General features: G+C 31.0%; 5 protein-coding genes across 7 annotated transcripts; 3 read left to right on the plus strand and 2 right to left on the minus strand.

The window, feature by feature from the left end:
- Nucleotides 1-31,912: 31,912 nt before the first annotated feature.
- LOC132733094 (cephalotocin receptor 1-like) lies at nucleotides 31,913-53,003 on the minus strand. Of its 2 annotated transcripts, none has more exons than XM_060719689.1 (3): nucleotides 52,195-53,003; nucleotides 50,443-51,115; nucleotides 31,913-32,171 (listed from the first exon to the last, which is right to left on the minus strand). In XM_060719689.1, exons 1-3 carry the CDS (start codon nucleotides 52,555-52,557, stop codon nucleotides 32,044-32,046), a joined length of 1,164 nt encoding a protein of 387 aa, XP_060575672.1. In that variant the 5' UTR covers nucleotides 52,558-53,003; the 3' UTR covers nucleotides 31,913-32,043. The 2 variants fall into 2 exon arrangements, with proteins under 2 accessions (XP_060575672.1, XP_060575673.1); XM_060719690.1 differs by lacking the exon at nucleotides 31,913-32,171 and adding an exon at nucleotides 45,201-45,410.
- Nucleotides 53,004-68,461: 15,458 nt separating this feature from the next.
- LOC132733093 (prolyl 4-hydroxylase subunit alpha-3-like) lies at nucleotides 68,462-82,066 on the minus strand. The gene is made up of 12 exons (XM_060719688.1): nucleotides 81,443-82,066; nucleotides 79,693-79,856; nucleotides 77,605-77,927; nucleotides 76,524-76,575; nucleotides 75,345-75,490; nucleotides 74,442-74,618; nucleotides 73,285-73,337; nucleotides 72,748-72,895; nucleotides 72,112-72,153; nucleotides 71,254-71,325; nucleotides 70,481-70,556; nucleotides 68,462-69,539 (listed from the first exon to the last, which is right to left on the minus strand). Exons 1-12 carry the CDS (start codon nucleotides 81,643-81,645, stop codon nucleotides 69,460-69,462), a joined length of 1,536 nt encoding a protein of 511 aa, XP_060575671.1. The 5' UTR covers nucleotides 81,646-82,066; the 3' UTR covers nucleotides 68,462-69,459.
- Nucleotides 82,067-101,840: 19,774 nt separating this feature from the next.
- LOC132733091 (protocadherin beta-8-like) lies at nucleotides 101,841-238,426 on the plus strand. Of its 2 annotated transcripts, none has more exons than XM_060719686.1 (5): nucleotides 101,841-102,086; nucleotides 104,941-105,196; nucleotides 108,255-108,382; nucleotides 110,477-110,545; nucleotides 112,382-114,623. In XM_060719686.1, the coding sequence occupies exons 1-5, from the start codon at nucleotides 102,026-102,028 to the stop codon at nucleotides 112,630-112,632; spliced, it is 765 nt and encodes a 254-aa protein (XP_060575669.1). In that variant the 5' UTR covers nucleotides 101,841-102,025; the 3' UTR covers nucleotides 112,633-114,623. The 2 variants fall into 2 exon arrangements, with proteins under 2 accessions (XP_060575669.1, XP_060575670.1); XM_060719687.1 differs by lacking the exons at nucleotides 110,477-110,545; nucleotides 112,382-114,623 and adding exons at nucleotides 235,838-235,906; nucleotides 236,705-238,426 and having other exon boundaries at nucleotides 101,864-102,086.
- On the plus strand, nucleotides 228,814-232,459 carry LOC132733095 (uncharacterized). The gene is made up of 2 exons (XM_060719692.1): nucleotides 228,814-229,035; nucleotides 232,178-232,459. The coding sequence occupies exons 1-2, from the start codon at nucleotides 228,978-228,980 to the stop codon at nucleotides 232,435-232,437; spliced, it is 318 nt and encodes a 105-aa protein (XP_060575675.1). The 5' UTR covers nucleotides 228,814-228,977; the 3' UTR covers nucleotides 232,438-232,459.
- A 13,114-nt stretch (nucleotides 238,427-251,540) lies between the features above and the next one.
- LOC132733090 (uncharacterized) lies at nucleotides 251,541-259,014 on the plus strand. Its single transcript, XM_060719685.1, has 3 exons — nucleotides 251,541-251,866; nucleotides 253,879-254,314; nucleotides 256,514-259,014. The coding sequence occupies exons 2-3, from the start codon at nucleotides 253,885-253,887 to the stop codon at nucleotides 257,512-257,514; spliced, it is 1,431 nt and encodes a 476-aa protein (XP_060575668.1). The 5' UTR covers nucleotides 251,541-251,866; nucleotides 253,879-253,884; the 3' UTR covers nucleotides 257,515-259,014.
- The last annotated feature ends 3,095 nt before the right edge of the window (nucleotides 259,015-262,109 follow it).

A 262,109-nucleotide genomic window follows, 5' to 3' on the forward strand; every position in this document is an offset into this window, starting at 1 on the left:
AAAAATGAAAAAATAGAGTAGGTTACGTGACAATGATTGTGTAAAAACAACGATATTTTAACGAACTTGGTATTAAACATGATTTAGGAAGTTTATAAAAACTGCCAAGGCGAATTTTACTCCCGTTTCTGTATGTTACAAAATAAATTAAACCTCGATTGCAAAACCAGTTCTTGAATTTTTATTACCATCGATTACTATTCATAGACCTTTATATGAACAAACGTGGTCGTGAAGTTGAGCGGTGAATCATTCATAATATGAGCTTTCGGCACGTTCATAGAATGCCACCCTTCCTTGGTGATCTAAGTTTCCATATTTGTTTGCTCTCTGTTAGATATGTATAATTTTATTATTATATTTCATTTGCTGTTTGAACCTTACTATAGAGGGTATCTTTGTCTACAATTGTATTATTCTATTACACAGGCTTTTTCAACTCGTAACATACTAGAATGTTGTTACATACATACTGGAAAAGAGTATTATAGTGAACATATCGGACAAATGTTTTCATTTTTGTATATGATGCACGGCATTATTATCCTGCTATCATTTTAACTCGTTTTGATAACTTATTGTGCCCTTGACTTATACGTTATTATGCATCAAGTCTAAAACGTATTTCCACTGTTTGTCATAAAACTAATTGATTAATATGAATTAAGATATTGCGACATTTAACGGTAGTGTTGTAACATTTGACGGCAAATTATTTTGAGACATTTAGTGGTGGTTTGATTATTTAGCGGCGGTTGCGACATTTAGCAGCGGTTGCGACATTTAGCGGCGGTTGCGACATTTAGCGGCAAGTGCGACTTATAATGGCACAACAATATATTTTGTACCATACGTTTTCTTTTGATGACAGTAAAAAGTAAAGCAATAACCAACAAAAGGTAAAAAAGTGAGAACATTTACATATTCGTTTGTTTGAAAATCAAACAAAATCGCAGCCAATTTCAAATCAAAGCCCAAATTAATATTGATTGATTACTGCCTGATCGAGTATGTTTTATCGTGAACATAAAAATAATGAAGGCTTTTGGAATATCGTTCTCATTACATATAATGGTTCAACGAAGGGCTTTACTGTGATAAAAAATTAACTTTTTGAATACGTTGAATATACAGTCATAAAACTTGTCAATGAGTAAAACTGCTGATTCATGTAACAATAGATATTCTGCTCTCTTCACACATGAAATACAAGGAATGTTTTAAACAATTTTTTCTTTCTGTATTTAACAAAAGACTAATACAGTCCAGTGTTCAGACTAATCATTGTTATAATCTGTAAGCCGAGCGCCCATTCTATTGCTTTTGAAAACAAAAAAACTGATAAAAAAACATTGTTAAGCTTAGGTAAACAATTTTGTATATTGGTGTCAGAAATTTAAACTAAGTTTGAAAACAAAACAGGAAGAAAACGATTCATCAAGATAAATAAATTAAGTTGTAGATGTTTTGACCCACGTTGAACAACTTCGTATTTTTATGTGTTGCAAACATTTTGAATATTTTTGGAATTACAGAATTTATGATTAGCTTAGTGAATCAGCACTGAAGATATGAAGTCTGAAGATATGTATAAAATATTAATAACCAGTTTTACCTGTATAACTCGGTAATTACATTCAACTTTAATTAATTCAACTTTCAATCTTAATTAATAAACCATTTAAATTAACATTTGATCCCATGTTGAAATCCAATTAAAATGCTATTTAATTGAAGATTTAAAGAAAGAGTTTCCAGAATTGCGTGACCATATCTGACTTTGTTTCTCTACTTTATAAAAATCAAAGATTGAGAGAATGTACTATTACTATGCCATGAATATTTGTAATATATTTGAACTAGTTATCAGACAGCATTTAGCGTGTGGTGTGCAGGTTCAAATGACCCGACAGTATTATTTAAATCATACGCTTAGCCTATGTGACTCGCACACATGTTGGGTATGGCCGTTATTTCTTGTAATAGGTGATAAATGCTTTCAATCAAATAGAAACGTTATTTATATTTCTATCCATAGGCATATTTATTAATTGAACTTTGCTACTTTGTACAGCATAATTATGGTTGCCAAAATGTTTCAAACGAGTAAGGTTCTTGTTTCTTAGGGTTTTATTCCTGTTGTTGCAGTTTTTGTTTTTTTTCCCTTGTTTTTTTGTTGTTGCAGTTTTTTTATATTAAAATTTAATATTATTAATTATAATGTTCAATCTAACGTCATTATTATTCTTTTCTCTAGGTACGTTACATGTAATATTTTCATACATTAATTTCCTCTCCCAACTTGAAATTGAAATAAAATTTGAATGTTGGCATCCGGAATATTTCATACCGGTACATTTTTTACATAATTATTTATGATTTATGATATTTTGTATTCTCAAAACAAACACTGTGAACAGATGACCAATAGAACAGTGATAATACATTATTCTTCTTCTTCTTCTTCTTCTTCTTCTTCTTCTTCTTATTATTATTATTATTATTATTATTATTATTATTATTATTATCATTATTATCATCATTATTATTATTATTATAATTATTATTATTATTATTATTAATAATATTATTATATTACAAACTTCTAAAGCACTTTTATCATGCACATTGACAAGTTCAAAAAAGTACTCCAAATAAATGATACAATATTTAAAAAAAACAAATTAAAACAATAATATTGCTCAAGTAACACATTCCAATCAAACGCAATTTGATAAATAATTTGATTAAACAGGACAACTAGATAGCAGCATATATGAAATACATTACAGATAAATAATGTAAGCTTGAAAACTGATCATTATTCTCAAATATTGAAACTCGAAACAATTTTGAAACTCGAAACACTTTCATTCAAATGATAATATTGCAAGTCTTTTTGCATAAAGGTATAAAACATTGAGTGGTATTATTCAAAATCTAAGTAATTATCTCCACAATCTTAGGTGTATTTATTGTCGCAATCAATATCCACAAACATCTGGTTTTTTAGATGTGTGATGTTGCGACCTAGTGGTCCAGCGGTCTGGCGGTGTGAAGTTGGCGGCCGTGCGACCCAGCGGTTGGCGATGTGAAGTTGGCGACCGGGCGGCCCAAAGGCCTGAAGTTGGCGGTCCAACGGCCTGGCGGCTTGACTTTGGCGGCCGGGCGACCCAGCGGTTGGCGGTGTGAAGAGGCGACAGGCGGTTCGAAGGCCTGGTAGCGTGAAGTTGGTGGCCCAACGGACTGACGGCGTAAAGTTGGCAGTCCAACGGCCTGGCGGTGTGAAATTGGCTGCCTAACGGCCAAACAACCTGAACTTAAGATAAAAATAATACAAGATTGGCAAAGGAATTAAAACGATTATTAATTATTTTTTAAGACATATCTTACCATTTTAAAAAGTTATTAAAGCAACAAAAAAAAACATGTTTAGACAGGGTTGTTGTCCGTACCGACCCGGCATCCATAAAATGTACTAAATATGATAAAACGGGACTTTATGAAGTACATTAGACTTTTCTTGATATCTAAAAGTAATATAAAAAGAAAAAAATCAATTTCAAAGAACTTTTTATTTTATCATTGTGAACTTGGCGTCCCAGCGGTCCGGCGGACAAAAATTTTAAATTTGCATATACTTGAAACAATAAAACGGTATTCAATGAAGTTCTAAAGAGAATTCTTATTATTTAAAGTTTTTGTAAAAAGAAAAAATCACTTTATTTTATTTTTTAAATGTTTTTTATCATTTTTGTGTGAAGTTGGCGGCATGGCTGCCCAGCGGCGCAAAATTTCAATGTTGTAAAAGTTTGCACAAAGAATACTCAGAACAGTACCTAATTAATAGTCTGCTGTAGGACAAATATGAAGACAATTGGAAAATGCATATAACTTTATTTTGTAATTTTCAAATATGCTACCTGTTAAAATAATATAAAGATAAAATGGTGATACAGTTTTTTTTAATACCAATTCCTTTCACCGAATACATTGTACACGTGTTTCTAGTCCTCCAGTTAATCACATTATTAAATCAAATCAATTTTGGTCCATATAAGGTCCACAAAAGATTGCATTTCCATTTATATCTAATGATTTCTTTCAATTTTTAAGTGTTTTCGTAACAAATGTGTTTCGGATTTACCTTATGTGTGCTTTAAATGATATAATGTTCCTAAGGGTATATCGTTATCGATATACACTTAAGACTTCTTATTTTATTAATTGCATACACGTAACCCTCTTTTGAAAAATTGAAAGTTCTCTGATTATCGGAACATTATCGTTAACATTTTGTATTGCTAGTAGATAAGTGTTTGAAAATAAATTAGATGGTAGATATCCATGTGTTAATAATTTTTATTTTATAGTTTGCTTTATTTGGATCATACAATACCATTTCTACAAGGCAACAGCTATCATCTAACATCATTATACTCCCTCAAATACAAATAAAACTAATAACACTAAATGTTAACCTTATGAATCAACGATTCAATAACTTTCGATATCTCATAACAGTTCAGTCTTAATAAGATATCAACACTTGCTATTAAAATCACTATATTTGGAACAGAACAAAAATGTGTATCCCCAAGGACTTGTGTCTAGTGTTTTTCCCAAAAGCACTGGATAATAATAAAAACCATTATAATTGAAAGGTTATACATTTTCTTGTTACCTGATGGCAAAGTGAACAATTCTATTACACCCGGCGTGATTGTTTAATCATCTCAAGAAACAAGATGGATTAATAGCATCTTGCATTAATACTTGCTGTATTTTTTTTAATTACAACATTTATTTTATAGAAAGCAAATAACTATACGTTCATATCAATATTTGACTTTAATAATGGAAAACTCTTTTAACAAATGAACATATCTTTTATGTTTCATCTTAATAAATATGTTCTGTAAAAGTTGGATTGGCTCATTTAATACTAGTATTAAAGAAGCTTGAGTACAAAATCGCAGTACACAAAGTATATATCATATTAATATATTATTCAACATAAAAGTGTATACAATTTAAAGTCAATAGTTCAAATACAATGTGATGTAAATTGATACAAGAAAAGCATTGATGCAAAGCATGCAAGAAATAAAACAAATGAAGATGAACTAGTAGACAACTGATGACCACATATGCTTATAAACTTTTCAATGTTTAATTGATGTTAACCAAAATTGTTGAAAAGACATTGTTCATCATGAACTTTGGTAGGCATGCTAGATATTTGAATATTATTTTATTTCCACAGGAACTTGACATTCTATCAATATTAACGATAATATCCAATAAATACTTGTCTATAATATCCAAATTGAAATTAGTTGCTTGAATATGTTTCATTTTTCACATTTCATTTCCTGCAAAACTCTCCAGTTCGTTATTTATAACCATAGCGCTTCACGAATGGCCGTTTCGTGAAACTAAATCTACTTCTTTAAATAGATTTTCGGACTTTCACAATGTTAAAGTCATCATTCTCTTTATAGGTACAGCAATACACAATAACACATTGTGTGTACTACAAAATGATTATTAAAAAAAAATAGACAAAACAGTTATAAATTATTTATATGTATTGGAGAGCGCAAAATTTGTGATTCAAGGATGAGTGAATATGTTATAAATATAACCAAATGCAGTTAAATAGATTTGATATTTCACCAAAAGAATGAAAGAATGATACATTGTTTGTTTGTCCGTTCGTTTGGATTTTTACGGCACGTCAACACATAACTGGCCATATCGTGCCGAATGCTATAATATGCTTAAAATATTATATAAAAAAATTTAAATGACAATAGAAATGAACAAATTAGATCCTAAAATACAAGTTTATCTCTTTCAAATAATCAATTATGTTTTTTGATGGAATTGTATTAAAGAGTTCTTTAAGTGAATTTACAGAATAAAATCTATTACGGGCCGCCTGTGAAAAATCATGACATTCAAGACGAAAATGCTTGACAGTAAAATTTTCATTACAACCTACACAGAAAGGGGCATTGCCATTTTGAAGGGATAAGAGTGGGTAATTTTAGTGTGTCCAATTCGGCATCGAAGAAGAACTGTTTTATCACGGTGGTTTGACAGAGATAGAGATGGTGACACATCAAGAGACGGGTTTATATCGTGAAGTTTATTAAAAACGGCATTGTCCCAATTTGATTTCCATTCAGATGATACGAGTTTATTTATAGCCGGTCTAAATCACAAGCAGGTAACAATAAGTCAGTTATTTGAAAATTTAATGATTGTTTATCTAAAGCATCTACTTTTTCATTTCCTCGTTTACCTACATGACTTGGAATCCAATATAATTTAACATATTTTGTTTTTAGTATATAATGAAATCGTAAAAGAAGTTTCGTTATCATGATATTGTCAGATTTTTTATTTTTAATGGATATTAAAACAGAAAGCGAGTCAGAAAATATCACAAATTCATCGTGGGTATGCTGTGCTATGTATGACAATGCTAAATCGATAGTAGATGTAAAATTATTTTCAAACACAGCCGAACCTACTTTGCAACATTCTTTTGAACTGTCCGTATAAATATGTATAAAATCTTCATGTTCTTCCTTAATTGCTAGAAACTTTCTTTGAAATATTCAGGTGAATTTGATGACTTTTTTATTTTTAAAAGATAAATATTTATTTTCGGGGAATTGTTAGACCAAAGTGGAACATCCTCATCGTCATTTTGAAGGATACTGTCTGGGTTAATTTTTAGTTATCTAAATCATCTTTTTAACGAAGGCCTTATGGTTTAATTTCCTTTGGTTTGTTAACAAATTTTTCAGTATAACCTGGTTTGAAAATAGTATTTTTAGCTGGATTTTTGCTATTTGATGAAATTCTAGTTGCATATTGAAGTGATAGCTTTTTTTGACGACGATGAAGCGATGGTTCCCCAGCTTCCGCATATAGATTTTCTACAGGTGAGATGCGAAATGCACCTAAAGCTAACCGTAAACCCTGGTGATGTATGGTATCTAGCATTTGAAGCAGACCCATATACAACAGAATCATAATCTAATTTTGATCGGATAAGACTTCTGTATAATGTCAGTAATGTATTTGATCCCCAATTTGTACTTGATAAAACCTTTAGTAAATTTAAAGCTTTCAGGCATTTAGTTTTCAAATGTTGAATATGTGGTATAAAAGAAAGTTTTTTGTCAAATATAATTCTTAAAAACTTAGCTTCATCAACAACTGGAATTTTAGAACCAGATATGTAAAGTTCATAATTATATGTTTACTGCAATATTAAAACTATTAAATTCATTTAAACATTTTGAATTAAAACTTGAGCATGAGCAAGTGAAGGCTATTGTTACAACTAATTTTCTCAATTAATTTGTTTGAATTCTCAAAAATGACGGTAACTGCTCTGTATTATTATAACGAAATGTTTGAATTATTGTACAAAGCTGCACATCCTGATTATTATTGTAAATGACAAATATTATAGGAACTTTTACTCTTGATATTGTTGTTGAATAATATCAGAAAATGAAATTGGGTGAATTTATTTTTGTATCTCATTCTTTATTTTTAACTTTTTGCAAAACTCGCAGAACTAATTCAACGATTTAAATTTTCATCATTGAATACGTTTTGATATGATCAGGCAATAAATGTATAAACAGATAAATAGATGATTGATACATTTATGATTGGTTAAAATACAATAAAACACTTTCTACGATATGCAATTTCCTAGCAAATAACAGACATTTCTAATAATAACAAAGCAAAAAGAAAGTTTATTAAATTGGCACTTGTTTACAAAATGTCCTTGGATTGTAAAGCAATTCAACGGCATATAACCTTTAGATCAACCTTGGTCAATTGAACAATTCAATATCATCAGGGCTGACGTTTGTCGTCTAATAATCTTACTGTACAAGTTTGATTAAATGAAAACCAAAATACATTCTGGTGTGAAGGGTTTCATTTGCATTCATTCAAACTGTTACAAAATATCACAAAATGTCGGGTTGGAAGAGGAGGAAATAGAATTTTATATCGAAATGTTGATAAATAACAAGAAATGAACAACGATTATAAATACTGCCCATTAAGTAAGACAATATCTTACTTTTTACGACAATTGATAAATTTTGATTCTGAGCTGCAAAATTGCAAATAGATTTGCCCGAGAAAGAGTTATTTTTCGAAGCCGTATATTGATGGTAATGAAAATGGAGAAATTAGGTGTTTTTAACAAATATAAACACTACCACCGGCAGTTGTAACGCACTTTTTGTTAAACACTATTTCCATATTATCAGCTGTTCTGGTTGAACAATTCACGTACCTAAGCCATTACTTAAGATTTTATTTTCAATCATTTTTAATTAGAAATATTTAACATTTAAGATTTATGGCCACTGAACAACTCACTTCAAAGAAATAAATTTTAATTAAATACCCCTGCCTACCTAGATTTTTCCTTTTTTAATATGACATATGCAATTAAATTAGTTCATGCCAATAATTATTTGATTTCATTCAAGTTTAGATGTGTGATGTTAAAGATGTCAAACGTCACTGTCACTTAAAACACTTTGACAAAGCAATTTTGTCATGCATGTGTTTTAGAATTTTGGGTTCATAATACCAGGCATGTCAGTCTGTCATATTGCTTGGTTACAAAGTTATGTTGTCTTCTTATTCTAGTAAATACCTAGAGATGATGGGACGTATTCATTCTATTCTTTTAATCCTGACAATACTTTATATATTAAATGGTGTCGCAAACTAGTAACCCTAACGTAATTTGCAAAGCGTCATTGCTTGGACGTATTGACACTGTTTTTTTTAATTATGATCCAAATGACATGTAACTTAAATAATAGTCAGTCTGAAAAAGGCGTTTTCAACCTTCATTAGAAACAAGTAATCATATCGAGAACACATACGATATCATAATGAACATTTTATTATTTTTTCTGCAATATTAGTTATATTTAATTAAATATCATTTTAATAAACGTACTCTAGTAAGTTTTAAGAAAATTATGAAATAGTACAAGATGGTTTATCGTATAATATCATGACTAAAGTGCCGTATTCTTGGCTGATAAGTAACTATTTATGGTTTTCACTACAAAAGTATGATTTGTTGCTATAATTATATATTATGATCACACTTGCATTAATTACTACATGTATCCGATCTTTGTAAAACGAAAATTTCTATATGTTGAATACCTCGTATCTTAAATTTAGATTTCATCAGTTACCTTACCGTTTCTTCAAAGTTAAAAGAACCCGATTTGACAAAATAACATGCTATTACAAGAACACATTGAATTTATTCTGTGGCTAAATGTAATAGTCTAGACAAAAAGAAATATAGCATTCATCTTGAGATTACTCCCTTGTAGGCTGTTCTTTTAAATGTTTTACTTCCTGATCAATAAATGAGATTTGTAAAACTGACCGTTTGTAATTGCGCTTTTATTGGATAATCGTGACGTTAATAAATTTAAATAAACGGCCACTTTCAATTTATAGAGAAATCTTACTTTTTTCTCTAGTATAAACTATGCTTGCTGTTTTATCAATTCGTTATAAATAATTTTGATAGGTTATATGACTGTATATAAATCGTATATAAACGGTTGTTTGCAATATTACCCTCGCCCAGAGACTTAGGTATTATATGTGAAAACATCCGTTTATATACGGTCATATAACCTATCAAAATTCTTATAACTGTTAACAAAAAGACTTAAAAAAATTATTTGTCAAGGCAATGTTAATGTATAAGTTTTAACAAATAATCGTTAATGATTGTTTGTTTATGGTTTTACGTCAAATCGACACCGCATAGGTCTTATCGCGACGTTCCAGCTTTACTTGTGGAGGAAGAACTCAGGTGCCCTTCCGTGCATTATTTCAGGCACGAACGGGTACCTGAGTAGAACCATCGACGTTCCGTAAGCTAGCTGGATAGCTTTCTCACATGAAAGAATCCAAAGTACCTGTCGGGATTCGAACCCACAGCGGTGAGGAGCAAGTGGTTTGAAGTCAGCGAACTTAACCACTCGGCTACAGACTTCCCTAATCGTTAATGAAAAATTGTCATATCCCATAGGCATATGTGCTATTTAAGAAAGCATTTTTGGAAGTCACTAGATACGGAGAATATGACCTGCTTTCATTTTCATGATTTAAATAAACAAAACGCCTTTTATATAAAGATGTTTGTTTCGAGAATTGTAAATTTTGACAATAAAATTTAGTGAAAAGAGGCAAATTTACATCATTATATTTGTTTATTGACATTTATTGACATTCAAGTACACTAATAATGATTACAAAACTTTATTTGAATATAATCATTACAAAAGTTGAAGTTCTGTAATATTATATGTGCAGATGAATATACATGAATACAAAGGATAGAATAGCAATGGGATAGGCCAATTTGTCGTTCGAAAAATAGTTAGCATAATAACAAATTAAATTAGTTTCCCTGAAAGGCATTCTTATGACTGTTTAAATGAATATATTTAATAGTATAGTTAACAAGTGGAATAAAACACAAACCTTCTATATGTGTGCTAAATGTAACACAAACAAAGCAACTGTAACACTGCCTATAATTCAAATATCTGTTACAAATATAAGGCTATAATTAGACAGTCAGTATTCAAAATGTAATGCATGCAATTAAACATGATAGTTTTATTTTTAAAATATTGTTTAGTTTAAAAACACCAACAACACCATTTTTACGTTTGGATTAATTTGTTAATTATCCCTTTATCTATCGTTTAAACAAAACTAAAATGTAAGTATAGCCAAAGCGTTGTTTCATCGGAGACACCATTGTTTTCTGTCTGATTTCAAAAAAATACAACTTTTATAATTAAATGTTATATCATTTACTTTGAATGGTCTGATTATTCTAAAATTGCTCTCCGAATGACTTATCACAAAATTTAGAAATGGTAACGTATTGCTGTAAAATATATCAGCCAAAACATTGGCGCCTTAATCCAGTAGCGTTTTCTACTTCCCTTACTCTGTTTGGAATGACTTTCAGGAACAGAAAATACAAATGTTATATCAATTGTCTACCATTTAATTCATGCGGATGTGTTAAGAATATAAGGTAAGTCTTCGATATAGACATTTTTCCTCTCTAGAAAGTATTAAATGCCAGACGTCTGACATTTCTCTTTGATTACACAACCTTATTTGATTATCATTCATGTAATTGATAACACACTGACCAAATTTCAACAAATTTGATTATCATCCTCGTAATAATTGATCGATTAATGACGTTAGCTTTAGTGAAGGAAAAGTAAAAAAAAAATCATCCCATGTTAACAAGAATTATACACATAGTCTCTGTGGATTAGGTTTATTTTCGCCAGTATAACTTTATTGATGATACTCAATTACGCATAAATTTGGACGTTATTCTTAAAGTTGTCAAAGACAAATATTACTTAAGCGTAATGTGGCTTTAAATGTATAGAATTTAACAAATTAAGAAATTATGAAAGAAAGTTTAATTCACACTTTCCTTCGTTCGTTGTAAAGAATATCATTACAAATGAGGAATAAATATTTTCGATTTAACTTTAAAAGTTTATCTCGTTCCTGTTTTATTTTTTTTTAGTTCTTTTTGATGCCATTTTAGCATCACCTGATCCACATTAGTTTTCCGTCACCATTATTGTATCTTCTAACCAGGTATGTTTGGGTTTTATATTAATAGCGGAAGTAATAAACAATATCTTAGAGCAGTATCCCGTTATATTCAAGCTGCTTTTTGGGGAACTGTGTAGCTTAATATTGTATAGAAACTTCTTTCAATGACATTCTCTCCCTTTTTGACGTTCATTATTTCTTATTTTAAATTTTTCTAATTTTTCTTAAAAAGTTATAACTATATTTTTGTCATTATAAATGCAAAACATAAACATCAATTTTGATATCTATGTCTGACATTTTGTTGGGGATTTGTTTTTGTTGATATTTTGTTTTTAAAAAGAAATACTGTGTTAAAATGTATATACTAGTCTAATAGCTTTAATGTGTTTAAAATTTTTTTCAGGAATTCTAACTAAAGTTCCTCCGTAAATATTGCTAAGAAATTAATCAGCCAGAGTATAAAACAAGGCTATAGACGTTTACACCTTCGAGGAAAATAATAAATGCATTTCAAGATATTTAATCGATATTTTTTAGAAATTCCGTGAAATAGGTAAGCTACTGTATACGGGGAGCGGTGGCCTGACGGTTAAGGTGTCTGCCTCTCAACCCAGAGATCATGGGTTCGAGCCCTACTCGGGTCACGGCCATGTTTCTTCATATGACACCAGTACTGTTTGGTTCCAGAGAGCTGACTCGAAAATGATTAATATTAGTTGCAAGAACTTGTTTCGCAATCGAGCTTAAATAAATATGTTTAAAACAAGTTACTGCATGTCCCTTGCTCAGGCACTAGAAATTTGAATAATTATATATTTATTACAGATAACTCAACACTTACTGAAACAAACATGTGCTCATTATGTATGAGAATCTAAATTGTAGAATTTCGTTAATCTCTTATCAATCTTAGTGATTTCGCACAAAACTTCCGAGGCCTAAATAGGAAAAATCCACAAAAGAAGGACGACAACACAACACATGTGTTTGCATAAAACCAGTCGAGCTTTGCTTTTGCGCGGCTTCAATGTACATGCAATTGTCAATAAAGTTTTCATTAAAAGCAAATACTGATAACTTGACACTAATACCGAAAGGGAACTTCGTTGCCTAATTGTGAAAATTTCGTAATTTCACTTCTTTTAATTGTTCCATGTGCACAAGCGCACGCAAACATCAATACCAGTATTAAAAGCTTACAAAAATGTGAAAATATATTAAAATATCTAAATTATTTGAGCATTGAAAAAAAATATTAGTGTGAATAGAATTTAGGCACTAGTACGATACATAACTGTATTTTCTATAGATCTGGTGTGAAATCGTTAAAGAAATTTAATAAATAGTAGTCCAAATGGTTCAGATTTAAACTTCTAAAACCTTTGTGTATTGCATGCATGCTATTGTCGATTTTGATGAAGTCCTAATTTGTTAACATTCTAACATTACACTGATATGTCACTTTCATTTCAAACAGTTAAAAAGCTTTTAGATCTAATGAAACATCAGCATTTTCAAGCAGATTTTAGCAAGTGAAAGTACAATGCCTTATTGTTTTAAATTTAAAAGATAAGTTGTAGTATCTTTTAGCACTTTTTCTAATTTATTTCTTTTCTTAAGGGTCGGAATGGGGGAAAAGTTTTGCAAACTGATTTTCTCACCATTCAAGTCTTTTATAGTTTAAATAATCATTACAACCTATGTTTTTGTAAAATGCTTTAAAAATGTGATCTACAATCAGATAAATATTTAACATCCTACATGCAAAAACCTTATCTTCATCTTTTCATGTTTTAAGTGGTTTTCAGTCATTTTTACAAATGTCAGCCGCGAAACGTCATACCCTCTAATGCATAACGTCATAACGTCAAAATATCACGATGTCACATTGCTCTTGTTGAAAATAGTTGTGTTAAATTTCACAAATACATCTTATTTACGAAAGTTGTATTTCTGACGATTTGTCACTTTAATAATAATTCTTGTAGTCTGGCTACTGTGAATATAATAATTTTAAGATATAATTTCACTGTCCACTAGAATTTGTATGTCATAAATGTCTTCACATGCATTTTTTTCGGAACACATAAAGCAAAAATAGAGTCACCGAATTTTGTTCTTTTTGTAAATGTATTATTAGACATAATATATATATTATTTGGTACGAATGCAAACGTTTTGTTGACGAATATTTTCATAGATTTAATGTTGAAACAAAATTAAGATGTAGAAACAAAATTAAAAAAGAAATTACTCTGAATATGCTGTTTATACATCAAACATATGTTTTCCTTTAGAGTATAAGCAACGAATAACCATATAAAAGAGTGTCATTGTAAAGACCAAACAAAAAAAGGACAATAGCACAAATATTTATTTTTTCCTCGAATTCCTCCTATTAAACATTTCACCGTTATTGAAGAAATGTCAACAGAATCGGAAAGAAAAGCAATGCTATTCCTCCAGACCTGATACTTACCTCGGTCAATTGAACAATTCAATCACCATCCGACGGTTTTTCGTTTAATAATCTAACTGAACACATGATTAGATGAACGGTTATTTTATGCAATCTGATGACGTTCAATTCTGACCAGACACACATAAGAATGAGCGCGCATTGGAACATGCTGTTATCTGTAGAAAATATTTGTATATACTTTGTCTGTACATATTTGATTATTTCTTTTCTTTTCCTATTTTTTATTTTCTTTTATAATTATGTTTTTTTGTTATAGATACTCATTGAAGTGAGCCAGTCAGGTATAAATTATGTTTCTCGTTTAGCTTTTTATTTTATTACATTTCACCAGTAGTTTACGTTATCATTGAAAAAATGAAAAATACGTTTCATTACAGTCATTTCATTTTTTATGCAACTTAGTTTTGTAAAATGTATCTTTCATCAAAAAACATATCAGCTAATACACCTTATACAAACAAAATCGTCCGAAGTGGAAAACCGTTTAATAGAGAAGGTTATAATTGATATTTGATTATCAGAGACATCAAAATGTGTTGTATCTACAAGCTATTTATTCAGCTTCATTATATTTTATTTTAAGCAAGCCTGTTGTTTTGTTATTTCCTGAAGGCCAATAATTTGACATTCTAGTAGAAATAAATTATTAGTCGTACTCATATAATTGACTGATACATTCTACCAGTATTGTATAATTTCGTTTTGACATTTATGCCCCCTTCAAAAATTGAAAAGATGTCCTGTGAAAGAGAATCTATACAAATTCATGTGACCTATAGCTCACCCCCGACCAATTTAACAATTCAATAAAAGCAGACGTCCTTAACAATTTTGCCGCGTGATTTGATTAAACGGTAGCAGTTACAATGAATTCTGATAGATTTTTGATCATACATGAAACACTTTTACAGGCAATAACAAATGAATCGGTAATAGAGAGGAATAGATATATTGATAAAGAGTTTGTAAGGCAGCATTTAAGGAGAACTATTGTAAATTTTAAGATATATTTACGTTTACATTTTGTTTGTGCTTCTAAAGCTTTTATTTTTCAATGAATGAAACATCTTAATGTTTAAGCAACTTTAAATTCGACCATTGACTTTGTTGCTTGTGTTGTTGTTTTGTCTCTTTTGTTGCTGTTACATTTGTTTTTAGTTGTTGTTATTCAAAATTAAATATTTTTGAAAATTCCATTTTAATTGCCGTCTCTATATATTAATTGTTTTCATTCAAATATTTTCATGATCTATATCTGGTATTTTTCATCTTATTAAATGAAGGTCCTGAAAAAAATACAAGGAAATGTGTATGGCAAAGAGCCATTATTTACACGGTGTCTCTTATTTGTTTACTATAGTATTTAACAGTACATTTGAATTGACTTTTTTAAACACTAGTCCCGATGAGTATCCATCACATATGAAATATTTTTGTAAATCTTAAATAATTCTGCATGAAAGCTTTAAAAATATGAGTATTAAATAAATGTTTTTAAAATGAAATAAAACAAGTATTTCTTCCAAACATATTTTAGACGAAGTTTGATTTAATTTGATATATTTGTCCAAGAAATTTGGATTGGTAGTTCGGTTAAGAAAAGATTTCGATGTATGCGAGAAGAGTTTTTTTTACTACCTGTTTAATGCTTATGCATGTGACTTTTCATAGCTTTATTGAATGTTAAGTTCTTAACACATGCGCTAAAGTTTGTTAAGTTTGTTATCTGAAGCAATACTATATTTTACTAGCAATATGTAAGAGAAAGTAAAATCTAAAATATCATAAGTTACTAGTATATACAAAACTATATGTATTCTACAAAAGACATACTTGATTAAGTAGCATAAAAACAAGATCAACCAGATAATCATAGATCGTCTAGATATTTGCCAAATTTCTTTTGTGACAAGCAGACATGTTTAGGTGTTTCCAATATTCTGCCATATCTATAACAAAAATGTTGCTAGCAATTCACTGACGAAAATAAATGGTGATGACCTATTACCCTTTATGTTCTTTTTCTTCTATTTTGATATGAAGGATATGAAGGCAACTTCAATTAGTGTTATAATCAATAAATAATCTGTAAGTGTTCAGGATATTGGCTTAACATATGTTTTACATATTACCACTCATTTTGCAGTTATTCTTTGCTAACAAAACAGTTTTTATATTTGAACACACTATACAGTTGAGTTCAAACTAAACTTCCCACTCTGTGCACTATATATATATTGATTAACTATTGTAAAAATATTTTTTTTACTTTTAGGATTGCTTTATTCATAAGTGAAAAATAGTTTTGCATGATCAGTTGTATTTTGCAAAAAATTTTAAATATTGATTATATTTCTATTTATGAAGGTAAATATATTGTAACATATATTTCTCATACTTTAATAGTATGTCTTCCTCTTTTGTACTTTATGTGTTACATAACTTTCTTTTTTCTTGGATGATTTATAAACTATTATTGCTTGAAAGCTTGCAAAATAAATACTGAATAGTGAATAACATGAATAAAGTGGCTTTTTTATTGTGTTATGAAAGCAGACGATTTTCTTTAACATGATATAGACAAACCCTGTTATCAACCTCTTTACGTAGAAATACAGTTCAGTCAGTTCTCAATTGTTAAATAAATTATTATAAACATGGTCGGTATGAATATCTTCATAACAGTTTTTTGATAAGCATCATTTTAATATTCATAAGTCTTAAAGCGTTTATATATGTCATTCATAAATGAAAATAATCCACCATTACATGTGTTTATATGCTTTATATTAATAGTAATGAAATAAAATTTGTTCTTATTAAAATCTTTTTATTTGTAATGTTGATTGATTGTGTCCATATTTTTTATTTGCAATTTTGATTGCTTGTGTCCATATTTTTAACTTATATAATTCAGCCCTTTTAAATGATATTTAGTTTGTAGATTATATTAAAGTGTCGAAATTCATGCTGTAGTGTTTTGTTAAAGATACTGCTGAAAAAGAACCCCAGTGTAAATAGCAGGTCGCAAATTGAAGTAAAAATAGTAAATCAAAATTCAGAAATGCACTAAATAAACTACAATGAAGGGGCGCAAAACGACGCCGAACAATACAATAGAATGAACAATATTCGTTTATATGGCCTCAAAGACGACGATCCCAAACAGCCATCGGGCACGACAGCTGAACTGGTAGTAGCTGAATTGAATAATCAGCTAAAAATCAACTTCACAATGAATGATATCAGTAGCGCTCACAGACTGGGCCGATATCTACCGGGTAGAACCAGACCAACAATAGTGCAGTTTGTTCGCAGGGAAGTAAAGGGAATAGTTATGAAAAATGTGAAGGAGTTGAAAAATTCAGGAATGTCGATAAGTCATGACTTAACTAGGCTTAAGCAACAAGTTTTACAGTCTATTAGACTAAAGGATAGAGATAAAGAAGTAGACGCTGTTTGGTATTTAAACGGAAAAATCTTCGTCAGTAAAAGTGTTCCAGGAAAAAACGGCAAACTTGAGAACCGAACTTATCAAACACCGTGACTTTGCGTATTGGTTACCGAAAGACTGGCCGAAGAAACGTAAGATAGAACAGGAGAGTAGGTACGCAGACAAAGTGACAATGTTCATGACTTTAAACAATGAAAATGTACAATTATAAGATAATGAATTTCAGCTGTAAATGACTATCAAATTTTTTAAATGACGAAATATGTTTATGTATTTGCTGTGTTTTAATGTTAAAATGACCTTAAAATTATGAGTTACTAGTATATAAGTAAAAAATTAAAACATGAAGAATATGTAGTAAAGATCTCGCATATTTTAAAACAATCACGTGTACTATATAAAATATGTTTAATGAGAATCTTATGTAAATAAAAACTTAATTATTAAACTCTTACAATATATCATAATATTGAAATCATTGACTGTTTTATGTATCCGGTAGCTATCAGTCTTAACTTTCAAAATTTGCAGAACACCGGAATATCGGAAGTAATTAAAGTTACACTGCATAAATGTATTTAAAATGCATCAATGATGATAAAGCTTAATATTTACCCTGCGATTGTATCTTACAAATATAAAATGTAATGTACATATTATTAAATATAATGTATTGTTATAAGTGACAGTACGAATCGACATTAAGCTATGTAATTATAAGTTCTCTGTATATGTCCATACATATGTATATTTGATAATAACGTAAATCTATAATGCTGTTAGAGGGTGATCTGATGAAAAATTCTTATAATGTATGTTAAACATGCACTTAACACATTATGATTATATAACTTCAGCAACATTACAATGAATGTACTTTGCAGTAATGACCCATTTCACGAGCAAGACATCAGATCTCAAAACGCCCCTCCAACGTCAGCCATGACAATGTTGATGCAACATGCACATAAAGGTAGTTGACTTGTGCAGAAAATTTCTGAAAAATAAAATTAGAGGCAGCGAGAAGTTTGTTCATTAAATTGCATATGATTTGGGTTGGGTGGGTGGAAAATAAAATATTTTTCTCCAACCTTTCTCTTCTATGTCCAAACAAAAAAAAAGAAATCTATGTCCCTGTCTATGAAAAAAATTAGACATTTCCATTTCTTGGTTGGATTTTGTTGTTGTTTTGGTTTTTTTTACATTCACCAATAATAAAATATACGTTTGATTTTCAAATATTGATGCTGGTGGTAATTATATTGCATATGTAAATAGAAAGATTTCGTCAAATCTTTCTTTGCGTTTCCTTTACCTATTAAATTCAATTTTTAAATTGAAAAAAAACGCCTATGCTTTGAAGCAAGACGGAAAACAAATAAAAAAACTTAGAAAACAAAACATATTTAATAAGAGTTAACATTTAGTTAACATTTCCGCTGTATGATATAAGTAATTAACAACATATTTAACCAAATTCAGATTTAATGGGACAGAAGTAGACCGTTAATCAACATTTTTTGAAAACACTTCTGTATTTTATTATTTAAATTGTGGTAAATGGTGAAACACTCAAGTTGTTTCATGTTCCAGTTAAAATTACTAAATGTTACATTGATTAATTTTAAATATGAAACCTATCTTTACTTTGCAACTGACAATTATTTTGTTACAAAATTTAGGGATGTGATTAGGACTACACAATTATCTTTTCCATCATATAATTTCACTTATTAAGATAAATCGAATATAGTTCACAATATCGACAACACAGGAGACGTTTAGTATTCAGATGAGTTCAGCTTTTCCTTTCCTTTTTACCCCTGTGGAAATTATTTAACGGATTTGACGAATACGTTTTTTAAGGCAGACATGGATTATAATCTTAAAAATATGATTGATTATCATTTTCCTTTATATATTCCCTTTATTTTCAAAATATATTCCTTTAATATCAGTTTGATTAAAGAAAAACTTTTTCTTCTTCATATTTTGGATATGTGTAAATGTTTGCAGTTAAAAGTGTTTTAATGATTGTCGTATAGGTTTCTACTTAAATATTCAACTGATGAGAGGTTTGCATGATCATGTAGAAAAGAAAGAAACATAATATATGCTTGATAAAATTACATTTACATCTTTTGTTGTTGCATCACGATAGCTCTTTCTCTTAGTAGTGAAACAATATTATCCTATTTCAGTAGAACAATGCATTTTCCACATTTCAAAGCCTGATATACAATAAACAATGAGGCGAAGAAACGCGGCGTTCATTTTGCACCCGATCCAGCAACACAGGACCACTGACAAGAGGCCTTACAGAATTCCCAAACAAGAACCGGATAGGACACAAGGCAAAACGCAGACGGGGTTATCACTTTCATAAGACATATATAATATTAGGAAATAATAGAAACCGACAAGGAATTCAGAGGACTCGATTAGCTTATAAGTCTGAAAAGTAAATGGGTGAAGGGGAAGTATTAATACAGTAAGTATTGAGCTATTACTTAATGTTTTAAATAAGGAGTATATATGCTGAATTTTATCATTGTCAAAGTTTTATTATATTCTCTGTCAAGTATAATTTTACATGAGGCAATTACCTAATGTTTTAACTTTTATATATACTAGTATGCTCAATTATTATCCATCGTTAAAGTTTTACTATGTGTTTGAAATTGCTTGCTTATCTGTTTGTTACCAGACTCATGTGGTGGTACAAGCTTTTTGTTGTTGTGTGCGTACATGTATTTGCTTGCACACGTTTGTGTGGGGGTTGTTTCATATTTTATTTATTTGCTTTTTATTTCGGCATTTTATACAAGTGCAAAAACTAATATTACTTATCCCTGCTAATGTAAAAATGTGGCTGCAGGATAACAAGGAATATTTAACTTTAGTTTTACAGATTTTGTAAAAGGTCATGTATTTTTATCCTTTGTAATCAATCAAATACTAAAGATTTTGTACAAGAATGCTTTTATTGTAAAATGTATTTAATAATATATATACATGTAGTTGATTATTCAAACGCGTATTATACATGATCAGAGGTTCGATTTATACTAATTGTTTAAAATTTGTTAAAGTTACATTAAATAAATGTGTAAAAATATTTTGCCGTCGGCCTAAAAAACAAGCATTATACAGTTTCATAAACCTTTTTAACAGTTATGTTGTAAATCTCATCAAATATTGTTTATAAATTAGGATTTTAAACGGAAAACCCCACGGTAACACTAAAGTTCGTATACGAATTTTAACATGCAAATGAAGACAATAATCAGCTCGTGTATGCGCTACGTCACATTGTTATAGTTGCTATCCGGAACACAGTAAATATGAGATTTTCTTGTGAAAAACACACTTTAACCGTTTTAGCTTCACGGTGCACTAGGCCTGTTGTTCAGAAAAAAGTAATCATCTCATAAAAAGGATTAAATTTGTATGAAAACATCCGTTACAATGCGGAAATATACCGTTAGATAAGAACTGCTGCACACAGGACTTCATGTTTGTTGATTTAATATTGATGTACGGATGAACCGAGGGCGGAATTTCTCGTGCAAACAGAAATAATTATCATTGTACTTCCGATTTCTCCACAATGAGGTTGCCCATTTTTTATGCTTATAAAACTTATTTTGGTTGTCTTGACACCAAAATAAAATCTGGAGTCGATATGAAACCCAATTTGTTAATAAAATGTCGCCATTTCCGTTTTTATGAAATTTATTTAATGTAGCTTTAAATATTTTATATACAATGATCATGTATATGCAGTCCCTACGATGATTTTCTATTACTTACATTTGACATTGCAAAACATTGTTCTCCTAATTTGGGATGTTTGTAGTGTTAGATGCCAAAAACATAATATCACTTTTGCTAAATTTATTAACTGTTCTCTTACAACTTACAGCCGCCTTGAGCATTTACTTTGTGTTGAGAAAAGATGTTGCATTGTTTCAAACTAAGTATTCAAGTAATTTTATCTTGACAAAGCGCATCATTTCACTGTTAAGCCTTCTCCCGAGAGCAATTTTATATCATAACGTAAGTGACGTCCGTTGTGTTTAAATAGAATATCGGGAAACGAATTGTTCGCTTTACAATGCTTTAGATTAGATGTATTTAGGGCTTTCTTTGTTGTTTATGTATTTTATCATTCGTAAACTTCATTTGCCACCTTAATTCTTATATGAAAGGATTTATCTGCAAATTACATTGTTGACCTTTAGAGAAGCTGAAGACATCATATGGAAACTAAATCAATGTACATTACGGAATGCCGTTAGGGCCATTGCCTATGATTGTGTTGATCTGAAACGCGATAGTCGATAATACGATGGTGAAAACGCGAAATCACGAAACTACGATGGTGAAAACGCGAAAGCATGATGATGAAAACGCGAAAATGCGATGATGAAAACGCGACAGTACGATACTACGATGATGAAAACGCGATAAACTATCGTGTTTTCACCATCGTACTGTCGCGTTTTCACCATCGTAGTTTCGTAATTTCGCGTTTTCATCATCGTACTGTCGTGTTTTCATTATCGTACTATCGCGTTTTCACCATCGTACTATCGCGTTTTCATCATCGTACTGTCGTGTTTTCATCATCGTACTATCGCGTTTTCACCATCGTACTGTCGTGTTTTCATCATCGTACTATCGCGTTTTCATCATCGTACTATCGACTATCGCGTTTCAGATTAACCCATTTATAGGCGATGGCCCTAACGGCATTCCGGAATGCCGTTAGGGCCATCGCCTATAAATGGTTTGACCTGGAACGCGATACTCGACAGTACGACGATGAAAACGCGAAATCACGAAACTACGATGGTGAAAACGCGACAGTACGATGGTGAAAACACGATATTTTATCGCGTTTTCATCATCGTAGTATCGTACTGTCGCATTTTCATCATCGTACTTTCGCGTTTTCATCATCGTGTTTTCGAGTTTTCACCATCGTAGTTTCGTGATTTCGCGTTTTCATCGTCGTACTGTCGAGTATCGCGTTTTATATCAACACATTCATAGGCGATGGCCCTAACGGCATTCCGTACTTATACACTAAAGCATCTAACAATGTGGGCCCGTATGATTTATTTGTTCAATTTGTCGTCTGTTTCAAGAAATGTGCTCTAATAATGCACGCGTTATATTGACTTTCAAGTATTTAATACACGGATTAAAAAGTATAAATATAACTACGTTTGTATTTGGAAAAATAAAATGTTGCATAGAGAAATAAGACTGAACATGACGAAATGTAACATACGTATAATGTCGTTGTCATGTAAAATTAATAAATAATAATAATAAAATATACTTTACAATACAAGCATCAATATAACCGTAATTTATTCATGTTTTTTGTTTTGTTTTTAGAATTGTGTGAGTATTTTGTGAGTGTTTATTGTATTGTAGATAACATTACTTTGAGCACAAACGTCACTTTAAGGCGCATTATGCCCCAAAAATATTTCTATTGCTATTCTTCTAAAACTTTTAAATATTGGCGTTCTCTTATTGTTTTCACAAAGTCTCTCATTGGCCAATTATATGAAACCATCTTTTTATATATTGATTTCTGGCAATAAGTACAGTTATACGTAATAATTAAATGTTTTGTATGGAATTCAATATACTACTTCTTTAATATGATTGCTACATTAATGACAAGTATTTCACATTTATCTCTAATTTCTTCATGTTACAAGCATCTAAAATGTTCTTAAACCATGATTCAAATGTAATAAAATTCATGTTTGACCTTTCGAAAAAAAATAAAGATTTCTTCGTTTCTGAGACTTAATGTGCTTTTAACATGAATAAGGAATGTACAAAATTAATACCATACTATGAGCAGTATAAATATGACACATGTTGTCGTGCAAATGTAAGGCTTTCAGATCGAACGCCAAATCAAAAAGCATAAAACTGTAAGATTCAATTCATAGTCGAAACTCCCTGACGCGATACTTATATTCTTACACTGAATTTCATTTAATCAGTCGCTTTGAATGCATCAATGTATACAGATATAAAAGAACATTCGGAATACTGAGATTTTTACGTTTAAGTATTAACTGAAGTGGAGAAACGATAAAAGAAATGGGACAAACGGGTTTTTTTTCTATGCAAAATTGGTACGGTCTAATTATATTTAACGTATATGAAACATGTTAAATTATAAATATTCAAAGCATAAAATGTTAAAAAATGCTTAGTTTGTATGTACTTAAAATCAACGAGCTAAAAGGAGCCGGAGAAGATGAACGTTAATGCGTCCCTATAAATGTTTAATGCATTTAGTAAAAATGTATTTATCATTGGCGATATCTGTTGAAAACGCACACGTCCTTTGTTTACTTCTAGCATAAACGTTTAATCAAAAATAGATAATACGTAATTTGTTTTGTTTATACCGTAAATATCATAGATTTATTTAGCAGTATCTGTACAATCCCGGCAGTGAACTCACACTATTTATTAAATGGAGTCATTAATGTTGGCAACAGTTGACTATTTTTTGTTTAAATGTTGCATTCTGCTTACGCCGTTGTTAGGGGGACGCTAGTTTACATTTTCCAATGTCGTCCATTAACAGACCCGTTCAAACATTGTCAGCTCGTATTTAGGAATTCTTTAAGAATTTCGTTTTTCTCTATTCGAGTTTGGGATCCCTGTCTAAAATAATGACACAGACTCATTGATCACTAGGATTTAACTTATGAGTTAAAGGAAAGGGCGTAACTAAAGAACCACGTTCGATATTCATCCAAAGGTCAATTTTTGTGAACTATAAACAATGGTTTTCATGACATCTATGAAAGTAATTAAACAAAAATGATCACTAGAAACAGATCATTTTCTTATCATCTTGTATTGTTCCTTTAATAAGTTATTTTTTCATTACAAACAATATAATGCTTTTTTTTTTTCTTATTACAAACAACATAATACATTTATTTCATGGTATACATCAGGAAAAATATTTCAGTGCAGAGAACACTGCAGAAAATAATAGCATGAAATAATTATGCTATTTATCTGGTAAAAAAGACGTTTAACTTCTTGTAGATAACTCTCGCTGAAAAGCAGATATATCAAAAGAGTCGGTACATCTGTTCAATCTTACTAACATCAGGATTTTTATGTCCGCTGCGCCTGAAACGACAGATAGAATAAGTCGTTCAGTTGAATGGGTCTATAGGGATAGAAAAGAGGAGATCATTGAATAAATTAATCCGGCTGAAGTGACAATAAATGAAATGTAACACTAATAAGATTGTTATAAAGCAACATTTGAATCTTCATAAGAGAAATGTAGTCGGTATGCTTCCAATGAAAAAAATAATTAGTTAAAACATAATACTTATACATCTTTATTTGAATATAAGTGCTCATAATAAATATACTAAAAAGCAAGTTTCAGTTATAAACAATTGTTGTTAAGGTCCTTTTCTTGGCAATATGTCGTTTTAACAATGTTAAATTCGTGAAAGAAAAATGAGTCACGAGTTGAGGTAAAGGCAGGATTTTCTATAAAAAAAATTAAAGTAGAAGATAAAAGGACAAGTTCATTGAAACCAAATAATTATGCATATTCGAAAGCTGTTTCGTGACTTATGGAAATTTCTACGGACGAAAGACTTGTCAGTTTCCATTAACTAACAAAGTTGTAGTGTTTTAGAGAGAGATAAATTGCTTTAGTTAATGGATTTTTTAGAAATCTTAACAAAGGTAACTTGATAAGTATACTGAAAGTCTGTTAACTATATAAAAGGCTAATGGCTGGCGTTTATTAACCGAAACCGTATATTTCAGCTTTACTGACAGAGGTAAATGCTTTTCAATATCCAGAATCTGAATTTGTTTGAACCAGTCCTTATGCATTAATTGTTGTAATCTTTGAAAAATCTTTACCTGCATTTCTACGTTTTATGTATCAAGTGGAGAGAGAAATGTTGAATTAAAACGAACATCAATTATTTGCACGATTTATGATTATATTAAACATACATTGAATACACATTATAGTGCGCTAAAATGGACCTTATTTAAATATAATAAAAACCACTAAGCTACAAGAAGCCTGACCCTGTTATTGAACGAAAGTTGTAAGCGCCCTTGCGGTTTAAGAAGTTTTCAACATTTAAACATAAAAATGTTAAAACTTACTGTATCGGTTAGCGCGATTGATTTCTATCAATAATAATCTACGATATAAAGTCCCGAAAATTCATGTTTTTATTATTTTTTCCAATAATAACGTTTCTGAAAGATGCATATCTCTGACATTTCATAAATTGTGCGAAGATATTGCATTTAGTTTTTATGTTGTTTAAAAAGACTTCTTCAATTATTACTCCCGACATTTGTTGACGACGCACATGAACTCTGACTTTTTGCTTGAGCCATTTAATCAAATTTACTTTCTTGTATTCGAACCTAGAAATATGTTGTTAGCTGTAACGAATGTTTACATTATCATCTAATTTTATCATAAAAATTCAACTATATCAACCTCTCATTACTTCTTTATCTCTGTATACTTTGCAGATGACTTAGTTGCATGTTGTTTTCATATTTGATTGACCATATCTGATAAAGAGATGTGTCTGTCTGGGAACCCCACTAACGACAATCACTTTCAGAAAATGATTCCAGTGAATTATGTGGAAATTTGACGGCTACTTTCAAATATTTATGAGACCTAACCGCTTATTCAGAGATGTTTAATGCATTTCATACACAATATATTGTATTTGCAAACATTGGCGCAATGTGTTCTCCACAATCAGTAAATAACGTCATAAAATTCAAAGCTAAAAGTAATCAAGCTCGCTTTAATGAAAGATAAGCAATTTTTGACATTGGAAATTAGTAAAACAATCCAAGATCACCTAATCACATTAATTTGATATTGTTTCATTCGTACACTTTATTATCTAATATCATCCATTCTTTTTTTTATTTGTTTAATGTTATACCGGTTAATCACATACCCGTGCCCCTGTTGCGACTCTGTAAAAATGGTATTGCACTTTCGTGCATTTACTTCGACGAGACGTTATTTGCGTTATATAAACAAAGTAAAGATGCGTTACACTCAAAGCGCGTTAATGAAAATGTGATAATGTTATTGTTATCAAGTTTTATTTTGGATATGTAATTAAAAGACTATTATATTTTTTGGTAGGTTTATTTGTAAATTTTCTTAACTAAACTCGTTGAATAAAGTAATTTTATGCTTGCCAGAGGATCGCATAAAATAATTTGATTCAACTTGTTCAATAAATTCAGTATTGAATAATACACTCATTCAATATCTTCTATACATTAAGTCATCTAATTCCATACAGAGACACCTAAAGAAAATAATCACATAAGAAATAGTAATTTTATAAATCTGCATATAGACGTTTTATTCCTTGCCTCGCTGAATATCAAATATAGCCAAAGGATTGGTACAACTGTTTAATCTTGCTAAAAGCAGGATTATTATGTAAGCTGCATATAAAATAACAAATAGAATAGGTCTTTTAGTTAAATGGGTCTGAAGTGATAGAAAAAGAGAGGATTACTGAAAGATATTATTTGACTTGAGTGAAAGAAACGGATTACAACAATAATCAGTTTAATATAAAGAAACATTTGACATTTTAAGAAGATCACGATAGCATTATTCCGAAAAATAGTTCACCTTTTACTTTAAGTGCATTTATAAGAGCCAAATAAAATACTACATAATGAATGTCTGTTTAGATTTGCTCAGATGTTGAAATTCAAGGGAAGGGGAAAGCGTTATGGCACGAAATTTCATTACGTCAGTACTTGTAGTACTAGTAGTGACAGGATTGGTACGGTTTAGTCAATGTCGTTATGTGCCAGGAATCCGACACCATATTCCTGTTTAATTAGTTTTGTCCAAACGCGAAACAACTACCCTTTAGGTGCAGACAACGTGCTTACACATGATTTAATTTTAGCTTGGTTCCACGATATTAAATCTCGGTGACTTACAGACAGTTACACAGTTCATTATTTGTATACGGAGATAAGCCATCATTGTCTTTTCTTTTGAGAAATCTAAAATTGGTCATGAAGTGAAAAACTGATTTGTGAATATGTTTTTCTTGACCACTCGCAAAATAAATCGTGTCAGTAAATCACGCGTCTATTTCGCAATCACATATGACTCGATTGCGAAGCATCCGAGAATGTTAACATTTGCCCTAATCAATTAAAATTTTATAATATTCTTCGCATGAAAAATAACTCACATGGGCAAAGGAAATTTATGTAAATATCCATCGGAATTTACCAGTAACTGTCAATGTATAAAAACGGCTTCAGCTTTTAAAGTATTTAAGCAAATTTATATTTTATACTAATCTTTTTCCAATATCAACTGTTGGTCAATCACCATTTAAAAGAGTAGGTCTTTTGAAATATATAAAAGTCAATTCTGCTCAACTTGACAATGGAAAAATGAGCATAATGTCACTTTAAAAGACTCTCCATTCCAGCAGTATCAGCATTATTAAACGGTCTTTGATTGAAAAGCCTCTCAACGCTTTAATCTAACTTCTCCACATCCCTCCCCAGGCGTGCACATCGTGGAGAAGACAATGTATGTCAAGTCATCTCAAGTAATCAGTGATGTTAGGTGTTGACTTAATAAGAGCCTTTTTTTGACATGATGTCCGAGTCTGCCTTGTCGGTTCCCGAACCACTGTACACAGAACAAGCTTAGAAAGATTTTCATGAAAAGTTGTTACTGATGTGGACTCTAAGACCGGAGTACATTGCTTATCTTTATTTCATATTCTTCATTTTTATGTTCCGCAGTTTATCCTAGTAGGATATTTTGATTTTATGTTTTTAGATCTACTTGGAACAAAATTAAACCATAATGAAGTGTGATTGATGTAAAGATAATTTATAACACTTCATCATCGGTTCATATAAACATATTATATACAATTGAATACAATATCTACTTGAATAAACTGACATGAAAATAGTTCATAGAACGTCACAGAAGGACGCTTATAATCAGTGATATTGAAAATTTAACACAATGTTAAAATTGAAAAATTTCCCATACTATTGTAGATAGGAACCGTGCAGACAAAATGTCAAAACAACTTGACATTTAACTGTTAATCTTTTAGACCATATATTCTACTTAACATGAATAAATGATATCCTATGTGACCTACATGTTATTATGTTGAACTGAATAAAACTAGTGTGACAACATTAGTAAACTGAAATGGTTATGTTTAATTTACTTTTTATTTTTTTGAACAATTAGTAGTCAATAACTGTTATAATGGTCAATCTTATGAGATATAAAGCATCTTCTTTTTTTTTTTCAAAAAAATTCACATTATCTCGTGTCCTGCTAGTGACAACAGAATTTAATATACAGGATACCAAAGAAGAACAAGATCAGCTGAACATTCATGATGTCTGACCATGGTTTGCACTTTTCGGTTTTTAGTCATTTCGAAATTCAAATACTAATTTTTCCCTTAAAAAACAATTGGTTTTTTCCAAATTAAGAGATGGACCACCCCATTTAATAATTCAGCAAGTAAAGGATTCAATTTGAAGCCAAGAATATGTCATTCAGCTTATGACATGAGTTCCTTAATTCAGATGCATGTGATACCGTGATATTTTTTATATTTAGTCTAAAAATGGACTTTGTTTACAGACACTAGGGTCGTTAGACTTCATCGACTGTCAAGTCCAATGATAAATAGGGAACATATTGTAGAGATAATTACTGTAGCAAATTTGTCAAGAAACACATGTCTAATGAACCTCTCATGCAATTTGCAAATTCTTGTTTAGTTATTCGTCATTTCGTAGAATATTTACTAAACAACTATGTTTTTGCTGTTTCATGTGCGAAAATAATTTTCAACATGAATGTTTCCTAATCATTCTCCAAACTAATAATTTTTGTGCAGTTACAAATATAGTGATGAAAATAAGTTAATAATATTTTCCATCCTTAGCTCAGCACCGAATGTGCCACAAACAGATAATTTACTTGGCGTTTAAAGATTTACAAGATTATTTGTCTATCATTCAATTAACCCAATTAACAGAGAAATTCTTAGAAATAATGAACATCCAAAAATATTTTACAGTTCAAAATAACACGTATGTAAATAGTTTGAAATGATTTTCTACAATATCTATAAATATTTATCAATTGAATGTAAGCTGAAAGCTTTGAATGAAAATATAAATTTAATTTTTATTTACATGGATGGAACTTTTCTTTTTGCTCCTCCAAGTTCTTTATGTATGGTATGTATGGCATCAATCACATACGTCAGATTCAAAATAAGAAAAAAAATGCTAACAAAGAGCCCTAATGGATTATTCCAGGCATGTAGACACAGATATATTGATAAGTAAACTTAAAGTCCGTCTAGGCTAATAGTTAGTTTGTTATATTTTCAAAAACAGTTTTGCTATTCAAACTGTACTGATAGCGTTTATATATCATAATAATTGTTAAATCAATAATATCATTCCCTTACAACATATATGACACCTGTTTTCTTTTATTGCATAAATCATAAAAATTGTCTTCTTGTATTTACTTATTAATAAGATAACCAAATTAATGTTTCTATTTTTATTATTTTTTCTTATCTTTTTTATTTCTTATTTTGTACCATTGTTGTACTTGAAAATGTTGATACATACATGTATATCAATCGCAAAATAATATTGATATCTATTCAAGTTTGAGAAATAAATATTCAATTTTAATTGAATACATTTATGATTAGAATTATCGAAGGCACACATCTTATACACGAAAAATGCAAACCTATCTTGGAATAATAAGAAATAAGAAAAATCTTTTAATGTTTGTTATATATAAGGAATTTAGTATGTCCCTGGTGACTTTTTAATTCTTAGATTACCGTTATTTATCATCCAGGAGCTGAATAAGGAATCGTATAACTAAAACGAGATATATGCAATATTGCTTTAGATTGATTTATTATCAGACAAATCATTAGAAGTTACACTTTCATAAATTTCTAATGGCATCATTTATCAAATTAATGTAAAGGTTATGGCACAATCATTCAAAATTAACTTTCTGAACAAACATTTCGTTTCCTGCATTAATATCTTAGGAAACTCAATGATGCAAATGAAGCCTTAAACATTATTTTTATTATTAAACTGTTTTCATTATTATATTAAGTATTTACGAAATCAATACTGGTAGATGAAAATTAAGAAATGTCCAATAGAAACAATATAAACAATGTAGTAAAAACCAACTGAAGCCATTAATTCATATATAAGTTACAATTGTAGAAGTACTAGAAGTAAAATGCGCAATTTTCTGTAAGTTATTAAAGGTTAAACTTTTCTTGTAAATAACTGAATGTGTTTGAACTTTTTATATGTTTAAATGCATATAGTCAATGGGGCTTTTTATCTTTCGAAAATGACATAGAGTATAAAAGGAATGAAGTGGGTTTTTGTTCGGTGCACCAACACAAATGACGTCATATGGCACCGAAAAAAGGAGAGATTATTTTGGCTAATCAGCAACACCTAGGGTCAAAACCACCAACTCACCGTGATGCTGGAGCTACGAGATGCACAAACTTCAGTAATTAAAGTCATTCATTCCCATTTAGCCGCCTTTAACGATCACGCAGTAAAAAAAACAGTTGCTGCAATTCGCATGCCTTAATCCTAAAAGGCGACCCCATAGTCACAAGGGAGAAACTGTACGTAACTTTGCGATACCTTTATGTGTAAACTGAATGTATACACCATGATTGTATGATTCGTCTTTCTTTGCAATTATTACTTTGCTTATTTTTTCAATTATCTATGAAATCAATGCATCAGTTTACATGTATAATTGAGCAATTAAATTTATCTTGTATTAGTTTAAAATATGCATCAAAGCTCGATAAAATAGGTTCTTGCAATTGATAGTAAACATTTTGGAGTGACCCGGGAATGGTTTGACTTTGGAAAACACGATTTTGTTAAGAGACAGAGACATTTGTCACCTTGACCCTCCTTTATTTTTTACATTTTATGTTAATGGAAATAATGCTACTAATCAACCACGCTTGATATTTCATTCCAAGGTTCTAGTTTTTGGAGAAAAAAAGGAATTGTTGATATGATTGTTTTTATTAGAAACATATTCCACAAACACAAATCATCAGTGGATCTCAACAACTAGTATTGCTGCTTTCATAAATAAAATTTTCTCGTTCCAAATGACATTTGTTTCATGTTACTCCGGTGTATTAAGCCATGCTTTTCTCACTTAAAACACTAAGAACATAATTACATAAAATAGTTATTTTATAAATCTGGTAAAAAGACGTTTAATTTCTTGTAGATTAGCCTCGCTGAACAGCAAATATATCCAAGGATTGGTACAACTGTTCAAACTTGCTAATAGCAGGATTATTGTGTAGGCTGCACCTGAAACGACAAAAAGAAAAAAATATAATTGAGCCGCGTCACGACAAAACCAACGTAATGCGTTTGCGACCAGCATGGATCCAGACTAGCTGCGCATCCGCGCAGTCTGATCAGGATCCATGCTGTTTGCTTACAAACTCTATAACCAGTATAGAAACCGACAGCGAACAGCATGGACCCTGATCAGACTGCGCGGATGCGCAGGCTGGTCTGGATCCATGCTGGTCGCAAACCCATTATGTTGGTTTTGTCATGACCCGGCTCATATTTAGTTAAATGGGTCTTAAGTAGTAGAACAGAGAGGATTACTGGATGGTGTGATTCGACTCAAGTAACAAGAAATGGATTACAACAATAACCATATTCCTATATAAAATAACACTTGACATTTTATAATATTCTTCAGATAAAATAGAAAACATGCCAGATTTCTGAAAATAGCAGTTTGCGATCATGTGCTGATTAATGTTGATAGTCTACAATTGGTAAATAAGTATTTCAAATGATGATAAAACACAATAGATATGTATCAATTTGATATTCTTATAACATATTGCTTGAATAATAATATTTTCTAGAACAATTTAATATCTGCTTTATAAAGCTGCACATTTGTAACGTCGCTTTTCATTGAATAAAAAAAATTGTGACGTTTTTATAGTTTTATTATATACACGGTTGCTGTCAATTTACGAAGAAATCACACTTTTTCTGTAAAAAAGTAAAGTAAGTTTGCAGTATTATAAATTCTTTTTAAATATTCCTGACAGGTAATATAGTCGTGTTTGTAATATAATCCTTGCCAAAACATCTTCATAACTAATACATTGTAAGATAAATATCATTATTTAATATGTAAATTATATCATGTATCTCACACTTGCAAGCAACATTCATGTTTTATTTTCTCACGGTTTGTTCTTATGTCTAAAATAAAATACTTTATGTGTAAAATAAAATACTATCAGCGTAATTATTTATTGTATTACACACCACCCATTATAGACCGTTACACATTAAGAATATTTTGCCTTACTATTTTCAATCTGTGAAAGAGAAATGAACATTTAGTTAAGGTTAGAGTAAGTGTTTCTTAACTATTGCAAAGTATAAGATTAAATGACTATGTAAAGATTTTATTTATATATCAAAGGATGTGAAATAAACGAAATATAAACTATGTACATTTAATATATCAAACATTTATGCATATTAAATAGTTGTGACTATTTTATCAAACTTACCTGCTTTATGTTTTAAAGCACATTATACCTAGAAAATCCTTATTTTTCTAATTCTTAAGCAATGTTGAACATGTGTTAAATTATGTTTAAATTATGGGTTAATTGCATGTTAGATGTTTTTAAAAGTAGTGATGACCGTGCAGTTATGTGTCATTAAGGAAGCAATTGAAAACGTAAAAAAAGTAGTATACTGGCTTCTATACAAAATAATTATTCACTATCATTATATCAATTGTCATCAGAACTACAGTTGCAGAAGATAGTAAATTAGATCTAGTATGTTTTAGGAAACTGAACCAAAATAACAAAAATAAATAGTTTTTGAAAAATAAAAATTATAGAATTGCTGAGGCAAAATGGGTCTATAAGATACAATCAATTGTAATATTTAAATGGAATGAAAGAATGCGAATACAAAATCTTAGAGAGTCACTTGAATGGTATTTCAATATTTGACATTTGGTTTTTATTAACATTATAAAACAAAGCGCCAGTTCAAGTGTATATAAGGTTGTATGGTTATAAAAACCAAATAACATTAGTACTTTCAATTAGTATTCCATTTTACATGAATAAACAATACTTAATGCGGATTTCGAAATTACTGCAAAAATAGGAACGTTAAATTGATCAATTTTTATGTAAAAAAGAGTTGGGCAGTTTGTTGTTGTTTTTCGATTGTCGGCAGTTCTTTTTATATGTTGGCCTTAACATTCCACGTTATCAACTATTTGTCGGCCACGATTATAATAGTCAATAGTTAGCAAAATTACCTAGTGACAATAGTTTAGTTTAAACTTATTTTTTTTCCTTTAATTTTTTACAAGATGTACAATGCAATTATATAGAAAAACAAGAACGTGTTTGAAACACAAAAATAGTGACAATAGAAATAACCCATGAGACCAGTGCAGAACAAGATTAGTTGGCACATCCAATCCGTCTGATCATGGACGGTACGTTCCGGTTTCCAGTCCGTACTTTAATGATAGTTGGTTTTAAACAAATTGATTTATGGACAAGTCTTTTTAAAGGCACATTCAAACTTGAGTTTTATAACGTGTAAATAATGGGTTTAGGGCATATTATATGCATACACCTAAAACAATGTATAACTAAATGTAAATATAATTACATGTATTATTAAATTATTTAGGAAAAATATAAACAAAGTAGCATTGTGTCTTCCACAAAAATATTTAGCTACTATAACTATACTAATTGCCAAAGGCTAAAGAAGCAAAAGATTGTTCATGTAATTGGTCAATGAGTAACTTCTTTTAATACTAAAACAGGGCACCACAAATTAAAATATTTTGAGAAATAAAATTAAAATCATTTCTGGGTCAAAATGGGCCTTAAAGAAATTCCTCTGGTAAAGAATTCATTATCAAGAGATAGACTTTGTTAAGCAATGCAATCATTTCGTAACCTTAGAGCAACAATTGCTTAACTCCTATTAAAACTTATTAATTACTTTATCCGTTACTGCACTAAGGTGACGATTTGTTTTGTTAAGCTTCTTTTGTGTTTCTACGAATTCTTGATTTGTATTTTACTATTATTTGTTTCGCAGCCGTCTTTTTCTTTGTTGCTGCTCCCTGTGCAATAAAACTTTCAAAATACTACGTTTCTTAATCAGCGTCTAAACTCATTATTTTGTACAGCTAGACTAAGTCTTGTACCAAGTTAATTGTTTGCTTGCTAAGCGAAGATTATTCTAAGATGGTACAAATAGATAATTTACTTTGCGTTTTAAGCAATAAGTCTTTGATTGTCTGACATTCAATTACATTAATTAAAAGAGAAAATCGCGGCAATATGTCAAACACAAATGGCGTGTTTTAGTAAAACATATAGACGTGTAAGTTTCCAAGATAATTCTGGACCGAAATGTCGAAATATCTTTAAAGAAAGTTTTTCAATAAACAGCATTTGGGTTTTGACTTAATCTAATTGAATATTTAACTAAATTAACGCAAATAACAAATCACAAATAAGATTCTACAAATGCCATTTTTTTCCATTTCCATTTATTTTTTACACAAAGAGTTTTTTTCGTGTTCATTACAAAATATATGAAACGAAACATATACATATTTATAGACTCTAGTATAAAATGGACACTGTTTTTTCCCACTACTTGTTATTTGTTTAGAAATGTTTGTAAGATTAGTGTTTCGGATAGTGGTCAAAATTCAGATTGTGCAGCAGAATCTAAGCTGTATATATGTGATCTCTATCTGCAATGTATAATCTATTCAAAATCTCTAATACTTTCCCCATATCATTGAATCTTTATACCACTTTTCATGATAACATTATTGCGAAACTAAAAGCATTGAATGGAAACTTATATTTATTTTCTATTTTTTTCCTCCCATCAGTCCTTCATAGATTTATCAATCACTTATACGAGATACACAACTAGAAACAGAAATGTCGTTAGCAAATAACTTAATGGAATATTTCAGAAATCTAGACAAAGATAATTTGATGAGTAAATCGAAAGTCCGTCAAGGCTCACGATGTTCTTTGCTTTTTCAACTTGTACTGATAGATAAAGATGTAAAATTATCAAATATTCAGAATAGAATTTTGGCTATTCACCTCTTACAGTATGACATTCTGCCATTGAATTTCACAAAGAAAATCATGTTAATTTGTACAAAAAATTACTTCTATGTATACTATAAATATATCAATTTAAAGTTCGAAAGAGTGACACAATCTTTGTGGGTCTTGTTGTTTTTGCAGTTGTTGCTGCTGCTTTTCTTTTCTATTTTAGTCAGTTGTTTAACATGTTGACCTGTTGTCAACTGCCATTAAAATAGTCTATCTTTTATAATACAACATAGTGTCATTAGAATTAACCCATGCGACCAGTGCAAAACAAGATCTGTGGGCACATCATATCCAATCCGTCTGATCATGGACGGTACGTTTCGGTTACCAGGTCGTACTTAAAATATGGTTGGTATTATACAGATTGAATGATTGCCAATTTTTTTTTTGCACATAATACTTCAGAAATGAGTAAAGCTTTCTTTTTTAAAACGGGTCAAACCTGAGTTTTATAACATTTGAATAATGGGTTTCGGGTATGTTAGATGCTTATCACCTGGATAAATTACTAACTGTGAATTTATTCATCATTTATATAGAAAAAATGTGAACAAAGATATTTTTGTCTTCCATACAAAATATTTAACTACTATAACTGTACTAATTTTTGAAAGCTTAAAAAGAAAAGAAAAAGATTATTCATGTTATTGGTCAATGAATGACTTTTTTGTTAACTATAACAGGACACCAAATACATATATAAAAACTGTAACAATGCCATCAAGGAACATTTCGTAACCTTAGAGCAATAACTGCTTAACTCCTATTAGAATTAATTAAGGACTTAATCTGTTACTGCACTAAGGTGACAATTTGTTTTGTTAAGCTTCTTTTGAGTTTCTACGAATTCTTGATTTGTATAATTTTTTTTGTTGCTGCTCCCTGTGCAATTAAACTTTCAGAAACTACGTTCTACGTTTCTTAATCAGCGTCAAAACTAATTATTTTGTACAACTAGACTAAGTCTTGTAGCAAGTTAATTGTTTGCTTGCTAAGCGAAAAAGATACTAAGATGGTACAAATAGATAATTTACTTGACGTTTTTAGCAATAACTCCTTGATTGTCTGTCATTCAATTACATTAATTAAAAGAGAAAATCTTGGCAATATGTCACACACAAATGGCATGTTCAAGTAAAGCATATAGACGTGTAAGTTTACAAGATATGTCTAAACCGAAAGGTCGAAACGACTTTTAAGAAAATCTATCAATAAACAGCCTTTGAGTGTTGACTAAATCTTATTTAATTTTTAACAAAATATAACTCAAATAACAAATACGAATCTATAAATGCAATGTGTTCCATTTCCATTTATTCTAAATAAAACGGTTTATTTTCACTACAAAACATTTGTAACGAAACACAATTATAAAGTTTTTTATGGCTCAAATGATAGAAAATGGACATAATCTTTATTTTCAAATACATGTTATTTGTCTAGAAATTTCTGTCAGATAAGCATTTCGGATGACCGTCAACATACAGATTGTGCTAATCTTTTACCGATAATTTAAGGCAATCTATATCTGCAATGTTAATCTATTTCAAATCTCTAATTCTTTCCTCTTATCATTGAAGCTTTATACCACGTTTCCTGATAAAATTATTGCGAAACTAAATGCATTGAACGGAAACTTATATTTATTATATATACTTTTCCTCCTGTCAGTCCTTCATAGGGGCATCAATCACTTATGCGAGATACACAACTAGAAAAAGAAATGTCGTTAGCAAATAACTTAATGGAATATTTCCAGAAATCTGGACAAAAGATAATTTGATAAGTAAACTGAAAGACCGTCCAGGCTAACGGTTGGGTTTTGTAACCAATACATATTCTTTGTTATTTCATTTCGGCTTGTACTGATAGAGATAAAACATAAAATTATCAAATATTAAGAATTGAATTTCGGCTATCGCCTCTTTCAATATGACATTATGTCGTTGAATATCTCATAAAATTCTGCCGTTGAATATCTCACAGTATGCCGTTGAATATCATATTATAATTTGCCGTTGATTCAATGGCTCATTAGCCACACAAAAAAGTATTCTGTGAGAACGCAATATTGTGCATATTAAACAGTTCTTAGCAAGTCCACTAAATGATCTCTTTTTTTTAATCAAAACATAATTATAAATTATTCCGAAGCCATTGTGAAACTAGTAGTTTCCAAAATTTAAAGAAAAACAGAAAATTGCAATTGTGTGAAATGACTTCATAATATGATCATTAAAGTTCCTTGAATGTTAAAGAGTCGTTGAGTCCACTATATTTCGAACAGAAATAGAAAAAATGACTCTTATCAGAACGCCCAAAAACATCAAATGGAACACAGAAATCCTTTTAGTCGCAAGCTTGCCTAACATACTTTGACACTTAAAAATGTATACAGCTATACGTATATTGGTTTCTTGCAAATATGTAGAATTGTTTGTTAATTTCCTTGTAAGGAAATAGCGAATTCTAAAATAATTACTGAATGGTTCATATTCAACATACAATAGCAGTATTATATTTCATTCCTGAACATTTACTTTCCTATTTACCTCCTTTATTCAAACATTTGATCTGACTACTCTTACAATGATCGAGCAAAAGCTTATGGAAACAATACAATGTTGCCGCTTTTATGTTTTCTATAAACAAAAATGTATGGGTTAAAGCTATTGTTCACAACCGATTTTTCAATCGTTTTTATGCGTATTTTCGAAGTTGTAACAGTGGCAATTTGTTTGTAACCCCGGTGCTAGGGGCGTAAGTATTGGTGCAATTTTTTCATTATCCCTCATGCGCAGTACAGACTCAATAACACCAAGTCTGCAATTTTCGTGTACTTTTGAACAAATTTTGTACTTCGTGTTGACTGATAAGAGGGAGGGATCACCACTCCTCCAGATGTGTGTCCGAAATGTCAAAAAGGCAGTAGTTTTGTAAATGTGTCTAATATAATTAAAATAGACACAATTATTGCAAGGATTCGAACTTGGAAATCTGTTGTTAGCTATAACGATTATTTACATTATCATATATTTTTATTATAAAAACTAGAAGTATATCAACCTTTCATTACTTTTCTGCCTCTGTATACTCTTATGATGACTTAGTTGCAAGTTCTTTTCATATTTGATTGACTCTATCTGATAAAGGGAGGTGTCTGTCTGGGAACTCCACTAACGACAATCATTTTCAGACAATGATTCCAGCGATTTATAAGGAAACTTGACGGCTACTTTCAAATATTTATGAGACCTAACCGCTCATTCAGAGATGATTTATGCATATCATACACAATATGTTGTATTTGCAAACATTGGTGCAATTTGTTCTCCACAATCAGTATATTACGTCATAATAACATTCAGAGCTAAAAGTAGCAAAGCTCACTTTAATGAAGGATAAGCAATTTTTGACATTGAAAATTAGTAAAACAATCCAAGAACACCTAATCACATGAATTTAATATTGTTTCATTCATAAACTTTATTATCTAATATCATCCAATCATTTTTTATTTGGTTCATGTTATACCGGTAATCACATACCCGTGCCGCTTTTACGACTCTGTAAAAATGGTATTGCACTGTCGTGCATTTACTTCGACGAGACGTTATTTGCGTAATATAAACAAAGTAAAGATGCGTTGCACTCAAAGCGCGTTAATGAAAATGTGATAATGTTATTGTTATCAGTTTTTATTTTGGATTTGTAATAAAAAGACTTTTATATTTTTTGGTAGGTTTATTTGTAAATTTTCTGAACTAAACTCGTTGAAAAAAGTAACTTTATGCTTGCCAGAGGATCGCATAAAATAATTTGATTCAACTTGTTCAATATATTCAGTATTGAATAATACACTCATTCAATATCTTCTATACATTAAGTCATCTAATTCCATACAGAGACACCTAAAGAAAATAATCGCATGAGAAATAGCAATTTTATAAATCTGCTAAAAAGACGCTTTATTCCTTGTCTCGCTGAATACCAAATATAGCCAAAAGAGTGGTACAACTGTTCAATCTTGCTAAAAGCAGGATTATGATGTAAGCTGCATATGAAATAACAAATAGAATAGGTCTTTTAGTTAAATGGGTCTGAAGTGATAGAAAAAGAGAGGATTACTGAAAGATATTATTTGACTTGAGTGACAGGAAACGGATTACAAGAATAATCAGTTTAATATAAAGAAACATTTGACACTTTAAGAAGATCACGATAGCATTATTCCGAAAAAAATAGTCCACCTTTTACTTTAAGTGCCATTATGCCCACGTTATGGTATAAAGTAAGTGAACAGGTGAAAATAACAGGCGATGTTTTACGAACGCGTAAAATGGCTGCAAAGGTAATGGTCAAATGTGCACTGCAGAACTTTAGAAGAGCCAAATAAAATACTACATAATGAATGTCTGTTTAGATTTGCGCAGTTGTTGAAATTCAAGGGAAAGGGAAAGCGTTATGGCATGAAAATTTCATTATGTCAGTACTAGTAGTACTAGTAGTGACAGGATTGGTACGGTTTAGTCAATGTCGTTATGTGCCAGGAATCCGACACCATATTCCTGTCAAATTAGTTTTGTCCAAACGCGAAACAACTCCCCTTTAGGTGCAGACAACGTGCTTACACATGATTTAATTTAAGCCTGGTTCCACGATATTAAAGCTCGGTGAACTACAGACAGTTGCACAGTCCATTATTTGTATACGGAGATAAGCCAACATTATCTTTTCTTTTGAGAAATCTAAAATTGGTCATGAAGTGAAAAACTGATTTGTGAATATGTTTTTCTTGGCCACTCCAAAAATAAATCGTTTCATTCCGCAGTAAATCACGCGTCTATTTCGCAATCACATATGACTCGGTTGCTAAGCATCCGAAAAAGTTAACATTTGCCATAATTAATAAAAATTTCATAATATTCTTCGCATGAAAAAAACTCACATGGGCAAAGGAATTTCTGTAAATATCCATCGGAATTTACCAGTAACTGTCAATGTATAAAACGGCTTCAGCTTTTAAATTATGTAAGCAAATTTATATTTTATACTAATCATTTTCCAAAATCAACTGTTGGTCAATCACCATTTCAAAGAGTAAGTCTTTTGAAATATATAATAGTCAATGCAGCTCAACTTGACAATGGAAAAATGAGCATAATGTCACTTTAAAAAGGCTGTATTCTAGCATTATCAGCATTATTAAATGGCCTATAATTGAAAATCCTCTCAACGCTTTAATCTAACTTCTCCACATCCCTCCCGAGGCGTGCACATCGTGGAGAAGACACTGTATGTCAAGTCATCCAAGTATTCAGAGATGTTTGATTGACTTGATAAGAGTCTTTTTGTGAGACATGATGCCCGAGTCTGCCATGTCGGTTCCCGAGCCACTGTACACAGAACAGGCTTAGAAAGAGTTGTCAATGATGTGAACTCTAAGACCGGAGTACATTTCTTATGGTTTTTTTTTAATATTCTTCTCTTTTAAGTTCCGCAGTTCATCCTTGTAGCATTTTTTAATTTTATGTTTTTAGATCTAACTGGAACACATTTAATATAATATTTATTATAAAGTGTGATTGTTGTAGAAAAAGTTATAACACTTCATCACCGCCGGTTCATTTTAACATATAAGATACAATTAAATACAATATCTACTTGAATGAATTGACATGAAAATATTTCAAAGAACGTCACGGAAGGACGCTTATAATCAATGATATTGAAAAATTTCACACAGGGTTAAAATTGAAAATTTTCCTATACTTGTGTAGATAGGGAGTATGCAGGCAAACTGTCAAAACAACTTTACATTTAATTATTTATGTTTTCGACTATATATTCAACTTAACATGAATTAATAATATCCTACGTGATGTATGGGATATTATGTTGAACTGTATAAAATGAGTGTGACAACATTAGTATACTGAAAGGGTAATGTTTTATTTACTTATAATTTTCTGAACAATAAGTAGTCGATCACTATTATATGGTCAAACTTTTGTGATATAAAGCATTTTCAGTTTTGCGAAACATTAATTTTATTTCACATTTCCTCGTATCGTATCCTGCTTGTGGCAACAGAATTTATACAGGAGACCTGAGAAGAACAAGATAAGATAGAACATTCGTGATGTCTGACCATGGTTTGCACTTTTCGGTTTTTAGTCATTTCGAAATTCAATTACTACATTTTCCCTTAAAAGACAATGGTTTTGTCCCAATTAGGATATTGACAAACCTAGTAAGTTAGGGATTCAACTTAAAGACAAGAATATGTCATTAAGCTTACGACATGTGTTGCTTTGTTCAAGATGTATGTGATACCGTGTTATTTTTTTCGTATTTAGTCTAATTATGGCGTTTGTTCACAGACGTTAGGGTCGACACGTTAGACTTCATCGACTGACAAGTCCAATGATAAATAGGGAACATATTGTCGAGTTAATTACTGCAGCAAATTTGTCAAGAAACACATGTTTCATAAACTTCGTCCAGTGCGTTTTTTTTGTAATTTCGCAAATTATAAGCTTCACAACTTCATTTACAGCAAGACTTTCAACATACATGTTTCCTAATCATTCTCCAAACTCATTATTTTTGTGCAGTTACAAATGAAGTGATAAAACTAAGTTTATTATATTTTGCTTGCTAAGCTCAGAATGTACCACGATTGTACAAACAGAGAATTTACTAGGCGTTTAAAGATTTACAAGAGATGTTTTTCTATTATTCAATTAACTTAATTAACAGAGAAGTTCTTAGAACTAATAAACGTTAAAACGACACGTTAAAGTTCAAAACTACACGTATGTGAAGAATTTGAAATGATTTTCTTACAACATCTATAAATATTTATCAATTCCAGGTTAACTGAAAACTTTGAATGAAAATATATATCTTATTTTCATTTACATGGAACTTTCCTTTTTGCTCCTCCAAGTTCTTTATTTATGGTATATATGGCATCAATCACTTCCGTAAGATACAAAATAAGAAAAAATGCTAACAAAGAGCCTAATGGATTAATCCAGGCATGTAGACACAGATACATTGATAAGTAAATTAAAAGTCCGTCTAGGCTAATAGTTAGTTTTTTTTTTAATTTTCAAAAACAGTTTTGCTATTTAATTCGTGATAGCATTAATATATCATAATAATTGTTAAATAAATAATATCATTCCCTTACAACACATATTACACCATTTTTTTGCATAAATCATAACATTTGTCTTCTTGTATTTACTTATTAATAAAATAACCAAATTAATGTTTCTATTTTTTTTCTTATTTTTATTCTGTACCATTGTTGTACTTGAAAATATTGATACTTATATCTATGGCAAAGTAATATTGAAAACTATTCAAGTTTGAGAAAAAAATATTCAATTTTTAACTGAATACATTTATGATTAGAATTATCGAAGGCACACAATTGTACAAGAAAAATGCAAACCTATCTTGGAATGATAAGAAATAAGAAAAAAATGTGTTAAATATATGGAATTTAGTATGTCTCTGGTGACATTTTTGATTCTTAAATTACCGCGATTATATTATCCAACAAGAAATCGTTTAGCTGAACTGTGATTAATGCAATATTTCTTAGATTGATTTATTATGAGATAAACTGTTAAAAAAACATTACAAGTTTGACTTTCAGAAATTTCTAATGGAATCATCTATCAAATTAATGTAAAGGTTATGGTACAATCATTCAAAATTATTTTCTGAACAAACATTTCGTTTCCTGCATTAATATCTTAGCAAACTCAATCATGCAAATGAAGCCTTAAAAAGAAAGAAAAGTTTTTTTTACACTGTTTTCCATTATCATATTAAGAAGTATCGTAAGAATTCGAAATTGATAGTTGTAGATAAAAAAAGGAAACGAGCAATAGAAAAATATTAAAGATATTTTATGAAATATTAACTAAAGCCATTAATCTATATATAAGATACAATTGTAGAAATTAGAAATTTTCTGTAACATGTTAACGATCAATTTGTCTCGTAAATAATTGACTTTGTGAACTGTTGCTTAGTTGTTATAAAAAGTACATAGTGAAGCTGGTATATGGTATTTCCAAACGAAAATAAAGAAAAGAGCAATTATAGAAACAATATTTACATCTCTAAATTGATAACGAAATAATTACTAAAGCAGAATTACGGGAAGTTGTTTATGTTTATATGCATATAGTCATTGGGTCTTTTTTAGATCTTTTAAAAGGTACTAAGTGAAATTGACATATAGTGTAAAAAGGAATGAAGTAGTGGGGTTTTCATTTGTGCGGAGGTCTTTGTCCTGTGTATGTGTCTGTTGGTTGTTTCGTTGTTGTTGTTGTTTTTTTTACGTCGCATCTATACCATTTAGGTAATTTGGCACCGAAAACAGGAAATGGGATTTTTGCTAGATTCGGCAAATTTAGAGCAATACAAGGGGTTAAACCTGCTGGAGCTACGAGATACAAAGTCTCCAGTCATTCGAAACGATCACGCTGGGAAAAACGGTTGCATATCTGATGCCTCAATCCTAAATGTCGATATCTCAGCCACGACTGAGAAGTGGTTCTTAACTTTGCAAAATATTTGTGTGTACACTGAATGTATACACACTGATTGTACGATTCATCTTTCTCTGCCGGGGTTTGAGTTAATTATTACTTGGCGTATTTGTTCAATAATCTATGAAATAGATACATATGTATACATGTATAATTGTTCAGTTAAATTAACCTTAAATTAATTTAAAAATATGCATCTAAATTCGATTAAATAGTTTCTTGCAATACATAGTAAACATTTTGGAGTTCGCTTCTTTGAACTAACCAGTACTGACGTCATGCGTGCAAGCATGGCCGTGACCCGAGAAGGGTTTGAATTTTGAACCTATGATTTGGTTAAGGGGCAAAGACATTTATCCCCTCGAAGCTCCTTTATTTTGAAATTTTATGATAACAGGAAAAGAGTTTCTAATAAACCACGCTTTATATTTCATATCAAGCTCAGGTTTTGGGGACAAAAAGAATTGTTGATATGATTTTATTTATGATTTTATTTATTAGAAACACATTTAACAAACACACATCATCAGTGGACAATAATCCGCACCTCAACAACTAGCATTGCTGCATTTTCTTATTACAAATTCAAATGGCATTTGTATGATGTTACACCAGTGTATTAAGCCATGCTTATCTCACTAAAAAGTACATAATTACATGAAATAGTTATTTTATAAATCTGGTAAAAAGACGTTTAATTTCTTGTAGATTAGCCTCGCTGAACAGCAAATATATCCAAGGATTGGTACAACTGTTTAAACTTGCTAATAGCAGGATTATAGTGTAGGCTGCACCTGAAACGACAAAAAGAAAAAAATATTCAGTTGAACTGGTCTAAAGTGATAGAGCAGAGAGGATTACAGGATGGTGTTATTCGACTCAAGTAACAAGAACTGGATTACAACAATAACATATTATCATTAAATAGCATATGACATTTTATGAAGTCGGAATTATTCAGATAAAAAAATAATTCCAGTCGTATACTTTTGCATGCCGTGCTAAAACGGCCGTAAAATATTAGGTTGCCTAGAAAAAATAAAGAGCAAATTTCTTTGACAAATAATTGGTATCGAGTGAAAAAATAGCAGTTTGCGATCATGCGCTTATTAAAGTAGATAGTCTACAATTGGTAAATAAGTATTTCAAATGATGATAAGAACAATAGATATGTATCAATTTGATATTCTTATAACATATTGCTTGAATAGTAATATTTTCTACAACAATTTAATATCTGCTTTATAAAACGTCGCTTTTCATTGACGTTTTTATAGTTTTATTATATACACGGTTGCTGTCAATTTACGAAGAAATCACACTTTTCTGTAAAAAATAAAAATAAAAGTGTGCAGTGTTATAAGTTCGTTATAAATATTCCTGACAGGTTATATAGTCGTATATAAACGGTTGTTTGCAATATAACCCTCGCCTAAAACTCTGTATTAGTACTAATATAAATATTATTATTTATGCAAATTATATCATGTATCTCACACTTGAAAGCAACATTCAAGTTTTATATTCTCACGATTTGTTATTATGTCTGATATAAAATACTATCAGCGTAATTATTCACTGTTTTGATCACCCATTAAAGACCATTACTCATTAAGAATATGTTGCCTTACTTTTTTTCTAATCCGTGAAAGAAAAATAAACATTTAGTTAAGGTTAGAGTAAGATTTTCTTAACTATTGCAAAGTATTAGAATAAATGACTATGTACAGATTTTACTAACTTATAACAGGATGTGAAACACACGAAATATAAACTATGTACATGTAATATATTAAATATTTATGCATTTTAAATTGTTGTGACAATTTACTTTATGTTTAAAAGCACATTATGCCTAGAAAATCCTATTTTTTTAATTATTTAGAAATGTTGAACATTTGTTAAATTATGTTTAAATAATGGGTTAAATGCATGTTAGACGTTTTTTAGAATAACGTTATGTGTCGTAAAGGAAGCAACTGAAATCAAAGTAGTATACTTGCTTTTATACAAAATAATTATTCACTATCATTATATCAATTGCCAACTGAACTACAGATGCATAAGATAGTCCATATATATTGTTAATTAGTATTTTTTAGAAACTGAAACAAAATATCAAAAATAAATAGTTTTTGAGACATGAAAAGTATAAAATTTCTGAGGCATAGTGGACCTATAAGATACAATCAATGGCAATATGTAAATGGAATAAAACACTACGGTTACAAAATCTAAGAGAGTCACTTGAATAATTCAATATTTGACATTTGGTTTTAATTAACAATATTTAACAAAACGTCAGTCCAAGTGTATATATGGTTGTATGGGGGATAAAAACCAAATAACATTAGTACTTTCAATTAGTATTCCATTTTACATGAATAAACAATACTTAATGCGGATTTCGAAATTACTGCAAAAATAGGAACGTTAAATTGATTCAATGTTTATGTAAAAAAGAGTTCGGCAGTTTGTTGTTGTTTTTTTATTGTCGGCAGTTCTTTTTATATGTTGGCCTTAACATTCCACGTTATCAACTATTTGTCGGCCACGATTATAATAGTCAATAGTTAGCAAAATTACCTAGTGACAATAGTTTAGTTTAAACTTATTTTTTTTCCTTTAATTTTTTACAAGATGTACAATGCAATTATATAGAAAAACAAGAACGTGTTTGAAACACAAAAATAGTGACAATAGAGAAATAACCCATGAGACCAGTGCAGAACAAGATTAGTGGGCAAATCCAATCCGTCTGATCATGGACGGTACGTTTCGGTTTTCAGTCCGTACTTTAATGGTAGTTGGTTTTACACAAATTGAATTATGGACAAGTCCTTTTACAGGCACATTATGCTTCAAACTTGAGTTTAATAACATTTGAATAATGGGTTTAGGGCATGTTATATGCTTACACCTAAAACAATGTATAACTGAATGTAAATTTAATTATTATTAAATTATTTGGGAAAAATATAAACAAAGTAGCATTGTGTCTTCCATAAAAAATATTTAGCTACTATAACTATATTAATTGCCAATGGCTAAAGAAGCAAATGATTGTTCATATACATTGTAATTGGTCAATGAGTAACTTCTTTTACAACTAAAACAGGGCACCACAACTCGAAATCTTTTAAGAAATGAAATTAAAATCATTTTCTGGGTTCCCAAAATAGGGCCTTAAAGAAAATTCCTTTGCGTAAAGAATTTCATTATTCTAGAGAGAGAACTTTGTCAAGATAATGTCATCATTTTCGTAACCTTAGTGCATTAACTGCTTAACTCCTATTAAAACAAATTAATGACTTAATCTGTTACTGCACTAAGGTGACGATTTGTTTTGTTAAGCTTCTTATGAGTTTGTACGAATTCTTGATTTGTGTTTTACGAGCGTACTGTTTTTGTTTCGCAGCCGTCCTTTCTTTTGTTGCTGCTATCTATGCAATAAAACTTTCAGAAAACTACGTTTCTTAATCAGCTTCGAAACTCATTAGTTTATACAACTAGGCTTAGTGTTGTACCAAGTTTATTGTTTGCTTGCTAAGTGTACAAACATATAATTTACTTGGCGTTTTCAGCAATAAGTTTTGTTTGTCTGGCATTCAATTACATTAATTAAAAGAGAAAATCTTGGCAATATGTCACACACAAATGGAATGTTCAAGTAAAACATATAGATGTGTAAGTTTACAAGATATGTCTGAACCGAAAGGTCGAAATGACTTTTAAGGAAGTTTTTCAATAAACAGAATTTGAGAATTGAATAAATATAATTTAATTTTTAACTAAATACACTCAAATAACAAATGACAAATAGGATTCTACAAATGCAATTTGTTCCATTTCCATTTATTTTCAAGAACAGAGTGAATTTTTACTTCAAAACATATGTAACGAAACATTGGTATACAGTTTTTATGGCTCAAATGCTGGAAAATGGACATAATTTTTATTTTCAAATACTTGTTATTTGTCTAGAAATTTCTGTCAGATTAGTTAGTATTTCGGATGACCATCAATATACACATTGTGCTCATCTTTTACCGAAAATAATTTAAGTAAATCTCTATTTGCAATGTATAATCTATAATCTATTTCAAATCTCTTATACTTTCCTCTTTTCATTGAATTTTTTACCACTTGTCATGATAACATTATTGCGAAACTAAAAGCATTGAATGGAAATTTATATTTATTTTATATTCTTTTCCTCCCGTCAGTCCTTTATTGATGCATCAATCACTTATATGAGATACAAAACTAGAAAAAAAGGAATGCCGTTGGCAAATAACTTAATGGAATATTCCAGACATCTAGACAAAGATAATTTGATAAGTAAACTGAAAGTCCGTCAAGGCTTACGGTTGGGTTTTTTGTAACCAATACATATTCTTTGTTATTTCATTTCGGCGTGTACTAATAGAGATAAAATATAAAATTATCAAATAATTCGAATTGAATTTTGGCTATCGCCTCTTTCAATATGACATTATGTTGTTGAATATCTCATAATATTCTGTCGTTGAATATCTCATAATATTCTGTCGTTGAATATCTCATAATATTCTGCCGTTGAATATCATATTATAATTTGCCGTTGATTCAATGGCACATTAGCCACACAAAATAGTTTTTCTGTGAGAATGCAATATTGTGCATATTAAACGGTTCTTGGCAAGTCAATGAAATGATTTTTTTTTAATCAAAACATTATTATTTACTATTCCGTAGCCATTGGGAAACTAGTAGTTTCCAAAATTTAAAGAAAGACAGAAAATTGCAATTGTGTAAAATGACATCATATTTATTGTGAGGAATAAAGTTCCTGAAATGTTAAAGAGTCGTTAAGTCCACTGTATTTAGAACAGAAATAGAAAAAAAGCTCTCTTCAGAACGCCCAAATACATCAAATTGAACACAGAAATCCTTTTAGTCGCAAGCTGGCCTAACATACTTTGGCACTTAAAAATGTATACAGCTATACGTATATTGGTTTCTTGCAAATATGTAAAATTGTTTGTTAATTTCCTTATGAGCAAATAGCGAATTCTAAAATAATTACTGAATGGTTCATATTCTACATAAAATAGTAGCATTTTATTTCATTTTTAAACATTAGTTGTCCTATTTACCTGCTTTATTCAAACATTTGATCTGACTACCCCTACAATGATCGAGCAAAAGTATTGGAAACAATACAATGTTCCGTTTTTATGTTTTCTATATATCAAAAATGTATGGGTATAAACTTCAGTTATAGCTATTGTTCACAACCGATTTGTCAATCCTTTTATGCGTATTTTCGAAGTAATGTGGCAATTTGTTTGTAACCCAGATTTGCGTGGATATACAAAACAGTTTGAAGCTTTATACTGTATTTATTAGTGTTAGTACAAAATCCGTTTTTAATTCCTTATGAATTATTATTTGTATACATTGACTTGAAAGGGAATAAACGTAAATTATACACATAATTAACTTGTGTCTTGAATTAATCTAAATAGGCAATAGAAGGCCATATTTTATTACGCATGGATATATTTATGTACATTATATAATTTATCTTAAACAAAATGAGATACATTACAGTTGTTGACAATAACTTTATTTGTGGTCTTCTGATTTTATTACGGCGTTATATATGGCATCAGAAATAAAATTATGAAAAAGTTATCATCATCATCATCATCATCATCATCATCATCATCATCATCATCATCATTATTATTATTATTATTATTATTATTATTATTATTATTATTATTATTATTATCAATGTTATTTACTTTTAAAAAAAATAACTGTCTGAATTTTACTTACCATGGAATGGCGCCGTTTCATCATACACTGCCCACATTTGTGCCACGAAGAACGGCGACCAGCATAAATTATAGCACAATATTACAGTGAGTGTTAACTTGATGGTCTTTAGCTTTGCTCTTGTTATTCCTCCTCCTGCACGTTTCCTACTTTTTGCAAGTTTTCCTATGTCCGTTCTTTGTGGAATCTGCTCGCGGATATTTGGTGCTCCGGTGAAAAACACGCCACTCGTTAAATCTAATTGCTCCGACTTCCGGTATTTTCTCCCATCATCCAGGCGCTTGGATGAACGAAAACGCTTGGATATTGTTGTAATCCTTTCGCCAACTTTGTTACTTTTCCACACAGCTATACATATGCTTCCATAGCAAAATATTAAAATTAAGGTTGGAATTATGTAAACTAGAACTGTGAATGTTGTGATATAAAACGTTAAAGTCCATTCTGGCTCAAAAGTAGCCCAACAGTCATATATGTCATAAGGAGTGAGTTTATAAGAAAAAATAAAGATTTGTGGAATGCTAAATAGTAAAGAAAGCGTCCAGGCGATTATGACCATTTTGTTCACGATCTTTGAAGAGTATTTCCGGCTAACTAGTGGATGACATATCGCTAAATATCTGTCAATAGCTGTCATAACCAAAATATAGGACGAAGCGTAGATTGTAAGAATCTGAAATATAAGGCAATTGAATTGTTATAAATGTTCAATAAAATTTAAGATGGAATACACTTGATTTATTTCTTTTATCTTATAAATGAATGTTAATGGTGAAACAAAACAATAATTAGTACTGGCATAGCGATCTCATTTCATCTACTCTGTTGTGGTCGGAATTTCAATATACAGTAAAACTAAACTAAAATCTACAAATTTACATTAATATTAAAAATTGATAGCTTGATTAATATGAAAAATTGATAGCTTGATATAATTTATTGCAACTAATATTTTTCTTTCTCTGTTTACATATCGGATATACATGTATATCGGAAACACAATTGCGAATAGCCCGTACAATTACTTGTCCGGTATAAGAAGCGGGCAATGTATGACAAATAGCTTGTAAAGTCACTTTTAGTCAAGGTGAAAGCCAACTGCCCATGGTAACATATTTTAATAGTAATTAAGCAAAGTATCGTTAATAGAAGTATTAAATATGAATACAAAAAATTAAGAGAATTAAAAGAAAATAATCCGGCAAGGCACCAGTGAAAATAGGGAAAATAAATTTCATTGCACTCAAAAATATTTTTTACAATGAAACAATACGGAAAATGAAAATATGCATTGTATTTCATCAAGATTTTTTGATATTTATTTTATGCATTCGTGTATGTATTTTTTTTTAAATATTCCACGCATACTATATTTATACAAAATGCAAAATGGATAAATAAAACTATAAAGATGTGATCAATTTAATTCTAAATTCATGTGAAATTGCTAGTTTAGTTTAATCATATTTTATTGCTAATATATACATGTAAATATACAGAGAAACAAATTGATTTCGAAATAACAAATAGCAAAAGGGTTGGGGCTAAGTATTATATAACTATAATACGCAGGTCTGAGGTATATTTCCTTATGGTGTTATATTTAAATTTATTTTGTGGAAAACTTTTTGGTAATAGTTTAATAGTTTTCGTGTCAGTTAAAATAAATAATTTTAAAAAATGAGTTTTTATTCATTATTAATTACGCAACGAGTTAATAAAGAACGAATTAAATATATATACTAGATTTACCTGCATGTATTTCACGAGCCTACACAATATGTCTCCGCCTTTAAAAACAAAGGTCACATCCCACGCCAGCTGCGGAAGGACGCTCCCGAAGGCCACAAACAGGTCGGCAATGCTTAGATGTAACATTAATAAATGCATACGAGTTAGAGACCCTCTTTTCAACACCAGAGCGCCAAGTACTGTCCCGTTGCCTATCACAGCTAATACAAAAATTACACTTTGAACAATAATCTCGATTTTTGCCAAATTTTCATCTCGTGTAAATTCGACATTACTCGAATTTAGATAATAATCATTAGTTGTATTTACATATGCCATAGAACTGTTTTCGTTTAACACGCTTTCATTTGTTGAATTTTCCATGATTGAATTAACTTACATTTTTATTGCTCTAAATTTGCGTATTGTTTTACAGAATCATTTTTATCCTTTAATATATATTGTAAATGTCTCAATAAGAATAGTTAACTTTAAAATAAAGCACTTAATTAACTAGTGCTGTCTTCCATACTATTTCTTCTTCTACTTCCAGGTAGGTCGCGAGTTGATCGGCACGTGTTTATCTACAACTATTTTTCACATTCCAGTATTTGTCTACAATTAATCCTCACTAGAAACCACGTGCTAACAATTGCTAACAATTTATAAATATGTTACCGTTTCCGCTTTAAAACACAAATAAACCACTTACAATATTGTAATTGTTTTCTATCACTTAACTGTTTGTCTTCAGGGTGATCTGTTTCACCTTAAATATAATGTAACTGGCTTTTTTCAGTCAGTAATTTTTTCAGTATATTCTAGATGTAGAATAAAGAAAAAAATTCAACATATTCGCAAACAAAAGAAAAACTATTGTAACATATCATTTGTAAATGGTTCTTTAATATTCCTTTTTTTTTATTAGAATTTTTATAAAAATTATTACCAAACGTTGAGCAAGTTAACGATGTCCAAAATATCTGTATCTGCATGCCTGTCTGAATTTTGTTAAAGCTTTCAATCGCTGCGACGCTTTAAAAAGGCGTATATGTAAAACACAATATTAACATTAATTAATTCTGTGTCTGTGATAAAATATGTTGTAATAAAAAATGTCTAAAATCAGTCAAACATTACAAATTCATACACAAATATGATCCCTTTTTTACATAAATATCAAAATTTAGATATTTGTCAGAAATGTATTACTGCCCCGGAGACAAGCGCGTCGCTTTTATCTCTGTGAAAAAGTATTGGAAATTATGGATGAAAAGCTCTTCTGTTCGCAGGCTAGCACACACAAACTGCCAAAGTAATATATGATTGATTAAGATTTCTATACTGATACGATATGCTAAATTCCATGTACCAAGATTTGAATAATTCATCCTCATACGCATGATAGGACAATCTGTTTTTATTTACTAATATACTGTAGCGGTCCTTAAAATTATTTTCTTTCTGGTGTTTATGTGGTGTGTCATGTACCTATGGGGGTGCCTGATGATTCGAGTGCTATTGGGTGAACTTCGACGACCTATATACTATGCTATCACTCTTCTTCAATAGGGTTGTGAACCTGGTACCCTCGGAATACCGTACCCCTGCTCTGCAGGAGCTATCCAGTCGCTTACACACGATCTCCCGCATTTATATGCGTAAACTTAGCTGCTCTAAATAAATATAACAAAAGTATGAGCTTTCAGATAATAAAGTTTCCTTGCGTTAATTAAACCAGGTACATGTAGAAACGTGTTCTTTGGCTTTCCAACCACTATAAATCAAGCAATTGCAATAAAAAATAAAATTGATGAAAAATGTTGATACCAGCAAAAATAAGGATGATTATTGTCTACCTTTTTGTCATCGTTAGAAATTTTGTGTGGGTTTTTATTTTTCCAATATATTAGAACCCCCTAGGTGTCTGGTTGTATTTATTGGATTATGATATTTTGTAATTTCACCAGTGACATGAACATTAAACTTACAATTTTGAAAGTAGTGAAATACACAAAGAATGTTTAGAAGGTTCAATTTAGAAAAGAAGTTTAATTTATCACATGTAAATATTGCCGTTACCCGGTTATGACTTAAACCCGTAAACCATTTGTTAAGACGCCGACACTTTAACCATCTGGCCACCGTTCTTATTCAGTTATATTATATAGTGAGAGAAGTAATTATTTATTCATTTTCATCTTTTTTATTATTATTATTATTATTATTATTATTATTATTATTATTATTATTGTTATTATTATTGAAACATTGGATTTGAAGCATGTAGTACAATATGTCTTCGTGCTATCAGAAGAGAAGAGATCTGAGAAATTACGTAAAAATAGACGTCGTATTTTTTAAAGTCAATATCACTTATTGACTGTTACCAGACTGATATTGAAAAAAATAATAGATAGCAAAGCATTTATTTTCCGTTGACTCACAGGTTTGCTGACTTCTGATAATTTATTCACTCAAACACATGTGTACAATATGTTGATTTTCTAATATAATTAATTTAAAACATTAGTTTTCCTGTTGTAAACATATACAGTATAGTTTTACCCAAAAGCTTTTTTTTCCACGTGGCATGAAACACATGGCATACAATACGAGAATTAACTAATTTAAAAGAAAGATCAATGCTGATCACTCAATGTAAATAAATATATAAATCTATTATAAAATTATATTATCATATTAAGTGTATTTGACGAAATTTGTTTTTTTTCTCGATTAATTTCATTAAAATAAAAGTATAAAATATAGTTGTAGTTAAACGTTATTATGATGGATTTATATATAAGTCTATATACGAAGTGACTTGTCTTTTTCTAATAAAAGAACATATGTTATATGCATACTATTCAAAAAAATAGTTTTATTGTACAAAGAATGCATGCCCTTCACTTTCATCGAATCTTATATTGTATTTTATCCGCAATTCCCTGATTATAGAGGGATGAAGCTAGAGAATACAATATGTTTACAAAGTCAATTCAAACGTTTTATGTGACAGCCAAACAAAACAAAAGATCACAGTCCTGCACCGCTACAAAGCCGAAAGTACGAAAACTGCTTAATGTAAAAACTCCGAGTTTACAGAAACGCATAACACTAATCCAAAGGTATTTTGTATAAAACAGAATAAAAGAAAGATGATCTTGGAAATAATCTAAAACGTATGTGAAAGTATAAATCCGCATCAAATCTTATGCAAGATAATCAATGTTTATTATCATTTGGCGGGAAAAAAGCACGCGCTTCATGTAAGTCGTCTGCGAATTGATAAAGGCTTGTTCTGATTAAAATCACGTCGATGTATTCCTCCGTGCGTGTTTTATACTTATGAATTTATATACTTATGAGCTATATTTATAAACTTGTGCAGTCAAGTAAAAAAATAGTTCACATCAGATATATATACTAGTATTTAAAATTCATTTTTATTTCTGCTAAAATAGAAATAATTTGTAATCAAAGTCATCGTTCATTTTCGTTCTCTTGTTACTACTTTAATATTATATTATATTTGTTGAAAAAAACATTGCTTTATAACAGAACAGAATAGAACAGAATGATTATAATCTAATGCATACTGTTAATTAAAGTAGTTTCATTGTTCATACTGTAAAGTTAGCACATAAACAAATAAAAAATATGCTTCAAAAAGACTTATCGTACCATTTTTTTATTTTATTTCTATTTTTTTTTTCATTTTAATCATTTATTTTTTCTAATTTTCTGATTTTTATTTTTATTGTTTTTGTTATTTATTATTATTATTATTATTATTATTATTATTATCATTATCATTATCATTATCATTATTATTATTATATTTTAATTTTTTTTTTTACTGTCGCTGTATTAAAAATAAATTTTATTTGCTCAAAACAAATTACACACGAGCTTCTCATATTTCAGATGCTTTGAAAAACATTTGAAGTAACCGATTGTGTTATTTTTTCATTATTATTTTCTTACGTCAATGAACCGCAAAACAAAACAGGTTTCTAATTTGTCTATGAACAGACTATTTCCCCTCAAATCAGCTTTTGGCAGCTGTCTATAAATACAAATAAACATGTTCAAGTAGTTTTTTAAACATTCACCTTTCAGAATATATTGATATTATTATGTTGTTTACAGATCGTAGATGGAATTGAAGAATTAGCCGCTGGTTCTCTCTAGACATTCTTACTGGCCCGATTGATCTACCATTTATCTCTCTTTCAAGTAAGACAATAAGCCGAAAGGAACATTGTTTCTACAAAAAATTAAATTTAAGAGAAATAAGGTAATCGTTTCATTGATTTTGTCTATTATTATTATTATTTATTTTACTTATTTATTTATTTATGTAGGCAGGCAGACATTCATTCATTTATTCATTCATTCATTCATTCATTATTTATTTATTTATTTATTTATTTATTTATTTATTTATTTATTTATTCATTCATTCATTCATTCATTCATCCATCCATTCATTCATTTGTATACAAATAAAGGATATTAAAGTTTTTTCTATAAAAACAACATCTATTTTCATTAAGTGGTAGGAAAATAGATATTTCATGAGCGACGATAGCCACAAATGAAATATTATAATTTTTGTACCACAATATGAAAATAAATCTTGTATTTATAGAATGAAACTTAAATTTTCTGTTTATCGTATACATTTTTAGGTATGTAAGTTACACTGAATGAAGTTAGTGTTACTATATGGAAGGTCAGCCTGATTAAAAACATTGGAGGTCAGCCTGAGTAAAAACATGGGTGGTTAGACTGAGTCGAAACAGATAAAAGATATGATAAGAATATTTAATTTCAGTTTCATTCACATTATATATACACATACATCATACATTTTACATATCTAATCTACAGTTAACATATAAGTGACCAAACAATTAATGATTTGTAATAGACTACACATGTACATGTATATATTTATATGGACATAAAACACATGTACATTGTAACATCTAAAACCTTAAACTGTCTATGTATAAGTTAACACATGTCTAAAAAATATTAAGATTAGATTTACTAGAATTTGTTCAATAACCTTATGCATGACAATGCATATTTCACAATTTAAATGTAGACACTACACATCTATCATACATATATGAACATGTATATATCTAATATATGATTTGTTAAAAGAAATAAAATTAGTAAAACTGCTTATATAAAATAAGTAAAACTGCTTATCGCCTATGACCTGGAATATAAAAAAGGTTTTCCTATCTTTTAAAATGTTATAACAGGTTTTGGCAGCAACATACATTCATTTATCGTTACTAAGAGTCAAAATTAGTTTATCATTGTCTAACATATTATCATACATTACATCTGATACATCATTTAAAGCTGAGACTAAAACAGCCCTGGCTTCATCATATAAAGGGCAATAAAAAAGAACATGTTTTCCATCCTCAAGAGCACCTTTGCAGTTAAAACAGCATCTTTTATCTAAAGATAAAATTTCATATCTTCCAGTCTCTTATCTGAGAGGGGCTACACCACATCTTTTAGTATATCCTGATCTATATTGAAGACGTATATTCTTAAAAAGTATTTTGCAGTTTAAAAATCTGACTTAAATAATCTATATGTTCTGAGTTTGTTACCACAATTTCCTCTAACGGACTGATCCCTACCAAACATATATTTCCATTTTTTTTCTAACTCAAACAATTTGGACTCAATCAAGGATATTGCAGGCTTTGCATTCCCGATTTGTTCATTCATTGAGTATTCACTATCAATATCTTTCGCCAATTTCAACATTCTACTGAACTGTTTCTAACATTAACATTCCTTGACCACATGAAAATGATTTTGGTTTTTCCTATAATTTGCATATATCAAACTATAAAATACTGTCTTAAGACTGAACCCCAAAGTCGACTCTCCATTAATTGTTGCAATGGGAGCGTACCTTCCAACCCCCCAAAAATAACGCATGACTCTATTTTGAACAGCATTTTTACATGAAAAATTCCTATCTTCTGAGATCAAACCAAGTGCCTTTGAGGCTGACATACCAACATTCTTTACAATTTTTCTAAAAATTCATTTTAAAACAATACCAAGATATTTATAACTATGGACGTATTCTAATACATTTGAGTTTACTCTAAATACGTGATCAGATCGTTGCATACTATTTATTCGAAAGTGTATTCTATTTGACTTTTCACAATTCTCAGTCATCTTATTGTTGAAGCACCAATTTGACACATGATCTAAGATTAATTGCAAATCATCAGCATTTTCGGCTAAGACAACAACATCGTTTGCATGCAAAAGAATACTTATTTTGCCATTATCGACTTTGATAGCTTTATCTATGCTATTCATCAAAAGGTCTGAATCATTTATATACAAGTTGAAAAACATTGGAGGCAGGGGTCCCTGTTTTAATCCAAAATTTATATCAAACCAATGGGAATCAAAACCATTTAGACGTACACAACATTTAACATCCTTATATAATGATAAAATGGCATGAGCAAGTCTTCCCTCAAGTCCCAAATGTCGAAACTTTTCCCATAAACAATTTCTATCTAACATATCGTATGCCTTTTTAAAATCAATAAATGATGCAAAAGTAGGAAGCCTTTTTAATTTACGAATTTCAATAATAGTGGTAAGTGATTGTATCCGATCTACTGTACTTTTACCTTTACAAAAAGCATTTTGTTCATTACAAATAGAGTTATTATCTTCACACAATTAGTCAAAATACTGCAGTAGATTATGTACATAAAGTTAGTTCCTTATTCCTTTATCCTTTTTTATTTTATATAAATACTAATTCTGCTGTTCCTTATTAAGATTTGAATAAGGAATCAGGAACTAGTTCCCTATTCCTTATTCAAAAAAGGAATGAGGAACTGATTCCTTATTCCTTATTTGAAAAAGGAATAAGGAATAGGGAACTACTAGTAACTTTATGCTCATCAGTAGATTTTATACATGCAGGGAGCCAGTGTGATTCCCCTATAGGACACAGGATCACGGGCATCTACTGTAGAAGACTTGGGAATCGGTGTAATGATACATTTTGACCAAGCGGAGGGAACACTTCCTCTCATGTTACATCTGTTAAACAGACTATGAAGCATAACCAAGGCATGTGTGGTCAGTCTCATAACCAAGGCATGTGTGGTCAGTCTCATAACCAAGGCATGTGTGGTCAGTCTGAGAGTAGAACACATTAGCGGTCAGATTGAGTAAAAACATCCGAGGTCAGTCTTAGTAGAAACACGGGAGGACAGTTATGGGTTAAAAAAAAAACCTGTTGTAACATATCATTTGTAAAAGGTTCTTTAATATTCCTTCTTTTTTCATTTGAAGTTTTATAAAAAATATTACCAAACGTTGAACAATTTTACGATGTCCAAAATATCTGTATGTGCATGCCTGTCTGAATTTTGGTAAAGCTTTCAACCGCTGCGACGCATTAAAATAGCGCATATGTAAAACACAATATTTGCATTAATTGATTGTTTGTCCGTGGTAAAAGATGTTGTAATAAAAAATGTCTAAAATCAGTCAAAACTGACAGAATTTTGCACAAATATGATCCCTATTTATATAAATATCAAAATTTAGATATTTATCTGAAATGTATTACTGCCCCGGAGACAAGCGCGTCACTAATATCTCTGTGAAAAAGTATTGGAAATTATGGAAGAAAAGCTCTTCTGTTCGCAGTCTAGCACACACAAACTGCCAAAGTAATATATGATTGATTAAGATATCTATGCTAAATTCCATGTACCAAGATTTGAAGAATTCATCCTCATAAGCATGACAGGACATCTGTATGTGTTTACTAATAAAGCGGTCCCGGGAAAGTGTTTGCATGCCGGTGTTTAAGTTGGTGTTTCATGTACTTATGTGGGTGCCGGATGAGTCGAGTACAAAACATGACGTCATTGGGTAAACTTGACGATCTATATACAATGCATTCCCTCTTTTTCAACAAAGTTGTGAACCAGTAAATAATGTCAGTGGACAAAAAAGAAGTTTATAAATTAATTATTTCATTCAGTTTTCCTTTTTGATCGGGTAAGAGTGTGCGTTTTTGAGTTAGATCAAGGATCTTGAATCCAAACCCCGAGGCTGATCGGTTCCTTTGGGTGCAAGCTTTGGCTAACCCAAGTATACATCAAATCCTGTTCGCTTGTTTTAGAATCTCAAACCGGTTAACGTTTTACTTTTAGTTTTAAATCATTCAGGAATTACTTATATACATGTTCTTAAAGACCGGTTTATATCCGACTTAAGGGGGCAGGGGACATATCCGAATTAATATTTTTAATAACTCAGACATGGTGTTTTGAAGGTACTGGAAACTTCTGATATTTCTCTGTCATTGTAATTCTTTCTTGTTTGTGTGAAGGAAATGAGAAGTTTTTTTATGTTTTTTTACCCGAAACTAAGCAACTCATTTTGGTAGCTTTGTATGTATTTGTGACTCTCCGAATGGAGGTGAAAAAGTTAAAAATCAAGCTTTGACAGTTGGCGCAAAACAAATAAGAAATTTCGGATAAATTTTGTGAAAAATCTAAACGTATGACAGACACTTTATTTGTCATTTTTGAAAATGCAATTGCTTGCACTGTGCGTTAGAGATATTTTTAAAGGAATCGGGCGGATTATGCTGCACCTTCATGAAGATTGCCCATATTGGTATATTTTAGGTATTTTAGGTGTGATTTTGGCTGGGTGGGGGTAAATATAAATTGATTGCTGTCAGTCATTTTTATAAGGAGCAATGCATGCAAGCTATTACTTTCTTCAATCTATGTCATATATCATTGAATAATTTTGTGCAACTTGTTATCTGCCTGTGAAACAGATTTGAAATATTTGGAATTGTGTTTCTGGCCACAATGAAATACAAAATTGTTCATTTTTAGGTCCCCTGCCCCCTTAGGCCTACGCTAGTTTAAAATTAACTAGGATCTACTTTCAAACATAAAAACAGGTTTATATCCGACTAACGAATTATTCAAGAACTACTTTCACACATAAAGGCTGGTTTATAATCCGCCTAACACTAGTTTTAAATTGTTCAGGAACTACTTTCATACCTTATGACAAATTCATACATTGTATTAAAATTAGAGATTTATCATATCGAATGCTGCTAAATAGGAATTGTATAATAACAGGGACATTAAACCTGGATGAACGAATTATTGTTGTTGTTGGGATTTAGTTTGAGCTATTTAGATCGACACATTATTCTTTATTATTCTTTTATGTATTGTTTATTATACGCATTTTTCTTATGTAATAGAAAACTAATTATGTTATATAATGTTCTTCATATGTTATCTCAATATTTAATTTATGCCTGCCGTTCATCATTGTGACTGTATGTTTTATTCTTATAATGTTTTGCTCCTGTATTAGCATTATGTCACAGGGTGAGAAACATGTGCAGCCTGGCAGGTAGTCGAACCCGGGACCCTTGAAATACCGTACCGCGGCTCTACCACCGCTTACGCACGATCTCCCCTTAGTGAACTGCTCTGAACCGTGACATGTATATATAAAAACTGAGCTGATTAAAGAACGAGCTTTTAAAAATAGAGTTGTATTTCCTTGCTTTAATTAAATAATGTACATGTAAAAACATGGTGGTGTTCTTCGCCTTTCCCCCGCTATACATCGAGCAATTTCAATAAAAAAATAAACTAAGATGAAACAAATGTGATTATTTTCACTGATTTTTCATCGTCAGACATTATGCGTGGAATTTTTCCATGTATTAGAACCCCCCTAGATGTCTGGTTGTATTTATTGGATTATGATATTTTGTAATTTCACCAGTAACTTACAACTTTGAAAGAAGTGAAATACACAAAGAATGTTAAAAAAGGTTCAATTTAGAAAAGAAGTTAAATTTAGCCCATGGAAACAAGGTTGTAACCTGGTTATGACTTAAACCCACAAACCAATTGTTAAGAGGCCGGCACTTTAACCATCTGGGCACCGTTCTTATTAAGTTATATTATAGGTATAGTATAGTGAGAGAAGTAATTATTTAATCATTTTCATCTTATTACATAGCACGTTATATAAACGGCGCTATACATGAATTATCGTTATTAATATGAATACAAAACAAATTGCACCCTGTGTGCAAATTAATTTTAAAATCCGGTCGTTTATTATTATTATTTTTATTATTATTACCATTATTGAAACATAAGATTTGAAGCATGTAGTTCAATTTGTGCAAGTGCTGTCAGACGTGATACCTGAGAAATGACGTCATAAATAAATGTCATATGTTTAAAGTCAATATCACTTGTTGGTTGTTATCTGCTGATTTTGAAAATAAACAGATAGGTAACAAAAGCCTTTATTTTCAGATTTAAAACCATTGGCTGACTGACTGACTGTAGATAAGACTGTAGATAATTTATTCACTCAAACACATGTGTATAATATGTTGATTTTGTAATAAAATTGATATAAAACATTAGTTGTCCTGCTGTAAACATATATATTTTTTACCAAAATCGTTCTTTCCACGTGGCATGAAACGCGTGGCATATAATACGAGTATTAACTAATTTAAAAGATAGATCAACGCTGTTCACTCAATGTAAATATAAATCTATTTTACAATTATATTATCATTTTAAGTGTAATAGACGAAGATTGATTCTTTTCGAGTAAGTACATAAGAATAAAGGTATACACTATAATTGCAGTTAAACATTATTATGATGGATTGATATTAGTCTTATATACGAAGCGGCCTGTCTACATTAATTTCTTATCTAAGAACATATGTTATAGGCATACTATTTTTACTTTTAAAAAATAGTCTTATTGAACAAAGAATGCATGTCCTTCACTTTCATCGAATCTAATATTTGTATTTAATTTGCAATCTCCTGATTATAGAGGGATAAAGCTAGAGAATACAACATGTTTACAAAATCAAATAAAGCGTTTTATGTGACAGCCAAACAAAACAAAAGATCAAAGTCCTGCACCACTACAAAGCCGAAAGTATGAAAACTGCGTGATGTAAAAACTCAGACTTTATAGAAACGCATTACACTAATCCAAAGGTATTTTGTATAAAACAGAATAAAAGAAAGATGATCTTGGAAATAATCTAAAACATATGTGAAAGTATGAACCCGCATCAAATCTTATGCAAGATAATCAATGTTTATTATCATTTGGCGGGAAAAAAAGCACGCGCTTCATGTAAGTCGTCTGCGAATTGATAAAGGCTTGTTCTGATTAAAATCACGTCGATGTATTCCTCCGTGCGTGTTTTATACTTATGAATTTATATGTTTACAGATGAGCCTTATTTATAAACTTGTGCAGTCGAGTTAAAAAAAATGGTTTGCATCAGACATATCTACTAGTATTTAAAATCTATTTTTATTACTAATAAAATATAAATAATTTGTAATCAAAGTCATCGTTCATTACGGCATGTTTGCAAAATTTCGTTCTCTTGTTACTACTTTAATATTATGTTATGTTTGTTGAATAAGCATTGATTAATAACAGAACAGAACAGAACGATTATAATCAAATGCATAATGTTCATTAAAGTAGTTCCATTGAACAAACTGTAAATTTTGCACATTAACAAATAAAAAAAATATGCTTAAAAAACCTTACCGTACCATTTTTTCATTTTATTTCTATTTTTTACTTCATTTTAATTATTTATTTTTTCTATTTTTCTTATATTTATTATTATTATTATTATTACCATCATTATTATTTTTATTATTATTATTATTATTACTATAATTGTCACCATCAGTATTATTATTATATTTTATTCTATTTTCTTTTTTGATAATTGCTGTTTCAAAAATCAATTTTATTTGCTAAAAACAAATTACACACGAGCTTCTCATATTTCAGATGCTTAGGAAAAAAATTACTAACTGATTGTGTTATTTTTTCATTATTATTTTCCTACGTCAATGAACCGCAAAACAAAACAGGTTTCTAATTTGTCTATGAACAGACTATTTCCCCTCAAATCAGCTTTTGGCAGCTGTCTATAAATACAAATAAACATGTTCAAGTAGTTTTTTAAACATTCACCTTTCAGAATATTTTGATATTATTATGTTGTTTACAGATCGTAGATGGAATTGAAGAATTAGCCGCAGGATCTAGACATTCTTACTGGCCCGATTGATCTACCATTTATCTCTCCTTCAAGATAAACCTTTCGTAAGACAATAAGCCGAAATGAACATTGTTTCTTCAAAAATTGAGATATAAGAAAGAAGGGTAATCGTTTCATTGATTTTGTCTATTATTATTATTTATTGTATTTAATATGTATTTATGTATTTTCTATTTATTTATTTATTTATGTATTAATTTATTTATGTATTAATGTATTTATCTATTTATTTTATTTATTTATATATTTATCTATTTATTTATTCATTTCACCCATTCATTCACCAATATATGTATGTGTGTGCGTGCGTGCGTGCCTGCCTGCCTGCCTGCGTGCATGCGCGCGCGTGCGTGCGCGCGCGCGTGCGTGCGTGCGTGCGCGCGTGTGTGTGTGTGTGTGTGTGTGTGTATGTATGTATGTATGTATTCTTTTATTCATTTGTTTACAAATAGAGGATATACAAGTTTTTTCTATAAATACAACACTTATTTTCATTAATTGGTATGAAAATAGATATTTCATGAGCAACGATAGCCACAATTGAAATATTATAATTTTTATACCACAATTTGAAAATAAATCCTGTATTATTATAGAATGAAAATTTAATTTTCTGTGACACTCAACATCTATCATATATATATGAAAATGTATATACCTAAAATATGATTTGTTAAAAGAAATAAAATTAGTAAAATGCTTATATAGAATTAGTAAAACTGCTTAAATAGAATTAGTAAAACTAATTATTTAAAATTAGTTTAACAGCTTAGCGGCTATGACCTAGAATATAGAAATATTTTCCTATCTTTTGAAATAATATAACAGGTTTTGGCAGCAACATACATTGATTTTTTATTACTTTGAGTCAAACTTGATTTATCATTGTCTGACATATTATCATACATTACATCTGATATAATTATCATTTAAAGCTGAAACTATAACAGCCTTGACTTCATCATATAAAGGCTTTTCATCCTTAACAGCACTTTCGCAGTTAAAACAGCATCTTCTGTCTAAAGGTAACTGTTCACATCTTCCAGTCTCTAATCCTAGAAGGTTTACACCACATCTAAATTTAGTATGTGCAGATCTATATTAAAAGGGTATATTCTTAAAAAGGTATTTTTCTGTTTCAAAATCTGACTTAACAATCTATAATTATGTTGTGAGTTTGTTACCACAATTTCCTCTATTGGACTGATCCCTACCTTACATATATTTCGATTTTCTTTTTATAACTCACACAATTTGGACTCAATCAAGGATATTGCAGGCTTTGCATTCCCAATATGTTCATTCATTAAGTATTCACTATCAATATCTTTCACCAATTTCACAGGCTGTCCAGCACCCTCTGACAAAAAATTAGGACAAATTTAAGGGGCCATTTTTAAGAAATTTTAGGGCTAAAATTAGGAATTTTAGGGTAAGTAAAAGAAATTTTAGGGCTAAAATTTGGAATTTCATAACTAAATTATAGCCCAAAAGACCATGATATTGATTCAACTTTGCATATTTGACACAAAAGTAAGTAACTCACAAATAATGCTCTAGTTCAGTTATAACAAAGGTGTCAACCAGTGTTCCATAGTTACCCGTGAATAAATAGATTCACTGGTCAACTGCCTTTAACTACCTACTATGAATAAGAGCTAAAAAAACTTAACTACATTAAAACATAACTAGAATGAAAACATTTTTAAAGTTATGAGTATCCCGAAACAACCAATATTCAATTAGTTTAAGCTGTTAATTGCCAATAGTAAATGGAATGAGAAATTATGCTTTAAATTTATTCGAGCTATAAATGCATAAAAATTTTATCAACATTTATTCATTTTAAGGTTGGTACATTTTGAACAAGTCTTGATCTTTCTTAAAAACAATAAAACGACCCACTCAGGTCATTCCCATGGATATTTTGACCTAAATTCAAACAGCAGGGTATTCACCACTTAAGAATTTGTTAAAAATAAATCAGGGCTACTAAAAATTGTAGAAAATTTCACAACAGAGTCAATCTATTCAATGATTTTCAAAAGTTTTTTTCCAGATTTAAAAAAAATACACTAAATGTAATAACATATTTACAGTACATTGCATTGGTATGACTAATGTAAATGTGTACAAAAAGGGAAGCCGAATGTGTCACTTCTTAGTACGCTAATTGGTGTGCAAAATGGTGAAAATTTCCGATCATGACAGCCAGTTTACCTAACCCACTTTATAATATTACCAAGTATGAAAACTTGTCTAGATCTGCCAGCTGGTATCACTTACATAAGATATATTCTACAGTCATCACTTGAAAATTACTTGATTACAAATTAAGATTTTATTAAAAAGGTCCCCTACATAAAGTCTGATGAAATTTAGTGGTACATCATAAATAGTTGCTTTAAATATACCAGTCCTAAGACTGAGGTAAATGGTAAATAAAAAGTATAATTTGCTTGGGAATTTTTTATCTCTATTTTAAACAAGTGACTATTTTGATATAGTCAAAGTCAGACAATTTTAAAACAACAGTTTCTTATTGTTTTTCTGATAACATTTGGCAATTAATAAAGTATTGCATCTCTGCATGAGTTGAAGTTAATACAACTTGTGACTATATGCAATTAAGTGAAGTCAGACATGACATCAGCGCCACTGACTGTGTTAAAAATTAGGTTGTGATTGAAAAATGGTTGTTTCGGGATATGTTATAACAAAAGATAAATTTCAGTGAAAAAATGAATTCCCTTTAATTTTTCATTTTTTTTTAGGAATTTTAGCCAAACTGAAAAAACAGGATTTTTTAGGACTTTTAGGGACGCTAAATTTAAAATGCAATTTATTGAAAATCTAAAAATTCATTTAAAACGATATCAAGATATTTACAACTATGGAAATATTCTAATACATTTGAGTTTATTCTAAAAAACATGATCAGATCGTTGCATACTATTGATTCGAAAGTGTATTATATTTGACTTTTCACAATTCACAATCATCATATTATTGAAGCACTAATTTGAAAAAAAAATGATCTAACATAAATTGCAAATCATCAGCATTTTCGGCTAAGAGAACAACATCGTCTGCATACAAAAGAATACTTATTTTGTCATTACCTTTATCTAAGCTATTCATCAAAGATTCTTAATCATTTATATACAAAATGAAAAGCATTGGAGACAGGGGTCAGCCCTGTTTTAATCCACACTTTATATCAAACCAGTGGGTATCAAAACCATTTACACGTACACAACATTTAACATCCTTATACAATTGTATAATGGCATGAACAAGTCTACCCCCAAGTCCCAAATGTCGCAACTTTTCACATAAACAATTTCTATCTAACATATCGTATGCCTTTTTAAAATCATTAAATGATGCAAAAGTAGGAAGCCTTTTTAATTTACGAGTTTCAAAAATAGTGGTATGTGATTGTATCCGATCTACTGTACTTTTTTCTTTACCAAAAAAAAAAACAACATTTTGTTCATCATAAATAGAGTTAAATTATCTTCACACAATTAGTCAAACGGTTATTTAAAATACTACAGTAGATTTTATACATGAAAGGAACCAGTGTTATTCCCCTATAGGACAGAGGATCAAGGGCATCTAATGTAGAAGACTTGGGAATCGGTGTAATGATACATTTTGACCAAGCGGAGGGAACACTTCCTCTCATGTAACATCTGTTAAACAGACTATGAAGCATAACCAAGGCATGTGTGGTCAGTCTCATAACCAAGGCATGTGTGGTCAGTCTGAGAGTAGAACACATTAGCGGTCAGATTGAGTAAAAACATTAGCGGTCAGTCTTAGTAGAAACACGGGAGGTCTGTTTAGGGTTATAAAGCAGGAAAAATATCTAGACTAGACAAGTTTCCATATTTGTATATGAAATGCAAGATTGAAAAGCAATTAATTTGGACATGACATTTATATATCAGTCAATAAAACGTGAATGCAGTCAGCTTATGACGACATTCAATATAAAAGACACGTATATGTATTAGAAAAAATCTTAGAATAATGCAAACACCAACTGTTTCAATATATTTATTTTTTAAAATACTATTATTTTGCATTGATATCATAAAATATCAAAACACGTTAAACATTCTTTTCCGGACAAAATACAGCCTACTTTGTACGAAAATACAAGATTAAGACGAACATCAAAATAATTAACAGTTGTTACCTTTAAATGAAGACAATTCACTTTACAAAATGTAGATGGAACCAAAAATAAAACATTCATTCAGCAGAAACTCCTAGTAACTCAAATTCCGTTTATTTCGAAGTAACATACCCGGTCCCCTGAAAGTCGAGATACCAAATGTCAGCTGTTTTTAAATCTCTTGCTGACGCGTAGAAATTACAATGCTCAGGTTTAAGCTCACATAAAAGGATAAGCTTTTCATCCGATAACAAACCATGACAAAACGATTAGCTAGCCAAAAAACAAAATGTTTCAATTAATAATAAACAGGTTAATACATATATCGCACACATGAACAAATGTATTCATTTATACGCAAACAGTATTATTTATCAGTGTTTATGTAACATAACTTTAGAAGAAAATCAAACATCCGCTGAGATACATTTTATAATTCAACATCCATTTCTGAAGCTTCTGTTGTATTCTTTTTAATTTTGTTTTATACGAATACAAACATACAAACAATTCGGATTAGACAATTTTTTTTGACTACAATATGATTTGTATACCTTTGCATTTCGGAAAAGTTTGAAGCAAGAAGACATCGGCATATAAAAAACATTGTTTTGTTGTAAATTATGCAAAATTATTTTGCTATTGTTATGAGATATATGACCTATAACCATATGATTATAAAAGTTGCATTATACAAATTATATCGTACTTTAATATTATGCATTTAAAACCTGTATAAACACATTTTGTCTAACATAGGAATTGGCAAAATGTTAAATGTTCGACATTTTAACTAGTAAACAGCAATACTTGAAGAAATTATACGAATGCATGATAGAGCAAATGTGAAAATATATTTAGAATTGATGCTGGTAGCTCACTTCCTCGAAGGTCTACGAAGATTGTCTTTGTAACAAAAATTACTGTAAAACTGGTCTTCTAACGGGTATATACCAACTGAAAAAGAACAATGTTTTGAAAAATAATAAATCAAATAAAATAATTCACTTATTTTATGTCTAAACAACGCACACAAGTCACGTGTTCACAAAGAAAAGATCAGGATCAAATGATCTTTTCATATTCATTGTTTTATAAAAACTAAAATTGATAATATTTCGCAAGAAATTTGAACGAAATGTTAAAGAATGCTGATTTGCAAAGAATCAACCATATTTTGGGAATAAAATAGGCTAATAACAAAAAAAAATAAAAAAAATAATTGGATTAAAATCAGAATCAATTTTAGGATGAGGTTCGATATTATATTTGGATCAACTCTAAAATGTCCATATTTTGTAACATAACTATATGTTCCCTAATATTTCTTTAACATTCTATTTCAAGTCCAATTTTATCAAGTTATTAATAAATATTTAATCTATAGTGAAAACAATGGAGAATAATTATATGAGTTTTTAAATTTGATCCTGATCCTTAAATCTTAGTGATCATGAGGCCTGAGCTTTTTGTCTTATCAGCAAATGAGAAGTAGCTGAGACTTTATGAAATAGAAAAAGAGGGGTAACGGTACTTTTTTAATAAATGGAATTGAAATGAAATGGTGCAATGCTATATCATAAGATAGTTTCAAAAAGTTACTTGTTTTGAATGAATGATTTTTCTATATTTACACATTTTACTCCAAACTTGCAATTCTATTTCACATTTTATGTAAAACCCACATTATGATTCTGATATATTCTTTTGCTCGTATGTATCAAAACTATAAAAATATCATATCAAATATATCTAACCTACGAAAGTAATCGTTACCAAGTATTGGATGTTTTCCATATTAAATTCGCATTACATATGATATAAACATTTTATGTGACACACGATTATTTCTTCAGCGTGTGGGGAAAAAAACAACAACAAAAGTTAAACAAACTTACCCCACTGTGTGTCGGCAATAACCGGGCATACATTTGCTTGCTTGTGAACCTTTCTTTCATAAAATAAAACAGTACCCTGAAATAAGATAATTCATGATACAGTTTTTTTAATGAAACTTAAAGCTCTAAACTTATTTATCACATAGTTATCATTATTTCAACGGTACAAATTTCATTGGAAATGACGTCAAAATCGACCTGTTACATATTGAAGAGGACGGTTCTGTATCGTAGAATAACTTGATAAATTCACTGTTACTAAAATGCAAGCATTTTTAAGTAATAGCATACATCATGGACTATATACAATGCTGCCCAATTTAGATAATTAGTCATGTGGCGGCATGGACGAGTGGTTAACACGTCGGACACTTTATCTAAGAATTGCTGGCTACATGGTTTCAAACCGTGTCAGGTATAAGCCGTTGTGTTCTAGATCAAGAAACTTTAGACTCATTGCTTAGTACTGGTTGCTTCCAGTAACGCATTCAAAAGTGTTTCATAAAGTTTATTGCTTCCAACACAATCGAACTATAACGAATAAGTATAAACAAAATTTGTAAATACATGAATTTTAATATAAACTGGTTGGTTCCAGGAAAGTATTCGAGAGTGTGTCAATTAGCTTATAGCTTCCTACACAACCAAACTAAAGTAAATGAATATAAGTATAAATTAGTTATACTAGAATCAATTCAACAACTGTTGTTAACAAGCCTGGCAATGGACTATATTTATTGTTACGACATTTGATAACAAGATGTAAACAATACCTTTTCTGGTGCAACGTTGATGTTAAGAGATGGAAAAACTACATCGCCCCCGCCATGTTGCGGCTCTGTTAACTGGAATAAAACGTTGGGATAATGCAGCACGCATACTTTTGAAATCGTAATAAATATATATTTTACACGCTTCAAACTATTCCCCTATCAAACAGATAGGGTAATCAAGTGCATTCTTACATATATATTTGCACAGCATAAAAAATGCTTTCACGTCATATGACGTTAGATATGACGTTAATAAACCAAATGAAGCCAGGAAACTTGCTTCATATTATATATTCATTTAACATAACTTTCTTTCAAATAGAGAGAGAAAAAGAACCCTAAAGAACGCACAAAACGACAAAATTGAAAATGTTGCAGGCTCGGTTCGATTGAGCCTGTTCATTGACGGTAATTGAAGCAGCATATTACCGTTTACGCCCCCCCCCCAGCACCGACTTATACAGAATTCAACATTTTATCATGGTAATGGTGAAATTTTGAATTTAGAAACATCTTCAGATGTGTTCATACGGCGTCCAAAACACTGACTAAGCTGAGTATGCAACATGTCTTTAAAAAATGGGATATCGGGATATTCAAATTGACTTTGAAATCTAAAAAATACCACTTAATGTTCATACGGATTTGCTAGATAAAGTAAGCTTCAAAACATGCAAGAATTTTCTTTTAAGTTAGTTTTCGTCTTAAAAAAATAAATGTTTAAAATTGTTACAGTTTGTTTGTTTGGTTGGGTTTTTTTTTCTTAATTTTAAGAAATGATTTCAATATTTATGTACTGTCTGCATCAAATATTTATCGATTTTATACTTATAAAGTATGAACTATTTTTATACTTACGAATACTACAAATGTACCAAGTCTTGTCAGGTCCGATTTGACCTACAAACAAAACATACACTTATTGTTGCGAGAATAATGCCATTTATGCCGTAATACACTGTTTGGACATAGCAACGCCATGTGATAATACTTATTCAGTGAAATACATATATTATAGTACCATTGTAAACATATAAATAAAAAAATACTTTACATTTTATTTTGATTTTGATTTATATAATTCTGCACATTTGTAACCACGTTTTTCATTGGAAGGTCGTGACGTGTATATAATGTATATTCGAGGCTGCAGTCGATTTGTGCATTATTGTTTCTATAATTAAAGTTTTCAGTATTATAAATTCGTTATAAAGATTATGTAACTAAAAGTAGCCAGTAATTTCCGATTTCCGGAAATCCTAAAAACCAGCACGGTCTGAAATCCTCACATTTTGAAGGGTCCTGAAATTTCTTCTAATCATTTCTATGTAATTAATAACTTTGAATAACGGACCTTCTATTTTTCTGAATTCCGAAAGATTCTCTGGTACAAGTAAAATTTGGGTTATATCAATTCAGTTAATTTCTTCAATTCTGAAAGTATAAGGATAATAAGCAATAGTAAAATTAAGTCAATAAAGGTGGTGTTCATACCAAACCCGAGTTGGACATTCCGTATAATCCAATGTTCTTCACAATAAATCTAGATTTCAATGGCTCCCTTTCTGTTAAATCAATGTTCTCCAGTGTCTTTTGCAGATTTGGTATCCACTGCCAGTTTGTATTATCTTGAACATCTAATCTGTATATGAATATGATTTAAACATATTTTATTGCCAAAAATAAACGGGTCTTTCCTTATGCAATAAGTTAAAAGAACATGTTTTACAATATAGACTGTCAGTTAGATAGACGCAGCAAAACACACGTATCACGTACTTGGCTTTCATAACGTTTGTATATGACTAAAAAGACTGACGGACAAATATAATCATTTTCTGAATTAAATATTGAATATTTTTAATATGAACACCTTATTTCATTTTATTTGATAAATGTAGTAGTACTTGATTACGTTCAAAGTAGAAAAAAGTTCATAATATATCACTGGTGCGTTGGGTTTAAGAATACTTAAAGCTTGTTCTCTTCAACTATAAATACAAATATTCATATAATATATTAGCGTTCTACCCATCCATTCCTTGCGGGTGTGTATAACGGTTTTTGTACATCACAGCTCTCATCTGTAAGGAAAGAAAAGATAAATGACTTACTAACAAATTGTGCATTAAATGCAGAAAACTATAAAGAAATTTCAATGTAACATTATAACTCTAAGGTAAAGACTTGTATTTTAATTTTTGACTTGATAAAAAAACCTAGCAAAATAAAAAATGTCAGAATTCTCAAACAAGAGTACAACTAGGTACAAGGTACAACTCAAACTTCTGGATGAATAGGGCAATTGTTATGTTGTCAACATGTTGTCAACACGTTTAACTTCAACTGTAACTTTAGAGTTATTACTGTAATGAACGAGCCGTGTGCGATTCTAGATATTTTTACCAAGCCCTTGATTTTCAGCGGGTACATTTCACTTCTTCGTTCAATATGCTTTGCCTACTTTCATATTAAACCAGTAACAAAGTATAGATTGTATGAACACAAATGAAAAAAAAAACAATATGAAGTAAAACATAAATGTTAAAAAACCCTAATCCGGGTAGTACTTCTCGTAATAATCCAAAGCAGTTTTCGTAATACCTCTTTATAGTTCACTTTTGTCACGTAACCAAAAACAATATGGCGGATCTCATTATATAAATTACGTGAAAATTAAATAAATTTGTTGTATGTTCGAGACATCTTGCATCAATAAAGATTTGTTTAATCCAACAGTATTGATACAGGTGATTCTGTCCTCAAATCTATGTAATGTGAGCATGGTTTTATGCTGTCTTTTTTTTTCAAATTGATCAGTATGAAATTGAAATCTTTAGAATTAAAAAAAGGAAATATTCAAATTTAAAGCAGGTACATAAATTCGGCTGGGTAAGATTTATTTCTATTGCAGACAAATTTGATATAAGCTTAGAAAAGCAGCAAAAAAAATTAAAATTTAAATTTAAAATAATAATAATAATAATAATAATAATAATAATAATAATAATAAATTACAAGGAACTTACAATACATCTACTCTAACTTAAAAAGTAGTGTTTGTTTACTTGAATTAAAACATATCGCTATTGAAACCAACTGACAAATGATCTTTATTAGAAGATTGACTTTCCGTTAGATTGACTTTCCGTTAAATTGTGCCAAATATCCGTCTTTCACTAATTTACCTGTTCGTATCCTAAATGTGCCACTGCTTTTTGCTCACTAGAGGTTGTCATATTTCTGTATAACACAATCAAAGGTTTTCTACTCAACACCTCCGTTTTGATGCTTGGTCTTTCAAAATATCCCATGTTTCTTCTGCCGGTGTACGTACAAAACTGATGACGTTTAAGTTTTCTGATCTTTTCAAAGGTAAAATGTAAAACAGCAATCTTTGTAAATAATGAGATGCTAAATAAAGTGAAATGGTAGATGTGTTGCGGTCGTATATATTGCTCATACTTTTTAAGTCAGTACAGTATAACGTAAACTCCACATATAACGATATCGCTTATAACGATATACCGCTTATAACGATATATCGCTTATAATGTTACATCACTTATAACGATATATCGCTTATAACGATATATCGCTTATAATGTTACATCACTTATAACGATATATCGCTTATAACGATGCTGTTGCTGCAGTTCCGACTCTTGTTTTCATTATTTTCTCGGGTATAACAATATCCGGATATAAACGATATAGATTCGGCGGTCCAATTTATATCATTATAAGAGTATACTGTTTTATAAGTGTTATTTGATAAAAGTGATATTCTAAAGAAATGAAGAATGAGCTATTAGCACTAGGTATTTTCGAGTATGAATTGATGATTCTTTTGAAATGTTACCCATATAGTCTTGTCAAATTTAATTTGATGTAAAGGACTCGGAAAAGAACCCGAAGCCACGTATATCCTCAAAACTGTTTGTTAAATAACAAATTCATTTCCAAAGTTGTTGTTGTTTTTGTTGTTGATGATTTTTTTTTTTTTGGACCGCTTTCCCTTATTACTTACATTGAGAAGAAATTCTGTACGAATCAATTAAAGTCGATATTTCTTATCAAAGGGAACTTACTCTGTCATTTTTGTTACAGTGTTTTTGGAGTAGTTTATCTTTCTTGCTATTCGGCTCTTGATGATTAACATCGATGTCCCTCATGCCTTCGTCCATCTTTTGTATGATGTATTTACTGTTTCTCCTTGCAACCTGGTTATCTGGAGCTGGTATGACACGGTGTTATTTGTTAATTTACTGTTTATTAATGTAGTGTTTCTTTGCTATTATACACAGACTAGCCATAAGTTAAGATCCTATATTTTGTTTTGTCGTTAATATCGACAAACAACTTGGTAGACTATTCGACCACATTTTGTGTGTTTTAATATAAACATTTTCATAAACCATTGTGCATTATGAATTTTCTATAAGCTAAGTATTGATGTTCCCATTTCCTGCCTTGATTACGTAAGAGTATACTGATCCTTAATATGATATATATGTCTGTTTAAATTTGAAAGAATACATGATTACAACAGTACGTAATGCTGTTTGTTTTAAGTTATAAATATAGTTCATATTTCAATATCTTTTCTCTTCTTTGGCAACTATACTGTTGAAGATACGCATTTTAAACTTTGAAATTTCTTAAGAATTTACTTTTATTTATCAGAAATATGTTTTTCTTCTTTTTATTGAAATTCTACTTTGGAATGCAGACATCATTTCCTTTAGGTAAATCGTTTTTATTTATGTTAAAAATGTTTTCGGGGCATTATTTGTTCCACTGAAATCATAAAATCCTATTTATAATTATTTATTCTTTACCTGATTCCTTAGCTTAGATGCATGTTTTATATGTTTCACAAGATAGTTTAAGAATAAGTATCGAAGTCGGTTTAAATGAACCCAAGATAAAATCTACATTTCTAATTACTTAAATGATAACAAAAAGTAGATTTAACATATCAGTCATTTTTATTTACATCAAAACGATAAAGAACAATTAAATACTATTATGATAGTAGCGACTTATTATACAAAGAAAATCTAATTCAATTTATAATTTCATACATCTTTTTTTTTCATGAGGTTCATATTATAAAGGCTTAAGTGCACATCTACCTTATGTTAAGAAGAACATTCTGTTCTCTTAAATTTCCAACTATTATTGAATGCAAAATTAAGCAAAAAGAAATCGTTCATTATTAAACCAGAAATTGTAAAAGCTATCAACAATTTAAACTGTGGTCTTACCTGTTTTTATTAACTCATCTAAAATAGCCAGAGCATCTTTAGGTCTGTGTAACTGAAATTGTGAAAATGAAGTTTGATTTCTGACATAAATTACTTGCCCTTCATTATTATGTGAAGTTCAAATCGCTGTTTATATTATAAGTTATAAAGATTTTTGACATGTTATATGGCCCTATACAAACTGTAAATTGGAAATATAACTAACTATAAGTAGCCGCTAAGCGGCGACGGTTATATTGCAAACTACCGTTTATATACGGTCATATTACCTATCAGAAATATTTATAACGAATTTATAATACAGCAAACTATTATATAAATATATGTATCTTTTGATCCAGTTATTTTATGTAATTCCTTTCGAAAATTATATATGCTATGTTTTAAAAAAAATACATTTATACATACATATGCACATGTTTTATTGTAATACTTATTGTAATATTATCACGTTCCTTTTACGCGCCAAATGTAACGTCTATTAACGTAGACGTTTGTTTTGTACGTTTACGTCATTTTTATATATGTATCAACTGAGGAAGCATAATAAAGCGAAACATGTTTTGATACTTAATTTGTGTTGGTTTTTGATCCAATTATTATCCTAATACAGCAAACATCATTTTAGAGTGAAAAGTGTTATTTCTTCAAAAATGTACAGTGGGATTATCCAATGAAAGGCGACCTTACAAACGTGCAGTATTACAATATTAGGTGATAGGCTAAATGGCTCAGTGTAAACTGTTGAAAGGTTATATAACTGCCAATCATAAAAAGCCATATAACCTTATAAAATGTTTTCATGTAGAATACTTAATAAGGCATAATTTTCTTTTGTAATATAATATAAGCACCTTAACTAAAAAATTTAATTCGGCTGTGTATAATAATATATATAATATTACACAAAATGTATTACTAGTGTATGCACGTCACATTGTCCAATAAAAATTGACGTGACAAACAAACAGTATTATAAAATTGTATTAAGTATTGTAAAGAATGTGTTCATTTTTTATTGTATTTTACTGGTTTCGGAAAGATTTAGTTTAAATGTGACGACAGAATCGTCTATCGTTACCTTCAAGTAAGCAGATGACAGTAGGCTCATCGCATTCCTCAGTGCAAACGTTGCCTCGTCTTCTTTGTACATATTGACGACTTCTTTCAGCCATACAACGGCCAGATAGTATTGGTCGGACTCGTAGGCGACACGCGCAAACTCGAATGCATCATCCAATGACAGGGAAGATAGAGCCGGGATATCCGCAAACTTTCCGGACATGACGTCACTCACAGACATGTTATAAATAACTTGTAATCGGAGAACCCCCCTGATAACATGTTTTAAATGGCCGCCAGACGGCATGTTATCGGCGATATTTCCAACTTTTGCTCGCATTGCTAAAGTGATAAACAAAGATCATTAATACATTAAAATGCTTAATACTAAAGACATATTTAAATAGTTTGAACAATTTCAAAAAAAGCACGTGACACTTATTTGATATTGCATGCCAATTTTGCTAGTTTGCAACAATCAATAAGTTATATCATACATGTATATCATATGTTTTATGATGACTGCATAAAGCATTTATTTAGGTCCAATAGTCTAACAGAATCCTGGTTATTCAACCAATAAAACGTACGTTAGGAAAGCACGTGGTATTTCAAGGTAAATTAAGTGTCAACAATGACCTAAATATAGGGGTATCCTGAATTGTATAACGTTGTAAACAAGCGATGAAAAAAATAACGCTGAAGGGGTAACAAATTTTCATAACGGCAGCAAAATGTAAACACTATCACTGTATTAATTGCCAAAACGCGAAAAAAGGCTACATCAAATACGCCAAGGAATATCTTGTAAATTTTATTTGACGGGATATGGTTTCATAAATGTAATTAATTGACTTATATAAGTTTTAATGGTCATATTTATTACATGTTGGACAAATATGTGTTGCTTCTGTATAAAGCATCCACTGATTAAACCAATGTATTGTATGGATAAAACAGATCTTTACGTAAGTTATGTTGATGAATACAAATCGTTGATACTGAAGTAAATAATATTTGAGAATGAAAAGTATCAATACTTTCCAAAGTGAAATCATATATGATGGTCAATTTTTCTTCTTACCATTTGCATTTAAACATTTTAGTATCGTTTCATTCATTGTAACACAATGTAAACTTCTGTAGGAAAAACATGCAATAGTTTGAATATATTAAGGTCATGTTTTTAAAATACAAGATAACCTTTTAATGAATAATAATGATTGTATGAAATTTTTGTAGCTAGGGGGACAATTCCTCAGTGCATAAAACAGTAAACTGATGTGATATGGTCTGTGGAGTTAGAGGCAAAAATAAATAGTCTCTTGTAATTCTTTTAGAATGGCTTTTCATGCATTTTATATTTGTGTTTTACGTTTTATATGTATTTTTATGTATACATGTAAACATGAGACTGAAATAAAGAAAAAAGCTTCTTAAAGCAAGAGTTAACAGGACACAAAAACTAAGCAGCGTTTGGCAAGTAAAAGATAATAGCGTCATTTAGGTTTAATGGACCTTATATCTAATTAACGCCTATAATAGGATTGTTTGTTACAAGTATGTGATTAAAGTGTGTTACTAGTATCTGATTAAAGCAAATGCAAAACTTATTATCCTTACTCTGCAAAGGCTTTAAAATCTAATGTAACATACGGTTGAAAGTACTTACTCACTGATATTTGCCAATATCAATGCATGCAATACAAGCATATATAATACGTTTATGAATTAAAATCTGGAGTAGGAATGATCCCTCGGAAGCATTTATCACAACAAAACTACATGAAAATTGCAGACTCGGCTTGATTAAGTCTCTGGTCCATTTTTTATTTTTCTGGTCCTTAAGGATCATTGATGCCAGCACTATTTGAGAGTGTTGAGAATTGAATACCGCTCAAGCCGGTGCTAGGGGACGTGAGGGATGTTGCACGTATTCATAATCCCTCATGTACAGACTCAATTAAACCGAGACTGCAATTCTCTTGAAATTTTGTTGTGATTAATGCTTCCGAGGGATCACATTGTTTCCAGATTTTTCTACATGAGTGGTGTTTGTCATGAAGTTTGTTTTCAAAGTGTAATATTAATAAACACACACACACACCTCTTACGCATGACTTGCTTTCCTCAATGGTTGCGATGACCTTTGTCCAGTCTTTGGCAAGACGTTTGGTCATATGATATATATTGACGGGATTCACAATGTATGATGACAGATTTCGACCACTGACCACTTGACGATGAATGGACTTCACGTGCTCAACGGTGCTGAAAACAAGGTGAAATAAGATATTCTGAACTTAATTGCAAATATACATGTATGTTTGAGTGTTCATGATACAAGAAAGTTGTTGTTGCTCATTTATTTAAAGTATTTTGATAACTGGTAGTGTAAAAACCCTCTATAAAGAGCACTGTCCAACGTGTTTGTTTGCTCTCAAATAACTCTCATAAATGGATATCAATATCAAGGTTCATACATTTTTATAAAACCTGTTCATTTTTGTAATTTTATTGAATGATTACGATAGTTGTATATACTTTCGTTTCCAAACAATGGTAAAAGTACGAGATAAGAAATCATACTGTAAAAACATTTCAAGTAAATTATATTGAAAACTTTTGGCAGTCATCTCGTAGAGCTACAATATACGTCCTTGTGGTAATACACCAATAAAGTTTAACTGTCCAAAAACAAAAATAGTACCCGTCACGGTCTGCTACAGTCATCGTGAATATTATACTTTTTAAAGTCCCGCTAAAGCTTATATATTGATAAAAAAGAAGCAGTATAACATTGTTAAACAGTGTAAAATACAGTTAAATATATAACATTGTTAAATAGTGTAAAATACAGTTAAATATATATATAACATTGTTAAATAGTGTAAAATACAGATAAATATATATATAACATTGTTAAATAGTGTAAAAGACAGTTAAATATATATATAACATTGTTAAATAGTGTAAAATACAGTTAAATATATAACATTGTTAAATAGTGTAAAATAAAGTTAAATATATATATAACATTGTTAAATAGTGTAAAATACAGTTAAATATATATATAACATTGTTAAATAGTGTAAAATACAGTTAAATATATATTTAACATTGTTAAATAGTGTAAAATACAGGTAAATATATATATAACATTGTTAAATAGTGTAAGATACAGTTATATATATATATATTTAACTGTATTTTACCCTATTTAACAATGTTATATATTTAACTGTATTTTACACTATTTAACAATGTTATATATATTTAACTGTATTTTACACTATTCAACAATGTTATATATATTTAACAGTATTTTACACTGTTTAACAATGTTATATATATTTAACTGTATTTTACCCTATTTAACAATGTTATATATATTTAACTGTTGTTTACACTGTTTAACAATATTATCTATATTTAACTGTATTTTACACTATTTAACAATGTTATATATATATATATAAAACTGTATTTTACACTATTTAACAATGTTATATATATTTAACAGTATTTTACACTGTTTAACAATGTTATATATATTTAACTGTATTTTACCCTATTTAACAATGTTACATATATTTAACTGCTTTTTACACTGTTTAACACTATTATATATATTTAACTGTATTTTACACTATTTAACAATGTTATTATATTATATATATATATATAATATATATATATATACTATATATATATATATATATATATATATATATATATATATATATAAAACTGTATTTTACACTATTTAACAATGTTATATATATTTAACTGTATTTTACACTATTTAACAATGTTACACTGCTCATTTTTACAGTACTGTTTACCATTTAACTTACCTGGTTATATTATATATTCCATGGGTATCTTCGTCACCATGTAGAACTTTTTCTTGTCGTAGTATTACATCAGTGATAGTGATTAAATCGTCCTCCAGCGTGTACAGCTTCTCCATATTAACATAATTAGTGAAAGCGCCAGTTTCGCAATAAACACATCCGAAAAATATACAGCCGAACAACGTAAGAAATGCACTTCCCATATTTGATTTTTGTTGGTGGTTTTCCCAAAATAGATATTCCCCTTTTAGTTCTGAAATTCCGATTTTTCAAAGCCTATTTGTGAAACTTACACTGTAAAATTTAACAAATTTATTTAAAATCTCATTAAGATTATTGAATAAAACGTTAGTAACGTCTCTTATAATTTTTGCTTCTTCTAAGATGAATCCCTGTCTTTACATTATATTGTATGAATAAAAAATCCTATACAATATATCCTTAAAAAAAGAAATTAGTCGAAGATCACATCACATGATTAATATGGAATTTGTATCGAAATTAAATCATTGATAAAATAAAAAGACGAATCTTTGCAAATAACGTAATAGAAATATGCATCAATAACGAGAATGCTTACTTATAATTTTGGTAATATCAATTCAATAAATATCCCTTGATATAAGCGTGCACAGATGTGCCATGTAATTGATTTTGTGTTTTTTCTCCGTCAATTAATCCCTTCATATATATACGTGTACAAAGCTGTGGCAGATGTTATTGATGTTTAACACGACACCGTCAATTATGTCCGTTTTATTATCTGAATCTATAACGCACTGTTATTTATCCTAAAAGCCAATGAAGAGTTATAAATGTAATATCATGGTCAACTTTATGATCTAATTTGATTAAAACAAATTAAGTCAAAAATGATATTATAATGAAAACAAATGAGCCGCGTCACGATTAAACCAACATAATGCGTTTGAGACCAGCATGGATCCAGACTAGCCTGCACATCCGTGCAGTCTGATCAGGATCCATGCTGTTCGCTATCAGTTTCTCTACTTGTAATAGGGTTGGTAAGCGAACAGCATTGATCCTGATCAGTCTGCGCGGATGCGCAGGCTGGTCTGGACCCATGCTGGTCGCAAAGCATTATGTTGGTTTTGTCATGGCACGGCTCAAATGGTAATCATCAGTTCCTTGCGAAAGTGGAAGCAACTATAACTTGTAAACTGCGCGAGAAAGATGCAGTGTCTGAAATGTACTCTAGTAAATTAGCTGGCTTGCTGCCGTGATCAAAAATATTAAAACTACAAACACCACAACCACTTAATTTGGTAATTATTTCTTTTAAAATATAGTACTAAACAATGTTTCCTTAGACTATTTTTTTAAATAATCATATGCATTTGTATCAAATTATTCTGAGAATCCCTTATTATTAAAGTGACAGATTGATTGATTGATTGATTGATTGATTGATTGATTGATTGATTGATTGATGAGTTTATTTCAAAAATTATTATTGTTGTATTATGTATCATTTCTACTTATTTTTGTTATTGAACTATTTTCTTTAATCAATTCATTAATAAGAAAAACTGTTTTTAAATTATTGAACTATTTTTGAAATTTATTGATTTTTATTTATTGATTTATTGATTTATTTATTCATTCATTTATCGATTTTTATTTATTTATTTATTTATTTATTTATTTATTTATTTATTTATTTATTTATTCATTCATTCATTCATTCATTCATTCATTCATTCATTCATTCATTCATTTGGATTTTACTTCAAATTTTATTTCGGGATGATATTTATTTTGTTCATTTAAGTGAAGTATTACCGACTTGTGTGTCGATATTCTAATTGCAGTCATTGTACTATTGAATGGCGATTTTCACTCGAGTTACCATGTGCGTTGATGCGGAATAGGTCAAAACGTTCATTTGACCGACCTCTAATAAAAAAAAACTTGTGTCCCGCTTTGCGCCTTTTGATTTACAAGAGGCAAAGTATGCGTGCTTTTTTTTCGCAGGAATTATTATAAAATGATGCTTATGCTGTTCTTATGATGGACATAAGAAGTTTGGAGTTGGAAGTTTACGTGTCTACGTGAGTAGAAGATTTATGATTTTTTTTTTCGTGTAATAAAGGCCCATTATGCCTCAGAAATGCTTTCATAAGGGTTTTACTTTTGGTGTATATCTACTGTTTTCAAACAGTTACTCATTGGCCAATAACGTTAACGGTGTTTTTCATCTTGACACCAAGTATAGTTATAGTGTATTAGTATTTTGTAAGTTACTTTATTTTATTTTTGCTACCTTTTTAACAATTTTTTTTCTCCTTTATCGTTTCTTTCTTCAGGTAAAAAGTATCTAATATGCCGTTAAACAATGACTTACACATTATAAAACTCATATTTGACACTTTCTTAAGAGGTTAAAATTTATTTGCTTCTGAGGGTAAATGTGCCTTTAATAACACTATTCTTACAAGTTAAACCCTCTTCTTTTGTTCGTAACAGGTCTGTTCTGATCTGATCTGTTTCGGATCGCCTGTTTAAACAAAAGAAAAAACCTTTATGAGGTCTATCTTTTGCAAAATTCTGATATTGTCAAAGACTTTAATGTATGTGAAACAAATAGTAGTTTTATTTATTAAACTTCGCTCCGCGCCGGCGCTTAGAAGCGTGTTTTCGTCCCGGGACCCCGTCATTTAATTATAATAAATCTCGCTCCGCGCCCCCGCGGATCGAAGTTTTATTTCTTAAACTTCGCCCCGCAACCTCGCTTATTAGCGTGTTTTCGCTCCGCGCCACCGCTTCTTTACTTGCTAATTTTTTTAATTTTTGCTTGGCGGGGTCGTAGGGCGAAAACACAAATGGCACAAATCAGCCACCATAGAAATGTAAACATATTAAATGAGTTTCATGGTTTTTTCATCCCAAAAAGATTGACCTGCCACGAACAAAAGAGGAGGTATGTAATTATCAACTTGAATGAGGGCCGAATAAAAATACCGATTTGGAAGAAGATTAAATCTTGACCGCCTTATGGCGTGACTAAAGTCATTATTCTATGTCAAATAAAGTTGCTGACTAACATTCGTCCAACCAAATAAAAGATGTGCTTAAAAAAGTAATTGTGTTCTAAATAATTAGAGGTGAAAAAATATTTATATTTATATTAAGGAAATTATATTTAGGTACTAAAGAAATATTTTTCTAAAATATGCTCTAGATATATTTATGAGGTTTTTAAAGATTATTTTCAGGGACAAATTGTATTTCTCCGCTAAAAAAAATAGGGTGTAATTTAAATATAAATGTGTTCTGAAATAACTTGCATGTTGGGAAATCAAGTTTTTAAACAACAGTTCTGATAGGCAGTCTTAATTATGCCGAAGGGAAACCAGTCTTTAACAGGAAAATTCAACTACCCGATCTTTTTTCACATATGTGTGGACAATAACGACTATTTATTACATTGTATTATAAAAATCGTTTTAATGTTGCATGTATCAAAAAAAGGTAATAGTGAACATTTTAGCTACAATATCAATATGCACTATTATATGACAGAGCTAACCGTTTACCGAAATTTTGCTGCTCCTTAAACTTTTGAACCGATATGACTAAATTACGCAACAGAGATATTTTGATGCAAATGGCACATTTTTTTTCAAAAATTTGATTTACATGAAATATTGTGATTGGAGGCATACACCTTTATGTACAGTTTATTCTGTCAAATGATATATACATATAGACTATGAAGTTTGATTTACATACTTTATGCACGTTTTGGAAATGTTAACATATACTTATTAAATATTAATCGAAAATTTGATATTGAATTTTATAAGAAACTTTTATTTTGATACAACTTTGAATATACATGTATATCATTTATTTTAAAATAAGTTTGATAACATAGCATAAATTGTTCCCTTGGTAGAAAAACTATCCCTGATCTTTCGAAACATTAAAAATATGAAACAAGCATTCATTATAATATAAGCCCTCTAAATATCAAATATATATATTAAATTCTATTTTGTTAAATAATTGTAATTTGTATATATTCAATGTGCCTTGTATGCAAAAATATCTCATAATATTTTCGAATTAAACAAATCTTCCAAAGCTGCAAAAGACCTCTTGCATGCTTCTTTTTAAAGAGTAGAGCCTGCTTCCTCTAGCCAGTTACCTATAAATAGAGTGTTTTTGTTCTTGTTATTGTTTTTTTTTCTGGCAAAAACAACAGTTAATTTTTTTATAAAGTGAAGCCGCGTGTTTGATTAAATATCAACACTAACTAATTGACATGTCGTCGCTTGAAAACTGTAATGTTCTATCTCCAAATTTTCCAAAAACAAGTTAAATACACAATTTTGTCCGTAATGGACTGTTCTATCTCCTTGGCATGTTATATTAGTGCTTCAGAGCTTCATAAATAAATTACAACGAAACCATCCTGTTCTATCTCCACAAATTTACTATGTCTTGATAAATAGACTGTTTTAACTTACTGGACCAATCATATCATCGATAAATGTCACGTGACCTGTGGGATATATGCAACATACTGTTCTAAATCCAAAGTTATCGTATCAAAACATAGCATCAAATCACGTGATAGCAGGACACCCGCCATGTTGTACGAAACATTTTGAGTTAGATGGTTTGTTGTTTATTTAATATATTAATACTAAATATAAGTATTGAATGATATTATATATTCATTTATTCCCTCCAATCATTGACGTTTTAGTATTAAGTCCTGTAAATTTACTGCATGTGATTGAACAACAAGCAAAACTGATCATGATTTGAAAGTAATTTCGGATGTGTATTTTCGGATAGAAACAACTGTGATCATACAATTTCATCAAACAAATTCGTAAAAAAGAAAATGTGTTATATGTTCTAAAGTTTCTTGAACGTAAGGTACATTCTGTCTCAGAAACCAATTATTTATCTTTATAACAGACACATATATGAGTTAAAAAATTGACTGTACTCATTGCCAATATCAAACAAAAGCACAAGATGGTTTAGGTTACTGACCAATGTGGAATATTTTGGAAACTCTAACAGAACTCCAAATGTCAGGCTTTTGAGAGATTAAGATAAAAGCATTTCTGGGGCAAAAAAGGCCTATAAGAATTTTTTTACATAGTATACGTTTATATATAATATATGTTTTCGAATGCATTAATGTTATATAACTAATAGATTGCTTTAAAGTAAACACATTTTATACCAAAGACAGAAGGAAGAAAAATATTCTTATACGTATATTTTGTTTGTCTTGTAATTTGACTTTGAATTTCTAAATGAATATTTATATAGCATTATGTTTGTAATGTTTTTGTACACGAACAATCTTTAAATATGACATTTTTCAAATATAAGTCATGCCTGCTCCACCTTTAAGGTATTTTCTAGCAGATATGTTTTCATTGCCTATATAAGTTATAGAAACATTTTTTTGTACATACCTTCAATTATAAGAACTTCTTACCAACACAGAAAACGAGTAAAGCGCATAACAAAATGATTACTGCTATTTCATACTTTTGGAAGAAATTTGAATTTGACTATCTTTTGAATTTTCATAAAAAAAATCTTGAAAGATTTTCCCAGGATTCTAGAAAATTTGAAATGTTTCTTTTCCCGTTTGCGGCTATAACTTTCTTTTTCCAGATGAATTTGAATGTGGCCAAAGTTATAAAAATAGATAAAATGTCTACTCTACAAAATTTATGTGGGTATTTTATCTCTATTTATTTAAATTATTTGTTCAAATGTCATTTAATAATGTAATGGATTTAAGGATTTTAATAAGATTTCGAATGTCATAGTTCATGTAGTTAGATACATATGATCTAAGAAATAGTGTAGTGTCAAAGTCAACTAATCAAGGGATTATTAGCCGAGAGCATTTTTGGCAGTCTTTTAAAGATAAAACATACTGTTTTATATGATATAAATCAGTTCAACTTAAAAGACATAATGTTCTAAGTCACATTGAACACTCTGATTTTAACAATTTTTGAAAAAAAGTTACAAGGACTGTTCTATCTCCAAATGTTTTTTTAGGTTTTTAAGCAAGGAAATATTAAAATCCACATATCTTTAACGATATTGAGTTGTTCTCCTGACACCACGTTTAGTAGTTTTTAAATTTTCAAAATCCGACAATAAATAAAAAAGTTATGCAATATTAAATCTTTACATGCTTTTTTCTCAAAAACAACAAATTGGCACTTAGAACAAAACGTTTTTCAAGCGACGATGTGGTAAAGGCACTGAGAATAAGGCCTGTTTTGTGTTATGTTATTAAATTGACTCTCGCGCATGTAACTTGAAACGGGCACTGGTTCTAGCTTAATGCATAAAATACTAAAATTGGCGAACTTCGCAAATTGATTGAATTTTTAGCAAAATAATAATTATCTTCCTAGAGCTAACTTTAGTGGAGCGGGAAATAAGGTCTCTCCTGTCAAAATAGTGCAACTTGTGATACAAGTGTGAAACTTTCAGAAATCATCTTTAGACTATAAAGATTCCAAACGTGAAGTGGGCCGAAAATATCTCTGCTCATCCAAGATGGGCGCCATTTGCAAAATGGCCGCCTAATAAATTTGATGTACATAATAGCTCCTTCGATGATTTTTTTGTTCAGACCTGAAACTTACGCTCAAGCATGTATAAAGTTTTTCCTTTACAAAAATCTTGAACAAAATCCGCCTTCATAACTCTTTAGAATTCAAGATGGCGTCAAACATGGCCGCCGAATTTATGCAAAACTGATATATCTCTTTTGTCATAAAATTTTATTACAAAATATGCATATTTCGATAAAAAGTGTTTAAATATATCAAAAATAATTAAATTATATGTAAACCACAATGTAAGTCAACCTTTTAAGTTATTTATCAAAAAAGAATCTTTAAAAATATTTAAGAAAAATGGCCAATATTTGCATATTTCTCTAACATGTTTTTTTTAATAGGTTTTTGTACAAAATTCAAAAAGTTATTTTAAGTTTCTTAAAGTGTATTTGATATTTAATTAACACTATGTGTTTATTGTAAGCATAAAATATGTAGGTTTTATATTTTGTCATAGTAGGTGGGGTAAATCTATCTGATAACTGAAAACAAAAACAACGAAGTTTATAAGTTAATTTTATTTCTTTGTTTTTTTGTTAAACTTCCTATTAATTCTTAGGAAAATATTCACTGTTAAAAGGTTTTGGTTTTTTAAAGAACTTTTGCCTTCTTTCAGGTCTAGACGGTGTGCTTAAATATCAGTAAATGTACATATATTTCATAAGTGTACAGTCAGTTTAAAACTTTGTTTGCATGACATAACTTGTTCATATAATTAGTTAATTGTAATAATAGTAGACTGAATATACATCAACAAAACATGTGTTAGATATTGTCTTATTTACGAATACAATTAATTCCTTTCTTTACGAAAAGATTAAGATCGTGTTAAAGCCAACACAATGAGAAAAATGAACTTTGCAGTAGATAAAATAGTCTTACTGAAAGCTTGTTACAGTACAATTCAAAGTTATACATGTATCTACTTTCATGTCATTGTAATTAAGTATAATTGAATAAGCACTGTTTATAGAATAACATATTTAGAAATGGTATTTTCAAAAGTTACAAAATAAAATTAAGGCGACTGATACATCATAATAATCATCTATGTGTAGTGAAATAAGTATATAAATAGTATTGCTTGACCCACATATAGTTGCTGATGATTTGAAATATAAACTAACTGTCTGTCAAAGATTACTCAAATTTAATGTTCCCCATTAAACAATCCAAGACCACTCACATAAGATCCATTGCAAAAAAATTGCCAAAATCTTTAATACAGACGTAAGATGAGACCGTGTTAGGAGTATCATTTTTTTCACATCATACAGTTATGATTTAGGAACTCTTTGTAAAGGGGCGCTTCAAAGGAAACTTGTCAAATAACTGTTTGACACATATTATATTCCTGTATGAGTTCATATAAACTTAGTGATTTGGTCCTATGCCATTAATTCATAATTTTAATAGAGTATCACAAAGTGATGTTTCATAAATATTTTTCTGCTCTGAGAACATTAATTTCAGAGAAAATTTTTTAGACAGTTTAAAGTCTATGCAAACATAAGTAACATACCTTGGAAAGCGATTTTAGACTGCAGAAGCACAATTTAAAGGCCTGCCACGTCACGATGGGCACTTAGTTTTGAAATACTTATATAGGAAATCAAACGTAAGTCCTCCTTTGGTGATCTACAATGCCTATAACTTAGATATTCAACATACATGTACCGGTATAACATTGTCAAGTAGAGTGGACCTCTTTAAAAGTTACATAAAATGCTCTTTTCGTCACTAAGTGTACATAGATTTTACATTGTAAAATGGTTAAAAAGATCTTCTAAAAAGCAGAATACACAGAGCATAGAGCATAGATACTAAGCATGTACCAACATCTTGTGTCTTTAACATATTGAATGAATCTTTCTCAAAGAGCCATCCTGGTTTATAGACCTGTAAAGGAAAACACAATAAAAACTTCTAGTGTTAAACTAAATGCATAAAATTGTATGATGCTCCTGCAGTTTAAATGGCTTATTTTACACAGACTTTTGTAATATATCTGTATTCTCTAAACTACAGTACCTGGATTATAGAAATTAATTATGTATCATCATAACCTTGTAATACTCTACAAATATTTGATAAATCATGGACAAGATGGTCAAAATTTATCATGCACCAGGGGTCACTAAGTTTATATGGACTCACACAGGAATGTTAATAGTTATTTAAGAACTCTCATGAGAAACAATTCTGAGAAACTTTATATTAGGCTGTTTCTTTTAAAGCAGTCGAATACAAATATTTTACAAATCATATATGTTATGACAATATTGGTACACTCAATTACATACATTTACAAAGAATTGTGACCTTTACTCAACAATGGTGTGTGATCTATGGTCATCATTGCCCGGTTATTGAAATAAAAAATAGATATAAATAATTAATGAATTACAGTTATTTTATTTTGAAACATCAAAAACTGTATGTAGGTCAGGTGATATCATTGATATACCTGTTTCACAACAATTAGATGAGATGATGTGACAGTAGCCTTATATTTACTATATGCAAAAATCATTATCTCATTGTGTTAGTTTTAAAGCCATTTTTATATTTTCAATAAGAAATTGTTAAGGAGTTAATAATATGCGTTATTGGACAACCTTGTTAATGTGTATGTTTGCTATTTAAAGCATGTTTGTTGATTTATTGTCTTCTTATCTTTACAATTAACATTTAATAAATAACATCAAGTTATTGAAACAAGTAATATCACGCAACCAAATTTAATAGCTGAGTATATACTAATGAATGTATGTGCATTTATTGATATTTTAGCTCATCTACTTGACCCAAAGAAAGACATATATTTTAAAGCTTCCTACACAATCAAACTAAAATAAACTCTTTATAAACCAAATAAAGACAAAAAATACCTTTGTCCAATAAAGAAAACTTTTAATAGGTAACATTTGTATAAGAATTAACAGAAAAAGTGAAGAAAAAGAAATAACTTACCAGTGTGAATTTTGTTGTTTTTCTTTTATAACTATCGGATAAATTTATCCCACCCACATTGCCAAAATATAAAATCTTCTGTTTTTATGGTTCTCTTACATGTCAGCAACAAACCCTTATTTTTAATTGAATGACAAATAAGAAAAAAATTATTTTGTTATTTTTGCATACAGATTTAGAAAACCAAATAAGAAAAATATGCAAAACAAATGAGTTTTTTTTTCCTGATATCATTAAAGATATTTTTAGACATAAACTTAAAAATCTTTACTTTCATTATGATTTACATATGACATGATTATTTCTTATATGTTGAAATCTTTTTTTATTGAAACAAACATAATTTTTTGCTACGAATTATACTACAGAAATTGTATAACAGTTTTGCATAAAATCGGCGGCTATATTGGATTGAGAAGAGGTATAAAGCGGAATTTTGAAAGATTTAGATTTTTGTAAAAAGAGACTTTAAACATGCTATTGTGTAAGTTTCAGGTCTTTACAAAAATTATGACTGAATGAGCTATTTATGTACGTCAAATTTGTATAGCGGCCATTTTGAAAATGGCGGCTATCTTGAATGAGCAGAGATATTTTTGGGCCCACTTCAATTTTGAAATCTACGAGGTCTAAAGATGACTTCCTGAAAATTTTATGCTTGTATCACCATTTGCACTATTTTTCTCCATTTCCCGTCCCACTTATATTTTTAATTGATGTATTTGCTAAGGTCTGAAAATCATATATTTTGGTTTATACAGAATTGATTTTAGTTCCATTGTGTAGGAAGCTATGAGCTTATAGACACACTTTCAAAACCGTTTCTGGAACCAACCAGTACTCAGCAATGAGTGTAAAGTTTCATGCTCAAGAAAACAACGACTTGCACCTGACGGGGTTTGAACCCATACGGCTAGCGATCATTAGATTACTAGTCCGACGCGTTAACCAATCGGCCATGATCCAGATGACAAAAGAGCGCAATATGTATAACTAAACTTTATTTACTTCTTGTACTTGTCAGTTGTTAGAAACACGGTCCTGACCCCGGCGATAAGCGGGAACATTCCTTTGGATTTTAAACCCTTGTTGAAGGTACTAGAAAGATCGTCAGATGAGATTGCCCCCACAAGAAACCTCTGCATTTCGATTAATATATATCCCTCACTATTATAACATCGAAAAGAAAGCCACCAAATGCTGCATTGATTGGACAAAAAGAAAAAGTAAAACCTCGCGCCAATCCGCACTGAAGATTGTGGCAAAAACTCCCACCAATCCGCACCGGGGATTGTGGTAACAACTCTTGCCAATCAATACTGGGGATTGTGGTAAAAACTCCCGCTAATCAGCACTGTAGATTGCGATAAAAACTCCCATCAATCCGCACTGGGGATTGTGGTTAGGGAGGAGTGTGTCGAATGTACTTCATACATGTGTATAAGTGTATTACATGCACAAGGACCATGCTAACTTTGAAATACAGTGTTAGGTGTAAGTGCGATGGCCTGGCATTCCTTGCGGCCATTTGATAAGTATTAAAGTCAATCTTACAAACGAACAGTGTATTATCTAGCAATCATCCATTTGAAAAAATATTGAAGTGATATATATATACATAGTGACGCCTTAAACGAACTATTGGCATGCTTAAACCTGTACCATATATAAAAGAGAACAAATAACAAATAGCCTTTATAAAACAATATAAATATAGCCCATGCGTTGATAATATACACGTTCAAAAAGATGACGTGAGATTTGAGTTAATTTGTTTTTCAATCTTTATTTATCCAAATATTTTTGTATCTCGATATTTTTTATCAGACGCGGTCAAACCATTTGGCGCTATTGATATAGCATCAATCTTATCACTAACAATAGCAATAAATCTTTTAAGACGAATACTCCTCTTGGAATGATAAACATCTACCAGAGAAGGTCCTTACAAGGTCGTAAACCTTTAACAACTTTAGGTATTTGGTGACCGATTTTAACCATTTTTCGAAATACTAAAAATAGATGTTCGTGGAATGGGTGATAATATCTACTTTAATGTCATCTCAAGGTTGCATTTATGCTAGCTATCCAATCTGAAACAAAGCAATGTCGTCGACTTGGGTCAAGTTAAATTATATTCATTATACTACAATAAGACCATTTATAAACAGATAAACAGCGCAGTTTAACATAACGAGACTATTCATCTTTGAATATTAGATTTCAAGTGTTTTAAGCTATGTCTGATTAAATATTTTGTACGATTTTGAAATCAGTAAAATTTAGATGTTTTCATAAACGTATGGTTGGTTCTTTTTAGATTTTAACATAGAATTATATGTTATTTTTTAAGATGAATGTTGTAACTAAGTAAACGAAATAAAATGGCCTTCATCAAAATATAATGCTTCTTTTTTGTGCAGGTTAAGTGTCAAACTCGCTTTCAACAAAACATACTGACAAATTCCTCTCATTCCGAAAAAAAATGTAATCGTTTTTTAACAGTTTATAAAAATAATTTTTACAATCTTTTACAACAAAATAATTTTACCTTTTATAAACTTTAAAGGCGAAAGCAATCGATTATATCAATATTAGTATCTTGGCAATAAAAAAATTCAGGTGTATGAGGAAATGAACAAAAAAAATATTTTAAACTTTGACATAGCATTGCAATATCCAAACTTTATGTTTTAAGTAAAAACAAAAATTTTACATGGGTTGTTTAGTAATCGTGTTCATTAGGCAATCACAACATGTCCGTCGTCTCTGTAGGCTAAAAATCAAAAGAGAAAAATCTTGCCCGGCCTTGATATGGACATTTTCGTTTATTCTCCACTACAGAAAATAACATATAATTAGATACTGAACGTCAGTTTGAAAAGAGTTTGTTTTAGTTTGATTGTGAAATAAGCTATTAAACCATTGACATATTCTCGAATATGTTTTTATAACCAACCAGTACTAAGCAGTGAACACTACGTACTGACTGGCCGCATATGTTCACAACGTCGTGTGTACGTAATGACAACACCTCTTTGTATTTAAGTCACATGGTAGAACTTCCTCCAGTCTTTGTCGATAGAAGATATATTTGGTCCTGAAAGCTTCATTAAAGTCTATGTACGAAAATATATCCTCTTATATGAAAGACCTGGGCTGCGTCTCATGGAGAGTCCTAAGTCTTTAGTTGATCCTGAGATCAAAATGGAGACAACTTGCGTGTCAAAGAAAGTCTTAAAAAATGTTCTAACTATTGACTCCTTTCTTTCATTTCAGACAGACTTATGCCGGCTCGCCACGGCGAGCCGGTATTACGGTAGGATTTTACTGAGAAACAACCTAAAACTCCGAAGCTATCCAAAAATTTAATCGAAGCTTGGCTTCCAGCTTTCTACAAAATTTATCTATCAGGGCTAGGATCCAAAATTATTTAGCCAATCAAATTTAATCTTACATAGCGTCAAAAAACCTTCAATTTTCACGCCATTTTTAAAAATCAGCAAGTATTGTTTTGAGCGCAAAGATATAATGATGATTAAAATGTTTGTCTTTATGAATTCTTTTCAATAAATCATATTTACACTGACTTCTGATTTAGCGATTTCACCTGTTTTTTATCCTTTCCGGTATTTAGTGTATGTATTTACTGGCCGGGATCCGGAACGCCCGGGATCCGGGATAGTATAAGATATGGAGGAAAAACCTAATGAACTATATTTGTGTTGATTGTTGTCGTAATGAAAGGCCATAAAACGTTATTTTTTTTTATTGTATATAATGAACGTTAAATTAATTTAATTTAGAATATAGATATATTTAGAGCTATTTATTAACAAACTTAAAATGCGGAAATCACAATACTTATAATTATATGCCTAATTAATTGGAAAAATCAAAGACTATTTTCTTGAATTGGTCAAATCCCGGGATCCCTGTATGTTTTAAAACGATCCCAGCTTTTCTGAAAACTATATACTTGAGCTGGCCAATCCGTGAGATCTATTTACATTTTAATACGATCCCGGCTTTTCTGAAAACTATATCTTGAACTGGTCAATTCCCGGGATCCCTATATGTTTTTTAAAATAGGATCCCGGCTTATCTGAAAAACATCTTCTTAGCCTGGTCAATTTCTGGGATCCCTATATTTTTTAATAGGATCCCGGCTTTTCTGGCTGAATTGATTGACAACTTGTGTTTACTTTAGGACTTGTGCCTCTCATTCCAATACTAAATAACATACATGTATTACAACTTAATTTTGTATAAAGAGACATCTTTATGAATAGATAAATACAGAATCCCTAAAGAAAGCCCAACACGGCAAAATTGAAAATGTTGCAGGCTCGGTTTGATTGAGCCTGTTCATGGACGGTACTGGAAAGTGCAAGTTACCGTCCACGCCCCCTAGCACCGGCTTAAGCAGAATTCAACATTTAAACGTGAAATAGTAAAATTTTGAATTTAGAAACATCCGCAGATGTGTTCATACGGCGGTTATCATGGAACCTTCAATGTGACACTTCCGTGCCATTCCATGAAAAGCGGCGTATGGTCCCCAAGTAATAAAAAGCGTGTGCCCTAAACGAGAAAACAATGGCGGAACTAAATAAAATGGAATTTTGAAAGGGGATCAGAGGTTATGAAGCCTGCGTATCACAGATAAGACGTCAAAAGACAAATTTAAAAAGCAGGCAACATATCCTAAGGGTGATTCAACATTATTCAAGTAGGAATATTGGAACCACCCAACTAGAAATGCCGAAAGTTGAAACTAAAAATACCACAAGCACAACAATAATGTCGTGCTGAACGATCTTCAAGGATCGAAAATATAACATCATTGATTAAATGTACGGGGAGACTTTTACAGCCGCCACACGGCACAAATAACACGGATGTGATCATAAAATAGATAAATACAGAATCCCTAAAGAAAGCCCAACACGGCAAAATTGAAAATGTTGCAGGCTCGGTTTGATTGAGCCTGTTCATGGACGGTACTGGAAAGTGCAAGTTACCGTCCACGCCCCCTAGCACCGGCTTAAGCAGAATTCAACATTTAAACGTGAAATAGTAAATTTTGAATTTAGAAACATCCGGAGATGTGTTCATACGGCGGTTATTATGGAACCTTCAATGTGACACTTCCGTGCCATTCCATGAAAAGCGGCGTATGGTCCCCAAGTAATAAAAAGCGTGTGCCCTAAACGAGAAAACAATGGGCGGAACTAAATAAAATGGAATTTTGAAAGGGGATCAGAGGTTATGAAGCCTGCGTATCACAGATAAGACGTCAAAAGACAAATTTAAAAAGCAGGCAACATATCCTAAGGGTGATTCAACATTATTCAAGTAGGAATATTGGAACCACCCAACTAGAAATCTACCTATCTAACATTTTGTGGTCAAGGTCAACAGGCCATATAGTAAATGTGCATAGACATAGGTTCTTCATTTAATCTGTTTACATGCACCTTCATATATACTCATACTCATCTTGGTTAAACTGAGAGAACTTTATATGTCACTTTCAGTCAATGAGTTTAAGATTTTGAATTTACTGGCCCGAATTCCAGTTTTGAATTTATTCTACTAAATAATTAACAAAATTTTCTTAAATTTACACTGGCCTGAACTTATATACACTGGCCATCGGGCACCGGGCCAGTGTTGACTTCACTTTTATTTTGATGTTCGCTGAAGTCTCTTCAGCTAACAGAACTGTCATTTTTACATTTAAACACACCCCTTGAAAAAAATTACGAAGCGAGTCGCTACTAGCTTTTTTAAAAGCTAACCTTGTCTACCATTTACACCGGTGCTAAGACAAGTCGCGTGCTTTACATAACGTCATTGCTGCACGCCTTTTATGGATGAATCGCGTTCTTAGGATGACGTCATTTTACCATTATGAATGAAGTTGTATGTTCATACGCTACTATAAGAAAAAAAGAGCGTAATGAGAATATTAGTTTTTTATATTTTTTGTTCGAAAAATAATTGGCATGTATGATGCAAGAAAAAGAATCAAACACTTGTTGTTGGTACAGACGGAATATCTAGCTCTAGGGTAACTTTTTAGCGGAAACTCGGCAGAGCCTCGTTACCGCCGTTAACAGTTACCCTCGAGCTAGATATTCCGGTCTGTATCGGCAGCCGGTGTAAGATTCTTATTTATATATATACAGTGTAAGAAGGCACAAGGTGAAGACTGAATTTGGCATTCCCTAATGCATTCTCATAAAGGAAAGTACAGTACAAAAAATTCGCCCTACCTAAAATTACTCCGATAAATTCAACATTTTATTACGCAGTCAAATACGCGATCTTGGTCTCTGCACCGCGAGACCTGTTTGTTTTCCATAGCCTTGGTGATGGAAGCAAGATGAAAACAGTATAATAGAAATAATTAGCTTAGAATAATATCATAGAAACATTTAAAGCTCACGTGCATTTACCTAGAAAAATAAAAACCATGTTGTTTGCTCTATAAAAAAATGAAATTTGTTGGTAGTAAATATTATTTTGATCTGTAACTGCGTGTTAGTAGAAAGTTTATGCGATGCACTTACCGCATCAATAAGTTTCTTATTTTGAGAACAATATAACAAATGATTGTTTTACTTACAAGTGACGTTTAAACGTTTCAAATCGGCGAAAAGTAAGTCAAAATTAAAGAATTTAATGTGGAAATGTTCAAGTACGAATGTGATGCTTGATTTCACAATTAAGAAATATATTGATTAAAATGTATGTGAAAAGAGAGCTTTACATAAAGCATTACAATTTATAAAGGGTAGTCTATAATCTGCTCGAATACATAGCAAGCTTTGCAATATAGTTTTCAATTCTGAAATAGAGGATAAAAATGCTCAGCTGGAAAACCGGGCTGGTAGAGGAATCTAGCAGGGCATTCCTAAGATTATTTAGTGTAAAAAACGGTATTCTGCCATAGAGTATAAATTACTTAGAGTCTTTATCTTTTTGTCTGCGTCAGTTGCCGAATAAAGAAAAAATGGACTATGGAAAGTCTATGGAAGTCAAATACAAGTATGTCATTATCAAAATTAGCACCAAAAATTCCTGAAAGTTTGTGAGTGCCTCAGAATCAGTTGCAGACCAAAGAAATGGATTATAGAATGGCCCGTGCAGCCATAAATTTTATTTTCACCTTTGGCACCAAAGCTTCTGAAAGTCTGTGATTGAGCAATAGATTTTGGAGGCTCTCCAGAAGTGAAATATCATAATCTCAGTTGACACCTAAAATTCCTGAATGTCTGCAAGTTCCAAAGAACCAGTCGCAGACCAAAGAAATGGACTCTTGGGGGTTCCCAGATGTCAACAATATATTTATCTCCTTTGGCAACAAAGATTCTGAAAGTCTGCGATCGACCAAGAATACGTCACAGACCAACGAAACTGATTCTGGAGGGTCTATTGAATTCAAATTTGTCATTATCTCCATTAAATCCGAATTCCTGAAAGTTTGCCAGTGATACTTAATTGGTTGCCGACCATAGAAATGGACTATAGAAAGTCAAATATGACATTATCTCTATTTGCATCAAAAGTCTGCTCGTGCTTCGGAATCAGTTGCAGTCCAAAAAACGGATTCTGGATTATCCATCGAAGTTAAAAATGTGTCACCTGAAGCTCTAAAAAATTGAACTGAAGTGAATAGAATTTACATCAGAATTTTATCAACATGTGGTGTTTTGCTTGTTGGTTTATAGGTTTATTTATTGCCATTATCTTAATGATGCGATTTTCAGCTTGTGTCGCACGTAGGTCATAAAGCATTTTAAGCTAAAGTAATAAACTACAGAACTGTTGACCTGCATGTGAAGTTGTTCACTAGGGGTTTGCTTGTTGTTGGCCTTCGAACATTTCAACATTTTTCGTGCGTAGCCAAAAATGTATTTGACCTGGATTCATGAAACTTTCCCGATATGTTGATCACTATGTCCAGTTGTTCACCTGGGGGTTCGCTTGTGTTTTTTTATGAATTATTAGTAGAGTTATTCCCCTTCTAAAGTGACTCAGTAAAAATAAGCAATTTTCAATTTGTGTCATTTAACTGTACAGAAATGTCAATCAACATAAGAAGTTGTGCACCTTGTGTTTTGCGTGTGGAATACTTCAGTTTTTAAGAGTTATTGCCCTTGAATCAGTAAAAAAATTGGCAATGTTCAATTTATGTCGTTCGTAGATCAAAACGTTTTTGACATAGAGTCATTAAACCTCACAGAAATGTTGGTGAACTGGGGGGTTTACTTGTGAATTTTTTCATTAATTGTAGAGTAAATGTTCCTGACTTTCTAAACATTTTCAATTTTCAATATGTGTCGCCAAAGGCAATTTGACCTGAAGTCATGAAACTTTGTGCATTTTGGGGTTTGCTTGTGGAATTATTCGGAATTATTGAGTAATTGGCCTTGACGTAGTAAAACAATGCAGTTTTCAGCTTGTGTCTTTTTACAGGAATGTTGCTCAGAAGATATAGTTTTGCACTTTGGAGTTTGCTTGTTGAAATGCCCTTGACTTAGTTAATATAGGCAATTTATCTTGCGATGGGCAAAGCCCATAAAGTATTTGACCTGGAGTATTTGACCTGAATTTACCGAAATGTTAATCAGCATGTGAAGTAGTGTACATGGAGTTTTTTTGTGGATTTATTCATTATTTGACTTGAACATTTCAACCTGTCCATGTGTAGCTAAAAGGTATTAGACATTGAGTCCTGTAAATTTAAAGGAATTTTGGTCAGCATGACTGTGTAAAACTTATAGCAACATTTGACCTAGTGTCAGAAGATTGGCTAAACAGGTGAATGTAATGTAATTCATGTCCTATGGACACATTTCAAGTTCTACACAATTTCGGAATGCCCGCTGGATTGCTCTGCTAGCTGGGCATTCAAGCAGAAAATCTATTATACTATATTTAAAAATGTTCTGCGCTGGATTGCTGTCAGCTCGGCATTTTAGCAGAGCAATTTTACACTTTATTTAAGAATGCCCTCCCCCCGGCTTAGCCGGCTCACTGTTCACTACTAACAACTTCTCAGATACAGTTATTACTTTATTTCACAATTTGTTTCAATAGTGCGCTACTAATATATAGAAAATTAGTAAAACGTTAACCCTCACAATTACAAGAAAAATTGAGCTTTGTCTTTCCGAAATGAAAATGTCCAGAACCATTTCAAAAAACGTTCTTTTCTTTTACGGCTATATATATACATCAGTCTTAAACTTTACTTACTTTAGGTAAAACAAAACTGTAATAAGTACGCATGTCCCTAACTTGTCACGAACGAATAAGGATAATTTTGCACATTTTGTATAATGCACTTAAAGTTTGTCAATGGGGCTTGATCAGCTTTAACCGTACACCTGACAATATTTTGTTGTTAATGTATGCTAAAAATCATTCGGAGGCCATAACTTGACATTTGAGACGAATAGCTTATTTGTTAAGATGACCGGGAAAGATTATTATAGACAACTCGACGTTTTCTTCATTGAAAACAGATATTTCTTTTTAACTACTGTTTAATGTATAAAACGAACGGATATTAGAGAAATGGCTTGACATGATTTAAACCCTCCTATAAATTAATCATTTCTATGTGAAGAAATCTTAACTTGTGTTTTGTAACAGCGAAAAAAGACAACTTAAACATAATTTAAGTGAATTAAAAAATTATTATTACAATGGCATAGATCTATACCGCCAGCCAGACTCTCTTTTACTATAATACATTACAAAAAGTAAGTTTATTTGATTATACGCACTGAAATGAATCTTTTTAGGGGGGGGGGTTTAAGGCGCACCAACAATTTAGGTTATGTGGCGCTGAAACAGGAAATGTGATACCCAGGGTATTATAAACTTAAAGAAACACAAGGGATCAACACCACCTCACCTGAAAGATGCATAAATTTACTTTCACATAGGGATAAACAATGGTCGTAAATATGATGTCTCAAATAATATGGTACTTATGATCAATAAAATATCAACAACTACTATTATAAACATATATATTTCAATACGTTTTTGAGAGACAATGGGCCATATAAACAACATGTAAACAATAAATTAAATACAATAGTCATCATATCTTTATCTACTATGATAAAAGGGTTATTAGAATATAAAAATATACATTTATGTATACATATTTTAATAAGTTTCACTTTCTTCTTACCATACCTTGTAAAAGGTGATACATTATTATATTGTTCCAAAATGTTGTAGTCCGCATATTCGATTGAAAATAAAATTCCAAAATTGAAAATTTCAAGTTCCGAGTCGTTAAGCTTGTAAACATTATTATATACAATGCAATCAACATCAACAACTTTTTAACCGAGATTGAAAACACAGTCTTCAAACTAACAAACTTACAGTTAGTTTAACCAATTTAAATTTGTTAAGCAACAAAGCGTGTATTTTCATCGATTCGAATATGTGTGTTGGGGATGTTTTTTTTTTTTCCGGGTGGGGGGAGGGGTGTGGGAATAAAAAAAAACAACTAAATGTCAACTTATTAAACACTTTTATACAGCTGGTCAACGTCATACGATCAAATCAAATCTTACCCTGACCTCTAAAGAAGACATTGTAAAATTCAAGTCATTCGGAAAAATCTTTGGTTGATTTGTATCAGATATAACAACTGGCTCTTAACCAATGGTATTGTTTCAAACAATCTAAATCAGACATAAAAATGTTTATCCTTATTTTATTCAATCATGTACTGTCACGTTTTAGTTTAGTCAAGAGGAGAGGATTTCGATCACGAGTGCAAGCACACTTCAAGTGTCGTTTCTATGTATTTTGGAAACCAAGCTATGGAAACGGCAGAAGGATCGTATAAAAAGACGGAAGAATCAGACATGAGCCAGAGTTTAGGAATTCTGCAATTATTAACTACGTTGGACAGGAAAGAAATGGAATGATGTTGCGGTCTTATATCACTGCTGTAGTGCTGGTGGCTTGTCTTTCTCACTTTGGAGGTAAGTTTATATCTTTCTTATGAACAGACAAAAAATAAAACATAAATTGAATAAAGCATGGAGGATATTTTGTTGAAAATTAAAAAAAAAAGCACATTCATACACAAAAAAAAGTTTTATTATTTTAAATACCAAAGATTGACGTTTAGTTATTTAAACATATTCATTAAAAAAAAGAATAAAATTAATGTAATATATATATATATTAATTTATAGCTTATAGACTATGATATATATATGCATAGTCGTTAAGCTATAAATTAAGTATTTAAGAAAAACTGGACAGTTTGCAAATACTAAACTTGCTGATGGAAAAACTGTTAAAAAGAAAAAAAAAGAAGATTTATACACGTAAGAAAATGTTGAAAGGTCCATGGAAGCTAAAAATGCTTTTATTTTTAAATCATAATTTTTATTGTCTTGTACCAGTTGCCTAATAGATACTCATTTGCAATAACGCTGATACATCTTTTGCATCTTTTACGTTTTGATATTTAGTACAATTAAAGACCTTTAATACTTTGTGCACCATTGTCAACATTTTGTTTCTTTTATAACAAATAATTTCACAGTCAGCGCAATTTAAATCGAATCAGGTTCAGTATCCTGTGATCCTTATTTTATTTTCTTTTTTTCGATTACTAAATTTAATCGTGTTCTGTTAGCATTAAAAAGTAAAATTCAAAATTTTTAAAATAAATGCTGTTTTGAAAGAAACCAAACTTTTTGGGATGAAATCAGCAAATAACAAAAAATACAAAAATATTCGGATCAAAATGAGGATCAATTTAGGATCACGTAATTTGCAAAAATAACAATAAAATTATTCTTCATAGATTAAATATTCTAATATAAATTTGATAAAACTGGGCTTGCAATAGCAAGTTTATAAAATCTTAGAATAAATTTATTGTTATTTTGCAAAAAATATAGATAGATATTTAATTTATGAGGATAAACAATGAAAAATGTAAAAGGCTTAATGTTCTTATTAAGGAAGAAATAGTATTTACGTGATATACCATAAATTAGAGGAAATAAAACACTATGATAAGTATATATATTATAATCAAGACACTTTTTCATAATCTTCATAAGATAATAAAAGTATATTATCATAATTTCACTGTTGAATTATAATTATCAATAATACGAAAAAAACATCAATGTTTAGGTAACTTTGTTTCTGCTTAATTGATCGGTTCCTTCATTTTTTCCCCCATCACTTCAACTGTTTCTATTTTTTTTATTTTCTTTTTTAAATAAAAACTCTTTTGCGATATAAAAAATCAGTTTGATATTTAAAACAGAATAAAAAACATATAAATCAAAACTTCGTTGACACTTCAGATTCTGCTTTGCAAAATTGAAAATTGTTTAAATAATATTGCACAAATCGTTTTTGAATCAGCAAGAGTTAACAAGTCACGACTAAAATATTTTGTTGTTGTTGTTGTTGTTATTGTTGTTGTTGTTTCTTCTACTTTGTTTTGAAAAAAATCTTGGTCCAGAAAGCTTAACAAAATATATATATAAAAAAATCCAAAAAAAAAATTCCAAGCTGTCTATTTCTTCAAGCCTGGGGTATGAGGTTTTCCAGTTGAGTTATTTTTTAATGTTTTTTTTTAAATATTTGGTTAACACAAAGGAAAAGAAAATGAAAAATTGAGGCCGATATATTACCTTTCATAAGGTTTTAAAATCTGCCTTTTATAATCTGATTTCAGTTGTAATTAAATAATTATGCACCCTGAATTATATTATTATTATTATTATTATTATATTATTATTATTATTATTATTATTATAATTATTTTATTGTTATTTATTATCATTATTATTAATATTATAATAATATTGATAATTATAAAATATTATTATTATTATAAATTATTATTATTATTATTATTATTATTATTATTATTATCATTATTATTATTATTATTATTATTGATTATTATTATTATATTATAAAATTATTATTATTATATTATTTTATTGTTAATTATATAATTAATTATTTATTATTATAATTATTATTATTATTATTAATTATGGTAACGTTATTGTTGTTGTTATTGTCCTTATTGTTGTTGCTGTTGTTGTTGTTATTTAAATATATCTGTTTGAAATGCCATTGAATTATTTACATGAATATAAAAATAATCAAAATGAAATACATTTCAAGTGACACAAAACATTCATTCTTAGATGGCATGATATTAGACAAAACACATCAATGTTAACAGAAATGACCAATCCATATTAGTTGCGAAATAGTTATGTATAATTGACGAGGTCTTAGGATTGTAAACGCTTGTTTACATTTGAACCGACATAAAAACATACCTGAACTATTGTGTAGCCCGAGATATACGATACAGCGTATAGTGATGAACGGCAGTACAGCGTTAAGCGATAACGTTGAAGTTTGTTTGCACCCCGGGGTCAGATGAGAAAAACAAATCAATACAAAATTTAGAGTATGGCAAATATTTGAAAGACCCTGGTATAATATAAGCAGACTTGAATAACAATTGCTTAACTAGTCTTAGTGATTAGGTTAAACAAATTATTTATCCACTAATATTGCATGATGAAATTATTTGTTAAAAAAATCTAACACTTGAAACAGCGCATTGTACACATCACTAGGCAATTGGGCTCGATTAACGTTATCTAAAATTGAATTTATAACAATAATTAATTGTAACACAAAAAATGTAAAGACAGAAATTAAAGCATTTCCTCCTGACTCTATATGCGTTTTCATATTTGAATAAAAATCTAAGTGTGATATTTTTATTCATACAATTATATTGCTAAAATGATTAAATGTCTGTATATATAACAGATGCAGCAATCACTGGCTGGACTGAGCCAAGTACCATATCTGGTGCTACTGGTGAAGCGGACAACATCCAGATAGCTGAGGATACAGCCCTCGAAGCTACAATAGCAACATTTAATGCTACAAGTGATGGTACAGTTGAGAGTTACGAATTGGTAACAACGGACACGCCTTTCGTTCTTAACTCAACCACTGGAGAGTTGACGTTAAGCACTGCGCTAGATTTTGAAACTCAAATCAATCATACTATTGAAGTGAAGTAAGTAACTATAAATTTTACATATTTATTAAAGAAGCAAAAAGATAAGCTTCAAACAACAGCTGCAGATAATACGTTTAATTACAATTTTATTTGTAAATTACCTAAATACATGTATATTTGATAACAGATCGAAACGTAATGATTAGTTTTACCTTCCCATTATATTGATTGATTGTTCAGTCTGTTTTGTTGCGTAATTGTATGTTTATCTCAATTAAATGTTGTCATTTGTGTTTTAGAGGAGAAAATACATTTGAAAAAAAAAATAAATAAAACTAGTGATCGTAATTGCTACAACTCATTTTGCTTAAAGGAAACAAATAAAAATATGTATATGAATATTATTCCAACGCTTTTTTTCCATCATGTAACCAAATAATAGACTATCATTCGAAACCATTTTTATGCTCCCCGAACCGTGAGCATATTGTCGCCACTTTGTCCAACCGTCCGAATGTCCGTCTATCTTGATTCTTTTAGCCCGCCTGTCCTTCCGCTTTCTGTTCCGGGAGAAAACAAGTGGTATCAACATATAACTTTGTAGATAGCTAAATCTCAATAGGTAAATGTTCAGTGCATAACCCTGCCTTCCCTAATGTTGAGGTTTTTGCCGTTGTTCATTTTTACACTTTGAAGTTTACCTGGACATTACTCTGAAACTAAAAAAGCATGAAACTTTGTAGGTACATGTAAAAAGATTTCATTAAATTTTTTCCATCATGTAACCAAATAATAGACTATCATTCGAAACCATTTTTTATGCTCCCCGAACCGTGAGCATACAGTCGCCATTTTGTCCGTCCGTCCGAATGTTCGTCTATCTTGACTCCTTTAGTCCACCCGTCCTTCCGCTTTCTGTTCCGGGAGAAAATCTGAATCAACAAGTTGTATCAACATATAACTTTGTAGGTAGCTAGATCTCAATAGGTAAATGTTCAGTGCATAACTCTGCCTTCCCTAATGTTGAGGTTTTTGCCTGTTGTTCATTTTTACACTTTGAAGTTTACCTGGACATAACTTTGAAACTAAAAAAGTATGAAACTTTATAGGTACATGTAAATAGATTTCATTAAATAGAAGTGCAATGCAAAAGAACCAGTACTCTGCCTTGCCTAATTTTAGCTTTATTGTCCTATTTTTTAACCTTGTCCGGGACATTGCTCTTAAACCATAAGAGATATCAACAATAAATTTCGTAGGCAAATTAAAGTGCAGTGCAAAAGAACCATAACTGTGCCTCCCTTGATTTTGGAGTTATTGCCCTTTGTTAATTTTTACACTTTGAAAATTGTCCATGACATAGCTCTGAAAGTATAAGAAATGTGAAAAAGACACTTTGTAAGTATATCAATCTCATTGGGTATATGTGCAGTGTGAAAAACCATACGTTTGCCTTCCCTATTTTGGAGTTATTGCCCTGTGTTCATTTTTCTACTTCGAACTTTGTCCGGGACATAACTATCACACTGTATGAGATATGAACAATAATTTGTGTAGGTATATAGATCCCATTAGGTAATGAAAAAAAACTTTGCATTGCCTATTTTGAGCTATTTCCTTTTTCATTTTACATTGCGAACTTTGTCTAGGACATAACTCTGAAGTTTTAAGATATATCGTAATGAAACTTTGTAGGTAGATAAATCTTATTGCATAGACATGCATTGCAAAGAAGAGTTGCTCTGTCGTATCTTTTTTTTAATTAATTCACTTTGAACATTGTCGGGGCCATAACTTTTAAACTACAGGAGGTATACTTTTCTGTGTCAAAAACCTAATCGAGCAGCATCATCCGGCTCTTGTTAAGTTCTAAAGGGATGCCATATTTTACCCCATAATATGTTGTGGTCATCAAAACAAGAAGAATATTTCATGCGGTAGAATGTTGTTCTTTCACGAGTTATGCTTCTTAAAATATATATGAAATTTTATGTTGACATAAAAGCGTTTAAACAGTCTTGTGAATTTATGTCGCCTACCAAGCACCTTTTTTATTATTTTAAATTAAAAACAACGACAAGTTGCACATAAAAAGGACTCCAATGATGTTTTTACCGACTTGCCTCAAAATAGTTTTGGCAGATTAAAGTTTTATTTGATGAAGATCTAAAAACTCGTGAGCAAAATTTCAGATCGGTTGCAAATTTTCTTTTTCAAGAATAAATTTTCAGTGAACGCTTTATTTTTTTCAAGGTGTATTTCATAATGCTTTTTTGCATGTATTTCTGTTTTGAATGCCCCTGCTACTTTTGGAGAAAAGAAATCAAATTTTATTATTGAGATATTAACCCCTTCAATTGTGTTCTTCTGGTCAATGGTAGTATAATACTTGTAATTCATATCATATGAGTTTTGGGAAATATACGCTCATTGCATTCAATTTTCGTCTTATTCGAAACATAGTTGTTCGTTAAAAAAAGGTACGTGATATATCTTACAAATATATCTTTTACTTCAGATATTAAAACACTTATCAAGTGTCCTCTAACTCGAGTTTAATGTATAATTAGAACTATTAAATACGGCCAGTTTTCCTTCCATTTTTTATCTGCCTCCTTTGAACATTCAATTAACACTCTTGTTCCATCACATCCTTCATACTACAAAGATTGTTCTAATCTAATTATCTATTGATATAAATCATGATGCTTGATTTACACACTCCGCGTCCGACGCTGTAAGCCAGCTTCCGTAATTTTTGCCATATTTCAGTACGATACCTTACGGGTAAATGTCTGGTACCAGGTCATATGAAGCTGGAGGTTGTCCCGGATTATGTTTCCTTTCTAAACATTAGACCCTTTTGTACACTTTGCTTACACGTTAAGTACTTAAACTTTATCACAGTTGTCATTTAGTAAGCACACCATGTGAGTTTGTTTTAAATGTTGGTTTTAAGAAGATTGATGTTTTGTTTATTTTTTGTACCAGTACTCAGGCAAATCTTAGAACATCTTGATACACGTTTGTTTGCTAAACAATATGTTATTTTTTTTAGTTTATATATACTCTTTGAATGAAAGCCTTTATTTATTTCCACCATCAATTATTTCAGAGCGACGGACAGTGCTGATGCCGTCGGTACTGCAACGGTGGTAATCACAGTAACCGATGTAAATGAAGCAGCGCCAACATTTGGCGCAACGTCCTTTAGTGTTTGCGTGACAGATGGTTCAGCTGCAGGTAATTCCGTCCTATACAAGCATATAAAATTGTATTTAGCTAAATACCGTCAGTTTTGTGACGATGGTGTAGCTGATGTACTGAGAATTTGTTCTTATGTCAAGAAAAAAATATCGAGGTCACACTCTGTTGGTTAAAGAAAATTACAGAAAAAATACTGTTTTACTAATATCTTAAAATTCGTCCTCAGAAACATTATATGGTACAAAGAAATCAAAATACACTTCAAAATGTACAAATTTTATTATTCTTGCGCTGACAAAAAAACAGTTCGCTTTCCTGCAAACGGGATATTCCTTCTTCTATAATACAACGGAGTTCTTTTATCTGGTCTCGGTCCAGTGATAGTTGGTATTATTTGTTTAATAATAAACTAGTCGCATTTGAGGCTTATTATGGTTGAAGTTTTGAATACTGGTGCCTATGGTACCAAACATAGAGAGACACGAAAACACTGTTTTGGTTTGGTAAGATTTTGCGACACTAAAGAAAATGGCTGATTAATGTTATCTTATACATGTATATGATGACCACTAAATCGATATAAATTTTTACTTTATATCATAAGGGTCTACCAATTAATGACAAATGATTTTTCGAACCGCCGTCTCGACGCGTTACTATGTTGACTAAATTACCTTCTCCTATTTACATAGGCTACTGCGTAAGTATCATAGTAGATTTTACTAAGAATAAACACGATATACGAGATTTGTCCAAATATTTTGTGACAATATTGTCTAAATACTAAATAAAATAGTACCGAATTTGATATTGTGATGTCATATAAACACATGTTATGAAAATGTTTTCACAAAAATACATAAAAAATTATCAACAACAAAAATATGCCATAAATAAACTATTTGAATCGCGGCGCACGTCAAACTTCAATGACAAAATGAAACCTATATTAAGCGCCTATCTCAAATACTCTCCATAGCATTTAACGCATAAACGATGCAGTTTTACTTTTTAATCGTCAATATACGTACTGATATTATGTGGCTGTGGCAATATATACAATTAACAAAATTTGAACAGTTCTACCTTTACTTCGCCTGCCTTTAGCCAATCAAAGCGAATAATTCAATATAACATGATAACAAATGGGTCGTCCATAAACTTCAATGGGATATGTTTAAATGGACTCGCCCAACCGCCATGTTTGTCGGGTTACTTATCCGTACAAATGAAAAATATTATTATCAATGTATGAGTTCAGTACCCATCTTTAGTCTTTTGCAGGATAATCAAAGCAAATTGCAATCTTTTTTGCAATGCAATGTCATTTCTGATAAGATAATGTAGTCTTAATAAAAGCTGTTTTTTTACTTTCCAAAACTAGCTCTAAAAAAAAATAATAAATGCTTTCTTCTGGGCGAGTTTAATACAATGAGTGTTTTATTGCATTGGCATGCAATGGCATGCTTAGGATGACGATATTTAGCTGATCCACAATTTTATGAATGACGTTATCATTCATTTGCTGTTTTAAGAAAATAGTTACCGATGTAATGACATAAATTTCAATGAAAATTGCTTTTAATTGTAAAGAATTCCAAGTCTGGCGGATTATAACAAATATCTGACGGTAAAATGACCCGCCTATTGGGCAGTAATGAGGCTTGCCGACATATGACAGATATTTTAAATCTAGAATAACAACTGAACAGACTGTGTAACCGATTTCGAAGTTTTATTAATGTGTGTTACATTAAGTCTTTTATGTATTCCATTCTTATAAATTCTCTTTAAGTAAAAGAAGTATAATTTACGTTTTTGTATTTCAATTTCATGTGGAAAGAATCTATTTTATTGTTTAAATTTGAAAATTTCATCGTAAAATTAAGCAAATTTTGGTATCTTTCAAGGTAAGAAAAGACAAAACGATCTAAACATATTCTAACATTTCAGGTAGTCAAAAGAAATCCATTAAGAATTCACCTATTATGTTAAACGTATTCATTTGTTTGTGTGTCTTTTCTTTTCGAGATTTTGCATATAATTACACTATCCGAATCAATTCAACATGTCTTTGTGTTTTATTGTTTAATTTTTAATTGCAACTTTGTTTTATGTCTTACATTTTAGGTACAAGTATCATAACTTTCTCTGCCACTGATACAGACACAGGTGATTCCATTGTCTACTCGATTGATTGTAAGTAATTTAACTGTTTCTCTTTTTTGTTTGGTTTAATGTCATATGGACACTGGCGACTTTTTAGCCTAACTGGTGTAAAATGACATCAGATTTCGCTAATATTCTGTTTAAGGCATGAGCAGGTACATGAGTAGATCATCCGACCTCTCATATGCTAGCTGAATAACATCCGAACTTGAAGAATCCAATTTTCATGGTAGGATTCGAACCAGCAGTTGTTATGGGCACAAGTTTCTTAGTCAGCATTCTTAACTTCTCGGCAAGGGATGGCCCACAGGTCTTTTTTGAGAACATAACAATAATGAATTTAAATAAAAAAAGTCTTCTATGACAACCATTAGAAGTGATTAACCTTGCAAAACAATATCAAAACATCCAAAATTAAACAAAAGAGGACATACTGGTCACAAAGTTTGACAGCTTTTGTCATATAAGTAATTTAAAAAATTGTGGTGATCGTAAATACTTTTTATTCACGATGTTTTCATGTACAGCTAAGGTAACGAATTCTGTTATGGTGGCAGTTAGCTTACCAGAATTAACCTAAAGTGTAATTCAATCTGAATATCAAAACTACTGCAATATTTTGTAATCTCCCAAAGCTGCTGAAACCTCTTTTAATAAGAATAGTATGGTAACGAATTGACTTACCATTATTATATAAATAACAGTAAAAATATCATCCCGAGGAAAATACTGTTACCCGAGGCGTAGGCGAGGGTAACAGTATTTTTACGTGGGGTGATATTTTTACTGTTACACACAAACCCATGTGTTATTTATTTTATTACCCCGAACAAAAATACTGTGATGATCTGAAATTGTCAACTAAATCTAACTGTCACAAAAATAAACCAAGAGTAACAATAACTAAACTGTCCTTACCTTTTACGTTTTAAGTGTACTTTAGGTCTACTTGAGAAGTTTTCTTTTTCTTTTATTCTTTAAGTACAAATCATAAACATACAATAAGCTAGGTTTTTTGTTTAGAAAACAAAACACGAACCCATTTACACGGTTATGATCTGTGAAATCTGATCCTTCTGTTTCCAGAATATTCTTAGCATGGTTTTTGACAAAATAACGATGATATCCTATGTCTGTCCACCATTTCTGTAACGTTTCACTGATTAAAATTGTTAAATAATCCTTTGTTGCATGCTTAAATCGTCTGCATGTTCCAGTTTGACACATTATTATTTTTATCGCAATTACTTCCGTTGAAAACGGATGTTCGCTTTTTGACTATTCAACAAAAAGATATTTTATACGCCAAAAGCACACCAGGTTGCAAACAACTAAATTTTACGAGTTTCATAGTTATTTCAGAGAAGAAATTGATGTCCTACCGGGGTTTAACGTTGAAAATAAGAATGAATCGAGAAAAAAATGGCGGCCATTTTATTTCATTTTATTTAGAAAATAGACCACGTGACCAGATTTTATACTGTTAAAAATACTGTTACCTATGTAACAGTACAAAATTCTTAGTCACGTGGTACACTTGCATTAACAGTAAAAATAACTCCCAGAGGCCTATGGGAAATTTGCATTACGAAAAAAGTGAGGGGAAATAAAAAGTTCTACAGATTACCATAGAGATAATTTCGCAGTGTTTATGTATAATTGCTTTGCTGTCATTTATATTTAAACGTTTCATTTCCTTAACCTGAATACATCTTAAATTTTTAATTCTTAATATTTAGAAGCAAATTTGAATAGTAAATTGAATTGTTATCAGCAGTAAGTTTTACTTAAGCTGACTATTATTTTATTGTTAATAGAAATTTGATAGACTTATTTTATTTACTTTTTCGAAAAATTATATTTTAGCTGGAAACAATGGCACCGACCTCGCAATTGCGGGATCACAGCTCAAGGTCGATACAGGAAAAACCCTTGATAAAAACAGAACAGACACCTATTATCTTGTCATACTTGCTACTGATACTGTCGCTACAGTACGATCTGGCTCAGCTACATACACAATCAACGTCGAGACGTCTTGCAGCCGCAGTAAAGCAGCAGCTTTGACAATGACATTTATGACACTTTTCCTGGCACTTATAGCATCTTTAAACTAATTTTCTAAACTTTTATTGGATGAATCAACCGCCGACGGCTACATAATATGCAAATTATGCCTCAGAAAAGATTTTTTTTTAATTTTATTTATCTTGTTACAGTTTCCAAAACAGACCATATACTTTTTTATCTTTGCTGGTTTTGGTTTCTTGGCAATGGGTGTAATTTAAGTATATAAGTTATTTGTGCGAAAGTCAAAGTATTACTGTATTAACATTTGCTACCTTTAAAATATATTTCTGCATGTTCAGTGCTATGTTCAATGCTATTTCTTGACCTGATAAACATCTAACATACTCTTCCATTATCCAAACAGTATTTATAACATACTTTACATTTCTAATAATTAAAAATATATTTATTTCTGAGACATAGTGTACCGTTAACTCGCAATGTCGGATTGATGAAATTAATTAAAAGTGTTTTTAACTGCGTAACTGCATATCAGCTGCAAAAAAAGATAATTTGATTTCTATAAAAAGGAACTCTTTCTAATTACCTCTATGAAAGCTTAATGTTTATTTTTTTCCTTCAAGATGATTAGCGTATGTACGAAATAATTGCCTAATATTTAAAAAAGAAAAGCAGCATACTTTTATTCTGTTTCCGTGCACTAACTTTGAGAATCAACGGAACATCACAATGCTACAGTTATTTTGTTAGACACATCTTTATAATTTATAATTAAAAACATCTAAAGCGACTCTATTCAGAGTTTTTGACATGATGTGACTGAAACCATTTTGTGAGATAAACGCTTCATTTGATCAATAACTTCTGTGCAAACTTTAAGCTCTTCGTTTTCCAAGATAATTATTCGAATTGCGAGAATGGGTTTAAGGTGAAAAGGGTTGTTTGTAAACTAAAATTGGGCAGACAGCACACATATATGATTTTTAATTTATTTTTTAATATTTTCTAAAACTATCTTTGCATAATTTTTTTTGTTTTTAGTACCAAGCTGATATTTGTAAGGATTTCAAGTTTTATAATTTTAGGCTTGTGAACCTCAGTGGAATTCCTTTAAGACATTTTATTACACAATTTGACAAATATTTTCATGAAGGCTAATAATGATTTAATCCCCTCTTATTTCTTCTTAAATTGGTTATCCAATTGACCAACAAACAAACAAAAAATGAAGACAATAATTTACTTTATATACAGTTTGCTGAGAGTGAGACTAAAAAGTTAGTACTTAAGGTGAGATGACACATCCTGGATGTTGACGACATACTAAGTATCAGTAATTGTGCTTTCGCATTAGTATTATAAACGTACTGGCATTTTTCCTGACTAGGACTATGGTATATGACAAACAGTTTTCTGTCTTTTCATTACAGTCATATATCACGTGGTATGTCCACAAATGCTACGATAAAGTCAATGTTTCAGTGAAAATTACTGTCTTGAAAGTGAAATTTGAACGATAAGAACGAGTGTGATGTGGCTTACGCGAGGTTTGATGTTGTGGAGAGTCTACTCCCTTTCGTACTGAATGTGTGCTGTGTGTTTTTATTTTAATCTTTGTTTGAACAGTGAAATGATATCTGTGATGAGATACTATACCGTATCGATGTTGGATTCATTTCACTCTTAATATAAAAAAACATGTATTGTTGTGCCAGCAAATTGTTAAAAAAAAGTAGAAGCATGTACAACTACTACTATTAGAGGTTCAAATTACATTTTGCCCAATAAGATCTTTTAACTTTATTGTGTAAACAACCAAATATAATTTCAACAACCCTAAGTAGGTTAGTATTATTTGAGTCGACATCTGGCGACTTCCGGCGTGCGCCCGGGCAGACAGACTTATGCTGAATTACAAACACTAACCTATTTAGTTGATATTATGTAAAGGTATAAACTAATAATCATTAACATATATCAGTGCATTATAATGTTCTTAATCAAATTGTTTTATATTTAAAATGACTAAATGTTTTATCAATGTAATGGGTGAAAAATAAAACAAAACAATACATCATCAGTGTTACGTTATTTTTATTTATTTAGTTTGAACGATAAAGAAGTAAAATATTCATTATATCCATCAGATTCATTATATCCATCAGAATGCCTGTTAATATGTTTCTTTTAGAATTTACTCAAGCAGAATCTGCAGTGAATAAAAGCACAAATCCACGAGGGGAGATAATAAGTACCATGTAATAAAAGAAACGTATTGAATGAGTTGCTTCCCTTTTAAACTTCAACACGTTACCTTTAGTTTCGGCAAAGATAGAAAATAAACATTTTCAAAACTTGCATGATTAAAGGGAAACATACAAAAGGGGTTACGATCCTACTTTTCGACTAATCTGCCCTTTAAAGTGATGATTTTTGTCGAGTTTGTTTAGCAGATAAATTCTTCCACACCTTATTTGATTTCGAATTCGTGATATTTTCTTAATTCGCTGACATGGTGCAATTTTTGCTAAAATCCTATTCTTTGGTGTATTTGCAAAATGACTTACGCCCCTTTCTGGACAAAAGTAGCTGTTGGGTTTATCCTATGAAAGATTGCAAAAATGTTTGTCACATTGAATTGTTTTAGATTTTGTAAAATGATTGAAAATAAAGTAAAAAAGGATAGTTTCAAATTAAGTAAAATAATAGTGTCGCTGATTTTAATTGTCTTATCAATGGAATGGGTGAAAAATAAAACAAAACAATACAGCATCTGTGTTACGTTATTTTTATTTATTTAGTTTGAACGATAAAGAAGTAAAATATCATTATATCCATCAGAATGCCTGTTAATATGTTTATTTTAGAGTTTACACAAGCAGAATCTGCAGCGAATAAAAGCACAAATCCACGAAGGAAGATAATAAGTACCATGTAATAAAAGAAACGTGTTGAATGGGTTGCTTCCCTTTTAAACTTCAACACGTTTCCTATAGTTTCGGCAAAGATAGAAAATAAACATTTTCAAAGCTTGCATGAATAAAGAGAAACATACCAAAGGGGTTACGATCTTACTTTTCGACTAATCTGCCCTTTAAAGTGATGATTTTTGTCGAGTTTGTTTAGCAGATAAATTCTTCCACACCTTATTTGATTTCGAATTCGTGATATTTTCTTAATTCGCTGACATGGTGCAATTTTTGCTAAAATCCTATTCTTTGGTGTATTTGCAAAATGACAGACATTTTCTTCGAGTTACGCCCCTTTCTGGACAAAAGTAGCTGTTGGGTTTATTCAGTGAAAGATTGCAAAAATGTTTGTCGCATAGAATTGTTTTAGATTTTTTCAAAATGATTGAAAATAAAGTAACCAAGAATAATTTCAAATTAAGTAAAATAATAATATCGCTGATTTTAATTGTCTTATCAATGGAATGGGTGAAAAATAAAAAAAAACAATACAGCATCTGTGTTACGTTATTTTTATTTATTTAGTTTGAACGATAAAGAAGTAAAATACTCATTATATCCATCAGAATGCCTGTTATTATGTTTATTTTTGAATTTACTCAAGCAGAATCTGCAGTGAATAATAGCAGAAATCCACCAAGGGAGATAATAATACAGAAAGCATTCTATATGGGACCCATATGAGACCCATATGGGCACCTAAATGGGTCCCATTTGGGCTGCCCATATGGGCCCCACATGGGAAGTGCAACCGGGTTCCAAGTGGGTCCCATATTGGCAGCCCTTATACTCAATATGGGATTCACATGGGCCCCATCTGGGCAGCCCATGTACTCAATATGGGTCCCACATGGACCCCATATGGGCAGCCCTTGTACTAAATATGGGTTTCAAATGGGCAGCCCAGATACTTCTATTATGGGTAGATTTTGAATTCTGGGGTAGATATTTTCAATTACTTCAATTATAATTTTGCTGGACGTTAAGATAGCAACCGCTTGCTACAGGGCATGATTCTTGTACTTGCATTAAATATTCAAGTGATGTTTTAACTCATTCTGTTTCCTGGAACAGACAGATTATGGCACAAAGCCTATATGATCATGCAAGAAAACAATACACAATGTATATGCTTTAACAATGTAACTTTATTTAGTAATCTCACTTATGGTAAGAGTGTATCATATATATACAGATTATCAAAGACACAACTGCAAACCTACTCCTGTAGCTTAATAACATTCTGTGGACGCCTTTTATGTGAATTTAGATGTCAACAAAGAAACCTTTACTTATGTAAATAAACTTTGAAAAGTGTACAATATAAAAATCCGAGTAAACTGTACATATTTGTAAATCCACAGAATTTCATTTTGACTACATAGTTTTTAATTCAAAAATACAGAAATATTAATTATTATTCAAAAAGTCCTATGTAGTAAATATTACTTTGGTACACTAAATAACCAAAATGTAATGGAAAACTGTTTATAATGTGTGAACAAAATAATTAAACATGCAGTTTTATAACATTAGTTAGCTTACAGATCACTATAAGGAAAAATGAAACTTATGCTAGACACTGGTAAAACTTTACAGAAGGTCTTTGGAACTCCAAAAAATATATGTGTATAATGTTTAAATTTCAGTGAATCAACAGTATGACCCCCAAATGTCTTTTTAAATTTCTATATAATTCATAGAAAAGTATTATACATTTATTGTAATTCATTACAAATTTCTATCTACCAATAACTTTCATTTTCAAATGAAATAGTATCTATGCTTTATAATATGATATTTAAATTTTCAGTTTTCTTTGTATTGGACAAATTAAATAGATCTACATGAATAAATATAAAAAGTTGTTCATTACAACCATATATTATACTCTGGCATGGTAGTGCTGAAGAAAAAAATATTATGCAGCTCGTGAAATGTAAGAAATATAATAAAACAAAACCTTGGCACAGTTGTAATACTGTTCATAGATGTGTAAACAAAATATAAATCTGATGAAAAGTAACAAATATAATAACAAAACCTTGACACATAGAAATACTGTTTATAGACGTGTAAACAAAATATTCAGCTGATGAAAAGTAACAAATTGAAATATAATACACAAAACCTTGGCACATAGAAATACTGTTTATAGAAGTGTAAACAAAATATGCAGCTGATGAAAAGTAACAAATAGTTTGTACCAGTTTGTAAAAATAACCAGCTTCATTTCACATATCTTCATCAACAATAACAATTAAGGCAAGAAATAACAATAGTATTTACAATATAATGCATTTCAATTGTTAATATCAATAGTTATACTGTTATAGTAACCTTTTGTGAAACGTTACTGTTGGGATCAGTTTTCTGTGGTGCTAATATCATTCTCAGTAAGAATTTCATTAATCTTTTATCTAATTTTCAATGGTTTATCGAAGTTAACGTTGAATTATATCCTGACTCACTAGCCACTCTGTGAAAAAAATCATCGAATTTGATAACTGGATAAATATCAAAAAAGTTGACCAAGTATACTGAAAGCCGGAAAAAATATGATGACAACGTCATTAAAATGACTTCATCTTTGCGATGCTTCCTGATAAAAAGTTTCCTAAAAAAACAATTATCCTATATATCACAGAACAGTAATTAATTATGGATATATTCCTTTTAAAAATGTGAAATAATACTGATTTAACGAAATTATTTTCAAAGATCAAATTTGTTGTGAAGAAGTTCATTTAACAAATTGTCAGTAAAAATAGTTGTTTCAGTAATTTATCTGATATTATCAAAGTTTCAACAATAACAAAAATAAAGATTACAAGAAGCATCATTGTAAAGTATTTCAACTTGATTTTAAAGGTTAATACCATATCTATATATGTGTTCCCTGTTAGTGTTAAGTTTGGATAAGATGTTATAATTGTAGGACGTATCCAAATAATATTCCTCTGAATAAAACAAAATTAATTTTCCTCCCGTGTAATACACAACTTTTAAAAATGGCCGCCACTTACATTTCACAAAGCCAGGTCCTACATAAATTTGCCTGAGTAACAGAAATAAGGTGGGATGGTGTGACTTTTTCTTCTAGAATTGGTTGTTTTTATTATTAAAACAAGCGATCGTTCATTTTTTTTTTTGAATAAAATAAATAAAATCATTGCAACGTTGATTGTCAAACTTTTTTTCAGCCCAAGACTTCCTGTATTTAAGAGAAATTGGACTTAAATTCATCTAAAATTGATGTTAACAGTGGGGAAAACAGATTTAATATTAAAGTTAATATTGAGGAAATTTCATTAGCATAAAATAAAGACACTTTATTGTTTGTTGTGTAAGATGTAATTTTATATCATAGAGGTACTTTTAAAAAACAGTTTTCTTACAAGTGGCATAGACTTCAAGTGGCATAGCCACTCTATGATATAAAATTTCATCTTACACACAAATATCATAATTTCTCCTCGGGCTACCAACTTTTCACAGTAACAAGCCCGACCAGGCTACTGTATTTTCAGAGGCAATATAAACAACTATTTTGAACAAATGAATCGTGCTAGTGGAATGTCTTTTGGACTAGTGAATATTCCAATCTGGTAGTCCTACCAGCCTAGTCGATTCAAATCCTAATTTCTTACACTGGAACTAGGGGCGTCACAAGGTGAAACTTTCCATTTTTGGCTGTGTCACTCAATCCAGCTTGTTATAACATTTATTGACTTGTTTTGAGGATACATTTAATAAGTATGTACTGTAATAATAAATATATTTATAGCTCCGAAGTTTATACTTGCTGGGCCCAATAATCTGCCCACGGAAGGGTGTATCAGAAGCACCTTGTATTGGAGAAGCACTTTGCACATCACTGCTGGCCTCTCGCAATGCCTGTGCAGATAAGCGAGGCGGAGATGAAAGTAGGCTTTGTGCCTGTTTGGGTGTTGTTGCTTGGTCAATAACTTGTGGTGGCCTACTCTCTGTGTCTGTCTCATTCTCATCATTGCCCTTTATCCGATTCATACAGCCTTTTTGATGGCCTATTTACAATAAAATGAAAATACATTAATAAGTAATTATAAAATACATATACATTAAGTGAGTTATTGCGCCAAGTGACAATATGATTATGGCCCGTAATCGGCTGGCAAACATGTATTAGTCTATGTTTACGTACCGAATTGTTGTGCCGCAATTTTGTCTACCAAGGATTTTTAGCACGAATGCGCTTGTTTCCCGATAGATATTTCTTGAACGAGAATAGCTAAAGACTTGGGGTCGGTCTCATTTGGAAGCTTAATACAAACGTGAAAGTGATAAAAGTATTTTTAATTGTCTGGACAATTGTTTTCACAAAGGCCCGGGAAGTGAATCCCTTGCTTGCAGGCTCGAATCTGGAGTTTCCGGCCTTCTCTTAACTTATAGTATGTTTTTAAAGGGGGGGTATAATTTACAATTTTTTTGGTTTTTGACTTTTTAAAGATGAACACAGGTTTAATTATCTATCAGGTGATATTTTTTCTTCCAAGGTCCGATACTCGTGCCTGTGCAACATAGGGCTTGGTTGGTACTTGGAAAAAATACTTGAATTTGTAATAATAAGTATTTGCATTTAATACTTTAAAATGCTTATGAATGAAATATTGGTACAAAATGGAAGGGACTTCTAAGGCTAGGAGGGGTCACTGGATTTTCAAATGATGGTGTCCCTTTAAAAAAGGATCTCTTAAAATTTAGTCTAGATAGAAACAATATTATTGAAATGTTAGTGTCGACTCCGTCACAGTTAAGTAATTCAACAATAACAACTATACACATCCAGAAGTCAGCTAAAGTGCCCAATAGTGGGCGTAAATTCTAGAAAATGTAATTAAACTGACAAAAACTATCGCGAAATTACATGGCAAAGGCAAAAACAAAAAATAAATGACGTTTACACTTACCTACACACACAATAAATGTGTAAGGATATAATATAAATCGTCGTTAAATGTTCCGAATTGAAATGAAATATTGTTTTCGTGTACAATTTTACAATTTAACGTTTCATTAAAACAATTTGATTTTAAGCGGCAGCGGAAATCACATCTGCGCATGCTCGAAATAAATTTTTCATCAAATGCTGATTTTTATAAACTATTTCTGAATTAATAGTCTAAAAATACATTTTTATATTTCGATTATAAAAATTAAAACTAATATAAAAACTAAACAAATTAATTTCTTGCACCTGCTCAGGCATGCTAATATTTATTGGGTTGCCCGAATGGGACCCATATGGGTCCCTCATGGCTTGTATATATGTTAATGCTACGATTTTTATAAAAGATAATAGCAATTTATGCCAAGGTGGTCACACTATAGCTCAAAGTAAACAAGTTCTAAAGAAATAAATAAACGAAAAATCGTTTTTCCTTTTAGTGCTGTAATATTGGACCCATATGGGTCCAATATGGGCGTGCCCAAATGGACTTGCCCATATTGGTCCCATATAGGTCCAATATGGGCATACCCATATGGGCTTGCCTAGATATAGCCCATATGGGTCCCATATATGCATGTTTGCTGGGAAGTACCATGTAATAAAAGAAACGTATTGAATGATTTGCTTCCCTTTTAAACTTCAACACGTTACCTTTAGTTTCGGCAAAGATAGAAAATAAACATTTTTGAAACTTGCATGATTAAAGAGAAACATACCAAAGGAGTAACGACCCTACTTTTCGACTTATCTGCCCTTTAAAGTGATGATTTTTGCCCATTTTGATTAGCAGATAAATTCTTCCACACCTTATTTGATTTCGAATTCGTGATTATTTCTTAATTCGCTGACATGGTGCAATTTTTGCTAAAATCCTATTCTTTGGTGTTTTTGCAAAATGACAGACATTTTCTTCGAGTTATGCCCCTTTCTGGACAAAAGCAGCTGTTGGGTAATAATAATATCAAATTAAGTAAAATAATAGTATCGCTGATTTTAATTTTCTGCTGTTAAAACTGAACTATAAGAATAAAACATACTCATTGTCTGGGCAAGTAACCATAAAAGTAAGACCGTAACCCTTTTTTATATAAATTGGTTACAATTAAGGTCCTCTTCAAATATGCAAAGTATTAAAAAGAAATATGAATACTAATTAATTTTCTCCTCCTTTGTCTTTGTAAATTAGAAATGTATCTACAGGACACGTGTGCCACAACACTATATTGTCTAATGGCGTACAGGATAGTATGCCGGAGGAAAACAAAGGGGATACTACATGACTCCTCATATCCCTAAGTGGCTGGGGAATAAAAACAACAACCATTTATTCCAATGTTGACATCTGGATTTTTCCCAACCGTAGATGCATGCTGACCAACATTTCTGTAAAGTTTCATGACTCTTGGTCAAATACTTGATGGACTGCGGGCAACACAAATTGAAACTTACCAATTGTAGTTAAGTCGAGAGCAATAACTCTACAAGCCCTGAATAAATGCACAAATTAACAGGAAGGTGCACAACTACAAATCGTGACTAACATTGTTATTAGGTTTCATGTCTCTAGGTCAAAACATTTCTGGGCTAATTATCTGGAAAAAAGATAATCCATCGGAGCATTAAAAACAGCAAAAAAACATGAATTGCAGACTCGGTTTGTATATGAGGGATAAGTACGACACAAGTTGAAAAATGCATCTTTTACTATATCAAAGGCAATTAACACTACAAATACTGAATCAATCCACACCTAAACCCTAGGTACATGACAATACATGCTAACCAACATTTCTGTAAAGTTTCATAACTGTAAGTCAAATGCTTTTGAGCTACATATGACAAAAGTTTTTATTAAGACAAGGGCAAAATCTCTGACGAAACTGAATAATTTAACCGGTGAAACCCAAAGTGCACACCTCCAAACGCTGATCAACGTTTGTTTGCTCTAGATAAAGCACTTTTAGAGGCACACGGGCAAAAGAATGATCGCACTGACGAACGCACAAACGGACAAGGACACGTCTAAATGCCTCCTCTAAATTGGGGACACAAAAAAGAAAAAACTATATTATAAGAAACATCCAGTAACATTATTAAATATTCATACAGTGAATCTTGTCAGCAGTGGAATAATTTCATTTCATTTCATTATCAAAATGCCATCTAGTAGTAAACATTCTAGAGATTACTTTAAGACGTTTTCGGTAGTTTTTTGTGCGCATCATTATGCGCTTCCAAGAAAGATAATCACGGATAATTACTTTTCAAAAAGAAGGTCAAGTTTAATAGCACTCGGATAACTGTTTAAATTTCGGCCACAAGCAAATAATGAGTAAATAATAAAAAAAAAATAGATATTTCTAAATGTTCAGGAGAAGATCGATTCAAAAGAATAAGAGAACGTTTAGACAACATCAGATAAAGGAATCTCCTGCGCGCGTTACCCCACCCATTTGTGGTATAATGACGAAAGTGCGTTGCCACTTGATTACTGGCAGACAAGTGGGCAAAGAAGTTTAAAATGATATATTAGAAAAATGTTGAATAAAAAACAAAAATAATATCGAAGAAATGTTCCGATTTTCATTATTTTCTTTGTAAATTTCTGATTATTTGCTTACTGTTCGGGTATGTTAGTCGATCGAAGAAATAATATGGCCTTAATTTATAACCTGTTTTAAAAACATATTTAGTATCATTACTTAATATAACATCAAAAGAAATAGAAATTTATAATACAACTTATTTTTGTTGTATATATGACAATGTATTTAGTATAAAACTGATATTTCTTACGAAAGCGTGGTAATTTTGACAGTTGGCATATGCGGTAACCATGGAAACTGCCCGTTTACACAAAAAAACTAAAACGTCAACATAAAATTATATTTTTATTTCTATTTTTGAATCCACCATAAAATTTTACTTGATTTATCAAACATTTAGAACATTCTATGAAAGAAATTTCTTGATAGCTTGAATTATTTACATAATTCATGTTTATTTTTCTAATTTTTGTTCAGTTAAAAAGCATGAAAAACTCATGTTTTTAAGAAATATGTTCAGATTATCGTTTGTTTTATACAGAACCCTTAGATAAAGCAAGTTTTGTTTGAAAATATGTTTATTGTGTGTGTAATAAGCTGTCTTGTACATTTGTATAACACAGTTTGGCTATTTTGACAGTGTTGAGATATACGGTTACCATGGAAACTACCATTTTTCAAAACATCTAACACGCCAACATATATTTTTCTTTTAATTTTTGATTTTGTCATTAAATTTTACACAAAATACAAAAAAATTAGAAAATCCTATGAAAGAAATTTTTCAATATCTTTAATTATTCACAGAATTCATGTTTATTTTTCTCATTTTTGTTCAGTTAAGGAGCACGGAAAACTCATTTTTTTAAGAAATATGTTTAGATTATCATTTGTTTCATACAGAATCATTTGATAAGGTTATCTTTGCATAAAACATTGCTTGTTGTGTGTATTAAGCTATCTTATACATTTTCTATTTGTTATAACACAGTTTGGCTATATTAACAGTTTTTAGATATATGGTTACCATGGAAACTGCCATTTTACAAGAAAACACGTCAACATATATTATTTTTTTTATTTTTGAATTCGCCATTAAGTTTAACTTATCATACAAAAATTTAGAAATTCTCTGAAAGGATTAAATTTTCATAAAACTGTAGAAAATGTCTTTAAAAGCAATGAAAGCAAACGAAAAAAATATATGAAAATCCACCTTGTCCGTCTGATTGAATCTGTTCGTATTGTATGAAATTTTAATTGTCCCGTTACGTTCTGTGTTTTTCTGATCTATTCTGTACATTGAAATTACTTTTCAAATGTAATATTAGTGTAATTTGTGATCATTACTTTATATTCTGTATAATAAAATGACCAATGAGTGGTAACTTGTGAAACGAAGTCGATACTTGACGCTCTGTACAGTGACATAAGTTAATGGTTTAAATTCTAAAGCCAGTAAAAGTGACAGAAATTTTTGAATCGAGCAAACACAAAAAGTGGACTTTAGATAACCCTCACGATAGCATAAACACACGAAACATCAATGTAGAGCTGAAAAATGGTCTTTGTTTCAATCCAATCGCAACGAGCATGAAATGAATATTTATGAGATTGGGTGAAAAGTTATTAAATCATACATCAAAAACATGTTCTGAAAATAAAATTAGCAAACGCTGATTGTAAGTGTCGTATGTTACGTGTTCATATAGTTTACTTTATGTTCACTTTACAATACTCACTTGTGAATGTATTTTCAAAATTTGCATGGAAATAAGAATAAATCTTGAGAAATGATGCATTAAAACTTGTAAAACTCGAATTTTGTATAGAATAGAGTGAAATAAGAATCCCTAAAGAAAGCCCAACACGGCAAAATTGAAAATGTTGCAGGCTCGGTTTGATTGAGCCTGTTCATGGACGGTACTGTTAAGTGAAAACTACCGTTCACGCCCCCTAGCACCAGCTTAAGCAGAATTCAACATTTAACATGAACTGGTAAAATTTAGAATTTTGATACATTCGCAGATGTGTTCATATTGGGGTTAGAAGTCATTTCTCTACCTTTTAATTCAGTATCACACATTTTAAACACAGTTTGTTCCTTCTGAAAAAAATACAACATATTCATGTTATATTTAAAGCCTATTATACCATTTTTACAGTTTTAACTTTTTCATTGTCAGTTTCGATTCCATTTTTTCCGTTAAAATATGGTTCAGAAAATTTGATGAATTTCGAAAGAATAAAAATTTAGAAGGTTTCAATTTTAACTGTAACTGCTCTAAGTCTTTCAAAGACTTGTATCTAAATGAATCAGACAGTGGTCTACAGACTCAGTCCATGAGAAGTCGAGGGTGCATATACTTGGCTTTTTGTCGAAAACGCCGTTCCAAGCTTATCTTCCCCCTCCATTTCTATTTGCCAAAATACGCTACTCAGATCTATTGAACTCAACCAATTTGATCCTGCCATTGCATCAAGACAATCATCATCATTATGTTGGGGAAAAACGTCTTGAACTATGACCTCATTCAACTTCCAGTATTCTAAAGAATATAGAAGAGCCATCCTTCTTTGAGACAAAAGCAGCTGGGGCGAACAGGGTCTGTTTGACAGTTCTTTCAATACTCTACTCTATCAAACATCTTCTCTTCCTTTACCTTTATTTTCATTTCATATTTTCTATATTGCTGTCAACTTAACGTATACACGATTTCAAAATCACGAAATCTTGATTTCATCTTCATGTACTGCACATAACAATTTTAACTTCATGAATATAATTTCATGTATTCTTGTTTTGAACTTTACGATATTCAAGATTTGATATCCATGAACTCAAGATTAAATCGTGAATGGTCGAAGTTGTAATCGTGAATTCACGAAGTTGAAAATGTAAAGTTCGAAACATCAATTCACGAAATCGTTAATTCGTGTAGTTGAAATCTTGAATTCATGAAGTTGAATTCGTGAATTTATGAAATTATATATGTTGAAATCATCAATTCAAGAAATAAAAATAGTGAATTTTGTGAAGATGAACCAGGGAAGGCAGGAAGTTGAAATGTGTCCACAGGTCTTTCGTATTTAAGTATTACTTGAACTTACCAAAAACAAAATTTGTTGATGTCTTATATGTTTTATATGACTTAAAAACTGATATTCTTCTGTTGGTAAATAAAATATAAATTACAATTCCCTGTTGCTGTATATCATCTTTATATAAACAATTTTAAGTTAGTTAATGATTTTACAAATGTGTTTTTCCAAAATGTATACTGGTTGTAGAGATAACTCCGGCACATAGATAACCATGACATTTGATATTGTTTTTTGTTTTAACTTGGTTTTCAAGAAACAAGCACATGATCATCTAGTTATATAGGAGCAACAGGACAGATTTTGATAATATTTTCAAATTTGGTAATTTTTGTAAAGTGTGCCATACACCATTAACTTTTAGCAAAAGAAATGCTACAAAACGTTCTATTTACTAAACAACCATAAGGCAGTTAGAATTTTTTTTCACAGACCACTGACACAAAAAGCAGTTTTGAAAAGCATTTAAAATATCAACTAAAGAAAGATCTAACATATAAAATGTAAAAAATAATGTTTGCTCCTATTTTCCCGACATAAAACTTATAGTGTTGACTTTATCTACAGTTATGGAATAAAAAGACAATGTTTTGGATAGCTCAGTCAGGACCTTAAAAAGGTTCCAGTTTCTAATTCCATAAATAATTTTTGTAGTGAATTGTAAAGTCTTTGAACTGAACTTTGTACCGATGGGTTTATAAGTAGAGAAAAATATAATAAGATAATTGCAAAAAATAATGTGATAAAGTGTTCAACCAGTAAGGAAGTATAGGGATTTTGTATTCTTTGAATTTAGAAACCAACCTATCACCAAATGGCTCCGACTATAGTCCGACCGGTTTTCACCTTCAAAGCGCGACGCGTTAGAATACAGCAAAGCAGGGAGCCCATTAAAAAAATTTCGAAATATTTGTAAATGGAGTAAAACGGTAAACATTTTGATGTTTATTCCGCCTGTTGTGTCGTTTAAATTGATGCTGTAGTTTAAAATTGATCATCATCGTGGAGAAAAGTATCTATTGTGCCGGCGGACAAAAGGATTAGGTTAAAGTAATGCAAATGGAATAAAATACAAGGTGATTTTGAGTGTAGGTGTAACAATTTACACCGGCGAACAGTTTTATCTTGTGTATTATTATAGACGTTGACATACGTTTTTTTTTCTTCATAACAGCTTATATTAAGTTTTTATACTATATATGATAAGTACATGTGCTGGGATTGACAAATATATATTTTCTTAAGATTTTAAGGGGTTTTGAGTTCCACATCTCAAGTGTTTGTGGGTGGACACTCTTAATCAAGTCGCTGACAAAATATGTGTACAAAGGTTAGTTCTAAATACAAAATCTTTGGTGACTTATTTCTGCCATTTCGTGTCTTCGTGTCCTTCGAAGCCTTAGCATAAATCACAACCTAGCAATGGTGAAGATTTCATGTTAAATAACATCCATTGAACGGAATGCAATTCACTTGACCTGATACTGCATTGTAAATTGAGATGTATGTTTTGCAAGAGGCGCCTTGATTCCAAATTTTTCAAAAGTATATAATGGCAAAACGTTACGTTTGAGCCAAAGACAAACCTTTTCTTACTAGTATAATAGAGATATTGGACATATCCTGATTAAAAGAATTACCCACTAATATGATATGATTTTTATGATATAATCTATCTAACTAGGAAAGGAAATCGACGAGTGCCAGGTCTTTCTTTGTAGAACTTTCACCGAGAAGACGTAGCGCTCAAGGTGTTTCATGAAAATGGTAACCAGATTTTTCTAAACAGAAAGATCGATGCACGAGACCGATATCAAATTTTGACATGAGCAATGGCTGATACGAAGCATTTGCTATGCGCTGTCGATGTCGCATCAATAGGTGCCAGGTATTTTCTAAACAGCAATGGCTGATCCAAAGCCTTTGATATAATGCACAAATTTTATTTCTTACACAGGGCTAGTCTCACAATGTCCCACTTAAGAATAACAAATAATTTGCATTTAACTATGCTTTAGAAATAATAATATTTAATGCTAAATGTACAATTTGTTAATATTAAAATGTATGGGTCTGTAATGGAAGGTATATAAATGAATGAATAAGTATGTTGTTATTATTTAGTATCAGACAAAACATCAAAGCACGAAAGACTTATATATATATGTTGTTGGAAAGTGTGAGATACATGATCAGATATTGTATATTTATATAACAGATAATAAAGAGTTCTAGAAAAAAATATAACTGTTTCATCGTGTATTTTTTTACTTAAATTACTAAAACTTTTATTCAAATTTCTTTTACAGGAAATATTTTTAAGATTATCCAAATAATTCATTTTAAATCTAATGTTACATGTATATCGATTTTTGAAATTTGGAATTCGGAAATTTGAAAATCGGAAGTTTGCGGGGAAAAATCAGCTTTGACTACTTTTTTCCGGTTGAATAGAAAGGTAAAATAAAGCCTTACTTAAACTGTGACAAGTGGCTGCAGTTTCCAATGAAAAGTGTATATCGTTTCAAGAATCACAAATGCGTATTTAACGGACATAATTATTTTGTCATATTTTTTCAATAAAGTCTGTTATTTAGTCTATCGTCTACACGTGCACAGGTCTAATCTTTCCAAACAAACTCAGTCATGTAAAACTTGTGAAAAATAAATCTGCCTATGCGCAGACAAAGAAAACATTTAATGTAATCAGAAATGAAAAGTAAAACTGCAAATTATTGTTATTGTTATCCTGTCATCAAAAAAACTGTAAATAAATATTTCAACAAGATAATGTTTTTTGAATGCACTTAGCAATTATTCCATAATCCCTATATTAAATCTTTGAATAAAAATAATGGAAAGCATAGCAAAATTAATTTTAGACACATTAATGATTTATCTTATTGCCTCAATAATCTAACCGGTTCGTCTGGCATTAATCAAGTTCACGATATGACAAAAGTGGTCGCTTCAAGTTCATTTCTATGAAATGATAACAGATATCATGGAATACCTTTTACGATTTTATACTGAATATATCTAAACGATTTTAAGAGCTTATAAAACGCACCTTACAAAAAAATTGTACAAACAAATCATATTGAGAAAATATGACAAAATATGTCTGTTTAATAAGCATTTATAAAATTATTTTTACTGTTTATCGAAGTTGTAATTATTTGTGTTAAACTACAAATCCTCACCCGGTGACATTTATTTTTGTCACTGCAATTCATCAACCATAGAATGACAAGACTTTGCATCTTCGTCTGAATTTCATCAGTTATCAATCACCATAGAACAACACAGAGAAAAACATAATATATCAGCCCTTGCTCAATTTATTCCGCAACTATATCTACAACTTAGAAAGATACTCTCTGCACAATTTTGATAGGCCGTCGAGTGACTGTCAACGCGAGTACAACACATTTAAATAAACATTGAACCCCCAAATCCTTAAATATTATAAAGTAAATAACCATTAGAGAAATAACTAACAAGCAACAACACGACCCCGTACTCGCGTCGCACTGGTAGCAGCGGTGGGATCTGAACCTACATTTCTGAAGTCCATCACTTATATTCAGTCAACCATAGTAGAATCGTTAGTTTATATCTCGATAAACATCAAAATATCAATGAAGGTCAACGCCCATTTTTGTAAACTAAGGAAGACCACTCGTACTACAACCGTTGTATTTAATTGACACAGTTACTTTTCCTTGAGTGTTTTTGCTTGGCTGGTGAAACCTTGGCTTTTTTTAAAGAAAACTCCAATAAATTAATTATTGACATGATTATTTTCAAATTTACAGAATTGGTAGAAAAATATTATTAGATTGCAGCATTCATCACAATATAGAGATTAGTCATATATTCATCATTACAATTTGATGGATACCAAACATTGATAATTTTAGATAATTGATTTTTAGTTCACATGAGCTAGCTCAGAGTGGTGAGCTTTTAGGATCTTTGAATGTCGTCGTTCGTCGACCGTCCACATTGGTTCGTTAATACTCTAATGGTTACATGTTTGCCTCAATCATCATAAAACTTTGTCAGGATGCTTGTCTTGGTAATTGTTCGGATAAGTTTGAAAATGGGTTATCTCGATGAAACACTAGGTCACATGAGCTAAAAATAGAAAAATATTGTAAACACTCAAGTGGCTACTGTTTTAATCCAAATACCCATGTTTGCTTTAATGATTTCTATCTAGGTCAAGTTTGAAAATGGGTCACCTGGGTTGAAAAACTTGGTCACACTGTCAAAATATGGAATACATTGTTATTACTGTAGAGGTCACATTCTTGGCTCAATTGCCATAAAACTTGGTCAGAATTCTTGTTTAAGTAATTCCTCGGATGATTTTGATGGGTCAGGTGAGCGATCTACGGCCATCTTGACCCATCTTTTTTTTTTTTTTTGGGGGGGGGACATTAACACCAATAACACATATATACAGATTATAACCTATAGAATTACACATATTTAATGACTTTACACGAATAAATAAAGATTTATATTTCTTTTAGATCAGCAGAAAGATCAGTCTCATAGACCACATTAGAATACAGTGCAACCTCAACATTAAAACCTGGTGTTTTTGTTATTTTTTAGTTATTTTTTAGTATTTCTTTATTTCTTGTTCATCCTTAGCATTGACATCTACTAAATACATGATGAGTGAAGACCTATTTCCCATTTGAATATATAGGTCAGATACAGATGACCAGGATGGCCATATGCAATTCCAATCAACCCTCTTTAGAAAATCTAGAACGCTTTTCACTCCTAGGAAAGAAAATTGTTTAAATTATGAAATTGTAGCAACTCGCAGTGGAGAGAATACATTTAGACTGCCAAGACAACAGACTAACCCTGATAAAAGAATCTACATATAGAACCGCCTGTGTCTTTGGAGGTATCAGACCATAATCGCAGTAAGGGAAAGGTCAAGGTAAAGAAGATAGAGCTCAGATTACAACAAATGCCTACCTGGTAAATCCATTGGTCCTTGAAAGGTCCTGACTACTTTAAAGTTACAATCAATCGAGTTTTGAGAGTCAGGGGTCCGCGTCCAATGGTACCAGCTTCATATGATTGTACCATTTCCTTAGAAAATTATTTAAGACAGTTTGAACAGATGGTCAAACATTGATAAAGCCATGTATTTATTGATTAATTTGAGAGTAAAGGCTCTCAGTTTCTTAAGTGATATTTCGTTCCATGAACTAAATGACGTTAATTAAGAAAAAGAAATCTAACCAGAAAATTTTGCACCAACAACCAAGGTATTCTCTAAAAAGCACACTGTGAAGCAGTAGACAGACGAGGAATGAAACAATTCTAGCATAAAAAACTAACCAGAAATCATTCCCATTAGCTACACACTTAACTGTTGAACAGGAAACTATCACAAACTTCTTGCAAGCTTTGGAAGATAGTGATTGAGATTTTAGGTACACCAATCTAGACCAGACACTCTAAAAGTTTGAGTTGTAGTCGTAGTATTTGAAATGATGTTTATAATCAAGCATTTCAGCACATTAGTATTGTCAATATATAGAAGATAGACTAGCACAAAATAGAACATAGCACTCAACAACTAAACAAGTCATCTAAAAATAAGAGTCACATTACTTGCTTTCATTGTGGTAAAAATGGACATATTTTTTATTCGCAAAGACGGTGATGGTCACAACAGAGCAAATTAACATAAAAGATATTATAGCACACATAATTTCAACCAGTACAAACATAATCAGAACAGATCAGCATTTAGCCAGATCAATAACAATTCAATGCCAAAACAAAGTATCAGAAAACTTCAACAGGCTGTAACTGAGGGACAATATACAGTATTAAATTTCAAACGAACCACAAATTATAATAGAATGTATATGACTTTGAAAAATTATGATATAATATATGAAGCACAAGTTGATACCGGTTCAACTTGTATAATTATACAGCCAAGTGTATAAGCAAAATTGGCCAAAAAATATAATTTGTCATCAAAAAGAGATGGTAATTCCAACTTAAAGTCAGCAGATGGTAAACCTATTCAAACTGACGGTATAACTGACATTGATTATTTGATAGGACAACACAAATATAGACAAAAGACTGTTATTTCTGATGTTGAAGTATCCATGGTAAGTGAATTAGATTTTTTACTTGAAAATAAAGCTCAGACAGACATCATATGTCCATCTATTTTGTTACAGGGAGAAAAAGTAATCTGCAAATTACAGAACAAAGCACCTTCAGTATAAAAATACAGTTTGCACAAGATACAATGGTACCTCTTGATAGTAAGCTTATTGTAAAATGTATGTTAGACAATCAACCTATTGATTTCAACACAGGCATGAGACAAGCATTTAATTAAAATGATGTGTAGCAAAGGCAAGGTGTTTTACTTTGGAAAAACCTTGGTTAACCTTCATGATGATTTTATACCAGTTAGAGTACTGAACATTACTGATAGACCACTCGAATTGTATAATAGTACAAAAGCTTATCGAATGAACCTTTTAAGGTAATACAACCTGATGAAGTCAAAGAATTTTACCACAGTATTTTCAAAATAGGAGAATAATCTACCATGCAAGAGGTACTTGATCATTTGAAAACAGTATATGAAGTATCGCAAGCCAAATCTTACAAAAATCAATAAGTATAAGTCAATAGGTTATTAAAATATCAAGATGTCTTTTCCAGGTCAAAAACTGATCTTGGTCAAACAGTAGAATACAGCATTGAGTGAACACTTGGCTAGTATCGTAAATAAAGCAACAACCTAGAAGAGTTCTTTTTATTATGCGTGAATTTGTAGAACAAGAAATTAAACTTTTTAGATAGAGTTATGGTTCTTGTGCACTGCACTTCATCTTTTTGTGCTTGACAATTATATGAAGTTGTTTTGAATTCCAACCAGTAGTTTTCAAGTTATACCCCGGACAAGGAAAAGTAACAAAGGGCAATAACTCTGTAATTAGTCAAGATGGAGTTGTGGTTCTTGTACACTGCACTTCCTCTCAATGTGCTTGACCATTGTATGAAGTTATATTGAATTTCAACCATTAGTCTTCAATATATGCTCCGGACAAGGAAAATGCAACGGACCGCTGGACCGACCACCGGGTGACTCCTATATACCCCCAAACTTTGTTTTGGGGATATAAATATGAAAGTGGGCGGAGTCAAAACTCTTATCTATTTCAAGGGACTTCTTTCGCCATTTTGTTTGGACAAAAAGATAAATGAAAAACCACTTTTGTTAAATTTCGTTTTGAAAACTGTCTAGAATGATGAAAATAATCTGAACACCAATATCTTTAATTCAGTCAGTGCCGCTGTACAGACGTTTAAAGAGTTGTTTATATGACGTCACAATGTAGCGCGAAACAGCGCGTGCAAAACTAGTCAAAACAATATATTACTGCACGCTGTTCAATTGCAGTTGCGTAGCAAGCAAAGGGATTGGTCACCATTTTTCTTTGATAATGACAGTAAATAAAAAAGGTTATTTTTTCGTTTTTCGTGAAATATGGTATATATTTTCACGAAACATGATAAAGTGCCACATATTTTATATAAGATATGTGGCATTTTATCATGTTTCGTGAAAATATATTCCATATTTCACTCAAACGAAAAAATATCCTCTAAATATGTAAACAAAATTGGAGAAACTTAACAGAACTATATTTCAAAACTGTTGATGTGACGTCGTGATGTTATGACGTCATATAGGAGATGACGTGATGCGGAAAAATCAGTACAAAAGTACTTAAATGGAATAAAAAGAAAATATATTTGTTTTACATATACAATTGAAAAATAATTCATTAGTGAACACCAGCTATTCTATTATGCCACTCGTGAAAATATTGCATCTGGTGTTCACCCAGTGAAGTGTATTTCAATATTACATGCAAAACAAACAAATATTCACAATATATATCAACTTCTGAAAGGTGCCTATGGAACTATTATAGAGGTAAGATAAATTTGGTAAAACGGTCAAGTCTATCCTATACTTAATCTTTCCGCCTGTACAATAAAATATTGTTTCTTATTTATTTTTTATTGTCAAGGTTTTGTTTCATTTGCATTGAAACAATAATATTTTTTTGTTAACGAAATTAAGTATATTAATGAATTTGATTGGTATTAAGCCGACTTGTTACCAAATAATGATTCCTGAAAATCCTACTGGTTGGGGAACACTTAAACCGGCAACCACCGAATTCAGACTATCCTGAAAATGCCTGATTGAGTTTTTTTCTTTGTTCTGTGTTTGTTATTCAATCAGTTGTTGTTTTTTATTAACAATAATTGCATGTTTTCCTTTGATAAAGTATTAAATTTACTTCAACTTTTGCAAACGGTAATATTTTATGACTATTACGTCAAGAGGGCAATACATTACTTTTTATACTTGCTATAATCAATTACATAGTAAATCCAATCCGGGATTTTGCGTGTGCCATTATATTTTGTAACTTTTTTCAGGTGAGCAAATTGGTCATAAGTTTTTACGAAAAAAGATAGGACAGTTACATAAAACGGTCCACAGTCCGAAAACTTTTTCTCCTAAAGTTGGTCATTAGTCCTAGGATTTAGGATTAACTAAGGTCTCTCCATGAAACGCAGCCCAGACGCGCAATCTAAAGTATAAAATTATTTTGTGCTTTTCAAATAATTAGAAAATACGAGTTTTTTTGTTGTTTTTTTTTGTAATGAATTAGATTTTTTTTAAAGTCTCAGCTTTATTTTTTTTCTGAAATTAACACATAGTCTTATCTCTCCTGATTTATTTTTACTTGTACTATTGGACTACTCCAAGGACTAGAACTAGGCTTTATTATATTATGATCAATTATACGCTGATTTTTTACACCTTTACGCATTCTTATAGGAACTCTTTAAGGCTGTTGCCTTATTGGCGGTGCTAGCCTAGTGTTTACTTTATGCTGTATTCTATCTGTTTCACAAGGTCAGTTTTTGACCTGGAATAGACATTTTGATATGTTATTTATTACCTTTTCACTTTTACTACTTGAATTTTTTGTAAGATATGGCTCGCAAATTTTGATGTCAAATTATATTTTTGCCAGTTTTAGGCCAGTTTTACATATAAACTGGGCTGTATAGTACAAGTGGAACCGGTATTAACAAGTGCTTTGAATACTGTGTTTTACAGTTATATGCATTTCATTATAATTGTGGGTTGTTTGAAACTAAGTGCTGTATTTTGACCCTTAGTTACAGCCTGTTGAAGTTTTTCTGATACTTTTTTTCGTTGTTGGTATTGAGTTGTTGATTGTTTTTGGATTATATTGTACCGGTTGAAATTGTGTGTGTTATGATATCTGTTATGAGGTTAATTTGTTTTCTTATTTCGACTATTACAGTCTTGGTGCATATGTCCATTTTCACCACAACAAAAGCAAGTAATGCGACACTTATTATCTGCCTACTTGTTTGGTTGTTGGGTGCTATGTTTAAGTTTTGCTATTCTCCATTTTATATTGTAAATACGAGTACTAAGATGCTGAAATGCCTGATTATAATTATTATTACTAATACTACGACTGCAAAGTATGCTTTTTCTTCTTTCTAGTAGAAATAATTGACTTTTAAATGTTATTAATGCGGCTTTCTGTAGAGTGTTTGATCTAGATTGTTGTACCATAAATTTTGATGTACTATTTTGTAAAGCTTGGAAGAAGTATGTGATAGCTTCTTGTTCTACTGTTAAATATCTAGCTTCTGGAAATTAATTTTTAATTTTTTAATGCTAGTTGCAAGATTTTGAATAGTCTTACTTTTTTTGTTTTCTGCTTTGCAACTCTGCTTTGTAGAGACTACTTTGGTTGTTGGGTTTAAACTGTTTTGTAATATTTCTTTTACTTGATTATAGTCATTTTGTTTATTAAACGAAATATAACTTAAGTAACTGATAGCCTTTTCTCACAAATTAATTAATGAATTTATGGTTTTATCAATGTTTGACCATTTATTTAATTTGGCCACAAGTTTAAACTGTTTAAAATCATTTTTAAATGAAGTGGTACCATTATATATACCTGGTACCTAGGGACGTATATAAGGTTAATCATTACAATTATAATATTCTTCATTTAAATTTTAGGTGCCATTGAAACTTGAGAATTATACCTGCTTTTTGTTTAAGATTATGTTTGTTTGTTTGTTACCTAAATATAACCTAGGGTTGTTAGAATTATTATTATTATGTTTTTTATGCCCTGGACACATTTTTCAGTATCTTTGATTTATAACCTTAGCTATCAGTAAAATAATATTGTCTTCTTTCCCAGGGTTTGTGCTTGAAGCCTGTCGTACCCTAAGTGTTATTATCAATTGTCCGTGATTCGCAAAATTTTGACCGTCATGATATGTGTAAAACCCATGCGAAAAAACGTGACCCTTAAGACTTGCTTGATTGTAACTGAAATATGGTCCAGTCCTTTTAAGGATCAAAGGATCTACTGCATAGAAATTTGTTTGAATTTGGGTTTTATTATCATTACCTTGGCCAAGGCTTTCTACTAAAACAAGGTCTTTTATTTATGCAGCCTCAGTCCCACATCTAATAATTTCTTCATTCTCTAAACATCTGTACCTATCGCAACAGGTTTGATATTTTCCTTACTGTAATTATTGTGTGATACTGCCAAAGACACAAGCGGTTTAATAAAGGTTCATTTATCAGGTTTAGTATGTTGTTTGTCAGTTTTAAAGTAACTTCTTTACTGGGAGTTGATAAAATATTATCATTTAAACTTTTTTCTTCCGTAGGAGTGAGATACGTTCTAGATTTTCTGAAAAGCGTTGATTAAACATGTTCGTTTGGGAAAGATTTATCTGTATCAGCTTAAATATTATTGTGGAAGATTTGTCTTCACTCATCTTGTTTTCTGTAGAAGATGCCAATGCTTTGGAAAAAATAAAAAGTAAGAAAAAACTAAAATATAACAAATCTACAACATGTACAAGGTTTCTATTGTTGATGCTTGTTGCACTAAATTCTAGTACGGTCTATGAGACTGTTTTTTCTATATCTTTTAATTTTAAAGAAATATAAATTTTATTTATGTAAGCATGAAATATTTGGAATCTCTCTATGTGTTTGTTCTCAAGGTTGAATTGTATTCAGGTTATTTGTAAATGTAAGTGTAATGGTATGTGTATGTATGTGCTCTTGGTTTTACCTTACTCAAATAAAGAAATCATTATTTTAAATGTTATTAATAACCAACGTGACGTCTCCATCAAATTGTAATGATGATTATATGACAAATCTCTATGTTATGATGAATTCTGTACTCTAGAAATGTATCATTTTACATCAATTCTGTAAATTTTTATTTATTATCCTGTCAATAATTATTTTATTTGAGTTTTCTTTTCTTTTTAAATGGCAAGGTTTCATCAGTCAAAAAAAACACTAAAAGAAAAGTAACTGTCTTGATGAAATACAACGGTTGTAGTACGAGTAGTCTCCCTTGGTAGCGGAGTTAACCTTCACAAATAATGCTGTCTATCGAGTTATAAAGTGTAACGTTTAAAATATGGTTGACTGCGATAGACTTCAGAAATGTAGATTCAGATCCCTACCGAGCTGTCACCAGTGCGAGACGAGCACGAGGGTTGTTGTTGTTGTTACTTGTTAGTTATTTTATTTTAATGGTTTGTTAACTTTATAATACTTTAAAGGGTTATAGTTTCTTTGAATTTGCTGTACTTGCGTCGGCCGTAACTTATAAAGTGGGCGAGTAAAATCTTTTTAAATAGTAGCAAAATTATTCAAGCCAAGGCAAATAGTTTATGCTGTTCTATGTGTTGTTTTTAATATCTTCAGCAATAATTGTTAACTAATAAAATTCAGACATACGCAAAGTCTTATCTTTTTATGGTTGATGAATTGCTGTGAAAAAATGTCATCGGCTCAAGAGTCGTAGATTAACACAAATAAATACACCATTTTTAAACAATTGAAAATAACTTATATAAGTAACAACTATATTAAGAACTTTTAGGAGCAAAAATATATATTAAATGATAATATTTAAAGATTGACTACAACGCGAACTGTTATTCCTTGAAATAAAACCAGAGTTTAACAAATTATTTTAAGTTAAATATTTTGAAAAAATGTCCAAAAAATGTTGACATGAAAGTTTACGTAAAAACCCTAAACTATTAAAATGAAATATAACTTCATTAATTTTACATTAAATTAAGAAATTAAGTTATATATAAATAATTTAAAAAAAAATAAGACAGAGCTTTTACTTGGAAAAAAATCTAAAACACGACTGCTTGGTACTGTGTTGGCGTGTCGTACCGATAGCGCGCATGTGCAATCACTCTGTCGAAGTCATTGCACATGTATATATCAAAGAGCCAAAAATAAGAGCAAACAATACAAAAATAAAACAATAAAGTAATTTTTTGTAATCAGATATAAAAAAAGCAAAATAAAATCACACCACGCAATAACAGATATAAGCAGCGGTGTTTAATACATACTTACTATAGGTAATATTTATTCCCATCATGGATGTTTTATGTATAGAAAAATAAAGTAAAAATAATTCGATAAAAATAACAATAATTAATGTCCTTGAAATTGTATAATTATGAAAAACATTTCCCTTGTCTGTGAACAATTTGGAGTTGATCAAATTCTTCATAAAAACATCACTTCACTGTGGTCGTTAATATCACCAATACGGTAAGTCAGTACAGTAAACTTCACTTATAACGGCATCGCTTATAAAGATAAACCGCTTGTAACGATACTGTTGCCGCAATTCCGACTCTTCAAATCGGTAACCTCTCGGATATAACGATATTCGGATATAATGATATAGATTCAGTGGTCCCCTTAATATCGTTTTTAGGTGGAGTTTTATGAAGTATAATTGTAATTTGGAAATAAATGAATAAAATCTAAGGAATGAAGAAATTTACGCCTATTTCAAAGTTAATATCCTCGAGTATGAAAATTGAATGATTATTGAAAGTTTAACCATGTTAAGTCCTTATTCATATTTAATTTGGATAATTGGGAACTTGGAAAGAACCCAAATTCAAGCCAAGTTTATCCTACAACAGTTTTTTAAATAAAAAATTCGTATCCAAAGTTGTTATTTTTTTAACATCACTTTCCCTAATAAGAAACATTGAGTAAAGATTCTGTACGTCAAGATTTATGGATCAATTAAAGTCGTTTTTTATATCAAAGGGAACTTGCTCTGTTTTTTTTTATTACAGTGCTTTTGGAGTTATTAATTTGTCTTGTAATTCGGCTCTTGTTGATCAACATCAATGTTGCTCATACCTTCGTCCTTCTTTTGTATGATGTATTTGCTGTTTCTCCTTGCAACCTGGTAATCTGGATCTGGTATGATACCGTGTTATTTATTAATATAGTGTTTATTTGCTATCATGCACAGAAACGCGAAAAACTATAAGTGAAGATCTTATTATTTGTCTTTTTTCGTTAAGATCGACACGGAACTCGGTAAACTATCCAAACACATTTTGTGTGGGCTAATAAAAACATTAGTATGAACCATTGTACATGTTATATTTGAGTTAAAATGATGAATATATTTTGATGTGAATTTTGTACCGAAATAATATTGGAAAAATATTGTCTGCCAGTACCCCTGTTTAAATGTTTCTATTGTAAATTGAAAATGTATTATTTGCTTGCTAGCGAATTATAATTTTATTCAAAACTTTATTATCAAGGCTATTTTTTATTGTGCTATATTACTTCTGGGATTTCGCCTACGGTTACATGCTTCTTACCTAGATAAAATAATGTAATTTTAGGTTACCAGGTCATTCGTTCTGAATATTTTTAATGTAACTTTTTAAAAGACTAGAGATGTTTTAAAACTAACAAGTCGTCTGGGTTTTAATGTTACGTGTGACAAACTGTTTACACGGGCACTAGACTGGCACAATTCACATTGCCCCAGGCCCCTCTAAGCACGCTAAGTGGCCTGGCCTGATCTGTCTATTTAATTTCCCTTACAACACTATTAAATTTTAAACTAAAATCAGAATAATGAACAAATCTTTAACAAATTTTATTTCATTGTTGCGTCATGACTTGAGACATGCAATTGTTGACTTTTGACAGCTAATGTACTCGCGAGGGCATTTGTTCAACAAGGCATTTGTAGAAAATTTTTTAAATTGCCCTCCCAAAAAAAATTTTTTTTGGGTATTCTGTCTTGAATCTGACAATTTATTTTTGGACATAACTTACAAGTTTCATGAATGCAGTAGCTTTGAAAAATTTTAGTAGACATTTGTATAAAGGTTAGCTATACTTGTAATTATGATATTATATTTTAACCATATCATAATAATGCATGTAGACATTTTATTACCATTGATATATGAAGTAACAAAAACACAGACGGAACAAGGTATTGAGCCAAATAAACAAAGAATTATACATGTATGAAAATAAACAAATTTTAAGTGTTTGTAATATTAATTAAAATGTAACTGATATCATACAGTTCTGATAATATATGTACTTTACAATATGTTTATAGTGAGTAATTTTATTATTCAATGTCATCATTGTAATGTATAGTGTAATTTGTATTTGGTTCATATTTGCTGTGTTTGTAAAAAGTTTATTATATTGTTGTTAGGGGTGAAAGCCCTTTTATTGGCGCTAAGAAGTTCCGATTATGTTGTATAGGGAACCAGACATGTCGGTATTTAGGAAATGTATTTCTTCTTTTTAGTACGGGATGGGATTATGTAAGACCCCTGTTTTTAAAACCTTTTCAGTCGGAGGGTTATAACATTTTGTGATAACACATAAAATGAAAGACCGTCACTCGACAAAAACAAACAGTTTTTTCCCCCCTTATTCGAAAAATTCTTTAAGCGGGGTTGGCAATTTTTTTATTATAATATAATTTATAGTTTATGAAGCAAAATATTTATTTTCTGATTGGATAATTTTCGAAAAGAATTTTTCTCCCTTGAATGTGCAAAAACGTTTGTGTGAAGTATAATATAACATCGAGCAATAGCGACCATGAAGATATATTTGTCTGTGGCCTAGAACTGTGGTTAAACTGCTGTGATTTCCGGGTAAAAAAAGCTACTACAGGCCACCACGACACCAAACTGTTATGTGAAGCTTTATAGTCAAAATGATTTGACGTACCAAAGCTTGAATCTGCGCTGCGATATTTTTGTACTGAATCAGAATCTCCCTTAAACTAAATGGAATATAGGAATTAATTAATTTATTTATTTATTAATTAATTAATTAATGTATTTATTTATTTATTCCTTTTTTTCATATAGTCATTTATTTATTTATTTATTTATTTATTTATTATTTATTTATTTGTTTATTTATTTAATCGTTCATTTTTTTCATATTTTTTTTGTTATTGCAATAATTTCTATTATAAATTGATTCATTCATTAATCAATTATTTATTTATTTATTATTTAAACGTTAATTTAAGAATTTTTTTATTTTAAATTATTTACTTTAAGCTCACCAGAGCCGAAGGTTCAGTGTGAGCTATTAGTATTAAAGGGGGATACTCCAGCGTCCGTCGTCCGCCGTAATGCGTCAACAGTCATCCTCTTCTATGAAAATGATTGACAGATTTACCTCAAATTTAATCTGTCGCATCCTTGTGACAGTCACACTTCATTTTTTTCTGCCATTTCAATTGGTCCCTTTTAGGGGTCAACAGAGCTAAAACACAGAAAACAACTTTAAATGCTTCTTCTACTAAATTGAATGATGGATGATCACTTAAATATTTCTGTAGCATACTTATGTAGTTGTGTATTAAATTTGCTCATTTTAATTTGATTGGCCCCTTTTAGGGGTCTCTAGAGCTAAAAATAGAAAAAACCATCAGACATCTTCTACAGAATTAATTGATGGATGATCACCAAACTGTGTCTATAGCATTCTTAAAGGTAGTCTTTATAAATTTTGTTCATATTAATTTGAGTGGCCCCTTTTAGGTGCAGCTAAAGCTAAAAATAGAAATACCTTTTAACGTCTCCTTCAACAGATCTAATTGATGGATGATCACCAAATAATTGATAGATTATCACAAAATTGTGTCTCTAGCATTCGTAGGTAGTCTTTTAGCAACTTTGCTCATATTGATTTGATTGGTCCCTGTTAGGGGCTGCTAAAGCTAAATATAGAAAAACTTTGAACATCATCTCCTTCTGAAATAACTTATGGATTATCACCAAATTTTGTCCGTACTATTCTTAGGTAGTGTTTTATTAAGGTTGCTCATATTAATTTGATTGTCCATTTTTGGGGTCACTAGAGCTTATAATTGAAAAACCTTTGAACATCATCTCCTACTTAAATAATTGACGGAAAGTCACCAAACTTTGTCTGTAGCATTCTGACGTAGTCTTTTATCAGGTGTGATATTGATATCCCTTTAAGGTGCCGCTAAAGATTAATAGAAATACCTTTAAATGCCTACTTCTACAGAACTGATTAATGAATGATCACCAACCTTTGTCTGTAGCATTCTTAGGTAGTCTTTTTTATTTCACTGAAAAGCAATTGTTTCTGGTGAGCGACTCAGGGATATCATGACCATCATGTTTTTATTCATTTTTGATATTGAACTAATTTCTTTATTTCGTTCATTCATTCATATTTTTTTATGATTGAGCTATTTCCTTTTATTTAGTTAGTTAATTAATTATTTTTTTATCTATTTATATATTTATTTATTTATTTATGTATTTATTTATTTATTTATTTATTTATTTATTTATTTATTTATATATATATATATTTATTTATTTATTTATTTATTTATTTATTTGATTGTTTATTTATTTATATATATATATTATTGAAAATATGTTTTTTAACTTGTTATTTATTATTTATTTATTCATTTATTCATTTAATTGTTTATTATTTGTTTATTTATTTATTTATTTATTTAATTTTCGTTTATTTATTTATTTATTTATTTATTTATATATATATATATATATTTATTTATTTATTGAAATATCTTTTAAACTAAATAAGGAATACTTATTTAAACTATGATGAGTGAGTGGGTTGAATCGGTTCATAGTGAAACTATTGATAGCTACCGCCAATGGCTTCAAACTAGAATCACCTATAGAATTCTAGAAACAAACTATTTAATGTTTACAATTAATTTGACACAATCTGATAAATACACTTTTTACAAAGAAGAAAAAGTGACATTGCCTCATCCTTTCTGGTATTGTTCTCTTATAAAGATATTTATTTCAGACGTGCAACAACCGTTAACAAGGGTCACTTAAACTGGGTGATGCTCCACGAATAGGTTTTTGGACAATGAAAAGTATACCTCTAGTAATTTCAGTTATTGTGTCCCTGACAAATTCAAAGAGCAATTATTCCAAAATTATGCCACGCAGAGTTATGATTATTTAGCAATGCACATCTACCAAGAACAAAGTGTATTGTTCATTTCTCTTACACTTTAAGAGTTATGTCCTGTACAATATTATATTAAGTGTAAAAATGAACAAAGGGCAAACTCAAAAATTAAGCAAAAAAGAGTAACGGTTCTTTTGCATTGGACTTTTATTTAATGTGATATATCTACCTTAAAACTTACTTCTTGATATATTTTATGGTTTCATAGCTGCATCCTTGACAAACTTCAAAAGTGAAAAGATGAACAAAGGGCATTTACTCCAAAATTAAGCAAAAAAGAGTTTTAGTTGATATTTGCACTTCAAACTAATGTGATTTATCTACCTTCAAAGTTTAATGTTGATATCTCTAATGGTATTAGAGTTATGCCCCGGACAAAAGTTCGAAGCGTAAAATGTAAAAATGAACAAAATGCATTTATTCCAAAATAAGGCAAGGCGGAAGTAAGTTCTTTTTGTTTTTTGTTTTTTGTTGGTTTTTTTTTTGTTGTTTTTTTTATTTATTTATTTTGCACTGCACTTTGATTTTATAAGATATATCTGCCTACAAAGTTTCAGGCTGGTAACTCTTATGGTTAGAGAGTGATGTCCTGGACAAATTTCAAAGTTTGAAATTAAGAAAAGGCATATTCAAAAATTAAGCAAGTGAGAGTTATGACTTTTGCACTGCATTTCTACCCAATGAGATCGATCTACAAAGTTTCATGTTGATATCTTTTACGGTTTCAGATTGATGTTTTGGACTCAAAGTGTGAAAAAAACACAGGAACATTACTCCAATATTAGACAAGGCAGAGTTATGGTTCTTTTACACTGCACTTTTACCCAATGAGATATATCTACAAACAAAGTATCATGCTGATATGATATAAATGTTCATAAATGCCCTCATGCTTTTCATATCATTACAATTAATTGTAAGGTGAAATAGTGGATAGATACCCGACTATTTTATCCTTAACGGGGACAAAAAAAAACTAAATAACTTCTTGGGCTTTTAAAAAATCACATCCCAAGACAATAATTTTGAAATGATAATAGAAATATTTTAAATATTTATATTTTTCAAATTTATAAATGAATGACATTTTTAATTGAACTAGAGGGTGCTGGGACTGAAATATGTGTATTAAATATATAAATGTACAAAACTGAAACTGTTTGATATTTAACTGTTTAATTGTCTTATTGTTTTTGTTATATAAGAAATGTATTTTTTACAATATTTTCTATTTAAAAAGGAATGAACACTAAGACTTGCATTCCTTACATAGTGAAAATTTAACTGTAAACTTTATCTACTACTCCTATTATATAGAACCCTTTTTATTTATATAAAGTAGCTAGCATCATTGAAATATTCATTCATATGGTAAAAGTTCCTACATATCCGCCCGGTTTAAAAGACCACGTCAGCGTCTATGTAGCAAGATGGTATTCCATTCGAATTAGCCTGAAGTTTGCGTACCTTTCTTTATAGTGCCGCGTCCTATTCAGAATGCTTTACAACGTTTCTTTTTATATAAAAATATACAAAAGCCCTGCAGGGACTGTTTTGGGTGCCCGACTGTTTAACCTAAATCATATCAATATATATTTTAGTTTTGATTTTCCTCTATTCAGTTTTATCCAGAAAATGAAATACTTCTTTCAAGCTCACGTGTAAACAATGCAGTAATCGAGAACGTAAATTTCATTCACAGCGTGTGCAATCGTAGTAACAGTTATGCAATTCCATTCATAACCCATCCGTTTGTTTGAAATTACACAGGTGACTAATAATCGGACAAAACAGATATATACAGCCTGTGCATCTTAAAATGTCATAATATATATAGCCTGTGTATCCTCAAGTGCCATTAATTGGTCATTTCATATTTCCAGATCAAAATTAAATATGATTTATGTTCAAGTACAGTTAAAATAATTTTTGATCCGTATAACTTTAAATTGTAGTGAAAATCTTGAATAATAAGACATGTGTTTATGTTTACCTATTATTGATATTGTAAATTTATCACATTCATAACTATATATCGGGTTTTCTGTTCTCTCTCTATCTTTGCTACTTTCATCTACCGAGTTCCTTACCCTACAATATCTATATCCCTGGAGTAACATAATTATCATGGGTTGTCAAATAACACACAGGGTGAAGATAGGATCATTGTCGTTGCACAGCATTTATTTTGATGTTATTGCATTCCTCATGTCTTTTAAACTTTGGGTATATGTTCTTCTGCAAAGATCAGGTGATATCCATACAAACTCCGGGCCAAACTTTAATAGCTATGAGTTTCCTTATTATCCATCATTTACATCAAGAGGAAATGATATCTTAGAAAGATTCAAACATTTTTTTCCTTTATTCATTATAACTTACAAAATTTCTTCCATAAAAAAGACAATTTGCAAAGTTGATTACAGCACTTCGATGTCATCTTCTTATCAGAAACGTGGCTGAGAAACACTATCGAATCTGATTCGATCTCTTTCAAAAATATGAAATAAATTCGTCACCTTTCCGAAAGGACAGGGTTGTTGATAATCATGGTAGAATTCTGGTATATGTCAAAATATATATTCCAGCCATAATAATGCAAGATTTGAGATAAGTGGTGTTGAATGTGTCTATGAAGAATTAGGATTAATCATACAAAATTTCTCATTTCGCAATTTTTATCGTCGTTCAAACTCTCCGTCACACGTTCTATCAACTATTGAACGTTTAATTGACCATTTCTTTGATACTGACATTAAAAATACAGTCATTACAGGAGATCTTAATCTAGATATATTGAAGCCTGTAACATCTAAAAAAATGTTAGATAAAGCCACTCAGTATAATATGCCACAGATTATAAACGAACCAACACATTTTACTGAATCATTTTCTTCCCTTATTGATGTTTACCTAGTTTCGTCTTAGTGTTGTGTCCATATATCAGGACACTTTCTTCACCAACAACAAAGATATCACTGTTCAGTTTATTGTTAACTTCACTGCAACAAATCATATGTTAAATCATTCATTCGTCTTGTCTGGAAATACGACCAATGCAAATTTGACAATATGATGCACGATGCAGGTTCATATAACTGGGATTTTCTAGAAAATGGTAATATTGATACCTATGTTAACAACATTACAGACAAAATTATCTAATTATAAAAAGCACATCCCAAACAAAATAAGTTACAGTGAGACAATCAGATTCTCAATGGATGCATAATGAAATAAGAAAATGTATAAGGAAAATGAAAAGAGCGTATGATAAAGCTCAAAAATCATATAATGAAGAACACTGGAAATAATATAAAACATTAAGAAACATAACAACTCATACACTAAGAAATGCTAAATATAAAAACAGAAGACATTGCCAGAAAATTTGAAAAGTCAAAATCTAAACACATCTGATTTCTGGAAAATCCTATAACAATTTATTAGACCAGCAGTAAATAGTAAATTAAATGCAACAATATTAAAAGATAATGGAAACTTGTTTACATCTGATACTGAAATGGCAGACTTATTATTTTCCGATTGCAATCAACACTTCTTGAAAAGAATAAGCCTATCCCTAACCATAATTTTAATCAAAATAATGATAACAATAATAACCTTGAAATAACGCATATGACATATGAAGAGGTTCATGGCACTCTAACTATACAAAATGTACGCAAAGCATATGGACCTTATAATAATAATAATAATAACAGAATTCAAAAGGAACTGTCAGGAGAACTGCCTGTACGTCTCTGTCATCTTTTAAATAAATCAATAAGAACTTCAAACGTTCCGTAATCATATAATAAAGAACACTGGAATAAACTTCAAAAGTAGACTGGGATTGACAAATAAATGAGGTGACCACCCGCAAACATTTTGAAGTCACTTTTCATCTGAAGAAACCGGGCATACCCATATACAGAATATATCACAAAAGTCATTGCAACGACTTATAATTATGAGGTCTATAAAATTCATCACTGATCGCAGGTCGCTCAAAACTATATATAATTCTTTTATCCGGCCTCTCCTTGAAAATTCAACAGTAGACTGGGATTGTGTATTTCAACAAGATGAATTCGAGCTAGCCAAAAGATTGAACATGAAGCTTGCAGAATAGTAACTGGTACAACAATTTTTTCTCAAATCTTTATAAAGATACTTGTTAACAGCCCTTAAAAGTTAAACGCTACAAACACAAGCAAATTCTGCTATATAAAATTTTCAATCACCTTTACCCACAAAAATTCTCTTCCCTGGTTCCGTACACACTGGGACACACTTACATATACAACTTAAGAAATGCAAGTAAAACTTGAAATATTGTCTGTCAAACTCAACTCAATTCTTATTCATTTTTACCATGATTAAAGACGACTGGAACGATCTCCTAGTCGATCTCAGAAATTCAAGTTTTAAAAAGAAGACTAAATTGAGTTGTCCAAAAGGTCCCAGCCCAATACTACGTAGGTGAAAGAAGAAATCGAATATTTCATACACGAGAAAGAACACATTGCAGCTATTTGAAAGAACATCTGATTTCAAAAAAAATTATAATATATAAAAAATATAGAAAGTCCTTTTTGTATATTTAGTGAAATTGGAAATACAGAACACTATTGCCTCCACAGTCCCATGTATCAAGATGATCACACTGCCCTTACAAACAATTTAAGTGAAATCACAACTATTACATTGAATACTTTACTCTATGTCGAAAATTAACTTACATATGCTCTAAATGAACCAATTGTCTCACATATACATACATATAGACAAAAAACTAAAAGATTTGATATAAAATGATATATATATATATACAAATTTGGTATATTATTATAATAATAAAAATAATAATCCGTTTTAAAAGAAAAATGTTATCTGAACTCTATAGTCACTGTGGTAAAGTGAGTTTATTTTCTTTTTCTTGTTTCATATATCTTCTTGTTTGCTCTTATTGCTACTTCTTCAATCATTTCAAATCATTAAATTTTCTCAATATATTAGTTAAGTAGATCAAACGCTAAACAAAGCAATGTTTCTCTTTTAAAAATGATTTCTTACTCGTGCTAATCCTCAAGTCGAACAGAAATGGATCTTAAATTAAGTTCATGAATACTTATCATTAAGAAAGTATGTACACCTAAGAAAGCAAGAAAAAGTCGATGTGAAATGTATTGTTAAGTTTATATATTTAAAATTTTGTTACCATGTATTTCAAATTTGTTAAATTTCATCTTGAGGTATGAAAATTACCATATTTTACACGTGGCTACCGCTATTTATGAAATATTTATTTTCTTACCAAGTCCTGTATATATAGAGAAAAATTTGAATATCCTGTATATTTTCTTCTCAAAATCCCTTTCAAGGCGAGCACTTTACAGTGAGGACAAGCGTCAGGTCAAGGAAATAGCATCCTAAGTATCAGGGATGATTCGCTGACCTACCTTGCTTAACTCGAAAGGATAAACACATGGTCGATTTAAAAGAAGACAGATGCCTTAATGCTGTTGTTGCTGTTGTTGTTCCTTTCTACGGTTACCACCACATACCAAGAACAAGACTTGCGGGGTGATTGGCATGAAACGGAAGGTCCCAGATGTGACAGCAGATGCGGACCTCAATGGAAAGTGATATATCTCGGACAAATGTTTGAGTCCTGCTGCAAACATTAAAGTTGCATGCCTCCAGATGACCCAAAATATTTCAAGAAAATTAAACATGGAAAAACCATACTTAAACTTTGAGAAAAGTAAACAAATTAAAGATGCAAGTGATAATTTATATCTTATGTGCTATTAATGACTGTATTTTTATATTATTTATCACCATATTTCTATGGCGTTACTAACGCAGTAGGGGCTTTTTATGCATATTTTGACCTCTTTTTGGTTATTTACGTGGATTTTAAGTGCCGATTATAATGTGTCAAGTACTTTCTTTGTTCATTTCACAATATTTTACCTTTAAATAATTTTTTTTAATTTTCATGAAAATTAGGATGAATCTGGAGGCGTGCTGCTTTAATAAAGCTAATAATTTCACAACTTATTATTAATAATCAAAGCACTTTTTATAGGACAAATAAATATATGTTTTAAGAGTCGGTCTAGATAAGATTTTTTATAACATTTTGTATCATAGTTTGGGGACCTTTCTGTTGAAAAAGTGTCAGAGTTAAATCGTATACATATACATGCACAGTGCGGTAACTGGAGTGCAGGTATCAGTTACCCGCACTCCAGATCATGCCCGTTGATTGGCTCATTTTTGCTGGGGTTTACATATTGTGACAGCAGAGAAAGGGAAAGCGGCAGAAATATCATATTCAGATGCTCGATCATTGGTTACTTTTTCCCGGGGTTTAAAATTGTGACAACAGGGAACGTGTTTTTATGTTTGACTATGATACAAAAGAGAAAGAACACCAAAACACTCGGCAATCTGATTTATACTCGGGGGCTATGCCCCCTCGTACAAATCAGATAGCCTCGTGTTTCGGTACTCTTTCTATTACTTAATAAATCATAATTTAAATGGTAAAGGTGTATTTTGTTTTTGTTTGTGTTGCAACGCAGGAATGTGCAAAAGTAACGCAGAATTTTGCAATTTGGTGGCTGAAATGAGCACCGTGATAAGTAAGTGGACCGATATTTTAATTGTACGCCAAACTGGACGAAAATGAATTACCGCATACGTTTGCTGTTACAAATATATTATACCTCATCAAAAATACTTGCATGAAATGTTTTATTATCATTCCGTGAAACTGTTGACTCGACTAGCGTATTGATGGCAACGTTTTGTTTTAGTTGACATCTTTAACTACAATAACGTACATATTTACTTCATGATTTTTCAATTTGGTGTACTGAATAATTTTCAAACCTTCTCGTGTCATATGTCATATAGCACTTAATTTAGCAGGTAGAACGTAATTTAGACCTTTTCTACGAGGTAACGCCACATTGGTGAATAAGCACTGAAGCAACGGCGGCTATCTAATTAAATGTTGCTAAATCTTTTTAACCGACCTCCACCTATTGTTATACGAAATTTGTAGTTTGACAAATGCCTTAGGTATACAGATAATGAAAAATGATGTTTTAAATGTACATATATATTTGACGAAACACAAAAGTCACTAAAGGCACAAAGGTTTCTGTCTCATGAATGATCTAAAAAGAAAAAACATATTCCTAAAACAAAATGTGTTGCTGATTTAAGTAAAATTCTGTAACAGCCGTATGCGCCATTTTATTTCTTAAGATTTAATTTAGAATAAAATATTTGGTTAGTTTATTAACTGTGTTATTCGTTTTGTCAACAGCCTTGCATAGCTTCGTCGTTACATTAAAGTTTTTTGCACATTGCATAAAGTACTAACATTGGCAAAATTGTCACAATGATTTTGTTGCAAAATGTAACTAAAAATGTTTTCTACGTTATTTGAAAGAAAGATATGCTTCGCTAGTGTCTGGAAATCATATCCTTAAAGATCTAGATCCTGATGAAAACAGAGACCAATCTTTATAACTATACTTAATTAAAGCACTTGACATTGTTGCTACGGTCCCGTCCCCGGCGATAAGCGGGAACTTGGAAAGCCTTTAGATTTAAACCCCTTGTTGATGGTCCAGTAGTAGGGAGATTGTTAGATGGTAATGTCCCCCACAAGAAGCCTCGACACTTCGATCTAAACCATTTTGTCCAGATATGCTTCGCTAGTGTCTGGAAATCATATCCTTAAAGATCTAGATCCTGATGAAAACAGAGCCCAATCTTTATAACTATACTTAATTAATGCACTTGACATTGTTGCTACGGTCCTGTCCCCGGCGATAAGCGGGAACTTGGAAAGCCTTTAGATTTAAACCCCTTGTTAATGGTCCTGTAGTAGGGAGATTGTTAGATGGTAATGTCCCCCACAAGAAGCCTCGACACTTCGATCTAAACCATTTTGTCTCGAAAAGACAACCACCATATGACACATTGTGTGAACAGAATGAAAAAAATATAAACTACCGCGTGTTAATTGTGGTTAGGTAGGAGCTCGTTCCATGCATCACAAACATTGGAATTATTATTAATCAATCAATTAATTAATCAATCAATCAATAATTTTATTTATTTATTTATTTATTTATTTATTTATCTTTTTATTTTTACTTATTTATCTATCAATGTATCATCGTCTCATTAGTGCACAAGTACATATATTTCAACATAAAATATAAATTTAACATTGTACTTTTCCATTCCTTGAGTAAAATTACAAAAGACTTAAGATGTTTTACATATTTTACAATTAAAACTATCGTCTGTTATATAACGGGCATATATGTGCAAAATCATTGCACATAAAAATATAAATCACATTAACTGTAAAATCTGCAAACAGAGACACCTTTAATAAAAGATCCCTATTTAAAGGTCAAAAATATAGATTTCCAAAAAGTGTGCATCTTTATAGTAATATTTGTTATGAGGCTATCTTTGATTAGGAGTGGATTAATTACTTGTTAATACAGAATGTAACTCAATATAGGTTCACACATAGTAGGCCATATTTAAACTGAATTAAAATACAGTCTCATTTTGTTAAGAGATAAAATATGTCATAACAATTCAATTTGTAAAGACAATTATTTCAATATCTATGTATACAAACATCCGAGCTTCACTAGCTGGTAAAAATCTATTAAGAGTTTATTGAATTATTATTTAAAATTTGACTAAAGACATTCCAATAATTTCAAGTCTTTTTTGTTCTTTAAGTTGTACAAAGACCATGCACAGTCCGTTGTTTGTGTATTTGCCTGTCATTCCATGCGGTCTTAGACAAGTATTGAAATAAATCTTACAGAAAATTATCTTGCAATAAATCATTTTTTATCAATTAAGTGATAAAATACTAATCATTAATGGCGCTATAAACGAACTTCGGCACGCTGAAACTTGTACCATATATAAAAGATAACAAATAGCAAAACAAATCTTTATAAAAATCAATGTGAATATAGTCAATGCATTGGTAATATACACGTTTAAATGTAAGATAATGTTGAAATTTTGGTTAATTTGTTTTTTCAATCTTAATTGATACAAATATGTTTGTATACCGATCCTTTTTGTCAGACAAGGTCATAGCATTTGGCACGATTGAAATAGCATCAATCTTATCACTAACAATAGCAAGAAATCTTTTAAGACGAATACTCCTCGTGGAATGATAAACATCTACCAGAGAAGGCCCCAGAGAAGATCGTGAACCTTTAACTTTGGTATTGGTGACCGATTTAAATCTATTTTAGAATAACTAAAAATAGATCTGTATGAAATGGGTAATAATATCTTCTTTAATGTCATCCCAAGGTTGCATTTATGCTAACTATCCAATATGAAACAAAGCAAAGTTGTCCACCTGGATCAAGTTAAATTATATTCATTAAGCAACGCAGTTTAACATAACGAGACCATTCATCTCTGTTTACTAGATTTCAAGTGTTTAAAAATTTTGAGTTGATTTATCAGATTTTTAAATCAGTAAAATTGAGATGTTTTCATTAACGTATGGTCGTTTGTTTTTTAGATTTTAACATAGAATGACTATGTTATTTATTTGCATGAATGTTGTAACTATGTTAACGAAATTAAATGTCTTGCAACAAAATGTTATGCTTTATATTTTGTGAAAGTTAAGTTACGACTTCACGCATGCTAAACTCTCTTTCAATAGAATATACTGACAAATTTCACTCATTCCGGGTAGTCTGTAATCGTTTAAATAACAATACAAATAAATATGAAATAAAAATAAAAATAATAAAAATAAAAATGTCTACATACTGATTCGTCGATGGGTTTGTCTTATGTGTAAAAAACTATAATATATTTGTTTGGATTTTAAGAGAACAAATATATTATAGTTTCTTACACAAAAGACAAACCCATCGACAAATCAGTATGTAGATATTTTGTCAATGAACAAAATGATAAATGAAATTATAAAAAACGATTTTCAAACCTCCTTTGACAAAGGCATTGCAACATTCAGCGCATGTTAAGGGAAAAAAAAAAAATTTTGCATGTCTCAGTGCGCCCATTTCACGCACATGTGTGCGTATTTTACGCATAAATGTCAAAATTTACGTACAGAAAATTAGGTAAGAACGCAAAATTATGAACATAAAAATCGGAAAATTAATCATGTTTAATTCAAAACTAATTCTTGGTAGCAATTTTTCAAACAGAAATAACTAAAATTGCATTGAAGTTGATAAAATGCAAGAAAATCTACATATACATAATTGATATAACAGATCCCCTTATCAAAATACATGTACAATACTTGGAAATTTTGCCGTAAATTACTTATTTGATTTCTTTGTTTTTTAAGACGCCTGTAAAATAGCTAATGAAAAATAATATTCAAATATTCAAATAAAATATTTAATGTATATATATCACATATTTTCGCGGTGCCGATTTTAATTATTAGAAAAATCACCAAAATGAACGTTAGTTATGTTCAAATATGTGTTGTAGCAATTAAAATGTTTTTTCCTATAAATGAAAAATACTTTATATAATGATTACATTAGTTGAGATGGAGATATTAGCTAGTATGTGTTGGTCACAATGATTTTTTAAACGAGTGGGTGTGTGTGGATTGAATCATGAAGAAAAAGGCATATTGTCGTGATGTATGGATAAAGTATTACCTTCAAATATTTTCATTACGTTTTAAGGTAAAATGTTTCCCATTCGGGATATATTACTGTTTTTCTTTATTAATGTTATTAGCCTAAATTTCTCTGCCCCCCCCCCCTTTACTCTGCTTATTCATCAACTGCAGCAAAGATGGATTAACCCTTTCCCTCATGAGCATATTGTGAAAAATGGCCGTTTTCACTGAAAAGCATCCTGTTTACAAGTTCAAACTGCTATGAAACTATGAAAAATGCTTCAATACTATCAAACTTGGCACAATCTTGACTGGACCATTGCCTTTGTACCGACATGCTCATTCGTAAATTTCCTGTTACCATGGCAACGAGGGGACATCTCAAAATTGCTAAAAATTACTATTTGGCCTCCATGTTTTCCATCAAAATTTAATTCAAAGTGCTGCAACTTCTCAAGGGATTTGATAGAGTCAAAGGCTTTTCAGCGTTGGTTACACGTTACCTTATTATCGACCTGGGGCCATTTTTAGCCTCTCACAAGTCCAAAAATTTCTAAGCGATAAGTGGGCCTCCGCCCCCTTCACCCCCCCCCCAAACAGAAGGGGGCTAATCCCCCGGACAATCCAGACAAGTTTTTCCCATCTCTGGCCTTTGACCTCTAAAAGTGATTTTATATTTTTAAAATAATGGGAATGAATAGTCAATTAATTCCGCGCATTAAGATACTTTTTTTACCATTTTTTTTTCTTTTTTTAAGACTCGGTGATTTAAAACCCCCAAATTTCCAAAAATCAGACAATGCTGGAGAATTTTTTGTAAAGGGTATAAGGAAAAACCCCTTTAAAGAAAAAATTAAATTTAAAAAAATTTTTTGGGGGAAACCCGGCAAAAACATTTTAAAAAAAACCCGGGTTAAAGGCTTGGTTTAACCGGCTTTTTGGTGTGTTTTTGAATGTTTTCTTTTTAAACCCTTTTTTTTTTTTATTAAAGGAATCCAAAAATAAAATCCGGGGGTCCAAAACCGCAGTAAAAAACTACTTTTATTTAAAAATCCAAAAGAAAAAATAATTAGTTTGGCCTTTTTTAAAATTAAACAAAGCCGTAAAATTAAAAATGTTACTCATTTTGAACACTTAAAACAGCAAAACCAAGATACTTTATTTTTTAAATTAAATAGATTCTTCTTCATACTGAATTGTGTTTTTGGAAATATAAAGTCCGCGAGAAGAGCTGAAAAAACGCTTCCGCTAAAAAAAAACATGCTTTAGCATGAAAACATCCTGTAAAATCAAAGTTACTGTAAGTTTAAATATTTAAGGCGTGTTAAATGTGGGCAGAGGAAAAATATCTGTCACAAAAAATCAAAAAATAAAAAGATAATTACATATTTATTTTAACCTAGATAATATATTTATATTGAACCAAGTGTTACAAACTAAAATTCTTTAAAATTTAACGTTTAAGTTGTATAGGATATTTATCCATTAAATAATTTATGTTCTAGGAGATTGGTATGATCTTTTAAAAATATTTTTTGGGGCCAAAATTTTCCAAAAAGAACCGAAAAATTCCAAAGGGGCCAAAAAATTTAAAAAAACCCTCCCGGATTTTGGGGAAAAAAACAAGCCAAAAATTGGAACCAAAAAACTGGTTGTTCGAAAATCCTTTTTACTGTTTTACTTTAAAATTTCAAATTTTTAAAAAATTTAACCTTTAACCCCATAGACAATTGCAAAAAATGAACCCTTTTCATTGAAAAACCAAAAAGAAACAATTCAAAATCTATAAAATATTTTAAAAATTTTCTTCAGAATTAAAAATTATAAACCGGAAAAAAAGTTGACGATTTTCATTTAACCCCTGTAACAGCATCCAAAAACGGGAAATTTCCTGGGGTTTTTTCCTTTTGGGAAGGAAAAAAAGGGGGAAATCTCTTTGGGGAAAAAAAATTAAACAAAAACAAAAGAAAGTAATTTTTTAATGAAGAATTTTTTTTGAAAAAAATATAAAAAAAGAAAATTTAAAACCCTTATAAAGCAAAGTATAAAAAAGCCCTGCCTAAAAAATTTAATAATGTAAAAGTTAGATAATAATGAGAAACAAGAAGTATCTTTAAAAAAGAGCCGAGTGAACTAAAACTGGTTTATATGCAAATCATATGTTAGGAAACATGGAAATATAATCATAAGGATTATGATATTGAGCCTAATATTGAATCTGTAGTTTATTTTTTTAAAATATCAAGATCCATATGCAAATGTTCCCCACATACAAAAGTAAATTTTAAATAGAAAAGAAGGCAGAACGCCCTAAGTTTAAATTTTTGGGGAAAAATTTCTTTCAGGGGGGAGTAAAGAAAAGGGGGGGGGTAAATTGGAGTTTTCTAAAAACAAAACAATTTATTTCCTACTCATTTTTTTTTCATCTCAGTTCAATGTTCTCAATGTCATGTTCTTTTATTTTTATTATTGCGAGTGTCGTTTTATAATAAAGCAATACCAATAAACTTTTGACTGCATTTTCAAAATTTTCATCAAACAAATAAGCATTAATCTGGAGTCGTCATGCTGCTTTAAAGAACTTTCTTTAGAAACTGATACACATTTTGAGTGCATTGGGGTTTGTAGAAAAAACGTTTTTGAGTTCAAATGCGGGCAGTAATACAAGCACGAAGGCAAACAAGCCTTATTGATTAATTACAAAGCATTTGATAAAAAAATCCTGCATAATTATACTATAGTGCAAGGAAAAAAATATTTCCTTCACATTCAAACATGATAATAAAAAAAATGGAAATTGATAAAACGTTCTGCAATTCATTGAGCGGATTGTTTTTAAAACTGTCCCAAAAAATGTATTTTGTTGTTGCCAAGCTTTTTCGTTTTTGTTTGTGTTTTTTTTTAAAACCTGTACAAAGAAAAATTAAGTTTTTTTTATTGTATTTTGATAAAATATTATAAACGATTGTTTTACCTACAAATGATAATTTTACGTTTCAAATCGGTATTAATAAAGTACGTAAAAATAAAGAATTTTCACGTGTTCCTATTTCATGTACAAATATGCAAAATGCAATGATTTATCAAAAAAAAAAAAATGTGGTTTTAATATAAACTTTTTAACAAAATTGTGGCAATACTGTGCTTCTGCTTTAGGAAAATAACGCTAAAACGTCACAATTTCAAGATCCATATTGCGCTTCTGTCTTTTCAAAATGAAAATGTTCAGCCCCCATTTTTTCAAATTTAGAAGCTGGGGAGACGTTCTTTGTGTCTCTTTGAAGTATTAAAAAAAACAACATTAAATTTAAAAAATATTTTGAGTTTAATAATAAATAATATAAAAGGACACAAAATACTGATCAGTTTTAAACTCATACAAGACTTTTGCTAACATCAGCTATCATAACCTGGAAAACTCCACATATAAAAACCCCATACTCATCATTTTAAAAATTTAACAAAAATTTTTAAGTACATCGCAAACTTGAATACCCAACGCATACCAATAACTTGCCATTCATGGATAAAGTGATATTGTTTGCCCCATGCAGAATACACTTTTTAAAAAAAGGTCATCCTCAGCTTTTTCCCCTTTTCCAACATCTTATTTTCCCACTGACTTACTGTGTGAACACTGTTACTGTTTTATTTATTATTATTTTATTTTATTAAAATTTATTATTATTATTATTATTATTATTTATTTTTTTATTATTATTTATTATTTTAAATTATTATTATCATTACTTATTAAATTATTATTAAATTATTAACTTCTACTCAAATTTTGTTTAGATTGATATTAAAATTTAAAAACATGCACTGATCATATAAAGTGAAATAATGTAGGCGAAACTCCATCATGGAAAGGTATTAATATAAGTCTTATACTTGTTTTTCCAATCCATATATATTGTGATGTAAAATGAAACATGCTAGTAACTTTGCTAAATAAAATATGTTTAAACAAAATGGTTTATATTCTGGCTTGAACAGCTTTAATCTGTTCACCTGATACCCCGTTTTTTTACAAAATGTCGCTTAAAATGACATCTGAAGTCAAATAGTGTAGTAACCTTTGATCAGACGACCTGGTCCAATTCTTTGAGTTTAGCAAACTTGACGCGTTACGTAATTGATAAAAAAAAAACAGATTATTTTTAAACTTTTGTTTTTATGTATAAAGTGAGCGGATATAAGAGGAGTGACTTTCACGTGATTTAAATTTTTCTAAATTATTCATCTATATGTGATCAAAATCTTAACGTGTGTTTTGTAAAAGTGGAGATAAAGATAACATTAGTTAATTAAAGTGACCAAGTTTTTACTTAAAAAAAGAAGATTATTCAAAATGAACGACATCTATACCGTCAGTTGATAGTAAACAGCTCTCTGTTACGATACAAGCATTACCCAAACTAAGGACGTTTGGTTATACGCACTGATATGAGTGTGTGTTTGATGTGTTTTACGGTGCACCAACATAATTTAGCTTAAGTTGACCCGAAAACTAGCCCATGTGTTATAAACTTTAAACAACACCAGGGGCCAAAACCACCTCACCTGCTGGAGCTAAAATATGCATAGACTCCAGTGATTCGAACCTATGTAGTCGCCTCTTGCGATCACGCCAGGGTAAACGGCGCTACAGTTCTGATGCCTCAACCTTTAAAAGCAACACAAGCCACAAGTGGGGGGGGGCACTTAGATGAAATTCCTAATGATTACTAAATTTACTACTTACAGAACCTCCATTGCTGTTTGATTTTTGTTGTTTTTTTCTGTTTGTTGTTTTTTTTAAATAGTTTTTATTAGTTGTGTTTTTTGGGGGTTTTTTTTAATCAAATAATAAAATACTTACGAAACAACAGAACTAAAATTATACCAAAAACTACTACTTTAAACATACATGTATTTAAAAACGTAACCAAATACAGTTAAATTATAAAACATATAATAGAAAGTAGTATATTAATTCTAAGTAGTATTTTTAATTCAATGCAAAATACTTAATTGCTATAACTATACTAATTGCCAAAATGCAACCTAAGAAAAAGATGGTTATGGTAATTCGCCAATTACTTAATTTTTGGAACCAAAAATAAAAAGATTTTCCATAAAAAACCAACATTTTCCCGGGCATAAAGGGCCTTTAAAAGCAACATTTAAACAAAAAACACTAACTCAATAATCATTATTTCTTTGATCTACGATGATAAAAGGTGTATTTGAATATAAAAAAAAAATGAATATAAAAAAAGTTGATATGATACTTGTTATGCAAACATATGTTAACATATTTCAATTTCTTCTTATCATAATGTAATAAATGATATAGATTTATATTGAGCCAAATATAGGTTGCTAAAACAAGGATCCCATTTGTGCTAAGGATAATGCAAATCAAAAAAAAAAACCTTGGTGGGAGAGGGGCTTTGTTACCGTTAAAAACACTCAATATGAACTAAGAGGACAGTTATGTATCGTTAATTGCTGCAGTGCACGTGAACGTTATACAATCAGATTGACCTGGTGTCCTGATCTCTTTTCATGACAATGTCATTTGAAGTCATTCAGAAAACTCTTTGGTTAACTTGTATGTCTATGAAAAGACATAACTGGCTTTCAACCAATGGTATTGTTTAAAACAATCTGAAACGAACATCTTTTATTCAATCATGTACTGTCACGTTTTGGTTTAGTCAAGAGGAGAGGGCTTCGATCACTATTGCATGCACACTCAAAGTGTCGTTTCTATGTATTTTGGAAACCAAGCTATGGAAACGGCAGAAAGATCGTATAAAAAGGCGGACGAATCAGACATGAGCCAAAGTGTTTAACAATTTTGCAAATAATTAACTTCGTTGAACAGGTGAACAGGAAAGGAAGGAAAAGATGTTGCGTTTTGATATCACTGCTGTTGTGCTTGGTTGCTTGTTTTTCCCAAAATTTTGGGGGTAAGTTTACATCTTTCTTTTTTTTGAACATAGGAAAATAATATAAACATAAAGATTAAATAAAGCAAAGAGAACTTTAAGTTGAGAATTTAAGTTGAGAAGCTAGAAAAAATAATGCCACATTGATACACACAAGAACAGTTCTTTTTTATTTTAAATAACAGAGATTGAGGTTAAGTAAGATAAAAGTTAATTAATAAATAGAGATGAACTGTAAAAATTTGTACTTAATGTATAGTCGTAATGCTATTCAGTATTTTAGAACAACTGAAAACAGTTTACAAATGCTTAACTTGCTGATAGAAAAACAGTTTCAAAGATGTTTGACATAAACGTTTAAAGGCAAATTGAACCTAAAAATGATTCAAGTTTATTTATTTATTTATTTATATGTTGTTGTTGTTTAAAATTTGCAAAATTGCTGTATTGTTACATTTGCGAAAAATATACACATTTGCTGATGCATCATTTTTGGTATTTAGTACAGTTAAAGTGCTTTAATATTTTGCGTGAAGGTCAAAGCACATTTCTCTTCTTATATAACAAATAATTTCACATTCAGCGCTTTTTTTTCTTTGTAGATATGCATCTCCTAAGTTCTAAATATAAAACAACCTTTTTATCATTTATACGAAAATATAATAAAATTTACACCCTCTCTTTCATTTATTTATTTATTTATTCATTTATTCATTTATTTATTTATTTATTTATTGCCATCATTTGAACTGTTACTATATTTTGTTGTCCTTTTTAATAAAAACTAAATTGCGATATTAAAAAGTTTAAAATAGCAAAGGATATAAAAAAAAACGTTATTGTAAAGGCAAGAGTAAATAAGTAACGATTTCCATATAGTTTATTTGTTGTTGTTGCTGTTTGTTGTAGTTAATTTTTGGGTTTTTTTGTGTTGTTGTTGTCTCTTTTGTATATTTTTATTAATAACTTTATTTATTAATTAATTTATTTATTTATTTATTTTGGTATTTAATATTTAAGAATGATTTATTTAAATAAAATTGTTAACATAAAGAAGAAAATAAAGAACAATTTATACACCTATGAACTAGCATTCGTCATTCCGATGATATATCACTTTTCATAAGGCTTTGAATCAGTCATTTAAAGACCAATTATGTCCCAGAAATGCTACCTATTTTATTTCTCAAAATATCAATATCAAAATTTCTCAAATTGATATCTTGTTACAGTTTTCAAAGTAATACTCATTTGCCAGATACATTGACTACCTTTTGCAACTAAAGCTCTATAGTATTTTAAATGGAAGTCAAAATATTACTTTGTTTCGATATTACTCTATGACACATTACTGTTTGGTCAGTGCTACTTACTTCAGTTGTTAAACATCTAACATGCCCTTAAACCGTCAATTAAACACTGTCAAACACATGCTTGACATTTCCAAAGAATTAAAAAAATATTGATTTCTGAGGCTTATTGGGCATTTACAATTAAAGTAACATTACAATTTACAGGCAAACTCTATGGCTTTTCAAGGAATAACTTAAAAACTTCAAGTTTTGCATTTGTCACAGGGTGAAATATTTCTACACTGTATAGTACAGAAACAACTCTGGGCGTAGGTTCGATGTATTTATTAGAATCCAATAAAAATGGTCTAAAAATATAATAAAATAATTATACATCTTACAAATACAATACATAGAAAAAACAAAATACAATGAAATAACAATATATACACAATCGACGCGGAATAAGAAAATACATAAGAAATACAATCAATATCCTAATATTAATACTATTCTTACCACAGCGTCTGTAATTTATATTTACTTATATAAATTAAACTATTTCAATATAAATTGAAATAGGTAAAGTAAATGTAGATCTATATAAATGTTAAATAAATTAACTTTAGTTTTACTATGTCTGACTCGTAAGAGATGACTCTCAAGAGTGAGCGGGACAGGAAAAGCAAACAGTGCGCAGAAGTAAAAACTATTTAAAAGAACCAATGGATATCTCTCTCACATAGAATCATACATAACAAACACAACAATTGGATAAGTTACAAGAAAGAACGAGTGACCAGTGTTCACGATATTGCACGGGTGAGATCGACAATGTACATCATTGACGGAAATTGTCGATTTTCACCGATTCAATACCGGAAGTTAAACTTATACGATAAAAACTAAACGAAACCGAATAAAAACGCGCGTGCACGATATTTCCGCTTAAATAAAACTATGGAAAGCCACGGCTGCCATTACCATATAATTTCAATCTGTGACACATTTACTTCCCTGAAATAAAATATCCGTATGGTTGAAAGTAAAAATGACAAGGTGATGATCTTGAAAGAAAGGAATAGATATATCATTTAATATATATTATTACATATGAATGGTGAAATTGCCATCCTTTCATATCTTTGATTGATACAAAAAAAGTTCAAAAATTCCATACTGGTTGGAGATCTTCAAAACTGGACAATCCCATACGGCCCCGAAAATGCGTGATTTAGTTATTGCTTTTGTTTTTTGTTGTTGTTTTTTTTGTTTGTTTTTTTTGTGGTTGTTCATATATCAGTCGCTTTTATATAAACAATAACTGCATGTTTGTTTTATATAAAAAATTATTTCAATTTTCGAAAACATTGCAAATTTGGAGTGCAATACCTGAACTCTTATGCTAGCTGTAATCATATGCAGAATAAACAAAAGAGTATTCAAATCTTCAGAATTTGCTACTGAATAACTACTATCATGTTGAAAATAAAAACAAATAATGCACCAAAGCTTTTATTGAATCAAATCAGCATCATGGACATACTTGTCCGGACACATGGTACTGCAGTGTGGACATTTTAGGTAATTTTGATACCCTCCTTCACAAGCCTCAGATATAACTGCAATATAATCAGTGATAAACAAACAAGTCCGTTTTAGTTAGGAGTATAACCTAGCTGTACTGTGTCAAATTTTCATATTTCTAGCTTTAAAATTATGAAATCTGTAATGAACAATGTTCAAAAAGTGTCCTGTTGATGGTCCCCGACCAGTACAGGTTTTATTGATTAAACATTGTAAATTATTATAAAGCCATAAAGACCAACAAAAAGCACAAGACCTAAACAACATGCCGTAATTGTGATAGCTACCCATACCTTTGGAAGAGCAAAAGAAAAGAAAAACAGAAATGGAATGCGCAGTAAAAGTAAATAATAACTGTTTTAATAAATGATGATAAAAATAACATGATAGCGAATGGTTTCATTATATAGTGGATATTGAATGAGTGGAGGTTCAATACTGAATTTATTGAACGGGTTGAAAAAAATTATAAATGCTAGCCTCTGGCGAGTAAAATATTATTTTATTCAACAAGCTTGATAAAAATTCAGTAATGAACATATACGAATATAATATGCTATTTGTCACAAACCCAAAATAAAGACTGTTTGAAGTGTAAAAATAAACAGCAATAAATTAACTATTTGTGTACATGTTATGTTTCTTCACGTAGGTCAAACCGAAATACCGTATCCGTTCTGTGTATTCTTACTGTAGTGTTCGAAGTGCTTGTCGAAAGTTTGACGGAAAGGTCGAGAAGATGCGATTGACGGTCCACATTCTTTTTTCTGTCCTTACTTTTTTTTTTTAATTTTATTTTTTAAATAAATTCTCGAACCCTCTCATCCTCGTGATCTGTTTAAGGGATAAATCTGTATTTTTACAGAAAGTGGAACCGCGTATTTTAACAATCAGAAATTCACGAAGTCACACTTTACGAAAAACATGTTGTTCTTTTTTCTAGGAAACATTCTTTTATGTTTTTTAGCTGGTTTTACACTTTATCCAACAAAAACACTAATGAAATATTTTAAAAATGTTATGACAGAAAATAAATCATTTTTCTCCGGACTCATTTTCATGTTTGAATTAAAATCTTAGTGCGATTTTTTTTCATTCATGCTATTATAATGCTAAATTGATTAAATGTTAACATTTATAACAGATGCAGCAATCACTGGCTGGACTCAACCAAGTACAATAGGTTCTGATACTGGTAATGCGGCGGGAATTTCCATAGCTGAGGATCTAGCTGTCGGGGAAACAATAGCAACATTTACGGCTACGCCAGCGGTATCTGATTCAATTGCTAGTTACGAATTGCTAACAGGGAGCACGCCTTTTGCTCTTTCCTCACCTGAGGGAGAGTTGACGTTATCCTCGGCCCTAGATTACGAAACTTTGGCCACTTATACTATTGAAGTGAAGTAAGTAACTATAGTTTTTTACACAATTATTATAGAAGCAAAACAAAGTATATTTTTCCAACAGATTTTATGCTTAATTCCAATACTATTTGTTAATTGCCTTAATACATGTATATTTTGATAACGGATCAAAACACAATGTTTACTTTTACCATCCACTCAGATTTGATTATATTGATTGATTCTTTAATCAGTTTGTTACGGTGTTGTATTATTATCTTATGTTGCCCTGCATGTGTGTTAGGGGAAAAAAAGAGAAACAAAATGATAATCTAAATTTCTACAATTCATCATGTTAAATGAAATAAATAAAAAATAATTATAAGATTTTTTTTCCAACATATTTTTCTACCAAAATTTGACCAATTAATTAACTATCATATGAGATATATTTTTAATTTCTAAAGAGATGTTATGTTTTACTATGGCCATCAATAATATTATGAGTACCTTATTCGGTGGATGGTTGTTCTTTCACGAATTTATGCTTCTAAAATATATGTGAGATATTTTGTTGACATAGAGGCGTTAATTTGATATAATAAGAACAAAAATGATAGTTACTATCTCTTTATAAATGTAAAATTAACATATTTTGACTTGACACAAAGTAAATATGATAGGTTTAAAATTCTACACATTATAGGTGGTCACAATTTGAATATATAGTGTCATTAACAACTGGCAGTTTTTCTAAGAGAAGGCCAACTTTACTTAACCTGTAATTACGGAATACCGTTAGGGCCATCGTGGTTAAACTTTATTATCCAGAGGGCGTCAATGCACCAGTGCGATAGTACGATGTCGATAATACGACAGTGCGATGACGACAATGCGATAGTGCAATGGCGACAGTGCAATAATGCGATGACGATAGTACGATAATGCGACAACTCGATAGTGCGATGGTGACAATGCGATTATGCGATGGCGACAGTACGATTATGGGATGGCGACAAATGATAGTGCCATCGCACTTTCGTACTGTCACCATCGCATTTTCGCATTGTCGTCATCGCACTATCGCACTGTCTCATCGTCGTCATCGCATTTACGCAATGTAATACCGTTAGGGCCATCGTGGTTATACGTTAAAATACAGAGGGCGACAATGCGATAGTGCGACAGTGCGATGACGAAAATACGATAGTGCGATGACGACAATGCAACATTGCGATGGTGACAATGGGATAACGCAATATACGATGACGACAGGGCGATAGTTTTATCGCACTGTCACCATTGCATTCTCATTATCGCACTATCGTATTGTCGTCAATGCACTATCGCACTATCGCATTGTCGTACTGTCGTCATCGCATTATTGCACTGTCGCCATCGCATTGTCGCCATGTCGTCATCGCGTTATCACATTGTCGACTATCGCGTTCCGGTGGGCGGTTCTAAACTGCTGACGAATAAGCTGACGGTATAGAATATGGGAAAATAATTTTACATTTGTCAATATTTTTTTTTCTTTTCTTTTCTTCTTTTAGTTTTTATTACATTTTTGGTTTGTTTATTTTCTGTATACTAAAAGCGTTTACATAAAATTATAATCAATAATAAGTTACATTCTATATATATAATACTTAAAGAGTTATACATACACGGAAAATGTACTAAATTGTGTATAACTTGAATATAGTAGAAATATTTCAGATGAAAATGATGTTATGTTGACATTTAAAAGATGCAAATAATTAAAATAATTGTTTTTTACTTTTATAAAGAGACGAACAAATTATATTTATCGATCATTTAACAAATAAATGTACAAAAATAAAATATAAAATAATAATGTGGATTTGAACAGTCTGTATAAAATACAAAAATAAAAAGGTTCCTTATATTGAATTGGTCAGTAATACAGAAGTTTTCTCGACAAATACAAAGATAGTTCATGATTAATAAATCTATAAAATACTGCTAAAATCACTTACGTAATATCTTTTAAATTTTAACTGGTCATCAGTGGCTTTATTGTTTTGTAAGATGTAGAATTTATTATATAACTAACATTGTAAAAAAAGATAATAAGAAATAAACGTCAATAGTTATAAATTAACTCTTGCACTCCGATGTATCTTATAAATAGGGCATTGATTTAACTATTTCAGGCCTCAAAGGGGATGTAAAGGCGTGACAACACGTCTATAGGAGGTAAAAGGTTAAACATATAGTAAAATAAGTTGACCAGTTACACTGACAGTGAAAATTGTCGACCAATTAGATATCTATGTTTTTTTGCCAGCAATTTCTTATTTATATTGTAATATAAGTACATATAAAAGATTCTACATCTCGCAAACCAATTAAACCACCACAGCTGAGAAACTTAAATATAAAAGAAATTGCTTGGTTGGATTTCACCGTGTATTCTTCTATTTCTATATGGTCAGAAGATTTAACGCACTGTACTTCATGCGAAAAACTGCTGACCAGTTAAACGTATAGTTGAATCTGCTGACCAGTTAAACATATAGAAGAATCTGCTGACCAGTTAAACTTATAGTGAAAATTGCTGACCACTTATATTTGATATACAGAGAAAATTAAGTTTGACGTACATTTCATATTTTTAACACTGTAAGTATGTATAATAAATTCTACATCTTACTAAACAACTGATGACCAATTAAAATATCGAAGAAATAGCAGTATTTTTATATTGAACAAAGCTGACCAGTTAGATTTATTATTAACTCTATTTAGAATTATTGATAAAACTTAGAAATATATATTAGAAATGAAATGCGTATTGTCATTTTCCGTATTTACAAAGTAAAAAATTGTTCTTGACTGTAGTGAAACATATTTTCCGTATTTTCACTTGTGTCTTGCCAGACTACTTTATTCTAGATTCAGTCGATATACCAAAATTAAGGAATTGTAATGTCAAAAACAGAAAAAAAGTATATAATAATACCGCAACTTATGAAATATTCATTTTCATACCTCTCGATAAAAATATATACTGTATCTATAGAAAAAAAACTTGAATATCCTCTATGTACTACTGACCAATTAAATATTTGCATTTATTTCATGTTTTCCAGTGTTTTATTGTAATATATCAGATGATTATATTCTGATAAACCACTAGTGAAATTTATAAAATATAATTTTCACTGTAGCCGGACTATATCTGAATGCGGATGTAAAGAAAATCATAACTAAATAGAATAACAGGCAGAAATACATGCTGTCATGCGTAAATTTTGCTTCTTTAGGAAAAGAAAGTCGATGTCACCATACATCATGTTAAAAATGTAACAAAATTAGAGAAATTTAACAGAACTATATTTCAAAATTGATGATGTGACGTCATGATGTAAAGACGTCACAAAGGAGAATGTGCGACGTTACGCGGCAAAATCAGTAAAAAATAACTACTTAAAATCACTTAAAAGCATGAAATAAAAAGAAAATTTATTTTGTTGATTTTTTCACTATATACCATATAGAAATTTTGTGAACGCAACTCCTCTTAAACCAGATTGCAGATTTTGCTTAAACTTCCAGAGATGAACAACCTTAATGTGTAGATGGAAGTAAAGGAAGGACTTTTGGTGCGACCAAACTTAACAGAATTATGGCCCTTTGTTGATTTTTTTCACTATATACCATATATATGTTGTCAGTGGGGGCATCCGTGTCCTTTGGACACAGTTCTAGTTTATAATAAATCTTTCATAAAGTTATACTGTGCTAATCTTTGGGTACAATGTTTAAATCACAGAAATTTATTGAAATATATAGAATTCTTATAGGTCAAGCAAAGTTGCATCTTTGCCAGTTTTTTAATGACACTATGTATTCCTATTGTGACCAACTATTGTATGTAAAGTTTAAACAGACTTCTGTGAAAAATATATACAGTACAAAGATACAAAGATACTGTGTAGCATTTATAAAAAATATTGAGCATAGTATACCTTCACGAATTTTAGTGTTTTAGAATTTCAAACAAAACTGGCAATAATTTCGTGGTACGTGTATCAGGATTCACCAAAGTAATACAACATTGTATGAACGTATATCCCTGTTATCGCCAGAACGACATAAAATAAAAAATAGACTCCCAAGACAGGTATAGTAATAGAGAGTAGCAAGTGCTGATATAGCAAGACATGTTACATATTTTGATTGTATAGGGCTGCAAGGCAGGGAACCGTTTTTCGTTTATCTGCTTGAATACAGCAAAACTTGACCGTGTATAAAAGGAACTTTACTCAATTTTGACTTTTTAACATGACAGAACTTTATTTCCGAGATTAATGTTCCATTTGACCAATAACTTGTGTCAAAATTGTCAGGTTATTTGCTCAGTCTGTTTCACAAGAATTAATTTTCTAATTGTGAAAAATGACCAAACAATTGAAAAGCGTTGCAAATCGGATTATGAATAGCACAAAGATGCTATTTTCAATTTATTACTCTTAAAAATATATTTCTTAATTAATACTCTTTTTATATAATTCTGTTATAAACACTACACTATGATTACAATAATACAGTACTCAATCTTTATCATAGTTATCATCTTGTTTTCTAGTTTTTCTTTACAAAAAAATGAGATTTTGTCTATTTATCTGTACCAGTACTAGTGTCAATCTTAGGAAATCTGTGTACAAGTTTGTTTGTTTGCTAAAACTTGTTTGTTTGTTGTTTTCTTTTTTTCGTTTATTAATACTCTCAAAGACAGCGATAATTTATTTATGTCCACTTACAATATTTCAGAGCATCGGACAGTAATGATCCTGCGAATACCGGCATTGCGACGCTAGTTATCACAGTAACTGATGTAGTTGAAGCAACACCAACATTTAGCGCAACGTCCTATACAGTTTGCGTGACAGATGGTTCAACTGAAGGTAAGTCCATCCTTTACAAGCTAGGAAAATTGCATTTAGCTAACATATCATCAGTTTTTATTTCATTGAACGTAACAAGAAACATAATACAAGTAAGACGCTGGTGTACCTAATACACTCAGTATTTGGTCTTATGTCAAGCCATAAAAAGTACTGAGGTCACACTATGTTGGTTAGTTCAGCAGGCCTCCAGAAGATAATAGAAAAAACCACCGTCTTAGTTATGTTTCAATATCCCTCCTCAAAAACATTATATAGTTGAAAGAATTCGAAATGACGCTTCAAAATGTTTCTATTTCAACAATTTGGTCTGAAAACAAACAGTTCGCTTTTCCGCCAACGGGATTTACCTTATTTTCTTATACTACAAAGTTCTCTCATATGGTCTCGGCCCAGTAAAATTTTCCTAGTTTTTGTTCTATAATAAATCAGTCACATTTGAGCCTTAATTCGGGATAACACTGTTCTTGAAAAATTATTCACTTTCATCAACATTAAACAACAACACAATGTTAGACATATGAGGCCCGAAATATAATATGTAAGCCACCTCATTTTCAAAATTTAAATTAGTTTAAATCCACCACTTAATAACTTCTGATTGCGGGTAGTTCATCCTTAATTCTTCCGCATCAAAATGAGGTCCTGCAAAATACAAAAAAAAATGGTTATAAGTCATCATATAACACACAACAACTACACAGATGCAATAAATACACTGAAGTAATGACCAATAAACTAGAGGTAACTTAAATTTGGCCACTTCAAAATTTAAAAGAACTACTTTTAAGACTATAGCGGTTTGTTCTTATTCAGTACCAGGATGACATCATCCAGTTTTTAGTAATACGTGGTCGTACAGGGCAATATCGCGACCTGTGATCATGAACAAACGGAATCTGGGATATTAACAGATATAGACGGAAACAAATAAACTGCTTTGGTTTTGATTTTTGTAATTATTTGTTACACTTAAAGATATGACTTATTAATTATATGATATGATGACCATCTTATCGGTTTTAAACTTTAGCCTGAAATATAATTAGGTGAGAATTGGTTTACGACCCACTGTTTTGGCACGTGACCATGTTGAATAAATTATCTACTCCTTGTATTGTAGTAGATTATGCAAGGTGGGAAATAAAAAACGATCCAAAGATTTTCTCCAACATTTCAGGTAGTCAAAGAAATCCATAAGAAAATTACCCATTATGTAAAACGGATAGAATATCTTTTTGTTGTTTTTTCTTGTCAAGTAATTATTTACATCATCCGCATCATTACAACCATGTGATTTGTGTTTTATTGTGGATTTTTAATTGCATCTTTGTTTCATTATCGCCGTTCATGGACGGCGATATATACAATCGACAAGATTTGAACAGTTCTACCTGTACACCGCCTGCCTTTAGCCAATCAAAGCAAATAATTCAGTATCACATGATAACAAAATGGACGTCAAAAACTTCAATGAGGGATGCTTAAATGGACTCACCCAACCGCTATGTTTTGTCGGATTAATTATTCGTACAACTGAAATGTACCATTATCAATGTACGAACTCGTACCGGTCTTTAGTCTCTTGCATGTTAAACACAGGAAATTGCAATATTTTTTGCTACATGTCATTCCTGATTAGAAATAGTAGTCTAAAACAGAGTATATTTTGTTTTCTTTCCAAAACTTGCACTTTATAAATGCTTTCTTCCGGACGAGTTTAATACTATGAGTGTTGTTATTGCATCATTATCGCATATAGCAGGTCAGTTAAAGTCCGTTTCAGAAAAAAAACTTCGCAAAGCAGTCGACAGAGTATATAACGTTAATTCTATTTAATGTGTAGCAAGTAACTGTTGTTAATTACGTAAGAAGGTAATTCTTTTTGGCGACTGATGCACGTACCTATTAAGTAGCGCATGTAGTCTAACTGATTGTACCACAAGTCAAGTTATTGTAATATTTTTCTCATGGGCAATATTGTGGTTCTCCTACATTCTGACCTGAGCGCGTCAAAATATTTTGATAAGAACGGAATGGTTGAGTAAATCAAGTAATTCTTTGGGCTTTATTTGTTGACCTCATACAAAAAAGTATTAGGCAAGAAAGGAAATATTATTTCTATATTCATGGCTGAACGGCGATTCCAAGCATTTTTGGAAATGCTAATACTAGTTTGTTTGTTTACATTTCAGATACAAAAGTCACAACTTTCTCTGCCACTGATACTGACTCAGATACCATTACCTACTCGATTGATTGTAAGTAATTTAACTGCTTCACTTTTTTGTTTTGTTTTATGCCATTTCGACATTCACACTGTAATAAGTCCCATGGCGACTTTCAAGCCTTTCTGTTGGACAATGACCTCAGATCCCGCTCCATGATTTGTTATAGGCACGAGCTGGCAAATGAGTAGAATATCCGACCTCATGTACGCTAGCTGGAAAGCATCCTAACGTGAAGAATTCAGTGTTAATGTTTGGATTTGAACCAAAATTTTTGATGGGCACGTGTTTTTGGTTCAACAATCTTAACAACTCAACAAGGAATGGTCTACACAGCCTTTTGGGGACCATAAAAATAATAAATTAATAAAAAAAACAGTCGTCCGTGACAACCGTATAAAACAATAATAAAACATCCAAAAACAAAAGAAAAAATATCGGTTACGAAAATTGAAAGTTTTTTGGTGATTGTAATTACTTATTTTGTACAGCTTTGGTAGCATATTCTGTTGTAGTTGCATATAGCGTACCAGAATTAACCTATAGTGTTATTCAATCTGAATATCAAAACTACTGCAGTAAATTTTGAAATGTCCAAAAGCTGCTGAAACCTCTTTTGGTTAACGAGTTGATTTACCATTAAAACAGGTTACCATTGAGATAATTTCGCAGTGTTTATGTATAATTGCTTTGATTTCATTTATTTTAAGACGTTACATTAAAAAAATTTTTCGAGAACTTGATAACATCTTAAATATAATTTCAAATGCTAAGAAGCAAATTTACAAATTGAATTATGATCAGCCTTACGTTAAACTTAAACGGACTATAATTTCATTGAAACAGAAATTTGAACGATTTAATTTATTTTACTGAGAAAAATATATTTTAGCTGGAGATGATAACAGCCACTTCACAATTGCCACAGCTGATCTTAAGGTCAATACTGGAGCAACCCTTGATAGAGCTACTACACCTTCCTATACACTTGTCGTACATGCTGTGGATGATGGTAGCCCAGTTAAAACTGGATCAGCTACATACACAATTAACGTCCAGACGTCATGCAGCAGCGGAGCAGCAGCTTTGACCATGACATTTATTACTCTTTTCCTGGCACTCATATCGTCTTTAAACTAATTCTCTAAAGCTTTATTGAATAAACCAACCGCCGACGGCTACATAACAGGCAAACTATGCCTCAGAAATGATTTTTTTCTTCTTTATCTCTGAAAAACTTTATTTTAGATATCTTGATACTGTTTCGAAAAAATCCATACACTTTCTTTTGCTGATTTTTTTTCTTGAAAATTGGTGTGATTTAAGTGAATTAGATTCTGGTACGGAAGTCAGCATGTTACTGAATTTACATTTTTCTACCCTTAAAACACATAACTTCATGTTTAGTGCGACTTCTTGATTTGTTAAACCTCTAACATCTCTTATCCAATCATTATTATTAAACACATGCTTTACAATTTTAAAGAATTCAAAAATATGGATTTCTGAGGCATAGTGTACCTTCAACTTGTCGGATTGCTGAATTGAATTTAAAGTGTATAAAACTGTATATCAGCTGCAAAAATTGATAATTTAATTTTTTTAAAAAGGTACTCTTTCTAATATTCCTGTTTTAAAGCCATATGTTTAAATATTTCCTTCAAAATGATAACCGCATGCAGGAACTATTTGCTTAATATTCAAAACAAGACTTAAATAACAGCATAATATTTTATTTTGTTTCCGTACACTTTTCATGCAGAAACATGTTATTTTACACAACACAATGGTTCTGTTAAGATAATTATATATTAAAAGTATTAATATCAGACACGGCTTTATAAAAACTATAATGAAGCGTTTTAAAAGGGACACCACTGACGTTTATTGACATGACGGAACTAGATCTTTTATTCTTTTTATTATTATTATTAGTATTATTATTAGTATTATTATTATTATTATTATTATTATTATTAATGCTCCATCTGATTTAAGAAAAGACCAACATTAACATATTATTTTTCTGTCAGAAAAAGGCGAAAATGGGTTAAAACTGAACCAGGGTTGTTTGTAAACTAAAATTGGGCTAAAAGCACAAATATACGATTTTTGATTTATTTTTGAGTATATTTTTTTTTTAATTATCTTTGCATAAATTTTGTTTTTAGTGCCAAGCTGATATTTGTAACGATTTCAACTTTTATGATTTTAGGCTTCTGAGCCTCGGTGGAGTTCCTTTAAGACATTTTATTACACAATTTGACAAATATTTTCATGAATGCTTATAATGATTTTATCCTTCTTAAAAACTGAAAGACACACATTTACTTTTATACTGTTTGCTGTGAGTGAGACTAAAAAGTTAGTTCTTAAGGTGAGATGGCTCATCCTGGATGTTGAAGACTTAGTAATAATCAGTAGATGTTCATTCGCATTATTGATATTAACGTACAGACGTATTTTCCCTGAATGTTTGCACATATGGAATGTGACGAACTGTCCATTATATAGTCAAGGTAGAAAATAGTTGTCTGTCTTGAATGGTAGATTGCTTCGTCGAATCAATCAAAACGCGTAAAATGACAGTCATATGTCACGTGGTACGCCCAGTTTGTCCCACACTAAGCAATGATAAAGCCAACGTTTGAGTGAAAAATAAAAATTACTGTCTTCAAAGTTAACATTGAACGATAAGAACGAGTGTGATATGGCTGACACGAGGTTTGATGCTGTGGAGAGTCTACTCCCTTTCGTACTGAATGTGTGCTGTGTGTTTTTATTTTAATCTTTGTTTGAACAGTGAAATGTTATCTGTGATGAGATTCTATACCGTATCGATGTTGGATTCATTTCACTCTTAAAAAAACATGTATTGATATGCCAGCAATTTGTTTTAAAAAAAGTAGAAGCATGTCTACAAACACTAGTATTAGAGGTTCAAAGTACATTTTGCCCAATAAGATCGTTTAACTTTATTATGTAAACAACTAAATATAATTTCAACCACCCTATTAGGTTAGTATTATTAGAGTCGAAATCTGGCGACTTCTGGCTTGCGCCCGGACAGACAGAGTAATGCTGAGTAACAAACACTAACCTATACTTTTTTAGTTGATATTATCTAAAAGGTATTAAAACAATAACCATGAACATATATCAGTGAAATATAATGTTTTTAATCAACTTGTTTTTTATTTAAAATGACTAAATGTGTTATCAATGGAATGGGTGAAAAATAAAACAAAACAATACAGCATCTGTGTTACGTTATTTTTATTTATTTAGTTTGAATGATAAAGAAGTAAAATATTCATTATATCCATCAGAATGCCTGTTAATATGTCTAATTTAGAATTTACTCAAGCAGAATCTGCAGTGAATAATAGCACAAATCCACGAAGGGAGATAATAAGTATCATGTAATGAATGAAACGTATTGAATGATTTGCTTCCCTTTTAAACTTCAAGACGTTACCTTTAGTTTCGGCAAAGATAGAAAATAAACATTTTCAAAGCTTGCATGATTAAAGAGAAACATACAAAAGGGGTTACGATCCTACTTTTCGACTAATCTGCCCTTTAAACTGATTTTTTGCCCAGTTTAGCAGATAAATTCTTCAACACCTTATTTGATTTCAAATTCGTGATTATTACTTAATTCGCTGACATGGTGCAAGTTTTGCTAAAATCCTATTCTTTAGTGTTTTTGCGAAATGACAGTCATTTCCTTCCAGTTTTGCCCCTTTCTGGACGAAAGAAGCTGTTGGGTTTATTCAATGAAAGATTGCAAAAATGTTTGGCGCATAGAATTGTTTTAGATTTTGCAAAATGATTGAAAATTAATAAAATAACAAAGAATAATTTCAAATTAATTAAAATTTATCGCTGATTTATCAGTATCGCTGATTTTAATTGTCCGCTCCTCTTAAAACTGAACTATAAGAATAAAAAATACTCATTGTCTGGGCAAGTTACCATAAAAGTAGGACCGTAACCTTTTTTTCATACATTTGTTTTAATCAAGGTCCTCTTTAAATATGCAAGGTATTAAAATAAAATCTGAATACAAATTAATGTTTTCCTTCTTTATCTATGTAAACTAGAAATGTGTCTATAGGACACGTGTGCTGCAACTCTACACTGTCTAATGAGGTACAGGATAGTATGCCGGAGGGCAGATAAAGGGGATACTACATGACTCCTCATATCTCTAAGTGGCTGCGGGAACAAAAACGACAACCATTTTTTCCAATGTTGGCATCTGGATTTTCACAACCGTAGATGCATTCTTACAAACATTTCACTAAAGTTTCATGACTCGAGGGCAAATACTTCTTGGGCCACGTTAGATATAAGTTGAAAAATTGACATTATTCTAAGTCAAGGGCAATAGCTCTGAGAAAATTGATTAATCTACAGGTAAAAACCCCTGGTGCACAACTGTAAAGTTTCATGACTCTAGTTCAAATACTTGTTGGACTACGGGCGACACAAATTGAAACTTGCCAAGTTTAAGTCGAGGGCAATAACTCTACAAGCCCTGAAAAAATGCACAAATTAATACCAAGGTGTACAACTACAAATAGTGACTAATATTGCTGTAAAGTTTCATGACTTTAGGTCAAATAATTTCTGAACTAATTACCTGGAAAAACGTGATCCCTCGGAGCATAAAAAACAACAAAATTACATGAAAATTGCAGACTCGATTTAACTGAGTTTGTACACGAGGGATACGTACGACACAAGTTGAAGAAATGCATGTTTTTACATAGTCAAGGGCAATAATATCCAAAATAAAAAGACAATGTTTTGGATAGCTCAATCAGGACCTTTAAATGGTTCCAGTTTTAATTAACATAAATAATTCTTGTATTTAATTGTTAAGTCTTTGAATTGAACTTTGTACCGATGGGTTTATATTTTAAGTATACAAAATATAATTAGATAATTGCAAAAATAATGTGATATAGTGTTCAACCAGTAAAGAAGAATAGGGATTTTGTATTCTTTGAATTTGGGAACCAACCTATTACCAAATGGTTCCGACTATAGCCCGAATGGTTTTCATCTTCAAAGCGCGACGCTTTAGAATACAGCAAAGCTGTAGTATAAAATTGATCATCATCGAGGAGAAAGTATCTACTATGTCTGCCGACAAAAGGCTTAGGTTGATATAATAGAAATGGAATAAAATACAGGGTGATTTTGATTGTAGGTGTAAGAATTTTCACCGGCAAACATTTTTATCATGTGTATCATTATAGACGTTGAAATACGATTTTTTTTCAAAACAGCTTATTTTAAGTTTTTATAATACATATGATAAGTACATGTGCTGGGATTGACTAATATATATTTTATTTGGATTTTAAGGGGTTTTGAGTTCCACACCTCAAGTGTCTGTTGGCGGACACTCTTAACCAAGTCGCTAAAGAATGAAAAGAAACAGCGCTTTAAATGTGTGCTTAAACGTCAAGGATATACAGGGGAAATGACAGTGCATTATTTCTAATCTGACGAAATCTGTGTACAAAAGGTTAATTCTAAATACAAAATGGTGACTTATTTCTGCCATTTCTTGTCCTTGTATCCTTGTTCCTTGAAAGACGAAGCAATAGCATAAATCACAACCTAGCAATGGTAAAGATTTCATGTTCATCTAATAACAGCCATGAAACAGAATACACTTCACTTGACCTGATACCGTATTGTAAATTGAGATGAAGGTTTTGCAAGAGGTGCCTTGATTCCTAAACTTTGAAAAGTATATAATGGTAAAACGTTACGTTTGAGCCAAAGAAAAACCTTGCCTTACTAGTATGATAGGAAAAATTTGACATATCTTGAATAACAAAATATTCTGACACTTTTAAAATAATATAACTTTATTTAATATAATATTCCGTTAAATAAGAGATGACTTGTTATAATATTTCACCTGTTTTATACAATAATCTATCAAACAAGTGTAGGACATCGACCGAGTACGATGTCTTTCTGTGTCAGAAAGAACTGGTCACGAATTTCATATGACCAGTTCGAGAGGACGTAGCGCTCGAGGTGTTTCATGAAAATGGTGACCATATTACCTGTTTGAAATTTGGAATTCGGAAATTTGATAACCAGAAGTTTTTGGAAAGAATTCAAGCTTGGACTTTTTGGCGGTTGAATAGAAATGCAGAATAATGCCTAACTCAACCAGAGTGGCGTTGAACGGGGATTGGAAAATCTGAATGATCCCGCGGTGAGAATATTTTTAGGGATTGCGCTATAAACTGTAAAAAGTGGCTGGTGTTTCCAATGAAAATTGTATATCGTATCAAATGGGCGTTAATCGAATCACAAATGCGTATTTAACGGACATATTTTGTCATACTTTTTCAATAAAGTCGATTATTAGGTTTATCGCTTACACGTACACAGGTCTAATCTTTAAGTCATGTAAAACTCGTGAAAAGATAGACCTGCCTATGCCCAGACAAAACAAAACATTAAATATAATCAGAAATTATATAACTGTAAGTGATTTTCATTGTTAGCCTGTCATCAAAAACCTATAAATAGATATTTAAACAAGATAATGATTATTGAATGAACTTAATCATTCAATTATCCCTATATTAGATCTTTGAATAAAGATAATAGGCAGCACAGCAAAATTAATTTTAGACAAATTAAAGATTTAACTTATTGCCTCATTTTTGTAAAATAATAATAATCTAACCGGTTCTTCTGGCATTAATTAAGTTCACGATATGACAAAATGGGTCGCTTCAAGTTCATTTCTATACAACTTTAAAAACTACCATGGCATACCATTTTTTAAATGAATATATCTAAAGCATTTAAGAGCTTATAGAATGCACAGTACATAAAAAATTGTCGAACAAATCATATTAAAAAATATGACAAAATATGTCCGTTTAATAAGCATTTACTAAAGTATTTTTGCTGTTTATCTATGGTGTATCCTTTGTGTTAAACTACGAATCTTCAGCCGGTGACATAATTTTTTGTCACTGCATTTCATCAATTATAGAAAGACAAGACTTATCGTCTTCGTCTGAATTTCATCCGTGATCAAACACCATAGAACAACACAGAGAACAACATAAGATATCAGCCCTTGCTCAAATAATTCCGCTACCATATCAACAACTTATTGAGATTCTCTCTGCCCAATTTCGATAAGCAGTCGAGTGACTGTCGTCGACGCAAGTACAACACATTTGAATAAAAAAAAACCTCAAATCCTTAAATAACCATTAAAGAAGTAACTAACAAACAACAACACGACCCCGTAACTCGCGACGCACTGGTAGCAGCGGTGGGATCTGAACCTACATTTCTGAAGTGCATCACATATATTCAGTCAACCATTGTAGAAACTTTACACTTCATACGTTGATGAACATCAAAATATCCGTGAAGGTAAACTCCGCCCATTTTTGTAAACTAAGGTAGACTACTTGTACTATGACCGTTGTATTTAATTGACACAGTTACTTTCCTTGAGTGTGTGTGAAACCTTGACATTTTTTTTAAGAAAACTCCAATAAATTAATTATTGACATAATTATCTTCAAATTTACATAATTTGTAGAGAAATATAACAGTTTTAGATTGCAGCATTCATCACAATATAGAGATTTGTCATATATTCATCATTACAGCTTGATGGATACCAAATATTATATTTTAGATAATTGATTTTTAGCTCGCATGAGCTAGCTCAGGGTGAGCAGTTAGGATCTTTGAATGTCGTCGTCCGTCCGCATGTGTTCGTTAATACTCTAGTGGTCACATTTTGCTTCAATCATCATCAAACTTTGTCAGGATGTTTGTCAAGGTATATGCTCGGAAAATTTTGAAATCTAGGTAACATGACCTAAATATAGAAAAAATATTGTTAACACTGTAGTGGCTACAGTTTTGATCCAAATTTCATTGAAATAAGTCTGAAGTTTGTTTTAATGATTTTTATCTAGGTTAAGTTTGAAAATGGGTCACCTGGGGTCAAAAAAACGTCACACTGTCAAAATATGGAATACCTTGTTATTACTCTAGAGGTCACATTTTTGAATTACTTGTCATAAAACTCGGCCAGAATGCTTGTCTAAGTATTTTCACGGTTGAGTTCGATGGGTCAGATGAGCGACCAAGGGCCATCTTGACCGTCTTGTTGTTTATTTATTTATTTATTTATTTATTTATTTTTTTTTTTGGGGGGGGGTAAATTGACACCAAGAACACAAACATACAGATTAACCTTTAACAGATGACCTGAAAACATTACAACCTTGAGTAACAGACAATTAGATAAATACACATATTTTATGAATAATGATTTATATTTCTTTTAGATCAGCAGATATACCAGTCTCATAAAACATAATAGAATACAGTGCACCCTCAACATTCGAAACCTGTTTTTCGTTATTTTTTAGTATTTCTTCATTTCTTATTTATCCTTAGCATTGACTTCTACTAAACAAAACATGATGAGTCAAGACCAATCTATCATTTTAATATAATGTATATAGGTCAGATACAGATGACCAAGATGGCCTTATGCAATCGCAATCAACCCTCTTTAGAAAATCTAGAACGCTTTTCACTCCTATGGAAGAAGATAGTTAAAGTGATGAAATTGTAGCAACTCCCAGTGGAGAGAATACATTAAGACTGCTATGGCAACAGACTAACCCTGATATATATAGTCTATATAGAACCGCCGAATCTCTGGTGGTATCAGACCATAATAACAGTAAGGAAAATTTCGAACCTGTACGTGATAGGTACAGCTGTTTGAAAAATGAAGAAATCTTTAGGTGTAGAGCTGAGAGTGCCTTATAAAAGGACCCTGTTTTAGTAGAAATCCTTAGCAAAGGTAAAGATAATATTGCAAAAAATGACTATCTGATTGATCCTTTGGACCTTTAAGGTCCTGACTACTTTTAAGTTACAATCAATCGAGCCCTGAGGGTCAGGTGTGGTAACATGAGTTTTACCCACGTCCTGACGGGTAGGTCTTTTTTTTTAACCACGGGAAGGTGGCAATATCACCAAGGACACGACAGGCTTCAAGCATAGACACTGTAAATAAAGAACAAGATTATTTTACTGATGGTGTAATTCAAATATCTAGAGATACTGCAGATGTGAACAGGACACCTAGAAATATATTTAATGATTATAATTTTAGCAACCCTAGTTTTATAAAGATAACAGCCAAGCATATCCTGAGACAAATAGCAGGTATAAATATCAAGATTTTAGCAGCCTAGAAATTTTGAATTTAGGACATTATAGTGATGCCAAACCTTTCCCGCGTCCAATGGTACCAGCTTCAAATGATTGTACCACTTCCTTTGAAAATTATTTGAGACAGTTTGAAGTAGTTTTCAGAATAAATAGATGGTCAAACATTGATAAAGCCAATACACCCTTAAACACTTTCAATATGATCTACGTAAATAACCGAGGTATATCGAGTGAAAAAATACGAGTTGCTTCCCTTATCTTCGAGTAAAATCGATATCGCTTATGCTAAAACAATACAAAATAAGCTGTTTTTAAACTGCTAGTTTGTTGTGATTAAATGTCCGATTTTAAAATGTATTACACCAATAGAAAGCTTAGGATCTTAGCTTCGTCACAGTATAAAATTCAACACATCTTTGGACTTCAAAGTATTTTAATTAACTGTTAAACCTACCATATGTCAGACAATTTTACATACGATTTATACAGTGAGATACGCAATCCGTTATCTTTACTCGAAATTCTACTGATATGAATAGCCTGTCGTCTGCTAGTTCTGAAAGTGTTTATCGGTGTATTGATTAATTGTAGAGTAAAGGCTCTCGGTTCCTTAAGTGATATTTTGTTAGATGAATTAAATGACTTTGATCGAGTAAAATTAATCTTACCAGAACATTTTGCACCGATAAACAAAAGTAATACTCTTAAACGCACAGTTGTGAAGGAAGAAGAAGAAGACAGACGTAGAATAAAATAATTTAATATCTTACATCTAGCATGAAAGAACTAGTCAGAAAACATTCCCAGTAGCTACACGCGTAACTGTAGAACAGGAAGCTATCACATACTTATTGCAAGCTTAGGAAGATTTTAGGTACAACAATCTAGACCAAACACTCTACAAAAGTCGCATTAATGACATTAAAAAGTCAGTTATTTCTACAAGGAAGAAGAAAAAGTTGTAGTCGCAGTACTTGAAATGATGACTATAATTAGGCATTTCAGCACTTTAGTATTGTCAATATATAGAAGGTAGACTAGCACAAAATAAACTTTGCACTCAACAACTAAACAAGTAAGCTAAAGGTAAGAGTCACAATACATGCTTTCATTGTGGTAAAAATTGACAAATTCGCTAAGACTGTGATAGTCACAACAGAGCAAATTAATCTGATAAATGATATCATAGCACACAGAATTTCAACCAATACAAACATAATCAGAACAGATCAGCATTTAAAAAGAGCAATATCAACTCAATGCCAAAACAAACTAAGTATCAGAAAACTTCAAAAGGCTGTAACTGAGGGTCAATATATAACAATTAATTTCAAACGGCCCATAAATTATAATGGAATGTATATGACTTTGACAAAAGACTGTTATTGCAGATGTTGAAGTACCCAAGGAAATTGGATTAGACTTCCTACATGAAAATAAAGCTCAGCTGGACATTATGGGTCCATTTATTTTGTTATAGGGTTAAAAAGGAATCTGCATATCACAGAACAAAGGACCTTCAGTATCAAAATACAGTTCGCATAAGATACAATGGTACCCCCTGATAGTAAGTTTATTTTAAAATGTATGTTAGACAATCAACATATTGATTTCAACACAGACATGATAGAAGCATTTAATTAAAAGGATGTGTGGCAAAAGCAAGGTATTTTCATTTTGAAACACTTTGGTTAACCTTCATAATAATTTTATACCAGTTCGATTACTGAACATTACTGAACATTACTGATAGACCATGCAAGAAGTTTTTGATCATTTGACAGTTATTGAAGTCTGCAAGCCAAATCGTACAAAAAATCAATTAGTAGAAGTAAAATGGTTATTATGAAAATATCAAGATGTCTTTTCCAGGATAGAAACTAATCTTGGCCAAACAGAAGAATACAGTGAACACTTGGGTAGTATCGCAAATAAATCAACAATCTAGAAGAGTTACTATAATTATGCGTGAATTTATAGAACGAGAATATCAACTTATAATTGATGCTAATAATATAGAACATTATACTGATCGTTGGGCTAGTCTAATAGTATCTGTGAAAAAGAAATCGTAGGGGATAAGACTATTTTTTGATTACAGAAAAATAAAGGCTGTATCTTTAAAAGATTCTTACCCGTTACAAAGAACTCGTGAGTATTTAGCTTCTTTACAAGGAGCAAAATTGATTTGGATTTCTACTTAAGACTGCACATCTGGCTATTTCAAAACCCAAGAATAGAAGCTGAGGTTATTTTTTTAATTTAAAAAATGCTCCGTTTGTCCAAATGAAAGGAGCATTTTTTTTTAAATAATTTGTGTAAATCTGAGCAAAGGATTTGATAAATGAATGAAAATATCAAGCTGTTCCTAGAAAAGCTTATGTTTTGTCACATTCTTTGGTATGGGCCATTTGTTTATTGCCCCTTATTTTATTTTGTCTGAAATCCTTATTTTGATACAGTGTGACCTATGAAACTTACTTTTATTTATTACGAAACATTTGTCTGGCGCTACATTAAGTTTGTCATTTTGAAGTTTTTATGCATATAGAATCAATTCATCTAAGTAGATTCAGAAGATTTATATTGTAAGGAAGATATTACTAACTTCAAGGGCGTTGTTTAAAGTTGGTACAAGCACTGTTCCACATTCCTTTCGGTATTACTTTGGAGGCAAACTATCCTTTGAGACAAATAAAAGAAGTCTTAATTTGTACTAAATAAGAGCCAGGGTTGTGTTTGATGGAGAATCCTAAGTCTTAAGTCGGTCCCCAGATAAGAATTGAGACAATTTTGCGTATAAGAAAGTCTTAAGAAAGGTCCTAACTCATGACTCCTATATTTATGCATATAATCAGTCCTAAGTCTAGGAGTGTTGTAATGGTATCTTAAGATTGTCCTAAGTCAAAACCGATCCAAAATTGAAGACGGCAGCGTTCATGATAGTGTTTCAAAGACGGAGGGCTTGTACCAGGGGATAGGTCACAGCCGCTGGACGTCTATACTGGCGAGGAGTTGATCAGTCAATACTGTACAGATTTCAAATGGAATCGATCATGCAAATCACAAATTAAGTGAAACGGGATATTGAGAATTATTTAATTTTAACCAAAAAATAATGAAATATTAAAAATAAATCAAATACATTTCGTATTTGTTAAAAATAAATATGATAAATAAATATAAAAAACGTTAAAGAGTTGTTTACAAGACGTCACAATGTTGCGCGAAACAGTGCGTGCAAAAATAGTCAAAACAATATATTACTGCGCGCTGTACAATTACAGTTGCTTAGCAAGCAAAGTGATTCGTCACAATTTTTCTTTTTTATAATAAGATTAAAAAATAAGGTTGTTTTTTTTTGTTTCTCGTGAAAAATGTTATATATTCTCACGAAGCATGGTACAATGCCTACTATTCTATATAAAATATATGGCATTTTATCTTCGTGAAAATACATTCCATATTTCACTCAAACAAAACAAATCCTCTTAATTTTCCAACAAAATTGAAAATATTTAACAGAACTTTATTTAAAAACTGCTTATGTGATGACGTCAGATAGGAGAATGCACGACGTTATGCGGCAAAATCAGTAAAAAAGTACTTAAAGTCACTTGAATAAAAGAGAATATATTTGTTTTACATATTGAAATATAATTCATTAGTGAACACCAGCTATGCCATTCGTAAAAATATTACATCTGGTGTTCATTAAATGAATAATATTTCAATATTTTTTTTTGTTAATAACGTTTAGTATTTTAATGAATTTGGTTGGTATCAAGCCAATTTGTTACAAGTAATGATTCCTGACAATCCTACTGGTTGGGGACCACTACCACAACCGACAACCATCAAAACCGGACTGTACTGAAAATGTCTGATTGATATTTTTTGTTCTGTGGTTGTTCTAACAGTTGTTTTTTTTTATTCCAGGTCAAAAACTGACCTTCATCCTTAATCCTAGGACTAAATGCATGATTTTCCTTTGATAACTTTCACAAACGGTAATATTTTATGTCTTTCACATCAAGAGGGCTATTTACCATTTTGTATACTTGCTATAAACAATTACATATTAAGTCCAATCCTTGATTTTGCGCGTGCAATTGTTTTTTGTAACTTTTTCAGGTGAGCAAATTGGTCATAAATCTTAAGTTACATGAAACGGTCCGCAGTGCAAAAAGTTTTTCTCCTTAAGTTGGTCATTATTCCTAGGATAAAGGATTAAAATTGGTCTCTCCTTGAAACGCAACCTAGATGTGCAATCTAAAGTGTAAACCTATTTTGCGTATTTCAAATAATTAGAAAAAAGAATTTTGTACATTGTAATGGATAAGATTTTTTTAAGTTACAGCATTATTTTTTCTGAAATTAACACATAGTCTTATCTCTCCTGATTTATTTTTGCATGTACTAAAAGACTACTCCAAGGATTAGAACAAGGCTTTATTAAATTATAAGTAATTATATGCTGATTTATTACACCTTTACGCATTCTTCATTCTTGTAGGAACTCTTTAAGGCTATTGCTTTATTGGCGGTGCTAGCCGAGTGTTTACTTTATGCTTTTATTCCATCTGTTTCAAAAGGTCACTTTTTAACCTGGAAAAGACATTTTTATATTTTATCTTTTACCTTTTAACATTTTTGTAATTTATTTTTGTAAGATTTGGCTCACAAATTTTGATGACCACTTTTATATTTTTGCAAGTTTTAGCCAGTTTTGCATATAAACCTGGCTGTTAAGTACAAGTGTAACCAGTATCAACGAGTACTCTGAATATTGTGTTTAACAGTTATATGCATTTCATTATAATTTGTTGGTTGTTTGAAACTAAGTGCAGTATGTTGACCCTCTAGTACTTAAGTACCAGAACCAGTACTTGGCAAATTATGCAGTACTATTACCAGTACTAGTACTAGGTTTTAGCTCGGTACTGCAGTACCAGTACTTTTTTGGTGAAGTAATTAAGTATCTGTCCCTTTATTTTTATTTATTCACCAAAGTTTGAATAAATACACAGTGTCAAACAAATAATTGCCAATTTTATTCAGCAAATAATAAAATTATAATTTACTTCATGTCATATTTGATGGTTTAGTAACCAGGCAACTGTAATGCAATGCAATCATCTTTCATTTAAAATACAACAGTCTTTTGTTGCCTTTCACACCTTCATACCTCTGTTCAATTTATACCAAAGTAAATAACAACTTTTTATAGTGCTAACAATATCACTTGAAATAGGATTATTTAGCATAGAAGCAATTAATTAGTGATTATTTTGCTCTTTTACTAGTAAATACAAAGTAATAAAATATTTTAATAAGGATAATTTAGGGTTAAGAGTTATTGAGTCTGTTTATCTCAAGTTAATTTTTGTCTTTGGCGCTTTTTTATGATGAATACTATGTTTACATTTGAAGGAATTTTGCAGCAAATTATCTTTATATTTGATAACTTAATTCTTCACAAAAATTAAAATAATGTAATTTACAGCTTTATTTTATGAAAAAAATTAATGCTATTTTTATCAAAACCAAAAGTACTGCCTAGAAATGCAGTGGCAGTTTCACTTTTTAAGACAGTAATGCAGAACCAGTACCAGTTGTAGCAAAATTTTGTATGAGTAATTCAGTATCAGTACCAGTACTTGCAAAATCACTGCAGTACGTACTGCAGTACCAGTACAAGTAATGCAGCTCTGGTTACAGCCTGTTGAAGTTTTTCTGATACTTTTGTTTGTTTTTTGTATTGAGTTGTTGATTTGTTTGGATTATATTGTACCGGTTGAAATTGTGTGTTTTATGATATCTTTTATAAGGTAAATTTGCTTTCTTGTTTCGACTATTACAGTTTTTGCGCATATGTCCATTTTCACCACAACGAAAGCAAGTAATGCGACACTTATTATCTGTTGACTTGTTTGGTTGTTGAATGCTATACTTTATTTTTGCAAGTCTGCTTTTATATTGTTAATACGATTACTTAAATGCTGAAATGCTTGATTATAATCATTATTATTCCTTATACTACGACTGAATCTTTTTATTCTTTCTGGTATTAATGATTCTCTTTTTAATGTTACCAATGCGGCTTTCTGTAAAGTGTTTGGTCTAGATTGTTGTACAACAACTTTTGATCTACTACTTTGTAAAGCTTTGAAGAAGTATATGATAGCTTCTTGTTCTACTGTTAAATTTTTAGCAGATGGAAATTAATATTTAGTTGTTTTAAATATTAGCTGCAAATTTTCGAATTGTATAACTTTTTTTGTTTTCTACTTTGCAACTTTGCTTTGTAGAGACTACCTTTGTTGTTTGGTTTAAACTGTTTTTGTAATATTTCTTTTATTTGGTTATAAACATTTTGTATATTAAACGAAATATTACTTAAGAAACTGAGAGGCTTTTCTCTCAAATTAATTAATAAATCAATGACCATTTATTTATTTTGGCCACAAGTTAAAACTTTTGTAAATAATTTTTAAATGAAGTGGTACCATTATATATAGCTGGTACAAAGGGACGTATTAAAGGATAATCATAACCATTATTATATTCTTCATGTAAATTTCTAGGTACAATAGAAACTTGAGAATTAAACCTGCTATTTGTCCCAGATTATGTTTGTTTGTTATCTAATTATAACCTAGCGTTGTAAGAATTATAATCATTACGTTTACTTTAATGTGCCCTTGACACATTTTGCAGTATCTTTGATTAATGAACTTAGCCATCAGTAAAATAATGTTGTCTTCCTTCCCAGGGTTTGTGCTTGAAGCCTGTCGTACCCTAAGTGTTATTATCAATTGCCCGTGATTCGCAAAATTTAGACCGTCATGATTTATGTAAAACTCATGCAAAAATTCGTAACCCTTAAGACATTCTTGATTGTAACTTAAATATGTCACGGACCTTTTAAGGACCAACTACTACTGCATAGGAATTTGTTTGGCCAAGGCTTTCTACTAAAATAAGTTCCTTTATTTAAGCACCCTCAGCCCCACACCTAATAATTTCTTCATTCTCTAAACATCTGTACCTATCGCAACAGGTTTGATATTTTCCTTACTGTAATTATTGTGTGATACTGCCAAAGACACAAGCGGTTTAATAAAGGTTCATTTATCAGGTTTAGTATGTTGTTTGTCAGTTTTAAAGTAACTTCTTTACTGGGAGTTGATAAAATATTATCATTTAAACTTTTTTTCTTCCGTAGGAGTGAGATACGTACATTTTATTTTTTTCTTAAAAGGGTTGATTAAACATGTTCGTTTGGGAAAGATTCATCTGTATCAGCTTAAATATTATTGTGGAAGATTTGTCTTCACTCATCTTGTTTTCTTTAGAAAATGCCAATGCTTTGGAAAAAATATAAAGTAAGAAAATACTAAAATATAACAAATCTACAAGGTTTCTTTTGTTGATGTTTTGTTGCACTTAATTTTAGTACGGTCTATGAGACTGTTTTTTCCGTATCATTTAATTTTAAAGAAATATAAATTTAATTTATGTAAGCATGAAATATTTGGAATCTCTCTATGTGTTTGTTCTCAAAGTTGTACTGTTTTTCAGGTTATTTGTAAATGTAAGTGTAATGGTATGTGTATGTATGTGTTCTTGGTTTTACTGTACCCAGATAAAAAATTATTATTTTTTAAATGTTATTAATAATCAACGTGATGTCTCCATCAAACTGTAATGGTGAATATATGACAAATCTCTATGTTATGATGAATTCTGCACTCTAGAAATGTATCACTTTACATCAATTCTGAAATTTTATATTTATAATCCTGTCAATAATTATTTTATTTGAGTTTTCTTTTCTTTTTTAAATGGCAAGGTTTCGCCAGTCAAAAAAACACACTAAAAGAAAAGTAACTGTCTTGATAAAATGCAACGGTTGTAGTACGAGTAGTCTCCCTTGGTAACGGAGTTTACCTTCACGAATGTTGCTGTTTATCGAGTTATAAAGTGTAACCGTTTTAAATATTGTTGACTGCGATAGACTTCAGAAATGTAGATTCAGATCCCTACTTAGCTGTCACCAGTGCGAGACGAGCACGAGGGTTGTTGTTGTTGTTACTTGTTAGTTATTTTATTTAAATGGTTTGTTAACTTTATAATATTTTAAAGGGTTATTGTTTCTTTAAATTTGCTGTACTTGCGTCGGCCGTTACTTCATGAACTTTTAAAGTAGGCGAGTGAAATCTTTTTAAATGGTAGCAAAATTATTCAAGCCAAGGCAAATAGTTTTTGCTGTTCTATGTGTTGTTTTTGATATCTTCAGTAATAATTGTTAACTAATAAAATTCAGACATACGCAAAGTCTTATCTTTTTATGGTTGATGAATTGCTGTGAAAAAATGTCATCGGCTCAAAGGTCGTAGTTTAACACAAATAAATACACCATTTTCAAACAGTTGAAAATAACTTATATAAGTAACAACTATATTAAGAATTTAAGGAGCAAAAATATATAAATGATAATATTTAAAGATTGACTACAACGCGAACTGTTAGTCCTTGAAATAAAACCAGAGTTTAACAAATTATTTAAAGTTAAATATTTTGGAAAAATGTCCAAAAAAGGTTGATATGAAAGTTAACGTAAAAACCCTAAACTATAAAAATGAAATATAACTTAATTAATTTTACCTTAAATTAAGAAATTAAGTTACATATATATAATTAAAAAAAGATAAGACAGAGCTTTTATTTGGAAAAAAATCTAAAACACGACTGCTTGGTACTGTGTTGGCGTGTCGTGCCGATAGCGCGCATGTGCAATCACTCTGTCGAAGCCATTGCACATGTATATGTAAAAGAGCCGAAAAGAAGAGCAAACAATACAAAAATGAAACATTAAAGTAAGTTTTTGTAATCAGATATAAAAAAAGCAAAATAAAATCACACCACGCAATAACAGATATAAGCAGCGGTGTTTAATACATACTTACTATAGGTAATATTTATTCCCATCATGGATGTTTTATGTATAGAAAAATAAAGTAAAAATAATTCGATAAAAATAACAATAATTAATGTCCTTGAAATTGTATGATATGGGTATTACAAAGAAACATGAACCCTGAGATGTCACGCTATTACACAAAGTACTCAGAGTATGCCCTCTAACAGGCTGAGTGATCTTAAAGAAAGAGTTTATCAAGAACTTCATATAAAATTGATCTATCCAAGTTTTCAAGCTGATTTTGAATAATTCTTGTGAGTGATTAGATGAGAAAGTAAGGGACCACTAATAAATGATAAAAAAGAAAAAGGGCGCAAACATGATTTAGGGCAAAATATAGGGTAAACATTGATAATGTGATACTTTACCTAGAAAAGTCTCATCTACCTGTTAAAGTATGCTAATAATGAAATTTGTAATTATATATATAATGATTATAATTTGAATATATTTTGTCTGACCTGATATAGATTTGTGTCATAAGAAAAGGACTGCATAGTGACATTTTTATCAGTTATGTTTTTTTATATGTTTTTTTTTTTTTTTTTTTTTTTTAGGCTTGTACCTTGGCTTACTTTCCTCTTTGTCCATGAAATTGTGCCGATGTATACCTTATGTATTTAAAGTGTGTGTATCACAAAGTTAAAGTTAAATTAAGGAGCACTTTATGTTTCTATTCATGTGTCGTTATCTAGCATATTCTTCAAGAACCTTTAACATTCATCCGACCGAAGGTATACTAATTCTTGTTTAAATCTGACAATCTTCGACCTATATGTTACTTTAAGATTATTTCATCTATGACAATTGTTGATAATAGCCTGAACTTCCTTTTAAGTTTTAAAAGTGAAGCATCAAGAAGAGGTTAGTACCTATTATCGTAAGTCACAGGAATATGCAATAGATTATGAATAGTAAGGCCATGAACAATACATGCAGCGGAACCTGAGGGAGCACACAAAACTGGTGAGGAATCCATTTGAATATCAGTATTTGATTCGTGAAAAGCAACAATAATATCCAAGACAAATGATTTGTCATTTCCTGCACAACTAGAGATGAATATATGGGATTTCTCATTTGCAATGTCACAAACAAATCTTTTGTTTACAAGAAAAGCATCTTTATACAAAAGGTTTATTTTTTTCGGGAATTTCTTGATTCTAGTCCAAAATATTTTGAATGAGGGAAGCAATGGCATTTTTTAATAAATGACAAACACAAACACGGTATATTATGTCCCTTCAGCATTCTGTTTTATTTGAATATTATGCATACTAGCCTCCCAGTTTCGAAGAATGATAGAATTGTAATTATTAATATAAAACACTAGAGGTGTTGCGACTAGTAACATAGAATATTCATTTATTACTTGCTATTAAAAGCCAAAACGACAATATCTTTTACCTTTTAAACAATATGGTGAGTGTCTATCGGTTTACAAGCTGCAGACTAAAGCATGGAGCTCAGGACCTTAATAATGCTCATCAGGCTCATTCTAGGACACAACTCTTTCTTTGAATCGATAAATATCAGGTTCAGCTGCATAATCACGTATGTATTGGACGTTAGCAACTCAAAACTATATATGAATGTGGACTTCTTCTGTTTTGAAACTGCTTTACGTGCAAAACCACCTACAATATATCCTAAAGGCTCGGAATCATTTTAAACATGTTTTGATAATACCTTAAATCTCCTCTTAAAATGTATGGCAGTAGGAACCGTATCATTCCGCAAGGAGGTAAAATATGACTGACCAAAATTCGTCATGAACATACATGTTTTAATAATGTCATACCTAATTCCGGCCAATGGATAACATCAAAAGACCCAAACATTGAATTGCTGCAAACAAATCATACAACATGTTTTAAAGTAAGCCACAGCCCTTTGATGCTTTTATGATCACATGCTAAGAGGTTTCCAGTACTGATGAATATTCATCACAATTTCTAAGGCTACCAGTAGTGACTTGCAATGAATAAGGCCAATTTGAATGATAAATTTCTTTCATTCCTTATGTTGAGGGCAGATGTCAAGCACCAGATGTCATGAGCAATTTCAATTTGTTACAAATCAGTGATATCTTTGAGAAATACAGGATTAGAGCTTAATAATCTTGCCCTAAAACACATCATTATTAGGTTTAATTTGATGTGATTAATGATTCTGAGGGAACTCACTTTAACAGAATTTTTAATTTAACAAATCTTTCTTCAGAAAAGTATTCAATCATATGGGAAGGTCATATGCTTGGCTTAATGTGTGAGTTCTTACTTGTACTAAATGATTTAACAACACAGTCCCAAGATGGATTTACGGGAATTATTACATCTTCTTCAAGTGCTTCCGAAATTATGGAAATAGTATCCCTTGTCTTTGAACAATTCGGAGTTGATGAAATCCTACACAAAAACATCACTTCATTGCGGTCGTTAATATCACCAATACTGTAAGTCGGTTCAGTAAACTTCACTTATTAGTGCTGCAAATCAGCCTATTTTACTAGCCTATTTAGAGGGGTAAGTTTCATATAACAAAATGTTCGTCTGGATCTGTAGTTTCTTTAATGGATATTCATTTGACCTGATCCCGATCCGAAGCTAAGATATCCAAGATGGCGTCAAAAATGGCCGCTAAATCCCTAAACATTCTAGTATATTTATGTTGGCTCATTTCTTTTTCTTAGTTTTGTAAATCAATTGAAATTAAACATGAAAATATTTATTTTCTTACTCACTTATGCTATAAATTATGACTTTATTGTATTTTCTTTCTAGTTTCCTTTAAACGAAAAGAAAAAAAATATGTTGCAAACTGAGTGACCATCTCTTAATAAGTGTAAATTATTACTTTATTTTTGTTATAACTCAATAACATTCATGATCTCGTTTAATACAGCTTTAAAAATGTATCTCCACATCTTAAGAGTGAGAGAAATCTGCCATAAATGTATTTTAATGATCTTAACCTATATACAAAGTGGGTGGGGTATTACGAACGGCGGTCAACTGTAAAGTAGATACTAGTACTTCTTTGTTTTATATTATAATGAAAAGTGATATAAAAATATTAACAGAATTTGAATTGGTAAGCGATGAGACATCTGTTCTCTCATAGATAATGCCCTGCATGTGTGACTTAATGTTGAAATATCACTTTTAATTTCTTTATTCACATAATAAGGAACTAATTTACTGACCTGCAATTTGGTATTCGTGTTGACCTTGTCCTACCCCTTGGTTAAGGGTTTGTTTGCAAGTATTTTTCTCCTTAGCCATAAACATTCATTGTCAGCCTTCAAATGTGATTTTTTTATTTGCTGTTCAAGACCCATAAAATAAGCATTGATGTTGAAATAATTTTATCGCTTTATAAACTTAAACAAGATTTATCTCCACAACCATTGAGGTACTGCACTTGAAACTAACACTAACACAATCATGTAATAAGATCATTATTGTAGGTTATATCCCTCTAATATATTTTTTTCAAAGAATTATCAAAGATTATGAATAAGAGTATTCCTGATTTCTGCAGACTGTTGATTTTAAATATTCGATCGAGCTGTTCGATATGCAACTCTCGTTTTAAGGCATTGCCTGAAAGTATGATACTTTACAATTGAAGCATATTTGGAGTTTTATTTTTATTGATGACGAATATGATATATAAATATTAAAATGTAAAATGTAATTTTCTAGAAAATTAGAAATGGGTAAGTAATTCAATTTACAGAAAGAGACTTTCCTGGTAGACTGGATCTGATTTATGAATAAAATAGTATATTTATAGTGAGAGAATTGAAAGAAAATACGAAGGCAGTTTCATTTTAGCTCGACTATTCGACGATTAACAACTATCCTAGTTCCCCGAGCGTTGGCTTAACCACTTACGTTAATGTTTGCTTACCACCTCAAATGTTTTCAAAGTCAACTGACATAATTTTGGCTTTGAAACTTGCACATTTGTTTACCATTGACATCTAGATTTGAAACTGTGTACACTTGTACAACACCATTCTCCCATTCTGTACACAGGAGAAGGTATCTTTATCAAGCAATTTGACAGAATTATGCCCCTTATTCGACTTACATTTTAAGTTAAAGATTGCGTAAAGGTTACTGTATCAAGCTTTTTTTCCATATTCTGTCCCATATCTTTACGAATAGTCTAGCACATTGTCCTACAGACAGCTTTTGTACATTATTTTTGAGAAAATTTATAAATAATTTGTTTCAACCTGTTGCTAAAAAGGAAGCAAAGTGATCCCTCGGAAGCATTTATTACCACAAAATTGCATGAAAATTGCAGACTTGGTTAAATTCATGGGAGGAATTAAGAGGAGCTTTTAACAGGTCGACAATAGCTAAACACTTCCCTGGCGAGTACATGATAGTAATACTAGGTGCTGGGAACGTAGACGGTAACTTGCACTTTCAAGTACTGTCCATGAACAGGCTCGATCAAACAGAGTCTGCAACAGCAGGTTTCAAGTGTTGTGAAAATAGAGAAAATAAGAATTACTTAAGTAATAAATACTTGAAGTACTTTAGATTTGTGAGTCAGACGTAAAAAAAGCTGCATTGAACCTTATTTCAGTGATACACTTAATAGGTTTTTCGGAATTGTGATGGTTGTGTTTTAGTTTTCGGTCCGGATCATGGCAGTGAGCCACATTGAATTTATCAGAGCACACTTAAGCCACTGTATCGTTCCTTGAAGTTTACAATCAAAATGCCAATGATATGTTAGTGGCACCTGATAGCCGAGTTACTTTTATATTGTTACGAGAGGGATATTATGTTAAGTCTCTCTCTCTCTCTCTCTCTCTCTCTCTCTCCCTCTCTCTCTCTCTCTCTCCCTCTCTCTCTCTCTCTCTCTCCTAGTTCACAACCGTAAATTATACATTGCTCAAATAACACTACCGCTACCTAGATGATATCTTAGATCTCATGAAATCCTAAATATATCCTAAATATATCTAAGTGAACTTAAAAAAACAAACTCTTCATATTTTTTAGAGTTCAACATTGAGCTATCATTAATAATGACATAATAACTAAAATCTATGATAAAAGAGATGATTTTGATCTTTAAATATCGTTAACTGTTCACAATTCATGTTCTTCATGTCATGCATAATCATATATGGGAATATATATCTAAGTACACTAGATTTGCCAGGGCCTGCTGTCGTGTTGATAATTCTAATGAATGCAATTTATTGCAAACTTCTCCAACAAGGCTATCGCTATCATAAATAACGTAAATATTTTACGAAGTTGTATCATCGTAATTCAGATTAATTTTAAAACTTTATTGTACTTTAGATTTTGTTTACAACTATTAGCAGCTTGTCTGTGATATGCATTCTTCATAACCTCTGATCCCCATTCAAAATTTATTTTATTTAGTTTTGTCCATTGTTTTCTCGTTTAGGGCACATGCATTCAGTTACTTAGAGACCATACGCCGCTTTTCATGGAATGGCACAAATGTGTCACATTGAAGGTTCCTTAATAACCGCTGCGGATGAACTCAAAATTTCACCATAAACATGATTTAATATTGAATTCTGCCTAAGCTGGTGCTAGGGGCGTGGAAAGTAGTTTGTACTTGACTGTACCGTCCATGAACATGCTGTATCAAACCGAGCCTGCAACATATTCAATTTTGAAGTTTTGTGCGTTTTTTAGTGAGTCTTTATTTCTCTCTGTTTTATAAACTTCCTATGATAATGGGTCATTTTTATTCGCATTTTTAAAAGGCTATGATCCAGTTATTAAAAGGCGTACCACAAGCTTGGTGTTTAACCCTTTCACAGCTTTTCATATTTTTGTTGCATCTGATGGACGAAGTGGAAGACTGTAATGGACAGTGCTAAAAGTGTTTCGAACTGAGTTGTTTTAATTTTTCTTCTTCTGTCTTGCTTCTAGGTGATTTCATGTTGCTTTGCCTTCCTTAAAGGCACCGAGGAGTTAGGTAATGGTCATTAGGAGGCTGTTCCTTTTTGTACATATTTACATGATAATTGATGTGTTTTAATATTTTGTCTAATAGTAACCATGCCAACTGTTAGAATTTTACTTGGCGGGGTTACATACCGGTAGTGGTAATTGTCAGCTACCATCCACACCCTTTAACACCGGCTAAAGCAGAATTCTCAATTTTGGATCAACTGGTATACTTTAAAAGGAAGTGAAAAAATTCCAAAGATGTTTTTTTACGAAAGTGATCATGGTATCTTCAATGTAAAATGTTCGTGCAATTTCACGACATACAGCGCACTGTCCCCAATTAAGTAATAGAAAACAATGGGCGAAACTAAATAAAATGGATTTATAAAACGGGATCAAAAGACAGCGGTTATTAAATATTGAAATAGGAATACTAGAACCACACGAGTCGAAAAAGGTCAATTAGAAGGAATATAGAATACCACAAACGCAATAATAATGCCAAGCTAAACGATTTTCATATAAACATTAGTTTTGTACGACTACTATGCATGTTTCATGAAACCGAAGGCCGACAGAGTAATGATACATGTAGATACTAATATCTATTTTTTTTTAATAACTGTATAGTCAATTTAAGCGACTTTAAAAAATAAAATACATTTTATTTGGCATAGAAAATGTATGTAACATATAGATAAATGAACAGAGTTTTCTTTTGTAAACAGTCAACAAAATCATGCGTATTAAATTGGTTACACATTTTTGATAGATTATTAGATCCTACAAGAGTCCTCTAATGTTATCTTTATTAAAATCAACTTAGGTGAATTTACTTACGTAACTTTTGTCATTTCTATATAAATAGTATATTCAAGGGGTCAGACTTTTTCTAGATTTAGATAGATCTAGATAGGCATCAACTAAAAATGGTGGGTGGGGTACGATTTTGAACAGTAATTCATTATATAACCAGAAGCAAATTATCATATTATTTGTTATTTATGATAATATGTTACTTGGACTGCACCAAAGAAGCATTAATTTGACAAAAACGCAAAATAGGGGAAAATAATTGATAGAACAAATAAGTACGAGTCACAACCATTCATTGTAAAACTATTTTAATGTAGTGCCGCTCATTTTATATGTCTTACTGCTTTATAACAAATAAAGATTTCTTCAGATATGATATGAATACATTAAAGTATTACTCTCATGAATATATTAGAATAGTAGAATAACAGAATATAAAGTAATAAATATGTTTCTGTTTAAACATAGACAAGAGTATCATAACAAAGTCCCATAAGTTTAGCATTATTTTGCATTTTTATGTATAAGAAAGAAAAAATGCAATCTGTTTTCTCCAATAAATTTAAGTATTGTCGTATACAATGCTTTTAATTGCAAATTCCGTGAAAAATGTCACTTGAAATACAGAAATGGAAACAAATATGAGCCAACATTTATATTCTAGAATATTTAGGGATTTGGCGGCCATCTTTGGCGCCATCTTGGATTTCTACGATTCGCATCAGACTTGAGCCAAATGCATATTCATTCCGAAAACAACAGACTTAGACAAACAATTTGGTTTATAAAACTTGCTGTTGGCATAGCCCACTTTGATGTCATTTTACGAATTTGCAGGACTTTATAACGACATCGCTTATAAAGATAAACCGCTTGTAACGATGCTGTTGCCACAATTCGAACTCTTGTTTTCAAATCGGTTACCTCTCAGATATAACGATACCCGGATATAACGATATAGATTCATTGGTCCCCTTTGTATCGTTATAAGCGGAGTTTACTTAATATAAGTTTATTTGATACAAATGCAATAAATTCTAAAGGAATCAAGTTTTACGACCTATTTTCACAAGTAATAATCTCGAGTATGAATTAACGATTATTTGAAATGTTACCAAAGTAGTCTAGTCAAATTTAATTTGATGAAACCCAAGCCATATTTATCCACTAAAAGTTTATTTAATAAAACAATCGTATCCTTCTTTTTACATCACTTTACCTTATTAGTTATATTTAGTAAAGATTCTGTACGTCAACATTTATGGATCAATTAAAGTCGTTATTATCCGACGCCGATGGAATCGGTAGGGGGATATTGTTTTGGCGTTGTCCGTCCATAAGTCCTTTCGAATTTCGTTTTTAGACTAGTTCTCTGCAACTACTGGCTGGAATTCAACGAAACTTTATGAGAATCATCAATATCAAGAGGAGATGCACATATCGTCGTTTTGTTTCGGTCAGACCATTTAACTCAGAGTAATGGCCCTTGATTAGTTATGTAGTATGCATATAGAGTAAAAATCGTTTCCGAGCTACTTCTTTGCAACAACTAGCTGGAATTCAACGTCGGCTTTTTCCGGTCAGATCCTTAAACTCAGAGTTATGGCCCTTGATTTGTTATGCAGTATGTATATAGAGTAAAAATCGTTTCCGCGCTACTTCTCTGCAACTACGGGCTGGAATTCAACGCAACTTCATGGGAACTTTCAATACCAAGAGGAGATGCGCATATCGTCGGCTTGTTCCGGTCAGACACTTTGACTCAGAGTTATGGCCCTTGATTAGTTATGCATTATGCATATAGGGTGAAATGGATTCCTCCCTACTTCTCTGCAACTTTTGGCTGGAATTCAATGAAACCTTATGGGAACCTTCAATACCAATAAATGACGCGCATATCGTCGGTTTGTTCCGGTCAGACACTTTAACTTAGAGTTATGGCCCTTGATTAGTTATGCATTATGCATGTAAGGTAAAATGGATTCCTCCCTACTTCTCTGCAACTTTTGGCTGGAATTCAACGAAACCTTATGGTAACCTTCAATATCAAGAAATGACGCGCATATCGTCGGCTTGTTCCGGTCAGACACTTTAACTTAGAGTTATGGCCCTTGATTAGTTATGCAGTATGCATATAGAGCAAAATCATTTCCGCACTACTTCTCGGCAACTAATAGCTTGAATTCAACAAAACTTTATGGGAACCTTCAATACCTAGCGGAGATGAACATATTGTCACCTTGTTCCGGTCAGACACATTAACTCAGAGTTATGGCTCTTGATTAGTCATGCAGTATGCATATAGAGCAAAAATCGTTCCCGCGCTACTTATCTGCAACTACTGTTTGGAATTCAACAAAACTTTATGGGAACCTTTACTACAGAGCGAAAATGTGCATATCATTGCCTTGTTGGGGTCAGACATTTTAACTCAGAGTTATAGCCTTTGATTAGATATACAGTATGCATATAGAAAGATGTTCGTTTCCGCGCTACTTCTCTGCAACTACTGGCTGGAATTCAATGAAACTTTATTGGAACCTTCAATACCAAGAGGAGATGCGCATATCGTCGCCTTGTTCGGATCAGACATTTTGAATTAGAGTTATGGCTCTTGATAACTTATGCAATATACAACCAGAGCAATAATCGTTGCCGTGCTATTTCTCTGTAACTATTGGCTGGAATTCAATGAAACTTTATGGGATACGAAGAGGAGATGTGCATATAGCCGTCTTGTTCCGGTCAGACACTTATAACTCAGATTTATGGCCCTTGATTAGTTATGCAGTATACATACATCTCATTGGCATTTACAGATATTACTATTAAACACAGAGTTATGGCTCTGTTATTGCCCTGAATATTTATCAAGTTCAAAGAATATTACTGTTTATGTCATGATAAATATATAAATAAAGCCTTATGTCTTCAGTTGTTGTGTTAGTAATAACCAGTACTCGGCGGGGGATATGAATTCAACGAATTTGCTTGTTTCATATCAAAGGGAACTTACTCTGTTGTATTTTTTCATTGCTTTTGGAGTAGTTTGCCTTTCTAGTTATTTGACTCTTGTTGATCAACATCAATGTATCTCATACCTTCGTCGACCTTTTGTACGGTGTATTTGTAACCTGGTTAGCTGGATCTTGTATGATACAGTGTTATTTATTAAATAATTATAATGTGTTTATTTTCTATCATGCACAAAAAAGCGAAAAACTATACGTGAAGATCTTATTATTTTCTTTTTTTATTAAGATCGACACGGAACTCGGTTAACTATTCAACCACATTTTGTGTGGGTTAATAGTTAATAAAACATTATTATGAACCATTGTACATGTTATATTTAAGTTTTTATGATGAAGATATTTCTATGTGAATTTTTAACCGAAATTATATTGAATTTTTTGTAAAAGTAGTAACAAGAACACATATGGAACAAGATAATAAGCCAAAATCAAAGAAATATACATGTATGAAAATATACAGACGTTTTTTTTAATATAAATTTAGATGTAACTGATATCATACATATGTATGTTACAATATTTTGGTAATGAGTAATTTAATTTTTCAATGTCCGTCATTGTATTGTATAGTGTATTGTATTGTATTGTATTGTATTGTGTATTGTATTGTTTAGTTATTGTATTGTATTGTATTGCTAAAGATGTTGAGTCAGGTCAAGGGCTTATTAGCCTTATCCAGACTTCACATGTAAAGTTTGAAATAAAGATTTCTTCACTGTATTTAGTTATGTTAGACCCGTTTTAACCTTTCAGTCGAGGTTGATGAACTTTTTAGTACATATAAAATGAAACGTCACTCGACAAACAAACATCTTTCCCCTAATACGAAATTTTTGTACTAATTTTTGCGATAATTGTACATGATCAGAAACTCCCTTCAAATAACTTGAATAAAGGAACATTTTTTAATTATTTATTAATTTATTAATTTATTTATTTCTTAAATTATTGTTTATCATCAATTAATCTATTTAATTGATTTATTTTTGTTATTGGAATAATTTCTTTGATCTATTATTCATTCATTAACAAAAAGCACATTTAAAAAAAAACAAACAAAAAACAATTTAATTTATTTATTCATTCATAAGTTTATTTTCGAAATATTTGTTCCTATTATTTATTATTTTCACTTATTTTTGTCATTGAGCTCATTTATTTAATCAATTAATATATTCATCGATAAAAGCTTATTTTAAACTGTTTTTTAAAAGGACACTTGTACCAATTCTTGCTAGATGTACCCCTGAATGTCGACCCTCACGTGGTGGTTAGGGATCCAGGAGTACCCCACGACTTCACGATACGCTCTGTGCACAGGTGTCAGAGGCAACAGTTACCACCATCTTCAGTACTAAGTTAAATAATAATAATAATAACAATAATAATAATAATAATAATAACAAGAATAATAATAATAATGATGATAATAATGATCATAATAATTATAATAACAACAATAATAATAATAATGATGATAATATAGAGGATATTTGTTTAGTTCAGTGTAAGATCGGAATATATTTCACCGAGTGAGCACCAACAGGTTTATTTCACGAGTGGCGCAGCCACGAGTGAAATATGAACTTTTGGTGTTCACAAGGTGAAATATATTTCGATCTTACACTAAACTAAACAAATTTTCTTTTTATAACATGCAAAGAAACGTTTTAAAAAGACATTAAAACTAATACTGAATGAAAAGCGCGCCAAATAACAATACAACGTGACGTCATTTACGACGTAACGTCATTAAGTTGGTACCCAGTTCTGTGCACGCTGGTATTTCACTGAAACAACGTAAGGGGCTTAAATTCAAAACAGTGAAATTATCAAAGTGGTAATTTCACTATTTCAAACAGTGAAATTACCAGTTTTATATCACTGATATATTTCTATAAACCACCGAAAAGCATGTAATAAAATAATAATATTGATGATAATAATAATAATAATAATAAAAGTAAAATAATGATTTTAATAATTATAAAAATAATAATAGAATAATAATAATTAAAGAAACCTTTTCGTCTTCTGAATGTTCTTTTGAACATGTAAGAAGATATATCTGTTTGATTCATATGAGAGGATTGCATCACCAAAAATAAGTATAGATAGGTTCACTGTTGTAATATTTCGTAGATTGTGAAGAAGTTCAGCACATTGTGCATTCAAATGTGGCAAAGAAATCATATTTTCATATTTTCCCACATTCGTAGAAAGGGCTGTGAATGATATTTTTTTAATTAAATGGCCCTTTAGTAAACGACATTGGTTCTTTAGTCGAGTGTGATATATTTTATCAGTCCTCGAACCAATATAACAGTACTTCTGGATCTTTCATGAATTGAGTTTAACTTACTTTTAAAAATACTGAAAATATTGAAAATAGCTGGACGTGATCAATATGGGAAAAGTTGATTTGTGAAAAAGAAATTTCAAGAAAAAATGGGCATTTAATGATATTGCGAAAAAAGTTCAAAAGTTGATTGTGAATGTCAGTGAAAACAAAAAGTAAAGCAGACACTAGTTGAGAATATTCAGTTTCGGGTAAAAATCGTAAAAGCATACAAACAACATTATAATGTTTGTTTTTTTATATCAGGGCTCTACTGTATTGTTTAATTGCTTATGATATATGGTTGTGATTACAGGCGGCAGTCTATAAAGAAGCGGTTGTATAAACTAGCGGTTTTCTGTAGATATCGGTCCCAGTATATTACTTGGTTTGTTTTGTTTTATTGTTTTATATTATTGTTGTTTTCTTATTTTCTTTTTGTTGTTGTTTTTTTTTTTTTTTTTTTTTTTTTAATCAGAAGTACCCGTTTGTAAATTCATAAGAGCAGGTTAATCAGTAGTAAATAATTTTCAGTTATAGATCTCGATGGCAGTGTAGTATATATAACTGTCAATCTTTATATCATGGTTTCACTGTATAATCTATAAAAATTATATTATTTGTTGACATAATGAATGTCAGAAAATTAAGTTATTTTCATGGAATGGATTCATCTGACGGTAAAACTAATGTTTAGCCTATTTTCTAATTGGTCAGTTCGAGCATGAGGTGTAATTTCATTTATTGTTGTATTGTGAATGGCGTATTAAAGCTTCCAGGTGTTTATAAAAATGAATAGTTTCGTTTATTGCGTAAGATCGTAAGAAAATATAACAATAAAATATTTTTATTTGGATAGTTACTTTTTACTGTAATATTTGATAAGATTTCAATTCTTGTGATCAGCATAATATCATAATGTTTGTTTATAATCTATTATAATAGCAAATTCGTACCTATTTTATTTACCTTTTTAACAATCTTGTCACAGAATATTTGGATAATCCACGTATATAGATATTTTTCTTCTTGTCTTGAGATTTTCTACCTTTTATGAATTGGGTTCTTGCTAAATATGAGGTGAACTTGGGTATAATGTCTCTTGTCGTTGTTTTTTTCTTTATATCCCATATTGTATGCTACAATTTTGTCACTACCTACCATTTAAGAGTTTGAAAAGTAATGTCACTAGGATTTGCTATATGCTCCTCTATTTCAAATTCGTAACTACGTTCAATGTCTGCCTGTATTTATTTTCAGAAATAATGTTGTCCTCCGGGCAGGATACTTTTCTCTCTGTTTCTGTGTTTAAGTACAGATGTTATTGTTTTCTTCTGTATTTTCGTATTTTCATTTCCGGTTTTTTTTTTTGTTTTTGTTTTTTTGTTGTTTTTTTTTTTTGTTTTTTTTATTTTGTTTTTTTGGATCCATCAAACTTGTTTGTTTGTTTTTGTCTTTTATAACTTTTTTTTTTTTTGTTATTGTTGTTGATTTAATATCAAAATGAGCGCAGAGATGACATATTATCTAAGATTCAATTTCGGATACATATGTTTATGTCAGTGTAAATAAACAGCCGTAAGTAAATGTTATTCGGTCGTTTTAAGACAGCAATATATTATCGAAAAGTTGCCTTTAATATGGTCACAATTTTTTAAATATTTTTCATACATTTGTTTAAGTCGTATTACTTAACTACAATTGCACGCATTTAGTATTCATCCGTTCTTGCTATACAAACATTCGTGAAGACATTAATTCGGCTTTTACATAGTTTTTTTTTTATTTAACTAAGCAAGATGTCGCTATATATTTTTTTGTTTTATTTATTTATGTCCAAAAAACGCCACGAAATTAAAGCCTTGTGTGTCTATATTCTAATTGCAGTCCATTTACTAATGAATGCCGATTTTCACTCGAGTTACCATTTGCGCTGAGGCGGAATGGGTCATATCGTTCATTATGACCCACCTCTAATCACGCTTTGCTACTTTTCATTTACAAGAGACAAAGTGAACGTGCTTTTTCATTCATAGTAATTATTATAAATCGATACTTTTGTTTCTCGTGAGATGAAAATAGAAAGATAGTAATGCACGTTTTAGTGCATTAGAGACCTAGTATGCCTCAAAAATGCTATTATTTTCATTTCTCCAAAGCTTATTAATTCAGGTGTACTTTTACAGTTTTCAAAGAATTACTCATTGGCCAATTAGGTTAACGGTCTTTTTCAACTTGACACAAAGTATAGTTATAGTGTATTAGTATTTTGTAAGGTTCTTTGTTTATGTTTTGATACTTTCATGACAAATTGTTTCACTTTCATGGCTTTTCTCGTCAGGTAACAGGCATCGAACATATTCAATTATAAAACTCATATTTGACCTTTCGAATAAAGTTAGTTAGAATTTGATTGCTTCTTAGGCTTTGTCAGAGACTTACGGTAATTAATGCCAAACCAACGCAATTAGTAATGACAAATTGGCCACTTTGGACGTAAGAGTCATGTGATTGTACCAGGCAGGCTGTAGAACTCCGTTTATCATTCTACTCGCATCATTACATCATGAAACATATTCGCTAGAAGTTATTTTAAATTTCCTTGCTGCATGATAAGATTGCCTTACTGCTGGCCATTTGACTCTTGACCTTTACCTTGGAGTTAGGGGTCTAGTTCTTGAACATGACATACAAACTTATCACGCTACACATGTATGTCTCGCTATATTTTTAATCCCTTGATCCATGTGTTATTGGCCAGACAAGGGTTTCGAACACACACACGCAATCACGCACGGAGAGGAGGAACAAATAATCATAGCGGACATAACCAGCTGTAAGAAAAGACGAGGGTGTACATTCCCACATACATGTTTTTGTTTCAAAACGAAGTTTTATGCACAGATAAGCTTAAAATAGCTGTGAAGGTGTGATATAACATGACAGCAGAGTGCACTGAACGCATTGACCTGTATTTATTTCGGTTTGTTTTAAAACGGTTCTGACGCCTTAACAATCAACAAAAAGTAGCAGCTATATAAGTTTTGGAAGACAGAATAATGTCCGCACTGCATTTTTCCCAATCATATCTAAAAAAGTTTGCTCAATTCAAAAAGAATATTTACATTTAAATACATCCAAACTGTTTTCAAGTTACTTTAAATATTGAATATAGAAATAAATTTCAGATGTTTTATGATAATGCAGTGCAACAGTCCTTACACTGCTGAGTTTCGTCTCGACAAGCTTCGGTTTACTACCCTCAATAAATGAAATCAGTCTGTCAATTATGTAATCCATTATTTGTAAACGGATATCTTTTCATTTTACAAAAATGCAAATAAACATTTTTCAACAAAGCAAGAAATTACAAATGGGGACCGAAGTGTTAACATTGTGCATATGCTTGATTCTATGGCCTTCTATTTTATTAAGGATTCACAAAACTCGTGTCATTCGGCAGTAAATTTACGTCTTATCCAAAATCAAATTATATAATTAGTTTGCCTTTGTAAAATAACAAAGCATTACTGTTTCATACTGACTTTTGTGACTGAATACGCAAACAAGACACTTTAATTCTTTTAAATTATAAAAGTCTTTATGCATGCTGATAATTACAAGGGTAGAGCACAAAAGTCGAATCTTGATAAGCATGAAAATGACAGTTAAATCGAAGTACTTAAGTACATACGTATGGCCTTTTGAGCGTTGCAAAATTGGGCAAAAATGTTTAAAAAAAAAAAAAAAAAAAAATTATCAAATTATTGAAAATATGTGTTCAATAACAAATATGTATATTCAATAAACGCAAACATTCACGCAAAGCCTGTTATTTTCCCTAACCAGGGTGATTAAGGCAAGATGAAAACAGTATAATAGAATACATTGGCTTAGAATGCATTTATAGAAACATTTAAAGCTAACATGCATAAATCTAGAAAAAAATAAATATCATGCTAATTCTATTAAAAATGTAATTTGATGATCCAAATGATAGTTTTACTAACAAATCATTTTAAATCGTTATTAAGATCGTAATTTCACGTTGCAATGCTTGATTTTTATCAAATGAAAATGAAATTGGTTATGATTAACTTTAACAAATTGTGTCAATAGTGCGCTTCTTCTGTAAGGAAAATAACTCCAAAACTTCATAAAATTTAAAGAAATATTGCACTTTGTTCATCAGAAATGAAAAAGGTTAAGACCTTTTCTCAAATTTAGCTGGGGGAAACGCTCTGTGTATCTCTGTAACAACGCATATAACACAATATTCATTAGTTTTTAACTTAACAGTCTTTGAGTAGAACCAAACTGTAATAACTACGCATATGACATATTTGCCAATCACGGAATAAATGATAATTTTTGCATGTATAATACACTTTGAAAAAGTTCATCCACAGGATTTCAAACATATTTTTTCAATGGCAAATTGTGTGACACAACTGTTTTTTATTAATTTTTTTGTTGTTGTTATTTATTATTATTATTATTATTATTATTATTATTATTAATTATCATTATAAACTTATTATTATTATTATTATTATTATTATTATTATTATTATTATTATTATTATTATTATTATTATTATCATTATTATTATTATTATTTTTATTATTATTACTATTATTATATTCTACTCTTTTTTTTAATTGAAAAAGCAAAATGAATCAAAAGTCAAACCAAATCATACTTCGAAATTTTGTTAATTTAGATTAATATTGAAATTTAAAGCATGCACTGGTCATATAAAGTGAAATAATGAAGGCAAAACTCCCTCATGGAAAAAAAATAATATAAGTGTCATGCCTGTCATTCCAATCCATATAAATTGTGAATGATACATGCTTGTGAATTTGCTTAATACATTATGTTTAAACTAAACGTTCATCCTTATGACTTGAATAGCTTTATCTGTTCACCTGATACCCTAATACCTTTTTTATTTACAAAATGTTTGTTAACAATGACATAGGAGGTCAAATTACGTCATTTGAGACTAAGAGTATCTTGTTTGATGAGACTACCCGGTCCAATTGTTTTAGTCTAGAACTCGACTCGTTTCGTAATTGTAAAAAAATGAGATTTGTTTTTGAACTTCTGTTGAAAATGTATAAAGTGAAAGGAAATAAGAGGAGTGACTTCGCGTGATTTAAATTAAATCATTTATATGGGATAAAATCTTAACACGTGTTTTGTAAAAGTGGAGATAAATATAAACTCAGACGTAATTAAAGTGACCAAGTTTTTTATATAAAAAAAAAGATTGTTTAAACTGGCCGAGATCTATATAGTCAGCTGATATTAAACATCTCTTTGTAACTATACATACATTACCCAAAGTAAGAACGTTTGATAAAAAGCACTGATAGGATTGCTTGTTTGGTTGAATTTACGGCGCACCAACACAATTTAGGTTATGTTGCCCCGAAACTAGTCCATGGTGCTATGAACTTAAAGCAACACCAGGAATCAGAACCACCTCGTCTGCTGGAGCTAAAAGATACAGAGACTACAGTTATTCGAACCAATTTAGTCGCTATTAAAGATTACACAGGATATAAACGACTCTGAAATTTTAATGTCCTAAACCCTTAAAAGCAACCACCAGTCTGAATTGGTGGGGCTCTTACATGAAAAATAACTATTTACGAACATCCATTGTCGTTTGGTTTATTTTGTTTTTTTGTTGTTTTTTTTGTTGTTTTTTTTTTTTTTTTTTTTTTGTTAATTTTTTGTCTTTTTTTTGTTGTTGCTGTTGTTGTTGTTGTTGTTGTTTTTGCTGTTGTTTTTTTTTCTCAAATAAATTAAATACTGTAGTTGAGAAATTACAAAAAAAATAATTTACCAACAACTAGTACTTAAAACATATTTTATAACGTAACTAAATACAGAAGTATAATTATTAAGTAGTATAATATAATGCAGTCAAATATTAAGTTGAATATTAATATAAAGTAGTAATTTGACTTTCAAACAAAATACTAAATTGCTATAACTATACTTATTGGCAAAATGCAAGAGAAGGAAAATATGGTAATGGTAATTCGCCAATTAGTAACATTTTTTGAAGCAATAATTATAAGATTTTCAAAAAATATTTTGGGCATAAAGGGCCTTTAGAAACAACATTTAAACAAAACATCAAACGCAATAATCATAATATCTTTGATCTACGATAATAATAGGATAATTTGAAAATAAAAAAATGGAATGTTACTTGTATGAAAACATGTTTTAACATATTTCAGTTTCTTCTTATCATATGTTGTAAAAGCTGATATAGAATTACATTGAGCCAAATATAGAGGGATATAACATTTGTGCATATCCCAATTAAAAAATTTAGTTTCTAAAACAATTTTAATTTCTTGGTGGGAGACGGGCTTTATTACCGGTAAAAACTCTATACGAACAAATTAAAAAGTTTTGTATCATTAATGGCTACGGAGCACGTCAACATTATACAATGAAATTGACATTGGCATGACTTCTAGTCTACCAAATGCTTTTATTATAAATCTTTCATAAAGATATACTATGCTAATCTTTGGGTACAATGTTTAAATCACAGACATTTATTTATTTATTTATTACCTTTGAAACTAAAAATATTATAGTATATAAATAATACAAGAGAAAATATCGGTAACAAAAAGTGCAAGTTTTTGTTATGTCTTATCATTACCCAAAACAGAATTAAATTATTTGGCGATCGTAAATACTTATTTTTTTCTCGATGTAAAACAAATTTTTCATGTACAGCTTTAGTAGCATATTCTGTTGAAGTTGCAGATAGCTTACCTGAATAAACCTTAGATAGTGGTATTCAATCTGACTATCAAAACTACTGTAGTAATGTTGAACTGTCCCAAGTTGCTGAAACTTCTTTTGATAAAGAGTAGTATCTTAACGAGTTGATTTTCCCTTATAACTTTTCATAAATTACCACTTTGGTAATTCGCAGTGTTTAGGTATAATTGCTTTGTTTTCATTTATTTTTTTTGACGTTACATTCCGAGAACTTGATGACATCTTGAATTTTAAATTCTAAATATTTAAAAGTGAATATGCAAATTGATTAGCCGTGCGTTTTACTTAAACCGACAAAAGGATTGGGTTAAAATAATGTAAATTGACTAAAATACAAAGTGATTCTGGGTGTTGGTGTAAGAAAATTCACCGGCAAACATTGTTACTTTGTTCATAATTATAGACGTTGAAGTACGATTTTTTTTTCAAAACAGCTTATATAAAGTTTTTATAATATATATGAGTACATGTGCTGGGATAGACTAATTTATTTTATTTAGATTTTAAGGGGTTTTGAGTTCTGCATCTCAAGTGTCTGTGGGCGGACAGTCTTAACCAAGTCGCTAAAGAAGGAAGAGAAACGGACATGACATTGCCTTATTTCTAACTGAAGATAATCTGATGAAATCTGTGTACAAATGTTAAATTTTAATACAAAATCTTTGGTGACTTATTTCTGCCATTTCGTGTATTCGTGTCCTTGCTCCTCAAAAGTCGAAGCCTTAGCATAAATCACAACCTAGCAATGGTGAAGAGTTCATGTTTAATTACATCCATGGAACAGAATACAATTCACTTGACCTTATTCTGTATTGTAAATTGGGATGTAGGTTTTGCCAGAGGTGCCTTGATTCCTAAACTTTGAAAAGTATATAATGGCAAAACGTTACGTTTCAGCCAAAGACAAACCTTTTCTTACTAGTATAATAGGAAATATTGGACATATCCTGATTAAAAGAATATTCCGACACTTTCGTAATAATATAACTTTATTTTATATAATATTCCGTTAAATAAGAGATGAATTGTTATATTATTGGATATGTTTTTATATAATAATCTATCAAACTAGGATAGAACATCGACCGAGTACGAGGTCTTTCTGTGTAGGAAAGAACTGGTCACGAATTTCATGTGACACCGAGAGGACGAAGCGCTCGAGGTGTTTCGTGAAATTTGTAACCAGATTTTTCTAAACAGAAAGATCGATGCACGAGACCGATATCAAATTTTGACATGAGCAATTGCTGATCCGAAGCATTTGATATGCGCTCAAATTAGTGACCAGGTCTTTTATAGACAGCAATGGCTGATCCAAAAGCATTTGATATAATGCACAAAGTTTATTTCTTACACAGGGCATATTCAGGAAAAAGCTTTTAACAACGTCCCGCTTAATAGAGGAATCGATATTATTGGTGTAGAATATAAAGTATCTCAGTTTGCTGATGATACTTCTCTATTATAAGATGGTTCTGAAACGTCTTTTAATATAACCTTAGATACCCTTCATGCATTTTCTGAAAATTATGGACTTAAAGTTAATTTTGAAAAACAATCATGTTATATGGATAGGCTTACACAAAAATAGTACTAGATCTATTAGAACAAAGTGGAAACTAAACAGAAGTGGTAGAGCTTTTAAATTGCTCGGTATAAATTTCATGTAGATTTAGAAAAATGGTTGATAATTAAACAGAAAAAAATGTAAAAAAATAAATTGCATACAGTATTTGAATCGAAAGGAGTTAACGCCTATTGGTAGAATTACAGTTGGTAAGTCCATTATATTACCACCTCTAAGACAGTTGTTTATGTCTCTTCCTAACCCAAGTACAGAGATACTGAAAGATATTTATAAAAGATTTTATGAATTTGTTTGGGATGGCCAATCTAAAATTAAATCAAATGTTTTAATAAAAATACAGAGAAGTTGGCTTAAAAGTGATTGATGTATTTGCATATTTGAAAAATTTGAAAGTAACATGGTTTAGAAGACTTCTAACTGTAAGTGGTAAAATTGTTTCACATTTGTAAGTAGCATTTTTAATTATGACAACGTTTTTAACTTTGGAAAGTGTTATGTAGAAATTGAATCTATTATAATAAATCAATGGACAATTACTTTTGGAAAAAAAGGTTTTGCTAGCGTTTTTTTTTTTTTTTTTTTTTTTTTTACTTTATCGATATTTTGAAATTATAAATATAGACCAGTATGTTAACTGCCGTTTGTTTTACAATAATAATATTTTGATAGGTAGGAAGCATGTTTATGTTAAATCAATGTAGAAAATGGAGTGTTTTTATAAAAGTTATTCTACAAGCAAAATGAAATATATATCAGTAAAGAAAATATAGGAACAAAAATTGGTACACATATAAATAGTTCAGTTAATGAAGGTTTGAAAAGTGCTATTAGAAAGTACATAAAATCTTTAGAATTAGAATATAGTAATATCAATGTATTATTGCCATCTATTCCCTTTTATCTCTTTTATCAAAATGGAATGCTTCTTTTAACATTGATGAGTGAGTGTTTGAAATGATCACACTGAAACTAATGATAGCTACCTCCAATTGCTTCAAACTAGAATCACCCATAGAATTCTAGGAACAAACTATTTAATGTTTACAATGAATTTGACACAAGCTGATAAATACACTTTTTGCAAAGAAGAAAAGAGACATTTCCTCATCCCTTCTGAAGTTGTTCTATTATAATCATTTTTTATTTCAGACGTGCAATAACTGTTAACGAGAGTCGGTTAAACCGGGTGATGCTCCTCGAATAGGTTTTGGACAAAGAAAAGTATACCTCTCGTAGTTTCAGAATTGTGTCCCGGACGAAGTTAAAAGTGCAATTATTCCAAAATTAGGCAAGGCAGAGTTATGACTATTTTTCACTGCACATCTACCCAATGAGATCTACCAGAACAAAAAGTGTATTGTTTATATCTCTTACAGAGCTATGTCCTGGACAATGTTTTAAGTGTGAAAATGAACAAAGGGCAAAACTTCCAAAATTAAGCAAGAAATAGTAACGCTTCTTTTGCATGTGATCTATCTACCTTCAAACCTTCAAAGTTTCTTCTTGGGGGTTGATACTTGTTATGGTTTCAGAGCCAAGTCCCGGACAAAAATTCAAAGTAAAAGAAATAAACAAGGGGTATTCATTTCCAAAATTAAACAAGGCAGAGTTTTAATTTTTCACTGCATTTCATCCTAATGTGATATATCTACATTCAAAGTTTCATGTTGATATCTCTTATGGTATTAGAGTTATGTCTCGGACAAAGTTCGAAGTGTAAAAGGTAAAAATGAACAAAGGGCATAATTCCAAAATTAGGCAAGGCAGAAGTAAGTATGTATTTTTGCAATGCATATTGATTTAATAAGAATCATCCACCTTCAAAAGTTCAGGCTGATACCTCTTATGATTTCAGAGTTATGTCCTGGACAAATTTCAAAGTTTAGAATTAAATAAGGACAATAACTCCAAAGTTAAGCAAGGCAAAGTTATGGATTTTGTCAGGTGTCAAGGTGTCAAGTGTTGTGTGGCAGCTGTAAAAAGTTGCCCCGTACTTCACTTCAGTGTTATTTTTTCCTTCGGGATCATTGATGCCATCACTATTAAGTGTTGAGAATTGAGAACCACTCAAGCCGGTGCTAAAGGGCGTTAGGGATTTTGCACTTATTTATTATCTCTCATGTACAGACTCAATCAAACCGAGTCTGCAATTTTCATGTAATTTTCTTGTGATTAATGCTTCCAATTGATCACTTTGTTTCCAGATTTTTTTTCACTGCACTTCTACCCAATGAGATATATCTACCTACAAAGTTTCATGTTGATATCTCTTATTGTTTCAGATTGATGTTTCGGACAAAGTCCAATGTGTGAAAATAAACAGAGGGAAATTACTCCAATATAGGCAAGGCAGAGTAATGGTTCTTTTACATCGCACTTCTACCAAATGAGATCTATCTACCTACAAAGTTCCATGCTGATATGATATAATTGTTGATAAATGCCCTCATGTTTTTCATAACATTACAATTAATTGTATTGTGAAATAGTGGATAGATCCCCGACCCTATATTACCCTTTACGGGGACAATAAACGGAATTACCTCTTGGGCTTAAGAAATAACTAAATCCCATCACATCATTTTTGATCCGTATAACTTAAAATTTTATTGACAATCTTGAATAATAAGGTAATATGTTTACCTATTATTGATATTGTAAATATATCACATTCATTTCTGTTCTCTCTCCATCTTTGTTACTTTTATCTACTGAGTTCCTTACCCTACAATATCTATATCCCTGGAGTTACATAATAATCATGGGTTGTCAAATAACACACAGGGTGAGGATAGGACCATTCTCGTTGCAGAGCATTTATTTTGGTGTTATTGTATTCCTCCTGTCTTTTAAACTTTAGGCATATGTTCTTCTGCAAAGATCAGGTGTTATCCATACAAACCCCGGACCCAACTTTAATAGCTATGAGTTTTCTTATTCTTCATCATTTACATCAAGAGTAAATGGTATCTTAGAAAGCTTCAAACATTTATTGTCCTATGTTCATTATAACTTGCAAAGTTTCTTCCACAAAAAGGCAATTTACAAAGTTGATTACAGCACTTCGATGTCATCTGCTTATCAGAAACGTGGCTGAGAAACACTATTTAATATGATTCGATCTCTTTCAAAAATATGAAAATAAAATCCTCACCTTTCCGGTCATGGTAGAATTCTGTTGTATATCAAAATATATATTCCAGCCATAATAATGCAAGATTTGAGATAAGTGGTGTTGAATGTGTTTAGGTAGAATTAGGAGTAATCATACAAAATTTCTCATTTCGCACTTTATATCGGCCTCCAAACTCTCCTTCACATGTTCTGTCAACTATTGAACGTTCAATTGACCATGCCTTTGATACTGACATTAAAAACACAGTCATTACAGGAGATCTTAATCTAGATATATTAAAACCTGTAACATCTGAAGAATTGTTAGATAAAGCCACTCAGTATAATATGCCACAGAATATAAACGAACCAACACATTTTACTGAATCATTTTCTTCCCTTATTGATGTTTACCTAGTTTCGTCTAAGCGTAGTGTCCATATCAGGACACTTTCTTCACCAACAACAAAGATATCACTGTCCAGTTTATTGTAAACTTCACTGCAACAAATCACATGCTAAATCATTCATTCGTCTTGCCTGGAAATACGACCAATGAAAATTTGACAATATGATGCGTGATGTAGGTGCATATAACTGGGATATTCTAGAAAATGGTAATATTGATACCTATGTTAACAACATTACAGACAAAATTATCAAATTATAAAAGCACATCCCAAACAAAAAAGTTACAGTGAGACAATCAGATTCTCAATGGATGCATAATGAAATAAGAAAATGTATAAGGAAAAGGAAAAAAGCGTATGATAAAGCTAAAAAATCATATAATGAAGAACACTGGAAATAATATAAAACATTAAGAAACATAACAACTCATACACTAAGAAATGCTAAATTTAAAAACACAAGACATTGCCAGAAAATTTGAAAAGTCAAAATCTAAACACATCTGATTTCTGGAAAATCCTATAACAATTTATTAGACCAGCAGTAAATAGTAAATTAAATGCAACAATATTAAAAGATAATGGAAACTTGTTTACATCTGATACTGAAATGGCAGACTTATTATTTTCCGATTGCAATCAACACTTCTTGAAAAGAATAAGCCTATCCCTAACCATAATTTTAATCAAAATAATGATAACAATAATAACCTTGAAATAACGCATATGACATATGAAGAGGTTCATGGCACTCTAACTATACAAAATGTACGCAAAGCATATGGACCTTATAATAATAATAATAATAACAGAATTCAAAAGGAACTGTCAGGAGAACTGCCTGTACGTCTCTGTCATCTTTTAAATAAATCAATAAGAACTTCAAACGTTCCGTCACAATGGAAGTTTGCCAACGTATATGCAGTATACAAGAAATGAAACCCAACAATAACTATCTAACTATAGACAAATATCACTTCTTGGTACAGTTAGTAAGACTTTAGAAAAAAATAAACATAAACACATTTTCAACTCCTTTGTCTCAAAAAACACAATAACTTAATTGCAATCTGGTTTGGTCCAAATGATACCACAATCAATCAACTTGTTTCTACATATAAAACATTTTGTTAAGCCCTTGATGATGTCAAGGCAGTAAGAGCTGTTGTCTGTGATATATCCAAAGCTGGCACAAAGGCATCATTTTTAAGCTTGATTCTTGAATTAATGATGTGTTATTAAATTGGTTTCGCGATTATCTTTCAGAAAGAAAACAAAAAGTACTTAGGTCCGCTCCTTTCCCTCATCTAAATAAACGATATTGTCCTTGCATACATTCATATATCAGACCCTTTGCAGATGATGAAAGTTTGTATATCATCGTTGACAATCCGCTTCCGATGCTGCAACACTTAACTCAGATCTCGAAAACAAATAATGAATTGGCAAACAGATGGATTGATAGTTTCAATCCAAATAAAACTGAATTTGTTATTTGTTTCGGTAAAATCCTGTTCATCCTCCTCTTTCAAAGATCAGAATACAAATAAATGAGGTGACCACCCACAAACATTTTGAAGTCACTTTTCATCTGAAGAAACCGGGCATACCCATATACAGAATATATCACAAAAGTCATTGCAACGACTTATAATTATAGGGTCTATAAAATTCATCACTGATCGCAGGTCGCTCAAAACTATATATAATTCTTTTATCCGGCCTCTCCTTGAAAATTCAAAAGTATACTGGGATTGTGTATTTCAACAAGATGAATTCGAGCTAGCCAAAAAATTGAACATGAAGCTTGCAGAATAGTAACTGGTACAACAATTTTTTCTCAAATCTTTATATAGATACTTGTTAACAGCCCTTAAAAGTAAAACGCTACAAACACAAGCAAATTCTGCTATATAAAATTTTCAATCACCTTTACCCACAAAAATTCTCTTCCCTGGTTCCCTACACACTGGGACACACTTACGTATACAACTTAAGAAATGCAAGTAAATCTTGAAATATTGTCTGTCAAACTCAACTCAATTCTTATTCATTTTTACCATGATTAAAGACTACTGGAACGATCTCCCAGTCGATCTCAGAAATTCACCATCGCTTGCAATTTTTAAAAAGAAGACTAAATTGAGTTGTCCAAAAAGTCCCAGCCCAATACTACGTAGGTGAAAGACGACATCTAATATTTCATACACGAGAAAGAAATTGCATCTATTTGAAAGAACATGTGATTTCAAAAAAAATATAGAAAGTCCTTTTTGTATATTTAGTGAAATCGGAAATACAGAACACTATTGCCTCCATAGTCCCATGTATCAAGATGACCACACTGCCCTTACAAACAATTTAAGTCAAATCACAACTATTACATTGAATACTTTACTCTATGGCGATAATTAACTTACAGATGCTCTAAATGAACCAATTGTCTCACATATACATACATATAGACAAAAAAACTAAAAAGATTTGATATAAAATGATATATATATATATACAAATTTGGTATATATTATTATAATAATAAAAATAATAATCCGTTTTTTAAAGAAAAATGTTATCTGAACTCTATAGTCACTGTGGTTAAAGTGAGTTTATTTTCTTTTTCTTGTTTCATATATCTTCTTGTTTGCTCTTATTGCTACTTCTTCAATCATTTCAAATCATTAAATTTTTCTCAATATATTAGTTAAGTAGATCAAACGCTAAACAAAGCAATGTTTCTCTTTTTAAAAATGATTTCTTACTCGTGCTAATCCTCAAGTCGAACAGAAATGGATCTTAAATTAAGTTCATGAATACTTATCATTAAGAAAGTATGTACACCTAAGAAAGCAAGAAAAAAGTCCCGATGTGAAATGTATTGTTAAGTTTATATATTTTTAAAAATTTTTGTTACCATGTATTTCAAATTTGTTAAATTTCATCTTGAGGTATGAAAATTACCAATATTTTACACGTGGCTACCGCTATTTATGAAATATTTATTTTTTTTACCAAGTCCTGTATATATAGAGAAAAAATTTGAATATCCTGTATATTTTCTTCTCAAAAATCCCTTTCAAGGCGAGCACTTTACAGTGAGGACAAGCGTCAGGTCAAGGAAATAGCATCCTAAGTATCAGGGATGATTCGCTGACCTACCTTGCTTAACTCGAAAGGATATACAGATGGTCGATTTAAAAGAAGACAGATGCCTTAATGCTGTTGTTGCGGTTGTTGTTCCTTTCTAACGGTTACCACCCACATACCAAGAACAAGACATGCGGGGAGATTGGCATGAAACGGAAGGTCCCGAAATGTGACAGCAGGTGCGGACCTCAATGGACAGTGTTAATCCGGAAAATTTTTGAGTTCGCGGCCATGAAAAACAAATTTTTTCACAACTTATTAGGGAAAAATCAAAGCCCCCTTTTTAAGGAAAAAAAAATTTTAAAGGGGCCCGGTTTTAAAATTAAGATTATTTTATAACATTTTAATTGGTTTTAACATATTTGTTTAAGCTCGATTGCGAAGCAAGTTCTTGCAACTTATATTAATCAATTTCGAGTCCGCTTCCTAGAACCAGTACTGGTGTCGTATGAAGAAACATGGTCGTGACCCGAGTAGGGCTCGAACCCATGATCTCTGGGTTGAGAGGCAGACACCTTAACCACTAGCCCACCGCTCCCCTTGATTATAATAACATTTTAATAAATCATCATTTTAATGGTAAAGGTGTAATTTTGTTCTTGTTTGTGTTGTGTATATCTAGAAACGCAGGAATGTGCAATAGTAACGCAGAATTGTGCAATTTGGTGGCTGAAATGAGCACTGCGATAAGTAAGTGGACCGATATTTTTTATTGTACGCCAAACTGGAAGAAATGAATTACCGCATACGGTTACTGTTACAAATATACTTTATACCTCATCAAAAATACTTGCATGAAATGTTTATTATCATTCGTGAAACTGTTGACTCGACTAGCGTATTGATGGCAACGTTTTGTTTCGTTGACATCTTTAACTACAATAACGTACATATTACTTCATGATTTTTCAAATTTGGTGTACCTGAATAATTTTCAATCTTCTCGTGTCATATAGACCCTTTTCAAATTATATGCATACCTGGAATTCCAGAACCAGAACGAAATAACGGTTTAAATGACACGAATGTAAACACACTGACCACTCTTATCTCACTATATAGCCACAATGTCTGGTGTTAATAAAGAAAAGTTCTAATTATCATTTTTGTGTGCCTATGTGCTATTCTGATGGTAAATATGATTTACCATATTCCAAAGGATAAAGATTTAAAAAAAAACAACAAATTATGGATGACTAACTTTCTAAGATAAGAAGGGTAAAGGGTGATTGTTAAAGGTAAGCACCTTAAAATAATATTTTGTAAACTTTGACCAATATATGAACAGAATAATATTTTTGTAAAAATACAGATTTTGTAAATTTAGAATAAAGTAATGAGAGAAATGCTTGCTTTTAATCTAACAGTTATAACAATTGAAACTTGTTAATTGTAAATTATTATCAGTTCAAATATATGTTACAAATAGAGGTTGAAGCTGATTAATATTTACCATATCATTCCTTTTTATAAATATATGTTGTATATTTTAGGGTCACTGCATCTACTGTGGTGTGTTCCAAACATTTTAAACTGAGGATTACAACTGGACTCCACTTAAAAATGGTTCTATTCCATCAGTGTTTAATTTGGTTGAACAAACAACTCTAAGAAGGCCACTTATAAGAAAAATTCTTTCACCAAAGAAATGCTCATTGATATGTAAATTTTATGATAAAGTCACTGATTTAACTCCTATATTCATCATTTCATTTAACTGCATATAATATAATGCTTATTTATGTTTAATAATGTATTTGCTATTTAAATTCTCACTGATACTGAATGAATAATATGTTTTGGTATACTATACATATTTCAGCATTGTCCATGAATGAAGATGAAGAAGATAATGCAACAAATACCAATTGCCAACCCATCAACATCTTATGGGTCTACAGAACACAGAAGAAAATTATATTTAAAGGCTTCATGAGTTTCGAACTGGAGGGAGACCAAAAAGATGTAAAGACCCTGCAACTCAGCTGAGTTTGTATTTAAATAACAAAAGGAACATGCAAACGTTTGCATTTGTTTGTCATTGTTACATTGATGCATGTCAGATGTTGAGATCTAATTGAACTTTTTGAAACTGGTGATGATGTGATGGGTGATAAAGGGTTTACATTAAGGAAGATACCTTCAGAAAGGGAAGTGTCATTGAATATTTCACCATTTATATAAAAGACAAATATCGTAACACTAGAAAATGAGAGATAGACTGATCAGCAAGAAGCAAACACCAAAAGAATTTAAGAGTATCATCTGTTTCACACACCTATTTCATTTCTGTCAACCAGATATGGACAGTAGCATGTATACTACCTAATTCTAATGAACCCATAGTGCAATTATGGACAAAATGTAATAGTCTGTCTTATGTATTATATTGTTTTTATATGCATATATAAATTTGTTTTCAATGAAAAAAGGATAATGAAAAACAATATCATATTAAGTCTTTATTAAAATTTTGAAATAAATAAAAAAATTCATTCTTTCTCTGTTATCTATGGCATTTCCCTTAATTATATTGCGCAACCAGTATCTTTTTATTAACTGCGTTATTCGTTTTGGCAACAGCCTTGCATAGCTTCGTCGTGACTTTAAAGTTTTTTGCACATTGCATTAAGTACTAACATTGGCAAAATTGTCACAATGGTTTTGTTGCAAAATGTAACTAAAAATGTTTTCAACGTTATTTGAAAGAAAGATATGCTTCGCTAGTGTCCGGAAATCATATCCTTAAAGAACCAAAAGAGCGCAATCTTTATAACTATACTTAATTTTGCACTTGACATTGTTGCTACGGTCCCGTCCCCGGCGATAAGCGGGAACTTGGAAATTCCTTTAGATTTAAACCCTTTGTTGATGGTCCGTAGTAGGGAGACGTCAGAGGAATGTTTCCCCCCCCAAGAAGTTTGGGCCCCTTGATCTAAATAAATCCGTCACCATTTTGATCTCGAAAAGAAAATCACCATACGCCGCATTGTGTGAACAGAAAGAAAAATTAAAAACTCCCGCGTGTTAATTGTGGATAGGTAGGAGCTCGTTCAATGCATCACATACATAGGAATTATTATAAATCAATCAATTAATTAATCAATCAATCAATATCTTTTTTATTTATTTATTTATTGTTTTATTTATTTATTTATTTATTTATTTGTTTATTTATTTACTTATTTATTTATCTTTTTATTTTTACTTATTTATCTATCAATGTATCATAGTCTCATTAGTGCACAAGTACATATATTTCAACATAAAATATAAATTTAACATTGTACGTATCCATTTCTTGAGTAGAATTACAAGAGACTTAAGATGTTTTACATATTTTACAATTAAAACTATGGTCTGTTATATAACGGGCATAAATATGCAAAAACATTGCACATAAAAAATAAATCACATTAACTGTAAAATCTGCAAACAGAGACACCTTTAATAAAGAAAATCCCTATTAAAAGGTGAAAAATATAGATTTTCAAAAAGTGTGTATCTTTATAGTAATATTTGTCATGAGGCTATCTTTGATTAGGAGTGGATTAATTACTTGTTAATACAGGATGTAACTCAATATAGGTTAACAATATTTAAACTGATATAAAATACAGTCCCATTATGTTAAGTGATAAAATATGTCATAACAAGTCAATTTGTAAAGACAATTATTTCAATATCTATGCAAACAAACATCCGAACTTCACTAGATGGTAAAAATCTATTAAGAGGGTTTTTTAAAAAAATTTTTTAAAAAATTTTACCCAAAGGGCATTCCCAAAAATTTCAAAATCTATATTGTGCCTTTTTAAATTGGTTTCAAATACCATTTCCGAGGGTGTGGTTAGTGCAAATTTTCCCCGTCATTTCCCCTGCGGCCTAGAAACCCCAATTTTTAAATCAATTTTTACAGAAAATTATCTTGCAATTAATCATTTGTTTGCATTTAATTGATAAAATGCTATGCATAATGGCGCTATAAACGAACTTCGGCACGCTAAAACTAGTGCCATATTTAAAAAAAGAACAAATAGCAAACAAATCTTTATAAAAATCATTGTGAATATAGTCAATGCATTGGTAATGTGCACGTTTAAATGTAAGATAATGTTGAAATTTTGGTTAATTTGCTTTTTCAATCTTAATTTATACAAATATTTTTGTATCCCGATACTTTTTGTCAGACGAGGTCATAGCATTTTGCGCGATTGATATAGCATCAATCTTATCACTAACAATAGCAAGAAATCTTTTAAGACGAATACTCCTCGTGGAATGATAAACATCTACCAGAGAAGGCTCCAGAGAAGATCGTGAACCTTTAACTTTGGTTTTGGTGACCGATTTTTAAACCTATTTTTAGAATTACTAGAATAGATTCTTTATGTAATGGATGATAATATCTACTTTGATGTCATCCCAAGGTTTGTATTTTATACTAACTATCCAATCTGAAACAAAGCAAAGTCGTCCCCATCTGAATCAAGTTAATATTATATTCATTTAAGCAAAGCAGCAGTTTAACATAACGAGACGACTAGATTTCAAGTGTTTAAAATTTTTTAGATGATTTATCAGATTTTTAAATTAGTAAAATTGAGATGTTTTCATTTAAACGTATGGTCGCGTCGTTTGTTTGTTTTTTAGATTTTTAACATAGATGTCTATGTTATTTATTAACATTGAATGTTGTACCTATGTTAACGAAATTAAATGTTCTTGCAACAAAAACATAATGCTTTATATTTTGTGAAAGTTAAGTTTTTTTACGACTTCCACGCATAAAACAAACTCACTTCCAATAAAATATACTGACAAATTTCTCTCATTCCGGGTAGTCTGTAATCGTTTAAATAACAATACAAGTAAATATAAAATAAAAATAATTTTAAAATCCTAAGAGAACCAATATATTATAGTTTTTGACACTTAAGGCGAACCCATCGACAAATCAGTATGTAGATATTTTGGAAATGATCAAAATGATAAATGAAATGAAATAAAAAACGATTTTCAAGCCTTAATTTGACAAAGGCATTGCAATATTAAAACGCATGTTAAGGGGAAAAGGCAAAGTTTTGCATGACTCAGTGCGCCCATTTCACGCACATGTTGCGTATTTTACGTACAGAAAATTAGAACGTAAAATTATGAACATAAAAATCGGAAACTTAATCATGTTTAATTTAAAAATAATTCTTGGTAGCAATTTCTCAACAGAAATCACTTAAATTGCACTGAAATTGGTAAAATGCAAGAAAATCTCCATATACATAATTGATATAAAAGATCCCCTTATCAGAATACATGTACAATACTTGGAAATTTTGCCGTAAATTACTTTTTTGATTTCTTTGTTTTTTAAGACGCCTGTAAAAATAGCTAATGATTGAAAAATAATATTCAAATTATTCAAATAAAATATTTAACGAATATATATCACATATTTTTTGCGATGCCGATTTTAATTATTTAGAATAATCACCAAAAATGAACGTTTGTTTTTGTTCAAATAAGTGTTTTGTAGCAATTAAAATGTTTTTTCCTATAAATGAAAAAATACTTTATATAATTGGTTACATTAGTTGAGATGGAATATTAAGCTAGTATGTGTTGGTCACAATTGATTTTTTAAACTAGTGGGGTGTGTGTGTGGATTGAATCATGAAGATAACGGCCATATTGTCGTGATGTTATGGATTAAGTATTTACCTTCAAATATTTTCATTACGTTTTAAGGTACAATGTTTTCCATTCGGGATATATTACTGTTTTTCTTTATTAATTGTATAAGCCTAAATTTATCTGCCCCCACCCCCCCCCCCCTTTACTCTGCTTATTTCATCAACTGCAGCAAAGATGGCTTAAACCCTTTCCCTAATGAGCATATTGTGAAAAATGGCCGTTTTTACTGAAAAGCTTCCTGTTACAAGTTCAAACTGCTATGAAACTATGAAAAATTCTTCAATACTAATCAAACTTGGCACAAATGTTGGCTGGATTCATTGCCTTAATCGTTACCGGACATTTCTTAGTCGTAAATTTCCCTTTTTCCCCTGGGGAAAAGAGGGGAAAATTTTCAAAAATTGGGCCCAAAAAACAACCCATTTTGCCTTTTATTTTTTTCCCTTTAAAAATTTATTTCAAGTTTGCAACTTTTTTCAAGGGGGAAATTTTATGAGTCAAAAAACTTTTTAAACCGGGTTTGGGTTAAAGTTACCCCATAATCGAACCCCGGGGGCATTTTTTGCCCCCTCCCAAAAATAAAAATTTTTTTGGCCCCATGGAAAGGGGGACCCCGGGCCCCCCCCTTTAAACCCCCCCCAAAAAAAAGGGGCACTTTCCCCCGACAAAACCGGAAAAAATTTTTCTCATCTTTTGGCCCTTTTTACCTCTAAGAGTTTATTTTTTTACCTACAAGCTATTGGTCAAGGTCTTGCGCATGACCTATTATCACAATACGTTACACATGTGCGACGAGTTATTTCAAAACTGCTGACCTTATGCTTAGTAGAGTGACCTTGGCCTTGCAGTTAGGGTCATGTTGTACATGACACAAAGACTTATCAAGCTACACATTGATGCCAAGTGCTTTTTTAATTTCTTGATGACAGAGTCATTGATGGGACAACGTTTTTGAACACACACACGCACGTTAGAATAGGGGAAACACTTTGAGCCCGCTTACTTTTTTTCATGGCGGGGCAAAAAAAAAGAGAAAAAAGACTGTATTTGGCGTTAAACGAGGTTTTACGCACGGGTTAAAGCTGTAAAATTGCCTGTAATATGTCACAGATTGTACACGTGCATACATGAGCTTTTTTTTCTCTCTCTCTTCTCTTCTCTTTGAATGCCTTAAATGCTCCTTTATTCAACCAAATAAAATGGCGACTACTTAAGTTTTTGAAAGTCCTGCCATTAGGTCCCCCCCGTACTTTCCCAATTATCGCAGAAGAAATATGCAAAATTTAAAAAAAAGAAAAGAAAAAAAAACATTTATTAAATTCCAATATAACGAAATTGTAATTTCAGTTATATTGTAAATAGATGGATTAAATTGTCCAAATTCATGCAGCAGGCAACTTACACCGATGCTTTTTTACCTATGCGTTTTATCTTGTTAAGTCTCGGTAATTTACTCGCATTACATAATATAAGACAATACTGCAGTCCATTATTTGTATACGGATATAAAAAAAAACATTATCATTCCATTTGAAGAAAATGTAAATATTTTTTTTGCAACAAGGTTAGAAATTTAAAACGGGTACAGGCGTGTTACGCTGGTGTGTGTGAATGTTTTATAACCTTGTATTTTTATTAACGACTCGCAAAATAAATCGTGTCAGTCCGCAGTAAAATCTACGTCTAATTCAAAATCATATTATATAATAAGTATGCCTTGTTAAACGTTCAACAAAGCCGTTACTCATTTTGCACACTTAAGCAGCAACAAGATACTTTATTTTTTTGAATTATAGATGTCTTCATACTGATATTGTGTTTATGAAATATTAGACACCGAGAATAGCTGAAGAACGTTCCGCTCAAAGAAACATGCTTTAGCATGTAAATATCTGTTAAATCAAAGAACTGTAGTACATATTTATGGCGTGTTAAGTGTTGCAAAAAAATATCTGTAAAAAAATGAATGAAAAGATAATAACATATTTATTTTAACTTAGATAATATATTTATTCTGAACCAATTATTACAAAGTAAATTCTTAAAATTTACTTTTAAGTTGTAAAAATATTTATCCATTAAAATATTTATGTTCTAGAGATTGGTATGTTCTAAAAAAATGAGTTTTGGACATTTGGCAAATGAACCGATTCATGAGCATTCTAAGCGTGCGGCCATATTGAAAAATACAAGCTAATATTAGAACAAAAACTGTGAAATTGTTCTCTAAGCTACAGATATTTTTGTTATTGATTCAAGACCCTTCTATCGTGTTTACTTTTAAATACATTTATTTACTCATTAAGCAATCAAAAATATAACGTTTTAATAAAAACATCTCTCTTCAGATATACCGTTATAGGCAAGAATAAAAGCATGCCAAAAACATTGTATGATGTAAAAGTTAAACGATAATGAGAAACAGAAGTATCTTTAAAAAAGATACTCAGCCGATGAACTAAAACTGGTTTATTTGCATATCATATCTTATCAAACATGTAAATACAATCATAAGGATTATGATATTCAGCCTAATATTGAATTTGTAGTTTAAGTGCTTGAAATATCAAGATTTTATGCATATGTTGGCACATACAAAGTATTCTGAATAGAAATAGAAGCAGAACGTTTAGTCTGAAGTAAATTCTTTAAGAGTAAAGAAAAGGTAAATGAGATCTAAGAACAAAACAATTTATTTCTTACTCATTTTTTCATCTCAGTTTAATGTTCTCAATGTCATGTTCTTTTATTTTTATTATTGTTAATGTCGTTTTATCTCAAAGAAAAACATTTAAGTAATTGAAGTTTAATCAAATCAAAATTTAAATAGACAGCGTTTTGTTGATACGAAATACCCGAATCTACAGATTTGCAACACCTTTGGAAATAATAAAAGAAACCTAAATCCGAAAAAAAAGAACCAAAAGTAAGCTTTCTAGTCAAAACTTGCTTTGCTAAACAAACCATTAAATCGTTAGCAGTTATATTAATACTTTGTTAATATGTAAAATACATGAAATTTATTAACTTTGTATGCATTTCGTATAAACTACGGATAATACCGTCAAAGTTCGTCTACTTGTGTGTTTTTTGCTATTTTCATGCGCATGAGTGAACAGAAATGGTAGGCGTAATTGTTAGTAGTGGTTTCGTGGAGGGTATTGTAAGTAGTGGTTTCGTTAATGTTTGGCAAAATTTATAACTCATTAAAGCAATGTAAAATAATCTGTAGGAAAATGCATGGTTAGAAAGAAATTATAATTTGTAGGAGCAGGCATGGTAGAACTTAAGTATCTGAAATGTTACATGAAAGTAAAATAGCTTATATATGAATGTAGTATTTCGTTTCCAGAACTCCTTTAGATCAATTAAAATGTAGATGCCTTTACCATGTTGTTACGTTAATTTTTTTACTAATTTTACAATGATCAATCAGATTCCGAGATTTCAGATTGTATTTTTTTAATGACCAATGAAATTTTTACATGAAGGCCAACCGAAAAAAGACGGCCTCCTGTCGAAAAAAGAAAAAGCTATTAAACAGCCTAAGGTGAGAGTTGAAGGAACTGCAGTAGCTGTTAAAGCAGCATGTCTCCAAATGAGTTACTAACGCATTAAGAACAATTTGTGCATATGTTGACCACTTATGTAATAATCGTGAGTTGTAAGTGCCATTGATAATATGCAAAATGCTTCCTTTTGATTACTTTACAACAAAAAACAAAATTTTCATGAAAATAAACATTAATCTGGAGTCATGCTGCTTTAAAGAACTTTCTTTAGAAAATAATACCACTTTTGAGTGCATTGTTGTAGAAAAAAACGTTTTGAGTTCAAATGCGCAGTAATACAAGCACGAAGGCAAACACGCCTTAGTGATTAATTACAAAGCATTTGATAAAAACAAATCATGCATAATTATACTATAGTGCAAAGAAAAATTTATTTCCACTAAAACCATGATAATAAAAAAATAGAAATTGATAAAACGTTCTGCAATTCATTGAGCGAATTGTTTTTAAACTGTAAAAATATATTTTGTTGTTGCCAAAGAAATAAGTTTCTTATTTTGAGAAAATATTACAAACGATTGTTTTACCTACAAATGATAATTTTACGTTTCAAGTCGGTATTGATAAAGTACGTAAAAAATAAATAATTTCATGTGTTACTATTTCATGTACAAATGTTATGCAAAATGTTTATATTATGGCTTGAATAGCTTTATCTGTTCACCTGATATCCTTTTTATTTACAAAATGTTCGCTTTAAATGACATCTAAGTCAACTAGTGTAGAATCGTTGATAAGACGGCTGTCCAATTGTTTTTTCTAGTAAACGACGCGTTACGTAATTGAAAAAAAAAAACAGATTTTTTTTGAACTTTGTCTTAAAGTTAAAGTGACGGATATAAGAGGAGTGACTTTCACTGATTTAAATTCTAAAATTATTCGTCCATATGTGATCAAATCTAACTCATGTTTTTGTAAAAGTTTGGAAAAGATAACTCTAATTAATTAAAGTGTACCAAGTTTTTACTAAAAAAATTATTTTTAAAATGACCGACATCTTATACCGTCAGCTTTTTAGTAAAGCAGCTCTTTTACGATACATGCATTACTCTTACTTAAGTCGTTTGATTAACGCACTGATATGAGTGTGGGTTTGATGTATATTACGGTCACCAACACATTTAGTCTAAATTACCCGAAACGAGCCCAATCTGTTATAAACTTTAAGCAACACCAGGGGCCAAAACCACCTCACCTGCTGGAGCTAAAATATGCATAGACTCCAGTGCATTCGAACTATGTAGTCGCCTCTTGCGATCACGCCAGGGTAAACGGCGCTACAGTTCTGATGCCTCAACCCTTTAAAAGCAACACAAGCCACAAAGTGGGCGGGGGGGGGCACTTAGATGAAATTACGATAATTACTAAAATAAGTACCTACAGAACCTCCATTGCTGTTTGCCTTTTCTTGTTGTTTTTTGAAATTGTTGTTGTTGTTGTTTTTTTTTTTTTTTTTTTTTTTTTTTTTTTTTTTTTTTTTTTTAATCAAATTATATGATTCTTACGAAACTAGAAAAAACTAAAAATACCAAAACTACTACTTTAAACATATTTTAAAACGTTACTAAATACAGTATAATTATAAAGTAGTATAATATAAAGTAGTATAATATAAAGTAGTATATTTAAATATAAAGTAGTATTTTGACTTCCAGACTGTACTAATTGCAAAAAATGCAACTGAAGAAAAAGATGGTTATGGTAATTCGCCAATTACTTAATTTTTGGAACCAAAAATTAAAAGATATTCAAGAAAAACAACATTTCCCGAGCTTTAAAAGCAACATTTAAACAAAACAACAAACGCATAAAATCATAATATCTTTGATCTACGATGATAAAAGGGGTATTTGAATATAAAAAAAGGAAAATAAAAAAAATTTAAATGATTTTTTTATGCAAAAAATATTTAAAATTTCAATTTTTTCTTATCAAAAATGTATTAGTATGAAATTTTATTGAGCCAAATAAGAGGGCTAAACAGGGATCCATTTTTTGCCCAAATAATGAAAACCCAATTAAAAAAAAAATTTTATTTCTTGGGGAGAGAGGCTTTTTTACCGTTTAAAACATCAAAATTAACTAAATTTAACCGTTTTTATCTAATGGTACTATGCACGGAAATTATACATCATATTGACCTTGGTCCTATCTCTATCAACAAGTAAATTTCAACATTCAAAAAAATTTTGGGTTTTAACTTGTATCTCTATGAAAAGACATAACTGGCTTTCAACCAATGGTATTGTATAAAACAATCTGTAACGAACATCTTTTATTCAATCATGTACTGTCACGTTTTGGCTAAGTAAAGAGGTGAGGGTCGCAATCACTATTGCACGCACACTCTAAGTGTCGTTTCTATGTATTTCGGAAACCAAGCTATGGAAACGGCAGGAGAATCGTATAAAAAGGCGAAAGAATCAGACATGAGCCAAAGTGTTTAACAATTTTGCAATAATTAACTTCGTTGAACAGGTGAACAGGAAAGGAAGAAAAAGATGTTGCGTTTTGATATCACTGCTGTAGTGCTGGTTGCTTGTCTTTTCAATTTTGGGGGTAAGTTTATATATTTTTTTTTATAAAATAAAACACAAATTAAATAAAGCAAAGATAACTTTAAGTTGAGAATTAGAAACAAAATGCACACTGATACACACATGGAATATTTTCTTTTTATTTTAAATAACAGAGATTTAGGTTTTGTAAAATAAAAACTAATTAATAAATAGAGATGAAATGTAAATTTGTAATTAATGTATAGTCAAGTATTTTAGAACAACTGAAAACAGTTTGCAAATGCTTAACTTGCTGATAGAAAAACTGTTTCAAAGTTTTGTGACATAAGTGTTTAAAGGCCTATTGAACCTAAAAATGATCAAAGTTTTTTATTTTATTTTTTATTTATTTATTGATATTTATTAATAGTTATTCATATTTATTTTATATTTATTTATTTATATGTTGTTGTTGTTGTTTTCAAATTTGCAATATTGCTGTCTTGTTTATACTTGCGAAAAATATACTCATTAAATGATGCATCATTTACGTGTTGGTCTTTTTTCAATGTTAACGACGATGGGGCTTGTAATGCTTAAGTCAAATAAAATATTTGTTCTGTTCTGTTCTGGTATTAAGTACAGTTAAAGTGCTTTAATTTTTTGCGTGAAGGTCAAAGCACATTTCTCGTCTTATATTACAAATAATTTCACATTCAGCGCTATTTTCCTTTGTAGATATGCATCTCCTAAATTCGAAATTTAAAATAACTCTATTATCATTTATACGAAAATATAATAAAATTTACACCCTCTCTTTAATTTATCTATTTATTTATTTATTTATTTATTTATTGACATCATTTGAACTGTTACTATATTTTGTTTGTCCTATTTTAATAAAAACTAAATTGCGATATTAAAAAGTTTAAAATAGCAAAGGATATAAAAAAAAAACGTTATTGTAAAGGCAAGAGTAAATAAGTAACGATTTCCATATAGTATATTTGTTGTTGTTGCTGTTTGTTGTAGTTAATTTTTGGTTTTTTTTTGTGTTGTTGTTGTCTCTTTTGTTTATTTTTATTAATAACTTTATTTATTTATTTATTTTGGTATTTTATATTTAAAAATGATTTATTTAAATAAAATTGTTAACATAAAGAAGAAAATAAAGAACAATTTATACACCTATGAACAAGCATTCGTCATTCCGGTGATATATCACTTTTCATAAGGCTTTGAATCCGTCATTTACAGACCCATTATGCCCCCAGAAATGCTACCTGATTCTCAAAAAAAACCTTTTTTTTATATCTTGTTACAGTTTTTAAAGAAATACTCAATTGCCAGATACATTGACTATCTTTTGCAACTAAAGCTCTATAGTATTTTAAATGGAAGTCAAAACATTACAGTCTTTAAATATTACTTAATGACACATAAATGCATGGCCAGTGCTACTTACTTCAGTTGTTAAACAAATAACATGCCCTTACGCGATTTATTAAACACTATTAAACACATGTTTGACATATCCGAATAATTAAAAAACTATAAATTTCTCGAGTCATGATGTCCCAGAAATGCTACCTATTTTATTTCTCAAAAAAAACTTTTTTGGGGGATATCTTGTTACAGTTTTTAAAGTAATACTCATTTGCAAGATACATTGACTATCGTTTGCAATTAAAGCTCTAACATATTTTAAATGGAAGTCAAAACATTACAGTGTTTAAATATTACTTAATGACACATAAATGCATGGCCAGTGCTACTTACTTCAGTTGTTAAACATCTAACATGCCCTTACGCCATTTATTAAACACTATTAAACACATGTTTGACATATCCGAAGAATTAAAAATTATAAATTTCTCGAGTCATGATGGGCCTTTGTAATTAAAGTAACATTACAATTTAAAGACATACTCTGCCGCTTTTAAAAGACTAAGTTAACGATTTCAAGTTTTGCATTTACTTCTCTGAAATAAAATATCTATATGGTTGAAAGTCAAAATGACTATGTGGTGATCTTAATAGGAAAGGAATGTTTTTATCATTTAAGATATGTTATTTTACAAGCAAGAAGTGAAATTGTTATCCTTTTATATCTTAATTTGTGTGATACAAAAAAGTTCCGTGCCGAATGATTGCATTAAACATTGTAAATTATTATAAAGCCATAGACCAACATAAAGCACAAGAAGAAAAACAACACGTCACAATTGTGATAGCTACCCATACCTATGGAAGAGCAAAAGAAATATATAAGTGTCATTATACAATGGATATTGAATGAGTGGAGATTCAATACTGAATTTATTAAACGAGTTTAATAAAATTATATCATACGGGCCTCTAGCGAGCAAATTTAATTTTATTCAACGATTTCAATAAATTAAGTAATGAACCTATACGAATTTAATATGCTATTTGTCACAAACCAAAAATAGAGATTGTTTTAAGTGAAAAATAATGATTTTTCATTGACGGGCCTATGGTGTGATGGAAACATTTAGCGTGTCTTTACACTACTATGTTTGTTTAACGTATATGACGTCACATCAAGCTCTGTGCAAGGCCATTTTTATTAATTTAAAATGGTGTACTAGTAACTTTATATGTAATATTTATCAATTTACTTAATTTAGGTGGACTTTTATTCGATATATTGGAATAAACGAAGTTAAAAACTCCTAGCATTAAAATACTTATTGTTTACATGGTTTGTTTCTTTCCGTAGGTCAAACCGAAATACAATATCCGTTCGGTGTATTCTTACTACATATGTATAGTGTTCGAAGTCCTAGTCCGAAGTTTGACGGAAAGGGCCGAGAAGATGCGATTGACGGATCAATTTTTTTTCTGTCCAAACTTTTTATTTTTTATTGTATTCTTTTTTAAATAAAGTCTCGAACCCTCTCATCCTCATGAGTTATACAAACATATAGTATTTAAGGGATAAATTTGTATTTGAAACCGCGTATTTGAACAATAAGATACTCACGAAGATAAACTTTACGAAAAACATGTTTTTTGTTTGTTTTTTTGTTGTTTTGTTGTTGTTTTTTAGGAAACATTCATTTACGTTTTTTTTTCACTAACATTAAGCTGGTCCTACACAAAAACACCAATAAAATATTAAAAAAATGTTATGACAGAAAATATATATTTTACCCTGACACTATAAACATTTATAACAGATGCAGCAGTTACTGGCTGGAATACTCCAGGTGGCATAACTGGTGGTGGTGGTGCTGCGACCGACATCGCCAAAGATGAGAATACAGCTCTCAATGCAGTCATAGTAACATTTGAGGCTACGGGTGATGCTGCAATTACTGGTTACGCGTTGGTATCAACGAACACGCCCTTTTCTTTGGACACATCTAGTGGAGAGTTGACGTTAACCACTGCCCTAGATTATGAAACTGCCACCAGTCATACAGTTGAAGTGGAGTAAGTAACTATAGGGTTTTCACAATATACAAGCGTAATAAAAGTATGATTCCTACAGCTTGTTTGTTTTATTACAAATTAATTGTAACCAACTTTAATGCATGTATATTTTTATAACAGATCGAAACACAATATCTAGGTTTACCCTTCACTCAGATTTGATTATATTGATTGATTCTTAAATCTGTTTTGTTACGTAATTGTATCATTATTATCTTATGTTGTCATATTTTTTTAACTTACTAAGTTACTACATGTATCATATGAAACTTTTTTTTTAATTCTAAAGAGACGTTATATTTTATTCCCTGAATATGTCTTAGTTATAAAATGGGAGGATTATTTTATGCGGCGGAAGGTTGTTCTTTTATGGAATTATGCATTGAACTATTATGTTGACATAAAGGCGTTAAACCAGTCTTGTAAGGTTTTCATTTCAAAACAACCACCAGGTTATTATTTTCAATTTACAAAAAAAATCATTTCCATTCCACTGATGTTTTTGACATGACTGTCCTCAAAATAATTATTGCGGATAAATGTTCTATTTGATAAAGAGCTTTCAGATTTCAAAATTTCAGATCGATTGCTCATTCCTTTTTTCCTGAATAACTTTTCAACTTGTGAAAAATGACTCAAAATTGAAAAGCGTTGCAACGCTTTTCACTCGAATCGGGCTTATAATGACAAAAAAAAAACAATTTTCAATTCATTTTCGAGTATATATTTCTTACTTCTATCGTTTGCACTTATTTCGGTTCTAAGTGTCCCAATTGATCTCTGAAAGAAATAAACATTTTATTATCGTAGGCTTGTGTGGAGTTCCATTAAGGTTTGTTTGTTTGTTCTGATTTTACGGCACGTCAACACATAATTGGCCATATCGTGCCGAATGCTATAATAGGCTATAGGAATATGTATAAAGCAACTTTAACACAATACATGTAGGTGTATTGGCATTATGAGAGAAAAAACTCTTTTTTCGAGAATCTGTACATCATGCGTAATCAGTGCACTGTTATGATTAAAAAAAATCAACTAATTAACGTGTTTAAATTTAAATAACAAATAACCAGAGTGAACGCTTTCAACCAAAAAGTCAACTATGTTTAATACTAAATAACACGTGGATAGTGATAACTAAAATGTGGCTAATTTTTAGAAGTCAGTATATTTAATGTAAAAATATATTGTCTTGGTAAATAAAATTATCTTACTGGTATTTCAAAATGCAAAAATAAAGTATATTCCTGTTATCGCCAGAAAGACACAAATTGAAATACATAGGCTCCCAAGAAAGGCATTGTGATAGGAATAAGCAAGTGCTGATAAAAGCAAGACATGTTACACATTTGATTGTATAGCCTTGCAAGACAATGATTTTGTTATATGACGTGATCTGCCGTGAATACAAGGGTTCAAAAGTGTTTCTTACGCCTCAGTGGAGTTCTTTTAAACAATGGTACTTATTGTTAGCATAATACTTGTAATTCTTATCATATCTTAACAAGATAATTTAAGTGTCCTTTTTCTCGTGTTTATCAATATATAAATGGAACTGTTTAAAAAGACCAGTTTTCCTTCCATTTTTTATCTGCTCCAGTCAATACTCTCCATCCATCACATCCTTCATTATACAAAGATTGTTCGAATCTATTTATCTATTGCACTAAATCTTGATACTTGATTTACACTCTCCGCGTCCGACGCGTTTAGCCAGCTTCCGTAATATTGCGTTATTTCAGTACGATACCTTACAGGGTACCTTTCAGGTGGTCCTATGCGGCTGGAGGTTGTCCCGGATTATGTTCCCTCTCTTATCATTAGATCCTTTGTATACTTTGCTTACACTAAAACAGTACTTAAACTTCATCATAGTTATCATTTAGTAAGCACAACATGTGGGTTTGTTTTGAGGGTTTTTTGTTGTTGTTGTTGTTGTTTATTTTGTTAAGAAGAATGATATTTTGTTGGTTTTTTTGTACAAGTGCTCGTTCAAATCTTTGAACATCTTGATACCCGTTTGTTTGTTTGTTTGTTTGTTTGTTTGCTAAACAATTTGGTTTGTTTTGTTTTCGTTTATTGATACTCTCAATGACAACCTTTATTTATTTCACCCATCAAATATTTCAGAGCGAACCCGAGAAATGGTGGGGCTGTCGCACCCGGGAAAAGTGACAATCACAGTAAATTTTGTTAATGGAAAAAACCCCCCCCACCCTTTGCCGGAAAAAAGACAAAAAATTTCTGTTTTCGGGGACCCAAAGGTTCAGCTGCAGGTAATCCCCTTTTCAAACTAGTTTTTAAAATTTTATCTAGCTAAAAAAACTGTCAGTTTTTATATTATTGGAAATAACAAGAAAACCCGTACAAGTATGACGCTGGTGTATCTGATTTACTCAGAATTTGGTCAATCCATAAAAAATATTAAGGTCACACTATTTTGGTTGAAGTAGCAGGCCTACAGAATATAATAGAAAAAAACTACAGTCTTAGGAATATTTAAAACTCCCTCCTGAAAAACATTATACAGTTGAAAGAAATTGAAATTGCACTTCAAAATGTTCCTATCTGAAAACAAACAGTTCGCTTTTCTGCCAAGGGGATATACCTTCTTTTAAAATATTAAGTTGTTGTTTGTTTTTCATCTGATCTTGGCCCAGTAAAATTTTCCTAGTTTTTGTTCTATAATAAATCAGTCACAGTTGATACTTAATTCGGGATAACATTGTTCTTGAATTATACACTCCCTTCAACTTTAAACATCAACACAATGTTAGACATATGAGGCGCAAAATATAATATGTTAGCCGTCTGATTTTCAGAAATTTAAATTAATTTGAATCCATCTTTTTTTTCTGTTTTTTCTAGTAATACGTGATTATACAGGGCAATATCGCTATCTGTGATCATCCGGATTATTATCAGACATAGAACGAAACGTTTACACTGCTTTGGTTTTGATTTTTGTACTTATTTGTTACACCAAAAGATATGCCTAATTAATCATATCATAAAAAATCTTAATGAACATCTTATCGATTTAAACTTTAGCCCGAGATATGATTAGGTGAGAATTAATTTACGATCCCGCGCGTACGTACGGATACCGGGATTCTCCCGAACCACTGTTATGACGCATGACCATGTTGAATAAATTATCTACTCCTTTTTTATATGGGCTAGTATTGTAGTAGATTATGCAAGGTGTGAAAGAAAAAAAAGATTCAAAGATTTTCTTACATTTCAGGTAGTGAGAAATTGGGCAATTACCCATTATGTAAAACATAGAGATCATTTTTTTTGTCAATCATTTATAATATTCGCCTCATTATAACCATGCCCTTTAATTGTGTTTTATTATTTTTAAATCTTTGTTTCATTTATGTTTTTTCACATTTCAGATACAAGTGTCACAACTTTCTCTGCCACTGATGAAGACTCAGGTGATACCATTACCTACTCGATCAATTGTAAGTCATTTAACCGCTTCACTTTCTTGTTTTGTTTTATGCAATATCCACAGTCACACTGTAAAAAGTCCCATGGTGATTTTCAAATCTTTCTGTTGGACATTGACCTCAGTAACCACTTCATGCTTTATATGGGCAGGCACTTGAGTAGAATATCTGACCTCCTGTACGCAAGCTGGTAAAGAATCCAATATTAATGCCGGGATTCTACATATCCTTTTAGAGCCCATTACAAAAATAAATTGATAAAAAAGTCATCCGTGGTAACGTTGCAAAACAAAAATAAAACATCAAAAAACAAAAGAGAAAATATCGGTAACGAAAATTGAAAGTTTCTTGGCGATCGTAATTACTTATTTTTTCTCGATGTTAAACAAAATCTTCATGTACAGCTTTGGTAGCATAGTATGTTGTGGTTGCAGATAGCTAACCTGAATTAACCTATAATGGTATCCAAATTACTGCAGTAAATATTGAAATGTCCCAAAGCTGCTGAAACTTTTTTTGATAAGAGTAGTTGCTTAACAGGTTGATTTACCCTTATAACTTTTCACATTTACCATTGAGATAATTTCGCAGTGTTTAGGTATAATTGCTTTGTTTTCATTTATTTTTAGACGTGATATTATGAGCCCTTTTGATTTCATCTTTAAACGGTTAATTCTAAATGCTTAAAATCGAATTTGCAAATTGAATAATGATCAGTCACGAGTACGTTTTACTTAAACGGACTATAATTTCCTTGAAAACAGTAATTTGATAGATTTAATTTATTTTACTGAGAAAAATATATTTTAGCTGGAGATACTAACACCAACTTCAAAATAGCCACAGCTGAGCTTCAGGTCAATACTGGAAATACCCTTGAAAGAGCTACTACAGCTACCTATACACTTGTCGTACATGCTGCTGATGATGACAGCCCATCATTAACTGGGTCAGCTACATACACAGTCAACGTCCAGACGTCATGCAGCAGCGGAGCAGCAGCTTTGACCATGACATTTATTACACTTTTCCTGGCACTCATATCTTCTTTAAACTAATTCTCTAAAGCTTTATTTATGAACCAACCGCCGACGGCTACATAACAGGCACAATATGCCTCAGAATTTTTTTTTCTTTATTTCTTAAAATCTTTTAATTTTAGATATCTTGAACCTGTTTCGAAAAAAGCCATATACATGTACATAAACTAGCTTTTGCTGATTTTGTTTTCTTGAAAATTGGATTAATTTAAGTGAATTAGTATCTGGTACGGAAGTCAGCATATTACTAAATTTACATTTAATTCTACCTTTAAAATACATTATTGCATGTTCAGTGCTAAAAGCACACATATACGATTTTGAATTTATATATATTTTTAAATTATCTTTGCATAAAATTTTGTTTTAAGTGCCAAGCTGATATTTGTAACGATTTCAAGTTTAATGATTTTAAGCTTGTGAGTCTCGGTGGAGTTCCTTTAAGACATTTTATTACACAATTTCACAAATATTTTCATGAATGCTTATAATGATTTTATCCCTTCTTATTTCTTCTTAAAAGGATGATCCATTTGACAAACAAAAACAAACAAAAAACTGACAGACACAAATTTACTTTTTATACTGTTTGCTGTGAGTGAGACTAAAAAGTTAGTACTTAAGGTGAGATGACTCACCCTGGATGTTGAAGACTTAGTAAGAATCAGTAAATGCATTCGCATTAGTGATATTAACGTACAGACGTATTTTCCCTGAATGTTAGCACATATGGAATGTGACGAACTGTCCCTTATATAGTCAATGTAGGAAACAATTTTCTGTCTTGAATGGTACATTCTTAAGTCGAATCAATCAAAACGCGATGAATGACAGTCATATGTCACGTGGTATGTCCAAACAAAGCAACGATTAAGCCAACGTTTGAGTCAAAAATGAAAATTACTGTCTTCAAAGTGAAATTTGAAGGATAAAAACGAGTGTGTTGTGGCTGACACAAGGTTTGATGCTGTGGAGAGTCTACTCCCTTTCGTACTGAATGTGTGCAGTGTGTTTTTATCTTAATCTTTGTTTGTACAGTGAAATGATATCTGTGATGAGATACTATACCGTATCGATGTTGGATTCATTTCACTCTTAAAAAAACATGTATTGTTATGCCAGCAATTTGTTTAAAAAACGGTAGAAGCATGTCTTCAACTACTAGTATCAGAGTTTCAAATTACATTTTGCCCAATAAGATCGTTTAACTTTATTGTGTAAACAACCAATTATAATTTCAACCACCCTAAATAGGTTAGTGTTATTAGAGTCGAAATCTGGCGACTTCCGGCGTGCGCCCGAGCAGACAGAGTTATGCTGAATAACAAACACTAACCTTTATTTTTAGTTGATATTATCTAAAAGGTATAAAAAAATTATCATGAACATGTATCAGTGAAATATAATGTTCTTAATCAACTTGTTTTTTTAATTTAAAATGACTAAATGTGTTATCAATGGAATGGGTGAAAAATAAAACAAAACAATACAGCATCTGTGTTACGTTATTTTTATTTATTTCGTTTGAATGATAAAGAAGTCAAATATCCATTATATCCTTCAGAATGCCTGTTAATATGTCTATTTTAGAATTTACTCAAGCAGAATCTGCAGTGAATAATAGCACAAATCCACGAAGGGAGATAATAAGTATCATGTAATGAATGAAACGTATTGAATGATTTGCTTCCCTTTTAAACTTCAAGACGTTACCTTTAGTTTCGGCAAAGATAGAAAAAAACATTTTCAAATCTTGTATGATTAAAGAGAAACATACAAAAGGGGTTACGATCCTACTGTTCGACTAATCTGCCCTTTAAAGTGATTTATTGCCCAGTTTAGCTGATAAATACTTCGATATCTTGATTTCAATTCGTGATTATTACCTTATTCGCTGACATGGTGCAACATTTGCTAAATTCTTTGCAACATATTCCATTATATAGCTGTTATTGCAATATTGTAATGACAGACATTTTCTTCCAGTTATCCCCCTTTCTAGACGAAAATAGCTGTTGGGTTTTTTCAATGAAGGATTGCAAAAACGTTTGTCGCATAGAATTGTTTGAGATTTTGCAAAGAATAATTTCAAATTAAGCAAAATATCAGTATCGCAGAATTTTTTAAAACTGAACTATAAGAATAAAACATACTCATTTTCTGGGCAAGTGACCATAAAAGTAAGACTGTAACCTTTTTTCATAAATTTGTTTCAATCAAGGTCCTCTTCAAATATGCAAAGTACTAACAAGAAATCTGAATACTAGTTCATTGTTTCCTTCTTTGTCTATGTAAACTAGAAATGTGTCTAAAGGACACGTGTGATTGATTGAGTCTGCACATGAGGGATAAGTACGACACAAGTGAAAAATGCAATTCTTTACTAAGTCAAGGGCAATTACTCTAAATTAATGAACAAATTCCACACCCAAACCCCAGGTGCATTACAACACATCCTGACCAAAATTTCTGTAAATACTTTTCGAGGTACGGACGACAAAAGTTGAACATTACAAACTTTTATTAAGTCAATGGCAATATCTCTGACAAAACTGAATAATTCCACCGGCGAAACCCTAAGTGCACACCTCCACACGCTGAGCAACGTTCCTGTAGAGTTTGTTTGCTCTAGAAGTACTTTTAGAGGTACAAACGACACAACATAAGAACAGACGCACTGACGAATGCACAAACGAACAAGGGCAAATCTAAATGCCGCCCCCGTTGGAACACAAAAAAAGAGAATAAAAACTATATATTAAGGTACATCTAAGATTATTAAATAATCATACAATGAATCTAGTCAGCAGTGGAATAATTTTATTTCATTATCAAGATGCCATCCATCCATTCTAGATGTTACTTAAAAGCAATGAAGCAAAAGAAAATATTTATACGAAAATCCACCATATCGGTTTGATTGAATCTGTTCGTATGCTTTGAAATTCTTATTGTCCCGTTCCGTTCTGTGTTTTTCTGATCTATTCTGTACATTGAAATGACTTTTAAAGCGTAATATTAGTGTAATTTGTGATCATTTATATTCTGTATAGTAAAATGACAGAAGAGTCGTAACTTGTAAAACGAAGTCGATACTTGACGCTCTGTACAGTGACATAAGTTCATGGTTTAAATTCGAAAGCTAATTAAAGTCAACGTTAGATAACCCATACGATAGTTTAAACACACGAAATATCAATGAAGAGCTGAAAAATGTTCTTTCTTCCAATCCAATCGCAACGAGCATAAAATGAATATTTATGAGATTGGGTGAAAAGTTATTTAATCATACATCAAAAACATGTTCTGAAAATAAGCAGGAAAATACTTAATTACGCTGATTGTAAGTGTCGTATGTTACGTGTTCATATCGTTTACTTAATGTTCACATTACAATACTCACTTTTAAATGTATTTTCAAAATTTGCATGGAAATAAGAATAGATCTTGAGAAATGATGCATTAAAACTTGTTAAACTCGAATTTTGTATAGAAGTCATTTCTCTACCTTTTAATTCCGTATCACAGATTTTAAACACAGTTTGTTCCTTCTGAAAAAAAAATATTAATTTCCTGTTTCATGTTATATTTAAAGCCTACTATACCATTTTTACAGTTTTAACTTTTTCATTGTCAGTTTCGATTCCTTTGTTTCCGTTAAAATATGGTTCAGAAAATTTGATGAATTTCGAAAGAATAAAAATTTAGAAGAATTTCAATTTTAACTTTAACTGCTCTAAGTCTTTGAAAGACTTGTATCTAAGTGAATCAGACAGTGGTCTACAGACTCAGTCCATGAGAGGTCGAGGCTGCATATACTTGGCTATTTGTCGAAAAGGCCGTTTCAAGCTTATCTTCCCCCTCCATTTCTATTTGCCAAAATACGCTACTCAGATCTATTGAACTCAACCATTTCGATCCTGCCATTGCATCAAGACAATCGTCATCATTATGTTGGGGAAAAACGTCTTGAACTATGACCTCATTCAACCTCCAGTACTCTAAAAAGAATATAGAAGAGCCATCCTTCTTTGAGACAAAAGCAGCTGGGGTGAACAGGGTCTGTTTGACATTTCTTTCACTACTCTACTTTATCAAACATCTTCTCTTCCTTTACCTTTATTTTCATTTCATATTTTCTATATTGCTGTCAACTTAACGTATACATGATTACAAAATTACGGAATCTCAATTTCAACTTCATGTATTGCACATAACAATTTTAACTTCATGAATAAAATTTTATGCATTCTGGTTTTGAACTTCGCGATATTCAAGAACTCAAGATTAAATCGTGAATGCTCAAAGTTGATATGGTGAATTCACGAAATTGAAAATGTAAAGTTCAAAACATAAATTCATGAAATCGTTAATTCGTGTAGTTGAAATCGTGAATTCATAAAGTTGAATTCGTGAATTCATGAAATTATATAGAAGTGGAAAGAGTGAATGTGTGAAAATGAACCAGGTAATGCAGGAAGTTGAAATGAGTCCACAGGTCTTTCGTATTTAAGTTTTTTTTTTAAATTACCAAAGTCAACATTTGTTGATGTCTTGAATGTTTCATATGAATTAAAAACCGATATTCTTCTGTTGGTAAATAAAGTATAAATTACAATTCCTTGTTGCTTTATATTAAATATTTTAAGTTAGTTAATGATTTAAGAAAAGTATTTTCCATAATGTATACTGGTTGAAGAGATAACTCCGACAAATAAATAACCCTGACACTTGATATTCTTTTTTGTTTTAACTTTGTTTTTTTTTTCAAGAAAAATCATCTAGTTATTTAGGAGCAACAGGACAGATTTTGATAATATTTTCAAATTTGGTTATTTTTTTTTTTGGTAAAGTGTGACAAACAACACAAACTTTTTGCAAACAAAAACATGCTACAAAACGTTCTTTTTCCTATACAACCATAAGGCAGTTAGAAATTACTTGTCCACAGACCACTGACCCAAGAAACAGTTGAAAAGCAGTTGAAATATCAACAAAAGATAGATCTAAGATAATCTAATTGTAAAAATTAATGTGTGCCCCTATTTCTCGCTATATTTATAGTGTTGACTTTATCTACAGTTATGGAATAAAAAGACAATGTTTTGGAAAGCTCAATCAGGACCTTAAAAAGGTTCAAGTTTCTAATTCTATAAATAATTCTTGTAGTATATTGTAAAGTCTTTGAACTGAACTTTGTACCGATGGGTTTCTATTTTAAGTGTACAAAGATATAATAAGATAATTGCCAAAAATAATGTGGTGTATTGTCGGAGTTATCTCTCCAACCAGCAAAGAAGTAAAGGGATTTTGTATTCTTTGAAATTTGGGAACCAACCTATTACCAAATGGCTCCGACTATAACCCGACTTGTTTTCACCTTCAAAGCGCGAAGCTTTAGAAAAAAGCAAAGCTTGGAGCCCATTTAATGTTTGTCGAAATATTTTGTAAATGGAGTATAACAGTAAAAACTCTGATGCTGATTGCGACTGTTGTGTGTTTATATTGATGATGTAGTTAAAAAATTGATCATCATCGTGGAGAAAAAATGGAATGAAATACAAATTAATTTTGGTGTATGTGTAAGAAAATTCACCGGCAAACATTTTTATCTTGTGTATTATATTAGACGTTGAAATACGATTTTTTTCAAAACAGCTTATGTTAAGTTTTTATAATATATATGATAAGAACATGTGCTGGGATTGAAAAATATATATTTCATTTGGATTTTATGGGTTTGAGTTTGTGACACCGAGAGGACGTAGCGCCCGAAGTGTTTCATGAAATTGGTTATCAGATTTTCCTAAACAGAATGATCGATACACGAGACCACTATTATATTTTGACATGAGCAATGGCTGATCCGAAGCATTTGATATGCGCTGTCGATGTCACATCATATTCGTGACCAGGTCTTTTCCAAACACCAATGACTGATTCAAAGCATTTGATATAATGCATAAAGTTTATTTCTTACAAATTATTTAAAATTCAAATATCATCTATTATATCAAATCAAAGTTGTAAAAACATCACTTTCTTACTGAAGTAATGTCTTCATGCATAATAAGGGGTCGTAATGTCTGGTCAATTAAAGGGGTCTAAGTGTCTTAATTGTCCAGGTATCAAGGGTTGAGATTTCAAAGAGTCGTTTGTATAATAATTATAAATCTCACTGAAATCACACAAAAAAACTTATTCAATTGCACATTCATCCACGATGCCCTTTACTATCCCTCTTAAAAAATCTGGTCGGATAAAATTAAGTGACATAACAGGATGCGAGTTCATTCTGCGGCTCGTTTGTTTACAGGGATACGATGTAATGTGTAAATGAAGCTTATGGTAATTAATTAATATACACTCGGATATTTATGGAATTCGGATCAAAAAGACCTGATGGCACACTATGTAAACACGTACCTGAAAGGTAACACACTGTATCCTTTATTTTCAAGTACAATACATGGAATTTAACTTAAATATTTGAGTTATTTCTGTAATAAATATTTCTTTGCGATAAAAGAACTTCTATTTCATGTTTATTAAAATACAAAATAGTATTGTTTAAATACGATAGTATGAAATACGACGAGAAAGGCTTCATGTAAGATTTAAATCACAATAACGATGCAGAAAACAATGCAAATGTGTAACATTTTATAGATTAATATGGTCACTGTCTTTTTGGCAACGTAGGCAAAACCTACCGCCTGTATCACGGATTTATATTACAAGGATCTTAATCTCATCGCGCGCATGCGCTGAATCGCACATTAAATAAAGGTGGACAGAATGAGAGATGGCGGAACGCGCGGAGAGCGAAATATGACAGGATTTTCACAAGAGTATGTGGTGTTATTGCAGCTTTGAGAAACATTTTACACATATGAATGTATTGATACAGTATTATTTTGTGTCGCTAAAGTATTAATATATGCAAATATGCCGATAGAAAGCTGCGACGCTGAGTTTAAAAAGTACCTAAATTAAAAAAATATTCGCCTATTGTTTAAGCATACTCTCTACACTTTGACGCCCTTTTACTTCAATCACAAATTATTACCGCGATTTAGATTAAGATCATTATTTTTTACATGGTTTAATGGCTGCATTGCAAAAAAGTTTCTTCATTGCTTAAAAACTTTTAAAGAAATTCATGTTTGAAATTTGTCTTTATTTCTTTGAATTATTTCCATATGATTTGTACTTTTTTATTTGAATACCTGAATATTAGTATGAATATAGTATTCTTCTAATTAGTCTATAAAATTCATTTTCAGATCTTTCGAGGCAAGCGTTCATTTATTATGTATTTAATAGATGAATTTATTGGATTGGCAAGGAAGAAACTTTTATTGGCATACAGAACAGCTGTTTATTATTGTTTTTTTTTTATTTTGAAACAGATTTTTTTCATAGTTATCTTTCACAAAGCACCACGTCAAATGATTTATTTGTCATATGTTTATTTTCATTATTTTTGAAAGAAAGGACTATACAAATTTAGAATCATTTTCTTATCACACATACCATGGACTGTAGTTAAAGACCACGCACATACAGAATATACATTCAAGTTCTATTTGTTTTTTGAAGATTGAGTGTTGCAATTATCACATGTTACCTGGAAATGAAAATTTGAAAAAAAAGTTGTTCAATTATTTATTGTTACCTGGTAATTAACCCCCCTCAAAAGTAATTAAACTTCAAAACAATTTAGCGATGTGTAAACAATCATCAACAGTTACTTTTATTTCGCATAATACTGACTCAACCTGTAAAGATTTTTATTGTTTTCTAGCGTAACATTAAAAAATATCAAAAAATAAATTAGATATTTGAATTAAACAAGTATTTTTCTTCAAAATAAATTTTAAATGCCTAAAATCGGATAATAAATGGAAAAGCTATTTTGTAAAGCAGGTATTCGTTGCGAACAGGCATTTACGCTTAGCGCCGGTAAATTATCGATCGATGTACCTTTATCGGGTGCACGACAAGATATTTAAGCATTTTTATAGGGTTAACCGGGAGTGTCCGATCCCTGTAATATCAATCTGTGTCTGTATGTAGACAGCGCCTACCTAATGCAGACATCGCCTGTCGTCTTGAAGCATGTATGTATGTATGTATGTATTTTATTTATTTATTTATTTATTTATTTATTTATTTATTCATTCATTCATTCATTCATTCATTCATTCATTTGTTTACAAATAGAGGATATTCAAGTTTTTTCTATAAAAACAACATTTATTTTCATTAAGTGGTTTGAAAATAGATATTTCATGAGCGACAATAGCCACAACTGAAATATTATAATTTTTATACCACACTATCTTTATAGAATAAAACTTTAAGTTATGTGTATCGTATACATTGTCCGGTATGTAAGTTACAATGAATGAAGTTGGTGCTACTATTTGGAGCAGAACCATGGAAGATCAGCCTGATTAAAAACATATGCGGTGGAAATAAAAAGCATTTACACGTACACAACATTTAACATCCTTATAGAGTTGTGCGGACGACAATGAACATGGAATGCGGTCCGTGAACTATACATTATATTTGGGGGACTTCTCAAAACACAATTAGCTGAAAGCAAGGCAAATACAAATTATTTCTGGATTCAAAACACTTTTTATTAAAATGGTATTTGAAAGCAAAAATATCTAATTAGACTCAGACGAATCGTAGCCAATGTCTCTCAAAAGCCTTGGCATTTTCCTCTTCATAAACTTATTATATAGTTCGTGATTTTCCCGGACTAGTTCAGCGAGCGGACGGCGACGTCTGCGCCTGTTGTTTTCTTGGGACTCCCTGTTGACGTCGTTGTCACTATCGTTCTCAGAAGAGGAAAGCCCGGCAGCTATATTGTCGCGCATGTCTCGTGTGGGAGCGGCTGTTGTATGCGGGCGCTGCTGTTCCGGTTGTGCTTGATCGTGACCGGCTGGTTGTGGTTGCGGTCCATCAGCAGGCTGTGTCCTCGGCTGTTCTGCTTGTCCAGTTGCTGGTCTGTCAACAAGCCTGCGTTCTGCGTCTTTTATGGCCGTAACAAGCTCTCTGAAACAATATACATATAAATATAACAGTGTGTATAATTTACTAGGATTTTGTAACTGGTTGCTTATTTCAAAATATAGTTTTACGTTACGAAACAATGATCTTTTCTCAATGGTATAAAATATAATCTATTTTGTGTAAAATCGTCTTGTACTCAAATATGACCTGTTTTTGTTAATGATATATTGTAACATTATTTCTTTTGCAAACAAATTTCTTTCAAAAGTATAAACAATGTTTTTTCACAACAATAACACTAATATTCTTGCCTTATATCAATGTTTTCGATCTGATTCGGCTGTTTAGCCATCAACTTGCTAAGTTTTGTTGACAGACGGTCCCGTAGTTTGCTTTCCAGTTGCATTTCTATAAAGATCTTTGGCTGGCTGGCTTAACTGGTTAACATTTTGTTTAATTTCTTCAATAATGTCCGACCATTTTGTTGGATGAGCTGAATATGATCGTAACATCAATTTCACTTCATCGTCTGTTATTTTCACAGCTTTTTTCTTGCGCTGTAATATCGTTACTGAAAACAAAATAATAATAAAAAATATAATAATTTTATTATTAATATTATCATTAAGCAATTTTATTTTGTAAGATAAAGTTTTCAAAATTTTTATAAAAATGACTAAATTTCTATGATGATGATTATGATGATGATGATAATAATAATAATCATAATAATAATAGATATTATCATTATTAAAATTCAGTTCTTTTTATCTAAATTTTGAAAAATTTATCTAACACTTTTTATTACTAGAACTCCGCGAGTCGGATGTGTTGCCCTGTGAACAATATAGTTTAGGAGAAATGGCCAGGACAAAAATGAAATACGAAAACTAACAAAGGGCAATATCTCAAAAAATAATAAGTACAGAGCAGCAGTTTCTATGCACTGCACTTCTTATCAATAAGATCTATCATTCTATGAAGTCCATATCTTTTATAATTTATGAGAAATGGCCTGGACAAAAATAAAGTATGAAAATATATAAAGGGTAAAAACTCAAAACTAAGAAATGCAGAGTACCGTCCTTGTACACTGCAATTATTTTTAATGAGATCTATCATCCTATGAAGTTTACTGTGTATAGCTTTCATACTTGAGGAAAAATGACCTGGACAAAAATAAAGTATGAAAATTAACAAAGGGCAATAACTCAAAAAATAAGAAATGCAGAGTACTGGTTCTTTGGCACTGCACTTCTTCTTAATGAGATCTATCATCCTATGAAGTTTCAAGTCCATAGCTTTTATACTTTTGGAGAAATAGCCCGGACAAAATAAAGTATGAAAATTAACAAAGGTCAATAACTCAAACAAAAGAAATGCAGAGTACTTGTTCTTGTGCACTGCACTTCTTCTTAATGAGATCTATCATCCTATGAAGTTTCAAGTCCATAGCTTTTATACATTAGTAGAAATGGCCCGGACAAAAATAAAGTATGAAAATTAACAAAGGGAAATAACTCAAAAATTAGGAAGTGCAGAGTACCGATTCTTGTGCACTGCACTTCTTCTTAATGAGATCTATCATTGTATGAAGTTTGAAGTCCATAGCTTTTATAGTTGAAGAGAAATGGCCCGGACAAAATTAAAGTATGAAAATTTACAAAGGGCAATAACTCAAAAATTAAGAAGTGCAGAGTACCGGTCCTTGTGCACTGCACTTCGTGTTATTGAAAGAAGCATGCATACCAAGTTTGAAGTCAATCCAACTTAAAGTGACTGAGTTATGCTCCGGACAAGCTTTAGGGGACGCCGACGCCGACAACGACGCCGACGCCGCCGCCGACAAAAATAATCCCTTTATGTCACCTTTTCAAGGCGACACAAAAATAAAATTGTTTGGCCTAGATAACATTGCGTACAGAACATACGTGTACTTTAGAGTGTGAATAAAGTGAATAGAGTGTTATAAAATAATGACATTCAGCCTGGATGAATTATAATTAATGCACGTAAGTTTATTGTGCAAAAACATTTATTTACTTTCATTTCTTAATAATAATGAATTAAGTTTATTAGAAAAATTTACCTTCGTTATTATCCATGTTTGCCACATGTACAAAAAAGCACGGGTTTTTTATGCAGATTTAACGCAAACTTATGCAATGTAAACTGGTTAAAATTGTGAGTAGTAAAATTAATATAATAATCGTGGTAATTTGTTTTAATCGTATCAATCGTATAAATGCTTTAAAATAAAAATATATTTAATATAATTACAGTATTTTCATGATTGCATTTGTCGTTAAAAATATCTATTATTTCAGATAACAACACCAATAATGGTCAAAGAGAACAGTTAGTGCGTGCACTTATTCACTCTGCCCAACTTCCACCTGACTACGAAGATTTTGAACAAGTTTTTAAAAATTTGATATTAGCGATGTGTAGACCACCACCTAATCCATTGATGGATCTACGTAACAGATTGTTTTCAGACTATGAAGCGCAATATCTTGGTCGAAATGTGTTCTTTCTCATATCCTCGCAAAGGTACGAGTTCTTTGAAATAACAGGCGAGAGTCCAGAAACATTCATTCAACTTGTCAATTCAGTTCCCTTTTCCGAAAATAACAATACACTATCGAGATGTAATCGTTTGCTGCTCGTTGTGATCTGGCTGCGAACATACCCGACATACAGAACACTATCGGTTTTTTTTAATATCAATGTCTCGTCCGTTAAGGATACAGTTCGAGGCCTCCTTCCTAAAATGGATGGGTACCTAAGACAATTTATTGAATGGCCAACAATTAACGAGTGGCAGAATTTGCGAGGGAATTGGCCAAACATATTGCCTGCTGTTGGAGCAATAGATGGCACAAGCCATGAGATTTACAGACCAAAAATCAACCAGCAACAGTACTTCTCAGGACACAGGCATTACCACTGCTTGCATTCACAGATAGTTATTGACAACACTAGCAAAATACGTCATGTGGAGACGGGATTTTTTGGGCACCAAAATGACGCCCAACAGTATCAGCTCATGCGACACATTGGAAATGACCTTTTGTTTCCTAATAACTGCATATTGTTAGGAGATAAAGTATATCCAAATCGTCACCCAATCCTAACCCCATACAGCTCAGCGCAGATTCGACGAAAGCATGGCAATGAAAGGCGACAGTGCGTTCTTCTTAATAGATATGTGGGTCGTTACAGAGTCAAAGTAGAACATGCTATATGCCAAGTTAAACAATATAGAAGCGTGACACCCGCGTGATTTACTAACGGTTGTTGTAAGAATTTGTGTGTCACTTGTTTGTCGAAAAAAAAAACATGTTGGTTTAATTAATTAACAATTTTTGGGCATATTGTCACATTTTACTGTTGTTGCATGATTATCAATAAAACATCAAGCAAACTTTATTATTTTGAGACAACCCCACGAAACAGTATGTACTTCGCGCTTCACTTTCACAGTCCGTTATCGTCCGCAGAACTTTAATACAATGATATAATGGCTTGAACAAGTCTACCCTTAAGTCCCAAATGTAGCAACTTTTCCCATAAACAATTTCTATCAAACATATCGTATGCCTATTTAAAATCAATAAATGATGCAAAAGTAGGAAGCCTTTTTAATTTACGAGTTTCAATAATTAGTGGTAAGTGATTGTACCCGATCTACTGTACTTTTACCTTTACAAAAACATTTTGTTCATCACAAATATAGTTATTATCTTCACACCACTTAGTCAAACGGTTATTTAAAATACTACAGTAGATTTTATACATGCAGGGTGCCAGTGTGATTCCCCTATAGGACAGAGGATCACTGGCATCTACTGTTGAAGACTTGGGAATCGGTGTAATGATACATTTTGACCAAGCGGAGGGAACACTTCAACTCATGTAACATCTGTTACACAGACTATGAAGCATAACCAAGGCATGTGTGGTCAGTCTGAGTAAAAACATGTGTGAAAACATGTGTTGAGTAAAAACATGTGTGGTCAGTCTGAGTAAAAACATGTGTGGTCAGTCTGAGAAAAAACATGTGTGGTCATTCTGAGTAAAAACATGTGTGGTCAGTCTGAGAGTAGAAAACATTAGTGGTCAGATTGAGGTCAGTCTTAGTAGAAACACGGGAAGTCAGTTGTGGGTTATTAAGCAGGAAAAATATCTAGACTAGACAAGTTTCCATATTTGTATATTAAATGTAAGTTTGAAAAAGCAAATAATTTGGACATTATATTTTCTATTTCAGTCAATAAAACGTGAATGCAGTCAGCTTATGACGACATTCAATATAAATAAATGCGTATATTTATTAGAAAAAACCTTAGAATAATGCATAAACCAACTGTTTAAATGTTTATTTTAAATACGGTTATACATTATTTTGCATTGACATCATTAAAAATCAAAACACGTCTTTTCCGAACAAAATACAGCCTACTTTGTACGAAAAAACAAGATTAAGAAGAAAATCAATGGAATTAACATAGACAAGTCACTTTACAAAATGTAGATGGAACCAAAAATAAAACATTCATTTAGCAGAAACTCCTAGTAACTCAATTTCCGTTTATTTCGAAGTAAATAACCCGGTCCCCTGAAAGTAGAGATACCGAGAGTCAGCTGTGTTTAAATCTCTTGATGACGCGTAGAAATTACAATGTTCAGGTTTAAGCTCTCATAAATTCTAAGCTTTTTCATCTTATAACAAACCACGATAAAACGATTAGCTAGCCAAAAAAAAAATGTTTCAATTAATAATAAACAGGTTGATACATATATCGCACACATGAACAAATGTATTCATTTATACGCAAACAGTATTATTTATTAGTGTTTATGTAACATTACTTTAGAAGAAAATCGAACATCCGCTGAGATACATTTTATAATTCCACATCCATTCTTTTTAAGCTTCTGTTTTAATTTTTTTTTATCCGAATACTTCGAGACCATACAAATAATTCGGATTATGAAGGTTTAGTGACTAGAATATGATTTGACGTATACCTATGCATTACGGGATAGTTTGAAGCAAGAAAATATCGACATATAAAATACATTGTTGTAAAATATGCAACTATTTTTGTTATGCTTCAGGGAAATATGACCATTAACCATAAGATTTTAAAAGTTGTATAATACAAGTTATATCTTTAAAAGTTGTATAATACAAGTAATATCGTACTTTAACATAACAAATTTATAACCTATATAAACACACTTTGTCTAACATAGCAATTGGCAAAATGTTAAATGTTCGACATTTTAACTAGTAAACAATAATACTTGAAGAACTTATATACGAATGAATGATAAGGCTAGAGTAAGAATATATTTAGAATTGATGCTGGTAGCTCATTTCCTCGAGGATCTACGAAGATTGTCTTTGTAACAAAAATTACTGTAAAATTTATCTTTTAACGGGTAAATACCAACTGAAAATAATAAGAAATCAAATAAAATAATTCACTTATTTTATGTGTTAACAACTGAATCTTATAAAGACTGTAAAAATCATATCAAATATATCTCACCAACGAAATGTTACTTTCATCGAAGATAAAGTTGTTTGGATTGAGTAGTTGGACTTGTTAATCTTTTAGGTGTATTCAACCATAGGTGGAAGGAGGGTATTTAGTGGTCGGCAACCCTATTTAGCTAGTAACTCTCACGCTGTGTAATTCTTACGACACCAGCGCGTGATCAGTGCATGATTTCTTTGTTCTAACCGTATCACAGCGGCATGATAAATTGTTGATAAACATTCGCCATCTTTCTGCGAGAAGTTGATGCAGATTAAGCATTGAAGCTAAATTAAAATTGACTTAGAATTAAGCTGTGTTGAGAGATTTGCCGTTAACTTGACGGGAAAGACGTAAGAAAGACAGATAAGTTGTTTTTAACTATTTATTTTGTTGTAGACTATTGTTTTTGAGGGTTTCAGGCGGATGGCGTTGCAGGTTGTTTTGTTTGGGCACAGTTTTGTTAGGCGATTGAAAGATTACATTGAAAAAAATCCCATTCATGAAAATTTGGGCTTGAGTGCTTTGAAATTTGAAGTTTGTTGTTTTGGATTTGGAGGTTTGTCGCTGAAACAACGTCGCCGTCTGCATTGTGTAGATTCTAAGTTACGGTTGTCGGATATGGTAATTTTAGACATAGGATCAAATGATATATGTAATCCTGATTATCTGCCAGATAAATTTGCCCAGGATTTAGTCTCATATGCTGAATTTTTGGTTATAGGCTTACAGGTAAAAAGGGTAGTTATTATGCAATTGCTTCCAAGAGATGTTCTTCCTTACTCTGGGTATAATGAACATGTTATTCAAGTAAATAACTTAGTACAAGCTCTTGTCACCTCATCAGAGTTGCCATTAACGTTTTGGAAGCATAGGGGTTTGTGGCATTCAAAACATTGTATTTTCAGTAGGGATGGAATTCATCTGGGCCAGGAGGTAGGATATCCGAAATATCTTAGAAGTATTCGGGATTGCATAATCCGTGTATCAAATTGGGCTTAGAGTTAAAATATAGATTTTGAACATTTCAGTTGCTGTAGTTGTTGTGCACATTGTCAATTAGATAAAGGGAGACCGTTTAATCTAGTAGTTGTTTACACAATTCATAATTTTTTTTTTTTTTTTTTTTTTTTTTTTATGCCATGGTAGAATAACTGGTTATATTATTAAAATATTTCCAAGAAGTTACATGTGATATGAAAATTCTTTTGCAGGTCATGTGTTCACTTGTTAGTAAGATTGTTTTGTAAGTTATGTGCACTGGTGTATTTAAATTTCTAGTGTTACAGTTATTTAGATATTTAGTTGCCTGGTAAACACCACATAAGTAATTAAAAGGGCTTCCAATTGATTTATTGATTCAATTTCAGTGTGGTATTATGTTGTACAGTCAGGTGTCATTTGTATTATTTGACTTATTTTGTTCTAGATTAAAATTATGCCATTGGTGGCTTTATTTTGTTGTAATTATTAAGTTTGGATATTCATCTTGGTGTACTTTTCAGTTATTTGTGTTCATTATGGCGGGGTAATGACTTATCCTTGGTAGCCGAACAACATTTAATTACAAATTGGCAGGATTTATGTCTGATCCTTATAGCCAAATAATATATGTATATAAACTTTGTGGGACTGTGTATGTTCCTTGATAGATAAATAGCGTGTTTATATTATTGGCGGGACTATGTAGGTTCCTTGGTAGCCAAATATTATTTTTACATAAATTGGCAGGATTTTGTCTGATCCTTGGTAGCCAATTAACATTTGTATATCAAATTGGTGGGACTATTGTATGTTCCTTGGTAGCCTAATTACATTGGTATTTCATAGTGGCGGGACTATGTGTGTGCCTTGGTAGCCATATAACTTGTTTATTTCAAAATGGCGGGACAATGTATGTTCCTTTGTAGCTAATGAACTTTCTATATCAAATTAACAGGAGTTTGACTGAGTCTCAAGAGCCAATTAACATTTTGATATAAAATTGGCTAGATTATGTCTGGCCTGTTTTTTCACAGGTTGTTAGTTATGAATCTGTAGTTAAAACATTATGGCGGGATAAAGTTATATTTTTTCCATGGTAGCCAGTTAACAGTGATACTTTTTCTGTTTTTAAATAATATCAATGTTAATTTTTATTAGTATATGGCTATAGATTACTAGTAACATAGTACTTAGGTGATATTTAATGGTATGATGACATGCAGTCTAACTAGTTCGTTTTCTTATTAACTTGTCATTTATAATGAATAATGAACTAAGGCTTGTAAGTTATTATTTGTATTAATTGGTGGGTTTTGTTGTTTAAACTAAATGGGTTGATTAATAGTCCTTTCATGGTTTTTCCTTATTTCTTATTTTGCAGTAAACAATGCCACGCAAAAGACGGAGCACAGCAGCTACAAATAGTCCCAGGAAAAAGTCTAAGACAAATGGGTCTTCAATGGCTGACGATGGTAAACCGAATAACTACATCGGGGTTGATCTCCAGGCCGAACCTAGCAATAACTTGTTACCTTCACAACAGCCAGCCAGCTCCAATACATTAAGTAAAACTCAAATGGCTGAAGTTGTGTCCGCAGTGGTATCTGAACTGTCGAGTAGGGGGATGATTGTCACTGAAAAACAAAATGACATTCCTGTGGCACAACCAGCAAGGGACAATGCAGACTTGGGTGTGATTGAAAACTCTGTCCGAAATGTTTTGGGTTTGCAAAACCAAGACGAACCAGTCCTACATGTAAGTGGAGAGAATCCATCAACTTCAGCCGAAGCAAGATCTCCTGTGCAGTTGCCCAAAGGTATACCACCACTACATGCCATGCATTCATATAGTGTAAGGCCTAGTGCATTTATTGATATGCGCACAAAACAGGCAATTTGGAACGATGAATTTGTTGAGTTCTCTGATTTACTCTATCCAAAAAATGCAGGAAATGGTGGATTTTTGATCCAATTCAATGGTGGGAACGTTTCAGTGTCTGCCCCAGAGAAGGAGAACAAGACACAGCTATCAATTGGTCCATGGATTTCTGCATTTCATATATATCTAGACATTTACAGCTCAAAATATCCGCATTTGACATCTGATTTGATTGCGTATTGTAATTTGATAAGAGGACTTGAGAGGGGATATGGAGTCGTCGCATTTAATTTTTATGACCGTACGTTTCGGGCGCATAAGCAACACGAGAAATTAAATTGGGCGGGGATGCATTCAGAGTTATACATAAAGGCAATGGCCTTGGGTTCGAATCCTGCACAAAGTACTCCTCATCAGAGGCCAAAAACATGTAACAATTTCAATAAGCCCCAAGGTTGCAACTATAGGAACTGCAGATATGCGCATATCTGTGAGCATTGTTTGAAAAAACACCCAAAATTTAAATGTTTTCAATTGCAAAAACAATCCAATGCAAATGCGACTTCTCCATCTTTCCTCTCAAGCAATGTAGCAGCATCTCATAATTCGAAACATTCCTTTCGTGGCCAAAGTTCCAACTCCAGTAAATAATGTTCAGCTTTATAATTATCTGCAAAATTACAATGCTGAAGAAAGAGATTTCCTAGTAAATGGTTTTAAAAATGGCTTCAAAATTCCAATTTCAGGGGAAATTAAAGACAAAGTTTCAAAAAATCATCCATCAGCAGTATTAAATTGGGATTATGTTAATAATAAGATTTTAGAAGAGTTAAAAGAAGGTCGAATTAAGGGGCCATTCTCCCAGAAACCCCAAGGTCTAATTTGTTCACCACTGGCTCTAATCCCAAAGAAAGAGCCAGGATCCTTTCGTCTTATTCATGATTTGTCATTTCCTAGGAATGACTCGGTCAATTCTCACATAAATAAGGAGCATTCTGAAGTGGTTTACGATTCTATTGATACTGTGGTAGAAAAGGTTAAATTGTGCGGTCGATCTTGTCTAATGGCAAAAACAGACATTGCAAACGCTTACAGAATAGTGCCTATTCATCCTGATGATAGACGGCTGTTAGGGTTTTCTTGGCCCGCAGCTGATGGTAAAAATTATTATTATCAGGATGCATGCCTTACAATGGGTTTGTCAATGTCTTGTCAGTTATTTACTCGATTTTCTAATGCATTACAATGGGTTATGGAAGATAGATTTAAAGCAAACATGAGTCACATTATAGACGATTTTTTATTTGTTGGTCCAATTGATTCTGATTTGTGTCAGTCATCTCTTGAGGCATTCATAGACATGGCCAATGATATTGGCATTCCCATAAAGCATGAGAAAACTACTTTGCCTTCATCAGTAATAACAATATATGGAATAGAGGTAGATTCTGTATCAATGATAACAAGATTGCCATTAGACAAAGTGGAAAACATTTTGTCGAAAATAGCAGTCTTCATGAAGAAAAAGAAAGTAACATTAAAGTCATTACAATCCTTATTAGGTTTATTAAACTTTGCAGCTTCTTGCATTGTCCCGGGAAGGACATTTCTACGTAGATTGTATGATTTAACTGTAGGCATCAGGTTCCCTCACTTTAAAATTAGGTTAACAAATGAGGCCAAGGCTGATTTAGCAGTTTGGTCTTCATTTTTACAGTCCTTTAATGGAAAGTGCATGTTTTTAAACGACAGCTGGTCACATTCCCATATTTTGCATTTATTTACTGATGCTGCTTCTACAGCTGGTTTTGCTGCAGTTTTTGGTAGCCAGTGGTTTGCGGAGGCTTATCCAGACACATGTCAAAATTATCATATCAATATATTAGAGTTACTTCCAATAGTACTGGCGGTAGAATATTGGGGTTTCAAAATGGCGAATCATAAAATAATGTTCCATTCAGATAATGAAGCAACAGTAAATGTAATAAACAAAATGTCATCTAAAGACAAAATTATGATGAAGCTTGTAAGGCGTTTGGTTTTAGCAACTCTCAAACATAACATTTTATTCAAAGCTTGTCATGTCCCGGGGAAATTAAATTTTGTGGCTGATCATTTGTCACGTTTTCGCTTTCAGGAAGCATTTCAGTGCTTACCAACGCTGTCACAAACCCCAGTCAAATTGCCACAGAGTCTTCTAGTGATCTGAACAGCTCAGCCCTCCATGTCATGTCTCATGCATTGGCGAATAGGACAAAGCAAAGCTATTTTAGTTATTGGAAAAAATTTGTACAATTTTGCATTAAGAATGATGTTATTGTTACTTTGCCAGTTCAAAGTCCTGTATTCATAAATTTTCTTGCTCATTTATATGATTCTGGCTTTAGAGTAAGCACAATACATTCTGTAGTGTCAGCACTAAGTTACATTCATAAAGCTATGGGACTCCCAGATTTGTCAGGAAGTTTTTTGTTAAAACAGTTTTTGAAAGGGGCACACAACTTGTCTACATATACTGCTGACACTAGATTACCAATCACATTTTCAATACTGAGCAAAATAATCATGGCTCTTCCACATACCATTTTGCTATTAAATGAACGAATTATGTTCGCTGCTATGTGTAATTTGGCATTTCATGGGTTTTTACGTATTGGAGAATTTTGTATGAAATCTAAAACTGCAGAGTCTCAGATTATTCATCGTAGTGATGTGAAAATGATATATGAAGAGGGCGAAGTTATTGGGTTAGAATTGACAATTAGAAAATTTAAACATAGTGTTGAACCAGTTTCGTTATTCATACCTCGAAATAAGAATAATGCCTTAATGTGCCCACTTCAGTCCATGCAGAAATTTTTTGAAATTTCAAATCATTTTGATGGCCCATTATTTCAGTTGCCAAATGGCACAATAGCTACATATTCATTTTTTAATTCGCATTTGGCGAATACAATAAAATTTTTGGGTTTTAACCCGCAACTGTATAAATCTCATTCCTTCAGAATCGGTGCTGCGACTTACGCATCTATGAAAGGATTTTCAGATGATGCAATAATGAAAATGGGCCGTTGGAAATCACATGCTGTGAAAAAGTACATAAGGCTACCAAATCTGTCGTTAAAATACCATGTCTAGTCTGATTTTGATATTAGTATAATAAGTGTTTTGAGTTTTTTATAAAAGTGTTAAGGAAAGTATTTTGCAGTCTTAATACTTGTATTTGTTATCCCAGTGTTAACTGTATAATCACTGTTAGAGCATGGTTTATTATTTTAAGTTAAGATAATACTGTAACAAATCGTTGGTAAAGAGTGCTTGACGTTATCTGTATATGTCTAGGTTTACATATATCTATCACAGGAACAGTTACACTGTTGTGTAGTTCAGCATAAGACTGCTACACATATGACAATTTTTCAATTTGTTTTGAGATGGTTCAGTTATCATGATTGTTGTTTAGGTTTCAGTAAAATTGTTTTTGTTTAATTCATGAGTTTGTCTGTAGTTCAGTAAAAGGCTGCTGCAGATTTAATTAGATGAACAATGTTAATGTGATTGTAGCCCAGTTAAAAGCTAGTTTATAGCTGTAAATGTTAATGTGCTTGTAGTTCAGTAAAAGGCTGCTACAAATCTGGTTATATTTACAAATGTTAATGTGCTTGTAGTTCAGTAAAAGGCTGCTAAAAACTTGTTTATATTTGATGATGTAAATAGACTCGAAGAACTGTATAACTAGTAAATGTAAATGCAATTGTAGTCCAGTACAAGGCTGCTACAAGTTGTTTACATATATTTATAGATTATTGCATTATTGTGTTCGACATATACTAGCATTTAGATATTTTGTGGTTATTATATGTGTGATCATTTTAAGCTTTGATTTTCATAATTTTGCTAGTATTTAGATTTAGTCTTTTTGTTTTTTCTTTTGAATTTGATCCAGTTAAAATCTTATGTGCTTTTTGTGACATTTTTTATATTGTGTATATAATCTTCCTTAATCGTTAGGTAGTAGTCAGCTGCACAGAGTGGGGTGGGTCATGCAACTTTGTTGCATTATTTGGCGGTTCTGATGACCCACCTTTGCTTAGCATTCTTAGTAAAATATTTTGTAATTCATTAGTTCATAAACATTTGGTAAAAATATAAAGATTTATTGTTAAGAACAGTCATTTTAAAAATAAATGACATTTATTCATTCAAGTAGTAGTTACTTATTTGTTGTATCCTTAAGCAAATGAACTCACTCTGTGCAGCAGTCATTGGTATTTTAGTCCAACGGATTCCATTCAAATGTTACTTTCATCGAAGATAAAGTTGTTTGGATTGAGTAGTTGGACTTGTTAATCTTTTAGGTGTATTCAACCATAGGTGGAAGGAGGGTATTTAGTGGTCGGCAACCCTATTTAGCTAGTAACTCTCACGCTGTGTAATTCTTACGACACCAGCGCGTGATCAGTGCATGATTTCTTTGTTCTAACCGTATCACAGCGGCATGATAAATTGTTGATAAACATTCGCCATCTTTCTGCGAGAAGTTGATGCAGATTAAGCATTGAAGCTAAATTAAAATTTACTTAGAATTAAGCTGTGCCACCACCTCCCCTCCACCTCCATTTATTTGACGATTGATGATCTTGTACACTATAATGTTTGCATGTAGGGGTTCTGATGACCCACCTTTGCTTAGCATTCTTAGTAAAATATTTTAAAATTCATTAGTTCATAAACATTTGGTAAAAATATAAAGATTTATTGTTAAGAACAGTCATTTTAAAAATAAATGACATTTATTCATTCGGCGGTTCTGATGACCCACCTTTGCTTAGCATTCTTAGTAAAATATTTTGTAATTCATTAGTTCATAAACATTTGGTAAAAATATAAAGATTTACTGTTAAGAACAGTCATTTTAAAAATAAATGACATTTATTCATTCAAGTAGTAGTTACTTATTTGTTGTATCCTTAAGCAAATGAACTCACTCTGTGCAGCAGTCATTGGTATTTTAGTCCAACGGATTCCATTCAAAATATTTTTTACCAAGTAGTATATACATTATGAGAGTTTGATTTTTCGGAATTTGAAAAAGTGGAATTTGGAATATGGAAGATAAGATAATCCGAGATTAGTGACGTCATTAATCCGAGATAAGTAGATAATCCTAATCCCCAGAGACAATGGTTCTTTTGAAATTGAGACAAGATTATGATATAATTAATCCGAATTAATCCGAGATAAGTAGATAATGCTAATCTCCTGAGACAATGGTTCTTTTGAAACTTAATGATAATGCTAATCTTCTGAGACAATGGTTCTTTTGAAACTAAATGATAATGCTAATCACCCGAGACAATGGTTCTTTTGAAAATGAATGATAATGCTCATCACCTGGGACAATGGTTCTTTTGTAATTTGATGATAATGCTAATCACCTGGGACAATGGTTCTTTTGTTGAAAATTGGTGACATCATCATTAATGATTACAATGAAGCGCAATGAATGAATGAATGAATGAATGAATATAATGTCAATAGTGTATTGAGAAATTAAAGAATTAGATTGCATATTGAATTATTGATTAAGGTATTACTTAAAGTGTAATATACTAAATCGGTACAGTAATCATAAATATTACTTAAAGTGTAATACAGTAAAAACTCGCTAATGAGACCAATGAAGAGACTTTACAAATCTGGTCTTATTAGCGGGTTGGTCTCATTAATGAGTTTGGCCAAACAGAAAACTAGGCAATATATTAAGGGATATCATGTACTGTACACATGTTTAATTCTGGGCTAACCTATTTCAAATAAGAAGATATAAAGCATACACTATTATTTTTTTATTTTCATTTATTTTCTTTTACTTTTTAACATAATAAAAATTTTTAACTTCTTTAGAGGTACAAAATGTATTATGAATGTCTTTAAACACAAACATATTTTTACATTCTTGTTAAAAGAATGACACGACTTACTCTATTAAATCACCATTTTACTACAAAGCACACCGAACAATTAACCTTTAATTATTTTCACAGTTTTCATCGCCGATAACAACTTCAAAAACCTAATCGTATTTGTTTAAAATTATGGAACGAAAGAGATAATGATAGCAGCAACACCTCGAAAGTTTTCTGTTCAATACTTTGTTGTTTTAATCCCCTAGTTATGACATTAAAGGTGTGAAATTAAGAAATTATCGACAATATTATTGATCATTTCCGGGTTTGATACAAAGTAACCTTGACCTCTTCCGTAAACTGGATGTCGTTAAATGTCGTAAAACTAGGACAACTGTTGTTTACATCACGTGTCAAAAAGATTTCAGCAATTTACACGCATGTCAATATCAAGGTGAGAAAGTGCCCGCGGTCGTATTTATGGGTTTCCAAATGTACAGAATTTACGAAATGGGACTGAATTTACTGGTCGCATTATGGAATAACGGGGTGGTCTCAAAATCGGGGTGAGCGACCATTAAAATAAAGAATAAAAAATTCGGGTCTTTAAAAAATCGTTCGTATTAGCGGGTTGGTCTCGAGAACGGGGTGGTCGTAAAGCGGGTTTTTACTGTATATACTAAATCGGTACAGTAATCATAAACATGGCCACTGCTGCTGCTGCTGCTGCTGCTTCTACTACTGATGAAAACAAATTTAATATTTATCTCAGCGAAGGTGGCGAGATTGAAGAAGATCTTTCACTCAGTATTGAAGACAGTGACTTTGCTAGGCCGCTTACTGCGAAGCAGCCTGTTGAGGAGGTTTCATATCTGGGTAGTAGTAGTAAATCTAGTGTTAATTGCTTGGTGTCCGCTCAAAGGATCCCAAAAAATCGAGTAACATATCTTGCACAGATAGTTGCCATTTACTTAATCATAATTGTTGCAGCAGTGAATCTCTCTATTCTCCCAGACGGGCCTAATAATGAACTTTGGATTGCACTCTTAGCTTCTGCTATTGGCTGTGTCCTTCCGGCGCCAGGACTGAAGTACAGTAAGCGCATGCTAGGCAACAATCTGTCGTTGTCAGAGAGAAAAGAATGAGGCAGACAGAAACTAAACTGGAGTATCTTAAGCGTATATACACCGATCCTTCTCATCCGGCAAGTTTTGGCGGAAAACAGCGGCTGAAAAGAGAAACTGACAGGGAGGGAAAGTTTAAACTCACAAATAAAGAGATAGCAGACTTTTTAGAATCGCAAGATACATACAGCACGACTAGAAGAGTTCACAGGCGATTTGAGAGAAACAAAATAAGAGTGAGTGGTGTTCATGTGCAATATGACATGGATTTATGTGACATGACAAAAATGAGGCGCTTCCGGCTCAACAAGGGAACCAGATATATTCTCACTGTGATAGATGTGTTTAGCAGGTATGCTTTTGTGCGGCCTCTGCGGTCTAAGACTGGTCCTGAGGTGGCCAGTGCCCTAAAAATGATTCTTACGTCAGGTCCAAAACCCGATCGGTGTAGATCGGACATGGGCACGGAATTCCGGTGCAAGCCAGTGGCCGAACTTTTAAGGAGCTTAGGGATTAAACAGTATTTTAGCGCATCAGCCTTGAAATGTCAACCGGTTGAGCGTTTTTAACCAGACAATAAAAGGCGCTATATACAAGTGGTGTTATGAGAATAGGTCATTCTCATACGTTCCCGTGCTTGAAAAGCTCGTGCACAGTTACAATCACCGCGTGCATTCTTCTCTATTTAGACTTAGTCCAT

This window comes from Ruditapes philippinarum, unplaced genomic scaffold (assembly GCF_026571515.1).
Source record: "Ruditapes philippinarum isolate M1 unplaced genomic scaffold, ASM2657151v2 ctg3625_1_1_1_1, whole genome shotgun sequence".
In the NCBI taxonomy this organism is placed as follows: Eukaryota; Metazoa; Mollusca; class Bivalvia; order Venerida; family Veneridae; genus Ruditapes; species Ruditapes philippinarum.

Coding starts and splice junctions, on each gene's coding strand:
- LOC132733091 (XM_060719686.1), top strand. CDS start 102,026: ATGATGTTGCGGTCTTATATCACTGCTGTAGTGCTGGTGGCTTGTCTT. Junction 108,383..110,476: donor GACAGATGGTTCAGCTGCAG/GTAATTCCGTCC, acceptor CTTACATTTTAG/GTACAAGTATCATAACTTTC. Junction 110,546..112,381: donor CATTGTCTACTCGATTGATT/GTAAGTAATTTA, acceptor ATTATATTTTAG/CTGGAAACAATGGCACCGAC.
- LOC132733090 (XM_060719685.1), top strand. CDS start 253,885: ATGCCACGCAAAAGACGGAGCACAGCAGCTACAAATAGTCCCAGGAAA. Junction 254,315..256,513: donor TCCTGTGCAGTTGCCCAAAG/GTATACCACCAC, acceptor TTTCGCTTTCAG/GAAGCATTTCAGTGCTTACC.
- LOC132733093 (XM_060719688.1), bottom strand. CDS start 81,645: ATGGGAAGTGCATTTCTTACGTTGTTCGGCTGTATATTTTTCGGATGT. Junction 71,326..72,111: donor TTGGTACATTTGTAGTATTC/GTAAGTATAAAA, acceptor GTTTTATTCCAG/TTAACAGAGCCGCAACATGG. Junction 70,557..71,253: donor TCAACGTTGCACCAGAAAAG/GTATTGTTTACA, acceptor ATCTTATTTCAG/GGTACTGTTTTATTTTATGA.
- LOC132733094 (XM_060719689.1), bottom strand. CDS start 52,557: ATGGAAAATTCAACAAATGAAAGCGTGTTAAACGAAAACAGTTCTATG. Junction 51,116..52,194: donor GGCTCGTGAAATACATGCAG/GTAAATCTAGTA, acceptor CTTATATTTCAG/ATTCTTACAATCTACGCTTC. Junction 32,172..50,442: donor TGAAACGGCGCCATTCCATG/GTAAGTAAAATT, acceptor TTGTCGTTTCAG/GTGCAGCCTACACAATAATC.
- LOC132733095 (XM_060719692.1), top strand. CDS start 228,978: ATGTTGCGTTTTGATATCACTGCTGTAGTGCTGGTTGCTTGTCTTTTC. Junction 229,036..232,177: donor TTGTCTTTTCAATTTTGGGG/GTAAGTTTATAT, acceptor CATTTATAACAG/ATGCAGCAGTTACTGGCTGG.